At 42.9% G+C, this 229,040-nt stretch overlaps 3 protein-coding genes across 4 annotated transcripts; 1 reads left to right on the top strand and 2 right to left on the bottom strand.

Moving 5' to 3' along the window:
* Positions 1–20,109: 20,109 nt before the first annotated feature.
* On the top strand, positions 20,110–69,692 carry TBC1D8 (TBC1 domain family member 8). The gene is made up of 20 exons (XM_054271500.1): positions 20,110–20,236; positions 33,887–33,997; positions 38,386–38,504; positions 39,844–40,072; positions 43,713–43,953; positions 51,316–51,523; positions 52,693–52,887; positions 54,106–54,288; positions 54,691–54,841; positions 55,840–56,054; positions 56,858–56,975; positions 61,038–61,323; positions 61,804–61,933; positions 62,241–62,339; positions 62,846–62,914; positions 64,197–64,437; positions 65,991–66,056; positions 66,668–66,757; positions 66,918–67,018; positions 68,246–69,692. Exons 1-20 carry the CDS (start codon positions 20,110–20,112, stop codon positions 68,702–68,704), a joined length of 3,438 nt encoding a protein of 1,145 aa, XP_054127475.1. The 3' UTR covers positions 68,705–69,692.
* A 62-nt stretch (positions 69,693–69,754) lies between these two features.
* Positions 69,755–74,703, bottom strand: RPL31 (ribosomal protein L31). The gene is made up of 5 exons (XM_054271499.1): positions 74,632–74,703; positions 73,947–74,063; positions 72,313–72,438; positions 70,273–70,385; positions 69,755–69,820 (listed from the first exon to the last, which is right to left on the bottom strand). The coding sequence occupies exons 2-5, from the start codon at positions 74,051–74,053 to the stop codon at positions 69,789–69,791; spliced, it is 378 nt and encodes a 125-aa protein (XP_054127474.1). The 5' UTR covers positions 74,054–74,063; positions 74,632–74,703; the 3' UTR covers positions 69,755–69,788.
* A 2,386-nt stretch (positions 74,704–77,089) lies between these two features.
* On the bottom strand, positions 77,090–182,674 carry NPAS2 (neuronal PAS domain protein 2). Of its 2 annotated transcripts, XM_054272007.1 has the most exons (21): positions 182,622–182,674; positions 130,658–130,711; positions 125,743–125,891; positions 122,448–122,539; positions 119,073–119,162; positions 113,074–113,194; positions 111,955–112,068; positions 102,907–103,025; positions 100,509–100,591; positions 99,498–99,604; positions 98,189–98,336; positions 97,508–97,589; positions 96,671–96,812; positions 95,861–95,967; positions 95,596–95,688; positions 89,649–89,795; positions 83,836–84,030; positions 82,371–82,540; positions 81,804–81,896; positions 79,729–79,915; positions 77,090–78,582 (listed from the first exon to the last, which is right to left on the bottom strand). In XM_054272007.1, the coding sequence occupies exons 2-21, from the start codon at positions 130,687–130,689 to the stop codon at positions 78,400–78,402; spliced, it is 2,454 nt and encodes an 817-aa protein (XP_054127982.1). In that variant the 5' UTR covers positions 130,690–130,711; positions 182,622–182,674; the 3' UTR covers positions 77,090–78,399. The 2 variants fall into 2 exon arrangements, with proteins under 2 accessions (XP_054127982.1, XP_054127983.1); XM_054272008.1 differs by lacking the exons at positions 77,090–78,582; positions 79,729–79,915; positions 81,804–81,896; positions 82,371–82,540 and having other exon boundaries at positions 82,890–84,030; positions 95,596–95,670; positions 182,622–182,658.
* Positions 182,675–229,040: the final 46,366 nt, after the last annotated feature.

The following is a 229,040-nucleotide window of genomic DNA, read 5'->3' as shown; positions in this document are numbered from 1 at the left end:
CGCCCAGGCCCGCGCTGCCTCCCGCGCCCCGCCCGGCTGTTCTCATGGCCGCACCGTTTAACGGCAGAGCAGTTACGCCATAAACTGGGCCCATTGAAGGGTCTGCAGCACAAGTTCTGTGAGGAGCAGCTGGGGCTGCTGGGGCTGTTGGACCTGGAAAAAAGGAGGCTCAGCGGGAATCTTAACACTTTCTATAACCACCTGAAAGGAGGTGGTATCGGGTGGGGTCAGACTGTTCTCCCAGGTAACCAGCGGCAGGACAAGAGGACACAGCCTCAGGACACACGAGGAGAAGTTTAGGTTGGACATTAGGGATTTCTTCACACAAAGGGTGATGAGACATTGAAATGGGCTGCCCAGGGAGGTGGCAGTGTCACTCTCCTGGAAGTGCTTAAGGAAAGACTGAAAATGGCCCTTGGTGCCCCCCGTAGTTGGCAAGGGGGTGTGCAGTCACAGGTTGGACTCGATGATCTCAGAAATCCTTTCCAGTCTAATCGATTCTGTGATTCTGAAGGGCTGATGTTCATCTGTATCTTCCATGGTCCAGTGCAGTTGAGAATATCCACTTGGCTGCAGCAGAGCAGGAGGGTGGTGAGCTGCAGTAATGTGTCTGGGAGTCAGGGATCGAAGCACATCCCTATGAAATATGATGATCTGTTTCATTGGCTTATCCTTTGCAAGTGCATCTCATGGGAGAGCAAGTCACTGCCTTAATCTGAAGAAGTGCTGAGATCATGGCCTGAAGGAAGGGCTTTCTGTGGAATGTGCTGAGAGGAGAAGAGCTTAGAAAGTCCTGAGAGCAGGCACTGATCCTTCTAGCAGCAGTACTCCTCCCAAGTCACCCAGCCCTAAGGATCTTGGCTTTCCAGACAGCAATGCATGTGTAAGAGATGGGATTGAGTTTTCTAAAGTAACATAAATTGAAGGCTTGTGTTCCACATACAGACCAAGTAATGGAGATGTTCCCTATTTCACATTTCTGATGGCAAAGAAACCCAGATCCCAGAGGTGTGAAGGATTCATGTACATACAGAGCTGCTAAAAAAGGATGGGTCAGTGAGGAAAACAAGGTCTACAGCCAGGTGAGGCAAGATCTGAAAGCCTTGTTGATAGAGCAGTTACCAGCGAGAAGTCTGCTTGCAACATACCCTGCTAGAAGAGTAAAACAGGTGGAAGAGGATGCCAGAGAGCTCCCTGACCTGGCCAGGGCATTCAAGGAAATAAAGCATTATTTGGAAGTTTAGGCGAATTTAGAGTTTACTAATAAGTCCAACAAAGACTTTAATGGTAAGATTTAGGAAGAAGATGAAAGCATTGCAAAGAGCTGAGGAAGTAAACTATGTGTGTAGTAGGGCTAGATGGAAGACTTGGGAGAGCACAGGCCTCAGACCAACCAGCAGGTTTTCTGTTTCTGGTGTGCTGACAAAAGTCACACTTGTTCATTTTTGCATGAAGTTTATGGTTAGAAATTATTGCATCTAAAGTTGTGCCTTATATTGAGGGATGGCTTGCTGGATGGATTAGCACCCAAACAAACCTTTGATGCTTTTGTCCAGGTGGTCTCTTGTGTACAGCCTGCTCCTAATAAACTGCTGAAGACAGCACAGTTAAAAGAAGAAACATATTTAGAAAGAGAAAGCTACTTCTTCTTTTCCTATAGATTTCAGAATCATAATTCACTTTTTGATATTGTGCTTACTGGAATAATGGATGCAGAACTGCAGAAACGGACTTTAGAGAAATAAAAAGTTTCCCTGATGACTGAGAGAGCAAGAAAAATGTATTACTCATATGTGCTCACTAATGCAGCCATATGAAAGCATTCAATGCAAATTAAAAGGTTTCATCAGAACAGGAAAGCTAACAGTTTAGAAGATGGAATGCTTAATAGGAAGTGGGATGGACCCAAGCATCAGTTGACAAAGGGAATTTGGAAGTCACAAAGATTTTAAAACAGATTATCATTTCAGGGTAGGAAAAGTCTTAATCTAAAAAAAAAAAAGATGAGGGTAAAATGCTTTTGGGATAGAAAGTGTAGTAAGCAAAATAGTGTTTCTGTGACTGCACAGGGCACTGTATTTTGTGTACACATGAGTGTGTTGGACATTCTTGGGCTCAAAACTTGTGTAATGAAGAAGCAAGAGTGTGTGGTGCTAGTGCAGACTCAAATGAAAGGAGTTCTTGGCTGGATCTGAAATGGATTGCATTACACTCAGGGAGGAAGGCTGGGGTCCCAGCTCCCTTGGTGGGCCAGGGAGGTCAATTCTGCAGGAGATGACTCAGTGCAGCACAATCTCATGGTATGAAAGGAAGACTTCAGTTTTCTCCCTTTACAGAGCTACACCTCTGGGAGCAAGCTGAGCATATTCCATTCTTTTAGATGGCCTATGGAATAGCTATTAAATGGTTAATACAAGCAGATAATACACCTGTCATTTTTCATGTCTGACTTTAAGGGAGAACCTCAGTAAAAATCATCCTTTGAGTTCCTAAAGAGGGATAAAGAGATTGGGGCTGTACTTAAATTCCTGATTCTCAGCCCCCTTGTGTAACCCTGTCCTGCTGGCTCTAACATGGTAATACATATCAGCCCAGACACAGAGATCCCAGACTAAAAGTGGCACAGGCAATCTAGTTTGGCAGGTTACCCTTTGCAAATACAAATAAGCTTTAGAAATTATTTGGCTGTTAGAATACAATTGGTGTAGTATTTGAAAGAACATCAGCTTTTGATGAATTGTAATTGTTACTGGAAAATTAGATTCACAACCGAAGGAGAGCAGAATCAGATTTGATTTCCTGAGCTAAGGGCAAGGCTATGCAATTTAACTGTAGGAGTTCTCTTTCCTTCTTAAAATTTATTAGATTATTGACTATTGTATTTTGTATTGTTTACTATTGTATTTTAGATGACACAAAAGAAACACAGACTACATTGCAGGTACTATAAAAATAATCCTAATGAAGGATAGATGGAAAAAGACAACATTTGGAAGGAGCAATAGAAGTATTAAAGTTTTATTATTCTACTAGCAAAGAGGCTGAATACTCAGGAAACAACTCCCAACAGCCTATCTTTTATCCCCACAGTTCATTTAGGAAGGACACAGTAGGAAGGAATTAAATCACACCTTAAAGTCAAAGGATGAATTAAAGCACTTCCATATTGTTCTGTTTATTCTCCTGAGAATTCTCTCTTGGACACAAATTCCTTTCCATAGTAGTTAAAGTGACCCATCCTGTCTACAGTGTATTTTAAATAGCAGCATATTACAGAAAGGAAGGAGAAGATGCATTTTGTATACATCTCTTCATGTGTGTCTTTCTAGCAACAGTTAAATGTTTTCTTTGTAGTTCATCTTTTCAATTCAAAATACAAGACAGGACCACCAATACAGAAACAGATTTTGTTATTCCCGGAGTAATCAACAATATTGGCATGCTAACAATGCCTAAAAGTCTTCCTGACTAACTGTATGAGAACACATCTTCACTTGTTAGTCAGCTCTCTAAGCTGCCAAGGTATCTTGGATACAGCTTGAAAAGCACTTAAGAAACACCAAAAATATCATTGCATGAATGGCTTCATAAGTGCTGAATACTGAGCGGGTTAGAAATAAACATGGTCATTGCTGGATTCTTTAACTACTGTGAGTTTTAGTGATGTCTCTGCATTTTAAGCCACACATGAACACACGTGTAAATTAATGTTAGTCCACTTTCTTGATTCTTTGAGTGTTGGATGTTCCCAGAAGAGGCAGAGCTTTGGCCCTGTTAGATTTATGGTGAAATAAATGCCCAATGGGACATATTGGCACATAAAAGGAGCATACAGCATAGCTATTTACATATCTGTCTTTGGATAGGCTCTTCTTCTGACAAGGAAACCCTTTATTGATTGCTCAGAAACATTTTTTCCTCCAAAAACCAAAAGCAAAATAATATTTTCATTTGTCCTTTTTTTCTTGCTCTTTTTTTCAGACAGGATTTTTTTAAAAAAATCTATTTGTAATTTAAAAATGTCTAAGCATATGTTCTGTGTAGAAACATTCAGTCTGTGCATTGCTCGGGAAGTCTTCACTGTGAACTTTAATTTGAGCACTCAGCATTTTTAATTTGAGCTATGCAATTGCATATCTGATACAAATGGAACTATTTCCGTTCCCTGGCTCCATGACTTGATTTATGCCTTATGGTTCTGTTTTCATCCAAAATCAATTCCAGTAGGATCTTTACCTATGCAGATAAAATTACAGGAGGAAGTGCTTTATGTTTAAGCTACAAATTGGAAATCCACCTTCTGAAAAAATATTCAATAATTCTGAGCTGATTAGAAAGCTCTTTTCCAGGAAGTGGTAGATTCAGGTTTTCTTCATCTCCCTACAGGGATTTAAACTCCAGCCCAGACTATGGCTATTGGGAGTAGAGGGGAGTGTTTATCTCCTTTGGCTAAAGTTATTTTGCTTTGTTTACAGGCATTAAAGATTCACCACAAGATGAAGGGAGAAAAAGCAGGATCTGATGGATTTAATGGAGTGTGACATTCAGGATGGTGGGTGGTCTGTGTTGTAGTCCTGCTCCAGGAACAAGGCAAATGTGCACTATAGCAATCAGGTGTAAAAGCATAAAAATATATGTGTGAAGGGACAAGAAATCTGTTGCCCCTCTTGCCCACTTAAATTCCCAGTCATTGGGAGAGTCACTTCTTCCCAGGCTTTCTCTTCAGAAAGAAAAATAAAAAATATAGTAAGGAATCTCTCTTAGTCTCATATGCATACTTTCATATGGTAATATACTTTCAGTGTAAATGTGTGTACAGCTTCACACATGTGCCTGTATCCTGAGTTCCATGTCATTCATTTTCTCATGTTCATGTATGTTTCTAACACCCAGTGAGCTCTTTCAAGGGCTTTCTATCCCAGTGCCTACAAAGTTTGTCTATCGCCTCTTTATTTCCTTTTAAGTATGTTGCACATTCTCAAAGTGTCTTGTTATTCATCCCATCTCCTGGTTTATGCTGAAAGCTTTTAAATGTGTTTTAATGATGCATAACAGCAATATAATGAGCCTAATAGCATGCTATTGATTTTCATTTGAAACACTGACATTTGAACATTTCAGTAGCCTTTTAACAGTGTGTATATTTAATGTGATTCAAAGACAAGGCAAATGCAACACAATATGTCTCTACTAAAAAAAGTCCCATTCTCTATTTCCTGACCCTCTTTCCTCCCTCTTCAGCAATCTTTTTGGCAATCATCCACATTGGAAATATATAAATTTCAGTGTTTTAAAAATGTAATAATGCTACTAATAATTTTATTTTCTCATACCACAATGCTTGGTACGAGAAAATAAAAGGGAAAACCACAAAATTTCAGTATTCAGGCACAGCTTTGCTTATCTGTTCTGATCACAATGAAGATATTAATGATCCACATCCAGTGAGTGCTGCCAGAGAATGCAATAAGTTAGCTCTGGAGTGAACTGCCCAAGGATGCCCTCTAGACAGTTCTCATGCTCACTTGGTGAACTAACAAACACAAAGAGAAAAATGCCATCAGCAAGCACACACATCAGCGTAAGATAGCAGCTGCCTTTTGATGAATTACTCAGTAGTTAAATCATATGAAGAGTTTTGTTTCCAGAAGAGGTTTCTGAGAAGTCAACAAGCGAGATGTGAAGCAGCCATACACTGTCCAGACCACCCTGTGTGTGTGGCTACTTGGACATAAAACTAACAGCAGCATTGCCTGGCTCTACTGGCAATATGTTTTCCTAGTGTTATGTGTAAATACCTTCATTTTCCAGTACTGTGACATATTTTTTTCAGAGAGTGTTTATCAAAAATGAATACAGGTCAAGTTTACATCATTACACCTTTCCCTTCTCTCTTTTCACAGCATCATTCATTTTCTTTGCCCATCAGTCATCTGCACAGCACCATAAATGTGCATGACACTGTCAAGATTTTAGGAAATACAACTTGTGCTCTGTGGGTTGGTTGAACATAAGGTAATACATAAAGAAAGAGAGAAAAGCAAAGGACCAGGGAAACAAGGAAGGCCTGTGCTTTTGTGAAGTCTTCAGTTTGCTTGCCTTCCCAGTGTATATCTTTTGGGTTTCTAGCCACATCAAATAAGAGGATCATCTGACAAGTCATGACTCAGACCTCATTGCAATTGCATATAATTAGACAGGGGTTTTGCTATCAAGCTTGAAAAAAATCAGCTGCTTTCATTATCATTTGGTTCAGATGTTTTTTCAATCTTGTGGTTTTCTTTCAAGAAGATGATGCAAGATCAGGAGCAAATTTTCTGAGACTATGTAAGTGATTTTGATGTCTGAGATGCTTTTTGAATTATTAGTAATTCACACAATGCACCTTAGACTGAAATTACAATACAAAATTTTCAGAGGTTACCTAAAAATTTAAAACTGTTTATCAAATAAGGTACCTAAGACAGGCATATTCATGTTTTGTTGTTAAAATGTAAGTTAAGCTCTATTTCTGCCCATACCAGAGACTATTCTAACTAGAAAAACTAATTAACAAGAAAACCATCTTAGTGTACCTTGCATAGGTGGTGATAGTAGTAAGTAACTCTGCTAAAAGCTGTGGAGTGGGGCATGGATATTAAACCAGTCAGAGAAGAAATCTCTTATGCATATAGTTGAAAACAGAAGAAATTACTGTTACTTTTTATTTAAGATAATTCACATGAACAGTCTCCAGAAGAAACTAATTCTCTTGGCTGATGGTGGAGGGATTGTAGAATGATGACCTCAGACATGTCATTTTTGACCTCTAAGTTAGGAGATCAGTCTCATCCCCTGGAGAAGCAAGATCAAGTTTGACAGCAAGGTGAGGTTTAACTCCTGGTCAAAGCCCCAGTCATACCTGCAGGCAAGGTACTCACTCCATTTCTAATCTTCCAATGCTGTGTTGCATCCCTTTTCCCCAGACTGTGCTGGTTTTTCATATTTTAAACTTAAATTCTCCAGGATGAGGACTGCCTCTAGTGACAGTCCTCAGTACAGCAGTTTCTGGGACTGTAATTGCAGCATCCCTGCAATGGAAATTCTGGCATGCCTCAGGAAGAAGAGGCTTCTATGCATAGACAGTTGAAGCAAAAACTAAATGGGCAGTGGAAAACCAAAGGGGTTGTACAATACAAATGCTTCTTTCTGCCCACCTGCCCTGGGGGAAGTCTCCTGTGGCTCCTACTTGTTGGCACTTGTGTCTTGCAACAATGAGAAGCTTCTAGAGGAACTACTTTGTTCCCTGTCTATTAAAGCATGACTATAAAAGCCCAAGTTCTCAGTGCTGCCAGTTCAGTGAAACTGAAAGGTAGTAAATTCAAATCTCATAAACAAAAAGCATTTTATATACAGCATGCTTATAAAGAATTTACTACTACTGACTGTAACAGAGGCCATGGTTGTAAGGAGGCCTATGACATTTTCAAAGATAACAAAATATCTAGAGTAAATTCAGGAAAGGAGAAATTTAGAAGGTGCATAAGTGCTTCTTCATCTTACACAATCTCTTAATGATGGATGAGACCTTTTTGGGGATTATTTTCTCTGTTGTAACTTGTCTTGGTCACCATGAGACAAGAATTTCTAGACCATAAATCTGAACAAATATAGCAATTTCCGTGTTGCTCACTTACACCCGAGAGAATCTGCTGACCATAAAGTGCACCAAGGGCTTGATCTAAAGCACATCATCCATCACTGATGCAGTAAAACTGCATGCATTCTGAGGGGCTCTGAAAAATTGCCCAATGGGCAGTTGGTTTGCAGGGCAGAGATGTGTACTCTTGGGTAGTGTGGCATTGGTGTACAAGGCCCTGCATTCATTGCTCTGCTCTCATTTGCCTAAAAGAATCCCAGATTGTGCAACTCACGCACCTCCTGCTCTTCCTTTTAATTCTTTGCTCAAAATCCAGTGCAAACTTCCTCTCTCATCCTGACTATTTATAAGTATACATAGAAACAAATGTTTTGTAAAGATGTAAGAGACATTCTTCTTTATTCCCGGGGGCAAATAAAACCTTTTATTTTTAGCCCAGTTTCCTAAGGAAATGAGACTGATGCAATCACATTGTCTATTTGTCTGTCTATCAAATTGGCCTCCTTCCCCCCTTCCCTCCCCCCATCAACTTCTCACCATTAATTTCTTCTAGCCAGATCTGAAAGAAACGCAAAATTCTTTCAAAAATGTTAAATGCACGTGAGTTTTATGAAAATCAGTGGGTGGGCCAGAGGAGAGATCTTATCAGTTCCCTCATGGGAGAAGCCAGTTTTGGCTGAATTCAGTGGGTGGGCAGCAAAGGGCTGTCACTTTAGGCATAGCTGTAACACCTCATGATGCCCATCGTCCCCTGAAGGTAGAAGAACTGGAGTCACTGGGCTGGGAGTTCAGAGGTACTTCTGGAGAGGCTCTCCTGGGTACTTGGCAGTATTTCAGGGGTGGGGAGACAGAGGTGTGACATCCTTGTGACATCCTTGATTTCTCTTGCTGTCCCTCCCTGTCTCCAAAGATTGACATTCTTAACTGATGCTCTCACTGAAGGTGTTGAAGGTGCAGAGTGCTGTTAATACAAATGTTTCAGAACACATAGACTTCCAAACAAGTTTGAAGGCTGAGCAATTTTGCCTTCAGCAACTGAAATAATTTTGCAAATATTTAATATATAATTAAACCTTCTTTTCCTATCAGGTGATCCATCCTCAGCATATAACTTTACATGCCAGGATAGAAGAAGATGGTGAGGTGGGTAAAATAAAGAAATAATGGGTAGAGTCTTTGTATTTGTAAATATACTGTCAGAAATAACCTGAGTCCCTTCTCCAAAAGGGAAACCCTAGATTTCTTCAGGATCCTTGTTTCATGCTCTATGCATCCCATGCTTGTGTCCATAAATGTTTCCCTGTGATCAGCCACCATCTGCAGATCTGTGTCCCTGGATGCCAGTTGTTGCTGCATTTCTTGCAGAGATCACACCAAGGACAGACACATGCAGTCAGTGTAGCTGGAGAAGTGCACTCTCCCTCAGCCAGCTACTATTTCACATGTATTAGCTGCCGGAGCCTGTGGTTTGGCATCAGCACAAACTTCTTCCTATCACAGCATTAGAAGTTGTCTAATCAACACAAAAATGGTTACCTAAGACTGTCACAGCCACCTCCTGGTTAGCAGTGGTGACCTGTTTGTGCACCAGGTCCTGTCTCTGTTTTTTTACAGCAGTTTTGGGTCAAAGGAAGCTCTTCAGAGGACTCCAAGAGGTCAGAGTTCCCTATGCAAGAACTCTGTAGCTGCTGCTTATCACCCCTGCTCTAGATCTTGATGCAGTTTCACAACCCTGCAGCACCAGAAACCTCAACTGGCAAGGCCTGATGTAAACAACAGCTGTCAACATTCAGCAACGTAAGCAGCATCATTTCTTTGCCAGGACCCATCACTGTCAAGTAAGGGTTAAAAAAGACCACTGTTAAAATGCCCTTCATGGTCAGAGCCTTGTGTGTGCATCCCTCTGAAATAACATCACAGTCCAAAACAGGAACAGCTCTTTCAATGGTGCAGGATCCATGCCTGGGCAGCAGCTGGAGAGGACAAGAGAGAAAAAGCTGAATCAGAAGTACTTTATTTTTAGTAGTTTAATAATGGACTAGGAACGTTTGTGAGCTGGAGTTGAGGAAAAACAAACACATCTTTCCACAGCACATGGTTAAAACATTTCCTTAGGTATTTCATGCTGGTGATAATTTGAAGTCCTAGCCACCCTCCCAGAACTCCTCACGTGGACTTGCATCTATAACTGTGAATTAAATGTGTGCATTTGGGCATGTTTGGTTTGTCTGGATATCCACATCCACATATGTAAGCCAGGGTAAATCTTACAGCAAGAAATGGGCAAAAGTATAACTTGGCAAAACTTGTGTGGCAGAACTGAAAGCAAATCATCAAGTTTCCCAGGTCCTAGGGCCGCTTTGCAGTGAGAAAAGGGCAAAGCAATAACACTACCACCTTGATTTCAGTTTCTCCAGTAGGTCACTGGTTTCACCTTGTAGGGATACAAAGGACCTGTATGGGCATATCCCTGTATTTTTGTAGGTAGGGTTTTCATCTTCAGAAGATGACATGCCCTAGTGCTGGCTCCTCAGTTTGCAACATCCTTCATCTGGCCAGAAGCAGTTGCTGCAGCTTCTACAGACCATGCCAGGTCAGAGTAAACTCTATGTCCCATTGGCATAGGGCAGATGGGCTGAGAGCTACTTTAAGATAGTCTGATAGCAGGGCAATACTTCAGGAAATGCTGTTTTGTTGAGGTCCTGAGTCTTGTTCCTGGACAACATAGACACTTGTGTCACAAGCCACGGTGTCCTTCAGAAGACTTAATCTGTACCATGAATGGAGCAACTCTCATACATCGACCAAGGTGAGTATAACCTTGTAAAAACAAGCATGGAGAAATGTCAATAGTGTGCTTACATAAATGGTTTCAGCTGGAAAAACTGAGTTTGCTCAGTGTGGTTTATTTATGATCTGAATATCAAGAGCATTTCAAACATCTACTTGATCAACAAAAGAAGAAACCACTCTGTATTTACACAGTCTTGTACCAACCTCTCCTTTCCCACTAAGTCTTAAACCTGTGGCTATTTTCAACCAAAGGAGAGAGTGGGATAGAGGCCTGGAAGAGATGGAGCTGTAAAATCTCCATCTGCTGGAGACCTGGTGGAGGGGAAGGGCTCTGCCATGGAGTCTGCTGTCAGTTCTGCTGCCCGCTCTCTCAGCTCTAACCAGTTTTCCTGCTCTCACTTCTTGGCCATTTTGCAGCTGTGTCAGACCAGCTGGCCCCAGCAGGGAGGCTTTGGGAGAGAGTCTGAACCACGCTGGGAGGAGGGGAAACAGGAAGCATTGCAGGAAGGGGGGACTGAAGATGTAAAGGCAACCATGGGGACATGGAGAGAGAGTACAGGGAGACCATTACAGTAGGGGAGGGGCAGGAGAGCAGAGAATGTTACAGGTTTTGTTGGTTTTGCTGGCTGCTAAATCCTCTTCTTTGACATGTGAAAGGAATGTGAAGCTGCAATTAATAAATAAGCAGTAGTTATCAGTGCTTTTCAATTCCAAGGGGTTTATAAACATTAATGAACCTTCATGAGCTGTTGAACAGGTATTTAAGCCGTATTCCATTTTCACAGATAAGGAGATGAAAGCTCTGGCTCAAGTCCAAAGTTTTCAAAAGCAGAAACTACTTTTAAGAACCCTCCTTGACACTCAACACCAAACCTCTGAAGGGATTGATTTCACAGTTGTCATCAATGTTGATTATATTTAATCAACATTGCTATTTACTTTGCTATTTACTTCTGCAAAGCTAGATCTAAACATGCACACTCAAAAGCAGCAGTAGCTTTTAAAAATTCAGGCTCTATAGGTCTTTTGGGTTCTCCCAAGGAGAAACTGGTTTATGAGAGAAATAGATATGCAAAAATTGCACCATAACAAGAATGGAAACAAAGACTTTGCTGGCCTACAAGAGTTAGAGAAAGGGCAAAGTAAAACAAAGATTAAAAAAAAGAGTTCAAGAAGATCCATTCCTCTGTGCAAATGGGAAGGGAAGCAGAGCATGTTTTCAAATCTTTCTACATCTCCCATAAAGACTAGGCAGATGGTTTGGGTGCATTTCTGTAAGTATGTGATGAATATTTTATCCCTGAAAGAAATAGAAAACATGAATGTGTATGTATCACAAGCTTCACTGAGTGAAGAAACAACAGGACTTCATCAGAAACCATGTGATTTGGTAGTCCAGAAAAGAAAAAAAAAATAAAAATAGCAGTGTAATAAAAAAGGGGAAGAGAGTTGTAGTTATTTTCTTTGGAATCATGCATTCCCAATTTGAATTGTTCTGTGGCCATGCAAAGACTAACATCTTGTTAGCCTACCTGCAAAAACATAGGTGGTGAAAAAGCCTCCAAATTCTGTTAGAATGGCAGGTGTCACATTTAAATTAGCCAGCAGGCAATACAAAAGGAGATCATGGAACTTTCACACAGAATATGGCAGCCAGGTAGAAGCAGAAATGCAGTGTTGATCAAAGACAGCAAGTTCAAACCCAGTCCTAGGCATGTGCAGCACGATTCCTACCCAGCAATATCAGCTATGTACCAAGCTCAGCTAGCATAGCTTTGAGCGTCATAGTGGGAAGATGTAAGAATCACAACAGAAATGCTCCTCTGGGGATTCCCAGTGCATAAAAAAGAGGAAAAGGTTGTCAGAAAAGATATGTTAAAGTGTGCCTCAAAGGCACTCACATACACACTTTAAAACTTGTCTCAATGCGCTGACACTTCTGCAACAACCAGGCTTGTGCTGCGACACAGTTTTGCCACTCCTGCAGCTGAAGCTCCCCATATTTTGAAATGCTCAGAAGGTGAACAGAAGTGGTGGCTCCTCCCTACACCTTCTGCTGCACCACCATGCCCAGCGCAGGCAGCACTGGCAGTCCCAGCACGCTCACCCTGAGCACTTGGGTGATAATGTGATGCTTCACCCTTGGTGGAAGGTGCCAACTGTCTGCAGCTGCCAGACAGGCAGGCAGAATTCACAAAAAATGGAAAACAGTAGAGCTTTATGTAGCTTCAAACTGGCTGGGGTCCCTGTGTGCACAGGGTTGTGACAAATCCCATATGGGGTCAGACCTTGTGGCATACAGGTGGGATAGAGACCATCATGACTTCAAGGGACATAATGTGCTTTCATGTGTTTCTGCTATGCAGCTGTTGTGAGGCATCTCTGACTGAGAAAAAGGCACAAGTAATTCATGATTTTAAAAGGCCTTACTGTCCACACAAGTTGATATCCCAGGGGATCAAAGGAAGAACAGGGTAAGCACCTAACAAGAACCTCTGCAGCCAAGAAAAATGGAAATTCTTCCAGTTTTCTAGGCCATACTTTTAGCTAAGGCAAATTGTACCCAAATCCAGCAAAAGACAGCTATGGTAGGAAAACCACTGCCCATCTCCATGCAGAAACAAGATAGGGCACTATAAACAATGCTGGCATACTTTTGGAGGTGGTTTAGGTTTGGGATTTTTTATTCCCCAAATCATTAAAGTATTGCTGAACTCCTGAAGACTTTTGATCTTGGAAGATAAATTGGTATGGGAATTTTGAATCAGGAAACAGTGCCGGAGGAAGCTGCTGCTAACAGAAGCCATTCCACTTCAGGCTTCCTTTGAGACTGCCTGGCACAAGTGAATGCCAGCAGCTGCATTTTTGGTAGCATGTTAGGGCAGCAGGACCTTTTTCCTGTCAAGGTAATTTGCTATTGCTGCTGAAAGACCACTGCTCTACAGAAAACTGCAATTAGAAAGGGGGCAGGTTGCAACCTCTGTTCAGGAGCTGTTGTCCTCTCTGCCCTGGGCTTTTAACCTTGTCACAAGTTATGGAGCCTTTGCACCTTTGCTTTTGATTCTGCCTCCTTTGTTCCTGGCTCTGCTAATTTGCTGTATTGTTTAAGGTCTTGTATGTACCAAAAGGTAGAAAAATCACTGGCTGCTTGATTCATTCTCCCTAAAGAGCAGAAATGCATTTTAGGAGGCCAACTCTTCCATTCCCACTGCAGTATCTTATGCCAAGCCAGAAATAAATTGTATTCTTGGAATGCAGTTTCTTATACAGGGTTGTCCACTCCACTTCTTTTGTACCAGAATAATTTTTGTGTCTTATCTCAGTGTCAGATAGGGTTGTATATAAGAATCCTGAGAGGATGGGGTCTACCCACTGCCATATCTTGAGAATGAAAATGAGGATGGGCAGGGAGGGTATCCTGGGCAGTGACTTGAGAAATACCTTTTTCTTTCCATCATAAATGAAATAATCTACATCATCTCCTCCCAGCTTCCTGGGGTCACTGCCACTGTGCTCAACAGAAGTCTTCTGCACCTGCTGAAGGTGGGGAGGAAAGCTGGTGTGGCTGAGCTCTGGCAGCATGCAGACACATTCTTAAGCACTGATGGAGAGGGTGTCAAGCAGTGGGCAGGGCAAGACAAGGCCTCACTCCCCTGCTGTCCTTTGGAGAAACGGTGGCCATGGAAGCCCCTGCCTTGGTTTCCTCTCTATCACCTGTGTGCTCTGCAGGCATCTTCTATCTATGGGCTAAGGGATTGTTTTTCTCATCCAGCATTTTGGAGAGCTGGAAGCTTAGTGAGACAAGAAAAAGCTGGAGTTTACTGCCTTAAACCACATGTATGTATTATTTTAATCATGTGTCCTGAGAGAGGCTGTTTTCATAGGAAATGTTTGTTAAACGCCTTGAAATGTGATGACCTTTCCAGTGTCACAGTAATTGTGTGGTTCCCAGAAGAGCTTTGACAGTGCTAAATTGCAGAAGTGGGTTTTACAACTGGAAGTGAGGAAATGATGCTGGAAGTAAAATAAGAAGTGGAATCAGCCACATAATCATTTTGGATATTGCTGTTCTATTGCTGGTACTTGAAATATAAAAATACACATTATAATGTTATTGACAGGGAAAAAGCCAGGAAATATCATTGCATAAAACTGTGAGTCAAGACTTCTAATGTGTTTTCATAGTGTTGCCTACAACTTAATTACACTTGCTCCTGACAGTGTATTATATCTTCTTATATCTTCTTTATTGCACAGGCATTAATTTAATCAGAGATAATGAATGAAACCTCTGGAATTAATTACAGGTTGTAACAGTTTTGTTACTTTGCTAGAACAGGCAGGAAGACAAAAACATATGGACCCATAAACATTAACTGGCTTTTGCAATCCAGCCATTACAGGAGAAAGACAATGAAGATTAAATTACTTGGAGATGAAGCAGAGAATGCTCAGGCAGTTTCAGTGTTCCTGAAACTCAGCAGTTCTCAGTGTGGAAGACCTGGACTACTACATTTCTGTGACCCTTTCAAAGCAAAAACCACCTTGTGTTTGAATCTATTCAAAAGATCTAAGCTTAAGAACTGCTTTTACAGATTCCCAGGATCTGATCTGTCTGGCAGGAGGGGTCCTTGCAGTCCTGTTTCAATGGAGGCATGCTGCCAGGATTCGGGATCTGCGTGTGAGCTACCGTGATTTCCCTTTGGGCCCTCTCATCTCTGCCAAACTTGAAGTGGACTTTCTGTGAGTGAGAAGCAAACATGGCTCCATTCCAACAGCACAATATCTGGGAGGGTGTCTGACAGGAAAAACCTTGCAGAAGAGCCTTTCAAAGCATCTTTAAAAAAATCCCCTCTTGTAGGGGATTTCTTGTGGAGAAAAAAAGTCATTACCTGTGCTTAAAAGGCAGAGGGTATCTTGCTTGGTTGCCTAATCTTTCTGATCACAAAGTTAACATCACAGAGTAACTCCATCATACATGAAATTATTTATCTTATACTATTTCTAAAATGCCTCTAGTCTGGTCCTTGATGTGCTATTCACAGTAAAATACTTTCAGATCAATCTGATTTGCTTAGTAAGCTTAGTACTTAACTTCCATTTTTTTAAAAAATAAAAAAACCCAAACCTCTCATGCTGCATTTAGTGAATCACCTTTTTAATGCAATAAATACATCATCTTCTTTGTATTTAACACACAGGTTCCTGTAGGCAGCTATTTTGTTCTTTACTTCAGTTGTCACTTCCAGCCGAGCTCCACATATATCACACCAGTGCAATGTGAACTCACAAGTCAGTTTTAAACCCTTAATAATTCCCATTGTTCTTGTCTTTTCTCCACTACATCTACATTTTTCAAATACTGAAGTAGTCTGAAATTAATATGATATATCAAGAATGATCCCATCAGACTTTTGTAGAGGAGGATTATTATCTACCTGGTCTGTGAAGGGGATTTGTCTATTCCATGCAGGAAATATAATCCTATGTTGTGTGGAAAGCCTGGCAGTGTGAGCAGTGGGGTATTTTGGATCTTGAGAGTTCTTTCAAGAGTGAGCCAGTGCCTGGAGCAGCATGCTGAGGGCTTAGGGCTGCCACTGGGCACTGACCCAATGTGTCACTACATCTCTCCTTTGTTAGGTGTAGGTGGGAGATAAAGTCTTTTCAATATGGTGACTCTGAAGACTTGTGGCTTCATTTCCTCAGCAAAATTCCTTCCCTGCTCTGAGAGTGCTACGTGGTTTTCAGCTGGGGGGCTGTGGATCTCTGCATTGGCAGATGGCTTCAAGGGGACACAGCACAAAGAAAAGTAAATTTACTGATGCCTGTTGTCATCTGATCTACAGGAGGCTGAAGCTGCAGTGGAATATTTTTGGGGCTGCAGAACATAAAGGGTTGAAAACAGCAGCTGTTGATTAATTTCTGCGAGGTGTGGGTTTGCTTTTTTGTTTTGTTTTGGTTTTGTTTTGTTTTTGTTCCCTGAAAGAAGTATGTTTTAGTTATTTTCTCCTAGATGCATTAGCCAACAGTTTGAATTTCCAGTGTTATATTCACTAATGTGTATTACTTCCCTAGCACCCTAAACATTATTTCTCTGCACTAACTGCTGTCTCTATGTCCAAACTCAGGATCATCTGACAGTTTCAGCAACTCTGTCTTGGGAATTGAATCAGCTCACTGATCAGGGGTTTTCAGACACTAATAAACATACAAGTTAAAGAATCAAAACTGGACACATGGAAATGATTGGACTGTGCACCTGCAGAATTATAACCAAATTCCAGCAGTCACAATATGACTAAGGAACTAACTTAGTCAAAAACACATTAATAAATTTAAGTTTTCAACTAGTTTAACCAGTTAAAGCCATTCACCACTAAGTCTGACAGGAGTCAGGGAGGGAGCATGGACAGCCTGTTTTTGTGGCAGCCCATATGTGCATCAGCTGCAATCATGCACCTGCAAGCCCTGGAGCCTATCCTGGAGCACTGCACACTCACAGTCTCCCAAGTTTGTTCAAGTGTTGCCAGCCTCCTCTGAAGGTTTGGTACCCTCTGCAGAGGGCCAGCCAGGCAGGAGGCCTGAGCACCACGGCTGCCTCTTTCCTGCCATCATTCATTTTATGCACAGGAGGAATTTGCCTTCCTTGAGCACCTCAGCGACAACCGGAATAAAAATTATATATCTGTTTGATAGATGAAAAAGGTGAAGTCGTGTGAAGTTAAAGGGCATGACTAGTGCTGGGAAGGCAGCCAGTGACAAAGGTAAGAAGGAAAAGCAAAGTTTTCCCTGTGAGTGTTCCCTATGCTGTCTATTTCATGGATGCTCAGGATCTCTGCAGTTTATTCTGGGTATGACTGATGCTCCAACATAATCTGAATGGCAGACTGCCTTGTGCTACTAGTACTGAAATTTAAGAAAGATACATAGCATCATAAATAACACAAACACAGTCATTTCAGAGTGTGTGCTAAGGGTGGTATAAGGCCAGAAACCTCATTTTCTTTCTGTTCTTTCCTTTCAAATACATCTTTATTTTTTAAAGCTCTTTTTCTTCAGTCTAGTGACCTTAAGTACCTTCAAGAAAATGCATAAGATAGCCCTATCTTTTCTAGACTTTATCAGAGAATAAATAAAAAGGTATATAACTTCTCAGGGTACTCTGATTTTTGTCTCATAATCTACTAGATTCCCATCCTCCCTGGTTCTATGTACCTCTCTAGACATCACCATTTTAAAACTATTGCTTTACAGGAGACTTTGGAAGATCCTCAGATCATCCAAATCCTGTTCAAATACTGGTTGTGAAAATAATCAGTACATTACTGTAGGGCTTTCTTCATGAAATAAACTTACTCTTAGCTGTTGCCAAAGACTGTCCAGTTTTCAGGTAGAAGCTGTGCCTCAGGATGTCAGGGACTGCCACATGCAATGCCATATTGGGAAAGAAGTAGATGCATTTAGTAGATGCATTTATTACAGTATATATTACAAAATGCTTTGTTTTACTCTTGTCATCCTGAGTGAGTTTTCTCTCATCCATCCCCTTTTTGCTTCTCTGAAGCCATTTCTCAGAGATTCATTGCTAATTATCTGCCGCCAGTTCTATGTGTTGGAAAAGCTGCTTAAAAAGCATGAGCACTCCCATTTTGATTGAACAGCTGCTGGGCCAACTTGGATGTGGTTCCAAAGCCCATGGCTCTGAAGGAGTACTCTTGGTGGGGCCCAAGAGAAGCTTGTCTCAGGGTGTAAGTAACACAGGCAGGTATGCATGACACTGGATCCTCAACTGCTTTTCTCTTTTGCTAACTCTCAAGCTCAAAAGGAAGTCAAAGGTCAGCAACTTGTTTGGTTCTCTTCTAAATTATGTCTCAAATCAGCTGCCCAAAACCCAAGACTGAACGTAAAAAAAGCCCCAAAACCAATAACCGAAATGAATATTTAAGTATCTGCAAAGGGAAGAAATATTCACCATCTCACTTCACTCACTCACTTCCAAGCATTTAAACTTTCAATACTTACAAATCTTCGGGATAGTTTTGGGGGCAGGAGAAATCTCTGAGCTATTGTTATCCTGCAAGAGCATTTAAAGTAATTTCTCCTTAAGTTCTCATTAATTTTTAATACATTATTATGTCGATGTCCATCTTCTCCTTTTGACAGTTTTATTTTTATATCAGACAAAGTGCTTGCTTGCTATTCTATGTATGGAAATGAAATTGTTGCTTTACACAGAAATTGTAAAGAACACAGATCACACAGTGTTTACCAGATTGCAGCTGAATACAGAATTTTGACTATTAAATGATCCCACTAGCAACTCAAAAGCAGTGCACATGGCCACCTTCCAATTCCCAGCTAATAATTACTGCTGGCTGTGCTCAGTAGCGCACTGCAGCACTGGTACCTTTCAAAGAGCTGTACACAACTCTTGTAACCATAGGCAGAGGTTGGGGAAGTGAAGCTCAGGTCTTTATCCCTAATGGAAATTCTCTACTTAGAGGCATCTTGGCTGAAATTTAGGTGTGATTTAACCCACAGGGACTGAGGTCTTTAATCTAGAAGAGTGAGGTTTTGCAGGCTGCTAATTCAGTTGTTGTAAAGTAATTATTCAATATTTGCAGTTAACTGGAAAAGGAATGTGACAGAAAGTAAGTACAGCGCTCATATTTTAATCATAGAATAATAGAAAGAGTTGTGTTGTGAGGGACCTTAAAGATCTAGTTCCAACCCCCCTCCCATGGGCAGGGACATCTATTAGATCGTGTTCAGAGCTCCATCCAACCTACCCTTGAGCACTTGCAGGGATGAGGCACCCTCAGCTTCTCTGAGCAACCTGTACTAGTGTCTCACCGCCCTCATTAATGACAACCTGTGCTAATAAAAATGTAAAATACAGTGTCAGAGGTTTTGAAACGTAACGTGCTGCAGCAGTAACCATTGTGCAGGTTCACAAACGGTCCTGTCAGTAGCTCAACCACAAGCAGTGACAGATTATTTCTTAAAATGAGAAAAAAACCCGAACTGTAAAATTTAGATTCTGACTTTTCAGTCAGATACGAGGTTTCAAGCATCGGCCTTTAAATACTAAAGCAGCTGCGGGTTCACGCTTTAGGCTTAGATCTAGAAGGAAACAGGAAGGCAGAGACACCCCCATCCCCCCAAGCTCTCTCCAAGCCAGGACACCCTTTCCTTCCCGCACTGCCGACGGCTCCGCGGGGGGACCCGCGGGGCGCACGCCGGGGTGCGGGACTGCCCCAGCCGCTGGAGAACACGGCGGGAGCGGCCCGGCTGCGGTCCCGGCGGCACGGCATCCTCCAGGACCCCGCGGTACCGCGGCGGCCCCAGCGGGCTCTGTGTGGGGCTCGGGGCGCCACGGGACCCCCGAAAGGGCGAACCTGGCCCTCCCTCCCTCCGGCCGGAGCGCCCCGCCGTCCCCCCTGACGGCGCGGAGCAGCAGAACCCCGCCGCACAAAGCCCCCGGCTCCGCGGGAAGGCCGGCCCGTGCCCGGGCTCCTCCCCCGGCCCCTCCCCGGCGGCCGGGCCCGCGCCGAGGGAGCCGGAGCCGGCGCCGCGCAGCCCGCGGGGGGCGATGTGACCCGGGCGGCCGGGTGCGGTGCCGTGCGGGGCAGGCGGGCTCGGAGGGGGCACAGAGCGGGACTTCGAGCCGGGGGAAGATGTGGCTGAAGCCCGAGGAGGTGCTGCTGAAGAACGCCCTCAAGCTGTGGGTCACGCAGAAGAGCAGCGGCTACTTCATCCTGCAGCGGCGTCGGGGCCACGGAGACGGTGGCGGCCGCTTCACGGGTACCTGCGGGCGCGGGGGTCGCCGGGGCGCCGGGCCGGGCCAGGCCGGGCCGAGTGGCAGATTCCCCCTGCGTCTGCCCCACGGGAACTTGGCCGCGCCGGGGCACCCGCCGGCGGGTCGGGCTGCGGGAAGCGGGAGCGGCCTCTTTGTTCGGGCCGGGCACGAGTGGCCCGGCTCGGCGATAGCGGGGGCGCCGCGGGTCCCCCGCCGCGGGCGGTGCGGAGGCAGCCGCCGGCCGGGAGGTGCGGGCCGCCCCGGCTCCCCTCCAGCTGCTTGGGGAGCAGCTTCGCGTTTCTGTAGCCTTGAGCACCGCTGAAGCCACTTTTATTGTTACTTCCCCGCTCTCCCCTCCCGATGGGTTCCTCGGCGTGACTGAGGGCGGGCGCGGAGCCGGTGCCCGTGGCCGGAGGATGCGGCCGGGGAGAGCCGCCCGGGGCTGCAGCCCGCGGGGCGCGGCGGAGGTCCCTGGGGCCGGCGTGAGAGGTGCAGGGATGGTGCCGGGGCACACAGCGGGATGTGGTACTCGTGCCCCTCCGGGACCGTCCGCGACCTGCCGCTCGCCTCCCCTTTCTGTAACGAGAGCTGTAGAAGTACACATAGGACTCCTGGCTTTTGGGCGATACATGACATTACGGGGCGGGGGTTGTGAATTCACTGTTGTGTAAAGTGCATTCTGTCTTACTTTTTGCATTAATTCTGCTCCGGGTTATGGTGGCTGTAGATTGGGCACGTTATATCCATGTGGCACTCCAGATACGTGTAGCGAAGGATATGCACGGAGTTATTCACGCTGTACCCTCGCAGCAGTGTGGATCCGTGAATAACTCCGGCGAGAATGATGTGTTAGGCTGCGCTGACGTTGTAGCGTAGGGAATTCGGGCCAAACTTTTGGTTCAAAGACAGCAGCAACTGAATTCAAATAAACAATGCTTTGGAGAATTAATGTCGTTTAACAGTGTAGTTCTTACTGAAAAGCAAACGAGGCTGTTTTGAATATTATAAAGTGAGAAGTTTTAATGGTAGCTTATATATGTGAAAAAATTGTCAGGTATTTTCAAAATCAGTATTTTCTGTGGAATTTAAGAAGCTGCATTACCACATTCGGTATTTATTTTATGAAAATATTTTTTTTCCTGAACTATTGACCCTTTCCATTTGATAATACTGCTTTCTGCACTGTTGCCTTTTTTAAGTTGGATCTTATCCTACCTGTCCACGAAGTGCACAGAACATGAACTGTGGCTTGGTAGATTGCATGCTGTCAATGTATCACTAGTGAAATGGAAGTTTTGCCAGTGAGTTAAAACACTTAACCTCTTATTTTCTTCTGCCCGCCTGTTTGGAAGTCAGGCCGCTCTTTTGTGACAGTAAAGACGATGTGGATTAATTTTCAGAGTTAAAAATAGCCGTTTACAGCTGCTTGATTTAGGTCCAGGACAATCATGAGGTTCAGTTTCACAAATGTTAATGCCTTGTGCCTGAGCTTTTCACTACAGAAATTTGCAAGCTTAAACCAAACAAACTGCTTTTCTCTCTGGTTCAGTTTCAGGTGAATCATTTTGCTGAATCTACAGTGCACAGGCTTGCTCAAATCTCTTTTGGCTGGCAAAGGAAAGCCACTCCTGTCTTGCACATTTTCCAAGGGAACTGGAGGTTCTGACAGTCTCTTAAACCATTTGGAAATGTTTATATTTAAAGGGGCTTAGGAATTTGAATCCTAAAACCAAAATGCAGGAGTTACAGAGCATTAGATATGGCTAGGGTTAGATAGTGTAATTTTCTTTTTCAGATTTTACTTGCAGTGAAGGAAATGGAGATGGGTGCTGAGAAACAGCAAGGCTTTGCTGGTGTGTGTTTGCTTTCAGTGCAAAACTTATCTCCTGATTCTTGCTTTACATGACTGTAGAGACACTTAATTAGTACCTGTCTTTTCCAGACTGGCAGAAGGGCAGTAAAGCTCTGCCACATTTCAGAGTATGATTTACCAAGTGGCAAAGCCAAAAGCTAGAATTTTTTGTCTGTGTTACTGAGGAAGCAAAGCTTAAGTGAGAACAATATCCAAATCTGTTTTCTCTTTAATAACTTGATCCCTGGGCAATTGCAGTTGCATTTTATGAAAAGGAAGAAGTTTCAAAGAAGTGAAGATTCGGTGCATGAGAGCAGGTGCCACAGCAGAAGAGGATCTCAGCTCCTACGGGAGGAGGAGGCTCCATATCCTGAGGCTGTGTTAGACCTATGTAGGATCAGCAGAACAAAACTCTGAGAAGGTTAGATTTCATACAGGTGTAGATGGAGCAGCTGAGCACCTGTGACATAATTTGCTTTCACCAGGGTGGAAAGGTGTGCCTGAGTTGCCCTTGTGCATGTGCCACAATGTGGTATTCGCACTGGACCTGGGTGAGGACATCTGTTTTATGGCCCAATTCTCATATTTGCCTGTTTTTTTCTTCTAGGACTCTTCTTTGTTCATACCAGGTCATTTTAACTATTAGGTAGGAGCAAGTTAGCACAGCTGGAGGGTGTATTTTATGTGGTTTTAATTCCTGAAGAATGCACTAAAGCCAGTCTCTTGCACAAAAGTGCTTTTTCCCCATATCTGTGTTGCTTTGTGTACTGTGTTTTTGTCAGACGCTGAGCAGATGTTTGTGAGTGAGACTCTATTTCCTACTGTTATTTAATTTGTGTCCTAGGGCAGTTCCCAAATGCACACTGGGCTTGCAAGCAGAGGGTACAAACAATGATGGGGGTTGTATTTAACTCTTCATTGCTTCACCAGTCTCATTTTGGTTTTTGTCTTCCTTAGGGATATGCTTTTTCAAGTAAATATTTAACTTGCTCCTTTACCTGGATCGCTTCTTGACAGCTCTGCTGGTCAGAGGACTTAATAAGAAAATTGAAAATGTTTAGAAATACTTTAAAAATCTGAATTATAATTTTTTATTTAATGACTAATTTTAAGTTATAGATTTAAACAGTTATTTAGCTCATCAATATCTGTTGATTTTGGGGTTTTCTTTGCGTAATTGGAGAGCACTGTAGTGATCCCTACAGAAAAAGATTTGTGATGTAGCCATGATTAACAGATCAGAGTTAGTTGGATTTAATACTTACTGATGTCTTTCTGGGTTTACATATTAATGATAAGCCTGATATGACAGTAGTACAAAATACTGTCAAATGCCTTGTGGTAAATACTGCAAGATGGTTTAGCCTTTAAATGAATCACTACTTTAATTTTTAGGAAGGGATATTGAAACCTTCATGCACCTTCCTGTTTGATTAGTTTTCTGCATTTTGACAGCAAAACTACTTGTTCTGGGATAAGTTGGGAAGGATTTTATCATGAGTGCTGGACTGAGAGCAGTCTTTCACCCTTCCTAAGCAGCTAGTGCTGCAGTTTTTGTTTATACAGTGCTTCACATTGCACACTCTTAGCATATAAAAACCCACTTAGCAACACTTTATAAATAAGATTAAATAAGACCTTAAAATGAACTCTTGTTTCAAGCAGCTTTTTGTCTGGTTGAGATACAGTGCTTTAACTTCTTGCTTGAAGTAGATAAATAAAAAATTATGTTTTGTTCTTGTTTTACCTATGTTTTTAATTTAGTTATGATATTTTTCCCTACTCTTCTAGCTTCCATTTTCAGCTCGGGGCACTTTCCAAGCTGGATATAGTTTTGCATTATTTGAAACTTGCAGAGGACTAACATTTTAAAAGGAAATTAATTTATTTTTTAGTTCTTACAAAATTTTTTGGTTCACAACTTTGAATATAATAGACTGGCAGAAAAAACATCTTCTGTATATGAATCTAAGCTTTATTATTGATTTAATAAATATAAATGTGGTAGGCATGGTAAATACATTTCCAAGTTCCATCTTTAATGGAGCTTGGAGGATTTAAATTTTTCTCTTAAATAATTTTTTTGCAGGGCAATAGCTTTTGAAATCACCTACCAACTACCTCTTGAGTGGAGAACTGTCTAGTTTGTGTGATAAGACCTTTCTAACTACCTCTTGAGTGGAGAACTGTCTAGTTCGTGTGATAAGACCTTTCTTCCTTATTTTCCCTTTGCTTGGGTGTTAGTTTTTATAAGGCATACAGAGAAATGGCTACGGATAAGCTCTGGAAAATTTTCCTGGAAATGAAAAATTAAAAGATCTTTTGCTGCTCTTTCATACTCTACTGTCCAAGCAGTCCTGTAATCATTGTCAATAGCTCAGCTTTTAGTGGCCCTGCACATCTCCCAAGGTCTGAAGTAAATAACTTTATAACGGAGTCTGTTTCTGGGGAAGGCAGTAAGAGGACCACAGTGGATGAAGATTGCTGCAGCTCAGATGGGGAATTCATCTAGATTGCCCCTGTTCATTACATTGCAGCAGAAAAGGGTCCAAAATACCTGAAGACTTGGATTTTTACTGGGGAATGCAAAGAAGAATCCCTATACTATTTTATTTCTTTTTTTTTTTACTTTCTGGAGAGGCAAAAGGCGAAATTAGTAGCCTTTCATATTAAATGAATTATTCATTATCAAATATCATAATCAATATTAATTATAAAAATATCATAATTAGTCATTATCAAATAGAATCATATTAAAAGGCCTATCCCAATACAGTTTTCAGAAAAGTGTTCCTTTTTGTCTTAATATATGTTCAGGATACCAAAATTAGTTAGGCTCAATCTCAGCACAAATGAAAAAACCCCAAACCCAACAGTACGCTTTCATTTTAAATTAAGCAGTTTGAGGAGAGGAAGGTTCCACAATACTGATGTTAATAGAGGATATTGGTAATGGTTACTGTCAGTATTCATGGTTTTGTTTCCTTAAGGAACAGCTCTCTGAAGCCTTGTGCAGGAGAAGGAGAAATATGCATACTTTATTGAAAGCTTGGACTCTTGTCAAAACATTATCTAGCCTTGCCCACAACTGGAATTCAGATCAGCAGGTTTTTTTTCCCTTTTTTCCTCTCTTTATTTTACTGTAACATTTTTTAAGGAGAATGCACACTTACAAGTGCTTTCCCAAGAGGATGGCTTCTCCATTACAGTGTTTGGCCAAGAGGCACGAGCTGGAAGGAAGGATAGGAGCAGGGTGCCAAGCTGCCACCTGCAAAGCTGGGCACCCCAGTTCCTGACCTCTGAGCCCCTTGAGCTGTGTGTGCCACTCTGGCCCCCTCTGCTTGCCTTTCTGGGGTGAGTTACCTGCTCCTGAGCACTGCTGTGGTGCTGGGATGGCTGAGGTGAAATGCAGGTGCTTGTGTTGAAATGTTAGCAGTGTGTTAAGTGCCAGAATTAAAGGTGAGGAAATACCTTTGTTTGGAAAGGAGGGGCTGGGTTGTGTCTGCACTGGGACTGACCACCACCTTGTGCAAGACTAATCCAGTAAACCCTGCAGTGGCGTTTTATTTTCATGATGTGGAGGCCAAATGGCACAGAAACAGGCAGGAAAATCCTGGAATGATTTCGGCTGGAAGGACCTGGAAGACCATCTAGTTCCAACCCCCCTGCCAAGGGCAGGGACTGCTCCCACTAGAGCAGGTTGCTCAGTGCCCCATCCAGCCTGGCCTTCAACACTTCCAGCACAGGGCATCCACAGCTTCTCTGGGCAACCTGATTCAGTGTCTCACCACCCTTGCAGGAAAAAATGTCTTCCTTATAAAATAAATGAATATGTGGGTGAGTTTGTGTAGCACTAGTTTGGTCTATTCAGCATTATTTACAGAACCCACCAAAAAAGAGACTTTTTTGTATTCCCCCGAGTAGTGGTGCATGTCTGAATAATTTACAGGGCTGCAGCAGCAACTGGTATATCCCATCTTCTTGTCCATTTTCAGGTGGAAAATAGTTTCAGGTATTTTTACTTGTAACATGAGAAGCAAAGCATTTGGCTCAGTGGCCTTCAGGGTTATAAAAATAGGCTTGGCTCGAGCTGGACTGATGGCAGAGGACTGAGATAAGCAGCTGTGAGTGCTTTGCTATGGCAGCATGCCCACCTGGGGAAACAGCCCGTGGGGAAGCTGTGCTGGGGAGAAATAATCGGTGCTGCAGGGTGGGGATGCCATTTCCACCATTCCAGGAGAGACAGTGCATAGTTCATCTCCCTTCTTCCTCCTGTGTGGTCTCTCCCTCTGTGTGTGGTGGTCTGACACAAGCATTTAGCATCTCATCCAGGGATAGGGGAGTCATGGGGACCATGGGACACCATCCCCCACGGGAAATGCTTTTTTTTCATGTCCACCTTCTCTCCATAGCACTGGGACCTAGGCATAATGATTAAGTACTTTGTTACAATTTGTTTCTACATACCAGGCTGGAAAAAGTCCCAATTAAACAGAAACCAATTTACCCAGGGGCAGTGTTTGATCTGGCAAGGTCTGTGCTGGAAGTAATGTAAGGGCTTGGATGGTGGGTATTTTCCTGGGTGAATAAATACTTGAGCATTAGGTCTTTATGCTGAAATCTAGTGTTGTCTGTGCTTATCTTTCAATGTGGTGAGCCCTTATCATTTCAGAGGAAACAGAGCCTTCCTACAGCCGTTGCAGGAGTCCTCCTTCATCCTTTTTCTTATGTACTTACCCAAATAAGTTTTGCAACTCCTTTTTTCTGGTGGTAGAAGTGTAATGAATACTTTTGAATGGGCACTGTAGTGGATCAAAACCTGTTTATACAGTTTTGCAGAATTCAACAAAGACAGTGTGGTTGCATTAAGCTGTTGTTACTAGCAGCTTTGCATAACTGATGGTGTTATTATCCATCAAAAACATGGATTTTAGCATGGCCTGAGTGAAATCAACAACCCACTAAACATCTGAGTTTTGAACTTTTAGAGAAATCAAATGGTATGAAAGATCTAGAGATGTCCCCAATCATTTATGCTGGGGGCCACCACTGGCCAGCAGTAGCTTCATGACCACTGTCCTGGGCTGTACCCTACCTTGGTGCAGCTCAAAAGCTTCCACCTTAGCCTGGGGTGCCCAGGGCTGGCACTCCCTGGGTGGGGATAGAGGCTGCAGGGGTCCTCACTGCATCTCGGCCCTGGGTCCTGCCTTGGGCCACCCTTGGGGTCGTGGTCACAAGTTAGGGCTCCTGCATGGTGGGTGGTTGAGGCCTGATGAGAACCAGCTTCATGGTCCTGCCATCGCTCTCTCAGCAAGGACATTGGTCCTAGGGAGAGCTTCTGAGATGCCTTGCAGAGCCAGGCAAGCAATCTGTGCTGTTTGGTGCTGTCCCAGGTGTGCCCTTTGGCCAGGCTGAGCTTATCCTGGTTGGTGTGAAAAGCAGCTTTCTGTTCCAGCTGGAGCCCAGGATGGCAGGGATAGGGAATGGGTACTTCCACGTGTCCCTCCCTGTGTTCTGCCTGGAGGTGGGCTGTTCCTTCAGGCAGTTTGCTTGCCTCCCCTAGCATGGCTAATTGTTGCCCACCACGGCTCTTCTGAGACACTAATTGTTTGTAAATCATTGCGGGATGGAGGAAGCTATGTGGAGAAGTGTAATTAGGATTCAGGGTATGAAGTGCTTCTCTGCCTCAAAAAGCCAAGATTAATTCTGCTTTATTGAAGCTCTTCAATTTCACTGTTCTTAAAAAAATCCCCACCTTTATTTTTATGATCATGTCAATTGTTTGATTTTTTTCTTTTCTCCCAATTCACATGCCTAAACAGCTTAGAGTGATTCTTGCAGCTATTAACTCTCCTTGTAAAACTGCAGCCACTGGGAAGCAGCCTATTCCTTCCACTTCCTGGAAGAGCTTTCTCCTTTCCAGTAAGAGTACAGCTTTTTTCAGACAACTGGACTTATTTTTCTTTCTTCCCCCTGCTTTCTCTGGTGGAGCTGATGTAGCAAGCAGCAGTGAGCTCCCAACAATGAATTCCAAGGCATGCTTTTTCCTTCATGGTTTTGCACTGGAGCAATGCTGCTCTGTGACTGTAATTGTAAATACCCCAATTTGCTGGTTTTGTCTTACAAAAATAACCTGCCTGAAAAAAGAGGGTATGAATACTTAAAGCATTGCTTTGGTATGATATGAGTGAGCATAGCCACCAAGTGCTCATTTTCATGTCCCTACAGGTCAGTCGCTGCAGTCCCTAGAGACCATGTGGTGCCATAATTTTCTTGACTTTGGAAGTGCCAGGTTCCTGCAGCTGAGAGAAACCTCAGCCTTGGAGTCCCCGAACATCTTGGCAATCTGGTTTGGGTCCTTGTGTGGTGGTGGTCCTGTGCCCGTTTTCTTGGAAGGGCTGGATGTGGCAAATACTCTTCAGTCAGTTATTGTTGCACATCTGTCTCAGGTGCAGTGGAAATCGCAAGGTTGTTTTTTTTTTTTTCAAAGTAGACTTAGGAGAAGAGGAAGGACAGTTTTCTCTGTGCTTCAAACTTCTGCAGCAGTCACTTTGTTTGTACAGTGACTAAAGGTGTTCTCCAGGCTGCTGGAAATGCAGGCTGGACTCTGTCTTCTCTGTTACCCCTTTCATTTTGTAGAGAGGGTGTAAGTGCTTGATTTGGGAAGTTCATGGCTGTGTGGGAACAGGTGCCTCTGTGCATCTGACCCTCTGTTCCCCAGCTTTTAAAAGTGCCATCAGAATTTCTTACTGACCAATTGCAGATACCACATGTAATTGCTTCTTGGAACTATATTGGCTTTCATTCCCCAGTTTGTAATGGATGGATGAGTTCATGTTAATCAAAAGATCCTGGCTGTGGTGACTGTGTGTCTTACTTAAAAACCAAGGAGAACTGAAAGGGTAATGGTGCTGAGTGTTGTGACACCGCAGGCTTCCTTGTCACTTAGATTTAAATCTCCTTTTTTATCTTCTCCCTGTTCTTCTTCCCCCAGTGCCTCCCTCCACTTCCCACCCCCCCCCCCCAAAAAAAAAAAAATAGCAGTTTTGGACTTTTTCCCTTTCTTATTTTTTTGGGGAGGGTTTTATTAACTTGTTAGTCCCGGACTCCTAAGTCCCTCTGCCTTGCAGCATTGTTTAGCTGCTGAAGTGGCCACCCCACTTTTGAGTAGTTCTCAAAAATTTCCCTTTAAGGCCTTTCATATATGATGGAGGTAGGTAGAAATCATCTTGCTGTATGTAGAGGGTATCTTGGACTGCCTCTTGAATATTGTCATAAAAGATGGAAATAATAGATGGTTTTTCAGTTTGAGTTTTGAGTTCAACTTTACTCACCCTCTGCCCCATGTCTTCGAAGTTTAAAATGATTTTAGAAATCCCACATAGATGATTAACAGTGATTTGGGAAAGGAGCCTGCATTCTTTAATTTGAAAGATATGGAACATTTAGTAGAAGTTGGTGTAAAGTTAACTTAATGTAAACATGTTCCTTTTACTAGGTTAGTTGTGAACATGACACAAGAGACATTGTAATGCAATTTTTTATCTTTAAATGGGAGGAGAAACCATATCTTTTAAGATGAAGAGTAGTTCACTTTTGATAGTTCATTTGAGAACCTGATCCTTATAGAAATATCCTTGATTAATTTTTTATAAGCGTGTGAAGAAATGCTCAGCAAATTCATGATGTCCTGTTTGTGTTCTATGTGGTTACAGGTTGACCTCTGTAAAGCAGAGACGCTACCTACCTGTTGTAGAATTTGAAATTGTTTCATGCTAATTTTAAACTTAAATTTATTTCTTCTATTGTATCCAAAGTATGCACATACATTTGATACAAATAGATGTATTTTACTTGAAGATGTTTTCTTTAGTCAAGCAACCAAATATGCATGAAAGTAGATGTTTCAGTGAAATAAAAACTACCAAATAAAGCATGGGATTTCTAGTGAGTTTTCCAGATATGTTTTATAAATATACTTCTGAAAAATATAGATAGATGTTGCCTCTATCTGAAATCCAGCTTCCAGCTAAAGTGTTTAGATTTATTGAGAAGCATATAACTTCAGTAGAAAAGTGTCTTTCCACTTCTCTTTCTTCTCCATATGTGTCAAAAGTATGCATATTACACCAGACATCTGCCTATGAATTTTAGCCTAAAAATATTCCTTCTGCATGAAGAAACTTGCACCTTTTGAGGAACCTGCAATGTTCTGTCAGTGGTCTTTCGTGAGAGGCTTTGTAAACCGATGTCTGCAGCTTTCCATAGTACAGTTACTGTATGGTAAATTGCTTTTCCTGAAATATTTCTGTGTCTTGGGAGGTCAGAAAATGGAGAAGAAGCTGGTGAAGTGGCTCATTAAAGGGGAAGAGCTACTCTGAATTTTAAGTTCCTCCCAAAAATCTTGTCTCATATAGGGTGGGAAAAAAAAAAAGGAGTTTTGGGAAGAAAACCAGGGTAGCAGTTCTCTTTCCCTCTTCTGCTTCTGTTTCCTTTTCATTTTTTGCTGTTCTGAATTATAAATGGTTTCACTTTCATCTATGATATGGAAGAGGTCTGCATCACCCTGACTGAAGGCAAGCTGATGCATCAGTATGTGAGCCAGAGGCTCTTAATGTAATTTATCTTGCTAGCCAGATACCCTTCTGTTTTTTAAACAGATTCTGTTTTATAAGAGACCCTTCCATGGAACCAGCTGTTTGGACATGTTATGAGGAAGGTGTTTGCTCACAAGCTGGGTATTTTTCATAGCATAAGTTTCAACATCAGTTTACTGTTGTTTGTTTCTTCACTCAGGAATCTTTAGGTTGGTTGTTTTTCAATGTTATGATGCAAAAGTTACCCCAAATGAATTATGAGGCAACTTACCCTGGAAAAAAATTTGCCTCTAGTTTTTGTAATTTTTTTGCTACCACAGTTTGAACTAAATTATCATATTGGCCAGGGTGTGTGTATATTAATGTTAAATCCTTTTCATGCTTTTGCAAATGCACTCTTAGTAATCTCTTTTCTCTGTTCTCTATCACTTGTCAGTCTCTCAGCCAAAAAATAAAGGAGCCCCCAAACACGGGGATGGGACCCACTCTTTGTGCTTGCTCAACTTTAGCAGTTTTCTAAAGTGCTCTGATTTTCCTTTGCTCCCCTTATGACCCCACTGCAGCCCCTCCTGGCAGAGGTGGGACAGGACAGGACTCCCTGTGGATGGCTTGGGATTTATGTGTGGGGTTGCTGTTCCCTTGCAAAGCACTCCTAGAGGGGCCAGGCCACCTGGGCTTTATTCTGCCATGTATCCTGATGTCCACGTTCTTTTTCTTCTCTTTGTGTCTCAGTTCTGGCTCCTCTTTGTCATCCTGAGTTAATATTTTAGCTATGAGTAGTTTAGAAAAGGGAGGTGATTATTTCTTTGTACAGTTGAAGGAGGAATGGGTTTCTTTTTAATAGTTTGTAAGCAAAATGGAAATTGTAAGCAGAAGTAAACAGTTAGAAGAGGAATTGGGTTTTCTGGTCTGTTATTCAGGAAGAGAAAAAGGAATTAATTTTGCACAGGCTAAGAATTAGTAAGGCAAAACTTTGCAGCTACTTCTGTGCTGTCATGTGGTTTTTTCATGGTTTCTGAAAGGAAAAAAAGATATTTCACAAGTCATATTTTCATTAAGCATTCTCTAGGGATTTTGGTAGCACTTGCTGTTAGTTGACTTTTTTCTATGACTTTAGTGAAATGAAAAAGAATCTTTCTCCTAGGCCTATCATCAATTCTGAAATTTGGAAGTTAAACTCTATTTCTGTTCTCTGCATCATTAAATGCTCTCTTACTGGCTTTAATCCAATGTTTTGAAGACTGCACACTAAAGTTTTCTGCATACTGTTTTCTGTGAGCACAGCTAATTTGATACCTTTTATACTAGGATGAGTTTTTATGCTTTTTTCTTGTAGTTATAGGAGAGCATGTAGCAATTTCAGGTATTATACATGTCATCAGTCTGCAAATTCAGATCTCCATTTTAAATAGATGGGTGTAATATCTGGTCACATATTTAAGTGAGAAGCAAACTGCTGTTGAACAATGTTTCACTGTTCAGTTTTAAGACATATTGCATCCAAGTTCTGCTTGGCTTTGAAAGCATCATTGATGTTTTGTGTGTGTGCAAGGAGGAAGTATTTAATGTAATTCTCTTTGCTCTCAGGTTATTGATGCTGTTCCATGTGAGCTTCTTACAGCTCCTGGACCTGAAAGTGGTTCAAATGCTGTTTGGTTGTGTTATACTCAAATTAATTGGCTGTCATTTGTTATCCAAGTGAGAAGGCAATTAGGACTTTATAGGTCTCTATTATTTCCATTAATCACTTGGGTGATGGACTGGAGAATGCCATATTTAAAACAGCATGTGGTGCCAAGGGCTGGCAAACCTTTTGGAGATGGAGATTAGTTCCTTTTGTGTTGGGTTAATGGTGAAGAAACAAAAATACTACAGGTTTAAAAAGTTACATGTGCAAAGCAAATAAAAGTATTATGGAAAACTTCCTAGATACTGTAGGGATAAAACAAACATAGTAAAGCTGTTCCTCACTCTCTGCCATCCCACTCCTTAGGAGATTGTGTCTCTGCAGAATGCATGGGAAAACTGAGTATAAAGCTGCCCTGAATTGCTATTTGTAAGCACCTTAAACCAATTCTGAGTTACTTTAATATGCCAGCTTGCATATGCAAATCATGGCATTCAGATCACTTTTTTATGGATAGCTTGGTTTTACCTGCTCAGGGGAATGGGTAGCAAGAAACTCCAGGAACTCCAGGTGTCCTCCAGACTGGAAAGTCATTTTGGGGTCAGCAATTGCTGCAGCTCTTCAAAATGAATTTGTCTGTACTGAAGTCAAGTGGTGATTTGCAGTGGAATACTTCTGCAAGCTTTCTTGGATACAGTGGTAGGGATGCAAGATACAGGAGGTGATCTTCCCTTCTGCCAGTGGCTGAGACTTCAGTAGCAGTGAGCATCAGGTCCAGTTGAGTGTAATTTTTAAAGATAAGCTGGAGAGATTCCAGTGTAAGTTCAAGAGCAGTGAGCTGTTTGAAAAACATGACCCATAAGGAATAGATGAAGTGATTTGGGTTTCTCTAGAAATAGAGAGAAATCATTAAAGGATGGGAAACCATGATAATTTTTTGTTATGTTGAACATTAGTATCAGAAGTGTCTGTGGCCAATTACTCTGCATGTTCCAGATCTTAAGATTGTAGTAGTTGACGTGTTTGTTTAGGGTAGGGTTGTTTGTTAGGGTTTTTGTTTGGTTTGGGTTTTTTTTGTGTTGTGTTTTGTTTGGTTGGTTTTTGTCATTTTTGTTTGCTTGGTTGGTTTGGTTTTTTGTTTGGTTTTTTTTTGGTAAGAATATTTAATAAAAATAGTGGAAGAGGCTACCTGGAGAAATTGTTGCATCTTGATTGTGGTGGGTTTTGAAGAACAGGTTAGACAAACACCACTTAGAGCATAGGTGTATTTATCCAACTTCAGAGCAGGGCTGGAACAGTAACTTCTTAAGATGCCCTCAGGTCTTTCCACTTTAGTTATGTGGTTATATTCATATATATGAGGCAAAACCAGAAATGCAGAGGCTTCTATATGCTTTTGATCTTCTAATCTGGTTTGCCTTTTGCCTTCTGAGCACCTGTAAATTAGAAGATAAAACTGGGGAAGAATTGTTATCGTTACATTCTGTATTTTAGTTTTATGGCTGTAACTGTGAAACAACTTCAGGCTACAGAAGTGAGAACTGGCATTAATCCTCTTTTCCCCCTTTTTTCTTGGCAGGTCGCTTGGTTGGTGCCCTGGACGCCGTGTTAGACTCCAATGCCCGCGTTGCTCCATTTCGAATTTTACTCCAAGTTCCAGGCTCTCAGGTTTACTCTGCCATTGCATGTGGTGAGTTATTGAGTGGATCAGAAGTTTACTGGGCCATAGCTATTGGTGAGTCACAGACAAAAAACCCCAAACTGATTCTGAGCATGGTCAGTGTCTGCATGTCCAGGAAGCTCAAGGTAACCCCAGCTAGCTGTGTGTGTGTGTGTGTGGAAAGCTTGTTTAACAACCAAATTAACCTCTGGTTAAAATCACTGAAAAAGTGTTGCCTAGGAACATTAAGTTTCAATGGAAAACTTGTTTAGCTGAGAGGGGTTTGCTGCTTTCATTTTCTCTGCTGCAAAGTAGTGTGGTTCTGTTCCTATGCATATCTTTTCCTACAGTAGTGGTCATCCCTTACAGCAAGAAGCTACTTAGTCTAGGCTTTCACCAGCCTAGTCCTTCACTTGCTTACTGTGAAATGTCTTCACACACTTTGCTATAATGAAATATAACTGGTACATTTGGAAGATTTAGGAGGTGAAGTTGTTGGAGAGGGAGAGGATGTCAAATTGCTGATCTGTTACGCACTAATCCCTTTTGTAATGTTTCTGCAACTTCTGAAAGTCAAGCTCATCTTCAGGAATGTGATATTAACATGAATTGCAACCTTGCCATGACCCAGTAAAAGCCATCTGAAGTTCCATTCCTCCCACTGTTGCTTGGCCAGTGTGTAGGACTGTTCTTTTCTCTTCTGCTCCCATCTAAAAAATCCTAGCACTGAAATTTTCAGCAGTTTTATTTTGGGAATGGTTCAAAGCTGTGACTGGGGAGCATTAGGAAGCATCTCTTTAATGAGAGGATGGCCAGATGCTGGAACAGGATTCCTTCTGAGAGGTGGCTGATGTCCCCCCAGACCTGCCAGTGTTTAAGAGGCATTTGGACAATGTCCTTAATAACTTCAGCTTTTGGTCTGTCCTGAAGGGGTCAGGCAGTTGGACTAGATGATTCCCAGGATTTCAAAGAAAACAAGAAGAGCTTCTTGAAATGCATCAATAACGAAAGGGAAACAAAGAATAATGTGGGCCTGTTACTAAATGAACAGATTGCCCAAAGTGGTTGTGGAGTGTCCCTTACTGGGGACTTCCAAGAGCCATTTGGACACAATCTTGTGCAATGTGTTCTGGGATAACCTTGCTTGACCAGGGAGGTTGAACCTCATGACCCATTGTGGTCCCTTCCAACCCTTTCCATTCTGTGATTGTTGCAGATTCCTTCCAAGTGACAGTATGCTGTCCTATTCTGTTCTTTCTTATACAGATCAAGCCATGAAGTAGTTAGGTAATGTAAATCTTGATATGTCATTGATACTGTTTGACATAGCAGTCCCTTAAGTGGAAGAGTCATAAGTTTATATATTCATCCTAATCCTTTTCTCTCTACATGCTTCAGCAGAGATCCCTCTGCATGTTCCCCATTACAACTGGGAATTTTTCCCTGGGCCAGATGTGTGTGTGAAGAAGCTTGCATAAAGTCCATTTGGGCTATTCTTGTTTTGGCTAGGTTTTCTTTGTTTTGCAATTGCTCTGTGCTTTCTATCCCTCCTCCCCTCCTTTTTATATTTAAGTAATGCCCTCTCATGGAGAAATTTAAGAGCTTCATGCTGGTACAGTCCTGTGATGAAACCAGGTAGCTTTCACTGGAAAAGCTTTCATGGCTTCTTGATTATTTGAACATACGCAGTGCTACTTTCTGGGGCTGATCCTTGCCCTACCCACACTCTTACTGCACACAGAAGTTGGTGTGATTTTTTGATTTCGGTTTTTTATTTTTTGAAGGAACTACAAATGACAAACTTGCTGTGTTGGAATGGCTGAGGATTTTGCTGAGACAAACTTACATGATTAATGTTTTCTAAAATTCTCTTTGGCTCTTCTGAATGGATGCTCATCCCTGAGAAAATGAGATTTATAGTAATAGAGCGGAAAGCAGAGGGGTCTGTTTTGGGTGCTGCATGGGTAGAACATGCACAGTTGCCAGAGCTGCACAGAACTAAACCATGGAGCAGAAGCTGTTCATGAATAATATTGCTGCTGTGAAACCCTGACATGAGTGTCCAGGGGAGAGCTGGCAATGGGAGGCAGAGGAGCATCACTCCAGTCCCTTCTTGGGAAGCTCGAGAAGGACATTCCCCACACAGAAGTGGCCAGTTCCTGCTGCTGTACAGTGAGGGCAAGGAGCAGTTCCAGGAACTCCTTCCAGTCTCTCCTCTGCAGTGTAACTTAATTGTGGACAGCCATCATGTCATCAGGCAGTTAATTAAAATGACATTTTGCATTGTATGTTGGCAGCCTTCTGTTCCAGGAGCTGTAGGCTTAAATGATAATATATGCATAAGGGTCAGGTCTGTTACAGACATTTGCAAATCTCAGAGGGGTGCTAGGAAATCTGATCCCTGCACGGCTGTTCTGGCAGAGATGTTTTAATCCAGATGGTTAATCATGGTATACCAGTACAGGAAAAAAAAGTCTAACCTCACCCCTTGTGTAGAGCCACTTGAAATTTTCCTTTCAGAAGGCTCATGGGCAAAAAAGAAACTCAAGGCTCAGTCAAGCCAAGTTGGTTTTAGGAGAGGGAGAGCAAAGGATTTGGTGTGAAGTGGGTTTAAAGGTAATATTCTGAGGAATGAGGCAGTGATTTGCCAATACACTTGACATGAGCAGATGAAGAAGGTGGTAAAAGGTGGAATGAAATGCTGTGCAGAACATCAGCACAAGAAGAGGAATAAGGAATGGAAATAAGAGATTGACAGTGCATGGGTCAAATCACAGAACAACTTTAAACTATGAAATACAGATTATAAATAAAGAAGGGACTCAAAAAATTGAGTTGGCCTGACCAAATGAAAGGGCTAAAATGATCTTTTGGTATTTGAGCAGAAGCCCTGGGGGCAGGTAGGAGATACTGCAGGAGTCCCTGTGGAGTATAGCTGCTGCCTGGGCTCAGAGCAGTCCCAGCAGTGGGGATGCTACTGTGAAAGGGATCTTGCTCTCAGCTTATTTCACAAAGGCAGCCTGACAGCTTGCCCATACACTTGGTATCTTGTAGGTTACTCAGAAATAAAAAGTCAACTCAGTATTTGCTTTGTGCAGCCATTTCAATATAAAATTATTCTTATTTCGAGTGTTCTTAAACATTTATATAATTTGTTTTCTTGGCCTAAAGGGCTTTTAAGTGTCTCTAATTGTATGATTTTTTAAAATTTAAATTTAGCCTTCATTAATGATATTTAAGAAGTTCCATTACAAGACCTTCCTGTCAGGGAAGTTAAAGCATGGAAGGTTTCCCTGCCAGCTGGCATTCTGCATGGAAAACAGAGCAGAGGGAAATGGAAAATCCTCACCTAAATTTATCATTTTTTGTTGTTGTGAGGCAACATGATGCATCACTAATGTACACACAAAATAAATCTTGAGATAATGGGTCTTCTATTTGAGATTAATTTTATTATTATATTCATGTGTGATTTGTATTTCTCTTACATACAGCTATTTCTCTTCTTTCTTCCGCAAGCAAGGCACTAGGAGAAGCACCTATTACTACCTTTACTTTTTTACCTATAATGTCTAATTACTGACCAGTAGGATCTGGAGGGCTCAGATTTTCCCTTGTTGGCCCTGTATGGTGCCCATCTTGCTATGACTTTTCTGTCCTTGTGTCATGCAGAGATAATTCAGTTTCAAGCAGAAGGAGCCAAAGCAGATCAGTAATGAGGCAAATATTATTTCTGGAGTTAGTGTGAACAAATTAGATTTAAAGAACCAGCAAAACCCTCAGGTGTTTAGAGAAAGAAGCTTTAAAGATTTGAAAAGCTTTATTAGTCAAAGATTTCTGTTTGCTTTATTTCTTCCCCAAACTGTAGAAATGTGCTCTTGTAGAACCTTTAGGTGCTGCTGAACCAAACTCTTTTTTAGGTACTTTATTTATTGTAGAGGGTTTTGTAATCCTCTCAAAGGGTGTGCATGTGTTTGTGTGTGGGTGTGTGTGTGCATGTGTGTATTGAGGGAGGGAGAGAAGGAGATCAGGGACTTTTGGGAACAGGGCATAAAGCAAGTGGCCACTTAGAGAATGTCATGTCAGAATAAGCTGCAGTCTGGCAGCTCAGGATGAAGTTTTGATGTTTTTTCTGCTTTGACTTTTAATGCAGCATTTGCTGGCTGAGAGCGTTCGAGAAGATAAAACTAAAAGCCCTAAAACTAATTCTCTAAAACAATGAGGTTTTTGTTTTTCTCTAACTATGCTGCTATGAATGAGACCGTTTTGACCTGTTTGCTACCAAGAATTCTGAGGTTGAAAGTTCAATTTCTCCTAATGAATTTATGAAATAGTGCATTTTATGACTTTTTCCTCCCTTCCTTTCAATTTTATATTGCAGGATTAGTTTCAATATACTATTTATTTTGCTTTCCTAGGTGCCACTGCAGAGGAAATAAACCAGCACTGGGAATGGCTGGAACAAAACTTGCTCCATACTTTGTCTGTGTTTGACAATAAAGAAGATATTGTTAGTTTTGTCAAAGGGAAAGTCAAGGTAAGGAAACTGTCTCACTTGCACCCTCCCCTGTCCAATTACATGTGGTTTATTAGAAGAATGTCATGAAGTTGTTGTCACTCATGCTTGGTTTTGACCATATAAACATGACTTGTTTTCTATGTGGCTCTTGCACCTGATGTGGCCAGCACATGGTGCTGCTGGCTCACCGCAGGGTTGGAGAAATGAGCATCCTTTTGGAAGGTTAAAGAATTTTAAAAGTAAAGGAATTTTGTGACCATAAATCAGATTAAGAAAAAACAATGGCATGTGGGGAGTAACTTAGAAAGCCTGGAGTCCTGAGCTCTGCTTTTAATGAAATATGAACTCTAAGAGGAGCTTGGTGATGTCTGGGTGGGAGCGTGGGTTCACTGGTGGCTGCTGTACCTAAGGTCCTGCTAGAAGCTTTTTTTTGCTAAGAGTTTTAATGGGATGCTCTTCCCTCCATAGCCTTTTTCAATTTGGAAATTTCGTAGGAACATAATGTATTTGGTGAATTTCAGCCTTGCTGCTGTGAGCTCTGTGGGCTCTGAATCTGGGAAAGAAGAGGACAAAACCAAAACATCACTGTACAAATCCTAGTTTTTATCCTGCTTTCTTTAAAAAAAGGCATATTGTCTTAAGTGCACTGAAACACCAAATACAATTAATCTCTCTTGATAACACAGTGACAGCCTGTTACCTAGCAGAATACATATCTAAAATTCTTCAGGTTTCATTAGTTAATGTTAAATCCAGGTTTTGGACCCTTGCGCTGCTGAAGACTTTTAGCGTGTTAGGATTGTTTGGTAGTTAAAAACTACAGCAGGTGCTGTAACATATGGATTATTTGTCTGCATGGTGCAATGCATACTTAACTCTTTTGTTGTAATACCACTATTAAAAGTCTGAAATCTTAATTACATTTATGTAGATGTTCCTGTGACAGTGTTTGTAATAGTTCCAAGCATGTGTCAAGTTATTGACACATCTGACTGCCTTGCTTCTTCATAGGTAAATAGTACTGGTCAGTAGCCACAACTGTTACTCTATACTCTGTGTATACAAAATAAGAGCAGTCATAAGCCATAGTGAAAGTGCACAGATACAGTTCTGCCAGACTTGTTGAAAAAACTATGAATAAGGTAAAGAAGGCCCCAAAAGTCTTGCTTTGGGAGCATTCAAAATGTGTGAGAGATGGAAGCACCAGAGAAATTTCTCCGTTTGTGAAAACTGCAAATTGACTGGAATTTCTTGGTGAGAAAGTGTTGCATTATTAGAATTTGAATGGGCAGCTTGTAGCAGCTTGCCTGAGTGTGCCATAGCTTTATGCTGACATATGGTCTTGTTCTGGGCTCAGGCACTGATTGCAGAGGAAACGAGCAGCAAACTCGCTGAGCAGGAGGAGGACCCCGAGAAGTTCCGAGAAGCCCTGGTGAAATTTGAATCCAGATTTAATTTTCCTGAAGCAGAGAAGTTGATCACCTATTATTCCTGTTGCTGTTGGAAAGGAAAAGTTCCTCGGCAAGGCTGGCTTTATTTGAGCATCAATCATCTCTGTTTTTATTCCTTCTTCCTGGGCAAAGAATGTAAGTGTAAATGCATAAGGAATCTTATGCTGGGGAGAGATATAAATACATTTTAAAGCAAGAATAGCCAGGGTTCTTATGAAAAGCCTAGCTGACCTCTGAAGTTTAGTTTCTGAGTTTTTAGTTATTAGGTGAAAAATCCAGTTTAATTTAATTTTCACTTCAGCCTTTGTGTTTTAATATGAATCCAGTAATTAAAATAACACTGCAAGAGCACACAGACATGATTGTTACCTGGTTTTTCTTTTTACCATGGTGAAGCAACCTTAAGATGTAGCAGACCTCCTACAAGTTCTAAAATGAGGAGTTTTAGTGCTGAAAATGGTGAGTAAGGATGGGTCCCTCCCACAGGTAGGAGAGCAGAGTCACCAGATTGCAGCAGGGTGGTAGGGGAAGGGCTCCTGGGGCCAGGGGTGCCTGAGTCAAGCTGCCTGCCTGAAGAAATCCCAGCACAAATAGAAGGAATGTGCCCTGGAGAACCAGGTGAAAATTCAGAGCTTTTAAGGAAAAACAACAGCAATTTAGGGATTTGTTTGTGTTTCTGAATAGCAGTGCAGTAAGGTCAAAAGAGGCATATCCTGAGGCTTTTTGGCCCTTCAGATGGTTCAGCAAGTTCTAAGGATTTCGTTGGGGTGTTCTTCTACAGAGAAAGAATTGTGTGAATGAAAAGCCTGACAGAATAGATATAAGAAGGTAAAAATAAAAGTAACAGATGGAAAAACGAATGTAGCCATTTAAACTATAGCATTTCTCTGTTTAGTAAAACTGTGCATAAACCTCTAGCCTTTTAAGGCCTGTTTATCCTGCTGGAACTTAAACAAAGTCAGCAATAGAAACCTGTACTGCTGTAAATATAGCAATGTTTGTCAGATCAGTTAGGAAAACTTTGCCATATTCTAACTGGATTTAATATTGAGATATAGCTGTAGATTTAGAAATGAAGTTCATCTTAAGAAAGATAGTAATTGTAATTTCTAAGACTGGAAACATACAAAGACATTCTTAGAGCTGGAGGTCCTTTCTTCCCTTAGATTATTTCAAGCTACTTATTTTGTCATATCACTAAAGATGGGAGAATTATATTTGAATATATTTGAAGCGCAGCTAAGTTTGGGAGAATTATATTTGAAGTGCAGCTAAGTTTGTTATTCACTATAAAAACAAAAGTTGAGTTATGCTGGGAAGAGCAGAATGGAATTTCTTCATGTACTAGGTATGTGAGTTCTTGTTTAATCCCCTTGTTTTCTCGTTAGTATTAAATTCTTTGTCAATCATTTCTTCTTATTATCATTGCAGGTCTTCTCTTATTAAATCTGAGATAGCCAGTCTGCCAGAGCACACAAAGCAAAAATGATACTTATTAATGATAGATAACAGTAGAAGGAGGAGGGAGAGCGAAAAACCCTTTATATGGTTCCAAAAATTTTGTTTATGCAATACCACAGATTGTTAAATGATAATGGAAATAAAATATCATGTTGTATTGTTTAAGAAGAGATCTATTCTCATATATTTAATGATATTCATTATGAAAATCACACAAAAAAACCCCAAACAAACAATTATGCGTTTGCAACTTTTTATTTTGACCATGGAAAATGCACTGTTCATTCATCAGTGCAGTCAGTCACATTGTCTTCCCATTTGCATGGAAATGTGAGAAAACCCCCTGAATTTTCTTTTGGTTAAACAAACTTCCCTAGCTCAGTGGGAAGCAGCATATATGCTGAAATGATTCCCACTTCCTTGATTGTGATAAAGCAGATTACTTCTGTGTCTAGGTTAGTGTTTTGTCATGTTTACGAAATATTTGTATTACAGGGAATAATCCAGATTTAATACAGTCCTGGTTGTTACTGTTTGAGAAGCTGATGCTGATTACATGCAGAACAAGTGATTCATTGCCTTTGTCTTTTTCAGGCAGCAATCACAAATGAAATCTGGTTAAATCTGGTCTTGAAAATATTGCTAAGAAATCACATTTATTGTGTTCTTCAATACTACACAGAGAAAAAACTCAATATATGAGTTGCAATAAAATTAGTTCTCAATTGTGTTTTACCTCTATAAAAATCCCCCCAAATCATAGACTGAAATCTGTTTATAGGCAGAGTGTTATGTCTTCTGCTTCTGGCAAGTCTTTTCCCTTCTTTTGTTTCATTTTGTGTTGAAGTGACCTGGAATGTGATATTAGAACCTGTTTTCAACTTCTCATAAAATTAATTTACGGTTTATGTGAATATAAACTCCATGGAAAATTTTTTTCCAGGACAAATCCCCTTTTATCTAAACTTCCAAGTGTTTGTAGGATTTCAGAGGTTTAGATCATTAGATAGCTTGGAAGGGTGTGCCAAGGTTTCTTCACATTTTTAATTAAATTTGTGTTTTTCTGAAACCTCGAAGACTTTGTACCTTTTATTGGTGGCTTGAGTCCTGTACAGGCTGTTGTGCTTTTTCTGTAACCAGCACTGTGCAGCCTGTGTGACTCTGACCTGCCTGAACAGCAGTGCTGTTGCTACAGCATTATTTAATCTTTCTTCCCTTGGCTGGGCTGGTGCAGTTGATTTTATGATCATTTGCAACAGTCTCTGCATGTTGATGCAGCTGTGCTTTATTTAAGTAAGAAAAAATGCAATCTGTAAATAATCTTGACAGCTGTGTTTCATGTAGTACAGAAAACTTGCTGAGGGTAGCTCCTTAGGTAATGAATGATCTTTGATAAGTGTCATATATATATGACAATGTTTGTTATTACTGCCTTTTTATTGCTTTATTGGCATCAGGAGACCAGCTAGGGATGTTAAGGGGTGTAGTCTTGATGTTACTGGCACAGAGAAATCTGGGAAGCTTCCAACAGTTGTTAAGAAGAAATTGAATCTATTTTAAAGTCCTTTCCAGCCTAATTTCTACCCAGAGATTCCTGTGAGAGGCGAGTAACATCCTGCAGTAGTTATCTAAAGTAAGCTGATTCTGTTTGCCACTTGTATTTATATGACAGTGTCCTACACTTCTTGTTCTCTATAAAAAAACCTGACTATAGTTAATGTTTAGGGCAAAATGTGCCCTGTGCATCTTTTCAGTAAAAAGTAACCATATGGAAAGATCCCAAAGGCTAGGCAGCTTTTTAAATGTCTTGTTTATAGTTGTAATTACACTTTATAGCAGTCTCCAAAAAAGCTTTCTTTTGGAGGGGAGTTAGCTTTATTTTAAGACCTAAAGTAACTGTGCATGTAATTGGTTTTCCACCTGCCTAGTGTTTTGTTTCTAGGAGATAACAAAGCTTTTCCCTCTTATCTCTGTATTCTGGAGATGTTTCTTTTGGTGGTAAGGAAGCAGGCTGCAGGAATGACTTGTATAGGAGTTAGGAGCACAGGGTATGGCAGATGTTCTGCAAAGGCATCACCCCAGTCTAGCATTTCTTGTGAGGATAGTTAAAATTTTGAGGGAGAGATTCTGAAAAAGGAGTGGATGAAATTGAATGCAGAGGCATAACAGACATTTCAGCATGTGCTTGGTCTTGCCCATAAAAATTTTTCTCTCTCTCTTTGGTTTACTTTTCATTCTGAATTTGATTGTTTCCCAAATCTGAAAGATGGAAGCAAAGTTTCCAACCACCTTTTGCTCTTCTCTTGGATTGCAGTGAAACTTATCATCCCTTGGGTTGAGGTCCAGAAGCTGGAAAGAACCTCCAATGTCTTCATGACGGACACAGTCCGTGTCACCACAGCAAACAAGGAGCGCGACTTCTCCACCTTCCTCAATATCGCTGAGGCTTTCAGGATCATGGAGCAGCTGGCAGATGTGACACTCCGAAGGCTACTGGATAATGAAATCTTTGAACTGGATCCAGGCCTGCAGGATCCTACTCAGATTACCAAGAGGTAAAAAGCTAAACTGTCTTATGAGCAATAGTGAGATTCATGGTTTGGTGTGTTAGCTGGCTAAGATTTCAAAGCTTTGTTTGATTGGATGCAAAAGAGACTTCATAGTTTGTTATGGTGTATCCAAAAGGTGCATTTTAACTTTATCCAAGATACATTTTTTGACTTTATATTCTTCCCTTAAACAGCACAAAGTTTCAAAAATGCTGTTCCCTGTAAGAACTGGAGTTCCCATAGAAGGGAAGATTGCAGCAAGGGATATTTGTCATCTTCCCTGAAGAGCAGCATTATTTTGCTTAAATTTTTGGTAATGTGTAGGCTTTCCTAGTGCCTTCAGTTCTCTGGAATTACTGCTTTTGATCACATCTGAAACGTGGAATTACCTCTAGTGTGATTGCCATAGCCAATTTAGTGAGCAGTTACAGGACTTAAAAAACACACAGTTGTGGTATTGCTATTGTCAGCTCTACCCCTTGCATCCCTGAAATGCATCTCTGCATTCCTCTCCCACTACAGAAATGCATCTCAGGGATAGATTGATGGCTGTTTCTCTGCTGGTAGCACAACACACAACTCTGTGTTTTATTTGCTGCTTCGAGAAAGGGGGAGGGAAGCTGCCCTGAGGAATTTTAGGTGGGCAGGATGGAATAGCCCTAACTGGAATTTGCCTGGTGCATCAAGGTTAAGGTGGCGATTTAAAATACTTCTTTTCTGAATGGGATGTTTGTGGAGCAGTTATCTTCTCTTGAATCATGCTCTTTCCTGCTCTTCCTTCCTCTCCGTCTGCCAGGGTTTGAAGGGAATCACCGAGGTGTTGCTTCCTGACTAAAACATGAGGAATGCATGGTATCATTTCCCAAAAAGAGAAACCAGTAGCCATTTTATTGTTTCTGAGGGACATTTTTACAGTGGTGGTGGGCCTCTGTCTCAGCTAAACACTTCTGCAAAGTTTCATAATGGAGTTTAAAACAATAAAATGGACTTTCTCTGCAATTTCATATGTACACACAGTAAGGAAAATCAGTGACACCAGGATTTCATCATTGAAGAATTCACTTGAGGTAACACAGTGGTGAGCAGCCATAAACATCTTTGCAGGCTTTTTTAATAACCAGGGTTCCTTGGATACAAGAGCTGCCATTGTTTTTACACTATCTGTGTAACTTGGGTTTTTTAACATTGGAGGCTTTTGGCTCAAGAGATGTAGGGATGTGTGTACTTTAGCTGATGCAGAACATGGCTGTGGTAGGTTGTATCTCAGCCCCTTTCCATGGTTTACCATTTTAAGTTCCTCCTGCTTTTGGGCTGAAAAGTTAGATGCAAGAAGAGGAATCCAGAGGAGATGTAACAAAAACCTGGGGGGAGATATTTTTCAGCATCTACCAATTTTTGTCGTTGTCATTTCCCAAAATAGTCTTTGAATCAGGGATACTAACTGAATGGAAAGAAAATAAAATTACAGTTTTAAAGAAAAGCATAAGCTTAGTAATATGCTATAAAAAGGGGCTCTCAGGGAATCATCTTGTAAGTACCTTGTGGCATTTTTGAAGACCAGTGTGCCCATTAGCGGTCAAGCAAGAGAAACCCTCTCACACACTTATTCAAACTGGTTCTCTCTCTCCTTCCCTCCAACTAAAGAAGAAAAAAGAAAGTAAAAGGAACACAGGGAGAAAGAAGGACAAAAATATATTTACTGGAGATTTCCTGGTCAAGATGTTCTCTAACCTGTACTGTGAGTTGGGATGGCATGGATGATACCAAAATCCCATTTCCTCTGCATGAATTAGGTAGTGGTTGGATAAGTTGCTGTTTCTGGTGCCCTTTGTCCCACTTCAGCAACCACTTTGATGTAAGGTGATTAAGCAAGACTGTAGTTTGAATAGTGGATAAACTGGTTTTTAGTGTTAACATGTTTTGGGGAGAATGTTTTGCTTTTTTGATGTATGAAGTTTTGGTTGCTGCTTTTTTTCTTGAAGCCATTTTAGTACTACAAGAACAATTACTTTCCTCTCCACACATTCCTTCTAATTGTCATTGTTAGTTCTTGTACATGATTTGGAAGCAAATAATAATCTATGAAAATGAAAGCAGACATATATATCATTTGAACTATTCTAGCTCTGACAAATTAATGAAGTTGTAGGTGTCTTGTGTTTGCTAGACTTTATTTTGTGAGAGGCTTGTTGCAATATATTTATTTTTATAAAAATACATTTTCAGTGCTGTCACGATCTGTTTATTCTACAGTCTGAAAACCATAAACCTTTGCCATTCCTGAGGCTCTTGGAGTCATCTTACTGAGCAGTGGAGGGATGGGACTCAGAGGGGCTGTGGGATTAGGCCCACAGCCTGTGACATAAATTATATCATGGCCAGAGTCAAATAAGTCAGTATGCAATTTTTTGTGCTGTTTAATGAAATTATTATGCACAAAACAATGAATTATGAAGGGATTAATGGCAATGGACGTAATTGCCATAAAAAGCAAAATAAAGCTGATGTGTTTGGTACCTACAATTGCCATTTCTTGTAGGCATGTGTGTGCCATAGAATTTTACTGGAACACATATGGGTAACTATTTTTTCTTTTTTAAAAAAATGGCTGCAGCAGTTTCTAGTATAGGTTTCTTGTACTTCTAATTTCCATCTCTTTCAGGATGTAAAAGTACCCATTTCATTTCTCAAATGTAGTGAGAAATTCTCCAGAGCAGAACCCACAATTTCAAAGCTTTAGTGCTGGTATAAGTAAGGTTTCAACAGTGTGATATGTTTTCCCAGGCTCTAACCACATCAAGTTTTTTTCTTCGTGTTTAACTGTGAGTTACCAATGAGAATGACTTTGCTTCATGTGAAGGCAAAGAAGGTTGTTAACAGTGATCTAAGCTCAATGGAAACTGTTTGAAGTATCCTGAGTCATAAATGTCACTTCAATCTGCCTTTATTCCTTCAGAGACAGAATCTGAGAATGCTTTAAACCTTGAGCAACAAGTAGAATGTGGCTACAAAAAACTTCCTTTTATTGCATCTCTGTAGCAAAAGGTAGGGTTTGGGTTATCTCATCGTGATTGCCTAATGTGTTTTTTAGGATTTGCAGTAAAGGGCATATCAGGATCCATACCAGTACTTCACTGTTCTGTCACTTAAAAGTCTGAGGTCTAACTTTAATCTGCCACACTTTTTGGGTCTGTCACTTTTTGTTCTACTCAGTACTATTGAAGAGATCAGAAGTGCTCACTTTCATTAGAGCACTTTGTGCTCACTTAGAGCAGTCATTTGTGTGTTTGGGGGTTGATGTGTATCTTCTTTCTTTTTTTTTTTTTTTTTTTTTTTTTTAACCTACACTGCCCTACTTCCACCAGGGTTTTCTTACCAGTGGATTTTAGCCATTCTGGTCACTCTTCCCTGGACATTCATCACTGATGCCATGTGGGGGCAGGTGCATGGTGGTGGGGTACAGAATTGCCCCAGTAACCTTGCCAGTTCTGGGACTGCCATGCTGCATCTTGGTGGCCATGAACTTCTGCAGCCCAGCCAGTGTTCCTCTTCCTCCTGTGAGCATGAGGCTCTTGGCTCTTGTTCAGCGTGTGTTCCTTTGTAACATCCAGGGATGGCTCCTGGTGGAGTTCATCTCCATTCTGCATTTGTGAAGCTTATGATGTACAGCTGAAAATATTTGTAATTTTTTTCCCACAACATCCCTTAAATTTATGACTATAAATCTGAATTTGATCCTTTTGTTATGTTCATTAGCCTCTACCAGCCTTGCATCAAGTGCAGGTTTAATGACAGTGTCTTGATCCATCATACAGGTTGCTAATGAAGACATTGAACAGAAGCTAATCTAGGACAGATTCCCAAGGGGGTCCTCTTGATACAACCTTCTAATTTATTAGGAAGCCCTGAAGGGCTGTGTTTTGAGGCACTCTTTTGCAACTGTCTTGGTCCAACAGTTTACCAGTTCGAGTTTAATTAGTTCCATGAGAGGCTATATCAAGACTTTCATAAATTTTGGCTAAAACATTCATTGCAACTCCTTCATCTACAAGTCTAATGTTCCTGCGGTGTAAGAGAATGGTGTTCAGTTTACATGTGTCCTGACAAGTCCATGTTGGCTCTTCTCAGATAACATCTCCTGACTTGCTTATAAGAAGCCTTTCTTCCCACATAAATTTAGCAGTTCTTTTAAAAAACAAGACATATATTGTTGGATGTATTATTTCCAAAGTATCTTACTTTCTGGAGTCTCAATAGTAAGAAGAATGTAGTAATCTGTCTCTTGAAGCAAGAGATCAGCAAGGCTGTTTAGATTTTACACCAGCTAGAAGTGACTCAGCAGAGCTAAAATCTTGCCAAGTTGGCTTCTGCTGGATTTAAAGCACAGAAAAACATTTGACAGTGAGGACAGCATTTTAAGCATCCTGATGGTTTTAGGCATTTTGTTAGACCTGTGTGTGTTATTTCCTTTAATTTAAAGCTCTTGGAAGGTAATGTGGGGGTCATGCATAAGGAGTTTTTGCAGTTCAGGCTTGCCTTTCACTTTGAAGTGCTGGAGTTGGAGGCAGTCCATGATCCCATAACACACAGTTTGGGAGCTGCACTCAGAAGGAATTGCTGAGTTTTTTGAAAAGTAGGGAACAAGGCAGTTGCATCTTGTTGCCTTTTATTCTTCTGATGCTTGTGTAAATACTCAATAAACATTATTTTTATTTAACATATTAACATATCATATTTAACATAATGATAGCTTTCCTTTTTTATTTAAGTACCACTACAGTATCCTGCATTTTCTTAAAAACCAAACTGACTTGGAAATAGTTAAGCAAGAGTAGAAATTTTAGAACAGGTAGGGATGCAAGTAGAAAGATTGCATTTCTGTTTGGTGTTGGAGGTCTTGTGAAACTCTAAATGGAAGCTGTGGGACTTGCTGATGTGGCCCATCTTTGTTGTATTATATTTAAAAAATTGCCTGTCTTGTTTTAGGATCTAAATTTGTTTGTGGGTTTTTTAGAGTTGTAGGGTTGGGGGTTTTTTTAACCAACTCTAATTTTGTTTGGCTGTGTTTATGAAGGGAGACCTTTAAGCCCTAGAATTTGCTTGCTTAACAGGAAATATATTCTTGGTATTCAACTTTAGAATAAAACCTCTTGTTTGAGCCCACAGTGGTAGGTGCTGACAGGATCTTGTCCCTCTGCTACCATTTTTTATTCTGGGATCCCTCCTCCAAGCAGGCTGCCCCATTTCAGCGCTTGTTTCTGGGGCAGCCCTGGCTGTGGTGTGTTCCCTGTGGTGTCCCTGTGTGAGTCATGGGGGGACAGGCAGTTCCAGGGATGTTGGGATTGGCAGCCTTCCATGGATGAGTGGGGGTGGATACAGAGCTGGTGAATTTACTTAGTTTCAGATGTGACTAATGTCATTCTTCTTCAGCTTAGAATCCTATGGTTTGTTGTCTGAAAGTCTCTGCATGTGGAGCCCACAGCCCCAGGAAATGCAGGAAAATCCTGAAAACTCAGAAACTTCAGATTTTGGAGCATAGGAAACAGTCAGCTCTTAAATAACAGACATGCATGCCTCAGTAGAGGTCCCACTCTTCTGTATAAAGCCTCTTTTCACATAAATAGGTCAAGAAATCTCCACAACCAAGTAGATGTTGGGGGGCTCTTACCTTGCAGCACAATAGCAGGAGAGCACAGCTCTACCAGACCTGACTGCAGATGCTATCAGCAGCATTCATCTGTGCTGTGCAGAAATGGAAAATATTTTAGTGGTGAGTTAACTAGGAGGCATATCCTGATCCAGCTTTGTCACAATGGTAGATCGCTGCAGGCACTTATCAGAGTTACTCTCGCTGTGGAATTTCAGCTCAGGAGCAACCTTTTTGTCTTTCTTCACAAAGAGGGTTTCTCTTTGTTCTCTGTGAAAAAACAGGAGAACAAAGAACATTTGCTTTCTTTGGATAATATTGTTAAGGAAGATAATGCTTGAGAAGGAAGCAGAAGCTGAACGCTGGTTGAGCGCATTCTGTCTTTTCTGTTGCTTGCAGATACAGATCCTCCCTTCTCAGGTCTCTGTTCTGGATTGTCTTCCTCCCTGTTTCTTGTGGCTAAGTCTTTTTCTATGGATTAAACTAAACTAAAAAACTCAAAACCCAAACAAATTATTTATTTAATTATTGAGCCAATGCCTTCATTTAGCTCAACATATATTTTAATAGGGGACAGGGCTGGGGCAGAGGGAAGGTGTCTGCAGAAGGAGGTGGGTGAAGGAGGGAGTGGAGAGGGGATTTACAGCACCAAGGTACCACTCCCTGTTGTGCTTCAGCCCACGCTTTAAATTCTTTCAGTGGCACAAAATCAATCTTTTTTTTTTTTCCTTTTCCCTAAGGTGAATCATGCTAGGAAAAATTTACTTGTAGTAAAGAAAATAATAGAATTTGAGCCCTAATGTTTCTGGAGCTGCTGTTGGTGAGCTAATAGCCATGGCCTGTTCATAATGTAATTGCGTAGTTCTCTAATTTACTGCGGGCTTCTTCATTAAGAAAGGAGAAGAAAAATAACTCCCCAAAGCCAAGTCTATATAACCATGGCTCAGTAATGAAAGTTTCATTTATTTAAACTTTTCTCTTCACTTAAATGTGGATGGGTGGCTGGAAGGAGGCCAAGTTCAAACTGAGTGTGGCTGGTGCTGTTAATCCCAGCTGAGTCTGTAAGTGACCTGAAACTGTTCTGCGTTTTGAAACTGTTCTGAGGGCTCTCTGAGGCTGATACCTCTGCAAGTTAAGGATTCCATCATGTAAATGCCACCATCATTAGCACTTCTATTACTGACCACTTTGGAAGTAGTCATTGAGCAAATGCATTAGTTTTGGGTGCAGGTGCAAGTCCCTGGGGTGATGTTGGTAATGCTACTGTGAAGGGAAACAAGGAACATTAGGCTAATCTCCCTTGCTCAATATATGTTCATCAGATGAAAGATTTAGTTGTCTCCTGGGCACTGAAATTTGTAACTCTTGGAGTCTGTAAAGTCATGCAGCAGCCATAGAAAATGTGTGGTTAAAAAATAATGTAAAAACCCCCAATCCAGCAAAACAGGTGATTCAAATTAGTGTCCTTTCCCTTCCTAGTCACTATACTAGTTGCTTTTGACCTTATTGTTGAACAAGCAGTTACTGATAATGTTTTCCTTTTAACTTATTTCAAAGTTGCTTGCAGAGTGCTCTGTTCACATAGGCACTAAAGATTGCTGTGCACGGTGCTTTTATTCTGTATTCCTTGCTCTTGGTGAGGCCCACAAGAAAAGTTAACCTCACACTGCATGTCCTGACTTTCGGGATCTTGTGATTCGTTCTTGCTGCTTTTTCTTAAGGGATCTGGAAGCCAGAGCACAGAATGAATTCTTTCGGGCCTTCTTCAGATTGCCCAGGAAGGAGAAGCTGCACGAGGTTGTGGACTGCTCTCTCTGGACGCCCTTCAGTCGCTGTCACACAGCAGGGACAATGTATACTTCAGACAGTTACATCTGTTTTGCCAGTAAAGAAAATGGCTGCTGCACTGTGATCATCCCACTTAGAGAGGTAGAGTTTTTTGTTTGTTTAATTTTCGATCCTTATCTGCCTTTTTCTACCCTAAGCCTCCGCTGCCACTTGACTTACCTTGACAAAGTGTTGTTTGATGAAAAAGAGCAGAATGTTTGTGTGTATCCTGCCTACAGGATGGTTGTACAGCTTGTTCTGGGACTCCTTAGGGCCTGAGCTCCTAAAAATATGGGTGATTCAAAACTATCCTCAAAGTGAAGTATGAACAGGTAATGAAGCGGGACAGAACGCTGCAAAAACAGAGTGTGCTTGGCCCAAGACTTGGACAGGGCTCCTCTCCCAGCTCCACAAACACATACATCCATCTTGATGTTGATGGAGACTGGCTTGGACCCATTCCAGCAATGCAAAGGCATCCTTGCCTGGGATCAACACAAGTGTTGAGCTCTCCCTCCATAGATAGCCTTTAACAAACCTATGGGTGCTTTTCCAGGCTGTAGGGCAGAGAGGAAGAGGGGATGTTATACATGCAGTGATGGGCCAACAAGTTTCCATGAAATCAATAGATGAGTTTAAATGAAGGGGGAGAGCACAATGGAAGGTGGTGGGAGTAGAACAGGAGAAGGAAGCTGTCAGCTAACACCTGCCTCATCTGCTGTGGATACAAGGCTGTTATGATCTCTTAATTAAAGCTTTCCTTTCATCCTGGACTAATAATAGAGTAACATCCAAGTCACATCATAACTGTAGCAACTTACCTTTCTGTTGCAGAAACAGAAAACAATATGAGAAGAGTGTTGTATATATAATGAAAATTAACAAAACAACTGTTTTTCCTCGTCTTCAAAGGTGGGAAAGTAAATTTCCTCCTCCACACCCAGAATTTGAAGAAGTTGATCCTTTTATAAATAATTTTTTTAAAATCATACACTCCTTTCTTATCTTTTCCCTCAGTCTGCTGTTTAGAAGTGGGATGAAAAGTAATTTAGGAAAAAAAAGGCATCTGGAATACTTTTTGGCATTTGACTTGAGCTTCTAGAGAGACCATGAACTTCAGGCAGTTGGATGTGTTTGATCAAGGAAAGCTGATATGAATAACCACATTTAAAGCATGCATATGAAATGCTGTGTTTTGGTGCATGTAGAAAATTTGAATATGTTTTTGTGGATGTGGTGCCTAATGTGTTTTCTGTAATGTCTCTGGGAAGGTAATCAGTATAGAGAAGATGGAGGACACAAGCCTTCTCCCTAATCCCATCATTGTCAGCATAAGGAGTAAGACAGCTTTTCAGTTCATTGAGCTGAAGGACCGAGATACTTTGGTGGAGAACCTGCTTCAGAGGTTCAAAGAGGTGAACTCCAGCAACACATTGCACTGCAACAACTTGCAAAATAACAATCAGGTACTGAGCTTTTATTTTATTAATAATTTAATATCCATTATTCCAGTGTCCTGCCTTCTTTGGGAGGCCCCCAAATTGATCTTGAGCCAATGCTTATCTGATGCCACCTTTGAAGACCTGACTGGTGGGATAGAGGACACTCAGAGCATAGTTGTGCTTGACATGCTGAGGAGAGCAGGGACTGGGATGGGCAGCTGGGTTGCCCTTCACAGAGACCTCCATAGTTTGGGGGAATGGTTTGATAGAGACCTTACGAAGTTCAACAAAGCAAATGTGAAACCTGGCAAAACAAGGCCATGTGACAGGAGAGGCTGGGAACCGGCTGGTTGGAGAACAGCTGTGTGGGAAAGGAGGAGGAGTCATGAACAAGTTGAGCCTGTGAGTCAGCTGTGTGCTCTTACAATGCTGAGGGACAACCCCATATCGGGTTGTACTAGCAGGAGTGTAACCAGCAGGTCATGGAATGTTGCTATTCCCTTTTATTCAGCACTTATGAGCCTGATAAGAAGTACTGTGTCCAGGTTTGACTATGCTTGATTACACATGAAAAGCATTGATTATTTGGAGTATGTCTAGTGGAGGGCTATAGGAGGACAGGGGCTGGAACACATGCTTTATAAGGAGAGGTGGAGGGAGCAGGGCTTCCTCAGCCAAATAGTGGCAAGCTGGAAGATAAAGGCAAATTCTCCTTCCATATGCCAGTGGAAAGAGAAGCAGCCACAGCTTCAAGGTTTAGCAAGGAAAAATCTAAATAGATAAAGAGAGATTTCCCCTCATAGTTAGGCAGAACTGGACCAGGCTGCCCAGACCAGCAGTGCTCTCTGCTTTCTTGGAGCTACTCAACTTGACTGGGCACAGACTCCAGCAACCAGGGCTGAGGGCTCCTGCTTTGAGCAGGGCATTGAAAACAATAGTCCTCTCCAACCTAAATTGTTCTGTGATTTTGTCTTTCAAATCATAACAGTAGAAGTCTGTTGGATATCTTGTCATCAAGGACACTTAGAATTGGCTAACAACTTTTTTTTTAAAGTAACAACCCTTTTCCTGACACACAAATGAATGACAATTTGTATAAAGTCTTACTCAAGACCTTTCTTCCTGAAAGGTGTTAAAGGTTTTGATGCAAAAGGCAAACGGTAACCCAGCTCTGTCTTGAGGACAGTTGAGGATGTAGTTTCTAGCCTTTTCAGTCATTACCACTTTGATTTGGCATTGCAGAACAGCCTTGCCTTTGGATCCATGTGCACGCTGGGGGATGATGAGCCTGCGTGTCTGGGAACAGAGGCTTCACACGGGAAAGAGAGAAGTGAATGTGAAAAGGAGAACAATTACTTGCTCAATGCAGAAGCACTAAGGTCAGACTTTCATCAGTCAGGAATGCCAGGCCTTGATTTTGGAAAGGTATGTAACATTTGGGGAAAGCTGTAGGAGTTTTAGGTTTTGTTTTTAAAAAGCTGGGGTTATATTCATACAGATGTTTTTAGTAAAATGTACTCTGTATTGGTTGGAGAAGTTAGATACGGGACAATTTTTTTATTTGGTTGGATTTTTTTCTTCTCCCTCCCCCCATTTCATTCTGGTAAATATTTCTAATTTTTGTCCCTGTGTGGTGAATGAGGTATGCAAAGTGGGGAAAGTCAAAGTCCCTAGAGCAGACTTCCCATTTCCGTTGGTAATGGAATACTTTGTGGAATTTCTAATATGTGAAATGCTTTTGTTTACCAGTTCTCACATGAGAACTGGTAAACAAAAACATGAGTTGGTTTTTTTTTTTTTTTTTTTAATGTATGTTCTTGTTCCCAGTCTAGGGAGCAAATCAAAGAGAGCCTGTGGGATGACCATTTCGTGGAGTATGGCAGAACCGTGTGCATGTTTCGCACAGAGAAAATCAGAAAACTTGTTGCTATGGGAATTCCCGAATCCTTAAGAGGCAAACTCTGGCTGCTTTTCTCAGGTGGGCATGCTTAGAAATGTTGGCTGTAGGCATTATCTGATTCTGGAGATGGCAAAACGCTTAGGCAAGAAGTCTCTCAAGGGCAATTAAATGTCCTTTACATGGGACCTGTGATACTGCTTAAGGAAAAGACATGATCTGAACAGAACTAATATATGCAAGGAAGTACCTGGGTAGATCTGTAAAAGTTTTACCTCAGGATGATATCATATGATGTATAGAAGAATCAAAATAACATCTTTGTAATCTATGTAATTTAAAATTAGCATCATGTTTTCATAAAACAATGTTCATCTTCAAGCAGCAATTAGATTGTAGCGTAAATACTGAGTTAGCCCTAGACAAATCAGATTATTGCAAAATAATGACAATCTCAAAGTTGGCAGACCTGCTCCTGCTTCTTGTTGAATGCTGGCAGGGCTTACAGAAACTGAAGATGGAAAAAACAGCTCATTTCATCGACAGATACGGCAGAGCCAGAATGTGCTTACAGTGTGATCTCAAGTTTAGTCCTTAATCCAATATATGGCATACTCAGACATTTGTAAATGAGGAGCTTTTTCTCCTTGAAGGTTATGAACAGTGCTGAGTACATTTCTCCCAGTAACATGTGAGGGTGGTGAGACACTTGGAAGGAGTTTCCCAGAGAATCTGTGGGTGCCCCATCCCTGGAAGTGTTCAAGGCCAGGCTGGATGAGGCTTTGAGCAACCTGGTCTGGTGAAAGGTGTCCCTGCCCACAGCAGGGGGGTTGGAATGAGATGATCTTTTGCTCAATCAGGGTGTTCTGAATGATGTTGTGTCATGTGAGCTTTGCTAATACTTAGTTTTTAAGACGTATGTTCTGCTAGGGCTTTGTCTTTTAGGCCTGCATATTCACAGATCTTGGGGAAAGCCACCTTGCTTATACCCTTCTGAGCAGTAATTCCCACAACACTTGGGAGTGGATAAGGATGATGCTAAACCTATCTTCCTCTTCCTCCCTTCCTGCTGGCTGCAGACGCGCAGACGGATCTGGCCTCGCACCCTGGCTACTACGTGCACTTGGTGGAGGCCTCCATGGGCAGGTGCTGCATGGCCAGGGAGGAGATCGAGCGCGACCTGCACCGCTCGCTGCCCGAGCACCCGGCCTTCCAGAGCGAGACCGGCATCGCCGCCCTGCGGAGGGTGCTCACCGCCTACGCGCACAGGAACCCCAAAATAGGATACTGCCAGGTAGGGCATGCCCCAGGGATTGTGCTCCCTGCTGCTTCCTCCCCTTCTGCTGCTCTCTCAAGAGTGCTTTTAGTGGTGCTTTTATAAATAAAGACCTTTTAGTTGGAAAAGTAGATCTAAAAATAACATTTAAATATATTTAAATGTCATTTTTCCTTGGAAAACACCTACATAGTCTCACCAAAAGGCTCTGTTCTACCAACGATATTCCTTCAGCATTTTGCAAGCTGCATTTATAGTTACAGGAAGGGAAAAAATTGTTTCTGATGCTTCTGTTTGTTGAAAAGGGCATTTCTTGGACAATACTTGGAAGCAGTGCAGGGTGAATTGGCCTGCACAGATGAGATTTTATGTAGTGCACTGGGGCACAGGCTTAATGAACCTTTCTGCCACTTTATTCCAAAACTGATGATAAATTATGAAAGTCATTTGTCTAGCTGGTCAGCTCCCTGAATTCTGATTAACATCAGAGTGGTCCTGATGCTGGAATAAGGGGCAGTGAAAGCAGCCCCAAAACATCTTGCAGTATCAGTTACCTGCTTTGTATCTTGGCAAATCCAGTACTGTGCTTTTCTCCATTGTTTCCTATTGCTCTTACGAATAAGCTTGGAAAACTTGCTGTGCCTGTGGGTTGCAATTATGTATTTGTTGTGTATTCTCTCTTTTTCTTGCTTTTTTTTTTTCCTTAGTTCTTTACATACTGTTAGGCTACTTTTCTTTCTATAAAAATAGCCACAGTTGAGCTCTTGTCAGTAGGATTTGCTGTCACTAACAAATCCCATTTTCTTCTTTGCCCTTGTAAGTCTATGAACATTTTGACCTCCGTGTTGCTGCTGTATGCCAAAGAGGAAGAAGCCTTTTGGCTGCTGGTTGCTGTGTGTGAGCGGATGCTGCCGGATTACTTCAACCACCGAGTGATAGGTGAGCCTGTGTTCCCTGTCCTGCAGGCTGGGAAGGGGCAGCCTTGTGGCACAGGGCTGGGGAAATGCTCAGGCTCAGCTGGGGCCCACATCCCATGGATGAGGTGCTCCATCTACTTGTGTGGTGTGCAGGGACAGCAGCAGTGGCTGCTCAGATTCCAGCCAGGGCTGGTTTTGGTCTGAAGGGTTTGAGCTGCATGATCTGTAAATGCTCAGCTTCACAGTTTGTTTTTTTCTTTCCTGTTGGTCAGAAGGTGGGGACACTTTTGGCTGTTACATAAATAGAAGAGCTTGTGGTCTTGGCTAGGGGTGTGCAGTGTTAGAGACTCAGACTGTTTAAGATGAACATAGGAAAGATCTGCTTTGTGATCGGAACTCTCTGAATTGCCTGGCTGCTGGAGCAATGCAGGCTTGCATCTACACTAGCCCTTTGTAATGAGAGCTGATACAAGTCCCTGTGCCATGCACTGTGTGTGCTGTGTAGTGCTGTTAGTGCTCCTGCATAGTGCCATTATTTTAAAGATCATTGTTCAGACTGCCTAATGCACTGAAAGAGAGGGGCTAAGCAGTATTTGTTCTTTGCAGTCACTTCCTTCCCTTACAGAAATGTTTGGTAGCTTTTCCCTTTTTATTGCTAACCTTAGTCTGTAGCTGCAGCGTCTGCTGTTACACCCTTGCTGTGGCAAGAGAGGGACCAGGGTCATGTGTGACAAAGTGAGATAGGAGCAAGTCCCTGGCAGTAGAGGTTCTGGGAGCTAGGAATGGTCTGGGCACTCTTGTGCTGCCTGTGGAGTGGAAGAGACACTTGAGAAGATTTCCAGTCTTTTCCTTGAAGGATGGGGTTGTCATATCTCCCTCTAGACACTGTGTCACTGCTCAGTTTCTGTCTTGTCACTGAACTGGCAAGAAGGTAAGTTAAAGCTGAGTTATTCCAAAGTTTAGCTGGATGTTTAGCATGTTTTGTGGTGCTTTGAATGCCATTGGTATTTTCTGGGCATTGTAACTGTCTCACTTGTCAGAATTTTTCTTCTTGTCTCCAGACATGACTTTAAACTCCTAGTTTGATTACTGACTTCCATGTTTGTCTGTCTCCTTCCCTGATTAAAGGAGAGAAACACAGCTGTATCAGTACTCAAGCATTTCTAGATATCAGCAGTGTGCTTTGGATTACTCATAACTTTCTGATGCTTGCTGGGTTATTGTCCTTAAGTAGCATTCTCTGCTACTCATCTGAGTTGTCTCACCTGGCCAGCCATCCCTGCCTTGAGTTGTTCTTGATTTGTGCTTTGTATCTTGCCTGTCACTTGCCATGGCTACAGCCTACATTGTGCAAGTGCTGAAAGTTTTGGTTGTCCTGTCTCTCTGTTTTCTGGCCCTCTTTATCCCAGGGAAGAAGTGCTGTGTCTCTCTGCTGCCATAGCTCATAGTTCACAGTGTGAAGAGCCAGGAATTCAGTTTGGAAGCTGCCCTGCTCTCCCTGGCTGAGTGGCACTGGTGCAGTTTTGCAGCATAGTTCCTTCACTGAGCACAATTTCTGCAGCTCTGCTTTACCCTAGAACTTAACGTGCCCAAATTTGTGCTACTGATCTTCTCCACCCTGCCCCTCCTCTGGTTCCTGTTGCTTGAGTTAGTGTTCTTGGCTCTGCATTTCAGTCGACTTTCTTTTTGATTTGCAACCAGCTCTTGTCTAAACTTTGTATTGTTTCTTCCTGCATAACACTTCCAAGACCAAACTTTTCCTCTTTGTGCACCCTGCCAATACTGTTTGTCCAAATTTTGATCTCTCAATAACTTTGGTGATCTCTGACCTTGCTGCTCGTCACTGTGCTTTTCCTCTGCAGTGTCAGCCTGTAATCTCTGCACTCCAAACAGCTACCAAATTAATGTCCTTGGTTATAGCAGGCCTTCTTAGCTTCCTTTTGTCTCAGACCTTTTCTTTATAACTTTCAAAATCTTCTATTTATTTATATGTGTGTTTAGTTAGTTAGAATTTTTGCTTTCAAAACTTAGGTCCTACTCAGCCTTCTTACTTTTATCTCCCTCCTTCAGCCTTGCCAGCTCTGACACCTTTCATAAGCTTTTTCATTATTTCACTGCTTGCAAATGGGAAAAGCCTGCAGGCAGGGCTCCTTCTTCAGGAATTCCCTCCGTCCTCCTTGTCTCTGCAATGCATAGAGGAAATGATAGGCAGATAAATAGGTGCAAGATACAAACAGGTTGTATATGGGTAAGAGTGGTGGCAAGGGTCAGGCATATCCTATTCTCAATTACCATGACTTTTTCATCTCCTGCATAAACCAGCAGGGCATCTTACCCCACTTTACCTGTTAGACTGTCATCAACTTGACACTGCATTTCTTGAACCACTGAAAACCTTATTTCATTTCTCTGATTTGCCTTTTCAGTCCTGAAGATGTCATTTATCTTGCATCTAAGGTCATCATTTTTCAAATGCATGCCCTGGTATTTTCCTACCTCATTATGGTCTCATGCTGTAATACAGATTCATTTGTTCAGATTTCATGAAAAATGAAAACATATGAAAAAATAGACAGAAAAGTCCATTTTAATACAACTGTTTCACTTTCATCTACAGTGACAGCACTTTTTATAAGAAGGTCTGAGAAAGATCTGGGCAGTGTTGCATGTTCCTTTTAAAGCTCTGGTTTTGCTCATGCTGTCTCTAAGTCTGGAATGATATATTTATATATGTCTTGCCTATCTGTCTCTGGCTTCCTTCAAATACCTCTAAATCCAGCTCTGTTTTTGGGTCTGTGTTAACTATGGCTATTAAATTGTTTGCATTAAGCTTATTAAAAAACTCAAACAAAAATTGCCCTCTGTTGAGTAACTCCAGTCTATTTTCCTCCTTTTCTTCAATCTTATGGGAAGCTTTTTCTTCAAAACATCATGCTTGATGTGTTTCTTAGAAGCTTTTTGGATGACCATGGGCTTTTATTTTTGATTTGTGGTGCTGTAATGTTTGTTCAGTCACCAGCAGAAGCTCTTTTGGCCTGGTGTGAAAGGTTCTAAGACAGAGAAATGTCATAGCTATTTTTTTCCATGTGATTTGGATGCAAAACCAAAAGATGCTGGCTCTCTGCCACAGATTGTTCAGGTTATATTCTGCTTTTGAGCAAGAGAAGTTTTGAGTGCTAGGGATATATATGTTTCAGCAATTAAAATTGTGTCCTAATATTAGCAGAATACGGACTGTAAGAAAGAAATGAAATAACTTGAAAAGAAAGACAAAATAATTGAAAAGCTGACTGCATTTTGTATTCAGGAATATTTTTAACTTGCAGTGTCTTTGGTCAAAGCCCTGATGTGGCAAATTTGGTTTGTAGACACAGTCCACTTCATTGAGAAGAAACGGCATTGATTCTGTAACAGCTGCTGACAAAGCAGAACTGAACTAGTAGCTAAACCAGAGCCCAGATCTGCTCCTTTGGAAAAACTGGTTGGGACAGTTAGGAAATCTTTTATCTGGGCATTGCAGAAGTCTTTTGTTCTTTATGTGTAGATACATATGCTTGTAAGTATATATTTGTATCTGTGCATGTACTTTCCTGTAACTACTATTCTTCCTGCCTAGTGTGTGTAGGTATATCTGGACTTCCATCCTACATTTTCTCAGTTAGAGCAAAAGCTTTGCTGCCCACTTGCTTGAGTACATACATCAGAGAGGAATGTGTACTGTCTTATTTTTACTGCATTCATCCCAAGTGGAGCAATAAATGCTTTAAGATTGCTTTTGCTAGCACTTAATTATTTTGTGTTTTTGTAGCCAAGACCAACAGTTGTTGCTGTTGCTGTTTCATTGCACCCTAAAGGCACTTAGGAGAATTAACACACTTTTTGCAGAAAATTGTACAGTAAGGTTTATGGACACAAGGGTTGGGCAGCAGGAGGATAATGGCATTTTTCATTGTAGATGTGTGTGTACTTTTCATGTTTACATTTTAAGAAAGTTGCAGTTAACAGTTGACAGCAGTGATTAGCTTAAAAAAATAATTTTTTCCTGTGTCAGTCCTGACTAATGCTGTTCCTTTATAACTTGTAGGTGCTCAGGTAGACCAGTCAGTGTTTGAAGAGCTTATAAAAGAGCAACTTCCAGAGCTGGCTGAACATATGAAGGATCTGACAGCCCTAGCTTCCATCTCTCTTTCCTGGTTCCTTACCCTTTTCCTCAGCATCATGCCCCTGGAAAGTGCTGTGAATGTTGTGGACTGCTTCTTCTATGATGGCATCAAAGCCATTTTCCAGCTGGGCTTGGCCATACTGGAAGCCAACGCCGTGGATCTGTGTAACAGCAAGGATGATGGGCAGGCCCTGATGATCCTGAGCAGGTATGGCCACACAGGAGTGCTGCTTTCACCTCAGGCCCTTCTGCCCTATAACAAAGGCATTGCTCAGTAGGCACCAGGGCCCTTCTGTGTCACCCTGCTGCTGCTGCTGCCGCAGTGTCTGCCTCAAACAATGGCTTTGCACGTCGGACAAGATGTCCTGTGAAATTTCCTGGCATTCCGAGAGCTGCATCGCCTGCGTCAGCATGCAATATTTACTGCTGCTCTCCGTGCCTTCCCTGGACTGACAGGCTTCCTGCTCCAGACTTCAAGGAGACAGGGGTTTTCTTCCTTGGGCAGCATTTAGTCATTTGGCTGGCTTACTGTTCCTCAGATGAGTAATCACAAGGGCATTTTTGAAAAGTCTAGCTTGCCCAAAACTCAATTTATTTCTAAATCTGAGCCATAAGACCTACTGCATGTTTGAATTGAGAAGAGCACAGTGCAATGTGATCTGTGTTCTTATACATTTCCTCTCTTCAGGTTTTTAGAGCATGTCAAAAATGAGGAAAGCCCTCTGCCACCTATTGGTAATCACCATGCATTCTTCAGTGACGACCAGGAACCCTCTCCAGTGACTGAAATAGCAAACCTGATTCATGACTCCTATGAGGTAAAATAATTCTTTGTATCTACTAGTCAGTTAAGTTAGAATTTTAAAGAAGAAGGTTTGATTCACTTTGGATGCTTTGAAAGTTAATACACATCTTTACAGATTCCATGACACTGAAGTGCTCTCATGCACAAGACTAGGTGTAGTATGGGTACCTAGATGAATTATAGACTGCGTATGCTTTTTCTTCAAGGTCTCACTGCACTTTAATATAAGTGTATTTCCAGTTAATACAGGAAATAATAATAATACAGGAAAAAATAATAAAACACAACACAAATAATAAACTTCTGTTCCTGTCTTACAGAAATTTGGAGACCACTCTGTGGAGCAGATAGAGCACATGCGCTACAAACACCGCATCCGTGTCCTGCAGAGCCACGAAGATACCACCAAGCAGAACGTGGTGAGCAGGGTATTGCTCTGACTGAGGTAGCTCAGCATTGCCTCTGGAGACACCTGGGTTTAGTTTATAAAAAGGGGCCACCAGGTCTTGAAAGATCATTGCTGACTCTGCACAAAGCTCTGTCCTGGGATGCTGATGGTTTTCCTTTGGCAGCCATGTGCATTATTGTAGTTTAGGGTGGCTTTAAAGTTCTGAACAGCTGCAGGACTGTCCAGGCCAGCACCTTACCTGTGACTGTGGCCAGCCCTTGGCAGATGCCTGGGGGAGAGGAGAGACAGCACCATGCCATGCCTCCCTGGCCTCTGTGACCTGTAGCTTAGGGACTTCCTGTCTTTGTTTCTAATAGCCCTTGAGGGATTTCTCTTTTCATGGATCTGTCCAACTGGTGCACCTAAAGAAGGGGGAAACAGCACAAAGATTTTTTTAATAGTGGTTTTCAGCTAAGGACAGCTCGTGGGTCTGCCTGTGTCAGTGATGTCACTAACATGATTTTCTTTCTTTTTAAGCTCCGAGTTGTCATCCCAGATGTTTCAATTCTTCCTGACGATTTAGAGGAATTGTATGACTTGTTCAAGGTTGGTCTCCCTGAAAAGCAGGGGATGCACCTCATTGAGGCTTCTTTGGGCATAACTTCCAGCTGTTGCTTGGCAGTGCAGCACTGACCTCCTGTCCTCTGCCTGGGCTGTGCTCCCTGGGTGGGATCCTGCCATTTTGTCCTTTCTGTGGTTGTTCAGTTGATAAAGAGGAACAGTAATGTACTGATTGTTCAGAGAACTGCTCCTGAGATCCTTTCTAACTTTCTGCTTGGAAATGGTCCCTGACAAGCTAGCTTCTGTTAACTTTCACATGCAGAATAAATTAAATATTATGTAGCTGTGCTCATTGGGAACTTGGCAGTGCTTTTAAATCTTGTTCTCTAAATGCTCTTTAAAGGCAGACTCTCTTCTCCATGGGGGGAAAAAATCCCAAACCCCACAACCTTGTGTCCTTGCCATTTGTTCCGAATGTTCTCACAGGTTTGTTTTTCATTTTTTTTTTTTTAAACTAAAAGCAGTTTCAGTTCCTTTCTGTCAAGCTGATGTTTGATAAAACACACAATAAAGTTGGAGACAGGGACATCTATGCTTGTACAACTATACTTGATTTAGAGGTCCAAGCTGTAATTATTTCCCTTAATGGACCATTTCTTCTGTGTTCATAGCCATAAATACTGAGAAAATGACTGTGGTATGTTGTTAGTGTTGCACAGCTTTGTCACCAAGAGCAGCTGTATCCTGCCTCCATTAGTGGTTGTAAGATGATGCTGCTGGGGCTTGTTCTTCAGTGGTTTTGATCTTTGACTAGCTTCCCCTAACTTCATTTTCTGGTAGTGGTTCCTTTTTTATTTCCCTTGTGCTCCCAGGGACACAGCTTGCTTAATTGGGACTCTTTGTTTTGCCTGTCCCTAACAGAAGACTAATGCTACAGTATCCATATGGAGAGGTCTGAGAGAGAATAAATGAGCAGGCCAAGCCTATGCTTACTCCACATTTTTTACAGAGGTGACCCTCTGTACCTTTGGCTGCTAAGGAACATCCTGGGTTAGATATGATAAAACAGTTTCAGTAGCCCACTGATTTTTTTTTTTTTTCAAGAATCTGCCCTGTCTCACTTCATATTTATTAATTATCCACTGGAAATTGTGAGAGGGGCTGGCTGCTCGGATGAAAGATTTGCTTTTTCCCACAAGAATGGTCTTGGTATCACGATGACATCTTGCAGAGCAATTTTTGAGCACGTTCCAGTGCAGTTTGGTGTGAATACCTTTTTCTGCTACCGTGCCCCACAACAACCGCTGTGTGTGTCCATCTCTCCTAGCGGGAGCACTTGCTCAGGTGCTACTGGGCCGGCGGCAGCGCGGTGCCGGAGCGGCACGACCCGAGCCGGCCGTACGCCGAGCAGTACCGCATCGACGCCCAGCAGTTTGCCAGCCTGTTCCGCCTGCTCTCGCCCTGGACCTGCGGGGAGCACACCGAGCTGCTGGCCCACAGGACCTTCCGCCTGCTGGACGACAACATGGACCAACTCATCGAGTTCAAGGCGCTCGCCAGCTGCTTGGGTACCGGCTGGGCCGGGGACGGAGCTGGGGTTGGCACAGGGGGAGACAGCAGTGGTAAAATGCCATGTCACTGGCACAGAGCGTGGTTTCTAGGGCTTGTAATTGTTGTCATCTTACGGCAGGGGTTCCATACTGTTGACTCCTTATTGCAAAAGGCTTCATACATTCTTGGTGTTTCTTGTGGGCAGCTCCTCCAAGCACTGACTCTTTCTTCCTCACAAAGGCAGCCAACTGACTCCATTTCCCTTCTCAGCCAGCCACCCCACTCTTTTATAGCACTCTTCTTCTCATTGGTTACAGCTGTGGCCTGTTAAAGTCAGGCCTCTTCCTTATCTTTGTTAATTGGCCCAGCTGCAACTCCTTAGGGGTAAGATTACTTTCTACACTATCTTTATTTTCTTACATTCTATCCCCCTATGTGTAATTCCTTGTATCAGTGACCTTTACTCATTCTTTTTGTGTTTCAATCATCTGAAGTCAATTGGGTTTAAGAGACAGCCTGAGGACGTGATTGAATGTTGTATTAGAATATTTGATTTCTCAGACAATAGTTATTTTATTGAAAATCTTGTATGAGTGAAGAATTGTATTTGGGTCTGCACAGAATGCTGGGAAATCCTCTCTACTGAGTCTTTGCTCTGGGTATACCTCTGAAATCTCAATGTACCTCTTTGAAACTGCTTCTTGCTGACTTAACCTTACACAGCTGACTGCTGCCTGCCGTGCATGTTGGCAGTAAGCAGAACAAAAAAAATCGGGCCAGAAGTGTCTGAGGGCTGTGCTAGGGTTGGTCTTGAGACCACCAGCTGTCCTAATAGGTAAAACTGCCTGTCCAAAATGTGGCTGAGAGAAAGTGGCAGATCTCAATGGATGTCTGACCTCACATGGAGAAAAATGAAATTCAAAGCTTCAGTAAAAATCAGTGATTTTGTATTTGCACTTAGGATTTTTAGGTTTTTTAATGTGAGCACTAAAGCACCCTGTATTCTCTTTTTATTTGATTCTTAGAGGGATACAACTTTTAATTTAAAGTTCTCCACAGTTTTTGAGTACATTTGAAAGTTTAGAATCTAATTTTTACTGGTCATTGAAAATGTGAATTATATTACATGTGAAATAGTTACCTCCTTTGGGCTTACCCTATAGAACAGCAGTGAGGGCTGAAGGGGAGAAATACTGTGTAAGAATATCATACATATGAATATGTATAATGTCCCCAACATTATCTGTCTCCCCCCCTCACACTTCTGTAAACCTGTGGCAGCAAACAGCCTTTACTAGATTCCCTGCCACCCTCCTTGATATTTTTAAATGATGCTGAAGCTCCATAGGGTGAGGTGCTCCCAGTCTGTTTCACAAGGACAAAGACCAAACAGATGGCTGTCACCTGCTGTTCCTCATTGACAGGCACAACATGAAGTTAAACACTGGCCATATGTTTATTGTCCATGTAAACAATAGTCCTTTGTGCACAGAGAGGTACCTGATTCATTTAAAACTGTGGAAGTAAATGCTCTGGTTCACTTCCTCCTTGTTCTTTACTTTCCTTGCAGATGTTATGTATAATGGAGAAATGAATGAAAAGATAAAGTTACTATATAAGCTGCATATCCCACCAGGTAAGAAATCTGAAAGAAAATTAATAACTCAGTTTCCCAAAAAAATCTCTTGCTTTTGGGAAGAAGCTGCTTAATGAAGAACCCCATCTTGCTTCCTTTCAGCTTGGAGCATACAGGATGTGCATTTGTACTTAGACTCACTGCATTTGACACATTACTCCATTAAGTACAAATGGAAGCTTTTTGGATGAAATGTTTAGATTACAATGTCAAAGCTCACACATCTGTTGCATTCAGAGATCATTTGCAGCCAATTATATGGTTACTTACAGACAAAATACGAACTGAAATAATGTTTTTGAGTGCCTTGTAGTCCATGTACACTAGACATCTCCTTGTATATCTTGATCCAGTTTTGATTAGGTGACAAAATTCTGTGGTAGTTCCTCTGTGCAAAGTTTTTAATTAAATGTGCAGTTCTTGGCAAGCTTCCAAGTGCAGCACCAATTTTACAAGAACATTTTACAGTATGATTCAATGACATTCCTTGAAAGCGTTTGCAAAACATCTTTGCACAATCACTTCGCTTTCATCAGGTATGCAAATTTTAGAAAAATAACTTACTGTTATGTCTAATTCAAAGGATTAAATTTGTCACATTTCTTGGATAGCTCTCACAGAAAATGAACGAGACAGCCAGTCACCATTAAAGAATCCTTTGCTGTCAACATCAAGACCACTGGTCATTGGAAAATCAAATGGTATGTCCAGAATGGCTCTCTCATCTGAGTGCATGAGATAACCAACTTTCCCCTTGTGATCCCTACCATGTTATCTCTGCTCTCTGAGGTTTATTTGGAAATGTAAATTTACTCCATGACTTGAAAATTAATTATCCTTTTTATGTCTGCTCCAAAAAAGGTGATGCAGTAGATTACCAAAAGCAACTGAAGCAGATGCTGAAGGATCTAGCCAAAGAAAAGGATACTAAAACTGAAAAGGAATTGCCAAAAATGAGCCAGGTATGTACTTCAGAGGCTGTACTGTTTTTAAAGAAGTGTACTGAAAATGAAATTATTGAATTCAACAGTTTGGCTCTGTCTCATGAAGTATAACTGCAGTACAACTGAACTTGGATTCAGTCCTTCAAGCATTGAGGATCGGGCTCCTCTGATTGAGAGAGCAGGTGTTTAAAAACTTTCAAAAAACTACCTTATTAACAGTTCCCTCTGCTCAGACTGGCTGGTGAATAGAATTTCAGTCACCCTCACCTGCAGCAGAACATGCAAGCAAACAGGCTTATGCAGGCTGGAAAAAGGCCTCCTCCTAAGCCAAAGAATTCCCCAGAATGCACATTTTTATTCTGTTTTCTCATACCTTCTCTGCACCAAAGCAGTAACTTCTTAGTCCACCACACCTGGAACTTGCCCTGTCTTAGCCAAACACTGACTGGAACTGGAGAAGACAGCTGAAGGCTGTCAGTCTTACCATCTGTTTCCTAATGCCAGTAGCTCAGTAGCTTTCTGTGTTGATGGCATAAGGAAAGCTACTGGAGGGAAAAGGCCCCATGCTAATAATACAAATGTACAGATGTGCAAAGAAAGATGGAACTGCCCCCAGAATCCCTTCTGTGCTTGTGCTGCTAAATGAAGTTTTAAATGGGTGGCATGTACCTGTCAGCTCTAGAGGGGCTCATGATCTCGTCATAGCATCATGTCACTGAGGGCTCGCAGCTCTCCTGACAGGATACATGGAGACATCCTCTGATAACCACCTGAAATGGGTGAGCAAGGCAGAGACAAAAGGAGCTGGGCAGGGAAGATCTCTTGAATTGTTTTAGAAGAGCTGGAAAGAGGGGAGAGAAACAGAAGGGAAGCTTGCCTGCAGGCCTGTGGATGGCTACTTTGGTTGTAACCCACTGTGTCGCAGCCACCAATAAGGGATTTTCCCTTGCCTTGTCTCTCACTTGCCCGTACATCATCTGGTAGGTCCTGATTTCCTTCATCAGGGCATCAAAATACTTCTCTGCCCTCTTCCCTTTTTGATTTCAGCACAGGGTTTCCTAGCACCACTGGGGGTTGAAATCCTTTCTCTAACAGCTTTTTAAAAGCAGGCAGAAGTTATAAAAGAACATATAAATGTACGCAGCACTCCACCTGCCTCTGCACTCCCGTGCCCTGCCTGACTCCTGCAGTGATCCTTAGCGTGGCTGTTCAGGACTTTGATGCTGGTTTTTCATCCTTTTACAGAAGGAGTTCATTCAGTTCTGCAAAACGTTGTATAGCATGTTTCATGAAGATCCAGAGGAGAACGATTTGTATCAAGCCATTGCCACTGTGACCACACTGTTACTTCAGATTGGAGAGGTAGGACAGAGGAGCCTCAGCCTGGGGAGCGGCTCAGACGAGTTCAGCGAGGACTTGCAGCCCGAGGCCTCTGCTTCAGAGCAGGATGCTGTTTTTACTGACACTGTGAAGAGTCCTCACAAAGACTCTCAGCCTTCACCTGTGACTGAAGGGGACTGGACTGTCTCTTTTGAACATATTTTAGCATCCCTCTTGACTGAACAATCATTAGTTAACTTCTTTGAAAAACCCTTAGAACTGAAACCAAAGCTTGAGAATGCAAAGCTAAATCAGTACAGTCTCAGAACAAATGGAATGAGCTGCCAGTCACGGAGTGAACATGCAAAACCAAACATGCAGTAGCAGCAAATATATCAAAAATGAAATGCACTGAAATTATGCCAAAGGACATACTGTAAAAGGCTTGCAGTTGGCAGTGGACTTCTGGTATCCAATTTGTTGGTCTGTGGTTTTCAGTTTAAGAGCTTTAAAAGCTAAAAGGGTGTGTAGGTTTGTTTTGTGCCATTGACTTACTATGTTCTTGTTCTGAATGTAAAAGGAAACATCTGTCTACAGTGTGAAGAACTGAAGCCCTCTTCTGCATTGGGAGAGCAGAGGCTGGCTCCAGTTCTTTCTTTTTTTAAGCAGGGAAAACACTCCTCATCTGCTGTCCAGTTTCTTTCGGTTGCCTTTTTTTGCACTAATACTGAAAACTGTTTCAATGCTGGTAATTGAAACTATTTTAATATATTTGATTGTATCCCAATTTTTATGTCTTGCTGAAATGTTAAGTGTACATGGACTGTGCTTCTGATGTTCGTCTGTGAAAACATGCACTTTTCAATAAACCCTTTTTGTACAAAAGTGGCATTGACAGTATTTACTGGTTTAGGGAAGCTAAGTGCCTTTAGTCCCTACAGCTTTAAACAAATCCCCTGGGGTAGCATGATCACAGTTATTTCACTAATCAAAACCCTGTTTCTGTGTTGTACACAGAGCTGCTTTGGGAGAAGCCTACTGAGTCTGCCTAAGAGGCCAGTGGGGCACATCATTCACATGAGATTACATACATGAAATATTGATCTAGCAGTTTTGGTTGAGGTTTTCTTATTTTGTTTTTAAACAAACTGAACTTAACTTAAAATACCTGTGTAAAGGCTCTTTAATACCCAGAACAAAACAAACCCACCACAACTCTGCCACCCACAAAGAACATTTGAATCTCCTCCTTATTTCATTCACATGTAAGAGAAATCTCATGTATCTTTAAGAAAATTACACCTTTATGTTCAAATTCAAAGAAAGCAAGATATTTTAAAGACTGGTACCTGTTCAACTCAGTGCTTCATGGTTGAGATGAACCATGGTTGAGAGCTTGAAAAGATTGGACAATAAAAAAAAACAACTGAAGAATATATTTTATGTTTTTATTGTAATGGAAATCCATTTAATTTTCATCCACATTGACTGTCTGTAGACCTGCAAAACAAGACCACCACCTGTCATATATATTGAAGTCTTCACAAGAAAGTACATTTTCAAGGGTAGTCTGCTGACCTACTTCTGGAAGAGCAAACTCTATAGACAGGTATTTCTGCAAAGCCTAAAACAAAAACTTAGTTGCATTTACAGAATTGATTTTTATCAGATGACAAGCAGAGAGGGCTTAACCTGCCTGAGCTTTTAACAGCAGAGGATGGGCTTAGGGACTTCCCTAGTGACCATGGCCTGTGCTCTCAAAATTTACACAATTGTTTCACTCCTTTTTGATGTGGATCAGGGAGTCCTGTTCCCTACAGCAAAGCTAGGTTAAGCCCGTGGTTTGACTCTTGCAGCATGCTTTTCATCTGAATTTTGCACTGCAGGAGGAGCTGTCCTGCTTTGCTTCTTGTTCACACACATGGCATGGGAGATGCATGAACCTTCCTTACCTTTGAATGTTGTGACTGGTACATAGGTAACCAGGGTGTACAGCTTGTTGGGTGAATCCTCGTCCTCGTTGCGCTTTCTGGACAAGCGCACACGGATACGGTAAGGAACATTCCTGAAATGAAGATGGCAGATTAATTTGCAGTGAAGTGTGTACTGAAACCCATGGATTCATAGCAGAATTCTTTCTCAGCAGCATACCAAGAGCAAAATCTTGTACCTTAAGAGACTGTATTGTTTGCCTTAGAGGAACTGTTTTGTTTGTTTTGCTTGGTTTTATTCAAGTTAGCAGGTAAGATTAAACTGAGCCTTGAGTAAGATGAATTCATAGTCCAGTAGGAGCATAAAGTCAGAAGTGCATCATCAGTCCACTACTGAGGAAACGCACCTTGAAGATGATCACCAAGTGAACATGACCAGCAAGCAGCTGTTCATTACAAGCATTTCTTACCACAGTATAAAATAGTGAGGAAGAACCCCAACAATCTACCCGGAAAGCCCAAGGCTTCTGTCAAAACTTAAGAGTATTGCCTATCTTTATGCCAGAAGCTGTGGAAATTCTAGTGAGCATCATGCCTGAACCAAGATCTTACTTAAGGGCACAAAACTGATCATCATTTCTTCCTCACAAAGACCATGGAATTGTTAACTGAATTGTTTAATAATTTTGTTTGTAATAGGCAAATCACAGCTTAGTTTCCTTGCCTAGTAATGCCCAAAATGTGCTGCTGAGAGGAGGCACAGAATTTTTTCTCTACACCATTTTCCACATAACCTGCCACCCTGAACTCAAGATTTTAGGAGACTCCTGCTCAGAGTACTATGTGAAGGAACCTGCTCCTCCTCCCTGCTGCAAGAACAGCCTTTTAAAAAACATACTTATTACATCAGGTGGACATAGCACTTAGACACAGCAACTGGCTTTGCTTTGTTCCCTTCCTGTCAAAATCAAAAGCATTTCTCACCAGCCAACATGGTGATTTTAGCCTCTGCTGATCCTTCCAGAGCAAGATACCTTACTTTGCATACAATATGGATTCTACCTAGTAAAAACTGCAGATTCACACTGGAAAGACTGATGTGGTGACTCCTTGCTCCACAGACTGCACCTGCACCGGTCAATACGAGGCAGTCTTGGTTAGCAGCCTCACTGCAAAGCCCTGGGGTTATGTGTGCTGTCTCCTGGTTCCACTGTCACTCCCCATGAACTGGGCAGTTTAACAGGGAGGACACAGAACCCCTGCCAGTAATACCCAGTAACTCAGTCTCATCCTCCCACTCTGCTTTTCAAGGAATGGTTGGCCACATGATGCCAGGCAAAGCACTCTATGGATGTCATAGACCAGACTTAGGGATCTAACTCCCAAAAGACATGGTTTAAACCCATGTGCATCTCTCAAAGCACCAATCCCAACCAGTTAACCTTTTAGTACAGTTTAAAAGGTCCCACCCCCCACAGGAGTTCTGCTGGACCATCTTAACACATGTCATATCAGCTGCCTTGGTAGCAGTGATTTAACACAAGTAGTTTTTGGTCCCCAAACTACTTATTTGTAGTGTCAAGAAAAGATTATTGGTCCTGTTGAAAATACACCTCCTTTTGTGCAGCATGCTTCAAAACCTAATCCTGTTTAGACACACTGCACAATCCCACTCAGCCTGGGATTGTAGCTATCACTGCAAAGTCAGGTTTATAAAAACTATCGGCTGCAACAGGGACCAAGGTACTACAGTATTACAATACCCCAATCCTTTCTCTTCCCTGCCCTCAACCCCCAAACCTGCACTCCCTCTTTCCCTTGCATTATTTTTATTAAAAGTAGAAGGAAATTCTTTCAATCCCAGAGTTTACCAAAGCTTTGTTACAAATATGCCAGGACAGCTGACCAGAACACAGAGGTGACAGATTAGGTTGGTGTGTACACCACAAGAAGAAGGCACTTGCAAAGAAAACATAAATACTGCAAGAAGTATTCAGTTTTTTCCTAATCCTTCATGTTGGTTTTTTTCCTCAGCCAGTAAAGAAAATTGCAAAAACCCACCTTATTCCCTTTGCCCAGACTGCTTTGTTCAGTCTGGTATCAATGCGGACGTCAGGAGTACCCATCTCCTTCATGGCAAACTTCCGGATTTCCTTGAGGGCGCGAGGTGCTCGCTTCTTGAAGCCCCTGGGACAAACACAAGAGCCATTTCTTTAACTTCAGGACACTGTCAGCACTAGACACTTGTTCCTTGTGTTCTCCCAACAGAAAACCCCCCAAAGCACTGTGCTGAACAGCAAACAGCTGCACCAGCCTGAGCAGACCTTCACCCTGGCAGGCAGACGCTAACTTCAATAGAAACCACTTAGGGAGAATAATTTCAGTAAAATTTTGCAACCACAAAAATCTCCTGGATCTTAAGCCTTCATTTTAATGTCAACACTTTTGAGTATCTCAGTAACACTGAAGAGCTCAGAGATGTCACAGACACACTGAATAAAACCCCTATGAGCAAAGCAGCACAACAGTATCATAAACATAACCATGACAGAACTGTATCAGTATTGAAATAAACAGCAGAAGAACAAAACTGATGTTATTCTGAATATCAGCTTTTGCTGAACAGTACCTGATAGTTACCTTCTATTACACTATCAGGACTGCACCAACACCACCACCAGAACTGTTTTTCTCCTCCAGTACAGCCTGTTCCATGCCCATTATGGCCAGGTCCTGCAGGACTGGGCATTCACAGCAGAACTAAGAGCTGCACCATGAGTGTTCTGTCATATTTATTAAACCCACACTGTGACAGGGGCTGTGCCAGTAGTGCCTGAGGTCCCACAGTGGGTTATATCCAGTTATATTATGTGCACACTGCTGTTGATACTTTGAGCTAGAAATGGGAAGTGGGTACTTGATCACAAGTGAGACAAGCATTAAATAAAAAGCATTTAACTCCAGCATATCATGCCCAAAAAGAAAGGTGGTCAGCAGATCACCAGCATTAAAACAGAACGAAGTGCCAACCAACAGGCAAGGCCAGAACATTGTATTGCCAGAGCACCACTGTCTCCCATTCCCAGCCACGGTTCTGCAATGCTCTACTGCCTCATTTCTCCCCTATTCCATGTCAGCCACTGCACCAATTGTTTGGATTTGGATGGTGCCTTCCCTGTGCATGCAGGCACACACACGGAATGCAAGGGCACTGCAGCTTCCTCTGAAGCACTTCTCCACTACAGCTTCATGAGCTTCAGCATCTGGTCAATCAAAAAGCTACTCTTACCTACACACAACAAGTATCTCTTAACACAAATCATATCCCAGTTTACACCTCACACAATTCTGTGATAAACATGAAACCAATAATTTGACTACAGGAGTATTTAATTTCTGGAACTTTCTCAGTGGGCTGAAGTTTAGGCATTTGCTTGGGAAAGAATGACAGAAGTAAACTGATCTAACTTTAGCTTAAGTCCCAGAACACTCACAGTCACAGAAACAGGCTTATTCCTGAAAGCCACAAGCCAAGCTGGGGGTTGCACAGGTCTGTACCTCGGGACACAACAGAGGCACAAGGGAACACAAACACAACACTCTAAGGAAAGTCCTTCTCTGCTCTTTAAACCTACCGAACCCATGTCCCAATGCCACTTCACAGAAGGCAAATTTCGCTGATGGAAAGAACTTACACGCCATGGATGCGCTTGTGAATGTTGATGGTGTATTCCCGAGTTACTACTTCGTTGATGGCAGAGCGCCCCTTCTTCTTCTCGCCGCCTTTCTTTGCGGGAGCCATCTCAGCGACGCTGAAAGGCACCGCGCACACATCAGACGCACATCTCGCACCTTCCCCGTCCCCAGCCTATCGCAAACCGCACAACTCCCTCATGTAGAAACTCAAACCCAAGCGCCATTAACCCCCGGGGTCGCACCAGTCGCAGGCTTCACGCAGCAACTTCCCAGCACCACAGATGCTTTACTTCCAGCCCCCGGGAAGAGCAGGAAGCACATCCGAGACTCTTGGACCACCTCGCACTAACATCCTGGCCAGCCCCAAGCCCCCTCCCTCTGCAAGGCGACCCAGGAGGGCAGCTCAGCCCGTCCCGGGATGCACATGAGGGGCCAGACGGACTCCTTCCCGGGGCAACAGCACGGGCTATATCCCCGTCCCATGAGTCCCGCAGGCCTCCCGGGCCCGGGGCGGGTAGGGGAGAGGCCCCATTCCCGCCGAACGCGGACGCGCCGGGAGATCCCAACCGGGGCCCCCGTGCCGGGCCGCCCCCCGTGCTGGGCCGAGCCGCATTGGCGCCGCGCCGTGGGCTCTGCGGGGCGGATGGAGGCGGATTCGGCGGAGCGGCCCCGGCCCACACTCACCCTGCCCGGGCACCGGCCGGAAAGGAGCGCGCGGGGCACGCCGGGAAACAGGAGCTCTTCCGGGATCGGGCCGGGAAGCGACTGCGCCGGCGGCGGGAGGGGCTGGCCCGGGGGGCGGCGTCTGGGCGTGCTCGGGCCGGTTCTGTTCTCTAGGTGGGCCCGTACCGGGGCGGTGTCTGGGTGTGCCCGGGCCGGGGCTGCTCTCTGGTGTCAGTGTGTGCCCATACCGGGGCTGTTCTCTGGGGTCAGTGTGTGCCCGTACCGGGGCTGTTCTCTGGTTCAGGGTGTGCCCATACCGGGGCTGTTCTCTGGTGTCGGTGTCAGGGTGTGCCCGGGCCGGGTTTGTTCTCTGGTGTCGGTGTGTGCCCGGGCCAGGGCTGTTCTCTGGGCGTGCCCATACCGGGGCTGTTCTCTGGGTGTGCCCGTACCGGGGCTGCTCTCTGGTGTCAATGTGTGCCCGTACCGGGACTGTTCTCTGGGGCGGTGTCTGGGTGTGCTGGTACCGGGGTGTTCGGTGCCCACCCGCCCGCTTCCTCTGTAGGATCTCTTCCTTGGAGTGGTGTGTGAGGAACCCAGCTTGGCACAGTGGTGCTTCTAGCAAGCACTTTGCCTCTTGCACATCTGGAGCTCTTGTTCCCGAGACAGAACCGAGGCATCCCGGCGTGGGGCAGTAGCCTGATGTAACCACCCCGCCTGCCCGGAAAACCGACCTGAGCTGCGGGATTATGTTGGGACAAGCTGGGTTTTGGCTATAATGAACTAGAACGGCCCAGCTCTGTCAGGAGGACTGGTGTTGCCTTGTGTGTGCAACAGAGAACAAGTACAATAATCCTAAACTGGAATGTGTGTATGGGGAAGAGCAGGAAAAACTAAGTCTTGACGTAAATCTGCTCATGGGAGCTGTCTGTATCCTTCCAAACAATGTATTAAACCAGCTCAGAAGAAGGCAACCCCATGCTATTTACAGCATCTCCCTGTTAACAGCTTACAGCGCCACTGGCTTTAGAAAGTTGTGTTTGCTCCAAGGCTGAGTTTGGTTTGGACATACCACTGGCAATTGGGAGAGATTTGGGTTTGTAATCCCTAAGAGTAGAACAAATTCTTAAAGGAATTTCCCCTCCCTGTGTCTCCTGTCATAGTGGTTGAGATCTATCAGCTGCTACTTCCACAGGTATTTCCTCTGAGGTGCTCATATTCCTTCATTACCTCTTCCTGAACTTTGGGCTTACAGGTTTGTCCCCTCCTTTCCCAGGAGTGTCTGGGATTCATGAAGTCAGCCTCTAGCTTAGTCAACTGCCCTTTGCTTAGGTTTGTCTTTAGTTAATAGAAGGAGAGAGGTTCCTTCAGACAATGAGTGAAACTTTCACATCTAGCTTTCTAATCTTCATCTGGTGGGGTCACTCTTGCTTCACTGAATACAAGAATTTAAAGGGATGAGCAGGCTAATTCACCCTGGTAACTAAAGTTAGCAGTAAAAAGGCTTTCTTAGAGACCCAGTATTTGATTCCCTCATCTTCTCTCAATGAGGGATGAAGGACTGAAATACACATGCACCCATCAGTGCCACCACCCAATCTTGCAGTTGAAGCACCAGGATAATTCTGTCAATGAATTTTCTTTGGGAGATTTTTAGCTTTTTCAGAACTCAGGGCAAATAAGCTTTTTTCCTTTCCATGAAAGCTTACTTTCACAATTTCCAGCTCCTAGCCCAGTTCTCTCTATTGTTCCTATATGGCATAGGAACCTGTGGGCCCTGCTGAATGTGATCCTTGGTGCAGAAGGGAGGGAAGGCCATGCGTGCACTTTGCTGAACTTCGTGCTGGCTCCAGTGGCTGCAAGCTGCCCTGAGGGCCATCCCCTTTCAGTCTTACTGAGGGGAATGAAGACATTCCTGTGCTCAGGTACCCACCTCAGTCTGTGCTGGAGCTTCTCCCTGTCTGCAGAGGGAAAGCAAGCCTGTACCTTGGCTGCTCCATCCTGTAGTCAATTTGAATTTAACACGAAAAGAAGCCTACACAAGGATGCTAAAGTGGAAGCCAGACTGTCTACAGCGCAAGTATTCCAGAAGAGATGTGCCCCAAAACTCAGGACAGCAGTGTCTTAATACAGTGAAGCTGGACATGGGTCAAAGCCCTGGCCTATGCTGAATCAAACTGTTCTTTAAACCATCTGTTTTGTGCTAATATAAAACTCTTTGGCTGGAAGTACAAAGCTGCCTGAGGTCTTTAAAGGTGCTTAAAGTTTTAAAGGTGCTTAAAATGAGCTGTCTTCGCTTGCAGCTAATAAAACTTCCTGAGCTTTCATTCTCAGTGTCTATGCCATGACAAAAACTACAAGGGAAAATACTTGGTTTTGCTAACTGGGTGCCCGACACCATTCAAGTCTGTGGCTAAGATTAAAAGTCTAAAGTGAATCACATAGTTCAACAGTCACAGGAAAATGTGTGCAAGTCCTGCAATAAAGCCTTTTGGCTATTTTATTTTATTCTACAAATAAAGACAACTGTCCATCATTAAATGGAAAAAAATAATAGTTTGAGTTGTATATAGCATGAAACAGTAGTTCCCTTCACAAAAACATTTCTAATTCATTAGTTTATTACAAAATACCCACTCACAAAAAAACACAAGCACAATCTTTATACTTGTGAAATGAGTTGATATTTCATATACAAAATAATTTCCACATAATTCCATATAATTTTATTTTATATAGAAATAGGTCATTATTACAACAGCTGTACAATACACTACTTTTTATTTAATAATTACATAAAATCTTTCTTAGAAACATATCAACGGAAAACATACAAAAAAAGCGAAAAGTGCATTTTCTTTTGTTTTTTTTCCTCCAAAGGAAAATTTAATCCTAAATGTTATAATGAAAGAGATATGTAATAGTCTGCAGCATCCCAAGTCAGTGGGTCAAAACACAGTGCATATTTCTCAGAGACTTGGAGTGGGTGAGTTTAGGTTGAAGAAGGATTCATGTTGTACTACCGGAGAATTGCATGATTGTGCTTACAATTTGAGTTCTCCTTTGCAATCACAATTCATGCAGGAAACAGTCCAGTGTGGGTTGTGGGTTTGTTTTTTTTTTTGGTTGTTTTTTTTTAGTAATGAAGAACAGTTAGGGTAAGCTGCATAATACTTTTCAGATTCTAAATCAAGGGTTATGAGCTGTAGACCATCTTCACCAATGGCTGGGCTTTTTCCTCCATTGGATGTGCTAATTTGGCCACAAGAATAAAGAAACAAACTTCTCTTTACAGAAAGTGCCTAGTTTTCTCATCTGTGCAGTTGTGCAAAATAATAACAATAATCATAATAAAAATAATCTCTTGTTCTCTCCTCGATAGACCTTTGATGCAGTGCTTTTCATACACAAAAGAAGAACTGAAACAGTGAAGGCCAAGTACCTCATGAGTCTCTTGACAGTCTTTTGGAATTGCCAGATGGCTTCCAGAGTGACACGGCGGGACTGACGGCCTCTTCCCGTGCTCCCAGCGGTGATGGAGGCTGCACAGGATAGTGCTCCTTGTGACTCTGCTCTGCCAGTACATCCTGTGCTCTCGACACAGCGCAAACGGAAGCCAGCGTGCCGGGAATGCGCTGTCCGTGGCAGTCTGCACTCTGGGTGTACTTCTGTCACAGAGCTTGGAAAGAAATGCTTGTGCAAAAGCCAGAACAGTAAGTACAAAGTCATTCTCTTCTGCCCCATGTGCCCATTGGTTAAAGCTAATCGTGCATTGATTGTGCTGGTGGGACTCTATCGCAGTGGCTGTGGTAAATTTGATGGTTCTGATAAACTATTCCTTCTTCTTGATGGTAGCTGTTGCTGTTGTTGCTGCTGCTGTGTCTGATGGTACCCCATATTTCCTTGCTGTGGCGAGTAAGACGGCAGGAGCAAAGAATCAGGTTGTTCATTGTGCAAAGAACTTGGTGTTTGCACCTACAGATAAAATAAAATGTATCATGGGGTTTGATTCTTTCACGCGTTAATGCTCTTTGTCCTCAGGTTACAGGATGCTTAAAAATACTACTGGTTTGCTGGCTTCTATTTCCGGAGCTGTTTGGCATGAGGTTAGCTTAACTAATGCTAGAAGGAATGGACATAAATTGCAACAAAGAACATTGAAATGGTTTTCTCACAGTAATGCACTGCCTGGGATGTGCAGGTTATCCTGAAAAGCCTGTTTGGGAACCGTGTGGGTGAACATGCCAGAAATGACATGGATGGATGGAATAAATGAAACAGCATTTTCTAATGTGCCTTGTGCTGTCCCTTCTAGCCCTTCCTTTTCCTGAGCTTACAGCTGGGTGTGACCTTGCAGTGTTGAAGCTGATGTGAATTTTGCAGATGCTTTATTGGAAACAGTATCTGCCACACTTTTTTCATTAATTCTCAGGCTATGATAAGGATTTCATTTCAATAACAAGAGTTTAATAATTTGAGGTTGGTTATACTCTTTTGGTGATGCCAGTGGATATGTGACCAGGTTTCAAAGACTCGGTTCAGCTCCTGTTGAACTAATACAGACACACCTAATTTCCTCCCTTTATTTTAGTATGTGTTGAATTAGGTCAAAAATAAGTATTTTTACATATTCAAATCACCTGGTTCTTCCAGGCAACGTGCTCCACTTTATCTTCTTTGCCTTGTGGAGTTGAGAAAATATGTTAGTTTCCTGAAGGGATCCAGATATCTGATCCAGATCTATTTTATGTTGACGCTGGTAATTAAAAATCATCTTTTGACTTGTAAACTAAGCAAATTTTATACTGAATAAAGAGAACAGAACAAATCCTAAGGCATTGAATTTCTCCAGCTGGAAATAAACTTCAAATATATCCAAGATAATCTGATTATGCTTTAAATGTACAGAATTAGTAATTTCCTTTTAAATATTCTGATTGTTCCCACTGCTCCCTTGCTGTACTAGTACCAGCCACTGCAGCAGTGTGTCACACGTCAGAATCTCTTAAATGGCCATTTCTGCCAGGATCAGGCTCCAGCAGAAACCTGGGCCCCATTTGCACAGCCCACTCACCTTGTTCCTCTGTGTGCACACTTTACACATCATCCTCTTTGTCCTACCTGCAGGTAGCGTTGCTGCTGATGCTGTTGGTGCTGGAGTTGCATAGGTGGCAAAGAGGATGGCTGGGAAGGAGGGGTAGTGGTGAACCCTTGGTTTAACACTGCTTGTCCCATCAGTACGATTGGAGAGCTGCTGCTGGAAGTCTGCACTTCCAAACTTTGAAACATTTGTTGGGTTTGAGAATACCTGTGGAAGAAAGAAGCAAAACAATCAAGAACGAAGTGTTGGAAACAAAGGTCTTCTCTTAGAAGGGGGATGGCAATCCCTAGTCTTCCTAAATCATAGAAGCACAGCATGCTGACCTTAAAGACTGTCTAGTGCCAACCTGCCTCTCATGGGCAGTGACATCTTCCACTAGATCAGGTTGCTCAGAGCCCCATCCACCAATCTGGCTTTGAACACTTACAGGCATAGGGTACCCACCACTTCTCTGGGCAACCTGTTTCAGTGCCTCACCACCCTCACAGTAAAGAATTTCTTCCTAACATCTAATCCAAACCTGCCCTCTTTCAGTTTAAATTCACTAACTTTTTTCCTATTCCTATATGTTCTTGTAAAAAGTCCCTCCCCTTCTCTCTTGTAGCCCCTTTTAGATAGTGGAAGGCTGCTGTAAGGTCTCCCTGTGCCTTCTCTTCTTCAGCCTAAACCCCCCAGATAATTCCCAATAAATGATTCCAGTGCATGGGACCTGCTAATATGAACAACAGCATTACTGGCAGCACGGCTTTCCCCTACTCTGTGCATGAGCTGGGCTTGGAGGGAAGAATACATCTCACCTCAAAATCCAGATCACATTTTAGATTCATTAAGGATTCTGGTTTATGCACATCTTGTCTTCAGCCACAGCATTCACATCCCCGGCTCATTAAACCAAATGGCCTTTGATTCTGTTTTAATATGCTGAGCCCTGAACTGCAGCAAGAGAGAAGCCACTGCACCTCCTGTCCTGCTGCCTGTGCTCCCCTGTGGGGGTGGTGATCTCCTGCAGACACAAGGCTAGGGTTGATTACTTCCTAAGCTGCTCATACACATATTGTCACTTATCAGCAGTTCCCATCACCATGAGCCCCGCTCTAGGAACAGAAGAAGCCTCTAGAAACCCTCTGGAACAAGGGATGTGACAGAACCAAAATACTCCTCTCCTCTTGCCATTCTGCTTTTGCAAAGCAAAACTTAAATATGTGTTGTTTTGCAGAAGGCTGTGGGCAAAACCACAATGGAACTATTGCCAACCCAGCCTGATTCTGTTTATCCTGTAAAGGGTGATGAGATCATAGTGTGGCTTGTGTTCACTCAACAGCTGTTCAACATTAGGGTTTAGCTAGAAATGCTACAGTCTGGGTACTTGTATGAGGATGGGAGCTCCTATAAAGGGGTCCCATGAGTCAAGTCTACATGAACTGGGAGATGCATCTTTGCAAATAAGGCCTCTTTTATTCAGAGGCTTAAAGCAGAGCTACAATATTTACATTTGACAAATTAACTCAAGATAATTTTAAACAATACTGATGTCTAAAAAAAAACAAGTACTGAATACCTACATTCCTGAGATAATATTAGAAGAGTACTGTTTTGTAAAAAGAATTATTTTTAAAGGAATGATGTGCAAACAGTTGCTTATTATTTTATCAGTTCACAATTAAGTACAGTGACCAAAAAACAGTGTAAGAAAGGGTATATTTTGACCAGTGTGTTCTGCCTCCTTCATCTAAGTTTTGAAGAGATAAAACAACTGAGGTGATGCTTTCTATTTTCACCAATCATTTAACTGAGCCAGTGCTGATTTTCTCACATTTACCTTTGGTGGGTCAGAAGTTCTAGTGCTGAAGCAGGCAGCATGTGAAGGACAACAATTCCCCCAGCCATGGCTTGTTAAAATGCCACTGGCACTTTGTGTTTCTCTCTGTCACTCTTCCTGATATGACCAGGCAGGATAAGGCTGACCCAGATGCTGGAAGGCAGGCTCAGCACAGTAACACATTCCCAATATTTATAACTACTTCATCCTCTTACAAAAGAAGGCTACTTCCCCTCAAAAGCAACTTTGATGTTTTATCTTCGGCAAGGCACGTACTTGGCCTGGGATCCCGCCATGCTGAGGTCTGAAGGATGTCTTGCATTACAGGACCCAGGCATCATGGGCTGAATAGGCTGGCTAAGCAACAATCTGGCACACGAGGGAAAAAAAAAAAGACATTGCAGGAAGAGAAGGACCATACAAATCCCACAGTGTGCAAAGAGAAGCGGCATTTTCACGGGCACGGCACCGGGCTGAGGAGTGTGAGGAGCTGTGACCCAGGGCACCGCGAGGCGGAGGCTGGGGCAGCGCCTGCCCTCTGGGGCGGTCTGGGTGCCGGACATACACCTCATAAATCACATTTTTTACCATTATTATCTGCTAGGTATATGGATGCTTGAATAATATTTTACACCTTCGGTTTAATTCACCTTGTGCTCTTCAAAGCCAGCAGCAAGGTATCAGTTTTCATAACGCTATTGGGTAACACAGCTACAGTTTGGGAATTTTAATCCACCCGTGCATTCCTGCAGTCCCAATCCCGGAGTGCGCCGCGCCCGCTGTTCCCTTCGGGCGGAGCTGTACGCCCAGCCCTCAGCCGCCGAGCGCGGAGCCGGCCCGTACCTGAGCTGCTGGTCGTGGCTGCAGCCGGCGGGCGCGGGGGTGCCGCCGCGGGACAGGCCGCCAGGGGGCGCCGCGGGGCCGCCGCCGGAGGCGAACGGCGCGGGCGCGGGGCGGGGCGGGGCACGGCCGCCGCCCGGCGCCAGCTCCGCGCTCCGCGCCGCCTTCGGGCCCTGCAAGAGAAGCGGAGAGAGCGGGGAGACAGCCCGGCTGCGGCACCAGTGCCTGACGGTGCCGCCAGCCGGCTCCTGCCACCGAACGCGAAACGACTGTCATGGCCACGGCTGCCCCGGGCCCGCTCCTGCCGGCCGGCAAACCTAAACGACCCCCCCAGTTACGGCAGGAGCAAAGTGAAGTGTGAGGGGCTGCCGCCGAGCCCCGTTATAACAAGAGATCAAAGAAAAAAAAAAGTGTTGTTTTTCCCCCCGCCCCCCCATTTCACAGAATGACAGAACAGGTCAGGTTGGAAAGGGCCACACTGGGACATCTCGTCAGCCTTCCCTCCTCCAGCAGGGCCATCCCAGAGCACAGGCAAAGGATCGTGTCCACAGGCACAGGATCGTGTCCAGACGGTTCTTGAGAATCTCCAGCGAGGGAGACTCCACACCCTCTAGGGGCAACCTGTTCCAGTGCTCGGTCACTCGCACAGTGACAAAGAAGTTCTTCCTTATATTCTGACGAAACTTTCTGGGCATCAGTTTCTGCCCCTTGCCCTGTATTTGCTATACACTCTCTACTTTAATAGAGTCATCATAACACAGGAATGAAGAAGATGAAATGCTACAGCTGTGGGCTCAGAAGACAATAATGGAAATATGCTTGCCACACAATCGGGAAGCAGAGGAGCTCAGTTTTCTGTGAAGGGAGGTACAACAGGTGGGTGGAAGAGCAAACACTGGAAATATTGAGAAACCAGCAGTATGAACAAAAAATACAGTGCCAAACCTAATAGCTTTCACAGATCTCAGTTACTGCTCAGGCTGAACTTTATTTTGCTCTGCAGGAACCTGTTAATGTTGACAGCCTGAGGGTCTCAGAAGAATCTCAATGTATTCTGTGTGCAACCACAGCAGACAGGCTTTGTTGTGTTGGTGGTGTCCAACTGGGCTCAGGGAGCAAGTATTCTGAGAGGTCTCACTATTTCAAGTTTCCAGTGGGATCAGTCAGGTTTCTTTCTGGACCACCTGAAGACCAGTGAGTCACCGACACATTTTGCATGTCCTCCTGCTCCATTTTCAAGCTGAAACAGCTGCTCAAGTAACCCTCCTGGCTGAGATCTTAAAAACAGGCTTTAAGGTAAAGTAAATGCTGTAGGGAAACCCTTTTTATAGGCTGCCCTTTTAGAGAAGCATAAGAAAGGGAAGGCAAAGGCATAGTTACAGGACTGACATGATTTTACTCGCTTGCTTAAGAACAGCTCAGTGTCTCCTGTCCATCTAAGTGCTTCTCTGTTCAAAGAAATGATTACCTGGCTTGATATCACGCTTGCTTCTCTCAGTGACTGCTGGTTCGGTGTTTGTGAAGATGTGATTTGCCCTTGAAGCTGAGAACTGGGGACAAGCTGCTGCTGAGAAAGGGTCCCTGACCTCTGCTGTAGCTGTTGTGGGTCCAGCTGCTGAGTATTACTAAAGCTCAGGGACACTGTTGGCTGCTGTAAGATCATCTGGAAAAGAAGAAGGGAGGATTTATTTACATAGCCCAGATGTTTTGAATAATGAATGTGACAGAAGTAAATCCAAAGGTATATTCTAAAATAAAGTTACCACATTTCTGGAATCACAACACGTTTACTGTTAGCTGGAAATCACCTATCATTCCTGCATTAACAGCTCTACTGTCTCTAGTTTCTTGGTTTCTTGTTCTGCAAGTGCACCCATTACTTGTGAAATGTGTCTACAAGGTGCAAGTCCTCTCTCCATGGGACAGGCACAACCCTCTTAAGAGCAGTTCCCAGTACATTCACTGTGTTCTGGGGCATCCTGACCAAAGAGAAGAGAGTAACTCCATGTCTTTTCAGTCCTTTCAACAAAATCCACCTGCCTTTCAGACGGAACTGTCTTTGAATTTGTCTCTGGAAATTCAACAGTTTACACCCAGCTGAGTTGTCAAATGTTTTTAATGAGGCCACAGTCAGGCCAGAGCTCTCCAAGCTGAATGGCCGTGTCCTTATCACTGACAGGATGTGTAAACAGACAGTCACTGTCATTTATCTGATTTCCCATCAGGTAACTGTCACCTGGTGTTCTTCCTAACTGTGCCATGCATTCCACTTGTGCAAAAGAGCTAGCAGCTCCTCTCCTAGTGTTTCTGTAAATGATGTCCTCTCTACTTTTGCATTTCAAGATGAAGCTTTCTTCTTTAAAAGTTACAGGACTTGGGAAATTTTGCTCTTCTAGGGGCTATTTCTTTTATTACAGCTGTAAAGAGGGAAAAGTAATCTTTTAAAACAATGTATTATTAATGCCATAAGCTCTCTTTGCAGTATTTCAGACCTAGCCTTTCTGCCACCAAGGGGTGTATGGAGCTACACATCCCACACAGTTGACAGAATTTTTGGATCTGATTCTGATTCCACACCACTGCTACATGTATGGAACTTCATTAATTTAAGTGGAGCTACTTAAGTTTTAAATGAAATCAGAATCACAATTACTCTTTTCATTATTCATCCATCAGTCTCATGCCTAGCAGTACATCTGAGGTATGCCCAGTAATTAGTACACCTTTGTGCAGCTTATTGCTGTATTAACAATTCCCTAAACTATCATGTCCCCTCTCATTTTTCCTGGAAAAAGCCCATAGCTTTTCCAAAAGCCCAGCATAATATATTGCTTTTCTCTGCAAAAGTATGGCTTTATCCATCATGGCTGTACTTATTTACCTAGCTTTAAAAACACAGCTTATTTAAATATGATAAATTTTTAATTAATTTATGCATGCCAAGATTTTACCCAGGAAAAAAGGGACAGACAAAGCTTACATTAATCATCTGGGAGAAGGGGACAATTAAGGAAAAGCAACATCTTGTTTCAGGTGCTGTAGGCTAACCACATCTCAGAGATGTCTGATAGGAATAAATGGGTCAAGTGACAGGGTTGGGGCTGCTGCTTGCAGCGGGTCTGAAACTTGCTCTGAGTGTTGTCTTTTAAAAACACTGCTCACTGAGTTTGGAGCCATTACATATCAGAAAGACAGATGGTCTTGCAACTTCTGCCAAGTAAATAGGCCTTATTATGAATAAATCAAAGACAAATATAATGAAAATTCATTTTCTTGTTTATTTTCTGTACATAGAAGCTAAGTTTTGGACATGTTTAGTACATGAACTCCCTTGATTAGCCCTAGCCATGAGACAGGTCGCCACTGATATAAGATTTGATATAAAACTAAGAATGGGCAAAGCAAGTGGTGCATGTGAAAAAAGTGATGGGAAGGGAGTGTGAGCCCACCGGTACTGTGGTACTGGACAGATCACTGCAAATTAAGGCCTTTAGGAGCATTAGCTTAGTGTCCTCCTTGTACGTGGCACACAGCACTGGAGAAACACTCAGCTCACCCAATGCAAATTCAACATCTATCAAGGTGAATGTCAGGTGGGGTGTGAACTTGCAGCAGACTACTTATTTAGCAGGAACCTCCCTGTGTGCTTACTTCACTTCCAGATGAAGGCCAAGGAGTTTATCCTCCAAAGAAAGCAGAGTAACCTACTTTGCAATTATCAGAGTGTGCCACTGGGTAGGAACGTGCACAGTTAATGGTTGGCAGCTAACACACCATAAATTCAGAACCAAGTTTATCCCAGAAGGCCAATTTCATTTGTTCATGTGTTCGTACCCTGAGAGGGCTCTGAGTGCTTCATACCTGGGGACCCTCTATTGCCATTATAATGGCCAAAGCAGCATTGTTACCCTCTGGACATAAATGACCTGGAAAAAACAAGCTTAGAGCAGGAAGCAATGGTGGTTGTGTCCCTGCAGAACTGAAAACTCAAGAGTTAACCTGACAGAGGATCAAAGCATGACATTTCCACTTGTTAGTTAAACCTAAAAGCTTAATTTGTAGAAAATTAATGGTGGTTTTTTGTAATGTGCCTCTTTTGTGACAGTCTTGTCAGAATTCCCCCAAAACGCTGAAATACAGCAGCTTTAAATAACAAGAAAAACCTTTTCACAAAAAATGAAATCTTTCCCTAAGTAGATAAATTAGCAGCCCCCTAACTGTATTGCTGCTAATGATATGTCTCGTTGGTGATTTTGTGGACTGCAAGGTCAGTGAAGCATCTTACAAACATTTTTTAATTGGCCAGATTGTTAACATACACAGCAAAGCAGCAAGAGAGAGGAGGGACCCTCTGACACTGCTGCCCCCTCATTCCAAGATAGAAGAGCCCTACAGCTAATGGCTGAACCACACTGACAAGGCATCCTGAGGAAAACATCTCTTTGACTCTACCTGTCCTTTGGATAATCAGGGGATTATAGTTTTGGGCTCATCATTACAGGCATCAAGACTCTTTCTTAATGTAAAATATATAAAGATGAGAAGCACAGCACTGGGAAGCTGAGATTCATGACTTTGAAGAGAGCCTGCTTTGCAAATGATGGGTGGCTGTGGATGGTCTTGATTGTAGTTCTTGCAAGCTGTTCTGGCTCAGCCTTTCTGCCTTCCTCTTGCATCTGTGAATCATTAGCTAGACTGTTCAAACTGGAGCAGACACAGCATCCTTCAGACTTCTGAGGTTACTCTTCCTGCTCTTGTCCTTCGTTGTCAGGAGAAGCAGTAACAGGGATCTAATGGGGTTTTGAACACTTTTATTCAGGGCCTGCAACGCTCCTGATAGTTTCATCTTTCTCTGCACAAGGCTCCTGCAAACAGTTTCTAATGCAGACTACTGTGCTCAACATCTCTCTGTCTGGGAAAGCATTTCTTGGTGGACTGCTGTACTCAGTTTTGAAGATCTCTGAAGGAAATGGAAATTGAGCTTAATTCTCCACAGAGCTACCTGTACATTTCTATGTGGAAGGGAGTGAACCAGTGGGGATGATATGCTAATAAATCAGCTAATAGGGGAAAAGCAGGAAGCACTTGCCCCTTTTCAGACAGCCTACATCACTCCCCCACACTTACAGCTCTATTATGCAGTGTATTAAAGACACCAGAAATATGCTTGATAGTAGCCAGTTTGTTACAATGCATTTTAGCTTTGATAGTAGACACAGATCAATGTCTGCAGACATCCAGCTCCCTGAATGATGAAATCTGTGCAGCAAAGCACGTGGTTGGATTTCTGATTTAACAGTTTACTCCTCGCTGCTTGTGAGTCACAAAAGAGCTGCATGCAAAAGTGTGCACAGCTTTCTTTCAAATTACCCCTAGCCAAGTAAGAGAAAAATTATTCCTCATGTCAATCTATCCTTGCAACAGCACAGTAATTTCTTTGTGTGTTTTTTGGTTTTTTACCTAGAGTTTTTACCTAGAGAAAGTGGGAGAAGAAAAGGTCCTGGCCAGGAGTCAGTGTAACCACTTGCATCTCATCACCTTGTCTGATTGCTCTGAGGAGACCAAAAAGCACACAAAATAGGATGATCCCCGTCCAGCATTGCCATTTAAGGCAAATATGCAGCCCCCTGCATTTCCAAGCTCTTTCCATTCTCCCTGCCTCTCAGTACTGCATCTGTAAACTGGAAATTGGTAGGTACTGACAGAAGAGAACTTGTAATGGTCTGAAAATACTTGGTCCAACCTGGTGCAGTCTTCATGGGAGAGGGCATCACCCATGAAGCTACAAACTGGTAAGGGGGGGGGCAATACAGATCAATTCACCATTTATTTACCCTCTGGCCTTCTGCCTGAGCTCTCTCTGAGTGTATTTGAGAATCTGTCCCATGGTCTTTGTGCTGTTAAATGCATCCTAATGCATATAGGAGATAGCTTTCTAAAAACAGAATCTGTTTCTTGCGTATAAGAATGTGCTCTGAAATTCTGTTTTTGCCTGAATGGTGAAAAAAAAGAGTGTGTATGATTATTGAAGATGTCACCAGGAGAGAGTAATGGTTGTCACCCAATTAAAAAGAGAGGAAGTGAGAATACAATGTCTCTTGATATTCATAATAACAATAATAGCTTTCAGACATGTGACATGATTCTGAACTGAACACCTGTTAATTGCATAGAGAATTTTTCTTCCCATTAATCAAAGTCAGCGGAGAACCAATAGAAGAAACACACTGAAGCTAAACCTGGTCTCCCTGTGTGATTGTATGGCACCAGAACAGGGAGTTCTGGGTTTGGAACCCACAGCTGCTGTGTCATCTTACAGCAGTGCACATGCAGCAACTTAGGTGGCAAAGTTTCTAATTTGGCATTGCTGATCCCTTAATTACCTAAACATACGATCGCAATTTTGTTAATGTGTGAAACTGCGTTTCACAGATGCTGATGATGGGTGAGAGTCTATTTCAGTGTGGAAGTTGCTAGCAAAATTCCCACTGACTTCAGTAGGTCCCATCCTGTTTATAAAATACTCTTGAGATGTTTGTTTCCTTGACAAAGCTTGTTAGTATAGTACTCACCAAGTCCCCAGTGCCACATTTCTAGCAAGGATCATTTAACCTGGCATTTATACTTAAATTATGAGGAACACAGCAGTAATCACCCACATTCAGAAAACTCCATAAAACTGGATGATTTGTCCACTTGTTGTTAAAGGAAACCTGTGATTTACTAAACTTCATTTACTATTATTTCTGAGGTTTGGTAGACGTAAGGGGTACAAAGCACATACTGTATCAGAGAATTCTACCTCTGTGTAGGAGGTGTCAAAGGCAGAAGCAGAGCAGGCTCAGTCAGCTTCACCCTAAAGGCTTAAGCCTGTCTGGTGAAGAAAAAATTCAGATACCTCCAAGGTGTGAACAAATGAACATCAGCAGAATTTCAGGGGTTTTAAGGTGACAAGGAAGTCTGAACTTCAACATTCTTTCTACTACAGCTCCTCAGTCTGAAGACTTGGTAGATAAAGTAATAAAATGCTATTGTAAATGACTCTAGTTATTCTACACCTCCTAAAGCTGAATTATTCCTTCCTTCTCTTCTTCCAGAGAGCTCTTAAACCTTTCTTGACAGAGGTTACTCAAAAGGCTTTTAGAGGGCAACATCCCTCTACAATTCAGATGAGCTAGTTTCTACTTGTCCAGATATCCTGGACTCTGGAACAATTTTAATTTGCCAAGCCTATCAACAGAGAGAGGATGCTTGACTCTGTCCCTTCCAGCAGTAACACACCTGTACGCTGGAGTCTTGGACCAGGCAGAGCTGCTCCTGGATCTTCTGGAGCTCCTCTTGCTGCCAGCGGATGTTGGCCTGCAGGATCCGTGTCCGCTGCTCCAGCTGGTCCTTGATGGTCTGGAACATGCTGAATTGTGCTGAGAACTGGGGGGAGGAAATAAAAAAGAGGGGAGGGGAGGGAAAATCAGTCATTCTAATACAAACAGCCTCAGTAGAACACTGTTCTGTAAGGAGTTATTGGTCTCTTCATTGTAAAGCACAGCTAAAAAATAAAAATGTCTTTGTGATATACTAACATGCAGACAGAGACATCTTGTCTATTTTCAGGGTTATGCATGTATATTACATTTCCTCGGCTAGAATGATCTGCTTACAGTTGACCATGTTCTGTTGTAAGGACTGTTTTTGGGAGTATGCTACTTTAAAATATCAAGAGCATCTTAACTGGATGGCAAATGAGTGCATTATTTTCATTAGCTTGTAGTTTGGAGCCCTTAGTGTGGCATAACAGCATAATCCAGATGTGTTTTACTAATGCTTTCCTTTTTCAGAGCAGAAATAGCAGTTCTGCAATGCTTTGTTCTGCTGATGACTTACTAAGGCATCACACAATAGACCACAATAAACATTTTCTAGATTTGTACAGCTGAGTAGTACTTAAATGACAAGAAATACTCATTAAGTTATTTTTATATGTGATATAAAATGAATAGCTCAACTCAGTGGAAGAAAGGCTGTTCCAAATAATAGTAAAAAATGGAGATCATGAATCAAGGTCAAGAAGCAGGTGCAACCTCCAATAGCAGCAATACTGGCACAAACTGAAATAATCAAGAGTTGTGGAGAGGACTAACAGCAATAAATCCCTAATATTTGGTGCTTTCAGGTATGATTCAAAGTTCACCAAAGTTAATTATTACTTTAATAGGCTTTGGAATAATTGCTTTTGATAAGCTCATATTCCAAAAGTAAAAAACAGTCTTTGAAAAAAAGAACAAAACCCTTCAAAAATCTTTTTAAGTTTTTATGTAATCAAGGCATCCAAGATCTTCTTGAAAACATGCAGGGCTGTGAGTGTACAGGCAAAAAAAATAATTGCTGTGACTGGAAAATGCTGCCCTGCCCTATATTTGTTCCAGTGGCTCTGTGCTAGTGGGTGAGCTGATGCTCACTGCTGGAGCCTTCCTGCTCCACGGTGCACTGGCTTACATTGTTTCTGGCTTTTTAGTAGGGGAAAAAAGATAACAAGACAAGAATTAAAGAGTGCTCTGCTGCTAGCAGCACTGTACACTTCCTTAAATGAAATTTTTGGCTACTTGGAGAAAGCTAAATGTGACAGAACAGATTTGTATCAGCTAACTAGTACATCTTAAACCAGTTAAGTATGTGAAAGTACCTTTGCCTTCCCTCTAGCAAAGCTGACATCTCCAAGTAAATGGCCTTGCAGAGAAAGAGCGAGAACTTCAGGAAGTTTATTTCCATTTATCAGGCAGAGGGAGGCTTTCCCACACGGCCTGGGAGGTCACTGCACAGACTGATGGCCAGGTGGGGGTCAGTCCCACAGCCAGCCCTGCTTAGGGGCAAGGAGGGCTGCTGAGGTGGCACCTGCAGCTGCTGGTGACAGAGCCCCTTGGCTGCCAGAGGCATCTGTGAGCACTCACTGCTTGCACTGTCTGCCCAAGGAGGGCAAGGGAGCCCTCAGCCCTGCTGTGACTCATGGTGCTCGTGCCTGCAAACAGCAGTGCCATCATCTGCAACCCACTCCTCTCCCAGAGCAGAAACATGGTGTCAAACCTCCCAAAGGCAAGTCTGTGTTACTTGGAATTGGGGTTACAGAAGCCAGAGCAGGGTCTCCTTTTTTCTTTCTTATCCATGTATAAAGAATTAACCTGAGGAATGGCTGAGCAGAGACCTCAGATGTTTGGGAATAAGAACAAGTGACTCCAAGGGGAATCCACTGCTGTTAGTTGCAGCCCAGCCTTTTGGTTCTGAAGAGTCCCAGGTATCCTGGTTTAAGGAGTGGAATGATGCTGTGAGCAACACATCATAGAGGAGATACAGCTTTAACCTGGTTTAACCTGGCCTGTACAGAAGGATCTTTTAAAAAGACAAGTCTTGTTATCTAATTATATGAACTCATTTAGAGAGGACTGCTTTTAAGTTTTTAAAAGGATCCTTATTAGAAAAGGAATTAAAAACAGTTTTAGCAAAGAGTTTAATTTTAACTGTCTGTCTTGGTGATGGCAGACTTTTGATTAATATGCAAATTCCTTGATGACCCTTTGAGAAAGGAACCTGATTTTCTTCAATTGATCAATGTAAGGAATTTTAAACTAAGTAATTTCACAATGACTTTATACTTCAAAAAGAAATAAAATCAATTTTCAGGCCTTAGTTTTAAATTTGAATTTGCTTTGTAAAATTGCATACAAGAATGTATTGCTGTTGATTTTAAAATATTATACCTTAATTTTTTTGTGCAGGTTCTTATATTTAGCATATTCATCTTACATTATCTTTTTGTTCTCTCTTTTACATGCTTTTTGTATTAATATACTTAACATCAACAATTAGCTGGTATACTGGAGTGAAAGCTGCTATGGATGAAGACAAAGAACTTTCTCTTTTGCTTTTTTCCTTTTCCCACTCTAACCCCCAAATTGTTGATAACTCTAACCATGACCCCTGTGCTTACAGAGCTCCTATTGTTTTTGTACAATGAGACACTAACAGCAATTGACCTGCTCCAGAGAGCATTTATCTCAAGATCATTAACCTCTCTACTAATTAAGGGAGAAATCTCTAATTGTATAATAAATTAAAAGAGCTTAACTCAAAACCTTTCACAGAAAACATTGCCCAGCTTTAACTCTGCCATTGGCATCAGATGAAGCTGCTCTTCATCTCACTTAGATATTTACAAATCCACAGAATTCTTAGATAAGTGCATGTAATACACAGAAAACTGTCATATTCCTAGAGACAGTCAAACATGGGAGACTAAACCTGTGACATCTCTATAGTTGCACCAGTTTAATCAAGGTTTGTTAATGCAGGCAAAAAAAGCCCCCAAAACAAACAAGCAAAAACCACAGCAGTAATTTTAGTCTGTTTTTTTAAAAAAAAGAGTAAAATAAAGTGATGCATTTGGGATCATGTCAGCATATGCTCTGGTAGGGAGGGGCTTGATGCACTAGTGCTGGGTACGGTCCAGGGAAGCTCTACAGCCCAGGGAGAGGGGCTGGCACTTCCATGCTGTGATTCCTCTCCTCCACCATGCCCAAGGAGAGGTGTTTTTCTCCACTGAGTGCTACCCCACGGTGCCAGGGTTACTCCTTCTCTCTAGGTGCTGGGGGGCTGCTGCCAGGAGCAGGGACCTGTGGCCCCTGTGTCTGTCAGGATGGTTCCTCATTTCTAATGTGATGAACAAAAAGATGGACCTCCCAAGACAATCTGTTCCTACAAGTGTCATGACAATAGGTAGCTGGGTAAAGAAAAGAGACCCTATTTGTTTTGTAGCTGAGTTTCCTTTAAAACTTTCTTTTCTGCCTATCTTCCAACTTTCTTTCAATTCTTCTGGCCCAAGAGATGAGCCATGTTTCTTGCTGGAGACATTCAACAGAATTGAGAGAGTGTCAAAAATACCAGATTGCTGTAACTTCATAAAAGCTTTAGCTGAGCAAAGGAGAGAAGGATCCACTCATCCCTTGCTCCTGTGGGAAAGGCTGGCTCCATGCACCAGTCCTGCAAGGCACAGCCCCTGGGAAACTGGATTTCATTAATTTGCAGCTCACCGAACGACTTGTTCTTTCTTCCTTCATCTGAATAACACCTGCTCAATCCCAAACGGATTATTAGTGTTAATTATTATTCAGTCATCAACATCCGCTGTGTTGCAGGGGATTTTAATTTATGACAATGAGGAAGGCAAACAAACAAATATTCTAATTGGGAGCACTTGGTTTAAAGTAAACCATTTACATTCAGGTGACATCTAGGGTGACACTGTGCTGTCTGTTCATTCACACAAGCAAGGCACAAGCTAAAATCGCATTTCAGTGGAGACAAAACCATCACAGCCTTTGCTGGAAATAAAACTACTCAAAGTTCAAGCAGATGGTGCCTGAGGCAGCAGCTAGCTGCTCACTGCAGACACAGTTGTGGCCACTTATAATGTTTTCCGTGCTGCTGCCACCCTGTAGCCAAATGTTAGCCACAGGGATACCCAGGGCCTTCCAGCTCCTGCCATCAGTCACCATCAGCTAAGGACAAGTGGCAGAAAGGCAGCAGGGACAAACCTGTGCAGCTCCTCCTGGCAGCGGGGCACCTGGCCACACCATTTCTACAAGCTATGGGCCTGTGTTTTGCCACTAAACTGCACAACTGGAAATGGTCAGCTAGGAAGCCAAGAAAGTGTTCCTAGTAGGATGCACATGTACCTGGTTTTGTCCCTCACTCACCTAGTGCTGCAGGCACCTTTGTCTTTTGACAAAATTACATTGCTGTAGGCTGACATGTTAATTATTTTAAAGTGGGACGTACAGCGTAGTATCATAATATTCGTAACAGTTTATGAAAATCACACGTGTGTGGAGACTTGGTACTCTCTACAGGAGTTTTGCTATGGAGTGTGAACATCAGCAGCCTGAGCTGCAATGTCCTGGTGTTATTTCCCTGCTCCAGGTCAAGCTTCATCCTGAGCTTTGCCAGGAGCACTGCTGTGACTGCTGCCAGAGGGCTGCCTGTGTAGACAGAGTCAGCCCTCTTCCTTTCACTAAGATTTCAGTGGCCCAAAGAGGCTTAATCAGTGATTGGATGGCACTCTAATTTGTCAGAAAAAAAAAATGGAGCTGGTGTGCCAGAAAGAGCCTTTTACTGGGAAGGGACAAGGCACTAGGGGTCTTGGTAAACAACTGGAAAGCTTCTCTTCACAAAGAGCTTTGATGGAGAAGAAAGGGAGGTAGAAAAAAGTCAAACAAAACACACAGAGACTTATAATACATAAACTAATTGATGTTTGAAAATGCATTAATGAATAACGGGGAGAAGTATCTGTAAAAGAAAATGAATGTTCAGAGCAGATAATTGATATGCTGTTTATTCGCTGCATGCTAGCGTGGAGTCATGAAGAGAATAATAAACATGGAAGATAAATGAGAATTTGTTATTTTAAAGCCAGGATCCTCAGGACTTTATATGCTTTATGTGCTACAGAAATAAACTCCGGGGTCTTGTGAGTGAGTATGTGTTATCAATGGTAGAAGCAGTCTAGGTCCAGCAATACTCTGTCATTCCTAAAATCAGAGGATGATGGGGTGTATCATCACAGCAGAACCACAGGAGAAAAACAATGTACTGGGAACATGGTACTCAAATCTGCTTCTTCAAAATCCACTGCAAATGTAACCCTGAGGTGATGTTTTGGGCTATCACCCACTTTTTTAATAGATTGGAGGAATCTGAAATTTGTCTTCAGTGGCATTCTCACCATTACTGGTACACTCACAAAATGGGTATTGTTGAATTTGCATGTCCTATACTGCCAGTTAGTTCTGCATCAGCACAGCCAAACAGGTGTTTTTAGCAGGACTGGGTGTCTCTGTTAGTTTTTGGTTTTAATTCTCATTGTGAATTTGATCTTGAAGGGACCTGGTTCTGTAGAAGTGACGCTGGAAATTCTTTTTCCATCTGGTTTTTGTCCTCTCATGAAACAGATGTGTGCACACCTGAACCTACACACATCTGGGCTTCTGAACACCTGCATGCAGTTATATGTTTAAACATACAAGTGTAAAATTCAGATTACTTTCCCACAATATTTTAAGTGGTTGAGAGTTTGGATTTGGGGATTTTAGTTACTAGAGAGGTAACTTAAAAGCCCCAAAATGAGAAAGTATCAGGAGATAAGCAAGTGACCTATTCCACTTCCAAATCCCCAACTAACCTGTGCCAGAGGTGCAGGCTGATTTTGCAGAGTTGCTTGAGGCAGCAACTGCTGTGGGAGAAGCTCACATGGAAGCTGAGACGGCAAAGAAACCTAGGTTAAAAACAAAACAAACCAAAACTTTATTTAGAAGTTTGGCTCCTTTAAATTTTAGGTTTCTTCTAATGCCGTGGCTTCTGTGTAAGTTGTTTTTAATTGCTAAGCTGCGTATGTGGCACATGCTGTTACACCCTCTGCCTGTTTCCATGATTCCTTGTGAAGTTACCTGAAGAGCAGTAGGCTGGCTGAGTCTGTGCACAGATAAATCCTGCTGTGCGCTCGGTGCTCTCGGCAAGGGAGTGTTGGACTCTGTAATCAGCTTTGTTGGTGTAGCTGCAAGAAAAGCACCAGTGAGATCTCTCATGCTGGAAATCAGCCCTGTTTGAAGGGGGTAATACAACAAGACGTGGGTAGAAATTGTAATGACCTGGCTAAATTCTATGGGAGTCAGGGCTGTTCTTGTTGACTTCAATGGCAATAAAATTAAACTGATAAGGAGGCTCTGGGCAAAGATAAAAGTAAATGAGACAGATTATGATTCTATGCTCCAATGAGCAGTGCAAAAGGACCCATGAAGTATTCTAAACCAGCTGGAACTCCTTTTATATGGGCCGAATAACTGTAAATTTAGGTTAGCTCATTGGCTTCTTTTCCAGACCAGGAAGCAGAAAGAGTATACCCAAGTCAACATTGGAACATCCCAAATCTTGGCCAGAGGAGAGTCACCCACAGGCTGTTACTACTCATGTCAGTCTAGAGAAATCTCATATTGCTCACAGAGGTGCCCTCAAATCTAAACACAAAATCTTCATTTTTGTAACAGATTGAAACAGCACATTTCATGTCTAATCCCAGTGTTCATCTTTCAGCATTTAGGTGGTTGTGCTAGAACCTTCTCTCTTGTACATTACCATTTCAGCTTTTGCACTTCTTTGTCAGTGCATATCATCAATACCTCATAATTTATTGTTAAATTAGCAGCTGTGATACATAAGCACACATTCTTGGCTAAATTAAAAATAATTCCATAACTCACATGCTGGGTCTGACTTGGGTGTGTGGGAAGATTTTGGCGAGCTCCTGGATGATACTGAGGGTGTCCGGCTAGCGCTGAGGATTGAGGCACCAATATCAAGTGCATTAAAGTGCTGTTCAGGATCCAAGCTGGCACCACTCTCCTAAAACACACCAGAAAAGGAGAACAGCTACTGCATCTGTCAGAGGTAAAGCATTTTGATATTTAGTAATGGTTGCATTCCAGTTCTTTGGCAGACCTAAAATGACTTGAGCAGAAATAATCTCAGGTAGACCAGCAGACCTGGACAAAGGTATCAGTGCCCCTTCCAAACAGCATCAAATGAATACATTTTACAAACAGCTATCACTGAGCTAGAAATAAACAGCAAGCTACTGCCATAGTCACTTTGTGCCTTCAGATGTTTTTCTGAATCTTTCTTTTGTGTTCAGTTGGATGTGACAGCAACTGCAACCTCTGTGAGACACTTGGCCGTGCACTGAGGACCGGCTTTGTTTTCTTTCCTAAAGAGATCACTGAGATGTTGCCAAGAGGGCTGATTGCCAGAAATTGTCCAAATGCATCTTTAAACTGTAGCACCTTGCCAAGGAAAAGTGAGATATCTTACACTGCCCCTGCACATGTTCCACTTCATTTGTGGTTGTTATTGGTCTCCAGGTTTATTCTTTCATAAACTCACCTGATTTATGTCAAAATAATTCAAATGAGCAATGAGTTCTGAAGTTAAGAGAATCCACCAACATTGCAGAAAGACAATGCTGGAGTCTTCAGTGATGTTAACACAGAACAAGTTGTGATTGCTACATAAGTTTATGAAAAAAGCTTTTCTCATTGTACCTTTAGTGCTGAGGACACCACCTCTGAGGACACTTCTTCCAAGCCCATCTCCTGTCTCCTCTCCACACGAACATCTGCATAACTGAATGGAAAACATAATTCTATGTATCAACATGGAATTGCTGTATTTCTTAAAATGTGCTTTAAGAGAGTGGAGGAATAAATTACTGTACATTTTACAGGTTAAATGAGCAGCTGAAAAGTGACTTAAGTCAAATGCTACTGAATAAGATTTGAGAGTGGTTTAATTTTCAAGTTTTGTTCTGTTCCTATCTTCTTGAAGTCAAGATGTATATTAAAGAGCTACATAAAAAGGTCAACTTCACATCCTACAACCACTTTATGACTTCACTGGAAAGCTTCTACACATCTCTTTAAAAACAATATAAGGATTAGAGAACATGAATATTTAAGGATCTGTCTATTCTCTAATTTTGCACAAAATTAAAAAATGCCATAGTTTATCTGCCCCTAAACTAAAAACAAAAAGTAAGCTCAACATAAACTAAGGTTCAGTCTGATAATTTTTCTATAATTACCCTATTTCCTTCACAAAGTTCAGGCTTAATTTTTTTGTTATGTAAGTGATGTTACATTTTTAAAAGAACATTCTGGCAGATATGAGGATGCTCCTATCTTCCTGTCCTTTATGTCCTGGCAAGTTGATAGGATTTTCCATACCTTACCACCATGTGAGTGCACACAATGAACTCTGGCTTGGAGTTCCACTGGTGGTAGGTGATGTAGTAATGGGTCTGGAGCCAGATCCACTGCTGTCCTTTGGTCAGAAACCGATAGCAGCACGACTTCCCCTTGCCGAACTGCATCACTGCCAGCAGAAAATACACACAGCTTGGAGCACAATTTCCCACGTGAAATGACGTGAAATGACATGAAATGTGAAAAAAAAGTGACAAAAATATCTGTCATAGGTAGACAGGAGTATAAGCACCAATTTTGAGTAAGTGCTCCTCTCAGCCTTCTGACAGAACAAAAATCATAATGATTAGTAGGTATCTTCTTCTGACACTTTGGATAGTACATTCTTACACAGCACAATTAACCTTAAGTTTGGACACTAATGAATTAGTGTCCTCTGCAATTTAAACAGAGATCTTACCCAGCTTTATGTGCTGATCACATACTGCTTAATTAGACACCTGGGATTAATTTCTAAGAGTGATCATCTTAAATTCTAGAGCAGAAAAGTACAGGATAAAAATGCTTGAAAAGATGAGTATTGTGTGCAGATGGATTTAGAATGAAGTAAACATATGAGATAACACTGTGCAAAGACAAAATTTGAAAGAAAATTCCCAGATTGATAAAAATTCAAACTACAGTAAACCAGGGTGTACTGAAGGTTTTGTAGATTCAATAACCTAATTAATCTCTTCTTTTTCCCCTGGTGATTTCAAGGGGTTCCCAAATATCCACATATTTAGCTTTTCTATATTTCAGTGTCAACATATAAAAACTAATGTTGACAGGATACTTTCAAGACAGGCAGAGGTGGTAATCTGAGATGTTAAAGCCAGTTCTGTAAGCAAATATTTGAAAAGCATTGCCTTTATTTTCCTTACTTAGTGAAAGAGTTTTTCAATTAAATCCTAGTAGACTGTATTTAAATAATCACAGCTAATCCCAAACACACAGTGAACAACATTAGGGGAAATAATCCACAAGAATTGCTTGAACTATTTCTGCATATTCTTTACCAATAGAACAGGGGTCAAATCTGACATATTTTATCCATTCAGTGAGTCTCGCTGGCTACTTTTGGGGATTTAGAAGGGAAAATTGTATTTTTCAGAGCTTGGTAAGTCTGTCCCAGATGCCAATCAGCTGCAGTGTCTGCAGTGTGCTACAGCTCTGCTAAGATATATGGGCTGAGGCAGAGTCAAACCTCCCCTTCCAAACAACCTTTCACTGAAAAGAGGAGTCCCAGTGTCCAGTGACTTCCCAGGAACCGGGACCATGTGGTACTTACAGTGTTCATGGCACCTTGCTAGCAGCTCCAGGTCGTCTATGTGGTAATAGTCGTAGCCAGAAGTTCCCAGCACTTCAAATGGGAGGTATCCGATAATCGGCGGCGCTCTGCAGTTGGGCACAACAGGAGGCCATGAAACACAGAACCAGCAGTTCTGCATGCTGATGCAGAGATGCAAACAGCCCAGATCTACTTTCACTCATCAGTGTATAGCTGTTCACCTCAGGGGGCTGGATCCCCCACCTTGTGCTTGGGATACCCAGCTGGGAGCAGCAATGCCGGCAGGCACCATCCCACCAGGACAAGACTATGGCAACACCCCTCCTCCAGGGAAAATGTGACTGTGGAAAGCAGTGCAGCTTCTCAGGGACCTTGATACAGGAATCTGCTGTGAGGGAGTCCTTCCTTGGCTGCTGCTTGGTCAGGGGCTCTGCGATGGCTCCTGCAGCCCTTATACAGGGAAAAATGTGTAACGAGGTGTTTGGAAGCCATCATCTGCTGGGACCGGGGGGATAAGAGAGGAAATCATCTGTGCTGCTTTCCTCTGGGTGCCTGGAGAGCTCATCTGTGGCATGCTGAGGCACTTGTTTTGTACCTTTGCCAGCACAGATGCCTCAGGCCAGCATAGACTTTCCCTCCATAACTCAGTGGGAATTGCACACACGCAATCAATGACTGGATTTAGAAGGAAGGATTTCTGCAGCTGTATAATAATTAGCTCATTTTGCCATGTGACAGACTTTGGTCTGTTGATAATTTTAAAGGAAGGAAGAACAAGCTAATCACAAATTCAGCTGAAGAAATAGAGTCCTTTGTTTCAAAAGCCCATTAAAAATAAAAGCAAAAGTAGATGCAAAATAGTAAACATCAGCTTTTGTAGGAATTTAGTTGGCAGCCCTCCTGTTCATGAGATTTAGATGTGAAATGGAACACTACTTGAGAGAACTGTACTTGTGAAACAGTAGTAGTAAAGCACCAAACACAACCAGCAGGGCTTTTCTTGTCACCAACCTGTGATCCAGGAATAAAAATTTCCACTCCAGACTGTGTCTTGATGTGAATTCTTCTAGAGGTTCTTCTACGATGCACATCTCCTGTCCAGTGGAGAAAACTGACTTACTGAGAGTTGGAGCTTCACCCCTCTGCTTCATCTAGCTTTTGTTAGTGATAAATACATGGTGCATAAGAGGAGAAAAAGGATTCACCCATTTTCTGGCCATTCCAGAGAGCAAACTATTGTATTTATCAATGCCAACATTTTTTACAGGAGACAGGGAGAAGAACTTGTAATGCACACGTACTTAAGAGCTGAGACCGTGCCTCAGGGTGCCAAAAGTTTTTTGGCTTTGAAGCAGTGCCTGTGGTGTGATGGCCGTGGGCTTTCCCAGCACCCAGCCTGTGCCTCATCCCACCAGGGCTTGCCACATCTTGCTTCACTCCCTCTGTGTTACTAAAGATACCCACCACCCTTGGTCCTTTTGGATGCCTGCCCACCAAGCTCTCTGAGAAAGGGGGACACTTTCCTTCTCCCTCAGCAGCTGCAGAGGAGCAAACGCCTTTTCAGGCAGCCAGCCTGCAGGAGATCCAGTGGGTTAAGGGGTCAGTGTTGCCTTGCACTTCACTGCCACAGAAACAAGCTGGCCCTCAAGATTCACAGCAGCCCCTCAGTGCTCATGAGCATGATAATTAATAAGTGAGTTATGCAAGGCAGGGTGAGGCAGGACAGCCTTGCCCCAGAGAGATGAGGAGCAGGAGGCAGTCAGTGGGGGTCACTTGCTGTGTGGAGGTGGGAAGCAGAGGGAAGGATGGCATCACAGTGCACACCCATGCATGGGCTGGGGCTGGCCGCGTGCCCCAGGGCCACCTCACTGTGGCCACCTCTCCTCTCCCACTGGATGCTTTGCAGGGGCAACTGCAGCTCCATGAGCTGCCTAGAGTCAGCCTGGAGGCTCCTGGCCTGGGACTTCCCAGCATCAGCATTCTGGATTTCTGGCATCTGGGGTTCCTGTGTCCTTTGTGTCTCTCCTGCAGGAGGGTCTCCATCCTCACTGGTAAGGACAGCCTGCCCACTGGCCCCCAGTGCTGCCATTCCCCTGCTCCCTTAGTGATTCTCTCTCTGCTGTCCCTCAGGCAGAGGAGACCACTGATGTTTTAAACCCTGTTGGACCAGAGAACAAGCTGAGGTGTGCTGCAGTCAAGCAGTTCTTTGATACATATCAATGCTAACAAAGTTCTTTGAAGTCACTAGCTGTGCAGAGGCAAAAGGCTTCACAAGCACCTTCAATTCCACTCTCCCCCTCTCTCCAGTTTAGGGCAAAATCCATGCTGATGCCAAGATCATACACTAAAGTTCAAGGTACAAACACTGCTGTGTGCAACCAAACTGCTGAATTCTGTCTTCCTTAGCTGGTCAGATAAACATTTTACACTCATTTTGCAGCAGAAAGTCAAGAGTGGGAGTTAGGTGAGTCACCCAGGTGAACTGAAGTGTGCTCAGGACTTTGTGGCAGTTAAAACCTTCTCAGGGCTGTTCAGCAGCTGCTTCCTCCCTAGCACTGGGCAGCTCATTGCCACAAGTAAACATTTTGTTTCCCTGTTTATTTTGAGATGCTAGCTCCCCAAAGACAAGGAATTTGCTTTTAGGGTTCTCAGAGAACCTTTAACTCCAACCCTTCTGCATATGCTTATTGTGGTTAAGATGCATGGGAAGTGTCCTCACTTACCTAGAAGGGACTCTACTTCCCTGCAGAGTCAGGAATCAGTCTAGACTGCCCTGCAAGTTCCAGAGCACGGAATGGAACCAGGCCAAGGGAGAAGTGTTTTCATATTGGTCACATCTCAATTACATTAAAAAAAAAACCCCTCTTAAACTCTGGGCACAGGATACCTAATGCAGCAGTTCACATTTGTCAATTAGGGAACAGCAGTGTTAGGCACAAGCTTGGTTTGTCTGTCCTTATAACCACATGCAGCTATCTTTGAGGATTTGTGAGAAGGGAAACAAGCAGTAATCCACCAAACACTCTGAGAAGCACAAATGGAAGTGTTGGTGGTCATCTGTATCACAAAATCACAGGATCAGAGAATTAGCTAGGCTGGAAAAGACCCTTGAGACCTTTGTACATGGTCCCATTGCAGGAACAGAAAGCAGCAACGAGGAACCAAATTTCAAAGTGACTTTGCAATTCCTATTGCAAGGAGGGCTCTGTATCCTGTGCAACACGGGCAGAAGTGACACTGCTTCCACAGATCCTGGCTTGCACTGATAATCCTCTTCACTGGATTTTTATGCGTGAAATGTGATACCTGTAATCCATTCAATTAGCAAAACTAAGAACCTTCTGTGTTGCCCCATCTGAAAGTGTTTAGTGAAGTTCTGGGATGCACAGCACCCAGGGTGAGCACTTACCTTCAAAAACTGAGGTGTTGCCAAGCGAACCGTTGCCACAAAGCAGATCTGCTTTCCTGGGGATGCTCTGTAAGCCCTTGGGACAGCCTCATCAAAGCCATTGCAAGTGGAGTTAGGCCCTAGTTAGGGAAAAAAATGGGACCTGGAGTCATGCCTCATATAAGATTCGCTCTCCCTGAATATTTTGCACACTCCAAGTGTACTAATACTATTTTTATTCAGAGAAGTGCTCTAAAAGCTTTTAAAGCTGATATGCATATATTTAAATCCAAGTCAGTCATGTTAGGCAGAAAGGCATCAGAGCTTAACTTCAAATATGAATTTTACAGGTTAATCCTGATAAAAATAAGGCCAAACCTTATTACAGAGCATAAACCAGTTTTCTGGAAAGAAACCCCACGCATCCAATTGCTCTTTTTCACCACTCACAAGGAAAAAAAAATACATTCTGCAGCATGCCTGGTGCTGTAACTTCCATGATGCAGTGAAAAAAAGTGTTGGCAAAGGAGGAAGCTGAAGAGAGTTCGTCAAGTCATCAATGGCAGAATACTGGGGCCCACAGCCAGGGAGGCTTCATCAAACTAGCAAGAGGATGCTTGTGATTCTTGGCTGCTGAAGAATACCATCCCCTTCTGCATGGAAAGAACTGTCCCCAGTATGCTCAAGCTCTCCTTGTTTTAAAGAAGAAGTGACCCATGTATGGCACTGGCCTCCAGAGATGGGCACATCTGGCGAGTCTGCAGAGGGCCTGCTGTGTCCTACAACACTGGGCAGCAGGAAAAACTGGATGTGATGTGGTTACACATTTTGTATATGCTTTTTACCTGTGTCTTTCATGATTGCATGGCTTCAACTGCTTTGAGAGCCCACTAGCACCTCCTGCCAGAGAGATACATTGCCAAAAGGACATGTTGATGAAAACCAGCCCACAGTCCCATGTTAGAATGACATAATGCAAATTACTCCTCCAAGTTCAAGTTTAGAGATGGTAATCCCACTCCCACAGCTATGAAAGAAAACGGTGTGCCAGGCTGCAGTGGGAACTGGGCTGGATTCTTGCCCTGCCTGGCTGACTTTCTCCCATGGGGGCAGAGAAGGTCCTAGCTAACAGCCAGAGTTCACCAATGTGAGCTAATTTCATGCTAACAGGGATTAAAACCAATATGAAACTCTCTTTCCTTACTATTAGGCCCCTACATCCACCTTCATGAAGTTTCAGACAGTTTGGCTCTTCTGCACAGGGCAAAGCATTACTGTGAAATTGAAGAGCTTTGTATCTATATGAGGAGAAGATAACAAGCCATTTTTATCCTGGGGTGCTTCTGCACTGGGATTTCATTTACTACCACAAATTGCAGAGATGGAAGAAGTCTCACGTGATCACATGTGCTTTTGGAACCCAATTCAACCTATTAAAAGCCTTAGAATATTGATGCATTACTGGTAACAAGGATAACAGGGTATGAGACAGAAAAGAAAGTATTCTGAGTGGAATTCACACCTGTGATTAAATGGTTTAGGCCACTGCATGTACAATATATATTCCACCAAAAAAGAAGAAAAAAGTTCTTTATCTGAGAAGACAGCACAGATGTGAACATCCCCAGAGATAAAGTCCTCTCTCATAGTTGAGACTGGAGGGCATGGCTAACTGGATATAGAGAGAAAAACTATGGGCAAAAGTCTCCTCCTTTCACCAGCAGAGCACATGTGCTCTCGGGACGCCCTAGGAATATGTGTTGCCATTCTGATCCTGGAGTTTCATGTATATATGTGGGCTTCTATGTGATTATTAACACAAAAAGCTGAAAAGAAGAAGAGTTAAGTTCTACAGGACACACAAGTAGCCTAAATAAAGAGTTATTGATCCATCTCTGATATTAGAATTTTGTGCAAATCTGTTGCTTTCTGTAGTTGGTCCTGTTTTAAAATTAATGGGAATGCTATAAACCCACATTACGGGCACTGAGAAAAGTTACTTCTGAGCTTGCTATGTAGTATGCTGAGACATTTGAAATCACTGGGGCTGTTTCTCTCTGTAACAGCCAAGTTCAGTAGCAAATTCTTGCAGTCTGGGCTCTAAGATATGAAAACAAGATATGCACATTTAGCCTCTGAAACACAGGTATGATAAATTAACCTAGTTAGCGAACCATGGGCTTGCAAATGACACCAGTTGTAGAAGGAAGCGGAGACTGAGTCACACCAAAGAGAGCAGACGGCTTTTTCATGTCAGCTGCTGGATGTAAACAGCCACGAGCCTGAGACATATTCCCAGAAGGCAGCAGAATACATCCCTGAATGTGGCATTTACAAAATAGGATTCTATTTCCAACAGGTAAATGCAGTAGTAAGAGGGTAATAATTATTGTGTAGGACAGCTAGGCAGTAATTTGGGATTTCCTCACAACATTTGGAAATGATGAACTTAAGCAGCAGTGAATGAATAAGCCCAAAGAGATGAGACACAGCTGCCTGGCTGGATGTTATCCTGTCTTTGAACAGCTACTGTGCCATCTCATACTCAGCTGCCTTTGACAAAGTCCAGAGCATTAAAAGCCTCAATGAAGCAAGCAGGTAGCCACTACATTGTCAAGTACATCTCCATCTGAAAATGACAACTACAATAACTGAAAGGAAAAAACCACTCACATTTGCTTCTGAATTATTTTGCTGCCTGACTTTGGCTGTTGGTATCTTTTCTTTCCACAGCTTTATCTGCACAGCCTGCTTTGCTCTGCTTTTGCAGCTGGTCAGTGAATTTCAACCTTTTTGGTTGATGAATTTTGAAGTGTAGTTAAAAAAAGAGGTCATTAGATGAATTTTTAAAAAAATACAATCCTGGTATAACCTTTTAAAAAAGCCTTCTGAAAAATCATACCTTATGACTCTCCAAGTCTCTTCAAAAGAAACACAATACCTTGAGGTAGTTCAGTAGTGAACTTTCTGAAAGCACCACAGAAAAACAGTGGAACAGAAAATAGAGGATCAAGCCTGAGGCTTTGCAGATATTAAGATTTATCAGTCAAATATAGGGCTTGGAGTGTTTTTGTCAGAAGATGCCTAATGAAAAATGTTAGGCTAGCCATAAATAGGTGGGCTTGGGTAAGTGAAGGCCTGTGTGTTTCACAATTAAATAATCAGGATAAAATATCTTGAGTAAGGAATCTGAAGGTCATGTGACAAAGCTAAATACATCATCAGAAAGGTGAAACAGTTGTCTCATATACATCAGCTAGCTGATGCTCCTTAGTGTGAATTTTAATTGTTTTAGTGGTTACCTATCATGCCTGTTGCCCCTAGAGTACCACACAATTCTTTTGTAGAAGTACTAAATACCTGCAAGTATCTTGTAAGACACAAAGAAACTGATTTACCTATACAGAGATATTTGTTTGATTATTCTTTTGTTTATTTTTTTAAAGACCAGTACATTATTTATTTGTAACATTCGTGGAACAGAATGTTACAAATAAATAATGTACAAAAGGAACCAAACCCTTCACTATTACAGGCAAAAGGATAGTCCCTAGGGAGAGAAATCATGCCATATGAAGTGAATGAAAACATGTTTTAAAAACCCCAGATGCCACTTTATTCAGTTAATAATAGTACAGCAGTCAGTTGCTCGGTCATCTTTCTTCAGCTTGGAATGTGTAAAACATAATCTTCCTAAGATAGCAAACCTCCTGCTTATGCCATTTGAAAGAAGAAATCCCTCCTTCCTACTTTGTCAAGAGATGTTAATATTTAAAGAACCAGTCTTAGTGACTGTCAAACAAACTGAACAGTGATTTCAAAAAATACAAGCCAAACAGACCAGAATAAATTCAAATTTGTTTCATATAAATTAATTCAGGCCTCAGATGAACAGAATATTTGGCAATTAACAGATATAATGAAGAAATCCAAAGTGCTGGTGGCAAGCCAGACTGCTCTCATGTAGATGAGTAACAGTGACACTGTCCATACATCACCTGTCCACTTTGATCTACTCTCTCCTCTTTCCTCCTCCTGTTTCTCCCCTGGCCATCCTGTGCTGAATGATATGAATGGTATGATATGTGTGATAGGAATCCCAAGCAGATTCCTTAGAACAGGAATGGTGTCTTTTCTTTGCATAGAGAGCCTAGCAGGAGTGCTGCATATGGTTAGCTGTAGCTTCTATGATATTGTTAATAGCAAGTAATAATATGTGGCTCTTGGTTTTGATCAAAATATTCATTTTGGATTGAGTTATTCTTGTTTCAGCACATATGTATGGAGGCTCAAGATCAATGTATCTTCTGTATGAACTGTTTACTTCTTTTAAAAATTAATTCAGATGCAATTAATTTTTCTGGAAGTTAAGACTTTTTTCCTCCTCAACATAGTAATTTTCTTGATGCTTATTATTATATCTGAGAGATGTATCGGCTAACAGTAGAGTATCTTCCATTATTAGCATTCAGTAACCAGATACTTCCTGAGCTTCCATGTAATTGGGAACAAAAATGCACCATTTTAAATTCCACTATAATATTACATTACTTGATTAGGAACTCTAATGCTTATCTACTTCTTCAAGAGAAAAGCTTCAGGGATTTTGGATGAAAGGACAGATCTATCACTTAAAAGATGCTGGTGGTCCTTTTTAATATTGATTAACTCTTTGAAAGGGAAGACTCTGGTTTTGTCCCTTTCAGGAGTTTTCAAGCAAGTGTATCACTTCAGAAAGAGGATACCAGAGCCAATATTTGGATATATAATTATGAGAGATCTTTGTGTGTTTACAAATTACAAACAATTTTCACAGGAGGAATAAATCCAACCCATCTTATAATTTCTTATCTGAGTGAGCTATTAAGCGGCTTTGTAAAATAATGTATTCTCACTCGATCTGACATTTTTTACTGGAGCTGAGCACTTCCTTGAACTTTTGGGGAGAGTTACCTTCATTACATGCCTTCCCCCTCAGCCCTCAGGCAAGACTGGGTGAGAGCCACTGTATTATTGATTGGTGATGCTGATATGACTCTCTCTCTCTTACCAGGTACTACAGGTTAATAGGTACAGTGATGCACTTGGCTCCCTCAGATGTGAGCTCCCTTCATGACTCTCGTTAAAATCTGGGCTACAGACCCAGAACCTGAAATATATAAAACTATTGGACAGAGTTCCTATTTACAAATAAACCAAAACCAACCCTGGTGATCTGACAGCAAGTAGGCATTTCTCGCAGAAGCAAAAAGGAATTCCACCTTCCTCGTCTGAGTGGCCCGTGGGCCACCTCCTTTCCTCTCATGGGACTACTGAATCTTCACATCAGGTTACAGTCCTGCTTTTCTCATTGAAGCTTAATTAATGATGATTATATAATCCTCCCAAATGGAAAATCAAATCTCTTGTATTTGATTTAGCACAGGCAGTGACTCATGCAGCACTCTGCACAGCTTGCACTGCTGTCTCACTGGTCAGCTGCTCTCACTTGGGCACAGCCAGTGCAATGGGGATTCACTCATGTGCAGGCAGCTCATGTCACATTCCTGGTGCAGATACAGCAGCAGAAATGCTCTGCAGCAGGGTTTGCAGAGTACAGATTCCTCAGGACCAGCCAAAGTGTGCCTGCTCTTGCTAACCCTGGCACTGGGCTGTGTAGCTCCTCCAGCCCACAGCTGTAGCTGACCCTAGGAGATCCAGGGACAGTGATCTCCTGAAAGACAGAATACCTGCTGTGAACAGAGAGAGCTTTCCTGGGCAATTTCTGAGCCCTGTGTATGCATGTCCCTGCCTCTTCTGGGATCAGTGAAAATGCCAGTGACTGCTCCTCTGTGGGAGTAGCATGGGTTCGATGTAGACTGTGTGTGATCTGGCTCCCTGACAGCAATTCTGGTGACAAGTCACCTTGGCAGATATCAGGTATTTGTCCTACTTCAGCATGAAAAAAATTATCTTTGGCATCTCAGTACGACAGCCTTTAAAGCCTCAGAGCTCCCATTAAAGTTAGGGAGAGAAGCTAAGCTCCTAACTGGCTTTCTAAGCTGCAATCCTTCAAATTAATCCATTCAAACCCATCCCTATATGATGTTCTCAGCCAGAAGTCAACAATGAGATTAAGGGGGAAGGTATAAAGGAGGAGGGAGGGGGGCAAGGTGACTGGGGACTCACAGGCATGACCTCCTTGCCCCAAGCACCAACACTGTATGAGTAATGAACAATAATAAAATAAGCCTAAGGAAATGATAATTCAAAAGAGGTTACATAAAAGGCTATGTGGAAGTAGAATAAAGATAGTGACATTTCTGTTAAAGAGGGTGAAGTAGGACCTACCAGTTCTTAAAAACATCAGCAAAAGTTAAATGACAAGGCATGGAGACAGATTTACTCCTGCAAGACTCTACATTAATGACAACAGAATAGCTAAGTATCCTGACAGGATATAATGTGCTCAGGGATAAAAGAACTTCCCTGGCCATAGAGGCTCTGGCATCCTTGTGGCAGGAACAGGCAGGCTGAGTGCGCTCAGAGTATGCTCAGCAAAGCATTGGAAACAAAGGTAGGAGTTTGCATTGGGTGGCTAAAAAGGAATGGCAGGATTTGTATTTAAGGAACATCCTGTATCAGTCTCCCATGTGTAAAAACATGCTCACACTTCCACTGCTGTGAAAAGCTACAGGGAAAAACATTCTTCAGTACATTCATAAGGAATGTCTCCTGCTAATTAAGCCTAATTTGCAATTTCTGTCTTTCTCCCCCAGCTAAGTCTTTTCTTATCCTTAGCTTAGAATCCCTCCTTCTCAAACATCTCCAAAAAGCAGGCTTTGGGGCCAGCTGATCCTATGCATACAGGGCAAATGCTGCCCTGAGTGATGTGTCTCTCCCACCACCCTTGTCACCACTTTCTCTCTTGCCCAATTGGCCTCACACCTGGAGGATGGATGACTGGAGAATGGGTATTTATTTAACAGGAGGAAAAGAGGGCAATTGCTGTCAGGCCCAACAGGTGACAGCCCTGAGGAGCATGGGCTGGGGGATGGTGCCTGGTAACTGTGGGCCAAGCAGAGGCAGGAATCCAGCCCACCCCTGCACCCACCAGATGCTTGAAGTTGTTTGTGCCACAAGTCCCTGTGCCAAAGCACAGGTGCCTGCGCCCAGCCCTTGGGTGGCTTCCCCAAAGGGTGGAGCATTCCTATGGTGCTCACTTGAGCTGATTCTCCTGTGCCTTGCTCAGGGTGCAGCTGGCTGGTGCAAGGAGCCCAGCTGATCCAAGGACAGCCACTCTGGAGGTCTGCACCCTCCTCTGGCTGCTCACCCTGTAAGCCAAGGGTATCAGCTCCCAAGCAAACAGTTTGCTGCTGCTACATCTGAGTCCAGGGCACTCGCTTCCACCTTTGCTGGGAGGCAGCCGTGGCAGTGACTCCCAGCCAAAGGGGAGCAGTGCTGGACATGCACTGGTGAGGCATTTCCATCAGGACATGCACTGAATTGGCGAAACTCAAGTCAGATGGCAAGGGGGCCAAGAGGCACCATCTCACAGAGCCAGGTAAGGCTGCCCCTCCCTGTCAACCAGAGGGTCAGGCTGCAGCAGAGATGTGAAGAAAGTGGAAGAGACAAAATAAAGTGAAGATTTAGAAAAAAGTGGCACAAAGGGGGAAAAATGTGAAGAAGAAAGCACGTGACTTGTTTGAAAGCTATTAAGATGGGGTCTTTGGAAAATGATTTGGTGTCTTCTGAAATCAATATGTTCCCATTTAGTTTCCATGCATTAAGCCAGGGAAGATATCTGTAATGTAAGTTTTATCATTTTTCTGAGAAATAGCCACTGATAAAATAGCGGGGATGTGAAATCCTAACGGGTAAGTGGGCAATATTAGTGTCAGGCTAAAATAAAGGGCTGAAAATCCTTGAAGAAAATGGATCAGAAATTCGAAATTCCCCTGGTAGAAATGCATCCTTATGAGTCAGCACCTGAAATCCGGTTTCTGCTCTAGAAAACAGAACAGCTTGGTGTGCGCGTCTGTCAGGCAGGCACATTTCACTTCATTCAAACTAGAAAGCATACAGGCAGCTACATTTTTTTATACAAATAGAGCCTCAAATCAGATGGCACCAAACAAGAAATACATATCTCCATCCTGCATGTAGGTTTCTATTCTAGTCATGTGGAGCAAAAGCAGAAAGTTAAATGGGGACAGGGACATTTTTTTTCACAGCGTGGCGTGCAGTTTTTGGAAAGCACGGTGGGGAATTTTTTTGCAGAGGATGACCTATTTGGAACAATACCAGCAACTTTGGAAATGCCACTCTGGAGTTCAGTCAGGCAAGTAACTAAAGCAAACTTGGGCAGGCAGGAGGAGGAAAGGAATAAAAGAGTATTTAATTTCTGACACTAATGGCCGTGCAGCAATCTGTTTGTTAGAGAATGGGTGAGATGGAAATCTGCTCTTCACCCCTTGAAAGATGGTTTCCCTGGACTGACTGTGGTGCATTAGTGACTATGCTGACTGCATGTCTTCCCCTTTTTTTGGAGAGTAGTGGGTTCTGCAGTGCTGGAGAGGAATGCAAAATGGCAGCTGGAGAGGGAGATGGGTGGCAGTGTCCACAGCCATTCTGATGAAACGTGGCACTGCTGCCTTTCCCCAGGATTTTGCAGAGAAGGGTAAGAAGACAGATTTGGCAGGTTATCAGTTCTGGCATGGAATTTGTGTTTAAAGCAAACCAGCAGATAAGGCAGCAAGATTATAATTTTGCTAATAGGTGGGGTCTTAGCACACAGTATCAGTGAGCACAAATAAACCCTCATCTAAACCTGTCATTATTTGCAAACTTACCCATTGTGCAGGATCACTGCAAGTGAAGGGCAGTAACAAAAGCAACTAACACAATTTCACTCATCACATGTATTCATCCAGCTACTGCAACTCAGCCATGAGATCCGTGAGAAGCAAAATTTATCCCATAACGTTAAAAATAGTTCTGTCAGTTAAAAGCCTGTCTTGTTCAATGGAGCAATACTTATATTTTATTTTACACAGCTAAAGGAACATTTATACAACAATTAAAGCTTACCATTGCTGTAAGACCGAAAATTTCCTACAAATTTTATGTATTCATATGTTGGAAATTCCTTTGGGTTCAAACTTCCTCTCAGAAGATGACAATAAAACTCTAGTTCATTGTCAGCTGGATTGTTAAAAGAAGAAGAAGAAGAAATAAATATACTATTTCAGCTAAACACAACCAATGGTGTCTTCCAACCCCAATCTTGCAACTGGCAGCACAAGAGCAGCTTGTTACCTCTCAGGAGTCTCAAACACCAATGTGCTATACATTGCAGGAGCAGAGGCTCTGCAAGAAAGCCTTGCAGGGATGCAGGTTGCTCAGCACTGTGCCCAGGCGTGCCTGCAGCTCGGGGACAGCTTTGGAGACTCGCCCTTCTGTGACACACCTCATCACAGGAGTTACACAGCCACAGCCTCAGTGCAGCCACAGACAGAACTGGGTCCTTCACTAACTGCTTTTTTCTGCTGAGGCTCCTCACAACTCACAGCTGTTCTACATCCTGTGTTGGAAAACTATGCTTAATTACCTCAAAACATCTATTTAACTTGGGCATATTAGCTTTCAGCTGCAGGTTTTGTACAATACAGTAGATTGGGCAGCTGTACATCTTACATTATTGTGTCTTTTTTGGTTTTCTGCATCTTACCTCCTAGAGTGAGTCAGGCCGAGGAAGTAAAAACATTTCCAAGGAAATGAAATTTCAATTGGAAAAAGAATTACAATAGTTTTAGAGGTATTTTTTGACTGTAAGGCAAACCAAAGTTACGCCACATTAGCTGATCTCTGAACAACATCTTACTTGAACAGGCTGAAATATCAATTAAGATGTGATTTGTCTCAGGCAAACTCTCAATTTCCATCAGCTAACCTATTTTCCTTAGCTGTCTCAAATGATATGATGTTTAATAATTAACATAACTGCAAGTAGTTTTAGCCTAGTAAAATCAAGGCAAAGAGTTTCATTTAAAAATAGAACCAAAGGGTCATTCCAGGTGGCAAGATCTTTTTGAAAGGCTATGAACCTAATTTTTTTACTGCACATCACATAAAAAACTCTTTTTGTGAGAAAATCTCTTATCCTGCCTGTGCTTTTTCATTTACTAGAGAAGATAAAATGAAACTTACTTTTTAGGTAATCGGATGAGGCAGAATCTGTCATAAGCATACAAGAAGATAACATCTTATAAATTTCTGAGTGTTCTTGTTCTGGGAGGAAGTTTAACAAATTCTGATCCAAGACATCACACTGCAAAGAGAAATAAGTTTTGAGACAAACAGAAATATCACAACAAGCAACACTTGCAGAGATGTGCAACAAGAGGTGATACAAAGCCTGTGGCATTTGACAGGAGCTTCCTCACTGATTTCCAGGTACTCTAAAACAGAGGGAGAACCTGTTGGACAAACTGAGTGGCCACTTCCCTGTGGGCTGGTCATCAATTAAGTCTCAGCAATCAGCAATATTCAGTGTTTCTCAGAGACCATCAGATGCAGCAGGTATGTCCATGCAATTAAATTATGAGACCTGGGAGAGGGCTGGAAAAGGGTGTCTGGCTCCCCATAGTGCTACTAAGCTCCATGCACAGGCCTGTTGTGGATCACTGGAATTTGTTCTCTCCCTGACAGAGCCTGACTTGCAGGAGCAGTGAGACTGAGAGTCATCCTGAGTCAGCCAGGTGATTCCCAGATCAAGCCCTTTCCTGGGGGGATCCCCTCAGATCCTGGGAAGTGCCCTTGGGGTGGCAGATCTGGTTCCCCATTTCCTGCATCCTGGCAGGTGGGAGCAGGGACAAGGGGACTTCCACATCTGGACATGATTTTACAGCAGTTAGTGTCCAGGGAGGGGAACTTCACAGTGCCACCAAGTCCTACCTCTGGCCAGCCATGAGCTGAATGTCCATGTGCCTCCAGCCCCATGATCAGCTGGCTTGAACCTGAAATCCATCCAAAATCTAGGAACTAAGATTTGGGAATGGAAAGAGGATATGGATTTGTGTAAAAGGCCATGGCTGGCTCAGGGTGGAGACAACAATGAGTCTGTCATGGGCTGCCAAGAGGAAGGTGTCCCTGTGCCCAGTGTGGTGACTAACCCAACAGAGCGCCTCTGAAAGGAAGCCTGAGATAAAGTGACCCTCCAATGGCATCAACTTACATCTGTCCCACTTGAGACTACCTCAGGCTGAGCTGGCACACTGACACAGCTTTGTGTGTCATCAGAGCAGCTTCTATCAGACTGTACAGTCATGCTGAAAACATGTAAGCTGTGTATGAGACTGGCAAGTTATTAACCATCATCTATTTGTGTAAGATTGTGCTTTGGTTTCCATCTGCTTTCTATTCATGCTAGCTTTTCTGTGTGGAATTCCTGTTTCGAGTGGTGAAACTCATTAAAAAGCAGACGTTAAAAACCAGAGTGCTATGCTTTATACACACACCTTAACAAGAATATATCACTTTAGATGATTCAGTTATAAGTATATATCTGCTCATTACTCGAATATTCCTGTTGTGAAGAATAATCAAAAGTTATTTTTGTGGCTTTAGTTTATATCTTATTAATGTGAATCCTACTGATACAGTATGTGATAAAGGTTTTTTATGTATGTATAAATACTTACATACACACTTCTATATACACATACTATACTTCACAAAATATAGTACATTGTTTCATGTAATTTTTTTGTTGTGCATATGAAGAAAGAGCCTTTGGAAACTGCACTGGTGAGTTCTGTTCAAGGCTTAGGTGCAATCTCAGAAATTATTTTTTCCTGTAAATGCTAATGATACCACCAGGTTAATTAATCTCCCATGTACTCTGCAGTAATTGCAGAGAAAACTAGATGTGAGCCATCACTACTCCTCTAACTGAAACCTTTTGTCTCCATACTGTGACCAAGCTCCAATTCCAAACTCACCTCTTGCAGAGGTCTGGCACACCAGTAAAACAGTGCACAGAACAGAACTTCTGGATCTTGTACACATCAAGACTTCAACAATGCTCTCGAATCAATATGTCAACCCAGAATACATTGCTAAGTCAAACAGAGAGATGGAAGCAAATATTCCACTGTCTCACTGGAACTGTGGAAAATGCCAAGCAAGCTGTTCATAGCTAATTCTGCACCAGACCCAAAGAGCAGACATCTGATGCCATGGCAAAAAGGTAGGTGGTGAAACAGATAAGCTCTGCAAAGGGATCTGGATCAAAGACCTGAGACCTGTATGAGGGTCCAACAAGGCAAAGTACCACATCCTGCCCTTGGGCCACAACAACCCCAGGCAGTGCTACAGGCTGGGGGCAGAGAGGCTGGGAAGCCGCCCAGTGGGAAGGGACCTGGGGGTGCTGGTCACAGCAGCTGAACATGAGCCAGCAGTGCCCAGGTGGCCAAGAAGGCCAATGGTGACCTGGCCTGGATCAGCAATGGTGTGGCCAGCAGGAGCAGGCAGGAATTGCTCCCTGTACTGGGGACTGGTGAGGCCTCACCTCGAGTACCGTGTCCAGTTCTGGGCTGCTCAATTCATCTCCCACTGAGGTGCTGCAGTGTTCCAGAGAAGGACAACAGAGCTGGGGAAGGGTCAGAAGCACAGGTCTTACAAGGACCAGCTGAGGGAGCTAGAATTGCTTAGCCTGGAGAAAAGGAGGCTCAGGGGAGACCTTATCATACTCTTAAAACTATCTAAAAGGAAGTTTTGGTGATGTGGAGGTTGGTATCTTCTCCCAGGCAACCAGTGACAGGACAAGGGGAAATGGACTCAAGCTGCATCAGGGGAGGCTCAGGCTGGACATCTGAAAAAACTTCTTCATGAAAGAGTGATTAAGCATGGGAAGAGGCTGCCCAGGAAAGTTGGCAGAATCACCATCCCTGGAAGAGTTCAAAAAATGAGTGGACATTGCACTTTGGTTTAGTGGGCATGGTGGTACTAAGTCACAGGTTGGACTTGATTTTGCAGGTCTTTTCTGACCTGATTCTACTGATAAAATTTGACCATCAGAGATAAAAATGGATCAGTTGGAGGGGAATGGTTTGCAGCTCTGTCTAATTATTCTTCAGTGAGCAGTTCTGTGCCACTGGCTGAGACAGCCAGAGTATTGCTGAACAAGATAGGCAAAGCAGACAAAAGATCAACTACAGTGATTGTGGGTAGACTTGTTAGATGAACTATGTTAATGCACAGTTATGCTGCTAAGCCTGGAATCTACTCTGCATCTTCACATCTATGGATCCTGCTAAGCAAAGCTTTGGAGTATTTACTCCTGAAAGCTAAGGCAGGCAAAGAACACCTTTGCCTGCATGGAAGCTGGTCTGTTCTAAACACAATACATCAAGTTCTGCAATAATGGGATGCATAGTTAAAATATTTCTGCAATTTCAACAAAACAGCTGTACTCCAGAATGGAACTCCTTCCTCATAATTTCATTGCTTTTACTGCGGGATGGGGGTAGGTGGAAAAATTCTGTGGTTAGGTGGAAAAATTCTTGCTGCAGGGAGAGAAAAATCAAAGGATGTAAGCAAACATAGTGACTAGGAAAGGGATGGTGGAGGGCTGTAAATGAGACAGGTTTCTTTCCCATCAACACAAAAAATAAAGATGGCTATGCAGTTGTGTGCTGGGATTTGGCACCTGTATGAACCTGTATGTCCTGCACTGATTCCCACTGCTAGCCTGTAACAGCAACACAGCATGATTAACTCCTGCACACTGTAAGGTGCCATGTCCTGGATTCTTCCACCCGAAGGTTTGCCTTAAGCACCCAACACAGCAGAGCAGTTCCTTGAGTTTCACTGGGTAGCCCCTGAGGAGAAATCTCAACCCTGCCAGGGACCTTCTGGAAAAGCAGGCAAGAAGGGACAGGGAGGACCCTTTCCAAGAGATTGCATATTCTTGGAGTCATAGTGTACCATCTGACTGGCAAATGCTGAGTTGTGATCAGATTTCAATGAGTTCACTTCAGTTAGAGTCATCCTTACCATGTGAGCTAGACCTCTCCATCTCAACTGACTCTACAAGTAGTCTCCAGACCTCATAAAAAAATTTAGAATGACAACAGGGGAAGTTTGTGTCTGAAAATTTTCCATGGAAGTATGGGAAACTGTGTTAAAGAGAACCGGATATATTTGTTCTCAGCACTGGAACTTTCATGATTTTAATGAAAAAAGAATATACATCAGTTTTATTAACAGGAGACCTCAGAGTGCCCGCTCTGCATTTTGCCCAGTTTTGCATTCCTTTCATTGTTCAAAGCAGAAGATTTTCACAGTATTTTTCCCTGTTGCCACAGAGTAGAAAGAATTGGTATGTTGTCCCTCAAACAGTGACTGAATTTAGCTTACAAATAGATCCTCAAGGTAAACAAAATGAGCCACATAGATTTTCCAGATAGCACTCTGATCAGTTTTAAAACTTAAAAAAAACAAATGACAAGGACAGAGGAGGACTAAAATACCCAGTGTGCACCTAGAAGCACCCTCAGCTGGGCCCCTGCCCATGGCCATAGTGACTTGCCAACCTGGGCAGGGAGAAGCCTTTATTCCTCGCTCAGTTATGGCCTCTGGGATGCTCCCTCTGCATGTGTGGGCTGTTGTTAACCATTACCACTCCAGCAGCTCCAGCAAGGTCTGCTCCACCTGCAGCCTGGTCAGGCTGGTCCCTGACTTGGATTGCCATGTGCTGCTTCTGTGCAAATAAAAAGTAATGTCCATCTTTATCCTTATTTTGGGCTGGATACCATGTAAGGTTATCACACAAAACACAAAGTCTTTGGGAGAGAAAACCAATTCCGTTTCTGATGGTGCAACTCAGGAATTGTAAACCTTAATCTATCCATGTTCAGTCAGGGCTTCAGACTTCAGGCACAGGGTCTGAAATGTGTCTTCCTGAAGAGGAATACTTTCGCTCAGCAGATCTATCATCTCCACTAAGAATCAGTATTTGAAAGGGATACCAATGAAATCTCCAAATGATGAAAGACAAGGAAATTTCATGGAGATCAGTAAGCGTATATGAAAACCCCACAGCCTGTGTGTAGGACAGAGCTCTCCCCACCCTTGAAGTGAGGAAAATGTCAGAAAATAGTCAAGTACTGGTCTTCTAAACTGTTGAGGATGAAAGAAAACTGAAATAGATAGACTCAGTTCAATCTGTTGTTGCATAGCAATATTTTTGCATTTACCAGGAGCTGCTCTTTCATCAAGTTCTTTTGTCTCAGAAGAAAATAATTTTTGTTCTTATTCCAGCAAGGTAGTGTTGTGAAATACATTTGTCTGGGTGAAAAACATAACACATATTAGGTGAAAAACTAAATGAGAGAAAGAGAATTGTAATTTTCTTAAGAACATGGCAGGGGGTAGTACAATAATGATTTGACAGCTAATTTTTTCTCCTGGGCATGTATTTATTTGAGACCAGGGTACTAAAAATGAGTGTAAGGATTAATCCATAATTATTGTGCCATTTCTCCTAGAGCAGCCTTAGCAACAGGAGCAGGGTTAGGAGCAGTCCCTCTCCCCTGCTCCTCCAGCCCAAGCCAAAGCACAGGAGTGTCTCCTGGAGCAGCACGCAGACAAAAGAAGCTGAATGTGCTGAGCATCAGCTGCACTGGTGTAGGGCTGCACCCAGCACTGGCTCCACAGCAGCTCCTGGGAGCAGTGTGCTCCCCTTGGGAAAGCACAGGGGAGCTGCAGGGAGAGCTCTCAGCAGCCTCCAGCTAACTCCAGATTCAATGGGGCTTTTGTCCTTCACCTCCCTGGGAGCAGAATAAGGCCCTTAACAAGCTCCTCACTGGGCTGCCAGCAGCACTGGTGCTATTCTCTGCTAGCTTAGAAATCAGAGATGGAAAAGATCAGCCAGGTCACCCTGTCCCTCCCCTGGCCAGACTATTCCTGCAGAGCTTTTTCCATTCAAGCTGAAGTGCCTCATAGCAACAAAAACCTGAAGGATATGAATCAGACAGAGAGAGTGCAGAGCTGAGCAACAGCAGCAGCCAGCATAATGCAGGGACAGACTCCCTCACCACATTTTCAGGAAAACACCACCCCCAGCACTGCTTTACACTGCTCCTACAAGTGCAGTGCCCAATTCTACAACGTGTAGTAGAAAAGGCAGTGCCACAATTACTCACCGGTAAATGCCCCAGAAGAGGTGTGATGCTGTCAGACACATAGATGATGCTTCCACCTGTGGTTACTGCTATAATGAAGCCATCTAATGCCTAAGGAAAACAGACAAGTGCAGAGTGCTTTAATAGGAATGAGTGGTGTAAACAGGACATCTCATCATGTATCGATCAAAACAGTTTGACTTCGGCACCATATTGTTATCTAGTTGTAGGAATGTTATCTCAAGTTGCAGAACAGTAATTCTCTGATTTTACAGTCTGATTTAACTTTTACAAGACTCTTTGTAGTCTAGTAAAACCTACTATTGAAGCAACAAAGGGCTCACAGGAACATTTCATGTCTCAGTTTTTAAATTAATCACACATTTTAATAATGCAAAATGACTAAGACTGGATCCCTTGGAAGTTATTAAAATGAACATTTGAGCTCTGTGTAAATATCAAAGGACGATGAAAGGATGCAGTCCTATCTCAAAACGGTACTTCTCTGCAAACCCCATAAATCTCAGTTTGTATTAATGTAACATTGTATATTACTGGGCTTTCATGTAAGTAAAAGCAATGCAAATGATCAAATAATCCTTAGCCTGAGTTTTAATTGAGTGATTTATTTTAAAGGTCATGGTATTAGATTACTCATTCCAAGACAAATTCACCCTTCTGCAGAGTTCCTTCCTCACTTTGGTCCCATCTTGTGGTAAGCCCCTCCACTCCTAGGAGTGAAGGGAAATGTCAGCCTTATCCCCACCCTCTGCACAGGACCAATTTCAGCTTCAAAATGAGTCTCCTCTTTAGTCTGAGCTGCCAAGTTTTGAGCTAAGTTTTGCTCAAAATTAAACCTAGGTGGATTTTGAGATCTAAGGCAAGATTAACTTATTTTTTGGGGGGGATTCTCCTCAGAGTGAAATAAAACTAGATGATCTTCAGATCACTGTAAGGAGACCATCTCAAAAAATTAAGACACAACAGTAGGGGCTCAGATAATATATTAAAACCTTCCCATTGTCATTAGGGAGTCACCAGTGAGGCTCCCAACCCTTCAAGTGGAGCAAGTCTGGGCCCTTCCTGTCAGTTCCCCGATGTTCTGGAGTCAGTTCTGCCAGCAGTACTTGAGCAGCAAAGGCCCTGCAAGCACAGCTGAATCAGAGCAGTGTTTGACAATGCTCCAGGGGCCATACCTGCTCAGGAGACAGGTGTACTGCAAACAGCCTGACCAGAGAGCCACGGCAGCATTACTAAACCATACCACAGACCCAGGCCTGCCTCCAAGCCAGACTTGCAGTTGATCTTGTAAGCCCCAGCACATCCTTCCCCTCCACTGACTTCAATAAGGGAAAGAATTCTGAGAATACTGGAAAATGCTAATTGTTAAGAAAAAAAAAAAAGGAAAACACAAAGCCTTGAATAAAGACACAAACATATGTTCCTTTTTCCAGAGAATGCTGAGCACCCACAACTATTTAAGTCAATGGGAATCTGCTGGTGCTTCAATCCTTTGAAAAGCAAGTCAATAACTTATACCCCAGTAGAAGAGTGAGTGTTTAGCATCTCTGAAAACCCTCCAGCTGCTATAGTTAGTTTGATTTTGTTAATCTAGGTGCAGAGAATATGTTTTTCTTTGGTGCAGTACATTCAAGCTGTTTTCTAAAAAAGCACGATAGCTGTTAACCCATAGAAGAGAGCAGTGGTTTTACAAGGCAGTTGGATCGTGCATGTTACTATGGTGAAGGTTGTTAGTTTTTAAAAAATCAAGTCTTTATTTCATATCCAATGCAAATTACACACAGTGACTCATATCAGAGCTTTGTGGTAAAATCAAGTTAATGTGTGCATACATAACTCTGTTTTTATTTACTTGCAACTGGACATTCCAACATTAAGGGAGCATTTTCATCTTTAAAGGTTTTGCTATTGCATCAGTCCTAGACAGACAAACAGAGCCTAATGCCCACTGTAATTTGGTGACCGCCTTTTCAATGTGGTAAGAAAAGGCCATTTTCAGGAAAGCTGATATATTACTGCAGCCTTGAGTCTTTTGAATTAGTGCTCAGAAAAAACCCTACCCATCTTTTAATAACAGGACGGGAAAAACTTCAAGCAGTCTTGTCCAAATGCTAATAAGATAAGATTAGTAGAAAGGCAAAATAGCAGGGAATGATGAACATCTGTCACAACAGGACATCCCAATACCCAATGTTATCTTGAAGGGCATGGAAAATCACAGTAGCAAGAAGGTGATTTATAAGCTGGGAAACCAAAAGGGATTGTTTTAATCTAAAATTGTGTAGCATACAAGTAGAATCAACAAAGACCCAACCTGTCAAAACAACAGTCAATTTACTGCTATCTGAGGGACATATTTCAGTGCAGACTGAAGGAGTTATGTGTGTTAAGTTCCTGTGTACAGAGATGGAAATAGGTGGTTGTCAGAGCAATGGGAGCAAAGTGTCTCATAAAACTAGTCCAGGGGAGTCTCATCACAATAAATTGCAATGGCCAAGGGACTGCCAGCCTCTGGGAGCCAGCAATGTGCTCTGGCTTTATGCCACTCCTTGGTGGTGAAGTTGTTCTCCACATCCTTTCCTGCCCACCACCGGAGCCTGGATCATGTGCCATGTTCACATCATTTGTGGGAGAAGAAGCTTGTTCTCAAAGGACACTGTGGGGCTATGCAACATCTGTGTGTTTAGTATAGGAGAAGACCCTGGCTAAAGGCAGTTCTAGCTATTACTGAGAGAGAAAAATGCATTCTAGCAACTCATTTGCTTTTCATTTTGAACCTACATAAACGCCATTGCATTGCCTCCCTTCAAATCCCAGCTAACATTAAAAGAACCAAGCATCAAAAGAATATGCTAAAATTGAAAAACTAGGATTGGAAAATGCTAGAATAAGAGGTGTTTGATAAGGGCCTTGAAAATCTGAGTGGAAGCACCAACTGTATCAAGCCAAGAGGAGCTGTCAGGCTTTATCTGCTTGTTCAGCACCTAGCACTAGAGGGATGCGACACCACTGTGTTTCAGGTGCTAATCTTGCATAAATATTAGATGCTAACTACACCTTCCAAGAACAGGGGAAAAACAGCCATGTGCCCTTTACCTCACCTCTGCTTGTAAAAAAAAAAACAAACCTGTGATTTGAATCTTTGCCCTGAACTTCTTTTCTTGGGAGTTGCTGCACAGTTCTGCAGGCTGCAGCAGCCCAGCGCAACAGTACTGCTGAGAGGGAAGAGCAACAGGTGACACCTCTGCTTGATAGTCAAATACAGCAGTTCCCAAAACCTCCTCTTCTGGAAGGGCAGATGACAGTTTGTTCTAAATGCATGGGCGTTTCCATGAGTGCTAGACAAAATTAGGAAAGGTGTATGTGCATGTTTACCTCCAACATCAGCTGGGTGAATTCTTCATTGCTGAGAAATGAAGGCTTCCAGTCCTGCTGAATTTCAGAAATCTCCGTCTGTGCTGAGACTTCTAGACAAAGAGAATATTTACATCTTTAAAATTCAAATTAACTTCTATCTTGAAATATTACATATGAGTTGCTACGAAAAGAGAGAAATAACCTTTGTATTCAAAAATTGCAGTTTTCAAGCCTGAAATGTTTTCCTCATTTTTTACTCAAGTCAACTTGTACTGACTTCAGTGGGAGCTTGTATTCACAAGGCTATTGACCTCAAGCAGCATTACAGGAGTATTGATCAAAACATAAAACCACTTTGCATGAAATTAAAATCAAGGCAAGGATTAGCATGTGTCCAATTGCTGTTTACAATTTACAGCTTCAAAATCAGGATGCTAGAGAGGCTTCAGCCTATAGCTTCTGTGCCAAACAGAACAGCAAGAAAGCTCCTTCAGAGGAGCCCCAAAGGGCTGTGACCCCAAACTGCAGAGCTATTGCTCTGCTTTCCAGAAGGAGAGCGAATCACAAGCATTTGCAGCAGCTTTACACTGGTGCTACTGCCACCACCCTCTCCCTGCCTTCAGCCACATGGCGCAGGGCAGCCCAGGAGAGGGAATGGAGCTCCAGCATCTCATCCCAAATCCTGTCTGGAGGGCAGGGTCCCCTGTGCTGCCAGCCCAAAAGGTCCCAAGAGGAGATCTGCCCCACTGTTGTCCCATCCTGACCACATGGCAGAGGGCTTGCTCCTGGAGGGCTTTCCATGGAGGAGTGCAGACACACCAGGAAAACAACTCACAGCTTTGCACTGAAACTGGGGACCATACTGGATTGCTGGTTTGCCTTTGGAAAACAGTCATTTATGTTAGCTCTGAGTCAAACAGGATTCTGGGGGATAGCTCTAATTTACAGAAACTTGAGCTGATTTATAGTTTGCTGCTCGCTCTGCTTCTCTAGGAGGGCTCCCTCACTCAGGTCTAGTAGTGAGGGGATGGTGAGCACAGACTGTTCTCTTTTCAGCACCTCCTGATGATTAGCACTTTAATTAATCCTGTTGATTAACACTTCCAGAGCATGTAACACTCAATGCTCTGTATTCAGAGCATGTAGGCAAACTGGCCAGAGAAACACAAATGGACAAATGATACTAAAGACAGTAAATTTCTACAAGTGCCTTTGTCAGCATTTTGTCACCAAGAAAGAAATCAAATCCTCTGTTCAGGCTGTATTAGTGGACATGCAGCCATTTGCTCCTACCAGCTCATCTGAGTTGCTTTCTGCACTACTGGGGGCTGTCACTGGCAGCACAGCAACACTCCACAGCTCCCATAGTTTTATACACAGCTTTGAAAAGCAGACTAAGGAAAAGGAGTCCATCAGATTTTTAAAGTAGTTTCAGAATATAGGATACTTTCAGCAGATCTGTAGCTTGGAAAAGCCAATGCACACGAAATGGTGAGTGTTGGGAGAATTACTTGAGATTTGGGAGATTTTGTGGATTATAATGGAGGAGGCTGTTTATGAAGGAAAAAATCTGAAAATTTGCCTTCTCCTCTGTTATGACTAAAACCTTGGTTTAGCCTACCAAACAGAGGGGGAACATGACTCAATAAACCAGATCCAAAGTACACTGAGGATAATCAACACTTTTAAATGCTGATGCCTTTGTATTATATTCTGACTACTAATCTGCTTTAAAAATAGATAACATTTGCTTTTTTTAGCAAGTGCACAAACCTCAGTCACATTTTGACCCAATTGCTGTGGAAAGATTTGTAACTGTTAGCTTTCCTTCATCTAGCTGTTTTTCAAGGAAAAGCACCTTTTGGAGTAAATTATTTAGACGTTCAGCTACATTTATACACCTAATTTCAAATCTTGGGTGACTGTTCTTTGCTTAGCTTTATAACTGAGCATATTCACATCTTCCTGTGCCTTAGGCAGCTAAAAAAAAAAGGTGAGTTATTACTACAATTTTTTAAAAGTGTACATAACTATTAAACCTTGAGATGTCTTGGTCATCCCCTCCTGTACAAACACAGGTTAACAGTTGGACTCATTGGTCTTAAATGTCTTTTCCAATCTAAACAAATATATGATTCTATCTTGTCTGTGGCAAAAATTCATTTAAGAAGAAATTGCACCCTAATGCCAGAACCATTTAAAGTTATTTCCTCAGTAAGATTGACATCTGTGACTCCATTCTGTTGTAAGTCATGATATAAGAGTTTTAATGGTCTTTCCTGTTACACCCAGAGTTCTGCAGAGAGTGCAGGAAGGAGGTGCTGGATGAGCCAAGGTAAGCCAGGTGAAGTAGTGCATCATCTTGTGAGACCCCTTTATGCTTTCTGGAACCAGGGGCATTCCCCACAATCACCCACTGAAGCCTCTTCATCATAGGGGCAGAGCAGGAGAGCCCCATTTTAATCAGTGCCCTGATTTACAAGGGAGGAGCATTTCAGTTGACCACTACTGGTGGATGTCAAAGCATCAGGAAGGCCACATTGCACATTCTCCCCTCTGAGTAGAAAGTAGACCAAAGAGAGTAGTTCAGCAAGGTCAGAAAACTCCTCTGCCCTCTGTGAAGGTACATTTCTAAGGGACATAACTGTCTCTGGTGCAAGCATTTTAAAAAATGAACTCCTGGCTTTCTGATGCTGAATTTGACTACTGCAACTGGATGCTGAGCACATGTGATGTAGCTGCTGCTTGTGCAAACTGGGTGAAGCATGTCAACTACCTGTGGATGCAATTTGCTGCTGCCAGCTTCAAAAAAAGAGGGACTTTCTGGTCTGAGTTTTCTACTCAACGTGGAAAATTGAGTCCTGCACAGTTCACTGAGGAGCTGGGGTGCTGAACAGATTGCTTCCCTGCATTTTTTCTGCAGAGAAACTGGGACAAATGCTTTGTTCTACTGCTCAGAATATTGCAAATTTCAAGTAAGGGAATATTCCCTCTCCTCCCAAATCTCTCTTGTTCAAAGCATCTGTCTTCTTCATGAATGCTGCAGGGCACTGTTGCCGTCCTTCCCTCAGCTGCTGCCATTTGCCCCCTTCTCTGGCAGGTTGAGAGTCATCTTCAACTGAAGAGCAAACAAGGAGATGGATTTGGGCAGCACAGTGTCTGCAAATGATCTTTTTTGATGAGGTAGGAAAAAACTTCAAATACCTTATGTTGGCACTTTTAGGTCCCTCAAGCCATTCTGATAATCACTGAAGGAAACAGGATATAATAGTAACTGTCTGGCAAGTGCATGAGGAGCAGCACTAAATCTTACCATTGTGTTTCTGCAGAAAGCCGATGACTTTTTCCAGCACAGTGGTTTTGTCCATTTTGCGAGTGTTGCCTGGAAGCATGGAGCTGAGCTCTTTGATGAGAACATTGAACTGATCGCGCCTCTTCTTCTCAGACTTGTTACGCGAAGCCCTGTAGACAGGGGAAAAGAAACAAAGGATGAGCAGAGCAAGAAGGAAAATGATCATGTACCTGCTCTTTGCAATGTATTTACATAAAATCAGCTTGCTGCACGTGTCAGCGTGTGAAGATTGACACTGGACTCCAGAAAAGCAGCAGAAGCAAGTAGGAGGCAACAGTTGCCACCTCCTGCTCTTGTCTTTGAGCCACCTTTAGGGCCCAGCGCGGAGATGGAGGCTCTGCTCTCTCCCCTGTGCTGCCTCTGGACACTCCAGCATTGAGCTTGTAGTTGAAGGAGCTCTGTCCATCTCCCACATATGTAGGATCTTAAAAATTCATGCAGTCTCTGGGGAGGCACTCAGAGTGAGAAGAAATAGGAATACTGTGACAACAGTAAAACTGTCCATAAAGAAGAAGAGTAGAGACTGGATCATACCCATCTGTGCAGTCTTAACAGAAGAGAGGGATCCCAGTCCTGCAGCTGTTGCACAGGAGCTGGGTTGATCTAGAAGGACTTGCCCACTTTGGTCACAGGTGCTCTGCCCACCTCCAGGCTGGCAGAGAAGAATCAGGATATTGTTTTCCAGTCATTAAGATCAGAGACCTGGGAAGTCGATTCAGCTCCAATCTGGTTTGTATGCAACTTTTTTCAGTCTCCTTTCCAAGGTCACAATGACAAGCAGGAGAGGGCATCAGCATGGATTGTTTGAGGCTGGGATGCATTGCCATACTTGGGGGCTTGGAAGTGCCAGCAGTGCTTGCCCTTAATCTGTGTGCCACTGGGAAAATCAGTGTCAGTGCCCCAGTCTCTAGGTTTAAAACAAAGACTCTACAGCTTTCTTCACCAGTCTTGTCTGTTTAGATTGCAGATTCCTCAGAGAGAGCCTGCTTCTGCTGCTGCATTTCAAGAGCTCAAAGGAAGAAAGGATCTGATTTCATTTGGGGTATTTTGGCACCATCATAATACTGTCATTAAGACTGCCGATAATCTTTTCAGCATGTGCACTTTAGTTTTTTTTAACACTATGCCAATCTGTACACACACATTTTCTGACTTCTTCTCATGAATACCACAACTGTTTGACTCAGAGGTTATCACCTGGACTTCTGTATCCACGTGGAAATAGAAATAAGTATAGGCCAGTAGGTTTGTTTGTTCTTCTGAAAGCTCCTCAAGCAGATGAGACTTGCCTTGTCAATTATGCAAAGACTGAAAAATCTGGTTACAGGTAGATGGAAAAGAAAAGCCAAGAGGCCAGTTCTCACTCTGACTTTATCAGTCCCAGCTAACTCTGCTGTGCCTCAAAGCAGCTCTGGATGCACAATGCTGAAAGTCAGAGCAGAATTTAGCCCAGCATCTACATCCCCTGCAAGGACCAGGATGGCAATAAACATTTTCAGCAGAGAAATCACTACAGAGGCTTCTGGATGTTACTACTGACAGAGGGGTAATTTTTGTTTGTCTTGCTCTCAACCCTGAATGCACTTGGAGATACGCTGGATAGAAGCCAATGCTTGATTATTTTACAGCTTTGAACACAAGAGATTGGGTGGATACTGCCTGACTGATTTCAGCTTGCTCTTATTACACTGCAAAAGGCTGTCAGAACAAGATGTGAAAAGCTCCAGCCTTATCCTCTTTCTCTACAGTTCAGGGCAACATTAAGAATATCAACATTTTACTTCCCCATAATTCAATCCTCAGTTCATTTTAAGCCTAAAGAGTCCAGATTTCCCTGAAAATAAAGTAAACCACCAGCTGTCAATAGGGAATGTGTTGCTTAAAAAAAAAAAAGAAAAAATAGAAAAAAAAAGAAAAAAGCCTTGACAGAAATATAAAGTATCTATTTTTAACACTTGACATTTTATTCACAAAGGAAATATAAAAACTCCTCTAGTGGAAATAACTCTACCAAGATATGAATTGATGATCACAGTTAAGTTTTGAAAAGGAAAAAAAAAAGAGAAAAGATTGGAAAAAAATGATAAAAATTATCCCTGCACAATTGAAAATATTTTGTTTAGTACAGTTATAAATGCATGAAGTAACATAGTTTTCATCACTTCCCTTTGAAGATTATTTTCTAGCCTTGCTTTCTTCACTGCTAGGGCATACAATTACAGTAAGCCAAAACAACCTCTGTCTTGATTCCATACTACTTGTCCTAGTTCTCCTCCTTTCTTGCTACTCCATAAAGATTACAGCACATTCAAGGGGAAGGAGGAGACACAGTAGGAATAAAATCACGATTTTTAGTAAATACAGTTAAAAGCAATACAGAACAGCCTGAACTCAGAATGAACAAAATCAACAACTTAACAGCCATTTTTATTCACTTACATATATGCTGCTTGTTGTCTTAGACAGATACTGACTGAGTAATAGATACTGCATTTTGCTAATTTACAATGAAATGTGACTTTACACTAAATTTCAGATTTCTTCTGCCTGTCCAGTGGAGTGTGTTATATATGCATCAATGCAAGTAACTGTACCACATATCTTCATTCAGATTCCTAAATTTATTTTTTATTTCAGTGGAAAATGGCAGGTAGTAGTCTTCATGATTAAGCACTTTCTCGTGGTTTACTTCAAGCTGGTTTTGGTTGGAATTTGGAATTCAACTGAAATGTAAAAAAAGTATTTTAAAATTATATAGTATTAAAGTAAACCAAAAGAAGAGCGAATAGAGAGAAAAGTGCACAAAGCACACCTTTTGTTTAAAATTATAAAAATCTAAAACCAAAATAAACCTCATCTAGCACCAAAGAACTGAAACGGAAACTATGGCTTCTGATCTGAGAAGATCAGAAAACCTCACACAGGTCTTCAATGCTGACAACTGTGGTGCCATCATACCCACATTTTAGTCCTCAGGTTATCAGAGTGACGTTGTGCCTTAGGGAGTCAGGTGATGCAGAACAGGGCTCAATTTAACCAGTGTTCTTCCTGATCTTGGCCAAATATTAAACACCTGGCACAAGGGTGGGAGTGCAAGTGCCTCTTCTCAGGAGAGGATGGATCCTTTTTCCATGTCTGTGTAATGCAACCTGTAGGTGCCTAATAAATTGCAGCAGATAGACATGGTGTGAATGTGTATCTCTACACACACCTAACCTGAAAAACTCACCTCCTGGCTTGAGACCATCCCAACAACTTAGGTCCAGAAGTTTTCAGTCTCACCTACTTTTAACCGAGAAAATAAAAGGAGAGAACAATTTCCGGGGATTTTTAATCCCCTCTGGTGTTTCTCAGCCCTGAGGGACCCAGTCCTCATACCAAAGAGAAGGAAAAAAAAGCACTTCCCTTGTGGTACAGGACAGGTGAGAGTCCTCAGCTTACATGACATAGCAGCAAAATATTAATCAAATAGCTTCTCCTAAGTTTGACTCTCTCTGGAAGAAAACCTGTAGCTTTTAAATGAATCTGAACCATTTCAGTATAATGTATTAACTTTAGATCTTCGTAAAGCATCTCATGATCTCAAGTTCAATTTCAACTTTAGCTTTATTTCTAAAAAGCAAAATGAACTTAAATTACAATCTGAAGCAGCAGATTCAGATTTCCTTTTCTAATTTTGAAAGTTATAACTTTTTAATGCACCCTGATAGAGGCCTGCCCCAGGGTACGACAAAAATTCCTTCTGGGAACAAACGGCATGAAAACCATACCAGATGGTGATGACAATTGCCGATAGCGAGGATACGTGTTATCCTAATTTTTTTACATATATGCATTAATTTAATGAATTTTTCTTTTACTAGACAATTAGCACACAAACATCTTGAAGATGATCAGGCCTTTAGCAGGTGAAGCAGTGCTGCAAGGTGGGCTCCTTTCTGCACCCTCCAAAAGGCAGCCAAGGGGAGCAGCTGAGCCTGGCTGCAGCCTGTGCTGACCTATATTGGTGAAACAAAGCTGCAGGGAGGGAAAGAAGCAGAGAAGGAATCAAAAGAGATGAAACTGGATCAACTGCTTGTGCCTGGACTGGAAATACTCTCATTAGAAGGAACCAAGGGGAAAAATGTGGGCAACCTCTGTCTCTCTCTAAAGTAATTAAACTGCGGGCTGAGGCATTGATAACCTCGAATGCTTCCAAACTGTTTTTCTGCAGATGCTGGTCAGCTCTGACAGTTACTAAGAGTTTCATTGCCACAGGTCTTCTGCCTTGAAACACACCTTTTCTCTCCCAACAAAGGGTTCCCAGTGAATTCCCACCAACTGGGACTCAATGGAGTAAAGACTGCATGTGAATATAGGTTTGTGACAGTTTAAAGCTGACTTTTCACGGTCTTTCTCTGCTCCGAAGGTAACTTCTGGGTGTTTTCATTGCTGTGAGACAGGCATTGATGAATAAATGAATAAATGGCCATTCTAATAGGGAAAAACCCCACTTTTCCTGTTCTTTTTCTTTTGCAAAATGTATTTAAAGAAAAAAGAAAACCACAATATTTTTGTACACTCTGGAAGCTCAGATGATGTATTTTAGTGTCAGAAGAATGTTGTTGGTGCTTCAGTTCTGATGTTCTGCAGTCATGTGAAGAAAATTATCAATGCCTTGGCTTTTTTAACATTTTCCACAGGAAACACTGCTAGGTTATTTTCTTCTTACAGTGCAGCCAGGAGTAGGAGTCTGTGAGATGGCAGTTTTTCAAGTTGTGCTTGACTGTATTTTACTCTCTGGCTCTTTGATTAATTGATTATGGAAAAAATAGCTTCTGCAACAACAAACAGTATCAAGCTCATCACAGAGTGTTATAAAAGAAAAGATACTCACCTCTTTGCCCTGTCTTTCTCATCTTCATCCATTAGATTGTCTAAGCAGTTTTTTCTGTTGAAGGAATGCAAGAATCAGTATGAATTGTCATTTTTTTAGCTCTATTTGCAGGTTAATCTCACAGTCACTCTATTTCAATTTAATAACACTGTGATGATATCCAGGTCAGAAAAATGTGTCAGCAGTGCTCTATGCCACAGTCCTTGATTTTAGGAAATATCCATTGTGGGTAATGTTATTCCTGAACATTATGCTAGCCTTAGGGTCTCCTAGGCAGGGATCAAGGCTCCCAGGCACCACGTGGTGCATCAGCACAGTACAAAACCAGCCATTTCCTGGGGATTTTTTTGTGTGGCAGTTACTCTCTGCAAACTTGTAGGCTGGATGAGCCTGGGGTCTGCTCAAGCTGAAAAGCATTTTCATTGCCCCCCATGTTCCCACCAAAACCATCTTTAGTGTACAAGCCAGCATCACTGATGCCTTTGACCTCTCTGCTCTTCCTCCTGGGATGCTCTTCATCCTCCTCTGTGGATCTTGACCCAAAGCCAAACAAGCTGTTAATAACTCTACTGAATTACCCCTCAAATTAAAGTGTCCTTATAAATCCCACTGCCTAAGCCATACTAAAATCCCTCTTGCAGCCCAGTCAGACCACCTGCCCAGCCATGCTGGCACCAAGCATGGGGACTGTCCCATCCCTATCACTCTTTTTGCTAATCTTCCCCAAAATGTTGCGACCTCAGCTTTGTAGTACAATTTCTCCAGCAGTGTGAGCTGTAAGGAGAAAAGGGTAAATTGGATAAATTGGGTAAATTTGTGTAGGCAAGGCAAAGGGAAAAATACAAAAGCAGACCAGCTGAAGGCTGAGTGCCTCAGAAACCCTTGTCACTAGCTCACTGCCCACCCTCCTTTGCTCTGTGACCTTATGAGACAGTGATGCTTGATCTGTCACCACTTCAGCCCAAGAAGGAAGCCCTGTGCTACTGCACCTCTCATGGCACCCCTTTTGGATACAAAATCCATGTGCTGCTGCATCCCACACACTTATTTTCTGAAACAGCAGCACAACGCTACTGGATATTGTCAAAGCCTCATTTTCAAAGCAGAGGTGTAGTGATAGGCAATGATAACAGTCTTTTTCAGCAATCAATGTTTCTCATTTAATGAGTCCTCAACATGTAAGACATGAATAAAATTGGAAGGGAGGAGGAAGGAAGTTAATTGCTAGGCTTTATTTAAGCCCATGTTATTTTCCACATATGAGTCACACATAAATTTGCCTGTTTAAAGAACATTTTATGAAAAAAACAAAGTGAAAACTCAACAATAGTAAAACCAGTGCTTCTGTTAGTAGTTCTCTTACAGCAACATTCTACCTGGTCATTACTCAACAGTTAGCTAAGAACACAAAACCCATAACCTTTTATCAAATGAGTTATGAGGAATTAGATCCACTGGTCACTAATTGGGGGGTAAAACTGCTACTTAATGGCACTCAGCTCTTTGATGAAGGATAAACAGGAAATATGAAGGCCAAGGGACTAGTTTTTTCAGTCATAACTGATGAATTCAAATTGCTGAATTCCCTTATACAGAAAAACATAACATATAATACCAAATAGTTTTTAGATTATTTTTCAGATATTTGTTTTGACTTGCAAAACAGCCACAGTCAGCCATGACTTTTGACTTGCAAGTTAGCCATATCATAATCCATATTTTGGACTAGGAAAATGTATAAGGCCAGCAAAATTCTATTAACCAGTGTTTTACATATATTTTAGGTGTTCATTTTCTTAGTCCCATAATGAAACTGTTATCCCAATCACTGTGTTTTCAAATAATTCAAGCTAAAATGCAGTGACAATATTCAGTGTGTTTTGTTGTTATTTGCTCACTTATTGCAGCCTATGCTATTCAAGAATACAGAGGGCATAGTTTAAATGGCAGGATTGGCATTCAGGATTTTGCAGTGTTTCTTGGCTAAATCCTTGCTCACAATCAGCAGGATGTTAAGGGGTATGAAGGGACCATGAAGACCATCTAGTCCCAATGGTGAGAGGACACCTTGCACTAGACCAGGTTGATCAAGGCCTTATCCAACCTGGCCTTGAACACCACCAGGGTTGGGACATCCACAGCCTCCCTGGGCAACCTGTTCCAGTGTCTCACCACCCTTACAGCACAGCACAGCACAGCACAGCACAAAATGTTCTGCTGCATGCACACTTGTTGAATGTGTGCATGCAACAGAACATGCATTGAATCTAGGGTATGACAATCTAAATGGGGCAGCATCACCAGCAGAAGTTGCTCTCCCTGAATCCCTAAAGCTCTTCCTCTGACTGTAACAGATATCCAATAGAAAGCAGGAATACAAGTGTGCTGAGTGGCTGTGAGGAAGGATGGAGGTGGATGAGACAGTCAGTATTGGTGCTGCTCAGCCCTGGCTCTTTTGGAGAGGCACAATGCACCTAATGAAAGGGGCTTCCTACAGCTGTACCCCATAAACCATCAAGAAGAAATTACACTGCCAGGAAGCCTCTACTCTTGAGAGAGAGCAACAGATCAAACTGGTCTGTTCTGCCAAGGATTTGGCTAGATCTGTAAAGCAATTCATGGCCAGCTTCCAGTAAACAAGGTTTCTGAGTGACTGACATGAAATTCTGGACCTGCTGTGCTGTTGTTAGCATGAGACAATATCTAATTGTCATTTTGCTTCTGTTTGCTCACATGGCAAAATCTCTAGAGCATCATAAGCATTGCTAACAGGGTTTGCTAGTACATATGTACCATATGAAATTAAAACTGTTCTCAACAAAATAGACACATCAGAGTATACAGTTGCTGCAAACTAGTAGAGACTCACAGACGCTGCCTTACAACTTGACAGAGAAACCCATGTCAAGGAGCTTAGGTATGTGCTCAGCACACCCTGCTTGCTTTATTTTATTCTCCCAATCCCTCGGCTTTGAAGGTCCCAAACTGCAAACTGGAAACCTACTGTCTCTTGATTTAGGAGAAAATTCTGACTCATTGCAATGATGGAGGCAGGCAGTAAATACCAAGGCTCTGTGCCACAGTTCCCCTGCAAAGAAGTGACATAAAAAAACAAGCGGCACAAGTATTTCTCAAACTGTGAAGAATCCTTTCACAATAAGAAAGGGAATTTGGAAACCTATAGGTAAGAATACCACATGATGTAACTCCTGCTGGCAGAGTATTTAACAGTGACAGTTACATTTGGAGCTTCATTAGTATGATCATTATCATCAAGGAGTGAAGACTATCACTCAAAAAGATGGGAACTACTTGGAACAAGGAGGAGGAAGCTCACGTACAGGGAGGAACTCATACAAACACACAGAAAGACACATATCCACAAGTGGGGAAGAATGGCATTTTGGAAACAAAAGACTGGCTAAAGCTGTTAACCATGTACCCCTGGCTTAGTTATCAGATGGAGAATTATAGCACAAACATCTCCCTCACATTCATTCATACAATGAATAGATGCTTGGGAAAGAAGTAATTAAGGCGGAGTGCCAGCTCGCTCCAGGGACTCTCCGGAAGAAAGGTTGCACATGTTTATTTTGATACAGTCTATTCCCACTGGACACAGAGCTTGCACTATAAAAAATCATCTGGCACTGATCACCTTATCCTGTGCTAGAAACATGTTTTTTATTGAGCTAAACTACTACTTTTCTGGGCTGGTGAGGTTGGTTTCACTCCCTCCTGCCCTACTGCTCATAAGGATATGCTGTAGACACTCAAATGTAGGTAATCAGTTGTTGATTTCCCACCAAGTTGCCTCAAGGCCAGCTAATAGTTTTTACAAATCTGACTGATATTTATCAAGAATTTTTAATCATATTCATTTAACTCAGCTGGATTAAATCGGTGATGTAAATTTCTTTCAGAGGTCCTGAGATGTGCCTGGGGAACCTTTGTGAGAAATCACAGCATTTGTGCTTCCCTGGCCCTTATGTTTGGCAGCTCAAGGAAAAGACTGGACTTTTCCTCCTCTTCCCTCTCTAGCCAGGTGGGGTGTTTGCCTCCATCACCCCACAGGTTTGCCTGGGTATTCCACCACTTTTCCTGTACAGGTATGGTCAGCCCTGGGGAGAGGGATGCTCCCACCCACTGCAGACATACCTGAGCCTTACACCTCAGACCTCACCCCCAGACCACTTGGGATGCTGGTACAATACAACCAATCCTAATTAAAGATGATGGTATTGCATTGGAGAACAATCCTCTCAAAGATCCACAAGGGATGGGCAAGGCTTGTATGGAAAACTGGGATATTGGGATGAAACACCTCTGGGAAGACCCTTCCCAACAACTGCTGTGTTGTGAAGGAGGAAGAAACAGCACAACAGGGTAGGCATGTGTCGTGGTTTGACCGGAAATGGGACATCTGGGATATTTTGTTTTGCTGTGATTACCAATGGGTAATTGGAATTTAAGATGGGCACTTAGTTTGACCAGTGGGACATTTGGATCCGCCTCTTGAGACTACGAACTCAAGGGGTTAAAAGCAGGGCTCTTGGCCTTCGGAGCCCTCTTGGGATTTCCGGCGTGAAGAAGTCTCTCCCCCGGCCCAGTTTCTGGCTGGGCTGGGGGAGGGGAGAGCCACGTGGGCCATCTACGGTAGGCCCGGGTTCGGAGGAAGGGTGGCAGACCCTTGAGCGACCTGTTTATTCCCCCCCCAGAGAATGCAGCCCGTGCTCGAACTGTATATCTTGAAACTTGATATCATGTGCCGGCAGGCAGCACGGCTGGGAGGAGAAAGGGGGGGGGGGGGCAGCGGGCAGTCCGGCCGCCTGGGAGACCTTTTAACCCTTTGGGGAATGAAGGCTTCGCAGAACATTGCCTTTCCTGGGAAAGGGACAGGAGTGGAAGATGAAGGAAGAAAATTAGGCCAGTAAGGAGGGTCTGGCAAAGGGAGAAGAGAGATGTTGAAGGAATGGAGGAAGATGGAGTGGCAGTTTTTGCTGGACTCTTTTTTGTTGTATTTCCATGGACTGTTTCCTGGTGAGGCAGAGGCTGTATTGCAGGGGGAAGCGGAGGCTCGGCGTCAAGAGAGTTTGGTTTTGAGACCCCTCGGCCCCAGGGGGTATAGAAGACATGGGGGGGACAGAGGTCCCAGGATTGTGACTGTACTCTGCTTGGAACGAGACGAGGCATTCTTAAAAGGCCCTGAAGGCAGGCCCCTGCCCCATCCCATGCCAGGTGGTGAGAGCACCTTGGCATGGAAAGGAGATGTCACGAGGTAGCAAGATACCGGGCGGATTGCTGATTGTGACAAGAAGTCCGTGGCACAAGGAAGGACTCCGTCTATCCCTTATGAGCTGAAGATTTGATTTTTTTTTCCAAAGGGTGGTGCCAGACCGAGTGTGGATAATTTTTTGGGAAATGTAAATGTGTTTGGGAATTTGGTGGGAGGAGGATAAGGAAGTGTTTCTGTGTAGTTCTCATTCTCCTTGTTTTTTTCCCTGTGTGTGTGTAGGTTAGTAATTGTGTGTGTAGTTTAGTAATTGTGTGTGTAGTTTAGTTAATAAACTTCTCTTTATGTTTAAGTTGGAGCCTGCTTTGCTTATTTCCTGGCCACATCTCACAGCAGATATCAGGTAAAAGGTATATTTATGGGGGCCTTGGCTTTGCCAGGCCTTAAACCATAACAGCATGCTGCCGTGCCTTCCAGACACATTGCTCAGCCTCAGGGCCCATCTCTGCTCAGCATTGTTCCTGTTCTGCCTCAACAGGGCATCCACTCTCCATCCCCTCTTTGAAGGGGAGGAAATGTTGTCAGCAAAGAGCTCAGCAAAGGCACACGGGTAAGTTTGGTGGGGCTCAGGATTCAAAGGCCAGATCCAGCCATGCATGGCATCCTGTGCTTAGTGAGTACATATCCAATACACTTGAAGAAGGCACCAAAAGAGATTGGAGAGGTTCTAGGCATGATCCAGGGACACAGTTTCTAGGCACTCTAGCACAGGGGACAGTGTAGCTTGGTCACTGTGCTGGCACTGCTGCCAGATCCCCTGCCCAGGGAGGATGAACAAGGTCTGATGGGCACTGTGTTTGGTCAATGGCATCATCCCATGGGTGTTCACAGCGTGGGTTAGATGGGGTTTGCCCGCCCTGGAGAGCACCACTGTGGCTAGGAACTCCACCTGCTGCCCTCAGCTAAGCAGAGCTCTGAAATGAATCACACAAACAAGTGAAGTATTTCCCTTCCAAGCCCTGCTGGAAGGCAAAGAGAAAAATCAGCAAATGGGAAGCAGCAGGAAAGGCCACAGAGTGAGAAGCAAGAAGTGATCATCTGACCATTTTAGGCACCTGGTTTCAAGTTCTGTAACATGGATGAAGCACTCAGATATCCCACCAGGAAAGGTACAGTGTGAACACACAGCAGAAGGATTTGTACAAACACAAATCAGAACAAATCAACAGATTCACAGACACATCAAACTGAAGTGTACCACTCTATTCTCTTTTCATAGATATAAACCTATGAACTGTTACAAGAACATGCTGGACTCTATAATTAAGTATGACACATTCCTAACCATAGCAATAAAAATTGATTTATCAAAATGTGAACAGACTAGCCTTTAGAAATCTTAAGATAGTAAAAATTCACTTTCCTGATGATATACATGGTTATTTGAGAAAGATACGTGGCTTTTTAGTGGGAGAATGGCAGTCTGGAGTCACCATGGATCATGTTATGCCGAGATTGTTATGAGAATTACTGCTTTCAAGAGTAAAGAAAAAAATCCAGAAGCATTGCTAAGTGTCCAGCTTTAGAGTTTTTTCCTGACAGTGTATAGCAAGGTCTTCCTGCATTCAATAGGTTACTACATTTTGTTTACACAAGAGATATTTAGACCCTTCAAAAAAGAAACAAAAACTTTTTCAGGAAATACTGGACTTCATGAACCTCATGGACAGTTTCATGTTTCATACATATGTGTACAATGAATCTTTAGATAGTAATAGGCTTAAAGCAAACATATATTAAAAACAATCCACATGTGGACAGTAAAAAGAACAGAATTTGACAGAAATTAATGCTCCCCTCTTCTGAACTGGGGATGATAGGAAGATGGTTATAGATAACAAGAGTCGAGTAGTAAGAGATTATGATGAATAGAAATAAAGACTCAGAGCATAGTCTGGTTTTTTTCTGTTTGGTGGGAAGGGGTTTTATTTTCCACGTCAGAAACCTTGCACCCATTGCCATATGTTAGACCCCTTTCCCCCCCTGCCTGGTGCCAGCTGGATTTTGGGGTGTGCAGCCTGCAAGCACTCTGTAGATACTGTCTGATTCACATCGGTTTAAGCCAGGGGTGAGATGGAGATGGCTGACGTCAGCAATGCCGGGCTGGAGCGTGGCCAGGGTGAGAGGCATCTTTCATCTCTGGCTTGTGAGCAACGTGTAAAGTTTTGTGCAGTGTTTGGATCTCTGATGAAGATCAGTACATACATGCCCATTATCTTCCTCACTGCTGTTATTACTACTGAATGACTACAGCCATTCAGACTTGAGTGCACAGGCTGTGAATCCCCATGTTCAACCGCTGCTCTGCTCTCCCCTCGCACGGCTGGAAACAGAAAGGCAAACAAATTAAACTAACATTAATCAGCAAAGACTGCCATCTGTATAACTCAGAGCACTTCTCCGCGTGCCCGTCCCCTTCCAGCAATGCTAAACAGGATTAGCCTTCCGTGGGCGGATGGGGAAAGTAGGTCAGTTCGGTAACATCGCTGCGTGTGATGAATGGAGGAGGATGTGACTGCAGTGGTCTGCTGGCAGCCCTCTCGCCTTCTCTATGAGCCAGGAGATGAAGCACCTGGGCTTGTCATGGGGTGCATGAGGTGGCTCAGACCCTACATCCCTGCATGGTGACACCTGACAATTCTAGGATCAGGGATTTGGCAAAGCCTGGCTGATGCACTGGCGTTAGTGGGTGCATTTCAACAAGGAAACTGAGGCACAGAGCAGCTAAATGCTTAGTTATTACTAGTTTGTGTACAGCCAAAGCTTACACATAAGCCAAAGCGGCAAGGGATGGTAAATCACCTGGTAGAGGTATTGTCTTTCTGCATTGACTTCATTGGGTATGTAGAGATGGTGGCAGGAAAGCCAAAGCTCACTTCAAGTGAAGTCTGCAGGGCATGACAAGGGTAGAGAGAAGAGCTTCTGCTGCTACATCAGTAGCAAAAGATTGAACAAGGAAAGTGCAGGACTGCTGCAGTACTGGAGGTGTGTGAGGAGGTGAATCAGTTACAGCAAAACAGGTGAGGCTGATGCCCGTTTTAAGGCAGTTTTCAGCAGCAAGGTCTCCCAGCCTCCGTGCTGGAGGCAGGGGCAGGGAAGAGCAGAAGCACCAGCAACAGGTGAGGATCAGCTCAGGGAACTTGAGGAAGCCTGGGGGAAGTTGACCACATAAGTTGATAGGGACTGACTGCTTGCCTCATTGGGTGCTTGGAGACTTGCTGGTGTCCTTTACTAGGCTGGTCTCTTGTTTTTTTTGAGAGGTTGTGAAGGTGCGGGAGGTCCCTGATGTTTGGAAACAGGCAAATGTTGGTCTTCAAGAAAGGGGCAACAGGCCAGTCACCCTCACTTCAGTCCCTGGAAAATCATGGAATGAATCCTGTTGGAGCACAAGGCTGGGCAGATGGAGAAGATGATCAAAACCAGCTAGTGTGGATTTACCAAGAATATCTCGACTGCCTGTTATGATGAAATGACAGGATCTGTGGATGGAGGGAGAGCAGTAGATGTCATTTATGCTGGCTTCATGCTCAAAGGCAGGGCTGTTGTCATGGGGGACACTGAAGGAAAGGACAGACAAGAAACCTTATGAAATTCAGTGGTGCCATCTGCCAACTCCTGCACTTAGGAATGAAGAGCCTTGAACTCCGACACAGTCTGGGGATGGACTGATCAGAGAGCAGCTCTGCAGGAAAGGCCCTGGGAGTTCTGGAAGGCAGCAGGCAGCATGCTGTACATGAACCAGTGGCGTGCCTTGGTGACAAGCATGGCCAGCAGGACCCTGGGCTGCATGGGCAGGAATGCAGTCTGATGAAGGGAAGGGTTTATGTTCCTTCACTCAGTACCTGTTATACCACATTTAGGATAATGTGACTGGTCTGGGGCTTTCCAGGACAGAAAAGATAGATTTTAGGATAGAAGGAAGGTCAGTAGCATCCCCAGTGGTGGTGCCTGGAGCCCTTGACTTACATGAAGAGGCTGAGATAGCCAGACTGACTTAGTCTGGACAAGAGATGGGTTTGGGGACAGCTAAGAGTCCTCTCATTGCCTACAAGGGGTCAGTGATGAACCAGTGGTGGACTCCTCATGGTAGTGCAGGGTGGGAGAGTAAAAACTAACAGGTGTAAGTTTAAATAAGAGAGAAGGAACTTTTCTCCATGAGGACAGCCAGACAACGGAGCAGACTGCCTGGAGAGGCTGTGCCATCCCCATCTGCAGGCCTGACTGGGCAAAACCCTGAGCAGCCTGGTCTGACCTCAGGGCTGGCCCTGCTTTGAGCAGGAGGCTGGACTGGAAACCTCCTGAGGTTTCAACCTTAACTGTCCAGTCATTCTGGATCTACTGAGCTGGCTACATATCCTAAGCAGATCAGTCCGCTTGAATGAGTTCCTATATTATATATATGTTCTTGAAATATACTTTATTGTGCTTTTGGTTTCTGTACTAGAAATGGCTTATGCACTGTCTCTCCTACATTGACATTGCTCTTGCTTTATAAACAGATAAACATCTTGACGTTGTATGTCTATATTTCAGGTGTTTGTCATGCCACTTCTAGATGTTAATTAAAAAAACATTTAAAACTTTATGATAGAATTACAAAAAAACCTCAGACAAACAAACAAACAAACAAAAAAAACCCCAAACAACAACAAACACCCAAAAAACCAAAAAAAAAAAAAGAAAAAAAACCAAACAAAAAAAAAAAGGGAAGAAAAAAGGCCTAACAGGAGAATGGCCCTTGAATGTAAAACCTGTTTTTCTTCTCTCTCTACTTCTCATGTTCTTAATCTGTTTTAGGTATTTATAAAACTTTAATCCTCGTAATATCAGAAGTCCCGAATGTACAAAGACTTTAAAATGTGCTTAACTCTATACTGCTATAAGAAGGCCCTCATGTATGTGTATCTCTGCAAAATCCAGGTCAAAACATGGAGGTAGAGCTGCACAGATTATTTTACAATTATTAGCTCTGAAGCCTTTTCTTTAAAAGGGTCTCAGTTATAAAGTATTCGTAGTTGTAAGAATCTGTTTATGTTCTTCTGCAAATATTTAAATAAGTAGAGTAATACAACATTTGACCTATGATCCTCTGATGGTCAAATGCTCAGCTGATACAGGCAAAATATGCAAGGACAATACTATAAAGATTTATTTGTCAAAAATGCAAGGATTTTTATTTTGCTTGACATAACTACCTGGGACACACCAATGAAGCAGAAAATGAGTCTTTTTCAATGGGACTGTTATCAGTCATTCTCTTTGTTTTCTGGCAGCAACAGTTTTGACAAGATCATTTTCACCCTTTCCATATGATTAAACAAGCTATGGTGGCACTGGAATGTAAAGCAAGATGTCCAGGAGCTGACATAGTTTGGTCTCACTCCTCCCACTTCTTTGATTGTTAAGTGTTACTCCCATCACTTTTTTGTTTGTTAAGTGTTTATGTATGGCTCTCAAATAACCAAATTACTCTTCTTTTAAAAGGCTCTAGGTCTAGAAGTAATTTTGCTAACAGAAAACTTTGTTCTAGAAATAAATTCTGATTTTTTGGTAGTGTTATTCAATTAATTGTCACAATTCACACCAGCTGTGATCATTCCCTCCATACACAAGATGCTGAAATAACAGACTACATGTTTCTGTGGAGATTTCATCAGGAAAGCAGAAACTAAACATGAAGACAAATTTCCTTTGAGTTTTAGGCACCTATCCTGATGTGGCATCTCCCTCTTATTAAACAGGACCTAGGGTGAAGGGCTGTCCTCTCTCAGTGTCCTTGCCCTCTCCCTGCCCACGTGGGATTTGTTTGCTTCTTCAAACCAGCAAGAACTGGAGGGCCAAGCTCCAAGGAGCAGACTGGGACTTGAGCCAGGCAGTGAGTGCTCTCCTTGGGCCTCCCCATCCTCACGGGCACGGCAGCATGGTGACACCCATGGGTGCTCAGCTGCTCTGCCACTGATGGGGCTGCAGGTGGGAGGCATGAGGGGACAATGGGACTGTCCCTCCAGAGGCCCTGCAAGACAACTTCCCTGCCCCATGCAAGAGCCAAAGCTGTGGCCTAGATCTGCTGGTGACAGGAAAAATATCCCTATACAATATTACGGAAATAAATACAGATATCAACACCAATAATCCCATCACTTTTGTGTTAACAGCTTGATAACACATCTGCTTATAACTCACACACTGCACTAAATTTTCTGCTCTATAGTAACTATCATATCCCTGTCAGCAGAACTAAATATTTAATCATCTGGGGAGATGAATCATGAAAAGCTTTTTGGGGGAGATATTTTTAAATGGACAATGTTTGTTGTCATTTAATTTTGAGAACTTGCTGTCTCTTTCTTTTCAGAAGGGACCCTGCAAGCCTGTGACCACACAGATTATTGCTCTGTACTGCTTGCTGTCTCCCTGCAGGTAACACAACCTATGGAGTTTGAAGGTCAATTCTGACCAGAGCAAGGCAGGAGGTTTCAGGGTTTGCCTGGGCATCACCAAGCCTAAAGCCAGCAACAATAGAGACACTCCACCTGCCTGATTGCATGACACTTTGGGGAGGAAAGTTCTATTGCAGACTCCCAGTCTTCTGTCTGAATCCATAAACCTGCCAAGAATTCAGCCACAGCATCAGACCAAGCCTGCACCTGTATTTTGTGCCATCTTGAACACTGATGCCCTTGAGTCCCTCCTGTCTCAGACTGAGCCATACTCCAGCTATGTGCAAATACTGCTCTTCTCAGACCCTTCATGCTACCAGTGGTTCCCATTTCTACAAAGATAAAGTTTCTCCAGCGTGATGTAAAATTCAAATCAGGTTTTGCAAAATGAATCTCTAAGGAAAAAGGATAATTATTAAAGAACTTCGTTAGTGCTTTGCAATCTTAATTATGATAATTATATTTTTGTAGCTAATATAACTGAACTCCTGATTTTAAATCCCATTAACGAGCATTTTTAATCCCTCTCCTACTGGGCCAACAAAACCATAATGTTGAACTTTACATTTACACAGGGCACTGTTTTAAAGAAAAATGATGCACTGTTTACTGAGGGTTTCCATTCCCTTTTATCTGCACTTCGAAGGTGCACCTTCTCCCAAGACACAATAAATTAAGAAAAGCAAAGATGGATTCAGCAGCTTGGGCTCAATATCCTCTCTTGGCAGCAAAAGGGCACAGTCCCTAAGCCAGGATGGCAGTAGGCTGCGAATATTGGCTGCCTTCAGGAGGCAGTGACACCATTGTTCCACTGAAAGGACAGACAAAGTTTTTTCCCTGAACAGCCCAAGGGCTGAGCTTCATCTGCTCTGGGTCCACATGTGGACCTCAACAAGAGCACACGCAGCTCCCACGTAAGCAGAGGCTGTGACCCACTGCATGAAAGAGGAACCTGCCAGGTGGAGGCAGCAGGAAGGTGCACAGGACAACTTTGCCATACTGGAAGAGTCCCATGGGTAAGTGGGATACTGAGGGATAGCAGCAGCCTGCTGCAGTGGCCACAGCAATTGATGACCAGGGAAAAGGTGGCAGCTGGGGGAAAAGGTCAAAGAAATCTCAATTAAAGAAGAAATGCCTGAATACAGAAACAATTAGTGCTGTGTGTGAGCAGGAAAAGGTACCTCCTCAACTTACTGGAAATCCTGAAAAGTTCCAGCAAGTGACACTTTTCAGTGACACAGTATTTTCTGAGTAAAGTTTATAATCCCTGACAGAGTGGAATTTGCTGCTGTTTTCTGTTGTGACCCACCTACCACCACCCAGGTACAATGGCCTAGTGGAGTTTTTTTATGAATCTGTTTGCAGACAAATATTTACAATTGCCTAACAGAGAGAAAAAAAGTAAAGGATCAAAGAGGGAAGAGCATACAAATTCAGACATCTCAATAACGAAATTAAAACAATAATGCATATACTGAATATCATCTGCCCATTAATCTCTGGAGTAAATTCAGAAAACTAATTAAAAGCTTCTACACAGATAAATGATAAGCTTCTTTATTCAATGAGCTCAACATATGAACAAACAGAGGTTTGTGTTGATATCATCATTATTAGCAATTGCATTAAAGCAAATGATTTTTGCTGTGTGTGCTACTGGGAATACAGTGATTTGAAAAACAAAACGTTATGAGATGAAAATTCAAACCTTTATGGTACCAAACATACAGCACTTCCTGGTTTTTATTTTTAGTTAGTGGTAACTCTTATGGGTCAGCATGATAAAAAATAAGATGTGGAGAAACAACCCCAAAGCCAGTACAGAAACAGGAAAAATCTCTTCATAATCGTTCCCCAGTGGAAGGCCAGCTTTAAGGGCTGATATTGCCTTCTCACATGGGAAATTCTCTAATTTGTCAGTTCTTCTGCACCTTGTGTCCCCCTTTTTCTGCTATTGGCTTCAACATTCTCAGGGGATTTTGTCTTGAATTTTAGAGGGAGGTTTTGCCTCTTCAACCGTAATTGATAGATGTTCTATTTTTATGGTGCAACACGGCTGTGTTACATGATGTGTGTGGCAGTGCTGCATGGGGAGCTTGCAAGGCAGCTAGAATTGTTCTCTTTTGGTCCTCTGGGAATAAACCCCATCCCAACATCCATTTATATATCTGTGACTTGAAAAGGGGGATTCTGAAGAACACAAGTTTACAGCTTAAGCTGTGTGCTCAATTTAAGTGCAGAGCCTGAAATAATAAATATCAATATATAGTCAGTTTGGAATGTGATTATTTAGAATCAATTAAAACTGATCTGGCTGAAGAATTCAGATATCATCTTAAGGATCCTACACAAGGAAACAACTTGAAAAACTCTGTCTTTTATTCATAGAGCATTCCAGTGATCCAGCACTGATTAGCATAAAAACAGCTTTAAACTGATGAAATGGGGGAACAAGAGAGAAGTATAACTGCTTTTGTTAATATTTTTTATTCATACACCAAATTCTTCCTACTTCATATTGTACATTAAACTCTATTGATCAAAATGAAGCAGAGATTTTAAGAAGTCTCAGGCTAATGTTCTCTTGAACACAGGCTAAATGAAGGATACACTCCATAGAGTGTAAAGTGCACTTAGATTTTAGCTTATTCACTCAAATGCAGCAGTTCAGAAACAGAGAAGTCATTAAAAGCCCCACAGCAAAAGATCAAATTATGCCTCTGCCAGATATTAACTTTGAAAAGGAATAGAGACAGTCAGAAAACCACAGTGAAATACTGATGTGCTGATTCACCTTGCACTTACGTACTGCATGACTTAGAACTGCAAAATAATCTCTGTTCTGTGCCAAATGATATTGGGAGGAAAGCACCTTTTGGCTCTGATGGGTGCTGCTTTCCACTCTTAATGTGCATTTTCCCTTTTCACTTGCAACAAAATTTGCTGTCTGAATCTCAAGTTGATTTGCTATTTTATTTGCCATCTGTGTCAAATATTCATACAGGCATGCTAAGTGTGTGTCCATGTCCCGAAGGGTATCAGTTGTTGCACACTGTTTCCTGTCTTTCATAACTATCAGGGAAAAAACTAGGAGAGGGTAAAAACCTGACATAATTCAAGATCTCAACTCAAGCTGTAAGACATTTTGTTTATGTAGAGTGCCATAGCCATTACGGGAGCACTACATATGAAAAAATAGGACTTGAACCCTCAATGCACCATGAATTTTGCAGATAACCTAAAAAATTGGACTAAATATCCTGCAGAAAAAAAGGTACTTTACATCCCATCTTTTCTGTAGCCAGTACTACAAACGCAGCTCTTGAAATATTATCTGATCTGGCTGTATAGATGTAGTTCAGCATCAATCCAGCTCATTGTAGGTCTGCTGGTTTACATATTTACCCAGTGTCACCAAAAGAAGCTTGTGTATGGCAGCTCAGTTTGGGGGAGAGCAGGGAGAGGGAGAAAGAGGAAAGAAAGAGAAGCAGTTGGCAGGGAGCTGAGATTGGGGTCGGGTTGGATCCTCTGGCTCACAGTCTCGTGAGCAGCTCGGAGGTAACTGGAAGGGCTGTGAGTTGAGATGAGGAGAAAAAAGAAAGTCCCATGTCCTGTTTCAAAAAAAAATTAAGAAAAAAAATCCTCACAAAAAGAGAGACCCCAAAGGCAGTTTGGGGAAAATGCTGTTGTCACTGGATGGACTGGGAAGTTTATTTGCAAAAATGCTACTGCTCCCACTTGTTGGGGAGGTTTAAAGCAGTCTCAAGGGTGGTTATTGAACTTTAGTGTCTGTGAAAAGATATCAATTTATAGAAACTGTGCCAAAGGTAGTATAAAATTTGATGTCACAGCATTTCACTTAGAAAAATTTATACTTCATCCTACACCACACTATTTCAGGAGTATTCGGGTCTGGGGATCTTTTGCTTTTAAACGGAAAAATCTTAGTTTCTCTGTGGGTGGTTTTTTTCCCTCCTCAGCCTCCCTTCTTCAGATATTCAAAAGGCAAGATCCTGAGAAAACTTTTCTGCTGGTTCCTATTGTTTTCTACTTCCAAGTGAAAAAAGTACATAATGTTAAATCTGAACACCAAGACTCTGTGAATGTGTAAACTTCAGCACTCAAAATCTTTCAGCCTGTGCCAATGTAAACCACCTAAAGAGCAGAGAATTAAGTACACTTTATCCTCTCTGACCATGATTGAACATGTTCCAGTCCTAAAATCTGCTGCAGGGAGTCACTCAAATCCCCCAAAGCAAAGTAGGGCTATTTCAAACAAGCATGAGAAAAAGAGGGACATCCTCATCCACATCTCAGCCCCAGCCCTTTTGCTTTCTTCTTTGAAAATTATTACCCTGATGTTTCAAACAACCTCCCTCTCAAGGACACGAGGCAAAAGAAAGCAAAACCTACCTTTCCTAAGCTAAATGTTCCATATTACCTAAATTTATGGGAAAATTGCAGAGATAATTCAATAAGCACGTTTGCAGTGGACATTGACATCTGTCTGTGTCACCCACCCTTTCCAATGCTCCTCCATTTATGTCTAACTGCCCTGTTTTTCTCAAAAAACAGCTATCTTGGTCCAGCTTCTGGAAGCCAATAGATGTACATTTTGGGAACCCATTTATGGGCTTTCTGTCCAGCAGCAAGAGCTTCTCCCTGTCCTGTCCCTGTCTGTGGCACTCTGGGCCAGGACCTCTCCTCTGGAGAGTAACCACTGTGGGGACCATGGCACTGGGCCTCTTCCTCCTGCTCAAGCACACACCATCCCCACTCCCTGCACTCCAGTGCAATCCTCCTGTGCACTGGATCCAGTGCCTGAGTCAGAGGCCCTGCTTCTGGGCTGGTGCTGGATATCTGCAAGCACGTGAGTGCTTTCCACAGCCAAAGCCTGATGCACACATTGGCCACGAGAAACAGGCATCCAACTGCCACTGCCTGGGTATCCAAAAGGGTGTAAGCTATTGCTGCTCAGGGGAAGTTGGAACAGAAATGCATTAAAAGGCTCTCTTTCCTTAGATTTGCTCTTCTCTCTTTATCACTCGGAAATATTTTACAGGAAAGAACCACAATGCTGTTGCAGCTGTACTTCACTTCGTCCACTGTCTTGTTCTATGCTATTTTCAAACTGACATTTTCCTGAGAAATAATGAGAAGCCTTAAACTATACTTCACTGCGTACTGTGTGAAGCACACAGTAAATTTCTAGGCAGTTAAACAGCAAGGAGTGAAATGCGAGACAATATTTTTCCTGATATATTTTCTCTCTCTTCATGGAAATGTTGATCTGAAGGATTGTAATACTGCTACTGAATTCTGACCCACATGACTATAAAGATGCATTACTTGCATCAGTCCAGGAGACAATTCTCTCTATCTTGCTTCCTCTGCAAATGCAGTTATCTTGCTCTGGCACTTTGCAAAATCCTCTAAATTACTATTAAATTAAATACTTTTAATTTATGAAGATTTTCAGCTGAACTCATATTTCTGTGCCATTAATTATCAAGTATATTACTGAGTCTTGAAAAAACATTAATAAATCAATCTAAATTAAATTCCACCTTCCCCCTTGAACTAGAGATGGTGTCATCAGTCACACTCTAACCTGAGAAAGTTGTATTTCCTTTGGATTCATCATTCGTCTAATTCCAAATCATGTACTGAGTGGGCTCAGGGCAACATTTTCAAACACATGGTGTTAAGCTAGTGATGGCAGTATATTTAGCCATCTTAATATGTGGATGGATTTTCAGAGTTCTTCTGTGATTTGAGACAATTCCCCTTTTGCAATGTTAAGGCTGATTTGTTTCTTATTTTTTTTGTCTTTTAGATAAAACATGATTTTCAGGGTATCCTTAGACACAGTGGAGCTCTGGGAAAGTACATGTGACAAGAGAGGCAGTGACAAATCTGGAGTTGAAGGACGTGTGGATGCTTGGGAGGGCAGTTAGTCCAATGGGTAAATACAGATTTAAGTGCTGATCTCTTGACATTCACAATTGAAAATATGGACCTTGATATGCAGTGCTGGTCTTTAGCATGCCCTCACATGGCAAAAAGGTCTGCAGGGCTTCAATATAGGTAAGTCACAGCCCAAAAGAGTCTAAGGAGGACTGTAGTGGCAGAGCAGGCAGGTGAGGTATTTCAGAAGCTGACAGTGCTACCAGGGGCACCCTTATTATCCCCTCAAAACAGTGTCAAAGAGTGAAAAAACAAATGTGTTATTTCACAGACTAGTCAACAAAAGTAGTTCCCATTTCATCAGTGTTTCATCCTTCATTTGCCAAACCCAACACAAATCTTGGCAGAGGAATGTATTCCATGAAGTTTGTGGACTGACTTAATGTATTAATCCTCACAGTGACACAGATTATTAGAAACTCAATGATATGTGGAATGTTTTATGATGTGCTTTCACGCTGATAAATAGCTAATCACCATGTATTTGTGACAACAGAGCATTACAGAGAGCAGTGATATGTGTTCTGAAAAACACCATTGGTCCTTTTACGCCCTCTGCATAATGCCCTATCATCTACAGTGCTTAACTTTGCAGTCTTGCTTTCAAAACCACACAAAAAACATCATTATGAGAATCCTAACATTTGTCAAAGCCTCCTTTCTCGTCTTTTGTGCCGTTGTTTTTTTCAGTAAAAGTGCATTACATGCCATTTGACAGCTGGTAATTGTATGTGTATTGAATTAAAGCATTGATTTTAATTTTCAAAGTCAATCTCACTCTCTTTTAGCTGAATGAATTACTTTGTTCTTGAGAGAAAACATTGGTACTGGACTTCAGATACAGGATCAGAGCTGAGACAGCTTGTCCTCAGGGGTATTTTCTGCTGCTCTTTGGCTGAAATATCGAAAGGTTCTAACTTGCCCATTATTCAGAAAAAAAAAAGATAATAAATTTCTGAACAGCTAGCACAGCTTCTAAATTCATAGCTAGCTTTCAACTATTTCGTGCTGGCTGCTAGGATGAGTTTCGATTGTACAGACAAGCAATAACAGACTGGGCAAAGCTGGGCAAGAAACCTTGAAAGAAAATCCAGGTGCTGCTAGAAATTGCACTGACTATCATGGATTGCAATGAATCTTTGGGTCAGTGGTGAAGTACATTAAGAAGGCTCCCTGGGAAACAGATGTTCTCTGACCTCCTGTGCTACCCCCTTCACAGATGCAGACACTTTTCCTCCTCTAGACTACCCCTGAAGAACTAAACTGCAGACTGAAGCAGCTGCTGTCATGTGGAAACCACAGGAAGGAAAAAAAGTTACACTACACATCTGAAAGAAGGATCACAAGTTGTCAACCCAAAGAGATGTTCAAATGAAAACCAAAGCTTTGCGCCATGTCTCAGCAGACAGGCTGCTGCTTCTTCTGTCTCTCAAAACCTAAATATCACAAACTAAGTCTTTGACTTGGTTGCTCTTAACGTGCATTCAAAGGTATCTGCTGTTTCCTTATTCCTAAACTATCAAACCTATTACCTTGGGCTCAGTCTGGATTTTGGCCCTCTCTGTGATGCATGAACCTGCCCTCCTGCTGCTCACACCCTGGTGAGAACAGCCTCTCCCCGCAGCCATCCCCATCCAGCTGTGGGGGAGCATGAACCTGCCCTCCTGCTGCTCACATCCTGGTGAGAACAGCCTCTCCCCGCAGCCATCCCCATCCAGCTGTGGGGGAGCATGAACCTGCCCTCCTGCTGCTCACACCCTGGTGAGAACAGCCTCTCCCCACAGCCATCCCCATCCAGGTGTGGCTCAGGGAAACACCGTTTGCCTACTGGCATCCTCCAGCACGTCAGCTGGGACAGAGAAATGAGGCCAGTCACTGCTCTTACTCACATCAGTAAGAAACAACAGTAAGTCTTTTGAAATGTGTGGAGCTAAAGCTCTGTAAAGCTGACCTGGAATTGTGATCTAGCATTACACACAGAGTCACTGAAATGGAGCTGGAATGACCAAGTACAGCAGCTGCCTCCTTTATGAAGAGGTTTCCTGCTAGCTGGAGTCATGGTTTGGGTGAGGATTTACCCACTCAGGACAGCTCCAATCATGCTGCATGCTCTACATATGACACAGATGAAATCTGGCTGAAGATTTTTATTTGTCATACCGAGTGTCATATTTGTTGCATAGTAGGCTGAACAAAAAAGACCTCTGCTGTTTAAAAATTTATGTTAATACTGTGCCTTGATTCCTCCACACCCTAATATTCTGCAGACATGCTATAGCTTTCCCTTGTTTCTTTATTTAGCATTTCAGCCTTTCCAAACAGGCATTATAACAAAATGCAGCATTAAGATTTCATTAATTCAGATTTACCACTAAAATCCTTCCCAAAACACTCAGAAAGATGTGGCTTATGTCCCATCTCATGCATTTTTGCAGTTCTGCCAGTTTATGTGACAGAAAACGCTAGTCCATTCTGGTTAGTGTGTGCCTTTTTTGCCCTAAGACCGGTGAGGTTTTTTGTAACTGTGCATTAAAGTGGATTTTCTCTGAGGCATAATAAAAATATCACAGTAAAGACATACATCATCTTTTTGATGCCAGTTTACGTGATGACATTTTTCATGGTACACTTAGTTTGCTTTTGTCCAAAGCAATTGCAAGTGTGAATGTGCACTGACCTGCTCCAAAGCAATCCTATTAGCCACCAAAAACACAGAAGATCACATACATCAATTTGAGTCTGTGCAGCACAGCATTTATTATTTCTGCAATAAACTGCAGAGAAAATAAAGTATTTCATTCATGTCTAGCTGCCCTAATGCCACAGTATTACATAACATAAGGAAAATAGGGATATATATGCAAAGGGCTTTTCTTCATCTGGCCCTGATGTCTGTATTACCACCCACTTTCTGGTTTTCCGTCTTATTTGACTCAAACTCTCTACAGCCTTTACAAGTGGAGTATCCAAACTTCTTCCTACGGCTTCCGGGCTTAGACTAGCTCCTGTTTCACTGCTTCCATTTCCATGGGGTAAAGGGAGATACTGCTTCAGCAGCTTGATGTATGTTTGCAGACATTTGCCTATCTGCTTTTCTTGATCACAAAGAAAGTCATCAACTGATGCCATATCTTCATATTTTACCTGAATTTGGGATCATGACATTAAAGACACTGCTGTAATAAAGGATTTTCTGAGAAGTGAGTGCTCCTTGTAATGCAAAGGTGAACCTTCCAGCAAAGCTTAGAATTATTATTACACGAGAAATAATAGGGTGGCAGCAGATCTTCACACAGTACGGAAAAAAATCATGAAAATTACTGGCCTCTATCCAAGGACAATCATGAGGAATTTGGGGAATTAGCACCCTCTTCAAGGAAAAAGTCACCTCCTGCCCTGGGATGATGTGGATTCTACATACGGTTCTTTTGTCACCAAGATTACACAAGCTCCCCAGCCTTGCCTTTGCAAAAATATTAAAAGATTTTAAATGGGCTTTATTCTACAGAGACAGAGTCCCAAATGCTGTTACACAAATAAAGTGATGAATGGGATGCCTATATATCATTTATTTCCTCTTGGAATTGGTGACCTTCCATCAGTCAGTAGTCTCCTTCACAGTCCCTCACTTGTGAATTATAAGTTAATCAAGAGTACAATGGAAACAATGCATCCATGGCCTGCTCGCTGCATTCATTTCTCTCCTCAGGGTGGATTACAGATGTTAAAGTTGTAATGAGCTTTCTTTTAGTCCAGTTTTGACCTCAATTCTGACTTTGCCAGAAAAAAATTCTCATGTGAGTTCACACAAGATGCATTTGGAAAATACACTGGGATCTGGAAATGAGCGTTGTGAAGCTGGAGTAGTCTAAAAAAGAGTATCTCCTTAACTGCTCTATTTTAGTGTGGTGGGTTACTTGGAAAATAATTTTAACAGAGAATACTATTTCACAAGAATCAGTGCAGAGGAATGAGTATTTTAGCATAGCGCCCCATTTTACACAGCCTGAGCTGAGCCTGGGGAATTTCCCCTTAAAGGGGATGCAATACCTCCAGTGGAAATATTTATTTTCAAAACACAGAAATGCACAATAGCTGTGAATGGAATATGAGGAAAGAATTCTTCTCCTACAGTTGATATTACTAGTGGTAACAATGAAGGAATTACTCTCATTATAAAGAAGAGTTGATCTGAAAGGTAAAAAGAGGTGGTAATTAATTTCCTTTAATAGTCACACTGGGATCTCCTGTAGTGTGCAGTCTGATGTTAATAATATATTTTCCCCCCTATAATTAATGTTCATGTTCTGTTCCTGGGGGACTTTTCTCCACTACCCTCAGCATTGTCATTACTTAAGCATGCACAAGCAACTTTACTACTTTGGTGGCTGCAATAGCCAATCCAAGCACTGCATCCCTTGCCTCTATCTTCTCTCCTGTCATGTGGGTGGCAAATGGCATCACTAGAACATGCAACCTCAGGAGAGCTGAGAAATAATGAGGTATTTTGTCCCATTGTGGAGGAATGCACAGTTTTAAAGGAAACAGACAACAGAGAGGGAAAGAGGGAGCCCTGTTTGCCTGCCCTCCTTTCTGAGGCTTGTGATTCATGGGTGCAGATGTTGCACTTACTTGCCAGCACAGGGCTGGGGCACAGCATGGTGAGCAAGGAAGCCCTTGGATCTCAGGCAGCCTGTGGCTCTCATGCCAGCCACCAAGGGCACAGGAAGAGAATGAAGCCAGGGCAGAAGCAGCATGGCTGAGTTTCTTCTGGATGTCAGCCTGTAGTTTAAATGAAAGCTGTGCTGTGCACCAGAGACCAAACAACATTTGACTTACTCTAAAACACTCTCATTAAACCGAGTTTGATGCTCCTTAGCTACAAATGCAGACATGACTCTTCTCAGAAAGCAACAAATCTGAGAGATACTTGGGCTTAACAGAAAGGAGAGTAAAAAGCTCAAGAAGGAATAGGAGACTAAGTGCTTTAACATTCTACCACTTCCTTCCACCTCTGCCAGATTTAATACTTATTTAATTTAGGATTCCTGCAGGACAAAAGTGCCACAGAAAACAATTATTTTCCCTTTATCACTTAATTTCCTTTAGCCTGCTATGCAATGCTGATGTGCATTCATCACACTTTAGAAGATTAGGGAGAATGACTCTGAACAGACAAGTTAGAAAAGAGGGAGCACAACAAAAGCTCAGATACAGAACCATTTTGTTTTCATAGGATAGCAGACATACACACCTAGGAGAACACAGTATTGCATTTAAGCTAACTCAAGTCACACAAATGCAAATATCTTCTGTTTGGTTTTGGTTTGTTGTTTTAAAAAATATGTTGTCTTGAGCAATTGGGCAAAAAGTTTCAACACCAAAATGTTTCTGGAAGTGCTTTATTTCCCTCTTCTCCACCCATCACAGCTGCCCCCACTGCCCAGTACAAACAAGCACTCCCACACCAGCATATCCAGCCTTACAGCACCATCCAGCTCCTCTCATGCACACAGGCAGGTTGGCCTTTGCTCCAATATAGGAACTTTCCCTTTGGCATTTACTTATTTCCTAAAATGAGAACACTTACAGCCCACGACACACACCTATGACAGCACCTTTTAGGGCTTGACTGGTGGTCTGTCTCTTTGTTTGAATGTGTGCTCTTTAAATTGCAAAAGCTTTTCCTGGAGCAGCAGAGAAAGCTAAGGAAACCCTGAGACTCACTTCTTTCATCTCCTCCCTCTGACCTTTCCTACCCTCATTTTTTTGGTTCTCAGCACAAAGAAGAGTAAACAAGTGAAAGACAGAAGCAGCACCATGTTCACAAACTTTCCTCCCGAATTTCACACTTACTTTACACCTGCATCCTTAGTCAAGGATATCTCACTGAATTCTGCTAAAACTGTAGTCTATCCAGAGATTTAAATATTCTGGAAATGATTGTAACTAGAAAATGTAACAGATTTTGCCTTTTTTTTCCCCTTTAGGGGAAAACTGAAATATCAGCAGTTTCACTTCAGAACTAATTTTTATTTACTTCTCTAAGAATAAAAACTCTATTATGCCAAATTTTGTTAGCACATATAGACTACTGCCAGATGTAGATGTAAGAAAAAGGAAAAAATCCTGTCTTGTGAATGGCACCAAAAATGCCCAATACTAAAGACACAGATGCAATGTACACAATGACATTTCCTCCTAGTTGACATATCTGTAAAGCAGCAAAATGACTAATTAAATAACAAGAAAGATGGAAATGGAAGGTGCCACTATCACTGAGCCATTAACAAGAAGGTTCCATAAGACTCAGAGAAGGGAAGTAAGCAGACTTAAGGCTATAATGCAGAAAGCCACACAGAACAAACCCATTTTCCTAGAAGAAATGTTTGGAAAACAAACATCCATATTCATAACATAGCTAACATAGTATAGTGACTTCATAGTAGCTTAATTGGAAATATCTTACTGTATCTAAAGTACTTTGAAGGGTGACATTTCAGCACATGAACACTGAGTTTTCCTGCTTATTCTGACAAAAGGTATTTGTCAGATACATTCAATTCAAGATTTTTCCAAGTATTCCAAACTTGCATTTCCTACTTTGCATTGGGGGGAAGTGGGTGGAGAGTGTGGACGGAAGAGGAGGAGAGAATGGAAAGTAGAGATTATTTTTTTAATTTAAGATTTCAGTAATTGTTTCCAGATCTTCACATATCCAGGCCTTGCACATTTAAATAAATGCAAATGCAAAATAATATTAATGAAATATAAAATAAGGAGAAAGCTGACAAAAAGGTGATATAGCATTCTCTGTCTGAAAAATGGCATATTTTCATGGAAAAAACCAACATCAGAGACACTGTGTATCTTTCAAAGAAATCTTTGGGACACTGCTTTTATGGAAAAACTGGAATACATCTTCTCTTTAAAGAAATAATTCAGATTTTCTGACCTTTTCAGTAAAAAGTAAGAACATTTGTGAAGATACTTAATATTCCAGATTTTCTTTTCAGATGTGTTTCATTTGCACATAACTCATAAGCTACTTGCAGGCAGTGTCCACCAGAGTAAAAACTCCAAAATTACCTATTGCCTCTTCCCCCACACTGGGTAATCACACCTTGAGACTCTGACCCAGGAGGTGATGTGGGTAAAACTGCCCATGCAAGTTTCCCATTCTGTCAGACCAGCTGGGCACAGTGGTTCATGCCTTTCAATTAGAAAGCTTTTGTGGGCCTTCTCCCTAAAATGGCAGGAGACACTGGGGTGACAACAGATCCACGATTTCCAGTAAGAGAGCCAAGCAAAGTCATACAGTGGTGGTGCTTCACATCTGACCTCCCTGGTGTGACTGGAGACCTGTGGGTGCTTGATCCCAGGCTTCAGGCAACAATATGGTCCTGCTGAGTGAAAGCAGCTCTGCTGCTCTGAACAGTGCTCTTAAACCAAGGAAAATAATACATTTACATTACCACTTACTCTGAGAACACTACCTTCTCTAGAAGAGGGGATACCACAGTGCTATTTAAAAGAATTGTGGCAGCTTGGTGTGCATAGTGATGCTGTTCTCCCATCCACAGGGAAACTCATGTCTAGAAATGCACACACTGTCTTATCAAAGGTTTGTTTCTAATTAGGGAGCAACTGAAGCCCTTTTTAACACCTGCACTGCATGGATTTAATAGACTAATGTGTAAACATGTCTCAAATGTCTAATCCTAAAAATGTTTTACTTTCTTTTCGGTACTTCTAAGAAGTTAGTCCTGCTAATTTTACTCCATCAGGCTGAAAGGCATTAAATGAAATGTCTAGAAGGAATTAATTTAAGTACTTATCAAAGACCAGTAATATAAATTTCCACTGGTAAGTAAAATGAATGTACGTGAACTGGAATCAGATACATTGATTCTACTCTATTGTGAAAACATAGCTTGGAGATAAATAGTACTATGATTATTTGCCCAGGAAAACGTGCATCATCCTAATGGAACAGCTCTCATGACCTTGACTAAACTACTGCACTCCAGCTTTCTTAAAAGCAGCGCCAAAATACCAACAACAGCATGACATACATGTCTGTTTTTGAGGTGTCCGTTTTACAATGAGGCTTTGAGAGAAGCAGTCTTTATCCACAAACATTTATTGACTCATATGTGCAATTCCTGCTGTACTTCTGCATAAAGAAAACCAGAAGATAGGACACTGTTCAGAGCCTGTGCTTGGGTTATAGCTAAAAGGCAAACTAAAATGCACCTTGCACTGGCATTTTCAAAGGACAAGTTTGATACCATAAACAAAGCTCATTTGTGCTTCCTGAAGCATCGTTCTGCCTTAGGGGTTAATGGCTCAAAGACAGCACAGGCTGCTCCACACGGACACTAATACAAGTTTATGAATGGCATCAGCTGGTGTCTGTCTTTGGAAAAGCTGGAGCTGAATATTTCTGGCTGGTTCCTCCAGGCTGTGATTCAATCTAGGCTGGTATTCACGACTTCTGAAGACCTGAGTTTGCTCAAGTCTCTTAATACTCCTGCTGGAGCTGAGACTGGGGCTAAGGACTGATGAGGATGAAAAGCAGGTGCTATTGCTGGGAAGATCATAAAGCTCAGAAGAGCATAAACACAGTAAAGCATGACCAGCTATAGGGCTGAGTGGGAATAATGTGCTTCAGGTTATGTTAGTCTGGGGTTTAATGTCTTGGTGTAGAACTAGAGTTTGGACCCAAAGAACTGAGTTAATCACTGGATCTCAAAGGGCTTAACTGATGATTCAGATAAAGACAACAGCAAAACCTCACCACTGGCCTTCCTGAGCAAAGGCAAGGCTATACCTTAGCCTGAGCCAACACATCAGATTCCTCATTGCTCACCCTTGTGCAGAATATGCTTCCAAATTCAATCTTTAGCCATGGGATTTGCTGATACATCGAATTTTTCCAGGGCTATTATTAGCTTACTGAAATGAAAGTGCTGTTGATAAGAAAAAGCTTCGATAAAAAACCAGGACAAAGTGACCCAAACACAAGTATGGCTTCACAGCCTTGCCAAATATACACACTGTGCCAAGGCCTATCGTGCACTGGCTGTGTCTGTGCAGAACCTAACAAGTATTGGCAGGCAGGTAGCTTTGGAATAATACCATCTAAGGCAGCAGGCCCTAAGACACCCCCTTATAAAACCTTAAGAGGACCTTTTCTTGACATCCTGTCTCTGCCGCTGAAAAGAACAGTTCTGAAAAGAACAAGTGTCTGGTCAGTGACTTGTTCCTTCTGAGTAAATGAGAAAGTGGGATCATCAACCAATGATCTGAGAAGTAAAGCAGCTTACAGCTTTCTATGCTTTGTTACATTTGCATGTGATGTGTTTATTAGCAAAGATTTTTAGGGTTCTTGCCTTCTTCGGGCATTGTCTCAATTTCACTAATAAAAAACCCCTTTGGCTGGGGGCTTCACATCACAGATGCTGGGGCAAGCACCCTCTTTGTCTTGGGTCCAGCAGAAGTGTCCATGTTGTGATGGGAATGAGGATGAAAATGTCAGAAAGTCTCAAGAGACTCACTCAGCTGGACTGAGCACAAGTGCCAGCAGAGCAAATGGCTTGTGCACAACCCTGGAGTAGATACAGGCTGCTAAAATATACCAAGGATGAGGGTTAGTGTTAGAGCTAGGTTTAAAGGATGGGGTAGTGGAATCACCAGCTTCAGGAATGTTAATAACACTCATCCTGCAAGGTCACTGGGCTGCAATTGGGGCTGAAGGGCAGGTAGTCATTTGTACTGTGAGGAAGGGCACATGAACTTCTTTTGATGTGCAAGTTAGGTTTAGAGATGAGACTGATAAAAGTCTCATATCTGACTGGGTCTGTAGGGCTGGGAGAAGAATGAGACAAAGACTGAGGATTCATTTTAGCTCCAAATCTGGAGTGCTTCAGTTTCTGCAGTTCTTCCAAACCTCAAATGAAAACTAATCTTCTCTAAGCTCCTTGGGGAAACCTGCTGCCATCCTACCACCCTGGGCTTTAGACCAAAAATTGATTAAACACTTCAGATCCCATTTCCCTTAACCCCAATCAAGACGAAGACAGTAAAACTCAGCAAAGCATCTGCCTCTCAGCATATGTCCCAAACCCTCAGCTCAACCCAACAATTCCTCCTGATTGTCCCAGTAGAGCAAGCAGTTCACTTCTGCCTGATTTTAACTGCAATCACCATCCTAAGCCTTATTACATCTTTATCACCTGAAACTTGTAACAGTTAGAAGAGTAAATTTAAGATGTTTGACTCCTGCCTTGTCTGCCTCTCCCTCTACAGGTACAGGATCCACCAGCAAACTGAACTGCCCATTCCCAAAGCCCTGCTTCATGTGTATGCCCAAGCTTGCTTACCTGTCCTACATGGGGCCAAAATTCACCTTAGAGCTTTTGGTTCTACCAGTGCTCACTTCACACTGGCCTTCTGGTCAGTCTTCTGCAATCCATGAATATTTCTCCTTGTTCAGTATTTCCACAGCTAAAACTTAACAGTATCTCCTTCACAAACACTACATAAAAGTTGCCCAGTGTCTCCTCCTTTCCTCCACAGCGGGGCTTCAAACTCAGGTTTTCCTCTCATCATCCAGTATTAAAGTGATCTCAGTGAACTCTTGTAGCAATAAATTGAATTCTCCTGATCTTGTGATTGCTAGCAATAACCCAAAGTGACTGTTAATCTCAGTTTTAATTTTCTGTACCCCAAAGCCAAGCAGAATAAGATGGCCTGTGTGGAGTAAAGGCCTGACAGCAGCTTGGAGATTGATATGCCTTATTGACTTGAGCCCATTTTACCACCACCTCCAGTTCCAGGAGGTTGTGTTCACTAATGGGTGCTATCAGATATGCATGATGAGGGTATTTCAGTCTCTGCTGGGTGTGGGTCATTTAGCACACCCATCAGGTGTCCCATGTCAGGATTAGGAAGAGCAGAGATGGAAGAGTTCCATTTAGTACTATGTCCTAAAAGTTCCTCTGTTCCAGGATGACATACTGTTGTCTGGTTATGGCTATGCTCCTTAGAATAGTAAAGAGTTTTTCAGTATTTTTACATAGAACATTTCTCTTTCTTCTCTACAAAAATATCAAGCAAATATTTTTTGACAGTTTTTGACTCATTGAAGAATTCCTTTGAAAAAGGCCTGGCTCACCTCCTTTATGGTGAGGTGACTGCCTGATTGCACTGCTACAAAGCAGTACTGCTCACCTTCCGGAGGCTCCTCTGAAGGGAGGTTCACTATCTCTCTATGCTTACATTCTCCCACCCCTCCCCAGCCTCCCTAATGATAAATTAGGCATTCTAACTGAAGTCTGAGGGTCTGAATATCCACCTGTGTAACTTTCTTGAGCCTTATCTCCACGTTAAGTTTTCTAGAAGTGGGCTGAGTTCTCTCAGAAGTGGAGGCATTGGAAAGCACAAAGGCAATCTTTCTGCCTTAGAGCCATGCAGGAATTCCCCAGCTGCAGCACTGGACATGGAGAGCATCCTGTCCACAGGTCAGTGAAACATTCTCTGTTTTAAACTGTTGCATTGCACACTCGACTGAAACTTTTGGTTCTGAACAAGTTATATTTTTCTGGCACGTTCCTAGGAATGTAGATTTTCAGTCTGCTGCCAGGTAGAAGCGAATAGTTGAGTTTTTTAAGAGCACCAAGTGGCCTATTAGCAAGTGTAAACGCATCCAAAAAAATGAAAGAAGACTGTATTTCTGCTTCTGATTCACTGTTCTGTGCCAAATAACACTTTCTCAGTCACCTTTTCTTCCTCAAAGAGAACAGGTTGTGACAGATTGAAGTCTTCTCCCCTGCTATGTCAGGAGCCTTTATGTGACAATTACAATATCATTTTTGTTTTACGATCAGCTGAAGTCAGTTCAAAACAGCACGTCACCTCACACATGAAATAGCATTACTTTATGTGATGGGTACTGGAATTTGGCAGGAGCATTTCCTCATTTGCAGTCTGCTTTTTTCTGTCTCAACTCGATGCAGAGTAACTTCAGTTTTGAAGTCAGTCAGGCTTATCTGGAGGAGTGACTCATCTAGGGCAAGCAGAGTAGCCAGCTTCTGCTTGCTCTGAAATGCTAAGGAGTGGAGGAGGAGAAAAATTACAAATTCATGATGGGGAAGACCTCAGACCTTCCAGATAAAACCTGTGATATTTATCGGCGGCCCTGTGAGCAACAAGCTCAGTGCTCAGCAGGCAGTCTCTTTATCCCCTCACTTTTTCATGGTGTTTGCCTTTCTCTCTTGTTGCACCCAGCTCACGTGCCACAGGCAAGGCTGGCCTCAGAAAGTTCAAAGAGGAGCCAGCTGGCTGCACATGAGTGCTCAGATCAGTGGATCCCACTGATGTAATCAACAGCACCACGCCTTCTAGCTTTTTTTATTTTGTACGTCTCTAGAATAGCAATTAGCCAAGAGCAGGTCTAAATGCTGCAGTGTTCAGAGTGATTCTGGCTTTCCCTGACAACTGCTTTTTCACATAATCTATTATACCTAGGAAAGTAATAAAGCATTTCCCATTAATAACTCCTCTCACTTGTGATTTCTCTTTTTGTAGCCAGAAGAGACAAAGTGTGCAGTCAAGGCACAAAAATCTGTCCAAAACAACCAGTACTACAATTCTTCATCTGCCAAAACTGCAATCACCATGAATTCAAGACACTTGGTCCTAAAACCATCCACTCTTCCCAATTTCTGACTGGTTCCTACTTCTTTCCTAGTTACCAATTTCTTCTTTCTAAAATGTTTAATTTTTAAAACCAAGCCCAACTCACTTCAGATGTGAGACACTTAATCCTCCTGCATTCAGATTCAAAAGGAAGTGTTTACAGAAAATAAAATAAGTTTTTTGAGCGGCAAAACTGCCAGAAAGCTCTTGAGTAGGTTCTCTGGTATCTGCAGGGACAGAAGCCCCCAACATAAGGTGTAGACCTGCTGGAGCGAGTCCAGATGATCATAGGGCTGGATCATTCCACACCTCTCCTATGAAGACAGGCTGACTGAGATGGGATTGTTCAGCTTGGAGAAAAGGCGGCCTCAGGGAGACCTTATAGCTGTCTAGGACCCCAAGGGGCCTGACAAGAGAGCTGCACGGGATCTTTTCCCATAGGCATGGAGTGATGGGATGAGCAGGAATGGCTTTAAACTGAAAGACGATAGCTTTGGACCGAATGTTCAAAAGAAATTCCTTGCTGTGAGGGTGGTGAGACATGGGAAGAGGTTGCCCAGAGAAGCTGCGGATGCCCCATCCTTTGGCAATGTTCAAGGCCAGGAGAATGGAGCTCTGAGCAGCCTGGTGTAGAGGGAGGTGTCCCTGCTTATGGTTGAAACCAGTTCATCTTGAAGGTCCCTTCCAACTGAAACTATTCTATGATTCTATGATCTGAAGGAAAATAAAAAATCTTCATCATTTAAAAAAAACCAACCCAACTTTGATTTGTTTATAGAATAATGCTTTATTTTACTATGCTATCAGACACATGGCCTGGCATTGTCCTCTGCTTGTATGGCCCCGTCAGACATGGGGAGAAAGATAATGCATTAAACACTCAGGAGCAGAAATGCAAAAGCTCAAGGTGGAGATTCACGGATTAGGAGTCTCTGAAATCCCTTTCAGTTCATTCTTAAAAAAATATCAGACTGTCAGACTGAGCATGTCCCTTTGACTTCAGTATTCCTTGTGTTTTAAAAATCTAACCAAAGAGCATTAGTGTTCACTGCTGTATATTTACAGTATACAGTACAAATGAGAGCAGTAACTGCCACTCAGATGTAATGGTCTTTCCTTTGGATGCTTGATATTCTATACTGCTAAGTGCTGCCTGAAAGTTGATTTACTGTCTATTTGGAGGTAAAAAACTACATTTAATACTTTAATTTCCTTGTCCCATTTTAATTTTTTTTCATAGCCAGGCTGGAGTCCAAGAAAAATGCAAGTTTTGCAGATATGTTTATCGATCTTTGCTTTGTGATTTAGTAATGTGCATCGTCTGGTTCTTACTTGTACATCTTAAAAACCCAGAAAAGGAAGATGTTGAGCCCATGTTCTAAAACAGGTATATGTTTTAAGCATGGTATTAAATTGTAGTTTCTACATTTTCTAGATTTTTCCATTTCCTTTCCCGGAGTTTTAATTCCTCTGGGGCATATCATAATGTCCTTACTCAGACAAAACTACTTTTCTATTTACATTGTTTAGGTTGAAAACTGCATGAGGTAGTTAATATCTGCAATACAAGTACCTCTTTATCATTTGTCAGCAAAGTTAAATTTTTTTTTGACATACTAACTATTGAATAAAATATTAAGGTCACCGGTCCTTTTCTGGCAAGGATTGTTTTAAAAATCCAGCAATGGCTCCAGATTAGTAGTCACAGTATTTATACAGATTTTATGCATGACGGCTCACATGCACTCAGTTTTTTGTACTGTTTATGTTAAAAAAAAAAGAAAAGAAAGCTGCCTCAGTCTTGCATGGAGGTTTCCACATTCTCATCAATTCTGCTCACACAATCAAGCTCTTTGGAAGTTAAATTTCAATTTATCATTTTCATTTTTGTACTTTTCCCCCTTGTATTCGCCTTTCCCTCCATATTTATGCCTTTATCTAAGGGTTTTGGGCAATGGGCTGTGGGCCTGCTCTAGTGTCCAGGAAGTAAGCTAGGAGAGTGCTCAGCATTTGATCATCACCATGCCGTGTGACATTTCACATCTTTTATTGTAATCGGAATTTCAATAGTCTCATCAATACCAATGAAATTTATAACGTGCCAGGAGGGCACTCTCAGATTAAGCTGTTTTCTTGTGTATTAAAGGGCTGTCATGGAACATTAACCATGAGACATCAACGAAATGGACTGAGACTTTAACACAAGCTTAATGACCTAGAGCTGGAATTCAGTGCCCTTTCTCCTAGGAGAGCTACTTTATTACTCTACAAGCAGTCTCAGTTTGTTCATGGGACTGCTTGTAAGATGCACTCAGTGTGGATAAGAAGGTCAGAATCTGTGCCTGTTGACAAAAGACTACTTTGACACTTCAGATTCCCTTTGTGCCGCTTTGCTTTGACTGGTGAGCACTTCATCAGGTGAGTCATCCCCTTTCTGGGGACTAAAGCTTGCACAGCTTGATCTATTTGGATTTATGGGCATACCCCATTAGGCTACACCACTGAAGAGAAGGACACTGCTTTGGAATAATGAGGTATTCACTGTGAGCAAGGAATATTGGACTGGGGCTGGAAACCCACTGTGAGCATGCTGGCAAAGGAGACGATTCCTCTGAAGTCATCTGAGCTGGCTAATATTCTGTAGGACTAATAACCCAGAGGGGAAGATTTGTTGCATAAATTCATATGGGACTGTGGCTTTAAATTCCTGCCTTACAGACGGCCCTAAGCACAGCCCTCACTAAGGCACTGAAGTAGCAGAAGGTAGGATTTCAAGCCTCCCTTTTATCCTGAACTTGCTTGGGGACATGCATTTTGCCTGCTAGGTGAGCAGGCAGCTCAGGCTCTACATCTTGAATGCTCAAAGCCATGAAGAGTGGGCCAGCCAAGCTGGCTCGTGGCCACCAACCAGACATGGTTGATTGTCCTGCCTCTCCTGCACTGCTTATCTTTGTTGCTGGTCCATTTTCCTTCTGTGAGCTCACTAAATTCTGTAATTTGGCAAAAAAAAACCCCAAAAAACAAAGCCATCCTTTACTTTTTTCTTTAATTTTCTCATAGAGAAAGCTGACAGGACTTCTTCAGAAGCCTCATTAGGTAGGACAGCAAAGGGAACTGGCAGAAGTGCCCAGCTAGGAGCAGGGAACAGGGGAGGGAAATCTGGCATTTATAAATGGGACTGGTCCTCCACCACCCAAGTACACTTGTGATGGCAGATTTGTGGATTAAAGTAAGTTGCAGTCTGTTGTGAAACCTCATCTTTCAGTTGTCAGTAGACTTCACTATGAATCCTCTCAGTTGATCATAGCAACTTCCCTGCATGGCGTTGCAGGGAGGCCCAATTTTGTGGTTGTTCAGGCTCAAGAAGAGGAGGTTCAGGGGAAACCTCATCACTCTCTACAACTGTTTGAAAGGAGATGTAGTGAGGTGGGGGCCGATCTCTTCTGCTGTGCCTTCACTGAGAAGACCAGAGAAAACAGTCATAGGCTGACCCAGGAGAGATTCAGATTAGATATTAAAAAAATTAATTTCACTGTTGGTGTTGTCAGACATTGGAACTGGTTGCCCAGGGAGGCAGTGGAGTCACCATTGCTGGAGGTGTCTAACAGCTATGTGGATCTGGCACTGGGTAATGTGGATAAGTGGTTTAGGGATTACAGTGATAGTGCCAGGTGAGCAGCTGGACTGGATGATCTTGTAGGTCTTTTCTAGGTCTCTTCTAACCTTGACAGTTTGATGATTCTATGATTCAATTGGGCCAGTTTGTGTCAATTTTGCCATGAATACTAGAAACTCAATTGTGGAAGAAGACTATCACATTTCCCAGGCAACAATGACAGCATTATTCCTTCTGAGTACTAACAATATCAAGATTACACTATTACATTGAAAGATTACACTATTAATGCAAGATTACACTATTAAATTGAAATAGTTTAGTTTTAAATTAAAATTCAGAGTATCTTTCTGGGAAGGTTCTCATGTTTTAAAAAGAAAGGAAAACAACAGGCCGGTCAGTCTCACTATGCTAAGGCACATAGAAAATAAGGAGGTGACTGATAAGCCAACACGGTTTCACTAAAGGCAAATTGTGCCTGATAAATCTGGTAGCCTTCTACAAGACTGTTAGAGCAGTGGTGGATGAGGGAAGAGCAGCTGACATCATCTATCTGGGCTCATGCAAAGCGTTTGACACCGTCTGGCACAATGTCTTTGTCCCTGCACTGGACAGACATGGATTTGATAAATCAACCACTCAGCAGGTAAGGGAGTGGCTAAATGGTTGCGCTGAAAGATTTGAGGTGAACAGCTTGCTGAGCAAGTGGACAAGCAGCATTCCCTGGGGGTCTGTACTGGGACCAGTGCTGTTCAACACCTTTGCAGTGGCACTCAGTGCACCCTCGGTAAGTCTGCCCACAATCCAAGGTGTGTGGGGCAGCTGACACTCTGGAGGGAAGGGAAACCACCCACAGGGACCTGGACAGGCTTGAGAGGTGGCTCTGTGCCAGCCTCATGAAGTTCAACAAGGCTATGTGCAAAGTCCTGCACCAGGGTCAGGCAATCCCAAACACAAACATAGGCTGGGCAGAGAAGGGATTAAGAGCAGCCCTGAGGAAAAGGGCTTGTGTGCTTATTGCCCTGAAAGTCAACCATATCCTAGGCTGCACCAAAAGAAGTGTGACTAGCAGGTCAAAGGAGGCAATTATGTCCCTCTGCTGTGCTCTGGAATATTGACCTCAGCTCTGGAACCCCCAACATATAAAGGACATCGACCTGCTCAAGTGAGTACAGAGGAAAAAAAAAAAACAAAAAAAATTTAAAAATCAGTCTTATTTCTTGTCAAGGCTTTCTTCCATCTTACACTATGAACCACAGAAATGCTAGAGTTTTTCCCTCAGGCCTTGATCACTGTATTACCATGACAACAATGTATTTATTGTAGCCATTATAGATGGACTTCAGATGGTAACTGGATCCCTCAGAAGTCCATGGGAGAGCTTTTGGTCTCCAAACACCAGGATAAATGAAAGAATTACTCTCTCCTGAAGAGGTATCTAACAGGTAACTTATTTGCTTTCAATTTTTTCAGCCAAGTCCATTGCCTTCCATCAGTTTATACTACTGACTATTTTAATTATACGGAAAACCAGGTCAAACTTTTGTTCACCACTTTGCTTTGCTTTGCTTTTTGCTGACTGAAACCTGTAATCTGGCAAGTCAATGCATCAATCTGAAAGGATGTGATATATGGACATCACAAAGGTTTTTATTGTTACTGTTTACATTATTCTACTTTTCAGAGTTTTCCAGCCTTGCACAGCAGAAAGCTGCAAAGCTTTGTTCTCAAAGAGCTCACAACTAAAGAATGCTACTTTGCATACATAGAGGCTTGGAGTGTAAAAATATATGATAGAAACAAGACCTATTACTCTCTTGAAGACATTGATGCATGAGGGTAATCAAGTCACTTTAGCAATAAAAATAGCTTCAAATTTAAGCACAAGTTTTAATACCTTGTTTAGTCAAAGGTATACTACAAAACATGCAATTCTAGCTCAGCAAGCAAGATAATGCAAGATTCTTAAAGACTGTGTTTCCTTAGTTTAAGGAGTATCCTGACAGACAGTGAAAGTCCTTCTACACAAGGCTTTGTAGACAAAGTAAATTATAAATATACATTAAAACTGCCATTAATGCCTGTCAATCTGCTTCTAAAAGATGTAATTAGAAGATCAAAAAACTAATTAGAAAATCTGTTTGATCTCAAGAGTTTGGTTACATACTGACAATCTTGAAATAATTTGTATCAGAAAGAACTGTTAAAGCTTTATATAATTCGGAACTTGAGCAACTGATATTTTTCTAAGATTCAAAATTGGTGCACAGTTCTTTAAAATGAAAATTATATCACCAAGGTAGTCATAAAAGTTAGAACTTATTAGTAAGGAAAAATCTTTATTGATTTGCTTAAACCAGATAAAATGTATAACTTAAAATCTCAAGAAGATAATTTAAACATACCAAACCCAATCTTTTCTAGCAACAGAAACACCTGAAAACAAACAAGAAAGTGTGCAGGAAATGTGGATTTTATATAGGGCTAGCCTCACTGGAGCTCTCTCAGCTTTTGCCTTTTCTAGGGAGCAGTCTGGGGACAGAACCTGCCAGGAAGCCTTGACTGGTTCTTCCAGTTTCAAGAATCTTAGAAGAAACCACCACACTTGGTTATACAGAACATTTCCATGATTAAACCACTTGGGTTGAAATTCTGCAGTCTGGTGTCTGCCTGGGAATTTTCATGATTCCTATTTTCAGCCAGAAGAGTTAAGAAGTAGAGATTATATATTTATGAGAAAAGTTAGTCTTTGCTTTGCAGGTGTGTGTGCTCTTTGCAACAAGGATATCCTCATTTAAAAATCTGCCTGAATTGACCAATGTTTAATAAAACTGAAGCTTCTACCCAACTATATTGAGAGTAATGTTATTTGAGTACTGGTTTGGGCCAGGCTAAGCTAGCAGTGCTGGCACATAAGTGCTCACATCCTTCCCCTGCCCATCCCAGCTTATGCCAGTAGTTGTGAAGTTACTTAGTGAAGTGATTATGAACTGCCAGTGAATTAAGCTGGTTTAAAGTGACCAGCAACAACTAAACAAAAACATTATTTGAATACAGTGTGATTACTAAACCATTAAGTACTGCATAACAATGAATATACAGGAAGGGAGTAAATCAAAATTACACAGGCAGACTTAATTATATTATTTCTTAATTTATGAGTGCTCAGCTTTGCATCCATATTAGCATTCAAGGCAGTTTCTGGGAGTGTGTGACTTTACTAGGTCTTTAAAAAAACGGAAAACCCCACTATTTGGCATTGTTGTGATATTTACAAAATATCAGCAGTTTTCCACTCATTACATCTATCAAGTGCATCAGCCAGAGTGGTCACAGGGTCCTGCTGTAGGAAGGGACAATGGGCTGCAGTAAGAGGTAAGCCATAAGATGGCTCTCCTGCTGGGCTTTGAGGCACCACAGAGGGGCATCACATTTGCCAGCACTGGGATGCCCTCTCAGATGCCCACACAGGCCAGCTTTTTCTGCCTGTCCTCCCTGACTGTCAGCTTGATGCCTCCTTCTGTACCTCAGACTCCTCCTGACCCCAGTTATACACTGCAGGATGAGCACATGCTCATCTCCATTTCTGACTGTCCAAGCCTCAGGTACTTCCTAAGAACCCCACTTTCAGACTTCTCTCAGGGCAAAGACCCTCCTCCTCCAACCTTTTCCTCCCATGCTGCCACCTGACCTCCCTCTTCCAGGCTCAGCTCCATGCTTGCTCCCTTCATGACATCCTCTCTTTCCAGTAGATCACACCACTCCCTCCTCAGCCAAGCTTGTACTAAGGTCTTCTTTTCCATCTCTTCTTTTTCCTCACTGCCATGGGTTACAGCTGAAATTTCTTTGTCTCCCTTGCTCCTTGTCCATGTTCCTTCTCCTACTGGTCATAATTTTCAACTCCATCCATGCTCACCGTTCCCACTCCTGCTGGTCCATTTGTCATCGCAGTGCATCATGTCCTTGCCTGACCTGTACAAATCCTTGAGTCTCTGCCTTGCCTCCATTTCTTCACTCAGCTCCCCTCAAGTCCCACTTCTCCTCTCATCCAGAAATGTAAAACGTTCAGCAGTTACTCTAAAGTGGATTAAACGCACACTGGTTCCAAAGGAGATCCTTTGTCTTCCTCTCACCTCTGCAACCTGGCGCGGCTGCACAGTAACCCAGCTCAGGAAAATGCAACAGCTGACAATTAACCCATCCACATAAAGAAAAGGCTAAATTTCAGCAAGATCAGCTTTCTGCTCCGACATACTGGTGTCCAGAGTTGGGAGTAAGGCAGCATCATCCTTTGCAGTAGCAGCAGATATGTACATGGATGTGGTGGTTTGACCCTGGCCAGATGCCAGGTGTTCACCAAAGCTGCTCTATTACTCCCCTACTCAGCTGGATAACAGACACAAAATGTAATGAAAGGTTCAAGACTTGAAGATGGGGAGAGAGACTGGAGATCACCCATGAGACACTGTCCAAGGCAAAAGAGACTCAGATTGGGGAAATTAATTGAATTTATTGCTAATCAAATCAGAGTGGGATCGTGAGAAGTAAAACAAATCTTAGCACCACCTTCCTGCCACCACTCCCTCCTTCCCAGGCTTAATTTTATTTCTGATTCTCTAACTCCTACCCACCAGTGGCATGGGGAGACAGGGAATGGAGGCTGCAGTTAGCTCATCACACTTTGCTTCTGCCACTGCTTCCCCCTTGGGGAAAGAAATCCCTCCCCTGTTCCAGGGTGGGGTCCCTCCCACCAGAGGCAGTTCAGGGAGAACTTCGACAGGAGTCCTTCCCACAGGCTACAGTGCCTCACTGACCACTCCAGAGTGGGTCCCTTTACCACAGGGTGCAGTCCTTCAGGAATGGACTGCTCCAGTGTGAGCTCCCCATGGAGTCACAAGTCCTGCCAGCAAACCTGCTCTACTGTGGGCACCTCTCTCCATGGATCCACAGGTCCTGCCAAAGCCTGCTCCTGTGTGGGCTTCCCATGGGGTCACAGCCTTCCTTTGGGCATCCATCAGCTGTGACATGGGGTCTTCCAGAGGCTGCAGGTGGCATCTGCTCCCCGTGGACCTCCAAGGACTGCAGGGGCACAGCTGCCTTACTGTGGTCTTCAGCACAGCCCACAGGAGTATCTCAGCTCCTGAAACATCTTCTCTCCCTCCTTCTTCACCACCCTTGGTGTCTGCAGAACTGTTTCTCTCATTTCTTTTCATTCCTCTCTTCTCTGGCCACAGTTACTCCTGCCCATAACTGTTTTTTTCCTTCTTACGTATGTTATCCCAAAATCATTAATACCTTTGCTGAATGGCTTGGCCTTGGCCAGCAATGGCTCTGTCTTGGAGCCACTTGGCATTGGCTCTGTCAGGCATCAGGGAAGTTTCTAGCAGTTTCTCAGAAAATACACACCTATAGCCTTCACTACAACCTTTCCATGCAAATTCAATACAATGGATAAAAGCAGTCTTGCAATTATGAGTTTAGCCAAAATGGGTAAGATTTGGGGAAGCAATGGGAAATCAGTCTTAAACGGAAAAATACACTATACAGGCAATGCTGCCTGAGTTCATACCAGAAATATCTTATGACTCCCAGTTACTGCTTTGCTCTTTAAGACAATGGTTTGCAAGAGATGTTATGCTTTGGCAGAGTGAGAGGAGATTGACATCAAATACATTTCTCCAAAAGAAACCTGCAGACTAGCTATGAAACAAGACTAGGAAGAAACTTCTAAAACATTAACTCCAGAATAAAATGCAAAAAAAGGGCTGGCCTGAAGTGTCGCCTGAAGGAGACACTTCCTACATTATAATCCCCCCAAAACAAGCGACTTCCACTGTCGTCACGCTGAAGTCAACATGCAAGAAGAAATGCAACAATTAAGGCTATTCATCAGTTGAGGTTTTGAAATTCATTATCCATATTCTAATAAGGTGTAGTCTGTATTTCAAATTTTGGGGACACTGTCAGTGAGGAATGTGAAAGAACCTTCAACAGACCCTATGTTGGAAACATCTTTCTGCCAACTCTACTATGCTCCCCTGAAGCATTCTTTTACCGGGATAGCTCATTTTGCTCAGGGAAAGAGTTTAGTTTTGCCAGTAAAGTACCTGCACAAAACACATATCTGTTAGAGGAAGTTACCACTGTGCCCTTACATGTGCTAGTGTCAGCAAAGATGTTTAAAAACAGACAAGATGTGGCTCACCAAAACAACTTTCTGGCACAACCATTTCCGAGCTCTCTCTGCAGTGCCTTTCTCTTTCCTTCTCTGTGTTGCAAAACATTAATCTAGATTCATAACTCAGATCCTCAAAAGAAGCGAGAAAGGTTACATCAGTGCCTGAGTCACTTTAAGTTTTGCACACAGAACTGTGAAAAAACATTTTTCATGAATGAAGTAGCTAGAAAGAGCCAAAGGTTTGGGTATGTGTTCACTGCTGACAAATACTTAATAAATTTCAGAAACCTTCTGTGGCTGATGCAACGTGAGAAATCCTCAAAGAACTTAGCATACAGCACCGTCTTCACATGCAGATAGCCAAAAGTATTCTGCAAAAGAACACTGTCCTCTTCTTGGGGTGCCAGATGGGTGAATCTTAAAACTGACAAACATGAGGTTGCAGAGCAACCAAAAAATTCTAATTATAAACCTACGTCACATCATCCAAGCCATATGCAGAGTAATTCAAAATAAGGAGAAACAGAGGAACAAATGCATAGAGAAAAGCAGAAAGTTCAGGCCTGCTCCTCTTCTTGAGACCATACACAGACAAAAAGAACAAGGCCCCTTTGTAACATCCTGATTTTTAGACAGTACATCTTACTTCACAGCTGCTGTGCTACCATGATGAGTGCTCCCTTTCCATCCAACCCATCCTCGCTGCTCCATACATGAGTCAGACTGGAGACCCGTTCAGCCCCTAAATATGTGCCTAAGTCTTTCCATATTCAGGAAAGAAACTCTGATGAATTTCTGAGTAATGAAAAGCATGTGCTTAAGTGTTTACCTGAATAAAGCTGCTCTGCTGAATTTGTGCGAAAATGTCAAACGCATGTCAGGCAAACTCAGGATCTTCCACAGCACTCCTGTTTGCAGAGCCTCTGCCATGAAAAGCACTGTATCCCAAAGGGGGAAGAAGTTTTTCCTGGAGAGCAGCCCAGAACGAAAGGAGCCATCAGATCAAAGATAAGTCTTACCTCCCCCACTACACCCATCACTTCCCCAAACAGCAGATCAAGGCAGAGGAGGACTACAAAAAAGGAAAAAAATAGATTCGTTTTCCAGCAGAAAAATGAGACGTTCCCCTGACTCCCTTGATTTCTCCAAGCAATGCAGCTAGGAGCAGGCTGTTGCTTGCCTGGAAGCTCATAGACCACAAGATGTGAAGTCATGGAGTGCCAGTGTAAAGTTATTTATTGGCATCTTCCACCGCCAAGCCACTTCACAGTTTGGCAGTACGCACGAGGGTGTTCAAACTGACCACAGCAGGCTGACCTTTCTGCTTCCACAGACAGAATGGTCTCCAGCCCCTATGATTCAAGAAGCCATGGATACTTTTGTTTGTTGGCCATTATTCATTAGATTTGGGAGATCAAGCTGTTTAAACTCAAACTTCTTGAAGCGAAGAAAAAAATGTTGCACATTTTACATTATGTCTTGAAAATATGAAAGCTGGCTGCAATCTTCAAACACAATATTTATGAATCGGTCTTTCAGCCAAATCCACTTTTGCATAAGGATATACAGCTGCTGGTACCCAAAAGTATGATAGCTCCCAAATATATCTTTGCCATTTTTAAAAATCATTCTAGGGGCTTGAAAATAATATTTTCTTTCATTGTAAGCAAAATCTCTAGCTCTGATGTTTCAAAGACAGTCTGAAATTAGCCGGGTTTTGTGTGTGTTTGTTTGTTTGTTTGTGCACAAGAATAATTGATTAAATCAGCACAAGCGTAACTGATTATACACTCTAACAAAACTACTGAAGAATTCAGCAGCAAAACCAGCAGTATCATGAAGAGCCATACCCAGTTTTTATGCTTACATCTCCTATATGGAATTCCCTCTTAATTATACAGTAGCAAATTTGAAATGTGTCATCATCTCGTACCACTGGATATCATAGATTATGAATGAATGTAACCTGAATTTTTCAACACTGTTAAATAAATTTTTTTAAGATGTCTCTTTAAACTTTTTCATTAAAGGGGAAAATTTGCATAGAGGAATATTTAAACACTCACAACTTACAAAGAATGTCAGCCCTCTTTCATTAACCAGAGCAATGACCCTCTAATAGTTTCACACTGAGAAAAAATATGCAGAGAAATATGCCATGTCTAATGCCAATCAGGACTTTGAAAAAATATATATATATTATAGACTGGTCAAATGAAATGTGAAATTCAGACTTAAAAATTGAACTTTCATCCTTCAGTGTTCTGAAAAATCATCTATTTTTAATGGAAATAGAAAAGCTATCTTTATCAAATTTCTCATTCAGCTGACAACAATAAACCTATTGTTCAGATGTAGTGGAAATGGGTCTTTGGAAAAGGAGGGTTTTAAGAAAATCAAACAGAAATTGCATCAAAGAAGAAGTGCTTCTTTAACTGTCATTACTCTCTATATATAGCCTGCAGTTTTTGATTCCTTTTAGGTTTGTCAGAATAACAGGCAATTGGGCACCATGAAAAATTATTTTTTTATCATTCCCATAAGAGAAAACGTATTTGCTTGTTTAAGGGAGAATAAGCAAGTTTAGTGTTATGTCTTTTGCTTTAAGAAGTATGTCTGCAGGGATCCAGATGCTGAGAAGCAGAAAGCTGATAGCTTTAGCTTGAAATGCTACACTATACATTAAGAAGCCATATACCGACTATTTATTTCACAAGCACGAATTAGGTCCTGTGACAAAGAACACAACTTTCAGTCATTTCAGCAAGAAAATAACAATACTTGGCACTCTCCAAAGGCTTTCCATCTGAAAAATGCAAGCAGCTAAGAGGTAGCAGGGTGAGGGGGGGACCTGAGCCACTGTGCAGGAAACGAATGGAGCTGGGACATCCAGGGAGAGCTCCAAAGGCACCAGGTGTTGCACAGCTGGAAGCAAAGTGACAAGGTACTGCCTGATGTATCCTGATCACCACAGAGGTGATCAATGCCCAAAAAACCCCTTACTGTATATAGCTCCTCTTCCTGCCAATGGCCTTTTTAGCATCCCAGAGCCCCCTGCTTCATGCCCCCCTCTGACACCTGGTTATGACTGGCACCCAGAATTGTTCATACCCTACAATACTCTGTAAAGCTGTCCTAGTTTACAGATCAGAGAAGTGATGCACAAAAAGCATTATGTATGTGGTCTAAGCTCATAACATTGCACAGTAGAAGAATTATGAATAAAACCCATTTCTCTGGAGATTTCCAGTTTTGTCACCCTCAACAAAACCCCTTTTACACAGACTTCAAAATCCGCGAGTATTTTTTTCTGACTGCAATACTATGCCAAATATTTATTTTATCAGTCCAAAACTCAATTTACTGAAACCCTGCATCAATACTTCAGAGGAAATGCTAAGATTCTACCCAGAAGAAGAGGAAGGATTACTGAGATGAATATTGTGCAAATAAATCTCTGCCTGGATCACCAGTCTTACAAACTGCTGCTTTGCCCTAAGGCAAGTACCTTAAAATAAGCACCTGTACATAGAAGGGGTCTAAGCAAGCTCAGTGAAATTCCTGGAAACATGTATGATGTATATAAACTTTTTACAGTGCTGTAGTCAGTGAAGGTGAGAATAACAGACTGAAAGAGAGTGCGAGACAGTAAGAGGAGAGAAGAAAGGAGGGGAGGGCAAGGTGGAAAGTAGAAGGTGCTAAGACCTGACAAAAGTAAAAAGAAAAAAAGATCCTAGTAAAGGAAGCTAAAGATTCAAAACCAGAAATATAAAAGGAGAGGGAAGAGTTAGAATAGAAAGTGAGATAATTTTAAATTTTTAAATTTAAAAAAAAATCAAACCCAGAAAGTGAGAAAGTTTAGACCTTTAAGAAACTCAAGTCAGTAATTTTCTGTCAGCCGAACTCTGCTTGATTTTTGCCTTAATGGGAGTGGGAGTTTTGCCTTAATGAGGACAGCAGGACAGGCACCAAATGCAGCTTCATTTCTTATACTTGAATAACAGCAAGATATAACAAGATATTCTGTTGTTGAAAAAGATGATGCATTTTTGAGTAAATATGGATGTTACAAGCCAGGCAGTATAAATGTAATTGCTACAACGAGCTGAGTTACATCAGTGTGTGTCAGCTGACAATAAGGTCCTTTGTGCTGGAAAGAAAGAAAAAAGATGGAAAAAAAAAAGACTGGTGCCACTCTACAAACAATCAAATTAAAGGCCCAGAATTATTCCAGCAAAGCTCCCATCGACTTCAGTGACAGCCCAGAAACAAAGAAGATTCTTCAGTCCTTCTTATAAAAAATATAAATATAGGAATGACTATGAGTGACCTATTTATTTTTCATCAGTCTTGCTCTTGCTGAAATTGTTGGAAATGCACCCAGCTGCTTTACAGAACTATTGTTTGATTAGGCTGTTTATGTGAAACTATCTATCCCAAATATTGTATTACTATACGAAAAAAAAGGCATTGAAAAGTAGATAGGAGAATAAAATATTCTTCTCACCTTCATAGCCAAAGATAAAGCAAATTTTAACAACTCGTTGTTTATCTGATGAACAGGATGAAGATTTTGCCTGAGTAAATAGTGGCCTTAATGGTCCATGTAGAAATCATATAGTTGTCTTCCCCTTTATAAATTATGAACTAAAAGAACCCTCGCTGGAAGTGTCACTGGAATGTGGGTATGTCTAATGCAAAACCTCCAATTTAAAACCTTTTCCTGTTTTATATGTCAAAACCAGGAACAGACAAAATACCACAAGTAAAATCCATAGAATTAGCAATAAAAACACTGAGGCAGATATTTTATATCAGAATTAGAAATAACAGAGAAATATCCTATCTCTAGCTGATCATGCTGCACACAGTATTGACTAGATTTTGCAAGCATACTGTTCTTATGCATAACATGGGAAATATGTCAATTCTCCCAAAGTATTAATGAGAGGTGTCCCACCCAAACCAATAAATCTAGGACATGTTTAAAGTCAGATTTATTCAGCCACTGACTCAATCAGATAACCAGGAATGCTCAGGTTTTGCATGGTTACATCCACCTGTTGATTTAGAGATTACAGGTGGAAGCTGCCTTATTAAAATTGTTCTTCAGCTTAAAAATTTGACACACCTAACAGAGGGAATCAAGAGAAAAATAGTCTGGTCTGTTATCGATGATAAAAGGATAATAAATGATCAAACTCAATTATTACTGTTTGCAGGGCTAACATAATGCTTAAAGAAATTCATTGCCATCTGCAAGCCTGTTAAAATTGATTACAATTTTCTTGTGCTGTTTTTTTTTCCCAATGGTTGAATAGTATTGTCTGTTTTTAAAAGAAAAAAATCCCAAAGCTGCTTGAATAATAAATTGTTTATCCCTTGATAGAACAAACCATAGTGATGAGCTTTAAGAATGGTTACCAAATTAGAAATGAGAGTGAAAAACAAGTACTTTCCTGTTCAAGGCTTTGTTTTTAATGTCTTTTTATTTTTTTTAAACTAGATTGAGTGCCGATTACAGAAAATTCAAGGCTACCCAGACATCAGGCTGCTCAATTGACTGGCAAGTTTGATGACTTCTCTGAAAAGTGAGGTCTGTGTATGAAATTAAGTCAGTATCACTGGTTCTAGATAATTTAAGGGGGAAGAGAGGAAAAGGTTAATACTGCTTATTAAATAATGTTAAATGAGATCAAACAAGACGTGCAGGATTCAGGAGGGCTCTTGGAGCTCCGGTTGTTTCCCCAGGCTGCTTATGCAACCTTGTTTGTGCAGGCAGTGCAAGGGCCCGCCATTTTATTATATAAGGTAGCCCAAAAATATACAGCTAGGCAGTTGTGAGTTCCATTAAGTGCTGCATTGGAGTTTCTGTATCAGTTAGCGTCTGGAAATTTTAGGCAACTACCAGAAGGACTTAAGACACTGCTGAGTTTGGGAATGGTGCTTGTTGTTTTAATAGCAACAGACCTCATCCAAAAGGCAGCAAAATGCCATCACTGTGAGCTGTGTTTTAATACATTGTGCTTTGACCATTGCTTAAGTAAACAGCAATACAGCCCTTGGTTTAGCACAGCCGTCATAAATGCAATCCATGGCTTTAAAATCTGCCTTTCAGATGATTAAGCAAATTGTCTGGTTTAATAAACAGCAGTCAACACAACATTTCTGTTTTAACCAGTGCTTAAATTCAGTGGGTAACTGAAGAAATTTAATTCCCAGTCCTCTCATTCTCAGTTCAGAATGTCAAGGCCTGGTCTTGTAGAGACAGATGAAACTCTAACTACAGCAACACTTCGTCAGAGAAAATGCCCACCTTGGCCCAAATCCTCCCCCTAGCACCCAGGGAAGGCTGGGGAAGCCTGTGTCAGCAGGGCAGGCATGTAGCAATATTACAGTCTCCCAGCAGGAACTTCTTCAGCCAGGCATTGTATCTCATTATTCAATGCCTTCAGGTGGGATTGCTTCCCTGAATGAAGAGCTCTCTGAACCTGCTTGAACCCAAGAAGATAATCCTCACCATGACTGCACAGCTCCACAGCAGGACACCAAGGAGGGTGCTCAAGCAGTGTACACAGCTTTTTGGAGTACAGTTCTGGACCATGCCTTGGCTCTTCTTTGGAGCACTTCAACTAGCTGCTCCCAGCCAGCCTGTTCCACGGCAGATGTGCTGTAATGGAGCCAGCTCTGAGCAGGGAAGGTACGAGCCACTAGCAGCATCTTGGCCTTGGGAACTGAGGGGGGCCAGATGCTGGTCCATTTCATTTTGCAGAGCAGATACAAGGAGACCTCCTGGCCCAGCAGCCCCTCTCAGCCATGGCCAGACACAGGTGCTGAGGAGCAAGTACAAGAACAAGGCAAACCAGTGGTGGTATTTCTTCAGGATACTCACCAAGCTTCCAAAATATGCTGCTCAAAACTTCCTATGCCAGAGGCAGTGGTTTTAAATTTAATAGCCCTTGATGGATTTCTCTTCCATGAACTCATCCAGTCACCTCATTAGCTGATATAACCTCTCAGCATCCACATCCTGTGGTGAGGAGCTCAGCAGTCTGACCATGCCATGTGAAGAGCAACCTCCTTTTGTTTCCATTCCTGCAACTGCTTGCCCAGTGCCCTCTGCTGCCGTGGCTGTGATCAGTCATTCCTGGTTTGCCTTCTCCATGCTTTGCTTAATTTTACAGATGTATGTTGCATCACTTTATCAGCATTGTCAGCCCTGAGACAGGAGTCACTCTGTTTCTCTGATCCCCTTTGCTACGCCCCTCCAAACCATCTCCCTTGCCACTAGCCATCTCTGATGTGGGAGAATCAACAGCACAGGACACTGAAGATAGAGCACATTACAGCTGCTACAGTGAAATAATGAGGATTCTTTTTTATAATTTCCCATCATTTAAAAAACAATCTTCATGTTCTATTTCCCTTTGGTTTTTAACTCACACCAGCATATTGCATTGATTTTTTTTTTCCCTGAGTTGACCAGGGAAGATTTTGTCTAAGTTTTGGCTCCTTCAGTGACCTATAGCAATTAATTTCTATGATTATAGATATATTTTTTTCTATTTATTTTCAAACTGACGGGCATATTACATTTATATCACATGAAGATACTCAAGGAGAAAGGCTGATTGAAATGTCCCAGTAGATGACACTGTCATGCCAGCACTTTGTGTACATTTTGAAATTAGAGGTTTCATACCTGAATTTCCAAATTTCAGTTCTGATCTCAAAAATACATACACGTCCTCTCAATTTTTTTTTCCCATATCATCATTCCACTTGGCTAGAAATCTTCTATTTTATGCAGATCCCTACGAACGGTAGTAAAACAGCTGAAAAACACCTTCTGTCATAATCAGGCCAGCAGAAGCCCAGCTGTTTTACACAGACTTGTGCCCAAGCAGGAGAAGGTTAGATAACCACCCTGTTCCCACCATTTACATGGTCATTTTTGGAGTATCTTGATGCTCAAGGCCTGCTACCTGCCAGAAAGACACAGGAGAAAGAGATGGCATTGCCTCAAAGTGCTTGGTGGTAAAGGAGAGAACAAGAAACAGCAGGCAGATGGGGTACTATAAATCTGGTCTTATAGTATGGCAATACTGTTTCCTAGTAACAAAGGTCCAAGATCACCAGTGACCTAAGTTTTGTGAGAGCTTTATTTTGCTGAAGTCACAGGTGGATTTTCAGACCGAAACACGATTAAAACTAGCACTGGGGATGCGTAAGACTACTCTTCCCAAATGTATCAGGCAGCCTGCAATAAACACCGATTTCTGCCATGGTCCTTGGATAAAGCAACAGAACTGTCTTTACCAAAGTGTAATTAAAACCAAGATTTTGGTTGGACTGAGCTGTGCCTCATAGTTTGCCTTCAGGGGGAAGAGACACAGGAAGAGCAGCATAAAAACCAGTATTTATCCCTCTATCCCCAAAATGTACGTCCGATTTATGTGGATGAGGCCAAGAAAGCCATTTCCCTAAATCCCTCAATCTAATCTGCCAACATCCCAGAGCCACCACAAGATAAATGTAAGGAACAGAGAATGAACCACATCTGCAGCTTCTCAGCTCCTTATTCAGAGCATGAGCCTGTATGACCCACATCCCTTATCACCCCCTTGCCTTTCCTGCCCTGCAGCTCTTGTAATTTTGAACTCAGCTGGCAATATACTGTTTCACATACATACATGCATACATATATATATATATGTATATATTCTGCGTCCCATACCATATCACAATGGCTTTAGTCCCTCCCAAAAAACAGCAATACCAAAAGCAGCATTGCATAAATAAATCCACCACCATCTATGCATTCTGCTTAAATGCTGTTACATGGTGGTTCCTTTTCAAACTTCAGTAGTTAGAAGTTTCATAGACTCATAAAATCACTCTATCAGCTGATGCAGAGTGCCTACTGAATTAAATTAGCTAAAATACAAATGTTTGCATGGCCTCAGCCTACCTTTTCAAGAAGCTTTATTAAGATCAAGGATTCACAGACAGTTAAACCAAATCCAGGAAAATTAATTTTTTACACAGATAATGATCCCTCTAAAAAAATCTGCAATTCAAGTGCATCTCTCCTAAGAGCCTAGACACAAAACTATAAACACAAATGGAAGTTGCCTAAGTTCATCTAACACAGAAAGAAAAGCAATTAAATGCACATAAAATGTGTATTTGGCTGTTATTTTTAACTGTATGACATTTACCAATCCAGGGAAGAGGCAAAGAAGCAGAGGCAAGGGCTGAGACACAGCAGGCAGTGTGGGGAGGAAAATGAGAAGGATGAAAAAGTAGTAGTACCATGCCCTGGCTATTGAAAGAATGGAAACCACTGTGGTTTTGCATGCTCAGATCTCCTGTCCCTGTACACGACAAATGTCAACTTCCTTCTTTCCACCATTCCTTCTCTTGGCCTGGGTTAACTACCTCTATCTACAGTTTCCTGCACCTTGTTCCCAAGATTTGTCATCTATGACCCCACAAATCCTTGGTCTCAAATCTCTGCTCTTCAATTTCTCCATGTATCCATCACCAGTGCTTCTTCTCAGAAGTGGGACCGTTCTAGTTCCACAATTTTTGTCACCAGCAAGTGAATTAAACAGTTTCCTCTTCCACCCTTCCATGGCATCGCCAGGCACACTCTGCCACCCAAGACACAGTTGAGAGTCTTCAATTCTCCCTCCTGCACTCACTGTAGAAGCAATACCCTGGAAGAATAACTGGGGGGAAAGTCCACTCAGCCCATCAGCCACCAGCTGGAAGGGTCTCATCCTTCCCAGGAAGAGGAGCAGTTGCTCAGATCCTAACAGTGCTGGGAGGAGCATGCCTTGTGCTGAGAGCATCTTCAAGTGCAATGGTCAAGCCCTCAACAAGTTCCCTCCCAAGAGCACACGGCCTGAGCATTGCGATAAAATTATACTTAAGAGAAACTCTGGAAGATTCTCAGAGGATCAGCAAAAGGCACACCCCCATCACAAGATGATCCCAAGAAAAATATCTTTTCCCTGCTCTAAAATATGATGCCACAAGAATTTAAGTCTCAAAGAAAGTGTTTCTTAGCATAGTGAAAAAAATTCAGATTCCCAGATAGATCAAGGTAATGCAGGATGTAAACCTAAACCATCTTCATCAAATACGTTGTGAAAGACCAAGTTTCCATCTTACCATGATCTTAGAAATAACCAAACCACTTAATCTGAAACTTCCCAAAGACAGTCTGTCTTCATCAGACAACCTGCAAAATACCAGCCTAGGCTTAAGCTTAGCAAAAAAACCTGACAGCAGAGCATTATACTAGAAAGCACTAGCTAATTTTAACTGTAGACAACATTGCTGCCTATGATGAAAAAACAACTCCTTCAAGGGCTCTTGCATGCTTCAGGGTAGAGATTTGGGCAAAAATATTGTAAATCTGTGGATTCAACCCTGCAAATGTGCAGGAAGGCACCTTTATTTGTGAGGGAAAACTAATTTAGGAAAGCTCACTTTCTCCAGCCTTTGGTGCAGGGCACAGAAGTGCTGCCAGCTTGGGGAATCACCCTGATGTCACATACCTAGTTCTAGAAAACCTTCATTTCACATCTTCAGTGAAATAATGTACAGTTTGGCAATCACATTCTCCAAATACTCCTGGCCATCTCTGCAGAGCAACTCTGTGTTCATATTCATCTACTGAAATGTATGCAGGATTGGGCCCTCCACCAGCTGACAGCTCTCGGAATCAGACGTGGATCAGTGGATGATGAGCTGGCTACGTCTGGACACTGTGAACTCTAATTATTTAGCACCACCAAACAAACTAAACCCACAGTTTAGGGCATTAACACCTCACACTGGGGTAAATGAGATTATTTTTCACTTCAAGAGGCAACCACTTGTTGAACTGAATGCTCAGGTTGGCTCTGCCCATCCGAGAGATCCCTACAGCCTTCAGGAGGTTTATCCAAGTTCCTCTGCTGGCTGTAACGCTTATAACCGCTAATTATTTCTGAGTCACTTGAGTGAAAGTGAGCTGCCATCCTGTAGACAGCTAAGGGAGTACGGAGCAAAGTTTCTGGATGAGAGTGCTTGTTAATTGACAAATCGGGCTAGTGACCACAGAGGAAAGCACCACGGCACAGCTCCGTGTGAATCCGGCGCTGCGGTTCAGCCGTGTATTTAAGGTTTACCCCGTTCCACACAGGGATGCAAACACGCGGGAGGGGAGTTCTGCGCAGGGCTGCAGCAGCAGCAGGGCTCTCCCAGCACACGACACAACCCCTGCTCCCCCCGGCAGCTTTCACCCATTCAAAATCCCCACTGGTCTTACTGGAAGTTTTCCTTGAGCAAACACCTCCCGATCGCATCGCAGACCCTGTTCCAGTCTAGCTTACAGGAACCCCTAAAGTCAGGAAACGTCCAGCCACACCAAAACGAGATGGCGAGGAGAACTGCTTGGGGGACAACTTATTTTCCAAACGGAGGGGCCCGCCCGGCCGGACCCCGCCAGCCCGGCCAGGGCAGACACGCCGCACATAACCGCGCTCCCCACGGAAACTTTCCCGCGGCAGAGCCACGCCACCCCGCACCACCGGGCACGTCCGTGACCCCCGCGGAGCGGGGACACCGCGGAGCTGACCCCGGCCGCCGCCGCGGGGTCACGCGTGGCCGAGCATCCCGCGAGGGTGCCCCGGGCGGGCGCCCCCCAGGCGGGTATCGCGGTTGGGCGCCCCACGGGACGGAGGCAGGGTCGGGGCCGCACGGCCGCGCGTTACCTGGGGTGCCGGTGCTGCGGGAGCGCGGCGGGGAAGCCCCAGCCGCCGCCGCCGCTGCTGCTGTCCGCGGTGGCCACCTGGGCGCGGGAACCGCCGCCGGTGCCGGTGCCGGCGAGCTGGATGCCGCCGCTTTTCCGGTGCCTCCCGGTGCCGTTGCGGCAGCGGCCGCCGCTGCTCCAGCCGCGCAGGAGGCCGGCCTCGGGAGCCGGCAAACTCTTCCTCGCCGACGAGGAGCCGGGAACGCTGCCCGCCTCCTGCCTGCCGCCGGTGCCGGTGCCCTGTCTCATGGTGCGCGGGGCCGCCGCATGCCGCTCTGCCGCCGCCCCGGGCGCCGCGGGACCCACGCGCGCCGGGGCCAGGGGCTCCGCCGGCACCGGGAGGCCGCCGGGAGCCCGGGCTGCTGCGGGGGAGTGCGGAGGCCAGAGGCCGGGGGGGCTGCTGGCTGGGGCTCCCGCTGGGGCATTAAGTTGGACGCGCGGCCTGGAGAGGCAGGGCGAGCGCGGGGGCTGCGGGGCCGATAGTTCTCCGCGAAGTTGGAGCCCGGCGGGCGAGGCGGGGGCATCCTCTCCGCCGGCCCTTCATCGCCGCCCGCCGCCGCCTCCCCTCGCCTGCCCCCGCCGCCGGGCCACCGCCCCGCGCCCTCAGCCGGCGGCTCTGCGGGGGCGCGCCCCGCGCCCCGCGCCCATGGGCGCAGCCGCGGCGCCGGCGGCAGAGGATCTCCGGTGCCGGTTTCCTCCGCCGCTCGTCGCCTTCTCCGGCAGGGAGCGGGGGGAGATGGGGGGGGGGGGTGAGGGCCGGGGGGCGCCCAAACGCGAGGCTGTTGCTCAAAATGGGTCAGGAAGGGGGAAAGGGACCCCGGCGCTCGGCGCCCCCCTACCCGCGGTGGGCGCCGGGAGGGCCGGGCTGGGGCGGTGGGTAGCGAGAGGACTGCGGAGGAGCTCTCCCGCCCCGGCTCCTGTGCACAAGTGCAGGGAATGTTCCACTGACCTACATATTTTTCCAAACATACGTGACCTTTTTTTTTTCTCTCTCTCGTTCTGTGGGAGGAGACAGGCGAGGATCCAAGAAAAGGAGAAGCTGGAAAGAGAACGAAAGGGGAAGCAGGGAAAAAAAACCTCAACCAAAGAGCCAGCCCCGCATCAAGAATGGTTTCACACCGCCGCCGCGAGCGAACCCCGGCGTGCCCACGTTTACATATGTCTGTAGCGATATCCCCGCTCCGCACCGGCGGACGGCTCGGTAGCCTGACCCCGGGAGCCCCCGGCGGTGCCGCCGGCCCCGCCGAGCAGGATTGTGCCCGGTGCCCGGCCCTGGCTCCCGGGGCGATCCGGCGGGACCCCTGCGCGGCGCCGCTCGGCGGGCTCGGGACGCCCTCCTCGCTCGGCCCCCGCCTCAGGGGGCGATCCCGCGCCCTGTCCGTGCCCGCTGTCCCGGCGGTGGTGGCGGCGTGAAGCGGGCCGGAGCGGGGCACGGCACCGCGCTGCCCCGGGGCAGGCTCACGGGCGCAGGCAGGAGCTCCCGGTCTGGTTATGCAACGGCGCACAGGCAATTGGAGCAAAACCTTGACAGAGAGCGCTTTTTTTTTTTTTTCTTGTTTCAAAGTAGGTCATTCTTTTTATTCCCTATTTTGCCTCCTTTTTTTTTTCGCCTCTTTTTTTTTTTTTTTTTTTTTTTTTTCCCCTCTAATACTCGTCCTGCAAAATGGCCAGTAAGAGAGAAGGCGGTGTGTTCGAGCCCGGTAGGAGCTGGCGATCGGAGCCTTGCTCTTGCCTCGACGGGCACTCCTGCCGGCGGCTCCGGAGTTGCCCTTCTTTCCCAAGGAAGGCAGAAGTGGCCGGGGAGCGGGGGCACGGCTCGGGCAGAGCCCGCCGCCTCCCCGCCGCTCCCGGCCGCGCTCCCCGCGCCTCCCGCCGGCTCAGCCCCAGGAGCCCCGGACCTCACCGGCTATTGCCCCCTGCCCGCTGCCGCCCTCGCACCGCCTGTGTACCCGGGGCTTGCTGGCACTGCTGGCAGACACCTCTTTCACCGGCACTAGGGGTTTCTCCCCGAGATACAGTATGTGCTTTCGGGAGAGTTGTATTTTTTTCTGTTCAGAGGAGGGTTTTGTTGGGGAGGGAAAGCCCCCATATCGAGGTGCAAGCTGTGTCCTTTCCAAAAGGCCTGACTGCGCAGCCATGCCTCTTCCAGTAGAGTTTGTGTGGTGGGCCGGGGGCTGTTTACCCATGTCCCCCGATGCCTCCTTTTGTAAAGACACGTTAATCTTCATGAAATATCCCCCAGCAGAGAACACTGCCCACTCCGGGTACGCGTCTGTGGATGCTGCGTGTGAACTGATGGTTGTTCCAGCTACCTGGCCCTTGTAGGGAGCTGTGCTGCTTTTCCCACTACCCCCCCACCCAGCTCACCCAGTTATCCCGCCGTGATGTTTGCCTCCTGCCATACACCTTATCCAGCCAGTTATTTGATCCAATTCAATCCCCAACGCAAATGTGAATAACTACAAGGTATGGAAATATGTTGTGCTCCTTTGCTGAGCACTTTTACATCATACTTTATACAACAGGCATGACTAATGTCGAAAGGGTAAAGTTGTTTACTTTTAACCAAGATTAAATACAAAACTTCAAAAAGCTCCTCCCTTCCTTTGGATGAAACCCAGCATTTTTTCCCATTTGGAAATTGTCAAACAGTGGTTAAACAATCCTTTGGCAAACAAGTAGTGCCTGAGGGAATAAAGCATCAGATACATGGGGAGTGGAATAAAAGACATTTATTTTCCTGAGGTACTTTTCTTGTGTTGCACAATGAAGTATAACATAAAATCTTCAAGCCTTGTAAGGTTAGAGAAAAGGAACTTCCCATGATTATATACACTACATGATTTGATATTCCAGTCCTTCTGAAAACCCACCTAAATCCTTTCCCCAAACCAACCCTGTGTTTTCAGAAGCTGGGAAACCAAGTACCTTAAGGAAAATACCAGGCTGAGAAATGCAATCAGAGACACACAGGGGCTCATGTACAAAATTACATCTCTATCGTTCTGCGTTTTAACATCCTCCCTGTGAATTTCTAAGGACACCATTGCACAAGTGAACAAGTGAGACTGGTTAAGGTTTGTTTCTTAATTCATTCCCTAGGTTACCAGAGTAAACTTTAATTAGGGCAGCAAAGAGCAGAGCGGCTGAGGGTGAGGCAGGCTTTCCCCAGCTCATACCTGAATCCTGTTGTGAAATACCAGCCATTCAAAACACAAAGCCTTTCTCTCTGTCCAGTGACACATGGAAAATAACCAAATATTGTCAATACCATGTTTGGCTTGGACATTACCCAAAGAATTATGCTAGATGCTACACATAAGAACTTTAGGCAAGGAGCCCAGCTTCAATTTTAAAGAATGAAATCTTTTAATAATAATGAAATATTAGTAAGCAACTTTTCAGACACCAGGAGCCTGTGATCCAAAGACACAATCCCTTTTGTTTCAACTAGAATAGGCTGGCCAACCTTCACGGCCCAGAAACAAGGCAAGAGGGTTTTCAATAGGCTGTGAACCACAGGCTAGGTGTCTCCCAGTGAGAAGGGCCAAGGGGAAGAGCCTGAGAGGACAGCAGCGCCCCAGGGACTCTGCTGCTCCATTGTGGCAAGACCATGGGAGGGATTTGGGTTGGGTGTGAGTTCAACCCAGACACGCTGTGTTTAACTCTGCTGGTTTGCTTTCTCTTGCTTCCAGGAGTTAAATTTAGGAGGTGCTGCCACTGCAAGGCGTAACCCTTGGCACAAGACCTACCTTGGACATCCCAGGCCAGAGCCTCGCTACCACAATCTGGAAGCAGAGGTCTCCCAAGTACCTAAACGGGGCCTACAGGAGAGCAGTGGAGTCACTTTTTCCAAGAGCATGTAGTGATAGGACAAGGGATAAAGGCTTTAAAATGAAAGAGGACAGGTTTTGATGAAATATTAGGTGATTTTTTTTTATTTTACTGTGAGGGTGGTGAGGCACTAAAACATGTTGCCAAAGAAGTTGTGGGTGCCCAATCCTCACAGTGTTCAAGGCCAAGTAGGATGGAGCTTTCATCCTACTTCATTAGCAACTTTGTCTAATGAAAGATGCCCATGGCAGGATGATCTTTAAGGTCCTTTCAAACCCAAAAGGTTCTGTGATGATTCTCTGATTGCCTGTTCTATATAAAGGCTTTTAATTTTCAGCAGACACCAGTAGATGTTGTGGGAAAACAGGATGCCATTTGCAGCCCCGTAATTTAAATGTGAAGCCTACATTCAGATTAGTGTTTGTGTAGAGGTAAATAGGCTTCTCCCAAATAATCATCCTCTAATCAACATAAATGGCAACAGTGGTGCAAAAGTCAGAGATGGCACTGTAGAGCAGAGGACCATGATGGAAAAAAAATAAAGGACCTACAAAGACCTGATCAATTCCATTGAATATGACTGTTCTCTTTAGTTTTCAAGAAAGTAAGGAAATGGACAAGGATTCATTTGATTCATATTAATTAAAGGGCACAACAGACTTTGGATCATTTTTCTTACCTTCCACGTTGAAAGTGAGAACAACAGGAACAAATAAATGGCAAATAAATCAAATGTCTCGTTAGTCAGAGAAGTCAAACCAGCTATGTCTGCTGGGAGCTCTATGCTTCTTTCCAGACAGGCTGGCTGGGGGAGGCAAGCATGGGAGCACAAGGACAGATGTGAGGAGCTCCTTCTTCGGGTAATGTACTTCTGTAACCAATTTTGTTAGAAATTTCTGCAGGGCCGAATAGTCTTCTGGGGATCAGCATTATTTTTCATTCTGCAGCTTGCAGCTTCCTGAGGGAGGGAGAGGTAATGCATACTTATCAACCAGCAGCACAGTCTTCGAAGCAGGAAAAAGCAGAGAGATTCCACAGTGAAATGGACCTCAGACGCATCCTACTGGAGCTGCCCCAAGCAGTGGAGTAGGATGTTTGATGGGTCGTCAGGATCTGTTCCCCTAGAAAACCAAACTCCTTGTTTTTCTGCATGGTTATTACAAGAGATGAGAGAATTTGCTGATTTGAACTTACTTCAGTCAGATCTAGTTTGAAAAAAAAATCCATTGCCAGGGTTTTCATGGAAGAACTAAGCCAGGTGTACAATCTACCTGAGGGTTTGACTTTCTCAGCTTATTCAAAAAAGGGGTTGTAAGTTTCTTTTAAGCAGTTAATGCAAAGAGTGGGGAGGAAGAAGGTGTGGGTTGAAAAATTAGTTGCAAACCATTGAATAGACTTGCTGTCTGGAAGGGCTTAGATTACTGCTGGGTGCCCAGAAAGCCCTAAAGCTTGCTGGCAATCTTGTGGCTGAGCATTTGCATCTTTTCTGGGAAGAACTTCCCGACAGCATGAGCTGTATGTGTGCACTCAATTGCCATGGAGCATACTGCATGTGTGTGTGTGTCAGCCTGGCAAGCCAAAGCTCAAGGCTGTGGAAATAATTCCTTCTTGTGTGGGAAAGAGATGATCCACTTACCCTGTGGCTGACAGCAGTCTTTGTGCCAGTGCACCCATACAAGATCTTTGGTTCACTCATAGCAGAATGGGAATACATCTCATGGGAATACATCCAGTTTCACTGTGACTGTGCTGGTTAATAGGAATAAGAAGCTGTGGCATGGCTGTGCCTGGGAAAAAGGCTCTGGTCTCAAATCAGGCTGATAGAGTTTGTTCAGATTTGAGAGCTGTTCAAGAAAAGGAAGCTCAAGGCTTGAACCCAGGAGTAAGGGATCTGCAATTTTTGCTCTGGAAGTCCCAGTGAAATAGAAGATAATAAGGGGTTGTAGTGCTACAACTGAATTAAGAACAGCTGGGAGAAGTCTGAATGCAAACACAGCATCTTTGTCCTAACCTTGACTGAGAATAAAAGACTATTGCTAATAGTTATTATGTTTTACATCTTACATTACTGTTGCACTGTGTTAATTCTTTTTTGGCAGGCACATATTCCTGTGGACCTGTATAAAAGTTTTAGCTCCTGGCCAGTTTTACAGAGACCTTCTACCTCATGCAGAAGCTCTTGATGAGCAGAAGGAAGGTGTAGTTAACTGTTGCCTCTCTCCTTACATGAAACAGCCTCATCACTATCTCCAGTGATTTCAGCAGAAGCTGGATTAGGCCTGGATTTCATCATCACAGTCAGGATTCCACAGTTTTTCAAATAATTTTGATAGCTGCTCTCCCTCCTCTTTTTTTCTGGGTACTGATTTTGCTCACATATTTGGAGTTATACTACTCACCACCACACACTCCCTCTTTCAAATTCATCTCAGCTTGCTTTGATTGTGCGCAGCACTCTGCTCTTGCACCTACCTTAATCTCATAATGCAATTGCTAGTCACAACACATGCTGCTAGAAATATGGATAATTTAAATGTGGAAGTTTAGTAAAGAACAAAAGAAATTTAAAGAAATATTCAAACTCAAGGGCATAAAATCTGTCCACACATATTCAGCTCTGTCATCTATGATTCTCAAAGCAGTAAACAACTATCATATCAAGACAATGTGGAAGTCTGAATTTATGTGCTGTTATCAGATTCATCTCTTCATTGTATTTTTCAATTTTTTTTAAACTACTGCAACCCGTGGGTACTAGATGTTAATGAGGCCCTAGGTGTGTTCTTCCTTGGGCTCATCCTTGCTCAAACAGATACTGAATTCCTGGTAATAATTAAAAAAAAAAAACTCTCCTAAATTAAACCATGCATTTAAAAATAATTTACTTTGCTGTTTCAAACTCTTGGTATGAGCATACTCATAGCATTAAAAACAAACTTCAGAAAACTTTTTCCTTTAAGCTAGATTATGTCCTTTCTCTATCGTCAATGAAAATGGGCGAGTTCATGAACTGCTCTTCCTTTTTTTGTGGCTGTCAGCTCCTCACCCTCATATTGATGCAAATGTGGCTCTTATTCCATTGTGACTGCCCCAGGAGTCTGTCAAAATACAAACAAAACTATTTCAGTAATGCAAAACCAGGTGAGGTGTTCCCTTGATTTTGCAAAGTCAGAGATGGGGCTGCAAGAACTTGAAGGATGCATTTGGCTTCCATCTCTAGGGCAGGTAGTGCATAGATGTAGCTTCTAGCAGAGGCTGTGATATTCCCCTTTCACAGAGCATTGCAGGAGGAAAGGAAGCAGAGGAAGAGAAAGTGTTAAAAAGGTAAATATTGACTCAAAGAAAGGAGACATAAAGGAGAATGTGGGAGAACTGTAAATGAGCCAGAGAGGATGGAGAAAAATTCTTCAGCAACTGTAATTAGGTTATATTTCGGAAGTAATTGCAGTGTTCCAGCATCAGCAGATCCTGTAGGCAATGTTTGCCCCCAGCTCTGTTTGCTGAGAAGGCAGTGAGTTGTTTCAGCCTGCAGTGCCTGATCCTGGTGTGGTGGCACCAATTGTGCACAGACATAGCCCAGTGAGGCAGCCAATGTCCTCCCTCTACATGCCACTGGGACCAGCCAGAAGGTTTGCAGGGAATGGAAGTGGTGAGTGCAGAGATGAAAACACAGTGGCATGTGTGGATGCAAGCACACAGCCTAAGTGAATAATATGTATTTAAATGAGCTGCTGCTGCAAAATTGTGTTAGGAATTTAACACTGGATAAAAGGTGTTTAAACTGTCACCAATGTCTGGCTGATGCTGCTGCCTCTGCATAGGTGAGGATGAGGCTGGGCTAGTGCCTACCTCCTCACCATAGGCTGGAGTAGTACGTGGGATGCAGGAACTGCACTGCCCTCTGGTTCCTTTGAGATACACTTCTCCTGTGTAAAACCAGATTATATAGGCTTTCTGCAGGGAGAATAGATTTCACCTTTAAGTCTTCTGCAGACATTTTACACTAGCAGTTCATGCACCATCAGAAAATCAATTACCATTGGTATTACGTGCAGATGAACAGTGCAGAGTAATGGAGAATTCATTTTACACAATGCTTTTAATAAAATGCTAAATAGAGCAAAATATTTTCTAAAGGGCTATTTCTAGGATCTGTGTAGGAAGCATGTCTCCAAGGGGAAGTTTGCACCTTTGTGATTTGGATGAGGAGTGAGTCTCAGAATTCTTAATGCTAACATTGGTCAAGAATGTATTTCTGCCAGGTTGGATTGTAGACAAGAGCAGTGCATCATCTATAGTGCAATAGCTGTCACTTCACATGGAGAAACACTTTTCCTTTTAAAAACAAGAGTTTCACACACTGTGTTGTTGTAGTGCCAGTTGTTGCAAGATCCTAAAGTAACCGAATTACTGCTTCATTCTTGACACTCTTATCGTCTTTTCCTGTTCTTGATGCCAACACAGTTTGCTGATTAGATTTGCTGCGTGTATTTCAGTAAATAATTTACTTCAGCACCTTGTTAGAAACAGACATCTGCAACAGCAGTCCTACTTCTACCTGAGCTTGGGTATGCATATGGGGCAAAGAAAGAGACTCAGGTGGTTTTATCAGGAAGCAATTATGAAAATAAGAACAGAAATGCAGGGCCAGACCAAAGTATGCTGCCTCTAACTGTGGCCAGAAGGAGAAGTCTGAGGAGGTAAGAATAGCACAGGCATGCACTTCCATGGAGTGCTTCCTCAGCCATCAATGGTTTATGCTCAGGAGCTTCCCATATGCCCATGTAACCACCATAAGCAACATCTTCCTGCAGGGAACCCCACAGCTTAACTATACATTTTATGAAGAGCCATCTGGTTTTGCTCAATTTGAACCTGCTGGTGTTATTTGGTACCTTTTTGTTCTTGGATTGGAAGAGAAGAAGAACAATCAGTCTCTCTTCAACCTCTTTATGGTCTTTGTGGTTTTATAGACATATGGCATATTCCCTCCCAGTCATCACTTTTCCTGGCATGGAAATTGCTCTGTGTTTTTGATCATCCCTGTGATTCTTCTCTGAATGCTTTTCCACAGTATTTCCTATAAGGTGAGGACCAGGACTGCATGTAGTGTTCATCAGGCAATCCAAGTGCACACACACTAAATCTGTACAGGTGCATGATGATGTTCTTGCTTTTCCTTCACTAATATTTGCTAGCACAGGGCTATGGCTCTTGTGTCATTAAGACCTTTGGAGATGCATAGTAGTTCAGTTACATGAGCTCAAGAACAGTTCTTTCCACTTACCTTTTATTTTTAAAATAGGCTGTCTGAATCCAAATTAATAGAAATTTGTCTTAATCTATCTACATATTTCATTGTATTGAAAGAAAAGAATGGCTAGAATATTGCTAAAGGGAAAATGTATTCTTATTCACTGTAACTTCCAAGATTTCTGAAGGGGCTATATTTAAGTATGTATGCAAAAAAACAACCATGCTGAGGGGGAAGGGGGATCAATCACAGAAAGCTTGAATAGCAAAAGGAAATGTTTCAAAATGTCCTAAACTTGTGGGGAAAAAAGTAGGACAGGATAGAATAGAATAATAAAAGAAATCCTTCCACAATCTCCTTGCAATAGAATGTACTCCCTTCTTTTAAATGTTTTTGTTAGAGCTAAAACTGATGAAACCATGAGAACAACTAAAATAGATTAATCCTTCTGCCAGTTGCTATTACAATCTATTACTTGCAGGAAGGAAGCCTGTTTGTTTAAAAATAACCTCCCTGCCCTTAAAGATGCAGTGAGATGCTTGCATTATTTGAAATCGGTTGTAAATATTGTAATTACCCCATTCCTTTTTCATTTTGCAATCCTTGCTGGATGCATTATTGTAAATCTCACAAATTTAAATTAATCTGTGCTACTACTACTACTAAGTTAGACTGATATGGCACTATAGAAAACCAGCAGTGATCACCTAAGTTTCGGTCCAACATTTCGTACTTCCAGGATAACCAATACCTCTTTCCCACTTGGTTCCACTAAGCAAACCACAGAACTCCCCAAATTCCCCAGCTGATGCCCACCCTCAGGTTTTCCACCATTTTTTCCTGCAGCATTGTCCTGTGCTCCCTGCCACCACCCTGTGATTAGTCTGGCGACCCCAAGCCAAGTAACATGGGGTACAAATATTGAACTTGTGCCTTGAAATGCCTTTCCAAAGTTGTGCCTGAGTATCTCCAGCTGTTTATGAGAGTGAGTGAAATGGCCTGAAAGCTTCATTTCAATTAAAATAAGCTCTGCTCCAGGTCTTCTTGCAATAATCAGCAGTGGCATTCAGCTTTCAAAAGCTGATGTTAATGCTTTGTTGGCATGAGTGTGCTGGCCTGTTTGCTACTTCTGAGAAGCACAAAAAGAGCTCTCGTCTGCATCACACAAACAGAACTTCATGTTTTAAAAACCTTTGATCTGAAAATTTACTACCCTTACCACTTCAGCTTGGCTTATATACTTGGAACACTTCCATGGAGATACAGACATTTCTTTGGGGCATGATGAGCTTTTGACTTTTGCCTTTGATTTTTTTTTTAGATAGAGAGCTAAGATCTTTTCTGTGAGCATGCCTGCCCCAGGCAGCCACTATTCACAGTGGAAGCTGAGTAACATTTTGCTATTCAAACAGAAATCTGAGTGTGTTGTACAATTGCAACAATACGAGACCAACATGGCAAGATGGCATGGAGCCATTCATTCCTGCATGGTTAAGAAGGAGGCTTTGGGAAAGGCAGGTAGAGAGAAGGGTATTGGCAGTATGTTAGCAAGGCATGAAGAAAGGCTTGAAGAACGTGAGGCATTGAGAAAAGGAGAGATCAAGAAGATGGGATGAGATGCACAGAAGTCTGGTGGGAGGTATGGACTAAGACTTGCAGGGATTTGGTGTGACCTGGTGATGTAAGCACTTTGCTGAGGCCCTGGATACTTCAGCATAGGTCTGAAGTTCAGTGAGCTGCTTTATTGCCACTGGAGGGTCACTTCACCTCCCCAGCTCTCAGATTTCCCCTCACCCCTAAATCTCTTCCAGCTCATCAGATAAGCATCAACAAAAAATTGTCAAGAGAGGAGAAAAAGAAAGATAAATTATGCTGTAGCTGAACAATGAGGACATGGGACCTGAGTCAAAAGATTACATGATTCTATGTGTTTTATGGGAAAGGGATGAGACAACTTTAGCTCCCTTCAGAAGATCTGACATTGTTATATTCAAAGCTCTAAATGCAGAGACATGATCCTGGAGATGAGGTACAGAACGTGCAGCACTCAGCCAGCATGACAAAATCATTGCCAGGTAGAGATAAATGTAGCACAGTGAAATTATATAAACCCCTCTCCCTTGGTCTTTAGCTGCTAAAGAAGGATGGGGCATTGAGAAACCCCTCCTGTTTGATGGGGCAGAACACAGCCAGCTAAACTGGTCCTTTAATAATGCTCAGGGAGAAATACATGCTAGTGCTGCTTTGTATTTATTTTTCATTTTAATAATCAAAGTCAGCCATGTCTTCATGGATGTACTTGAGTTTGCTTTCAGTTCTCATGTATGTGATGCTATGCCTTATCTTGCTCTGGTGGATCAGTTTGTTTACCCAAGCTTGGCAGAGTGAGGAAGAGCTGCAGTCTGAGCCTTGGATCCAGCTACACTCTCCATTGAAATGGCACCACACACTGGCACTACGGTATAGGATTCAGGGTGCACTCAACAAGGGAGAGGAATGATGCATTTGACTCCATTTTATCAGAGGGCTAATGAATTACTTTATAATACTATATTATTCTATATTATATTACACAATATTACATTACATCTAAACTGAATCTGCCAAGCACTCAACTGAACTCAACTGCCCAGAATCTCGTGACTGTCAGCCGACAGTCCCAACACACACACACAGATTGAATTGGTCAGTGAATCAAAACACTCACACCAGAATCTAATTACTAATTCTTTTCAGGTAAACAATTTTCTACAATGCATTCTACTTGTGAACAACAAGAGGAGTAGCAATTGGGATAAGAATTGTTTTTTCTTTCTCTGAGTTTCAGAGAATATGAATCCCAGAAAATATCCTTGGGAAGTTGTGCCTTTTCTCTGTGAAGAGAAATGTGGCTACACTACAGGCCCAGGTGCTGCACCCATGCCCTCTCAGAGCCAGATGTGAATGCAGGACTTGAGATTTAATCAGCGTTACTTTCAGACAATAATTGCAATACATCTGGAAGTGGCAAGCTGTTTATGCAAACATAGCCATAGTGTATCTCTTTTTGAAGAGGCAGTATCCAGGATTTAAAAAAATCTTCTGAAGTCAGGAAAAAAGCTTGTGTGCAACCTCAGGAATTCACTTGGTTGTCAACAGCTGGTCAGGCTTCCTGATGCCAAAGTACAGTCCCTCTCTGTACCAAGGAGGGAGCTCACAGATGATGTCATGAAGGAAATACAGCAAACTGTGTGCAACTGAAAGCCTTGAGCTTTCCTGAAGAAATTATTCCTTTCACAGAAGGAAGAGCTATGGTCTGGTGTAGGCGAAATCTGAGACTCCTAAACATTCCAAATCCGTCCAGCGTAGGCAAATTATTTATAATGTTATGGACTTTAGCTGAAGTTATTAATTACTTCAGTTCCCCATTCAAACAATCCAAATTGTGTCTACCTGTCTCCCTAGGCTTCTGGAATAGCTACTGGACATCTAAAGACTACGGTCAATGGAGCCAGGGTAGTTCAGCTAAGCTAGTGATGGAACTTATCTTCTAACAACATGAATTTCTCTCTCGACTCCATTCCCTGTTGACTAAACTTCCATTGACTCTAGTGGAAGCTTAGACATGTAGCTCACATAGACCTATCTGTATTGCATTCAACTAAAATTAAGCATCCCTTTCAGCAGCTAAATCCCCCTCTATAAGGCTTATTAAGTCAGACTCATCTGGGCAGGTGAGTGGCCTTCTGTTCTGCATGCATTGCCTCAGTGCAGAACTCATGTTGTCAATACTGAATATTGAAGTGACAGGTCTGAAAACATAATAAAATGCTTCAGAATGTTATATATAGATGAAATGCATTGAAATTTCAGACTCTTGAGAACTAAAATGAAATGTCTGAAGGAACACCTGAATGCACCATCCAAAGAACATGATCCTGAAATTGATGGAAAAATAATGGGGTTGATTGCCACCAAAACTTTCCAGAGAGGATGAACTAGACCAAAGTTAAGATCTGTTCAAACTCACACACAGTTTTCAATGCAGACAGTCAGGAAACAGTCCAAAAGAGAGTGATCCTTCCTCTTCTGTACTGTCACAACTTCAGCAATCAACAGCCACTTGGGTACTTCATATGCTGAAGAATGCATCCAGACAGCTTTGTGCAGCTCCTCCATGGGCTCTCTCCTCCATGAAGAAATTCAAGCCCTTTTGGAATTCAAACCCCTGTTCCTGTCTTGGAACCCCTCAACATGCACTTTTTCAGGATGACAAATTCAGGACTTACTGCTGTGGCACTAAGCTCCACAATTTAAATATGCTCTGTGCAAAATCTTTGCTTTCCCTTGATTTTCTTCCGATGTATTTCTCAGAGGTGCTGCCTTGTTCTACCATCAGGTGAAATAGTGAACTGCCTTTCCCCGCTCACCTTCTCCATCACTTTTCAGATTTTATAGATGTCTATTGTAGTCTGTCTCTGCCAGAACAAATGTTGTCTATAATAGCTGCAAATGTTTGAAAAGACACCGGTTTATATGATAATCAACTCTAGAAACCCAAGCAAGAGCTCACTGTAGAAAGACACCTCTAATGAATATAAAATACCTAGGGATTTAATACTGGATTTTGTTCCAATAAAGTATTTTGTTTTGGTCAGGCATTTTTAGTACCTGAGTTGTTGGTTCCTGTGAAACAACATGGAGGTTTACTGGAGTCTCTTTTTCCACTTGTTTTAGTTCTCACATGAGATGCAAGGTATGAAATCCTTACCTGTTCACAAAACTCCCTCAGAGCTGAATGCATTACTAGTGGTATCTTTAGCTTGCACTTCTAGGGAATGAAGAAATGAGAAATACTTATAAATGTGTATTGCAAACCACTAGTTTAGATAAAGCTTGTGTATAATCCATGTTGACTTTAAACATTAACAGGTTTCAGTCACCAGAGGATATTATGTTTAATAGCAAATTTTAATGCAGCCATAAGAAAATGCAGAACCCTAATCATAATCAACTTGCAGTTCTAGACAGAAGGTGTACATGTCTTGGTTCATATGCTGAGAAAGGTCTACTTATGTTAGGTCATTTTGGTAGATAAATTTGCTTTTCAGTGATAAGGAGAAGATACACTTTTCCCATTGTTTTATTATTCACACATTACTTAATGCAGACTGGGAAAACTAACTCGACAAATTTCAGTTGGATTTTACAGTAAATGCTTTCAATGCGTTTAATAGATCTACTGAGCAGTACTTACAAGAGATAATTTCAGCAGTCAACAGGAATATAGGCTGAAAATTTGAGTGCATATTACTGAGAGAAAGATTGGAAACTGATAGATGAGCATGAGAAATTAGTACCAATAAATGCAGCATAAATTACAGACAACTTAATCTGCTGTAGAACACAGATTTTTCATCATCTCTGAAGAGAAACTCTAGATCTCAAGTTCTGTGTGCTGGCATAAAAGCCCTGTTTATCCTACGTGGCTCCTGTCTCTGTGTGTATGTCCAATCTATCACTGAATCACAGCTTTTCACTGAACCTCTGCTTTTGGGACATGATATATTGTATGATAAATTTTGAGTGGAATGGAAAACTATTTAAAAGAAATTAGCTTGCTCAAGCATCTGCCTTTCTTACAGTTTTTCAAAGCATGCCCTGGTCTGGAAAAAGCTCCTGGTTCAATGTCTCACATACACAGTTAAATTAAAATACTTAATTGTGCAGAGCATTAGTCAGTACTGATCTCCTGGGGAAACAGGAACTTTATGAATGATGTCTGCTTCCCACTGTGAGGAGTAAAATGACAGTATTTAAAGCATATATGTGTTAAGTCCTAAGGCTGTTTAGAGAACTCTGAGATACCATAATAGACTATCATGTTATTGTTAAAAGGAGTTTTGTGAAGCAAGGTATTTAGTTTGGAAGCTAAAAGGAAGAAAATGTTAAATAAAATGGGACAAAATAGTTGTTTTACTTGCTGATATGCTAATTAAGAAGGGGAAAGTGGTTTTGTTGAGCTATGCTGATGAAAAAAGCCCTGGGAATAAGAGTCCAGGTGTATTTTGGAGGGAAAAATGGAAGTACATTTGCAAGTGTACCCTGTGCATCTCAGAAGCATGCTGATGAGTGTCAGCCTTGAACACTCCAACCAAGTGAAGTGTGCTACCAAGTGCCAGAGGTCACCAAGTGTGATACTGATGGCAAACCCATGGTCCGTAAGCATGGCAATATGGATTTTCTGATTAGATTAGGATGTGAGCACTTTGGGCTCAGACAAGTGATCCAAGCACACACCTTTACACCACTTCACGGGCAAAGGGGCTCTGCTGGCTGCTGGGACTGGAGCCAACAGGCAGCCCTAGCTGGAAAGGCAGGGAATCACTCTTGCAGAACCCTGAGCCAGGGCATGGGTGACTCCATCCTGTCCCCAGTGGAGGAGGGTATGGTGTGCCTGGTGTCAGAGGACAGAGGAGCACAAGCACGTTACCCAGACCTGTCGTGGTTCTGGCCCCTCCAGGAAATAACTTGCCTTTGAGCCACAAGACAAGGATAGAAAACAGTAAATGCAAGGAAGGTTTCAGAATAAAGCTGGTCTTTGGTTTTGCTCCATCTTTAGTTCACAGACCTGCCAGCCTGCAGTCCTGATAGTGGTTATTGCAAATTGCAGATCTGATTCTTTCCTGGGTCCATCCTTGAACAGAACAGTGCTGATGGCAGCATCATTGACATTTCCAGTGACAGCCATGCATGTGCCTACCATGAAGCCCTGGGACAATTCAAACTTGGCCATTTGAAAATGCTGGAGTTTTCTTACTGGGAGAAAGAGAGGAAAAGGTTTTCAGTGGTTTGTTTTGAATGTCCAAGTGACACTACTGGGAACAAGGTGGTGTCTCAAGGAAAAAGAAATCAGAAAATCCACGTTTATAATCCCACTTCAAGCCTATTTAAACACTGTCCAGAGCAAAGTCTCTATCAATAGAGATCAAGCAAGACAACTGTGCAAACACACCTGTGTTTTCTGTTAATTCCCACTTTCACCTGTGAGTCAAGAAAAGTGAAAAATACTAATTTAAAAAAACCCTACTTGTGTAAACATTGTCTGTAAATATTTTATCTGTTTATTTTGTTTTTACTTGTGGAACATGATTAGAAGAAGTAAGGACTGTAGAAGGAGGGAGAGAGTGGGGGAATGTACCTGCAGTTTTCAAAAAAAGCATTATGAATTTTTTCATAAGGCAGTTTTAAGCTCTAAGTGCCCTGACAAATCTGTAATGTGATTTTCCAAGTGGTGTGCAAAATGTCATCCAAGTTTAAATCTGTAATATTGCTTTAATCTCCAAAAATTAAATAATAATGTTTGTCTTTACTGTGTTTGATCCAATCCTGCACTCCTTCCCAGAATCAGTTCCTACTAATTTTAGTGATCTGGGCCAAGTAATGCACATTTGACTTTTCAGTTTATTTACAGCTTGGATCTGTCATTGCCATTAGGTATCTAGGATACACATTTCACACACATACAGCACATTGAGAACATGTACTTGTAGATATACTTTCATTGAATATGATAATGTAAGAATCGTTATCCTACCTAAAGAAATGCATTTGAATTGCGTTACGTCTCAAGCTACCCTCCAAACACCAGATAAATACCTTCCAAAAATAGCATCACTCATTTTTCACAGCAGGTGTCATTCATCAGGTATGAGGCTGCATCTAAACGTGTTAGTAATAATAATTCAGTTTGGTATGTGACTCCAGCTCATTACCAGCAGCCCCAGGCACTGGAGGCTAGTGAAGCCACTAGAGCAGTGCAGAAATACTTAATCCTATAGCAAATATTTAGTCCTATGACATGACTATTACACAAATATTGGTCCTGTACATTAAAAAGAATCAGAAGAAACTGGCTTTCTTCTTTCAGCTATCTGATGTGTCTTGCTGTTTGCTTACCTCCATGGTCCTGTTTGCAGAGCCAGACCAGCTCCAGCTGCCCACCTTATCTAATCAGGAAGGGGGTGGTGGGCACAGGAAAGGAGGAGAGGAGGGATCTGATCCTACCTCTCCACAGGCAGGACTGATGGCTATGCCTGCAGCTCTCCCTGGGAAGAAAAGACATTGCAGGTGTGGGATGGTCCACTCCTCCATGCTTCTCCTGTCCCTCCTGTGGGATCTGCTCCCAGGTGACAGCCCCTCAGTGATTTTTTTTTTTTTTTGAGGTGGGAATGATGCCCTGTTCCTGCTTGTCACACCCTGCTGCATTGCCAGGGAACACACTTTGGTGCCATGGTTGCCATCACCATGAGAACATGGTGCTTGGTGTCCCCCAATTGTCATGCCACCATGCTGGCAGAGGATCCCAAAAGGCAATTTTGGCATCCCCCACTCCATGGGCAATACCACCACAAGTAGCAGAACTGCTGATGAGCAGTGCCAGTGTGCAAAGGCTAATTAGGAGTCTGCAGGGAATCTTGCTGCGTGTTTCTGCTTAATTTGTAATATTCACACTAGGCCTGACAGAAAGCCACTGGGGGGACAGGAGCATTTCCAGTGGCCTTTAATGGGTTGTTTGCCCTGGGACACTAGTAATGACAGCCCCATTTGCACAGGCAGTGAAAGGGCTCTCCTCAGGCCCCACCAGACACCAAAGCCTGTTGACCTTAATTAGATTTCATGGCACACTTGGCTCGGTCCTGCAGCAATTGCTCAGCCTTTACTTATATGCACTGGCTAAATGGGAATGCCCTCCTAGGCAGCAGTTCAAAGGGAGCCCAGGATGTGATGAGACCCATCTACGGTGCCTTGTACCTCTTTTCAGAGCAATATGCTAAAGATTAATTTTTTTAGCATCATAAAAGTGATAAGCAATTGCTTTTCTCTTTATTGCTACTCACTATTGTTACAGAAGTGTTTCCAAACCTTGCTTATGTCTGGTGTGTTTGTGGTGCTGCACAACACAAGCAGCAGGAGCCCATATCTTCATCCCAGGGTGTTGCCACTCAGACACCTGCTGATTTTAGTTTGAAATCTCAGTTACAGACTCAAGGCAAACTGAGTGTCCTGGTTCCGGGCAAATTTGGGAGAGAACCCCCAGAGGGGCTCCTTCAGAAAAGCAGATTCAATCGGTCCCTCCCCCAACTGGTTCAGGAGAAAATACCTCCTTAGAGAAAAGGGGAAAAAACTTGTTTATCAAACAATAAAACCTAAACAATATTAAGCAATAAAACCCCTTGCTGCTCCAAAAGAGATGACAAATTGAAACAGTCCCCTCCCCTGGTTGCAGCTCAGCTCACTCAGTCTCTGATCAGTCCCTCCAGCGCTGGAAATGCCGTGGCCCAGGCCCGGCCCGGTGGGCCTCAGGTGCAGCTGCCGGTGCTCCCCTGGGTGTTCAGTCCAGAGCAGGTTTGAACAGGTCCAAAGAAAAGGGAAAACAACCCCACACAGTCCAGGGAACTTCTTTGCCTCAGCTAGCTAAAACTAACTGAAAGCAAAAAGATCTCTGTCCTGCTGTCTGTCCATCCGCAGACAACACTGTCCAGGAGCAGGAATGTGGAGGAGTGAGCGCAGTGTCTGAAAACAAACTGCGCGCTTCTTCTCTCCCCCCGTTCACTCTCTGCAAAAAGGCTTAAAGGTGCCAAACTTATTATTCAGCATAAACAGAACAAGACAGTTGGGGATAAAAGCATCATACAGTCAACCCCAGGACACTGAGCTGTGCTCAGGTGACTAGCCCCAGGCATGGACAGCCACCTGCAGGTGCTGAGTCACATGAGGAATGGGCCTGACCCCATCCTGGTCTCTCCCCCTAGGGAGGCAGAGGGGCAGCTTTGCTGCTTGCCTGTGCTTGAGGGAAAGAAAGGCTGTCCTTTGCACCAGAAGTCACAGAGCAAGTGGTGGAATCACTGTCCCTGCTGTGTCCCACTGCCTGACTTTTCCATCTGGGCCCATGGAGGAGAGGGTCAGGGCTGGAACCTGCTGAGGCTATGCAGCCATGCCAAAGAAGCCTTTGCCCTCATTCCTACCTACAGACCACAGAACTAGAGAAAAACTTCCTCAGTAAGTCCTGAGGCTTTATCCTCCTCCAGGGTCCCAGGAAATACAAACAAGATCACACCAGCTCTCCTAACATTCCTTTTCTTGGATCTTCTGGAAAACAGAGATAAATTCCCCAACAACCCTTGGGGAGTCAGAAAAGGAGTTCTCATGCTTTGATCATTTCCTTGAGGAGGAAAAAATGTAGAGAAATGGGGAAAAATTGTGTGCAGTTCTGAAGGGGCAAGAGATGGGTGAGAAGAGGAAGAGGCTGTGGTGAGGAGAGAACAAGGAAAGGTGAAGAGTGGAAGGGATGGAAAGCAGAGAACAAAGGGGAAAAGCCCTGAACATTTGAAAGAGCAGGTAAATGAGGAGCGGGCTGAGATGGGAAAGAGAAGAGGAGCACTAACTTAAGAGAGACATGTAACAAAGAGAAGAAAAAGAAAGTCTCAGCAATGTATTAAATAGGAAAAAAATGGATGAGGAGCTAAAGAAAGAGAAGACTTCCTTGTTGAGAAAGAGAGGTGAGAGCAGGCTGATTCTAAGGGGGGAAAGTACTGAAATCTGAAGAAATACATTACAAGCTAGACACAAAAGGGCAGGCATAAACTGTAATAGAGAGCAAAAGAAAATGAAGTGAAAAAAGGAAGCAGGTGGAACAAAAGGAAACAGTGCATGTAACATAGTTTTAAAACATTAAACATAGAAGTTGGATTTAAAGAAAATATTGCTGAGCTCATTTCTCTCTTTAGAACCATACAGTATGAAGGGAAACATGTACAGTCTGGCATTGCTGTTCAAATCCGCTTTTAATGGGTACAGATAATAAAGCTGGTGACCGTTTAAGAGCAAATGCCATTACAAATGATGACCTGTAATCCACTGTAAACTCTTACCCTCTGCTTACACAAACAGACCTGGGTACTTGAAATGAAAAGAGACACTTATTCTTGTTCTTTTCATGTGGAGATCATTGGTCTCCTGGCCAAATTTTACTGTCCAAATGACAAATGGTTAAAACACTGGGATGTGGGGTCTGTCTAGAAAGAAAACAGTTTTATTTCATACCTCCACTATTAGGAGATGCAGTAGTCTATTCTGTTTACTACCAGTGAATGGCATGTGAAGGATTACTGAACAATTTGGCAGAGGGTAGTTTCTTTTCCAAGCGATAAGGTGTTGTGGAAGAGCTGCTTGTTGCCAGCACAGCCTCCAGCCAGCTTCCTGGAAGGCTCCTTGCTCCTCCTTTGCATGCCCAGGGCCAGAATTGCACACTGTGCTGAGTGGAGAAAGGAACAAGCCAAGCACTTGGAGCTACCCAGTGCTGTGTTACCTGGCATGATCTGAGCACTGTGTGTGCAGAGGGTGTGACTTACACATTTGTGAGACATGGGCAAGGTGATGGTGATAATCCTGGTGAATGGGGAATGCAGAGCCTTTCCTCCTGCAGGGAGAGAGTTGCCAGCCCCAAAAGGAGAAGCCAAGACCATAATCCAGGCAGTGTCCTGCCCTACCCTGCAGAAAACGTCCTTGGAAAACAGTGTGGGATGCTCCTTCTGAGTGCTGTGCTGGGCTGTGGGGTTGGAGGTTGGTGCAAACTCAGGTCTTCTTTGCTAATGCAAAGAAAATGTAGTGCAAGATGTAGAATGCCTTTATGCAGGTCCTGTGATTTGTAACCACTCCTCCCAAGCTCACCAAACTGCTGCAGCTCCTCATGCAGTAACCAAATACGATGACATTGCTTGGCAACATTGTCCTTCTGGAATCAGTTCTTCTACAGTCACCTCTGCCTCTATCCTTCCCTCCTTCTCCCATTCAAAAACATCACCCACAGTCTGGCTCCCCATCTCTCATCAGAACATAAAGCGTGTAACTTCTCCACCCTTTACCATGCATGGTCCCAGTTAAAAATCTAATTTTAATGTTGTTTCAGTCATCACTGGACTTGTGAGTTGATGGCAAGAGATTGTAACAAGGCTGGACAAAAGACATAGAAACCCACAAGAAAAACTAATGATGAATCATCATTTGAAGGGTGAGTCATGCCTGAGTGCATGCATATGTCAGGCATGAGACTGGCATAGCTTCACTTGATTAACCCACATGTGCTTTGTTTAAGCCTTCTCTTGCAGCTCTGGTTTTAAGGAAACAGTAACACAAAGTAGTTGTTTGTGCAGTGATTTTATTTCCTATCTATGGGAATATTTTGTTGGATCCTAGCAGAGAAGCCATGGCTGGAAAGAGATACCTAGTTTTACTTTGAGTCCCAAGACAAGGTCAGGTCCACTCTAATTCTTTTTAATAGAGCTTTGCATGGTCTGCTCTTTAAATTTCCTGGAAATGGAGATTCAGACCATCCACTACTGTAGACTCAAACCTCTCACAGCCATCATTGGATTTACAAGGAGACAAGCAGCTATCCTTTAAGAGGGGCAATTTCAGGACCACACAAGCAACCATCCTGCTTTCAATGGCACCCTGCTCTCCCTGGGACCCCTTATCAGTGACAGGGGGCTGCACAGCCCATTTGTACTTCTGCCTGGGTGTCCCTGCTGGCTGCCTGACCCCTGGTGCTGATGTGAGGGATGGGGCAGGCATGCCCAGCCCCAGCAGCAGCAGCAGCAGCACAGGGTTAGGGTTGGAGCGATGGAGAAGCTGAGCCCCAGGCCATCATCCATCGTGTGCTATCTCCAGCTGCTCTTTGACAAACACACTGAACTTACCAGAGTCGGAAGTGATGCTGAGTGAGGTGATGGTGGGGCTGCAGCTGCTGCTGGCACGGCTGCCCAGTGTCCCCAAAGATCAGCTGTTCCCACCAGGCACTGTTCTGCTCCGTGCCCCTGGTGAGGCTGATCTGCTGTTAGCATCCCTGCCAGCAGCAGGGCTGCCTCGTGGGGGCCATCAGAGGTGGGCTGAGCACTCAGCTGTGTCCCTGTGCTCGTGTGACACCGCAGCACAAGCCCATTCACTGCTGCAGTGCTGTGCTGCTCAGCTGGCTGCTGGACTGCTGGCATCACCAAACCCCTGCCAGCATTTGTCTCGAGTGTCACCAAAAAATCCACCACACCCTATTATACTTGTCTCTATGTTTCTGGATAGTAGGAGGGAAGATCTGCTTCATGACAGCAGAAATTGTGTGGCAGCCTTCTGTGATAGGCATGCAGAGTTTTCTACCAAATAGAATGTATACACTTCTTCTGTAGGAAAATACTTGTATATTAACTGTTAAGGATCCTGGGTCATTTTCTGCACTGATGCAGAAGGATTTTGGGACTATTTAGAAAAGGATCCAGTGCTGGTAAATGCACCAAATTTTGCTAGGCAACCAGGTGGTGTAGAGAATTCCTGATTTCTAGTCAAGTGTTGAGCAGCACAAACACAGAGATAATATCATGTAACTCTTGCAAGCATTTAGCCATTGGCAAACAGCTGCCTACCAATCTCTTTATGAGATTTATTTCTCTCTCATGGTTTTGTCAAGGAAACAGTAGTCATTGATAACATTCAGAAACACAGAGGTGCTATTTAATACTTGGGATAGTGAACAAGCCAAAAATACACTGTAGAAAATAAGCTTGTGTGAACATTTGACTTTAAATATAATATTCTAGATTATGAGTGCCTAGTGTTTATAATTCAGGGAATATTTGTTTGCAAGTAACATCAGCCCCAGTATCCTTAGAGCTATAGGCTTTGTGGTTCTCTGATCCCTAACCCAGGGGGCATCTTGGGGCTGTGGCTGAGGTCTCCAGCGTCATGAATGACCCAGATTAGAAATTATGTGTACATAGCAATGTTGGTGCTGTGCTGGGCTCCCTTTGGCGTGCTTTTTCCAGCCCCAGTACTCTAGAGGTGTAGGCTGTGTGGTTCTCTGACCCCTAACCCCAATCCTAGTGCCAGCTTGAGTCTGAGGTGCCCGACATAACGGGTGGCTCAGATAAGAATGGTGTGGATGCAGTGCGGTGCTCCCTTTGGCATGTTCTCCCTTTTCCAGCCCCTGTGGAAAACTTTTTATTTTATCCGAACGTCTCTATTCTAATAGGCATTTCAGCATTCATACTGTGGGTTGCAGCAACATCACTCATCTTCCTGCAGGCAAAACTCTGTTTTGTTTTGACAGTCATTCCTGATGCTTTTCCTTTTGGAAAAAAAAAAAACCAAAACAAGGCAACTCACCCAAGATAAGACTTGGGGTAGTCATGGGAAGGAAACAAAATTGGAATGCAGTTTGCCTGGTAAGGCATTTCTACTTTTCTTCTTTCCAAGCAGAGCTGGATCATCGCTCCACAAAGGGTCAAGCTGGGCAGCCAGTGCCAATGTCTCTCTAAAATTGAAGTACCTAATTTTTCCTCAAAACAAAAGCACTGCCTACAGTCCTGAGCCTGTGGGAAAACCACTCCTGACAGCTGAGCTCAGTTGCAGCATGCTGCAGCTCTGGTGCTTGCTGATTCCTTTTGGAAGGGAGAAAGGGAAGACTGGGAAAATTACACTTGAAAATTTATTTCAGCACATCAGAGAAAGCTCCATCCCCTCTCACCTGCACAATTCCAACAGATTCACCCTGCGAGAGGCAGCTGGAGGCCACGTACCAGGCAGGATCCGTGCTGCAGCATAACATTTTGCCTTAATTTTGGCTGAGTGCCACAGAAGCACCCCTATGAATCCATCCCTCAGGCTCGGCAGGCAGCGCACGGCTTAACGCCATATTAAATTGCCTCTTTCATTCTGCGCAGCGCAGCACAGCAGTATTGGCAGAAGGAAGGAAATGTAAAAGCATATCACATGAGTCAAGGCAGATTCTGTACTGCAAACTTGCTCTCTCCATTAGGGCAGCTTTATAAGGGCTGATTGGTTCCTCAAGGGGGAAAGATGGGATTTGGCACTACAGTGCTCAAGTGCTTTCTCAATAAGAGGAAGAAAAACTATTATGGCCAACTCTTACATCAGGGCTAGTACTGAGCTTGCCTTTCAATTACGAAACTGCATTTTAGGGTTTTGCTTCTTTGCTGCTTATATTTTCCTCTGTAGGGATGCTGTTGGAATTTCCATATGTGTTTGTGATGCGGACTAACTGGTCAAATCCAATTTCTACTCAAATTTATAGCGAGTTTTCACTCCACCAAAAATAACCCAGATTTAATACCAAGAACATTAGAGTCCCTCAAATGCATGCTTTTTCCTCTGACTCACAAGTAAAGAACAGTCTTTAGGCACATCCTAAGGACACTAGTGTACATCATCAAACAGCCCCGAACCTGACAGAATGGTGTCAGTTCAGCTGAGGGAACAGCCTGCTCTTGCTAAGCTCACAGCAGGGAAAGGAGGGGATTGTGGCAGGTCACTGTTTTCACACCTAGGAAAGGACTTCTTGGGCGCTTCAAAGCTTGGTGCATTCCCTCTGTACTTCCCATTCCTGGGTTCATTTCCCCAAACAGGCACCACAGAATTGCAGACCTCCGCTGCACACCACCAGGCAGAGCAAACAAGGAGAGGAGGAAGGAGGAATTACCCTGGTGATCCTTTCTGTGATTCCCCAGCAGCTGCAGTCCTCAGCTGACCCCGGCGGGGAGAGACTGTGAGAGTTACACTGGATTACAGATCCCAGCTGCTCTTAACCCCGGGGCAGCCGCGGCTGCCTTGGCCAATGGTGCAGCAGGAACTGTCTGCATGCATGGCTTCACTGCACCCAGGCAGTTATTTATACAATCTTCCTGAGTTCCCTTTTTCTTCCTTTTATCCCTGCAAATCCTTACTGTGTCATTGCGTGGCAATAATATCATTGCCACTAATCTTGCGACAGTTTGATTCTTATGTTTTTCAATTAAAGTGGGTGGCTAGTCCCGGGAAGCACCACAGCTCAGCAGAGCAGGGAGTCTGGATCCTAATGGAAGCTGATGGTTCTTTCTTCTGCTCTGTCTTTAAAAGGTCCTTCCTACATCTTGTGCTAGTGACTGGTACAAAATGAGGGGATGAAATCAGCATATCTGGTCACCAGGACAGTTCCCAGTGCTGGAGAAACTGTCCGGAAGAGCAGCAGTACTGCACTGAATGGTAGCTGGGACCTCATACCTTTTTCTGTTTGGATCTGCCTGGGAATTCACACCCCTTGTGCACAGTGCATTTTTACTTCATTCAGGGGAAAAGGCATGCATTTCTCCTCTCCAGTTTTGGAATATTTGTATTTTATATTTGGTCTTCAAGGAAAAAATATTTGTACCACCCACATCACTTCTGTCCTGGTAGCTTCTTGTTCTGTATATAGCTTTATTATATAGGGATATACATCACAATCACTTACATCTGTAATTTTTACCCCTCACAGCCCCCATCACTGCAGCCAGGCATGCCCAGAGCTGCCCTGTAAGAGCAAGGAAGCATTGGGAGGATCCAGAAACAGGAGATCCCCTCTGCCCCCTCCCTTATGACCGTCCTAAAGCAGCCCTGGCTGTGTATTCACTGCACTGGGGATGGTTTAGGGTCTCTGTCTGACACTCACACTCATTTTTGCTTTTGCAGAACAAGAATATTCAATGCTCATAGCAGCAGATTTCCTAACCTACATGGGTTTTTCTCCCATGACAATAGGTTTTGGGCTGCCTCTGGTGGGAGACTCACACACAAACTCCACAGGCTAGGGGGAACTGGGGAAGAATGCAGAGCCCTCAAAATCAGCAGGATTTGGTAGGAAATTTGAGTCTGGCCTCTTCCTTCAGCTGAAGTCACTTGAGGGGGAATAGTTTGGCTATTTTTGAGGCAATCCTAATAAAAATAAGCTTGGGGTGGGGGTTTTTTGTTTGGTTTTTGGTTTTTGTTTCATTTTGGTTTGGGTTTTGAGGGTTTTTTTGGTTGTTGTTTGTTTTTGTTTGTTGATGTGTTTGTTTAGTTTTTGTTTTTTTTTTTTTGCTGTTGGACCATCAAAGTACATTTTACTCTGCCCTCACAGAGTCCTTCTAAAATCAAATGTTTCCATAATACATAGTTGCACTTAGACCTGTTATTAGTCCATAGTTTTTTTCAGACATTTCTGTTCATAAACCTGAATCTGCTCTGTATAAAATGAATGGAAATATCCATTAAATAAATTCTGATTTAAATTATTTTCTATAGTTATTGAATGTATTCTTTTTAAAAAGAATCTCTGAATTCTATGGGAGATGATTAGGTCTAGGAATGAGCATTGTTGTTTAACACTCTTGCTTTATTCCAGAGATCTACATAATATGTAAAAAATTAACAAGTGAAGTATTTTGCCCTTCTTAAGGGCTGCTGGTATCATTCTACTTGTCTTGTGTGGATGCTACAGACTCTATCTCACACTCATCACTACACCACAAGGTTTCTGGGAAGAACAAGAGAGGCCAAGTTTTCAATGCCAAGTTTTGCTTTCCCTTCTTTAAGAAAGGCCTAATCCATACAGTGTGGGAAACTGAGCATCCAGCTGTTCAGGGCAGCATGCAAGCCCATGCTTGTCTTGAGGCCACAGCTGTGAATGGACATGAGCAAAGTTATGGGGTTTTGCTGAGCCACAGCCTAAACTGTCCAGCACATACTTCACTCCTGTGCTTAGATATCTAAGTCATTCCAAACCTTACTGGCTGATCAAAATCTTTGTGTGGTAAGTGAGCTTATGTAGCTGAAAATGCCACATTAGGTGTCACCAAGACCGACAGTCTTTAATTCCCGAGAATATGGGCCAGGTCCATGCTCTGGCTGTGGGAAGCAAGGAGGGAGGAGCCCTGCAGACCTGGCATGACCTGCCAGCAAGCAGAGGACAGGCTACCTCTGTGCAAATCACTCCTTCCAAGTGCCATAAAGTCATGGTGCTTATTAGGTCAGAAGCCTTGAGCTGGTGGAAACAATTTCTGCCAGTGTACGCTAGAGCAGTCTGACATGTGAATACCCTTATGTTATCAGCAGTGGGTAGGAACAGAAAAAGCCATTTTCTCTCCATAGGCAGTAAAATGCCCTATGGCCCTGGCTACTTATGCAACCCCTAAGAATGGACCACAGTTTCACAAATTTCTGAATTAGGGTACCTGATGTCAGAAACAGGAACCCCTACAAAATATCCTCATAAATACCCACAGGACAGAAATGAGTCTGCTGTTCCAACACTTTCTGTTAAATAAAATCCAGCCCTGCTTTGGTTAATACACTGGATATTTAAAACTTCTTATTCTTAATCTGTGTTTGTGTGCTGGAGGAGTAGTAGCCAACTCCAGATGACAGGACAGATGGAGTTTTACAGTGCATAAAAAAATTGGGTTCTCAATAATAAGTCATATGTTACACTTGCACATTCTTCTACAGAATTAAGATATTTCCTTTAACAATTAACAAAAATGGAAGAGAATTGGCACCACAGTATTTTGACATAGCTCTAAGAAGACTACAGAGCTGAAACTATGGAACTTTCACATCCTTCCCACAGGACACTACCCAGAAAAACAGATTTAAAGAAGCATGGTATGCTCATCAGGCTATACTGCAACAGAAACTGCTCCTCTTTCTGGGTCAGAAAAGACTCTTTCAAAAAGAAGGCCACTTTTCTCTTGCTCTGCACAATGCACAGTGGACTCTGAGACAACATGGTTGCCTCAGCTTTCAAATGCAGGCCTCTCCGAAGATGTGCAATAGGCAAAAGAGTGTGAAACATGAATTCCCTCCATCTTTGCCACCTTTTAGCAGCCAGCATTGGACATCCCCTTCACCTCACAGCCTTCTTGTTGTTCCCTCTTCCAAATCATGAGGAGAGGAGGTTATCACTTCCCAGCAGGACACACTCCCTCCCCATCTGGAGCTGCAATGTGTGATGTTGTTGAGTTTCAAATCTAGATAGTCACTAAAAATCCCTGCAAAGACTACCTAAAGATTCCAGAAAAGACACTGAAGGTAGGTTTTCAACATCATCCAGTATAGGTCTGGCAGCCACTGAGCTAGCCCTCAAGCCAAACTGCACTTGTTCTTTAAATCTGTATCTTCTTTTTTAGAGGTGGTTGTTTCCTTGGTGATCACCATGACCCAGAGATTCCACTCATGTGTGCAATAGGAAAAAGAAAAGAGAAAAAGGCTAATACAGAGAGAAGGGTTTGCTAAAATGACTTTCATCTCCTTACTAACTGCAGTGGTTATCCAGAAAGAAAAGTTTTTACCTGCCTACTTTCTGATTAAAGATTTTTTTGTGTAAAAATGTTTTCTTCTGGAGAAGGATATTGCAGCCACAGGACATTGCATTATTAAGTGAAGGAGGAGCTGGGTCAGATCCTGAAACTGAAATCTCCTCCACACAGTGTCCTCACCCTTGCTTAGACCTTTACTCTGAGACAGCCTTCCTTGTGAGCATTTTCAGACGTGGCAGTCCCAGGGAGCTTTTAGTCTCTGTATACTCTACAACCTCTGGTCCCTGGCATCACTCCCTTCAAAACCCAGTGGGTGAAGTCTGCAGTCCAGCATGAGTATTTCTGATTACCTGGAGATAAATCCCCTCTGTCCCTTGACAAAATGCATTCAGCTTCAGGATAGCCACCGAAGCAGAAAACTTTCCCTGGAAAGTGTTTCCCATCAAACGTCTCAGAACTCAGCCAGGTGCTACACTGATCACTCTGCTGATGAGCTCAGAGCACTCAAGCAAGCAAGTAAAGGGCTCACAGCCTCTCAGAGATCTTTAGCATCATGAAGATCTGAGCATGATGCTCTTTCCAATAAGTCCATAACTAAACAATGCTGAAATATATGATTTTCTTTCTGTTTCTACTGACATTTAAGGCTTAGTCACTCCCTCTGATGGCACTAGGTTAGCTCATTTCCTCCTTGTTATATTTGCATAAACTAGCAGTTAGCAGGTGTTGTCAGTATTCCAGCATCAGTGGGTGGGGAATCATCCTCACACCTACATCCACTGGTCTGAGCTATAAGGAGGCCAATATAGATGGCTGGGAAGGAAAGCCAGGGGTGCATGGAGGGAAAACAGCTCCTGGAGTACCCCTGGAATTCATTTCCTAAGGCACCCTGTGCAATGGCTCCATCCCGTGCCAGCCTTTTATATATTTATTTCTTTTCCTCAAGAGCCTTGTAGCACAACTCAGCCCTAAGGGCAACACTCATACCTGTGTTTGAAAAAAGTCTTTGCTAATAATCTGCACTCAAGCAAGGAATGAGTACATCTTGTGATATACCCTTCTGTAGGGCTGAATACTGAATTTCAGATAGCCAGGTCTCACACAATCTCAACAGACTGCAGTGGAAAAGCATAAAAACTTTCAGGGGAAAAAAAAAAGGATCTGTAATTTTTCCTGCATTTTTCCCCTTCAGAATGGGCTGAAAATGATCCTCTCTTTGGATTTGCATCCCCTCTTCATTTTAGAATTTTTTTTTTTTTTACCACAAAGAAGTATCTTAATTGTGATAGTTCAGAGGTGAGGACAGAGATTTTCAGCAGCTATGGGTTATGAGGGGTGGATTATTTGTGCTTTTCACCTTATGAAGCAGTTTTTGAGTAATTCTAGTGAATATCTGATTTTTCATAGCTTTGACTGACTGCCTTTTCTAACTGAATCACACTCAGACTTCCTGTCATCTCTGAATATGTCTATTTTGGTGATAAAATGCAAGTGACTGTATTTATTTGTAGAAAAAGTAGGTCAGGGTCAAAGTTGTTAGGTGGACATTAGAAGTTGAGTAATTGGAAGAACTTGTTCATTTCTTTTCCTAGCATTTTTGAGCTTTCTTAACACTTCCAAATATTCTCTCCATCTGTGAGTATTTTTAATTTACATTTGCAATATCATTACAAATTTGCTATTTATTTTTGCCTGTTTCTTGCAGAACCATGAACATCTGAGGAAGAATGAGAAATAAAGATGGATTCTGATGGATTCTTAATGACAACTCCAGTTGAGAGTGTATGAAATCTGTGCATTATTTCTTTGTTCTTATGCAAAAATGAGGGGGAATCACACTGATGTTAAGGTGAGTCTCAGAAGCATAAGCACATCCATAACAGACCACTATGGAAGCATCTACCAAAGGAAAATTCTCTTTAAATCCACAGCATAGGTGTTTATCTTAGATGGTAAACTCTGAGGGCTTCTGTTCTATGTATAGGAACATTTCCCATTTCACTGCAGGTATTTGCATTGTCGGTATGTGCTTTAAATCCCTCTTGAAATATCTATATATTTGTTGCTCTTTTTGCATCATCCTGAGCTCCCAGTGCCTGCACTGACATGATGATGAATTTACCAGGTTATCTCTCCTTTTCAGATGGACTCTACCTGAATTCTTCTGGCCCAACAGCCATCGCCCTGGCAGCACCTCTGTAAGTTATGACAAGGTCATGGATCAGCTGAACTTTAACAGCATCATGTGCCTTGCAAACAAGTTGTTAAGAAGTCATAAACCAGCAGGAAGATATCCTTCTGGGAGAGCAAATGAAATCTGAATGACAGTTTGGTCCCAAGCCCCTTCTTCCATACCAAATGAAAGAGCATAAAACTAGAAAAAGCCATCTCCTGAGACTGCCGATATCACAGGTCTTTGCAGCCTTCAGAAAGTTCTGAAGGTAAATGGCATGTCCTTATACCAGAACTATTGCTCCCAGAAAAATTGCCTACCATATCTGACCTCAGTTGTCCTTTGACTATGCTTCAAAGGCAAACCTATGCTGGTAGACTCCAAAGAGCAGCTTGTCTGGTCTCCTTGATCAAATTTCCTCCTGAGAAGCAAATTTACCTAGAAAGTGTGAATTTAAGGAAGCCCAGGAGTCTTTATTCTGATGGGAACCTGCCTGGTGACAGGCTTCCTCCAGTTCCACTGTTGCTGCTATAGATGTCCTCCCAGAAGATTAAGAAAGTTTCACAGAATCATGGAATCATCACAGAATCACTTACGTTGGACAAAACCTCTGAGATCATTGAGTCCAACCTTTGACTCATCACCCCTTGTCAGCTCCACCATGGCACTAAGTGCTTCCTCCAGCCTTTCCTAAAACACCTTCAGGGATAGTGACTTCACCACCTCCCTGAGCATTCCAACATCTAATCACCCTTTCTGTGAAGAAATTCCTCCTGATGTCCAGCCTGAAACTTCCATGGTGCAGCTTGAGGCTGTGTCCTCTTATCCTGTCACTCATAGCTGGGGAGAAGAAATTGACCCTCACCTGGCTCCTTTCAGGTGGTTGTGGAGAGTGATAAGGTCACATCTGAGCCTCCTTTTCTCCTGCCTAAACAACTCCAGTTCCCTCAGCTGTTCACAGGACTTACCCTCTGGACCCTTCACCATCTCTGTTGCCCTTCTCTGGACATGCTCCAGCCCCTCAATATTGTTCTTGCAGTGACCAAAACTGGACAAAGGATTAGAGGTGTGGCCTCATTACTGCTGAGAACAGGGGGACAATCACTGCCCTGGTCCTACTGGCCACATTAGTGCTGATACAGGGGGATCAAGCCAGGGTGCTGTTGGCCTTCTTGGCCCCCTGGGCTCATTTTGGTTCATGTTCAGTTGCTCTCAAACAACACCCTGAGGTCCTTTTTCACTGGACAACTTTCCAGCCACTCTGTCCCCAGCCTGTTGTGCTGCCTGGGGTTGTTGTGGCACAAGTGAAGGATGTGGCACTTTGCCTTGTTAAACCTCATACTGCTGGTCTCAGCCCATCTATCTGTCAACCTATCCATCTATCTCAGCCTTTCCAGATCCTTCTGCAGAGCCTTCCTGCCCTCCAGAATATGATCACAGGTTGGTTCAGGTTGGAAGGGACCTTAATGATGATTATGTTTCCCATTGTCCCGTCTCCCTTCCATGAACAGGGATGCCACCCGCTACGTCAGCGGGACAGTTTCCCTAATTTCTGTTGGGTAATTGCTGAAGAAGTGAGATATGCTTGCTTTGATGTTTGGAGCCCAAAAAGATAGTGATCTAATGAGAATAACTGACACCAGGTGTTATGTTTTAACTGACACCAAGTGTTATATTTCACTCTATTAGTTGTTATAATTCTGTTCTTCTCCATTTAGTGAGCAGAATGGTGAGAAATGAGTCAATGCATCCAATAGATCTTTTTGGTTAATTCATATTGAATGACAGAGTCCTTCAATTAGCCAGTGCTAGCTTGGAAATCAATTACTTGGAAAAGTGTATATAACATCTTGCCTAATGCACCATGTCTCATAGTTTGTATCATCTGCTTACAGCCAGGTTCGAGCACTTTGCACTGTAGTAAATGTGCCAACCCGTAAATAAAATTTTAGTGGATGGAAAAGGAATAAAGATGCATGAGCTTTGCTGTAGTACTGAGGGGAATATCAACAGGGCAGTAAAGAATGAAGATATAAATTTATCTGGTACTTCCCTGACACTGATTTGCAGACACATATGCACACAGGAGGATTGTCTCTGTGACCTCTGCTTGACAATGATAATATGGTAGAAATTGACTTCTCACTATCATGTAGCTATTAGAACAAAAATGGACATACTTCCAGAAGCAAATTTATTATCTGTTATAGCTCCATCAGAAATTCTTTCAGGTATTTTCTACCTTAATTCTGCTCTGGAGCCTAATTCTTTTTGTAATTAGCAATTATGGTGCATATTGAAAAATAGCACATAGAGTAGGCAAATTGATGTGAAATGAATGTGTATGATTCACACCAAGTTCCTTGAAACCTACTATTTCTGTTTTTCTTTTTCATAAGATGGACAAGCGAGTCTACTTTAAAGAAAATTACTCCTTGGCAACAGTGACCCAAGAGGTCTGCAAGTCTGCATAGCAAGCAATCTCAACAGCTTGATTATTTGTTATAAGAACAGCTCTGAAACATTTAATCTATAGAGTGTGTTATGATTTCAGCTGAGAAATTTCATCTTCAATATTCCTGAGGACTAAACTAAAGTGAGAGGCGGGCAACTGCAAGTCACTCATTAGTACCCACACCATGGTCTAATCCTTGTTAGAGGAGAATAACAAATGTAGAAGGGTTCATTTTCCCCCTCGCATGGGAAATGCGATTCAAGAGTGTATTTTTTAGCCTGCTCAGAAGCATGCAAAAATAATGTTCATTAGCATTAGGGAAGATAGAGATGCTGTGTGAGAGAAGGATATAGCGATGATCATTGATTCTGGCAGAAGACGTCAGGAGCTCTCTTTGAAGTCTGACAACAGGAATCTGTGCCCAGATTTGCCAGGCTTTAATCTGTGACAATTAAATTAAGGGATAATGAAAAAGATGGTGCTGTCTTCATTCTTGGTTGAATTAATGATTTCTGCGTTGTGGGGAATGCTTACCTTTCAGGCTGGTGGTTACAGAGCTTCTGTTCCATCAAACTTTGAATGTAATACTGGATTTAAAGCCCTCAAAGCACTTACAATTTTCTTTCCTGTGACTCCACTGTTACTTCTGCAGACCACCAAGTGCATGGGTTGTAAATGCTACGGGGATTGATGTTAAAGTAACTAATTGAGGGATGCGTGGAAGAGACGTGAGCGCCAGCCATCCTTGCACAAGGAGGAGGACCTTGTGGTCCAGGAGGTGCAGCCAGAAGTGCAGGGGGCAATTTTTGGTGATGAGGAGGGTGTTGGTGGCATGATGTCACCCCTCTCCATCCTTGTGCTGCCTTGCTTGTGTCTCTGTCATGTCTCTACACACTGAGCTTTGCTTCTGCCTAAAGCTACCCACAGCCAGTGCCTGCACATCCACTGCATGCCTGCACTGCTCCTGCGGCTGAACCGGGTTCACGTGACCTGTTATAAAACCATGTTATTGTCTAGTTTAAAAATGACATAGCTCAGAAATGCCCCAGAGCACCTCAATTTTTTCCTTCTGGAGAACTCTTGAAATAAGATTTACAACATTCCCATTTAAAAATCATGCAGTTTAGTAAAAAGAAATTCCTATTTTCTTCAGAGACAGCTGGATAACATATTGCCAGAGGAACAAAACTAATAGTAATTTGGAATTTATTAATATTTGTCTGCAATTTTTTATACTTTTAACATTTCATCATATCAGAAGGCTTCACCTATGCCCCTCAAGCAATATTTACTTATCATTACAGTCAGCATTTAGAATGTATGTTGTGACAGCTAATATTTATATAAATGGTACAGTAAAGAATATAGTTCAAAGTTCCCAGAGTTGATCAAGAAATCTCTGTCTAAAATATAATGTGATCCTTGGAATTCCTGGAGAGAAGGTGAGTGTTCCAGTGGTCAGGCATTTTGTTTCAAAAAGTAACGGTACTTCAGTGACAAAGAAAAATCTGCTTATTTTTCATAATTTCTCTTAAGTATGGAAGAAACCAAGCGTGTTTTTTCTTGAATATAGAAAGACAAGTTATGTAAACTTGGAAAAGAAAGGGTTGCATACCTCAAGATGAATTGCTGCTGGAGGAAGGAGACACACACCATTGCAGCGTTCTAAGCTCCACATTTGGAAATGCATTAAACTTTATTAAGCTTTCAACATATTTTATATGTTTTACTCCAGTTGTACTGTGTCTAGGCAGGATACATCTGTTGTAGCTCAGGCATCTGAAATCAGACATCTAAGTTTGACATAGTCAGCCAAACTGCCTTTCATAGTTGAAGGACAGAGGCAGGCACCTGCAGAGAGTATTTCATCTCATGGTGGCACTGGGCTGTAGCAGGAGGTCAGAGCAGCTGCCCCGGGGAATGACAGGATCTCATCAACCATTACAAGATCAGCCTCGAGTGACCAGCTCCTCCTTGGATCTTTCAGACATCCTAAGTGTGACAACTGCTTAAGCAGAAAGGTCCGCCCAAGACTGGTGCTGACAGAATACTCGCACCCATTTACAGAGCAGAAGGTTTCAGGCTGGTTCCTGTAAAGAGGATGAAGTACGCGACATGCACCAGATGTACATGAGTGACTTCTCTTGCCAAATTTATTGTATCAAATTTGCCTGGGTCTCTGTAAGTCTTCAAGGGGACTAAAGGATGCCAAACTTCTTGAGGTCTGATTAGTTTCAGCAATGCAGAGCCTTTATGGGGATGCTGCTGATTGACTCTGAGAAGAAAACAAGACTAAATGGCTCTGTTCACTGTGTTAATTAATTAAGGCTATCTGGCAAGGTAGGCTGCCTGCCTTTTTATTTTCATCCCAGTTTCAACAAGAAGCCAAGACAAAAATGAGGCAGAGAATTAGCCTGAAAAAGCAGTTGTCATGGTGTAGGCAGGCATTTCAGCTACACATATTTGTGTACCATAACAGTTCTGAATTTGCTGAAGTTGAACGTGGTATGCTATAGTGCTTCCACTGATATTTGCTTTGTGCCCTAACAGAAAATGAGAACTGCTGTCTTCGGCAATATGTAAGATAAATGATTACAACATTTCCCCCCACCTATTCTAATAGAACTATTCAAATATTTAATAAGTTATTCTATTTTCTTTTCTAAGGTGTTTTTCTGTTTTGGACTTGCCTGCCAGCCTTTGTGGTTTTGACTGTCTCTTAATTGCTTGATAGCATGAGACAGACACCTGAATTCCACCTCTAGGAAAGCCTTTGCTGTTCTCTTCTTAGCTTTGTGTATTCCTGTCACCCTTCCCCAGCTCTGGTGGAGCCTGGTGAGAGAATCAAACTCCACGTCACGCAACAGTCACTCCAGCCTGGCACAGACAAAGCTGTCAGTATCCCAACAAGATTAACTACTGATTGTGTCTGATCTCAGGCAAGATCCTGGAGGGAGCCACATGCAGTTACCTGCTCTGCAGGCTGTGTAGTGTGCTCCTGTGCAGTGCTGCAGACTAAAAGGGCCAGAGAAATGCCAAGTGGCCAGCCAGGGTGGGGGACTTGCCTGAAACAGAGTTGTTCATGAGCCAGTTAGATGCAGGAGCTCTCATCCAACAGAGAGGCATTGCCATATCTAAGAAGAGAAAAAGCCTTGTTATTTTATTTAAGAGAGTGGTCAGAATGCCTTCTGGCAAGAAAGAAACAGTGTGAACTGCAAGATGACAGATGAAACTGGTCTGGACCCCTTAAAGAGCTCAAAGTGAAGCCTGAATACAAAAGACAATATGATTATGAATGAGAGATGAGCTGATCTTGAAGGAGAGGTGATGTGAGGGGAACACAAGGAAGACAGGCCCTGGGAGCAGCTCTCCAGTGGGGTTCCCCCAGAGAAGCTGTGTGCCCCCAGTGAGATGCCCTGGGGGTGTCCCAGAAGAGGAACCTGGCAGTGCCTGGAGTCCTGGATGAACTTGTCAGGTCTGGTGACCGATAGATGTCTATGCAATGCAGCCCCATAACTTCCTATTGAATTTCATCCATTGCCTATTCTATATACATTTGTTTTGGATGCTGTGAATAAATAACTGTATTTGCCTTTTATTTTAACATGGTTGAAGTCAAGTGTGATTTCAGGTAACAGGATGACAAGTCATTCTTTCCTCAAAGATACAGTGAATCTGTGAACGAGGGTCTGGTTTAGATGACAGGTCAGTCCTGCTATCTTTTTCTCTGCCATCTCAAATGATGAGTGTCTGTGCAGGGTATCGGTTCAAACAGCGTCAATGAACCATGTTGTAATCAATATGATGTTCTGGGATGGAATTTCAGTCTTCCTCTTTTGACTTTTTTATAAACTTAGGAAATTAGAAGCACAGACCATGTCGTATGGAAAGAATATTAGTAAGGTACTGCACTGAGGAACCAAAACTTAGTATCAAAGACATAGTCAGTTCTGTAAATACACATAACACTGACCAAAGACAAGATCCTTTTAAATCTCTCTGTTGCTTCAAGATGTCTCCAGTATATTTTATTGGTTTATCACTGGTAGAGGACTTTCAAGACATCTTCATGCCACCCAATAACTCATGCAAAACACAATCCCATCTTATTGTTGATTCTGGGACACTTACCTATGAACCTAACACCAGATCCTCAGTGGATATAAATCATCAGAGTCACCATGGAAGTCAACAAAACAGAAACAGTTTGTGAACTTATCACAGGAATAATGGGACAATTCAGGTTGGAAGGGACCTCAGGAGGTCTCCAGTTCAACCTCCTGCCCAAAGCTGGGACAGCTTTGAGGCCAGGCTGCTCGTGGCTTTGTTTTGAAAAAATTCAAACAAGAAAACAGCACAGCCTCTTGGACCAACCATCTCCACTACCTAGCTGTCCTTACATCCAATCCAAAACTCTCTTTTTTCACTTATGGCTTTTACTGATCCACTTTTCTTGCCGTGCTACAGACTTGGGGAAGAGTAGCTGAAAAGCTGCTTGGTGGAAAAGGACCTAGAAATGCTGGTCAACAGCCAGCAGAATGGGCCAGCGTGTGCCCAGGTGGCCAAGAAAGCCAATGGCATCCTGGCCTGTACCAGCAGTAGTGTGGCCAGCAGGACCAGGGCAGGGATTGTCTCCCTGTTCTCAGCAGTAAAGAGGTCGCACCTCTGATCCTGTGTCCAGTTTTAGGCCATTTACTGCAAGAACAACATTTAGGGGCTGGAACATGTCCAGAGAAGGGCAATGGAGCTGGGGAAGGGTCTGGAGCACAGGTCCTGTGAGTAGAAGCTGAGGGAGCTGGATTTGTTTAGGCAGGAGAAAAGGAGGCTCTCTGCTATCACCTGAAAGGAGGTTGTCTGTCTTTTCTCCCAAGTAACAAGGATAAGAGGAAATAGGCTTAAGTTGCACCAGGGGAAGTCTAGACTGGATATGAGAAAAATATTCTTCATCAGAAGAGTTGTCATGCATTGGAACAGGCTGCCCAGGAAAGCAGTTGAGTCACCAGCCCTGGAGGTATTTAAAAGACATATAAATGTGGTCCTTGGGGACATGGTTAATAGTGATTCTGTAAGTTCTATGTTAATGGTTAGACTCAATAATCTAAAGGGTGTTTTACAACCTAAACAATTCTATGATTCTGTGATTGTTTCTCAGCCTCCAGCCTTATGATCCTGTGCCAGGGTTTGGCTTCTTCATGGCCTCTCCTAGATACTGGCCAGCTGCTAAGTCTCCTCAAAGCTGTCTCTCCTGCAGATTGAGCAAGTCCAAACCTCTTGTGCTCCACATGCTGATGAACAGGCATTGCAGCTCCCTCTGCTTTCTCAACCAAAGGTGAGAAAAACCACCTTGTTCTCCTCTGGATGTGCAGAGCTCAGCCCACCACACATCCCACTGGTGTCCGGAGCTTTTTGAGGGGTGTATCTTGCAGTATCCACTGGGTGAATCTGGTTCCTATACTTGGACTTACGATTGTGTACAGGTCGTAAAAGTTCAGGGTTTTTTAATGGTAGCACTGTCTTTGTCTCCCCTTCATTTGAGAGTGAGATAGGCTCTACTGTCTCTCTAGATTGTGCTATCTCTCATTTTCAGCTAAGTGCACTGTGCTGTGGTGTCATTTTTCAAACAAAGCCAAAAGACTCGCTCTATCAGGCACGATTTTGATTTCTTACTTTACCCACTCCCATCTCCCTCCTCCCTGCAACGAGATGAAAACATCAATATCTGTTTTGGGCTCCCAAGGTATGACATAATGTCAATGGAATTTGTTTTTAATCTGGGTGACTAACGGTTATCTGACAATTCAAGTAATATTTCTCCACATCCATCTGTCAAACTCCAGCAAATGTACAGGGGAGGCAGTGTCAGATTTAGCAGCCGGGCAAGCCCATTAACACCCTGAGACTGCAACTTCGACTCCCTGCAATACGATTTTCCCCATGCCTGTCCTGTGCTGCCCTTTTCATTTTTTATTTATGTAAAATTATAACTCCTCTGTTTGAAAGTCATCTTCTTTTATTTCTGAGGCTGTTTCCTACAGTGAGTCAGGTCAGGCGAACTATTATTAGGACCATGTTTATTTATAATGGGTAGTTTAGCATTAAGCAACGAGTTGTGACAGGCTGTGCATTTCTGGAGGACGCTGGCAGGCTCGGGGTGCCTGTGCAGGCGCACAGGATGCCGAGGGCAGAGGGCTCCTGCCACCCCAGCCAGCCCCCAGACACGCTGAGCTGCCAGCAGCTCCTGCCCTGACCAAAGGGAACGTCGGGAGCAAGACGAGGATGCACCGCAGCCAGCGCCGGTGCTGGGGGCTTGGGCAGCGCCACTGATGTCCCCCTGGCAGTGCCATCCCTGCCTCACTGCGTGCCCTGGTGGGGGGCAGCTCACAGGGGGGACTCCTGAGGTGCAGAACAATGTCCAGAGGCAGAATTCCGCCACCCCAGTGTTTACCAGGTGTCCCTCTCTCGTGGTCTCTAGCTGGTCAGAGTGACCCTGAGATACATTAGAGTCTCTTTTCCCAGCCCAGCGCTCAAAGAAGGAGTCAGGGCTCTTCATTTCTCAGTCTCAAGGTTGTTTATGGTTTCTTATCTATAAAATTCCTTCTCCTGTCCTGCTGAGGTTCACTCAGCAAGACAGTCAGAGGCACTCTGCCTGCCCCTGGGGCAGTATTATCTTTATATACTAAAAACTATGTGTACAATATTTACAATTACTTTCCAATACCTATCACCTGCGTTAGACAGTGAGCTTCTGTGCTAAACCAATCTAAAAATGCCAAGATCACAGCAGAAGATGGAGCCCAAGAAGAAGAAGAAGGAGAAAGGCTGGACACGCTCAGATTCCTCCATCTTGCCCCCTGAACCCCCATTCTAAAAACTTCAAAAATCTATTTTTCACTCTGTGATAAATTCACTATCATTCTACTTAAACTTTTCTGGCTTGTAATTCTTCATAAAAAGGTTGGTAATGTTTTTTCCAAGGGCTAAATCAAAAGGGTCTTGGGCCCTGTGCCAAGGTCTCTGAGCCCCCTGGACAGGGGCTTGAGTCCTCCAGGGCAGCCAAAGGAATTTCCTGGGTTCCAGCATTCCTCTTTTCCACACCCTGTGTGCCTTCCCTGGCACCACTGTTTTATTGCCCCCCCCTCTGTGTGGCTCTGCTGTGTTCCATGGAGTTTTCTGATTCTACAGCAGCACTTTCAAAATAATTAAATAATTTATTCATTTTTATTCTATTCCATCTTTCCTGACAGTTTAAGATCCCACAAGCCTGACCAGAGAGCCTGCCAAAGACTGCAGAATGTGGAGGAGACCAGCACATTCCTGCAGTGATACTCAAACCAGAGCAGCAAAGAGGGCCAAGGACCATGGAGACCCTTCCCTTTAGTGGAAGGTTAGGCAGATATAATTCACCACTTGACTGCCACACAGTGTGCCAGCCTGTGCAACCCACCTCAGCTTCTCTTGGAGGAACATGTTGCTTCCTTTTTGCCATCTTTCCTCTGGTCCTGTATCCTGAAGAAGAGCTTGTGCTAGCTGAGTAACTGTGCAGAAATGTATGAGGTTCAGGCACATCATTTCCCCCCTCTCCCTCCCATGCACCTGAGTGTCAACCTGCAGCTCGTGTGGGAAGGCATCTGATCCAGCACAATGAATTCTGCTGCTGGAGGCCCAGGCTGCTGAAGATGTCCTTAGGAGAGATCCCCCCACACTGGCATGGGGAGGATGCAGGTGTTGTGGCCTTGACCCATGGGGCTGTTTCTTGCCAAAAGCAAGCCCACACAGCCTACTTGCAGCTGTGGAGGTTTTCATCTCTCCCCTTAGCTGACTCCAGTACCTCCTTTATTTCCCTGTGAGTGTGAGCAGTGGCAAGGAATGTGGTACTGGGGATTGGTGAGGGGGTGATCTCCTGGGTTTTTTCCTTTTCCTAGTAAATCTCCACCTGCACTTTTCTTCTTACCTATGGGTTTACATTTGCTTGACTTCAGTCCTCATTTTGTTGAGGAGATGGTGAACCTATTTGAATGTTTATCATCTGGCAAATCCAAGATGACATCTGTGCTTCTGCATCCATCTCTAAGTGAGAAGCTGTGACCATGGCTGTCAGGAGATCCACATCCCAATCAGCTACCAAGGAGCTAATCCAGCAGCTCTTATTCAGCTCTTAGCTTGGCAAAACCCCAATGAAGATAAGGAGAATTTTAACTGATTGAGGATGTCAGGTTCCAATAATGAGCATGGCTGTACTTCCTGAAATGTGTGTGCATGAATTTGCTCAAGAGTGTATTGCAGAGGTGTTTCTGACATTTGGCAACATTAATATTTAAGCGTTCCTGTGTTATTTTTGCTAAAGGAATTAGAAATTAGCATGCCATGATCATAATAGAGGAGCTGAAAATAAAGAACCAGATTGTGCCCTCAATCCACATGCGCAATTCCCATGGATGTCACTGGAAATTGTGTGCACACGCCTCTGAGGGCAGAATTTGGCCCAGCACCCCTCTTTCTGCAGTGCCCGTGCTGCACTCACTGCTGCCAACGAGAGAGGAGTGCAGGCCTAAATTGTTTAGCACCCAAGCCACCTGCTGTGCTTTTCTTGCTGTATTTTTCCTTCCTTTTTCATAGAGATTGAAATTGCAATTCTTCCAGTGGCTCCAGCTGATGTCCTTGCAGACAGGTGCTGTGCCCCTCTGTTAGCAGAAGGACAGTGAGTTGCCCACAAGATGTGTCCCTGGCAGACCATCCTGTTGGAGTCTGCACCAACAGTATACACCTGGTTCTGCTGGGATTACAGAGGTGTCACTGGGACTGGCTTGGGGCAAGGACATGGGCTCCATGACCTCTTGCTATTCACTGCAATTCAGTCTGTGCTAAATCATCGTGTCTTTTCTGCCCTTCAGCTGGGACCTGGTGGACTTGGCACGTGTTAAATGTTATCCTAATGAAGGATGCTTTCCTGAGCCAAGATTTTTAGCTGTAGTGTTTCTTACTCTACAAGACCTCTGGAGAATGCTTAGTTGCATCACATTTATAATGATTATTAAAAAAGAAAAAGGGGAGGTTCTGATTTAAGAATTGCTCAAAAGATAGGGACAGGGATGTTTCATTGAAAAATAGTTGACTTTTTACTTTGCTCCTCCAAAATACTCAGAAGTAAACCAGTCCTAAAAATGGCTTGATTCATCAGCAACAGAGTACTCTCATGTAGCAAACTCTAAAAAAGGTGTCAGCTGTGACAAGACTATATGTGCTATACATATGCTTTAAAAATGAGTGGTAGCAGACATTTTGAAATACCATATTGTGATCCAGCAAATTACACAAATACAAGTCTTCATCATTCAGGCAAGGCACCTAACTCAAACCTTGATGAGGTTTGAAGGACTGCCTTCCCATTGCCTTTGCTGATGTCTGTCCTGCCCCAGGTACCTGGGAGGGCACCTTCCAAGCAGGTCACTGCTGTGAACTGCAGAGAGCTGTGCTGGCCCATAGTCCTACTCCCTCTGTTGTCTCCAGCTGCTAAATTTCAGTCAGAGAAACATGCCAAATACTTTCCTAATACTATTTACCCATGAAAGCAGTGGTTTTGTTGTAGTTGCCACAGGGATCAGATGCTACTGAAACTAGAAGGGGGGGGTACTTGTTTTGAATGTGATCTGCCCTGTGAAAATGTGAATTGGTTTTTCCTATACTTCCACTTTGAGACAGTGGATTTTCAGAAGAATGGACATGGAGTTTATAGCTCTTCCTAAATGAAGAACATGTAAACTTCAATCTCCATCCCAACAAAGATACAGCCCTTCCCTAGGCATTTATGAAAGTTTAGGATTTCAGGTGCACAAAAACACACCAGAAGAAAATATCCAACTTTCTTGCTCCACAGTTAAGTCAGGCAATCAGTGAAACCAAAGATAAAAAGCACTGGCAGCAGATTTATGCATGTGCTGGCATAGCAAGAGAGAAGAATTAATGCTGAAAGTAGTGAAAAGAAAACCATTACACAGGATTCTGTACACTGCACTTTAGGAATCAGAGTTGATAAGAGGCTTTCAGAGCTCTGGGACAGCATTTCTGGCATCATTATTAAACATTCTGTATGAAATAGTTATGGCAGACTGGGGAAGAGTGGGTCAGGGGTTGCAAATCTTGCTGTCAGTTCTAAGGCCTTGCTCCTGCTCCAAGTGAAGGGAAGGGGACATCTCCTGAGGCACATCAGAGAAAATATATGAGTTGACACTTTAAAAATTAAGCCTCCTGGAGCTGCTGTGTCGATTATTATCCCAGAGACAGCTTAAGTGATTTGCCTACAGTCACGCAGTGAATTGGGGTTGAGCCAGGAATAGAAGATAGGGCTCCCAGCTTCTGTTCTTTTTCTTTCACCAACCAGGCACATCCCCAGATGAACAGTGTAATCCACATGGGGATGAAAATCCAAAATCAAAGATTTAGCTCACTTCCTAGCACAGCTGTATGCAGCTCTGCAGCACAGACATGAGACAAATCTTACTGCCCCAGTTAAGCAGAGTAACCCACTGATTCCAAAGGCGTTGCTCACCTGATGGATTTTTGTCTTCTTGATACCAAATAACTTAAATCCCTACAACATCGATGCCCATCATGGGAAGAGAAGACTGTGTGGTAGCCCAAATTATGTGCCTGGCATTAGAGCCTTGAGCAATTTTAGCTGAATCTATGATATAAAATTACAGTTGTGGGTTACTAATGCCTCACTCATTAATGTGCAAAGGCAAATAACTTTGCTGGAGCTCTCAGTATCACCTGGCTATGCAGGGAGGAGAGGTTAAATGCAGAGCAGACCATACTTGTAAGAAGATTAATACATACAACAGGGATAGTAGCAGGCTTCTGCTGGGTCTAATCTGGCATCTGACCGGGACAGAGAGAGAGAAGGAAACTCTAAGCCAGTTAAAGTACTGGATTATTGATGGTAGAGGATTCACAGCTGATAGGGGAGCTGGAAAGAGCAGGTAGTAGGGATTAAATGCAGGGCAGAGCACAGAGTGAAAAGGAGGTAGAAGATACTATATTTTACAGGGAAATTCTAAAAAATGCAAAAGACTATGGAGCAAGGAGAGAAGGACCCAAATATATCCTAGCTTCCTCTCTAAAATTGTATCTTACACATCAAGGAAAAGGTATTTGAACTTGGACAAGTAAATTATCCAAGAAGATGTGCTGGGTAAAAAGAATTCCAAGACCTCCTTGACCTGCTCTGCACAGACAAACACGAAATGCAGAATAACAATTTAAATAACTGATAATTACTGAAAGTCTGTCTGAGACTTCCATGTAGATAATGTTATCTTGGGTAACAGGCAGCTGAAGTGGGCTGAGGAGTGCAGGCTCTCTGCAGCACAGCTGGCTAATCACAACAACCCTTGACAGATATTTTTTAATGAATGATATTGAAGGAAAGTGACTTTGTAAAGTTCTGGAGCAATGTTTAACAGGGACATTTGGGAGTAGCTTTCTTCTTTTTGTTTGCTTGCTTGTTTTCAAAGGAGGATGCTTCAGGCACTGAGAAAGGCTCCAAGGTATCAGGAGTAGGTGATGACTTTGAGGTGAGAAGAGGAAACAATTCCTTCCACTGACAAGGAAATCTGAGATAGCAAAATGGCAAATTCACAGTTGGGAAGCACTTATTAGGGCTTTCCTATTACACCTGACAGGCTGGGAAGAGTTATTAATAAAACTCTTCTAATCTGTTTCTAAGAATTAAAATCAATGCACTTAGAGTGTTTCTGGCCTGGCATGGAGTTTGCTGAAGCCAGCACTGCCACTGCTTCTTAGCTCTGCAATTTCTTCTTGTACCTTCTCTGTCTCCTAGGTCCTGGCCACTCTCTCTGAGCTGACATGCCTGCTCCAGGTGGCTGCTATTTTGGCTAGGTTTTTCTCTTCATTTGGGCTGTGACTAGGAAAACTTGCCTGTAGCAATGTGTTAGGAGATCATACTATAGTCTGGATCATGATTAAGTTACAGTAAAATTACAGACTGTCTAGAAGAAAATGAGCTATCTCAGCTCTGAATATCACAGAATACATTATCTCATAGATTTATTTATTTTATATTGCCTGTTTAAAATTCTGTGTGACTCCCTAAGCTATCTATAGGCACTAGTTTAAATCAGAAAGGAAAAAAAAAGTATGCTGTGTTATATTTGGACTTAGAATTTGAAAAATGAGACAGGATTTTGATACACTTAGTTTTGTTGAAACAGTTGATACTGCTAATAGTTGATACATCAAACTGAGTTAAAGAAACTAAAATTTAAATAGCTTGAAAACCTGATTTCCATTTCCGTGACAGCTTTGTCAATGTACAACCTGTTCCTGATTTTCTTGCAGGAATGTATTGGCTATGTGGGTACTGCAATTTAAGAGCAACTCATTTTCTTTTATCTTAAATCAATTTCTAATCCACTTAGCCCAGCAGAAGTAAACTAGGTTTAAGTGTTTAAGTGTTTATTGAACATCCCCATTTCTACTCATTTGGCTGTGCTGATTTAAATGGAGACCTTTAGTTAAACTGTCCCAAAGACAGGTGCAGGCAAGGGCCCCTCACAGCGAGTGCAGGGAGGTGCTCTGGGGCAGTGTGTGCTGATAAAGAAAAGAGGCAGGGACTGAGCATGACATGATTCTCAGCCATGAGCTCTGCTTGCTCCCTGGTCTGATCCTCAGCTGTTACAAATGGGGAACAGGTCAGCCCCAAAATTTCTCCCCAAAATCAGTAGAGATGAGAAAGAACCAGGTTTTGACTCTTCTACCCTACACAGACCTCCTTGGGGCTCACACATGCCCCATCCTACCCTGCACTGTCCCCTCTTGGTCGGAAGTGGACACATAGTCTTTGTGACTGGATCTTGAGCAAGGGTGAGACTTCCAGGGCAAAGGAAACACAAAGTAAATAAAGGCAATAAGAACAAAATCAAAATTCTCTCCTGACTTTTGATGGATAGGCATGTGCCAGTTCATTCAGTGCACAGTGATCTTGTCTTCTTGTTGGTTAGAACAATCTGATGACATTTGCTGAGCATCTGCACTGAGCACTTAATGGCCCTGGTTAGTCAGTGTCTGTTGCCTACCACCTAATAGTAAAAGAATTTCTGATAAAATGAACTTTTCTTCCATATTTGTAACAAATGAAAAAAGTATCACTCTTGTCTTTGTACTAGACAAGAGCAGGTGCAGAGAGTCACCCCTGGCCTGGCTCTTCCCCCAGGCTCAGAGGAAGCCCCCTTGGTGTCACATTGCCTTGCAGGTTTGAGGGGGCAAGATAGAGCTAATGCAACCTGCACAGTGAGGAAGGGATTCAGTGCCTGCACTCGGTCCATGTCCCTCTTACCAGGTGTCCAGACACCACCTCTGAGTGCCAGGAGGGCTCAGAAGGTCCACAGCACCCCGGCAGTCACCCTGCTCCTCGTGCCAGGAAAACGTGCAAGCCTGGGCTGTGATGCGCAGGGTTCACTCCCAGTAGTTTGGCTGTCTGTTCCTACAAATACTGACTCCCTGTCACCAGC

Source organism: Melozone crissalis, unplaced genomic scaffold, assembly GCF_028551555.1.
Source record: "Melozone crissalis strain CALT ecotype California unplaced genomic scaffold, PUWL_Pcris_2 ptg000013l_1, whole genome shotgun sequence".
Classification (NCBI taxonomy): domain Eukaryota; kingdom Metazoa; phylum Chordata; class Aves; order Passeriformes; family Passerellidae; genus Melozone; species Melozone crissalis.
Note: the sequence above shows the minus strand (reverse complement) of the source record. Positions and strands in the feature narration are given on the sequence as shown.

Bases quoted from the DNA above. Each gene is read 5' to 3' on its own strand.
- TBC1D8 (XM_054271500.1), top strand. From the start codon at position 20,110: ATGTGGCTGAAGCCCGAGGAGGTGCTGCTGAAGAACGCCCTCAAGCTG. The intron at 56,055-56,857 runs GTAGGGCATGCC...TGCCCTTGTAAG, and splicing joins CCAAAATAGGATACTGCCAG to TCTATGAACATTTTGACCTC. The intron at 66,057-66,667 runs GTAAGAAATCTG...TTTCTTGGATAG, and splicing joins TAAGCTGCATATCCCACCAG to CTCTCACAGAAAATGAACGA.
- NPAS2 (XM_054272007.1), bottom strand. From the start codon at position 130,689: ATGGATGAAGATGAGAAAGACAGGGCAAAGAG. The intron at 95,968-96,670 runs GTGAGTTATGGA...CTTTTCTTGCAG, and splicing joins ACCCAAGTCAGACCCAGCAT to CTACACCAACAAAGCTGATT. The intron at 82,541-83,835 runs GTAATCATTTCT...CTTCTCTTGCAG, and splicing joins CAAGCGTGATATCAAGCCAG to GGCCCGAAGGCGGCGCGGAG.
- RPL31 (XM_054271499.1), bottom strand. From the start codon at position 74,053: ATGGCTCCCGCAAAGAAAGGCGGCGAGAAGAAGAAGGGGCGCTCTGCC. The intron at 70,386-72,312 runs GTGGGTTTTTGC...TCTTCATTTCAG, and splicing joins GTCTGGGCAAAGGGAATAAG to GAATGTTCCTTACCGTATCC. The intron at 69,821-70,272 runs GTAAGGAAGGTT...CTTGTTTTGCAG, and splicing joins ACCAGTCACAACATTCAAAG to GTCTACAGACAGTCAATGTG.